At 39.4% G+C, this 288,358-nt stretch overlaps 1 protein-coding gene and 1 pseudogene across 2 annotated transcripts; one reads left to right on the top strand and one right to left on the bottom strand.

Annotated features, from left to right (window-relative positions):
• Positions 1–11,420: 11,420 nt before the first annotated feature.
• LOC136864668 (histone-lysine N-methyltransferase NSD2) lies at positions 11,421–227,687 on the bottom strand. 2 transcript variants are annotated; one of them, XM_067141966.2, is made up of 7 exons: positions 227,540–227,687; positions 180,626–181,014; positions 151,897–152,033; positions 123,773–123,876; positions 84,321–84,447; positions 32,302–32,531; positions 11,421–15,446 (listed from the first exon to the last, which is right to left on the bottom strand). In XM_067141966.2, the coding sequence occupies exons 2-7, from the start codon at positions 180,993–180,995 to the stop codon at positions 15,437–15,439; spliced, it is 978 nt and encodes a 325-aa protein (XP_066998067.1). In that variant the 5' UTR covers positions 180,996–181,014; positions 227,540–227,687; the 3' UTR covers positions 11,421–15,436. The 2 variants fall into 2 exon arrangements, with proteins under 2 accessions (XP_066998067.1, XP_066998068.1); XM_067141967.2 differs by lacking the exon at positions 32,302–32,531.
• LOC137498631 (uncharacterized) lies at positions 85,560–90,584 on the top strand (annotated as a pseudogene).
• Positions 227,688–288,358: the final 60,671 nt, after the last annotated feature.

Below are 288,358 nucleotides of genomic sequence, written 5' to 3' on the forward strand. Positions count from 1 at the left end.
CATTGTATGGAAATGAAATATGTACGATAATGAGCTCTGAAAGAGAACAGAAGCTTCTGAAATGTGTTACAGAAGAATGCTGAAGGTGAGATGCGTAGATCGAATCACAAATGAAGAGATAGTGCATTGAATTGGTAAGTGGATATCGATTTGGCGAAATTTGACCAGAAGAGACAGAATGATAGGGCACATCTAAAAACACCCAGGTCTTCTTTAGTAAGTACTTGAGGGAAATGCAAGCAGTGAAACAGCAGGAGTTGACCAAGGTACGAATATGACAAACAGATTGAAGTAGATGTAGTTACGCAGAAATGAAAAGGTTGGCACAGGATAGGGTGGCATGGAAGGCTGCATCAATCCAGTCTACGGAGTGATGACAAGCAAAAGCAACTCAAAACATTTCCAATATCCTCATACGTTTTAAAATGTTTTTAGATGTCTCCTGTTGTAAATGAATTCATGCAACCTTTTTTCCCCAAGTTCTACAAGTCTGTGTAACATGAAATTCCTTCCACATATTTTCACATTTTCCTTTAAGTGTCAGACTTTTCATGGTTTATTTTCTTGTACCCTTGAAGTAACGTACTCACACAGAAACTAGTCATATCCACTGAGATCGGGTGATCTTGTAGGCCATTCAATATCCCTTCACCTTCTTATGATGCGACTTGGGAACGTTTCTCCGAGTATAACTCTTAGAAATTCTTGCTGTGCGGGATGTTGCCTCATCGTGCTGGAATTGAACAGTCAGTTTCAATGTGTGGACTGAGGATACTCACACCGACTTTCCTGTTTTGTCTAGGAAACAAAAACACACACCTCTCACTTAACTCTTTCATGCTCAATGATCTAAAATTTATGCAACCATCAACTAACCATTTGATGCGTGGTTATCATAAAGAGTACTACCATTTCAATTCTTTGTACAGATGCAAGGTGATGGTCTATTGCTTGAATCACTGCACCATGCTTTTCGTAGGGGTTCTCCGAGCCATCAAATGGCGGCAGAAGTATCCAGTATAGTTCCAATCATTCATGATCTTTCATTCTTCGTTGTGGAGTGTTACTATTGGACTGTGCTTTGGACAATACGTGCTTTCTGACCTATTCTTCACACAGAGAGCCCTTTTTGAACAAAGTTATGGATGATTTGGGTAGGTAATAATGCATTTTTAATATCATCATGAAAATAATGTTTAGTAGTTTATGTGTATGTCATATGTATGGAAATGTGTAAGACCAAAATATATACCTCCAAGCAACTAAGGCATTACTCCTAATTTGTATACGATTTCAGATGCATCCTTTATAATTTTATAATTATCCATTATAATTGCTTCTGGATTATGCTTTGAGATTTCCAACGGAGGATAAGCTCAAGAACTTAAAAGAAACTTCTGCAACATTCGGAGGAGAAGCTATGGAAGAACGAAGCGTGCAAGGGTACGCTTTCCACCGAGAAGGAATTTCAACCCTCCCTGGGGAAAAAAGTGTACTAGTGTCAATAATGTAACAGTGCATTTTTGCAAATTGTTGATCTCGAAAAACACAAGTGCATCCACTCAGGGGTGAGACTACACAAGTGCATCCACTCAGGGGTGAGACTACACAAGTGCACAATATGTAGCAATATGTTTTCATGAAACAAATTAGGAAATAACCAATATAACATTGCTCTTCAGGACCTATTCATCTGATGAGTTAAATGAGCACTGTCCCTGCATTGCAGGAGGCCATAAGCCCTTAGGGGATTCACAAGGCTATTTATATTTTGAGATTAGGCTATTTGTGAGGGAAAAAAAAGTGCATGGCATCAACAATTCTACTGATGACCAATTTTAAACTGTATGTTACGATATTGAGGTTATGGTACAGGACACTTGTGTCTTTATATGTGGGAGAAAGAGGAATGCAAGATAGGGACACTGCAGTGATCCTGGAAGAAGATATCCTATCAGATATGTCTTCCATTGGTACGGTCGGTGATGATTGTGATGATCCAGATCACTGACATCACTAGAGCCCAGATTATATGTCATTACATATTCTGTGATGATGATGCTTGTTTAAAGGGGCCTAACATCTAGATCATCGGCCCTTAATAGTATGAAATGAAACTAAATGAAATGAAACTAAATGAAATGACAAATTAAAGGCCCCAAATCCTCCACTGACCAGAATTCAAAATGTGAGGACGAAGAATGAATGGATGGATATGAATTTAAAACGATCAGTGGAACCCGACACACAGTGCCACACATGCACAGAAGCTGGCGTAAAACAATAGTATTACTGACCAAGGGACTGCTTCTATAGCATGAAACGGAATCAATGATACTTGTAGTAGAAAGGGGGTCAAAAATCCAATTCATGGTATTTGTCATGTTGCAGTACTAATCAAAAGTAGCGTAGACTCGCAGTATTCCATACATTATTGTACTACTCACAGGTAATGAAATTCGCACTGTATTACAGACCTACGGTGTTAAAAAATAATAAAGGTGTTCATTAATCCACCTATTCAATACTTTATTTCCACTTATAGTGGTTACATAAACGTAATAACACTTATTTGGGACATGTTTCGCCCTTAAATTAGGGCATCTCCAGCCTAAAATACAATCTTCAAAAGTACACATAATATTACAATAGAAGCTAAAAGATTAGCGAATTACTAAAATTCGGTACGTATAATGTGAATATTGACACATTAATAAAAACATGTTAATGGAATACTGTCAATGATCATACTAAAAATATCTTGTCAGAGACTAAAACTTCCTCCAATAAAATTACGTAATTCTAATTAAAATCGTTCAAATAAAATTGTGGATTCATCTAATGTGATAATGCGTATATTGCCAACAAAATGAAGGCATTAACATAAGCACAAAGACGTATGTCATGTATACAACATGTTCAAGGTCGCTGTTAAAACCGTAAGTACCGGGCGAGTTGGCCGTGCGTGTAGAGGCGCGCGGTTGTGAGCTTGCATCCGGGAGATAGTAGGTTCGAATCCCACTATCGGCAGCCCTGAAGATGGTTTTCCGTGGTTTCCCATTTTCACACCAGGCAAATGCTGGGACTGTACCTTAATTAAGGCCACGGCCGCTTCCTTCCAACTCCTAGGCCTTTCCTATCCCATTGTCGCCATAAGACCTATCTGTGTCGGTGCGACGTAAAGCCCCTAGCAACAACAAAAAAAACCGTAAGCATGAAGGTATTAAAACATTCAAAGGTGGATGTACGTAAAGGCAAAACTGAAACATCAGTTGAATTATGGTAAAAGAAGTGGCCCTTTGTACAGGTAAGAAATATTGTCAGAGACCTCTGTCGAGATATGCCGGTAGATTCTGGAATAATGTTCACTGTAGGAGAGAACACTTTTTACGTTGCTTATAATAGATAAGGACTTGCGTGTTTGTTGTAAGTTGTTACTTGTTATCTACCTTTGTGTTAGTAACCGCCCTTCTGTTGGCTCTGTGTGAACTGAATCGGAGGGGAAGGAATGAGGGAGTGTGGAAGGGAGGAGAGGATGGTTGGAGTTAACTGTGTCGAGGCTGACGAAGTGGCGGGGTTATCAAATTTGCTGGAAGTAGGCCTATTATCCGTAGGTATGGGCGGAGTTTTAGAGTATGAAGAAATAAATATATTAGGTATCCTAACTTTATTTGAAATAACCGTATTTAATAATTCAGGTGTTAATTCTGTAATATGCTTTTAATGTCCGTGATGTCATTAAGATTCTGATCCTTATTATACATCTGGTCTAAATAGATATATAAACTTTCTAGTTCGCCCAACATTCCTCCTTTTTCTACTCATCACTGAGTATTTTCTATGTTTCTCCGCGTTAACATGTTCCATGAATCTTGTCATAAAGCTTCTCCCAGTCTGTCCAACACATGAAAAATTACACTGTGTACATTTAAGTCTGTATACTCCCGATCCCAAATAACGATTTTTGTCATAATGAACTTTTTTATGATTAAAGAATATGGATTGGTTAGTATTAGTAGTTCTAAAAGCTATATTAAAATTATGTTTTTTGAATACATTAGTAATCTGGTGAATAGCTGGACTGTTATAAGTGAATGTAGCATACTCAGTCTTTTTGGTTTTGTCTGGTATCAGATTCATGGATAACCTGGTCTTAATTTTATTGATCGGTCTATTAATCATTCCTATTTTGAAACCATTCAGTTTAGCAAGATTCCTAATATAATTCAACTCTGTCTTCAAATTCTTGGGGAGATAGAGGAATTCTAAGTGCTCTGTATATTAGACTGTGAACCAATCCATATTCTTTAATCATAAAAAAGTTAACTATGACAAAAATCGTTATTTGGGATCGGAGTATACAGACTTAAATTTACACAGCGTAATTTTTCATACGTTTGACAAACTGGGAGAAGCTTTGACAAGATGCACGGAACATGTTAACGTGGAAAAACAGAAAATACTTAGCGAGGAGTTTGCATATGAGGGAGACTGGTCACCGATTTGAATCCATAGAGAAAGATCTAGCGATAATTAGAAATATAGAAAAAGGAAGAATGTTGAACAAACTAGAAAGTTTATATACCTATTTAGACCAGATTAATAAGGATCAGAATCTTAATGAAATCACAGACATTAAGAGCATGTTACATGAATTAACGCCTAAATTATGAAATACGGTTAGTTCAAATAACGTTAGGATACCTAATATATTAAACTCTTCATATTCTAAAACTCCACCCATACTTACGGATAATGGGCCTACCTCCAGCAAATTTGATAACCCCACCACTTCGTCAGCCTCGACACAGTTAACTCCAACCATCCTCTCCTCCCTTCCATACTCCCCCATTTCTTCCCCTCCGAGTTCACTACCGCTTCTGCAGCACAGATACGAGACAGAGCCAACAGAAGGGCGGTTACTAACACAACGGTAGATGACAAGTAACAACTTACAGCAAACATGTAAGTCTTCATTATAAGAAACGTAAAAAGTGTTCTTTCCTTGTGTTCACCATTTTAAGACTTCCTTTCCTTCTCTTTCTGTGAACATTATTCCAGAATCTACTGGCGTCTCCCGACAAAGGTCTCCGACAATATTTCCTACCTGTGTTGTTTCAGTTTTGCCTTACGTATATCTACCTTTGAATGTTTTAATACCTTCACATTTACGACTTTAACAGTGGCCTTGAACATGTTGTATACATGACATATGTCTTTGTGCTTATTTTAATACTATTTTGTTGGCAATATATGCATTATCACATAAGATAAATCCACAAACAATTTTATTTGAACCATTTTAATTGAAATTATGTCATTTTATTGGAGGACGTTTTAGTCTCTGACAAGATAGTTTTAGTATGATCATTGACAGTGTTCCATTAACATGTTATTATTAATGTACCAATATTCACATTTTATGTACCAAATTTTAGTAATAAGCTAATCTTTTAGCTTCTAATGTAACATTATGTGTACTTTTGAAGATTATATTTTAGGCTGAAGATGCCCTAAATTAACGGCAAAACATGTCCCAAATAAGTGATGTTATGTTTGTGTAACCACTATAAGTGGAAATGAAGTATTGAATAGGTGGATTAATGAACACCTTTATTATTGTTTAACTGTAAATTCTCAATACGGACCAATAATGAGGTTGATAGGGCATACGGTGTGTCGTACATTGCGGCGCCATTTACCAGCAATGCAAGCCTACGGTGTTCATCACATAAGTGTACTAACCACACGGACTCATACTATCCCGTGGTGTTCCTCATATAGTGCTACTAATCACACGTACTGTAAAAGCCGTCGTGCACTCGTTTGCTGCTATACACAAACTTATTTGGTACCTAACATAGCGGTACTACACGCAAGTAAAAGTGATCCATGGTGTTCCCCACGTGGTGGTACTAATCAAAAGTAGTTTCATGGTTCTAATATAATCATCACTTGGTCGCTCCTTTTAGTCGCCTCTTACGACAGGCGGGGGATACCGTGGGTGTATTCTTCGTCTGTGTCCCCCACCCACAGAGGGTTGTGTGTTTGATCCGCGAGAGGTATTTTATATCCCTCGAGTCCGCCGGCAAGGACGCCCCCTATCCGCTACCTGGGACGCGCCACGTGCAAGTATCACCTCTCCCCCTGCTACGCCAGCATAGCAGGTTCGTGGTACATATTCTGTTCCCACATATGTAGCTATAAGAAAAACTAAAAAATGTCTGCGAATTACACTAAAAGGACCATTATTCCAGAAGTTAAAGTTATGTATTTTTACATATTTTGATGCATAATAAATATTTTCATGTTACATTTTTAAAATATTTTGGAAGATATAGGGCATTTGAAAGAAAACACAATTCTTTTTATTTTTCAATAATTTTACATCGATAAAATTAGACACTTTAAAATAGTTTTAAAAACCTGTACGTCTCCAACATCGAAAAATAATTTAATAATTTAAAGTGAAGTATTCTGTCAAAGAATCACATTCCTTAGCTATGTTGACTGCAAGTCTTGGGTGTCTCAATCTGTGTCTATCAATCTTCCCTTGCACAAACTTTGTCACACTGTTCTCCTCTCAGATTTAGTAACTCTTCTTTTGTGATCTCATCGCCAGTCCTCGGTTTAATGGCATGTCAAAAGCGCATTTTCTCTTTCTTTCTTCTTCAGTTATTGCATTCACTTCCATAAAAGGCCACAGTCCACACAAGTCTTCAGGAACATTTTTCTAGTAAGAATATTTGTGTTTGATGAGGTCAAATTTCTTCTCTCTTAATAAGGACCTTCCTTACTTGAGTGGTTCTACAATCAAATGTTTCTTTGCTGGGCAACTTGAAATATGCACCAGTGACTTCATATGAAGTTGAAATGTCTTTTTCTATACATAAGAACATCCTAACAGACAGAAGGCAATCGATGACTGCAGAAAATTTTGTAAACTATTTAGTTATTAACTGTGCCTCCAAATGAAATTCAGAGATTGAATAACAGCTGCATTTTTAACTTTTTTGGTTGTTTCCTTTTCTGTGTACAAGAGCACATCAAAGAAAGCCTAGATATGAAGTTACATATTTTTTATTATTAATTATTTAACTACATATTTCGATCCAATTTAGCTACATATTTCTCATTTTCATGTTACATATAATCCGGGCTCTAGTTATCACACAAATGGTAATGAACAACACTTGTCATATTAGCGAGTCAACAGATGATTCTAGTGAAGATGACCCACCACTAGTTTCCAAAACTAACTGCAGAAATAGCACTGTTGCCATATGTCCTGCTTTAGCTGATAATATTCAGAATACAGTTCGGCCTCAGAGCCATCAGTGGGAAAAAAGAGAATGTTCGCCAAGACTGGCCTGCACTAGAAGAATGGTGATACAAAAATAGTACCCCCTACTTTTTAGCAATTTTGCTGCAAATGTTTTTCCAAAACTGTACACACCTTTCATTTAAATTACACTTACTGTCTATATCATATGTGAAAATTTTGTTTGAAGTACAGAATTACAAGTGTTCCTCAAAGTAATTTTTAATTGTCAGCATCCTGGGCATGAAAGAGTTAACAGCAACAGAGAACACCAAACAATAACTTCCTCAGAACGTAGAAGTTTCTGGTGAATCTCCGTGGGATGCTGAGGTGTTCAGTAACGACTGGCCGCCAATAAAGAAAATTTCAATGAAGGATATACAGTGCATAACAGTCTTGTTTGTACACCCCACTTATAATTTGTAAGTAGTACCTAACCAATGCACAAAACTTGGATAAGTTATTGCACAAGGTGTTGAGGTGTTAGCGATCAAAAGTTTCGGTACATCATTTTAAAAGAATAGGAGTGAAATATGTTGTGTCGTGGCCTACTTGCTTGCAACAGTCTTGTTTGTACACATTCACTATCTTGTATTCGCTCGGGAACACTCCTAGTTAGATGGTGTGTACCTGTGCTGTGCTAGTTTGTATAGTTTCGCAGTTAGTGCATCAGGCCATGTGTTACATAATGGTAAAAGAACAGGTAAGTGACGAAATAAAAAATGTAATTGTATCTCTCAGATTGCAAGGGCATTCTATGCGTGAAATCGGACTCAAAGTAAATAAACCACATTCCACAATACAATGTGTTTTGAACAAATTAAGATATAGAAAAACAACAAAGAATTTGCCAAAAAAAGCAAAAAAAAAAAAAATACTGAATAGGTGAGATGAATGTTATATTGTGAAAAAAGTAAAGGAGAATCCACAATTAAGTGCGCCTTCTGCGTAATGCTGGAAGAAAGTACGAAGAAAATGTCAACTCAGACAATTCATAGGGTATTGTGGAAATATCACGGTAGACGACCACGGATAAGGCCATTTGTTACTAAGAAAAATCGACAAGCCAGAATGAAATCTTGCAGAGAGTATGAAAACAAGGATTATACGTTCTGGAACAAAGTTATTTGGTCAGGTGAGACCAAATTATATCTATATGGTTTGGTAATAATAATGATAATGTTATTCGTTTTACGTCCCATATATGGTTTGGATGGAAACAGTTATGTGTGGAGAAAAGTAAATTACAGCCAATAAACCTGCAATTACGTTACCCACCGTAAAACATGGAGGTGGATCAATTATGATTTGGGGGTGCATGTTGTCTTCTGGAGGGGGAAATACTGAAATCATCAATGGCATCATGGACATTTTAAAGAACATCAGAGTGCAGAAAAAATGGAGTTGGGGTCTCATTACATCTTTCAGCAAGACAATGAGCCCAAGCACACAGGTAATATTTGCAAGCAGTGGCTGATATAGAACATACCAATGCAACTGCAAACTCCTGCCCAACCCCCTGACTTGAACCACATAGAATATTTGTGGGTCGATCTAAAGAGAAGGGTTCATGCAAAGAAACCTCAATCACTTGAGCAGTTAAGAAGTAGGCCTATAGTCAACGAAGAATGGGATAAAACCAACCCAAAATATGTGAGAAACTGGTTCATTCCATGCAGCACAAGGTGCAAGGCATTTCTCAAGGCCAGGGGATACTCATCGGGGTATTAAATTCAAGGTAACACGTGTTTTTGAGTGAACTGTTAATTTTCTTCTGTAAGTGTACAAACAAGATTGCTGCACGATGAAACACCCTGTTTTGGTACATTGCTTGTATTTAACTGTAAGGTCACAGATCTCTGTTTTTATTATTTACATTGTTTATTAGCGTATCTATAATGATATGGGCAATAAAATACAACACAATAATTGTTTACAAAAGTTTAACCATTACTTCGTTGCAATGAGTTGCTGTACAAACAAGACTGTTATGCACTGTAGGGCTATATATTTTATTGATGAAACTGATAACTACTGCTCCATTAGACTGGCTGTGGTAGAGAAATACAATTAAATGAACAAATTGCAAAAATAGATACAGTGCACTCTGCCAGCATACAATGTATGTAAACTGTTTACTTAGATATGTACAGTAAAAGAATTGCCTTGTTCTGGAAGTCTACTTCTCGCCTACCAGATGTTCAAAATAGGGTCACATGTTTTGGCATGATACAACTCTCAAGAGACTTCAAATCTTCATCTGTAGGTTGACTTCTCAATTTGGATTTGTTCAATTTCAAGGAGAGAAAATCTATTCACAAATACATGTGTTATCAAACATTGAACAGTGGTGGAACACTGCCTGCCGCAGCTTTGTTTTTCTAGCAGTGAACGTACAATCTCTAAAGGTGGAATAGAAGAACACACAGTGGATTTTATTCAATTATGAGAGAAGAGATATTCTAATGTAGATTACACAGCAGAAGCTCGATTAACCAACTATCAGATTATCCAATGTTTCCTTCTTTTCAATAATCAATAATTGCAGCTAAAATTCGATATGCCTGCTAGAATAGAATAAACCATTTCATCTCTTACAAAAATAAGATATAAAGCGTCCAAGAAAGGACCCTGTGCGAAGTTAATTACCATTTGTACTAGCCTTTTTGAATTGGTGAGAACCTTGTAGACAGCTGTTGAGACTAGCCTACCGAACATCATCGATCATGCACATAAAGTTGTATAAAAGTCAATCAAAAGTTTGAGTCTCATCAACTATAGTCAGTTTAGCTTCAGTTCTCTCCCGAGTATAAATGTTTTCTATGGCTATGTCTTAAAAACAAGTTCATAAGGAAGAACAATGAATGTTGGACATTTAAACAAAAGTTAAGATAACTGAAAGATTTGGTGAACTAGTAGTTGAAGACAGCGACAACAGTAGCCAGGAAAGAGAGACTACCTTGATTCCATATTCCTCTACAAACTGCACTTTAAATTAACAGAAACCCTCTTATAGTTCATGGAGCAACGAGCAACGTAATTATCTTATTCTCTATATTACTTCAATCCGGAGAATTGGAAGAGACTTCAAAAAAAACTGCTGGTTGTACATTTTTTCAAGAACATAAAAATATGGTAAGAACAAGTCGAATGAATTATCCGTTGTTTCCCATTACCTGTTCCTCTCCTCCTTTCATTACAACAGATAATCTAGGTTCTGCTGTACTTGTTTCCTGCAACCTATTAAGCAACAACTTAACGAATTAGGGCCAACTTAATAGAAACTCCATATTTTGCCGCAGGGCATGATATTACGAGATGTGGGTTTCAAAAGAAGTCTACAACACATCTTTCGACATAATATGTCGTATTTACTTGATTGAAGAAAGCTTGCCTCACTGTATGGGAAAAAATTCAAATATTTACGTAACACGTGAAAGCATTGCGTGATCAGACATTTATCATGTAAAGACATGCCTGTTTACTGATCGACATGAGCTTCTGACTGATGCACATATTCAGGGAAAATTGAAAGCTGATTTTCTTTCCAATGGTTTTCGTATTACAGAGGGCATTTCTGGAAAGTTTGCAAACAATAGCCTCACAGCAGCTTAGAATACTGCAATTGAGATAAATCTTGAAACCTGTAAAATACTAAGCCAGAAGAACAAATTCATTGGTTTTGAAATAAGTCTCCACAACGAACGTCTGATGTACTTCGGCCCTGTTAGCTATTATCGCAGAAATGCTTTAGAGCCTGGCAACATGCATTTAAGTTCTATGGTCTTACCACTATGGGTCTTCTCATGGCTATGTTACAAAATCGTCACATATTTTAACTGGACCCTGTGCTTAGAACTATCTATGACAGTACAACTTACAATACAATCGAGTGGTTGTTTTCAGTCAGTGTGTATACAGAAAACTGTTAATGACTTTACTTACCCCATGTAGTTAGCATCACAATAGTTTAGTTATAGTCTGGCAACAAAACATACCTCACTGTTACTATTGTCATAATTGCAGTGTTGCCACAAATGTATCAAAAGGAAAGTTTTTAAAAAACAAGGTTACTTTTTCTTTCACACAATTAAACAGATTTTACAATTTTTTCTCTCTTTATATATTTCCATAAAATCTCAAAAACATCATACAAAATTGCACTTCCATATGCAAAAATGTTCTTCAGGTACAAGTTGTAAATCATATCAGTCACATATCTAAAACAAATGCCACTTGAAAAAATGCACATTTAGAACAGATATATGGAACTACAGTGAGATCAAAATTCAGTAATAACTACAAAGATAACTGATAGTATTGTCCCATTCCTCCTCCTTGGCCAGAAATAATCAGCAACTTTCCTCACCTCAAATTCTCTTGAATGTTAATTGAGCAATATGTTCAGGATACTTTGACCAGTCATTTCTTTAAAAAATTACTATCCATTCATTCATAAGATATTAATGTGCAGAATGGATTTCTAGTAAGAAAATATTTCTATTAACATGTTTCCATAAACATGTTTCATCATAACTTACACACCTAAAGAGGATATTTATGGTCCAGAAGTTCAAGACCTATATTTCGCACCCTCCTAGGCCTTTGTAGCGTAACTGGAGATGATTTGCCACTTCACAACGGCTCAACTTCTATCAAAACATCAGTCATCTGACTTACATGAAAATGCATATCCAGAATTATATTATAGTTCAGCAAAATATTCAAAATTTCTATAGAGTTAACTGATAAATTAATTAGACTTAGTTCAATTGGTCATCTCCAATGAATCCCCAGGAAAATTATCCAGAAGGTGCTGAGTGTGTGTTTAAATAGTTCTTTAATATGCTGACAAAACAAGTACACAGGCTAATCTCTCATTTAAATGACAACCAAATTTCCCACAACATTTAGTAAAAGAGCCAAGTGCATAACCCTCTGGACTACACAGCTGGCCTAAATTTAATGAGTATTCCACTTCAACTAGGTATGGTATGTATCCCTTTTTATGATAGCTGTAAATGGAATTAGTAGTTAAAGAGAATAAAATTTAATTGTATTATAAAGTATTCACCTCAACAAAAATTAAATTAAAAAATATCACAGGCAATTCCTTAAGAAAGATTTTTGAGGCTATGAAATGGTCACTCGGTTGGGTGGAATGTTAACATCAGCCACAGAATCATTAATACCCACTGCAGAGGCAAAGAAAAGAGAAAATCTCTCCCTATAAATAATTTAAATAAACATTTTTTTTTAAACAAAATGCTTCAAATTATCACTCATGTGAAAGGAAGAGTGGGAAAACATGAGTCAAGATTTCATTCTCTGTTGAAATACAATTTTATAAATTACAACTTAGGGAAAAATTTTCCGAATGTCACCAGATATATTAAATATGATTTGTTAAAAAGCTGATTTTTCTCAAAACAATTCACCGTAAAAGAAAACCGAATTTGTCATGAACTTCTGAACCCAAATCATTTTGTACACACACAGAATGATCAAAGAATAGATCCTACTATCCCTGTATTGTTATATGGCTCCCTATTATGATTCAGGAATCCCACTGTTCTCTAAGACATCACCATTTCTCATTTGAGTGTCAATATATCTACCATTATAATTGATGGTTTTAGGTCTAGAAGAACAAAGTTCAGGTAGAGAAAAATTCTTAGAAGATGCAGATGAAGGAATATGACTAAATATCTAAAGGATGGAAATAACAAATACTGTATAATGCTTGAAGCTTTAAAATGTATAATACCGGGTCAAAATATTTCAGGACGGATACAAATAAGTATAGTACACAGTTTGGAGAATAGAGGATCAACTTTGAAGTTAACACATTAATGACGGGCTACGTTAATTAACGTATCGTATTGGTGCGCGGGCGACCGGCTGTGTAAATTAACGTTTTCTCACATTGCTTCATTCTTGAGTGATTTTATCCTCTCCGCCATTTATTAATCGAAATATTTTGTGTTGTTTACAAACAAAAGTTTTTGTTGATCGGAATTTAGATAGATATATTCTTTCCTTGGCAATACTTTCGGCACAGGAAGTGCGGTTTTATGACACTCAGTACCGCGAGACCGAGTGTATTGTCAGGTGTTAGCATGGCGCGCCGTAGCAAAGACAGCTTGAACGATGATGAAATTTTGGAGAATTGCATGCTGATAGTTTATCTGATGTCCCTAGAGATTGCAAAAGTGTAAGTATTAGTGATTGTGAAGATGTGTGCCGGTCAACATCAAAATATACGTGCGGAACTGAAAGTGCGTCATTCAGTTCAGACGGGTCTGTTGACGGCGACAATAATACGAGTGAAGTTGCCAGGACAGCGAGGTTGATGGAGGGACAAATGAGGATGGAAACAGAGTCCTAGAACCATTTACAGGTCATTTTGACATCATTTAAAAGTTACACATGTTTATGTTTCATCCTACTTCTCATGCTAGGTGTGCTTCTGTTGCCGGTCCACAGGAAAGAATGGAGCAGCGCGCGCCCGGACAACAATGTGTTAACAGGCAGTTGCATCATTAACTTCTAGAAATTGACAGCCACAAAGGCAGACTGGAGGGAATAAACATGAATTCTTAATGAGTACTAAAAGTAACCCATCAGCAAATTATGATTTCAATTTGTGACTTCAAAATCTCCATTTTGAAAGAATACAATTGCATTGTATATCTTAATTTCACAAAATGAATGTGAGAAATGCATTGGCAAAATGTATTGGTTTCCCATCGTCCACCGCCTGATTCACCCTACAACCTTCATTTTTCTATGGGAGTTTTTTCTCTATATTTTAAATCTTTAAGGGCTAGACCTCATTGTTCAAAATGAACACGTTTTGCAATCACACTGCATGGGGTAAGTTTAATTGAAATTTTGGATTCTAGTTTAGGAACCAAATAAACTGGTCTGGTTTAGGGAGGTTTTTTTAAATTTCAAAATATCCAAAATAGCCTTCGCGTATAAAAATCAAACAAACCACATGACCATAAATTATTTCTGACTGTCAATTCATAATGGGATCAATTTAATCAGTTACCAATACTACAACTACATCAGTAAGAGGAAGATATTCTTCAGAACAGCCATAACTGTCTGAGAATATTTAACAAAATTAAATACACTTAAAAATAATTTCAAACAGAATCTAAGAATTACATAAGAAAACTTAAACACAACTTTCCATACATTAACGTCAATACAAATACAAATCTGGAAAAATTATTTCACTTTTTATGTAGAATCATAATCACTGTAATGAAATGAAGAAATAAACCATGGTGAATCCAAAAGGCTTGGTTAATACTTTAAAAACTTGTGCTTCTAAGAAAAAAAAGCAAGGGTTCAAAAAAGTTTCCAGGATGGCTTTAGCTAATAATGGAACTATTCATTTTTTCCAGATATTTTCCTCAGCATTCTCTATAAAACATTCACCTCATTATTTCAGCTAATTAATTAGAGATAGCTGTCAAAGAATGATTATTAGCTGAGTTCTGGGCCAAGGTCAAAATACTGACTAAAGATACCTCAAATGAGTTTTGTATGGAAGAAAAGAAACCAGTCTTTTTATTTCCACTGTTGCAGACCAGCCTGGAAACTTGTGTATCTTGATGAGAAAACTAATGGTAATATTAATAGTAATAAAAACTATTCTTAAAAATTATTTCAAAAGACAGAAAAGATAATACAACTACAAACTAAACATATCAAATTAAAACAAATGTTAACCTTAAAAGCTATGCTTTTACAGCAGAACTTACATAAAACACTTAATTTAAGCCATCTTCAATAGTCAGTATCAGCATACTTAAAATAATTTTAATGACAATACAGTCACATGAATTCTTATAAACAGCAAATAGTATATCACTTCCCTTTGGAAATAAGGTAGGTCATATATTTATATAAACTACTGACTGCCTTTAAAAAATCTATTTTTGGCTTTATTCTTATATATATATAAATATATATATAAGTAAATGATAGAAGTGTTTAATTCTAACATATTTGGCGATCAATCTTCACATCATTTAGATCTCTTCATACATCAATGCATGCGCCTTGCCCCTTGCCACTTTTTGTAACTCCATCTCATACTTACTCAAACCTGAAAGAAAAATACTTAACTAAGAAGGCATGAACAACAAGCATTAAATAGAAATTCAAAATAAATATTTCAGGTCACATAAATATCATCGCCACAAACATTGTGGTGGCTGTTTTAAGGGGAAGTACAATTTGGCAACCATCCTCTCTGAACAAAATAAATGTAAATAAAAATAAAATACAAACAGAGTGATGAATTTGAAAAATGAAGGGAAGAAAATACAGAAAGAGAACTTCCTTCCTATTACACATTACAACATACACCACCTGCTTCTCTGACATATAACATCTCTAATCTTGTAAGATGTTATTTTAACACAAGTCTGAATATATTTTAAGTATTCAATCTGTAAGTACACTTTTAATACCTTAACTTTTTAAATTTTTGCCAATAAAGATAGTTATGATTTCAATTTTAACAATAATTGAGCTTTAAGCTGCTGATGTTCTCTACAAAGAACAATACCTGTACTTATACAAGACAAACATTGTAAACTCTTATTGTATAGGCGCGACTTTTCTGCAATTCAACAAGCCCATCATGTTTTGCAATCACTAAAATACAATTCCACATTTTATTTCAATTATAACAGTTCCCAATCTCAAGTTGACTAACTCAAAAAAATAAGCACAGAAATGTACCAGAAGGAATCTTTACCAATGCAAAGACTAACAAAACACTGTCCAACACAAAATTTGGATAAATAATGTTACTGGCTTTACGTCCCAGTAACTACTTTTACAGTTTTCAGAGACTCACCGGTGCCAGAATTTTGTCCCACAGGAGTTCCTTTGTGTGTCGGTAAATTATTGACATGAGCGTGATGTATCTGAGCCCCTTCAAATACCACCGGACTGAGCCAGGATCGAACCTGCCATGTCGGGGTCAGAAGGTCAGCGTCTCAACCACCTAAGCCACTTGCCCCGACATCTTATTTTAAGGAATATCACACAAAACATATTAACCATAAACTTTGGAAGAATTTCTGATTTTGCACTTTTTCTATCTACAATTAACTTAGGTCATTCAAACAAATGTAACGTACAGTACTATGTGCTTGTACAGTAATTTACAATGGGGTCTATTACGCGAGAAAAAACTCGCACTGTAGGGTATGTCAGTGCTTCAAAAACCTGACACTCCACTTAAAAGCTTTCCATTCTGTCAAGCACAGTAGTTCAAATTATATTACACCATAGCATACCTATTAAAGAAAAACCACACACACTATTTAAACAAAGGACATCCTCACATTCTATTCAATGACTTTAAATCATGCAGATATATGCAGAATATTGTTTATGTTGCATAAACTAGTCAATGTGATGAACTGATGATATTATTAACACATATGAACAATGAATGTATTAGCCCTCTGTCACTTTAATAAATTATGGAAATTCTTTGTACTTATCTTTGCTACTGTCGTCTGTCACCTTCAGCAATTGTGTTTGGACTGACCTTGCTTCTTTCTTTCTGGTTTTGGTCTTTGTAGCTAAGGAGGGAGGTGAGGAGAAATTCTGTAGGCAATAACTCTGTCTCATGCAGAGGGACAGGGAAGTAGGTAGGGTAATGGGAATGTGTGCACATTGGTTCTGTACGATGGAGAGGGGAGGGGGTTGCTGCTTCATCTTAAAATTTATTTTTGTGTATAAGAGAGTAAATAAGTTAATGATTTGGATGAAATAAAAGTAACAAACTAAAAAGTACATTGGGAAAAATTGTTACTGATGGATAACAACTTGCTGAAACATCTCGACTGGTGAAGACTAACTACAGAGAAGAATATCCTACCCCCTATTCTGGACATTTAAGTCAGAGCAGCCTCTTTTTGGATTCACCGAGTGCTAATGCAAATGTGTAAAATTAAGTTCTGAAACTTTGTTCCGTGTATAGGTGAGGGAATGTGGGGAGGGGTTACGTGAATGCTGTGGGCATGAACTCTGTTCATTTGAAATGTGAGTGGAAGTGTTGCTTCTTCATCTTATAATGTATTTTCGTGAATTAGGGAGTAAACGTATGTTAATTATTTTAAAGAAATGAAGTATGGAATGGAATTAAATGCAACCTGTAAGACCTTATATTTAGTGATTAATAACCTAATAAAACATGTTTCGATTGGCAAAGATGCTGCGTACATTCAGAGAATTTACCACAGGTATATCCTAGCCCACATTCCAGTCATTTAAGCCAGAGTAGCTTCCTGTGGGATTCAGTAAGTGCTAAAGAAAAACATGCAGTGAGAAAATTCATTAATTTAGTAGGGCAAAAAGAGAAGAATTTTTAATGTATGTTCACTGAGGTTGGTTAGATTTTTTTTTTTTAATTTTGAATAGTGGTGGTGTTTTTATGTCCCACTGACTACTTTTGACGGTTTTCGGAGATGCTGAGGTGCCTGAATTTTGTCCCGCAGGAGTCCTTTTACGTTATGTTAGCCGATTTCCAGTGAGATAATCTGAACTTCCACCCCCATCCTCTTCACCTCCATCTTCGTCAATGTCATAACTAACAGGGGGAGGAGCAACAAATATGTCAACGGCATATAATGATCGGATTTATTCACGATTACTTTCCTCCAATTCTTCAAGAATTCTGAGGATCTCTTCAGCATTTAGAATTCTAGAAAGTAAAATAATGAATGATTTGTTAAATATTATAATATTTTAATCATTTGTAACTCTACTTGAGAAATGTCAGCAGGTAAAAGTAGGGTAAACTTGATAACACATTTGCCCATTGTTGCAAAAAGGCAACAGGCAAATACACTAATCAGCCAGTATGACCATCTACCTACTATCGATATAAACCCGTCCAGGTGATAGCAGCATCACCTGACAAGGAATGACTGCTCGTCAGACACATGCACGATGCATGTAGTATCAGTGAGCATGCTGTCTGTGTGTAGAATGTAGTAACTCAACCATATGTGATAAGGAAAGATGGAAAGATTACTCTGATGAACTCTGAATGACTCAGGAAATTAAAAGGAGTAAGAACATAGTAAGTGAAGAAAAACTAGGAAGGATTTACACAAGAGTTGGAAGAGGATGTATATAATGGTAAAAGGATGTTATATTTCAAATATTGTATATTTGTGCTATTTTGTTTCCGTCTAGGCTCTCTTTTGTTTGTTTTTTCTTTTGCGCTTTCATTATGTTTTTTAGCATTTTTTCAACTCATATTATGTAAATTATTCCAACCCCCCTAATTTTTTCACTGAAGATGGCTCAAACGAGCCGAAACATGTCTGAACTTGTTTACTCCGTCTAATGACGGAATATATGATGTATTGAATAGGAGGATACTTTCATTTTTCGCCATTGTAAAGCATAGTCCAGGTCATCGACAGCCGTTCAAAACATAAAAAACAACAAAAACAATGCATATGAAAAAGAATAAGTGAACTCTGGATCGGTATAAGATGAAATATAAATTGATGATGGGGGTAGAAATTGTGAGTCACTTAAAATAAAACAGTACGTAATATTATGAATGGTAGTACGGCACACGCAATGATAAGTAAAGTCTCTCAATGTTTAAGAATAGTGGAGAACTGTCAAATGGGTCAGTTTTTACACTCTGTCAGGAACAAAGTCACAACACTATTGAACAACATATGAAGATCCATAAATATTTTGAAGTCGCAGACGAATATATTTATAGAAGCAAACTGCCAGCTCCCGGTGATCAGCGCTGCACATCCAAGGTCATGCGCTGTGGTCTCGAACGCCAAAGTAGAATGGAGAATATCCTGAAGATCCAGTATTTGCCTCGGTTGCGGGAAGTTAAGTACGTATATATAGAAATATACAACGCAATTCAGTATGATTGAATGAGTAATTGTGCTCCTGCTGAGTTCTTGGAAAACAGCTGACTTGAAAAAACGTACTTAACTTCCCGCAACCGAGGCAAATACTGGATCTTCAGGATATTCTCCATTCTACTTTGGCGTTCGAGACCACAGCGCATGACCTTGGATGTGCAGCGCTGATCACCGGGAGCTGGCAGTTTGCTTCTATAAATATATTCGTCTGCGACTTCAAAATATTTATGGATCTTCATATGTTGTTCAATAGTGTTGTGACTTTGTACCTGACAGAGTGTAAAAACTGACCCATTTGACCGTTCTCCACTATTCTTAAACATTGAGAGACTTTACTTATCATTGCGTGTGCCGTACTACTATTCATAATATTACGTACTGTTTTATTTTAAGTGACTCACAATTTCTACCCCCATCATTAATTTATATTTCATCTTATACCGATCCAGAGTTCACTTATTCTTTTTCATATGCATTGTTTTTCTTGTTTTTTATGTTTTGAACGGCTGACGATGACCTGGACTAGGGTCGAAACCGGTCCCATTTCTAATCACTATTAAATACGAATGTAATCACTACATTTCTTTCTCTTATGTATTGAATAGGTTGAACCTCTTTTTCAATTATTTAATTTTTAACGTTAATACTTTCAATACGGAACAATGAAATTTTTATCTTTAAAGGCTCCATGTAACGCAGCAACATCGCGCAGCTCGCCTTCTGTTTGCCCGTACCCACATCAAATGGCAACTTCATAATCTATTAGTTTCATGTCCGTATTGATATTTGATATTCACAAATATAAGGATAAGAAGCTTCCACCTAATCAATTCTTTATTTTGTCTTATTTTGTACAGGACCGGTTTTGACCTCTTCAGCTGGTCATATATTCTAACTAGCAGTTACCCGCAGCTTAGCTCGCGTAGATTTCATAAAATGAAAGTAATCTTTCCTTGATACTCTACGAAGACATTACCTGAAAATCCCTAAAGTATAAACATTCACTGACAAATTGGGTTTCATTTACCCCGGAAACTGTTTGTAAACCACATTTGTGCTGTTGCCTTTTGGGGCTAAGATGACCATGCTACACAGAACTGTACATATGAGAAACAGTCTTCTCTCAAATTGAAAAAAGAATGTTTATTTTTAAGTATATTCTAAAATATCTATTTCCACGCCGTAACACTGAGTTTTTGAGATAGGCTATAAGAAACCCCATAAAAAGAATTTAACCCCTTTATCAGTCCTTCCCATTTTCCGAAAACAAAAAATACAGGTTCCTTTACTTTTAACATATACTGTAGATATACCAGTACTCATTTTCAAAATTCCCCACGTTTTCAATTCCTTTCAACCCCTGAAGTGGATTTTCCGAAAACGAAAAGTACACGTTTCTTTATTTTTAAAGGAGATTCAAAATACAGCACCAGTTATATGTCTGTAACATCTTATGTTTTGAGATACAAGTATACTCTTAAACAGAATTCAACTCCTCCTTTACTTATTTTCACCCCTCCCGCCCCAAGTTGATTTTCCGAAAACATAAAAATACGTGTTTTTTTTTTTTTTTTTTTTTTTTTTTTTTTTTTTTTTTTTTTTAAGGAGATTCCAAATACCAAGTTCCACGCCTGTAACATCTTTATCTTTTAGCGATGTAAGTATCCTCACACAAATAATTCAATGAATATTTCAATTCTTTCCCCCCTGTAAGTGGATTTCCAGAAACAAAAGAACACGCGTTTCTTCATTTTTAAAGAAGATTCCAAATACCAATTTTCACGTCTGTAACATCTTTCTTTGAAATATGAGTATCCTCACACAAAAAAATTTAACTCCTTTTTTTCACCCCACTGCCGTTCAGTTTATTCCCCCCAAAATAAGTGTTCCTTTATTCTTAAAGGAGATTTCTAACACCAATTTTCATGTCTGTAACCATCAGTTTTTGAGATATAAGTATCCACATAAAAGAATTCAATTTTTTTCACTTCCTTTCACCATCCCTCCTTAAGTGAATTTTCTAAAAACAAAAAATGTGTATTTATAAAGGAGCTTCTAAATACCAATATCACATCTGTAACAACTTCAGTTTTCGAGATATGTGCCCTCATAAAAGGAATTCAATTCCTTTTCAACCCTTCCCCCAAGTTTATTTTCCCCCTAAAATGCGCGTTTCTGTATTTTAAAGGAGATTCCAAATACCAATGTTCACGTCTGTATCAACTTTAGTTTTCATAAGATATAAGTATCCTCATACAAATAATTCAGTAAATTTTTCAATTCTTTCACCCCCCTTAATTGGATTTTGCAAAATCAAAGGAATGTGTGTTACATTACTTTTAAAGAGGATTCCAAACACCAATTTTCATGTCTGCAACATCTATAGTTTTTGAGATATAAGTAGACTCACACAAATAATTTAACTAATTTTTCAGTATTTTCTCCCCCGCCTATGTGGATTTTCCGAAAACAAAAAAAAAAAAATATGCATTTCTTAACGAGATTCCAATCACCAAGTTTTACGTCTGTAACATCTTTAGTTTTTGATGACACCAGTATCTCAAGACAAATTCAACCCACTTTTCAGTCCTTTCTACCTGCCCCTTCCTCCCCCCTCCCCCCCAACACAAAATATGTTTCTTATTTTTGAAAGGGATTAAAAGTACCAATTTTCACTTCTGTAACATGTTACGTTTTTGAGATATATTGTAGATATGCTCATTCTAAAAATTAACCCCCTTTTTTTGTTCCCCTTAAGTGGATTTTCTGAAGAAAAAAAAAAATCTACGTCTCTTTACCTTTACAGGAGATTCCAAGTACCAGTTTTCAAGTCTGTAACATGTTAAGTGTCTGGGATATACTATACGCCTAGATATATATATTTTTTTAAATTCCACTCTGTTTGGATTTTTTCAAAAACAAAATAAAGCCACGTGTTTCCTTATTTTTATAGGAGATTCCAAATACCAAGTTTTACGTCTGTAAACTTTTAAAGTTTTGAGATACACTCATTTTTAAAATTTCTAAAAATTCACCCCATTTGTCACTCCTGTTTAACCCCCATTAATTGGATTTTCCAAAAACAAAAAAATACATGTTTCTTTATTTTTAAAGGAGATTCCAAATACCAACTTCCATGTCTGTAACTTCCTCACTTTTTGAGGTATAAGTCTCCTCATAAAAGGTATTCAATACATTTCCCGCTTTTTTACCCCCCTTAATGGGATTTTAAGAAAACAAAAAATATGTGCTTCTTTATTTTTAAGTTAGATTCCAAATACCAAATTTCATGTCTTTAAACTGTTCGGTTTTCGAGATATTGATACACTCATTTTAAAAATTCACCACCCTTTTCACCCCCTTAGCAACGGGATATCCAAAAATCCTCCCTTAGCGAGCACCTACATTGTAATATGAATGTATTCCCAAAATTTCATTCCTTAATGTCCAGTAGTTTTGGCTCAGCGATGAGTCAGTCAGTCAGTCAGTCAGTCAGTCAGTCAGTCAGTCAGGACAAGTTATTTTATATATATAGATGTTAATGCAACATCGCCCGACTCGCTGGCTGAACGGTCAGCGTACTGGCCTTCGGTTCAGAGGGTCCCGGGTTCGATTGCCGGCTGGGTCGGGGATTGTAACCTTAATTGGTTAATTCCAATGGCACGGGGGCTGGGTGTATGTTCTTCATCATCATTTCATCCTCATCATGACGCGCAGGTCGCCTACTGGTGTCAAATAAAAAGACCTGCACCTGGCGAGCCGAACCCTTCCTGGGATATCCCGGCACTTAAAGCCATACGACATTTCATTTTCAATGTAACATCTAATTAAAACATCACTAAATTCATGAAGAGTGTCATATGATATGAATAAAAGTGTTATAGTATCAATTTACAGTCTCTTCCTCATGGCTTTAAAACAATCGTCGAGTTAAATGACCTGAATTTGAGACTTAAATTCTGCTATTCTGTACATGGATAACATATGTTTGGTTAAAATACATTGTTCTTGGACTTAGAATGTTCACTGTGTACTTGCAGTCCACACCAAATCTTTGAAACTGAGTTGATAAACATTTGTGATTACACAGGTAAGTTCATATGACCTCATATGACCAACCGTATTGTCTACTATTAACATTGCTGTGAGTATAACACATTGCTGGATTCAGTAATAAAAGTTATATGATTATTGGTGTTTACACTTATGTTCAAAATATTCATCAAAGTTCATTGTCTGCATTTGTGATATAAAACTTCATAAATCTACATGTGAATAAATCTTAATCTATCAGGTACAATATTCTTCAGCTTAGAATTGTTCCATGGCATTCATGCACTCTTCATTGAAGCTTATATCTGTGCTGGAAAACATTATGTAGATACTCAGCTGAAATTATGTAAAATTATAGTGTGGATTGTTTAAACTTTCAACGTGCTTTCCTGAGTTTTGTGTTATTGATTTCCATTAAAGTATCGTAACATGTTATCTTATTCCATTTTTGTGGCACACTGTACGGCATTTAATTAGTGTGAAAGCTCCCTTTTCACAGTTATGTTGTTGGACATGTCAATTATAGCGCATCAATGCTCCGCTCTCCCATGGCATTTGCTTAGTCAGTGTACACCATACTGAAGGTCTCCAACAGTGATAAAATTCCACCCTGGAGGACTCTGTCACTTTGTTTTCGCCCCTATTTGGACATTTCCATTTGTGTTCTGAAAATGAACGCGTATCCATCGATGTTCTTTTGTATACTTGAACGGTAAAGAATAAAAGTTTAGTTGGTAATATACCTGGGTGCGAGGTAGCGTTTTGTGGAGCATGGCATAAGTTCAAAATGAAATTAAATGGCGTATGGCTTTTAATGCCAGGAGTGTCCGAGGACATGTTCGGCTCGCCAGGTGCAGGTCTTTCCATATGACGCTGGTAGGTGACCTGCGCCTCATGATGAGGATAAATATTGATGAAGACGGCATACACCCAACCCCCGTGCCAGTGAAATTAACGAATGACTTAAAATTCCTAACCCTGCCCGGAATCGAACCCGGGACCCCTGTGACCAAAGGCCAGCACGCTAACGATTTAGCCATGGAGCCGGACATAGTTCAAAAACATGTTCCCTTAATTTTTTTTTGAACTGTGTATTTTCAAGGCTGTTGAATGTGGGCCTGTGTCCCATCGACAATCATTAGTCTTACATAGAAAGATAGGAAATTGGACTGAAACGCACGCTACAATAAACACAGACAGGTCTGATTGGGAAGGAGCAACAAAAAGAAAAATTGGGCAGACTTGAAAACATGCAGGGACAATCTCCACATCTGCATAAACTGCTGGCTTCACATAGACGAATTAAAGACAGAATTAAGAAATTGTGCTGAAAATGAATCTATCTTTTAATTGATAAAAAACTTTCAGACATTCTTGCCTTTCCTTTTCCCAGTGTATTTCCAGAAAATACACCGGCCAGGTGAACCTGCTATGGCAATACAGCAGACCATACAGCCAGAGACTCAAGAGTGTTGAGCGGAGGAAAATAATCTTAAAACTCTAAAAGGGCTAACAGATTTTGGCGGAGGAACCCTCTCCAGAGGATGATGGTACCGCAGGGGAGGAAGTGAATACGAAACTCATCAAGTAGAGTCTGTACCCCAGGTTAATGGTGGCTACAAGAGCACTGTTCTCCATGCAAGGGTATGCAGTCATAAACCTTTGCTCCAGAATCAATAACAGACATGGTCGAAGGCTGGAAGTGGTTCAGGATGATAATGATTTCCAGAAGTAAAATATCTGTGTTAAAATCTTATTCTTTGTGGTCTTAAGGACGTCAATAACATCCATTACCATAACTTTACTGGAAATATAACCTTCAATTATATACTGTTATGCTTTTCAGCAAAGAGTAATATTTTCAAATTCTTAATAGGGTTTTAGAAGTACATAGAGTACCTTCCCCGTGAACCGTGGGACTCTGCCACGGTGGGCAGGCTTGCGCGTCCCAATGAAGCAGATAGCCGAGCCACAGGTGTAACCTATCAGTTGGGTATTTGTCAGGAGACCAGTACAACAAATGCTTCATCAAAAGAGGGGTAGCAGACTTTCAGAAGTTGCATGGGCTGCAGTCTGGATGATTGACCAATATGGCCTTGAAATAATATTTAACATGGTTGAGCTGTGTTGATACAGCTACACAACTGAAGGCAACAGGAAACTACAACCGTAACTTCTGAGAATACGCAGCTCTCTCTATACGACTGAATGATATACTGATGATGCCTCCCTCAGAGGAAAAATATTCCCAGAAATAAAATAGTCCCCATTCAGATCTCTGGGTGAAGACTACAGAAAAGTATGTTAGCAGGAAGAACAGGATTTTTGGTCAGGTGGCTAAAGAATTGTCAACATAAAATCATACATACATTACATACATTATCATTATAGACAGTTATGCCTTTCAGCGTTCAGTCTGCAAGCCTCTGAGAATTTACTAAACGTCGCCACAATCCTCGATTTGCAACTAGTGTTGTGGCCTCATTTAGTTCTATACTTCTTACCTTTAAATCGTTAGAAACTGAGTCTAACCATCGTCATCTTGGTCTTCCTCTACTTCTCTTACCCTCCATAACAGAGTCCATTATTCTCCTAGGTAACCTATCCTCCTCCATTCGCCTCACATGACCCCACCACCAAAGCCGGTTTATGCGTACAGCTTCATCCATCGAGTTCATTCCTAAATTAGCCTTTATCTCCTCATTACGAGTACCCTCCTGCCATTGTTCCCACATGTTTGTACCAGCAATCATTCTTGCTACTTTCATGTCTGTTACTTCTAACTTATGAATAAGATATCCTGAGTCCACCCAGCTTTCGCTCCCGTAAAGCAAAGTTGGTCTGAAAACAGACCGATGTAAAGATAGTTTTGTCTGGGAGCTGACTTCCTTCTTACAGAATAATGCTAATCGCAACTGCGAGCTCACTGCATTAGCTTTACTACACCTTGATTCAATCTCACTTACTATATTACCATCCTGGGAGAACACACAACCTAAATACTTGAAATTATCGACCTGTTCTAGCTTTGTATCACCAATCTGACATTCAATTCTGTTGAATTTCTTACCTACTGACATCAATTTAGTCTTCGAGAGGCTAATTTTCATACCATACTCATTACACCTATTTTCAAGTTCAAAGATATTAGACTGCAGGCTTTCGGCACAGTCTGCCATTAAGACCAAGTCGTCAGCATAGGCCAAACTGCTTACTACATTTCCACCTAAGTGAACACCTCCCTGCCATTTTATACCCTTCAGCAGATGATCCATGTAAACTACGAACAGCAAAGGTGAAAGATTACAGCCTTGTCTAACCCCTGTCAGTACCCTGAACCAGGAACTCATTCTACCATCAATTCTCACTGAAGCCCAATTGTCAACACAAATGCCTTTGATTGATTTTAATAATCTACCTTTAATTCCATAGTCCCCCAATATAGTGAACATCTTTTCCCTCGGTACCCTGTCGTATGCTTTCTCTAGATCTACGAAACAAACACAGCTGCGTATTCCTCTCGTAGCATTTTTCAATTACCTGCCGCATACTGAAAATCTGATTCTGACAGCCTCTCTGTGGTCTGAAACCACACTGGTTTTCATCCAACTTTCTCTCAACGATTGATCGCACCCTCCCTTCCAAGATGCCAGTGAATACTTTGCCTGGTATAGTAATCAATGAGATACCTTGATAATTGTTGCAATCCTTCCTGTTCCCTTGCTTATAGATAGGTGCAATTACTGCTTTTGTCCAATCTGAAGGTACCTTACCAACACTCCATGCTAATTTTACTACTCTATGAAGCCATTTCATCCCTGCCTTCCCACTACACTTCACCATTTCAGGTCTAATTTCATCTATTCCTGCTGCCTTATGACAATGGAGTTTTCTTACCATTCTTTCCACTTCCTCAAACATAATTTCACAAACATCATTTTCCTCCTCCCCATGAACTTGGCTGTTTGCAACACCACCAGGAAGATTTCCTTTTACATTGAGAAGATGTTCAAAATATTCCCTCCACCTCTCCAGTGATTCCCTCGGATCTATTAAGAGTTCACCTGAATTACTCAAAGCACTGTTCATTTCCTTTTTCCCTCCCTTCCTAAGATTCTTTATTACTGTCCAGAAAGGTTTCCCTGCTGCTTGACCTAGCCTTTCCAGGTTATTACCAAAATCTTCCCATGACTTCTTTTTGGATTCAACAATTATTTGTTTCGCTCTGTTTCTTTCATCTACGTACCAATCCCTGTCTGCCTTGGCCCTTGTTTGGAGCCATTTCTGATAAGCCTTCTTTTTACGTTTACAGGATGCTCTCACTTCATCATTCCACCAAGATGTTCGCCTTTCCCTATCTTTACACACAGTTGTTCCTAGGCATTCCCTTGCTGTTTCTATTACAGCATCCCTGTATGCCACCCATTCACTTTCTATATCTTGAACCTGCTTACTGTCTACTGTTCGAAACTTCTCACTAATCATATCCATGTACTTCTGTCTAATTTCCTCGTCCTGGAGATTTTCTACCCTTATTCGTTTGGAGACAGATTTCACTTTCTCTACCCTAGGCCTAGAGATACTTAGTTCACTACAGATCAGATAGTGGTCTGTATTATCGAAAAATCCACGAAAAACTCTTACATTCCTAACAGATTTCCTGAATTCAAAGTCTGTTAAGATATAGTCTATTATGGATCTGGTACCCCTAGCCTCCCATGTGTAGCGGTGAATAGCCTTATGCTTGAAGAATGTATTCGTAACAGCTAAACCCATACTAGCACAGAAGTCCAGCAAACGCTTCCCATTCCCATTAGCTTCCATATCTTCCCCACATTTACCAATCACCCTTTCGTATCCTTCAGTTCTATTCCCAACTCTCGCATTGAAATCGCCCATTAGCACTATTCTATCCTTGCTGTTGACCCTGACCACGATGTCACTCAATGCTTCATAAAACTTGTCAACTTCATCCTCATCTGCACCCTCACATGGTGAATACACGGACACAATTCTTGTCCTAATTCCTCCCACTGACAAATCTACCCACATCATTCGCTCATTTACGTGCCTAACAGAAAATACGTTGCGTGCAATGGTATTCCTGATAAGGAGCCCTACCCCAGACTCTGCCCTTCCCTTTCTAACACCCGTCAAGTACACTTTATAATCTCCTATCTCTTCCTCATTATCTCCCCTTACCCGAATATCACTTACTCCTAGCACATCCAGATGCATCCTCTTTGCTGACTCAGCCAGTTCTACCTTCTTTCTTCCATAAGCCACATTAATATTGATAGCTCCCATCGAATTCCATTTCGCTCGCCAAGTTGTTTCCGAGGAGTCCCTCGCCTGTCAAATGGGAGTGGGACTCCATTACTCCCATAGGTCCGAGGTTTGCTTAAAGTGTTCTGAGCTCGGTAAATTCATGAAGCAGGATGCTGCCTTACTTGCACATAGTCCAAGTGAGGATCTCTCCTGTAACGGGTTATGGACCACCGGTGAATTGTATAGTCCTAGCCGCCTGAGCACAAGGAGGGCCACGACTCAGAATATGTCCGAGATGCCCACTCTCATTCCATAACAACTGGTATCCCGACTCTCAGGAGCACTTACTAGGCCACTCAGCCGTTGCCCATGGTTCACGAACTAGGACGTGACTACAGTAACCCACAAACATGAACCATAAAAAACATGGTAAATGCAGGAATTGGTAATGATCAGCATAGTGAACAAATTATTGTTAAATTATGCAAGAAATATCAACATTTAGTGTGCCATACTGGTTTTCAGAACTACATATTTGCTTTAAATGTAATTTCCATTAAATGAATTTTAAATGTTTAAATTAAATGGTTAATTTAATTTTAACCATGAATGTTTTCAGATATAAAGTGCCATTCATTCAAAGGGACATTCCTTTTATGTAAGAGAAATTTTCACTGACAATGGGTATAAATTGAGAGAATACTTAATATTTTTCTAGAGAATTACAAATTGGACAAAAACTGGGTAGCACTCTTGGCTAGTACCTAACAAGTATGCGGAGCACTGAGAAGATAAAGACTTTGGTGGTAAACCACCATGGATAAACTTGAGGCATTTCGTAGTCATGTCCGAATGCATCCTTCCCAAATGCCACCCACTCCGATCAGGGGCCTCTGTAGCTGAACCAAGTAGCCAAGGCAATACCTACCTGGCCGTAGCAGGTATTACCGGGGGCCTAATGCTGGACGATGCCTTATGCAGGCTGACTGAGGCAATGAGCAGGGGGACTCCCTTCCTCAAATCATCCGTAATAGCATGTACCCCGTAACGTATACATAGTGTAAGTATAGACTTTTCTTAAAAAAGGTAATAAATGGACAATAATATGCTCTCCTAGCATTCAACTGCACGGAGACCCTGTGCTGTTAGGCAGATATTACTGCTGAGAGCATGTCACTCCCACCCGATGGGCTGATGATTCTGTTAAGGCTTTTGACTGTAGTCTCACACGTAAGACACTCCTCCCCAAGCAGCACGCACATGAAATTTATTTTAGGTCTACAACCAACCCTCAATACCAAAAAAAGAAAAGAAAAGAAAGGGGGGGGGGGGGGGGGCGGCCACACACATCGATAGCCACATCACCCAGCTTTTAGTCGCCTCCTACGATAGGCAAGGATTACCTGTGAAGTATGCAGACTCATCCACAGCGGTACAATTCATGGTCCCATAACTATAATCTATATCTGCGCCTAAGACGCTACTTTTAGTCGCCTCTTACGACAGGCAGGGAATTTTTTTTTTTTGCTAGTTGCTTTACGTCGCATCGACACAGATAGGTCTTATGGCGACGATGGGGCAGGAAGGGGCTAGGAGTGGGAAGGAAGCGGCCGTGGCCTTAATTAAGGTACAGCCCCAGCATTTGCCTGGTGTGAAAATGGGAAACCACGGAAAACCATTTTCAGGGCTGCCGACAGTGGGATTCGAACCTACTATCTCCCGAATACTGAATACTGGCCGCACTTAAGCGACTGCAGCTATCGAGCTCGGTGACAGGCAGGGAATACCGTGGATGCATTCTCGGTCTGCATCCCAACCCACAAGGGGTTTCCAGACCTTTCATTGACAAACTTGCACCCTCTGCTGTGAAGAGAGCCAAGTTTTAAAAACACTGTACGAGGAGGTAAACATGAAAGAAATGTGAACATGGGAATCTGCCAAATGAACAAATCATTAGATGCAGTCTGAGAAAAAAGGAAAGTAGGTTTGAGGATTAGGCAGCTGAAGTTTACACAAGGTACCATCCCAGCATTTGTCCAAAATTACAAGAAAACCATTTGAAATTGTCATACTGAGGTGCTGAAGTCAGACTTTAATTAATAGGAAGCTATTATAAAGACCTCACCCCATTTAAGCAAACACACCGTTGTACAAACAATACCTCAGAATATCATTGTAGCACAAGAAGTATTATAAAAACTTTCCATTAGATAGGCGTACGAAAATAGCAATAACATCCATCACCAAAAGAAGAAAGGAGAGGGGCTTTAAAAAAATAATTCTTAGAGAAGTGTTACAACCAGAACAAGGAGCAGGAATCCATTTCAAAGCTACTCAAAACAGCAGTAAACACCAATCACAAGAAAATTTAGAATTGCTATAGGCTAAGTTGTTCTGCTATTCCTCCTTAAAAAAGGCAGGATTATTTACCAGAGAAATATTCACACGGTTTGTTGTAAGGTCTGAAAAATTCACCTAAGACTGACGAGCAGTTGTTGCAGAATACTGTGAACTGTTCAAAGCATTTCTCTGTATTACAGATGGTCTTCTTTCAAGGCTTATTCAATTGTTTGTTTTTATTTAGTGCTGTTTTATCAATACATAACTTTGAGCAACTGCAGTTTTTAGACAATTGCTGCTACAAATGATTCGAGGTCATCTCATTTCCCATGCGGGTCTTGCAACGTACATGCTTATCTATTAATTTTATGAATAATCTGTGAGCAACCCTTTCATTCAAGGAAGCAAAATAGGTATGTCACAAACTCAATCACAATACATGTCCTATTCTCCTAAGCCTTCAAGACTACAGGTATGAACAATCGTTTCGGATAACTCAGGGCTTTTTGAACTGACAACAGCTGATAGATTGGTTCTGAAATAATAAGCTCTCTTGGTTCAAAGTCACTATAGTGATATCACTTTCATAGACCTCAAGCTTACCCGATTTGCAACCACAGACATCTGTAGCTGCAGTCGCTTAAGTGCAGCCAGTATCCTGTATTCAGGAGATAGTGGTTTTAAACCCCACTGTCGGCAGCCCTGAAGATGGTTTTGTGTGGTTTCCCATTTCAACACCTTTATTAAGGCCACGGCCGCTTCCTTCTCACTCCTAGCTCTTTCCTATCCCATCGTCGCCACAAGACTTATCTGCGTCAGTGCGACGTAAAACAACTTTTTAAAAAAAATAGATTTGCAACTAATATAAACAAATGTTCTTCAGCATCTCTTTGAATCTTTCCTTTGCTTAAAAGATACTCGTCATTCGTTTCAGGGACTTGGTGCTCACTCACTACATACACGAAGGACATTCTCTTTATATGATGAACAAACATTCAATTATAGTTAAGTTGCAGTATGCACAAAAGAGTAAACAGTGAGAAACACTGAGCATAACACAGCTACTGGGTGAGCAGAACATGCAATGGACTAATTCTGAAGAGTAGCAACTTAAGATCACTTTAAATCTTGGCAACCTCCACGGTGATATTCCTCCATCCTTGATAAATATGCAGCAGAATCAAACAAAAGTTCGCTCAGGATTACTTCATATATGTGAGTTGGACAAGTGTTACAACTTAATGTATGTTCTGGCACATGCAAGTACAGAGCATCTCTCCTCCTTCCTTTCTTTATTTTTTTATTTTTTAACTGAACCTAAAAGCAAATTCTTGTCATACATATTTGATACTGCAACATGCAACAAGTTACCTTGCTCTATCCTCTGGAGCAAGTACCCGCCATTTTTCATTTACGATGTCATCAATGCCTTTCTTATCTAGATCAGGATTTTCTCCAAGAACTTTATAAAAGTTTTCTTTCAGGAATCTTTGGAATCCATCGCTGTACTGAAATACATTTGCATTGTTATTGTTTGATACGGATGGTGCCTCCCTGCTTTTGCTGGTCTGGGGCTCCTCCTCATTGGTCTCCAGCTTGCTCTACAAGAGAGGATAAAAAAATTACAGAATACTGTGTACTACAGAGTAGAAAAATTAACAGATGTCACATTCTATATTTATTTTCTGAAGTAATACATGGATTGAAAATATCAATCCAATTAAACAGGGTTCATAATGGGCACACCATGAACCCTAACATACTTCAGAGAAATTCTTATCACTGGCAAAGCAGAAGGGGGAGGGAGGGATGCACTAGCCCAAGCTTTTGATGGTTACTACTACTACTACTATTACTACTACTACTACTCCTCCTCCTCCTCAGGGAACTCTTACATGTGATTGGTTGCTTACTGCTCGAGTTAGAATGACAGTATATGATGGGCATAAGTGCAAATTTAAAATAAAGAAAATTTAGGATATGGTATGCCTACTTTCTGAAGTGAATGCCCATACATTATTAATTCACAGTGTGGCAGTAAATGTATTACGAATGCACTCATATTCAGATACCACCATATCTCTCGAAGACAGAATCCTTCAGAAGAGGTGGGATCTCAATGAGAAAATATGGCAAACAGCCTATTCTCTATAACTCAATCACCAAGCCTAAAAACTTTGGAATATATTCCTGCTCAGAAGGTACACGAAATATACCAACAGCTTTGTTGCTATTAAAATTAAACTTAGAAATACAGTACTTATGTTTGTATTTCTGGTAAAACCCTCTATTCCTTAGGAAAACTAATTGAGAGCATACAAGCAAAAGGAAGAGAAAGTGAGGCAGCAATAATTCTTTGAGGGACTCATTTACCTTTCCCTGGAGGTTCAGTTTGGTTCCCAAAATAGCTCGGAAGCAAGTGCTTCCAAGCACATTGGCTATGGCTGCCGTTTTACAAAATATTATCCTAGGTACTCAGCATTAAAACCAATCTTTCAAAAGATTACAGCACATACAACAGTAAGCTCCAAGAACGCAGCACGGGGCTTTAGTTGCCAATTGAAAAACTGATTCAGTGAGAACATCATGTGCAAAGGTTTGGCTACATCACCTCTTTGCAAACCAACTTCTCCACAAAACATGTTTGCGAATGGTATAGCAGATTCTGTTACGAAAATCAGTTTCTCAGAAGCTTGTAGTAGCAGATACATAGAATCGTGTCTTCCTGAATCAGTAATACAATAAACCATGTCATATAAAGTTAATGAGCATGTTTGCTATTGTTTGCAGATCAATGTTTGTTCTTTCCTGAAATTCCTACATGAAAAATTATTTTAGGACATTTTTTTCTTTTTTTTCCATGGTTTTTTCAAATTCCCTGTTCTTCTGAATGCAAAGACAGGTTCAGGTTCCCACCTATTCATAAGATCTGCTGGTAGACAATGAAAGTGGAATAAGGGAAGGAATCTATACAGTATCACCTATTGGAAAACTATACTAACATAACTACTCATATATAATGAAGATCTTCCTTACAAGAGATGAATTGCTCCAAAAGACATGTACAAATTATATTGCTCTCTTCTTACCAAATTCTCTACATCTGATTCACTGAAAGGTTTGACTTTCTAATTATGTTCAACTGAAGCAGAAGTTATTTTAACAGCTAAAATACACAAATTATTATATCAAAAGGGCAGATCATGCTTTCCTGGAATAAAATTCTGTGCATCCTAGGGGTGTAAGTGCTGAGCAGAAATTAAAAAAATATTTTGCAAAAGGATGGAAAAGAAATATCTTGCTATAGAATGTACTATATTTTACTGCATACTCGTTGGATGAAGGTGATCAATAAATAAAAGCTTGCTGTGGAACCACTAGCCAAAAGAAATCGAAGCAAACCAAACATCTTAAAGACAAAAAATATCCAGTAGGACAAATGCAATCTCCAAAGCCTCAAACAATCTGAATACTCAACTATGCATTCAGCTGTGATAGTATCTGAGCTATGTGAATAGTGGTTAAGCAGGAAAAAAGATTTTACACTTTGCAATAAAATATATCGTGCACACAGAAGGTAAAATGCAACACCCAAAAAGATATTGGAAACACAGGCACTTTCAGACACACAGAAACAAATATTATAGGAATGGGTGGGAAACAAACGCTTCAACCATAACACTTCCTTTCCCAGCCCCCACCGTTCTTTAATCCATGTCATAAATGTATCAGATTCAGAAACACCCATATACCCCAACGTTCCAAAGAACCACTACATAATTTCTGCAAACTAGCTGAACTTGCCAATCTTAACCAATTACTACTTCATATAAAAATAAATTGAAAGATTACCAACTCAATATTTCAGAAGCACATCAGAAAGTCTCTGGGTGATCAAGAGTTCATGAAATAAACAGAGGCAAGGACATCAAATCTATTCTTCACCTGAATGTGTGTTGAATGCAGCTTACATCTTCTGTTTTAGCCTGATAATTAAAAAAAAAAAGGAAGATTTCATTTAATTTATGGCTTCATTGTCTGGGGCAAACTATGAAGAAAGCGCAACAGAACTTGACATTCAACAGTTTTGGAATGAAACTGGACTAATAATAAAGTTTGCTTTCATCACTGATATTCATAATAGTCGGGGACACTACACCACAGTGACTGCTAATGGTCAGGGACAAAATTGTCACGGAGACAAAGGTAAAATATGGGCACAGGGAGCTAAAGATAATCTGTCTGCAGATGATGGTGTAAGAGGAAATACAGGGGCAATTCAATATCTAGAGTGAGATTGAAAATGATGGAATGAAAATCAGCATGGAAAAGAGTAAGGCAATGGTGTTGACTAGAGGGGAAAGGGAAGGGAATTATAAAAATAAAACCTTGAAATTGTGGAGAGCTTCCAGAAGTTGGGGAAGCATACTGATGCACAATGCAGGACAGGACATGGAAATCAGTAAACTGATTCAACAGGGAGATGCATTTACCAAGTGTGAGAAAGTCAGTGTGGAGGAAGGAAGTACCAATGAAGTGTAGAGGTTATGTATAAGATGTACTACTGCCCAATACAGACGTAGTGGAAACCTAGACACAAACAAAAAGACGGAGAAATAAAATCAAGGCCAATGAAATGAAATTTTTAAGAAATATGATAGCAGAGACAAGAAAGGACAAAGTAAGAAATGAGACAACAGGAAGGAAAAGAAAGTGGAAAGTTTTCAATTTTTCTTTGCTAGTGGTTTAATGTTGCACTTACACATGAACGTGGGGTTTTTTTTATTTATTTTTTTTATTATTATTATGGGAAAGAGCTAGGAAAAAGAAGGTAGCGGCTGTGGCCTTAATTAATGTACAGCCCCAGAATTTGCCTGGTGTACAAATGAGAAAACCATGGAAAACTTCCTTCAGGGCTGAGAATGGTAGGTGGCAAATCCACCATCTCCCGAATGCAAGCTCACACCTATACGACCCTAACCGCACGATGAACACCCTCAGTTTAATGACAAAATAGAGGGGGATAAACTTAATGGTTTGGACAAGTTAAGAGGATGGAAGAGGGAAGGATGCCAAAGCGGATGATGGAGACCTAGACTAAGGCGACTGAAAACGATCGAGAATAGTACAATCAGAAGAAATCAGGATAGGAACACAGTTAAGGAGGAGCAATGGTGGTTGGACAGGGGAAGATGGAATGGTGCCATAAAGATTCCAATCTGGCAGGAGCTGGACAAGGGAAATGAACATTTTTTTAAATGTACATTTCTGGAGATAAAGCAGCATTCATCAAGACAATTTAAGGGGCTCCAGTATGGTGGAAAATGATGAAATTTATCATTTTCAGTTTTTTTTGTTGATTATTAATCTTTCCAATGTCCTCTTTAATTTGGCATATAATGCACACATTTTTGTAACATAGAAATGCTTTAAATAAATTATTAAAGAGAAAGCGGTGTGGACATGGCAGGTCTTCACAATGTTGCTTCAACTGATTCTGCACCAAACCACAGACTCTGTCCCAAAGGAACTGATACATTGTGTAACAACAACAAACCACAAGCAGCAGGTCAGACATTTGTACACAAGGATGGTTTGCCATATGCGGTTATAGAGTAACTTAAGCCTATTTTAAGGGACCTATCTGATGTAGTTACTGAAAAAGTGTTTACATGGCCATACCCAAAATCAGAGTGAGTACATCAACAGTATTACTTCGTCAAGAATTCCAAAAACTGTTTTTTTGTGTCAATTAATGCTCTTCATTTTGGTGTTTACGATGTTGTAATGACTTAACAATGGCAATTTGTCAAGATGTGAGGCATTGAAGAAACTTAGTACTAGCATTGGGTATCATTTACATACGAGCCATGTACGTGCTTAAAGAAAGGGTTAGGGTTTCAGAGGAAGCACTGAGGGAAGTGGAAAGTAAGGCAAGAGAAAAGAGAAGAAAACTAACAAGGCTGGAAGAAACCTATCAGGACGATCCAGATGACTCAAGTTATGGTTCTGGAATGCACTGAAACTTTTGACAGCAGTTTCCCGTAAGTTTACATTTGAGAGATTTAGTGTACCTTTTCTCGGACACTACCAGCATGAACTTCCTGAAACTTTTACAGTCTTGCAAGTATGTTTCTGTATTTTAACACAGGGATATTGTATTATATCTGAATGTGTGAATTCCTCCCCTGCGAACCAATGTGACCTTGCCACGGTGGGGAGGTTTGCGCGTCCCAATGGAGCAGATAGCCGAGCCACAGGTGCAACCACATTGGATGGGCATCCATTGAGAGACCAGACTAACGAATGGTTCATCGAAAGGGGAGTAGCAGCCTTTCAGAAGTTGCAGGGGCGGCAGTCTAGATGATTGACTGATATGGCCTTGTAATAATATTCAACATGGCTTAACTGTGTTGATACTGCTACACAGCTGAAAGCAATAGGAAACTACAGCCGTAACGAACTGCCGAGGAAATTCAGCTCTCTCTGTATCAATGAAGTACTGATGATGGCTTCCTCCCGGGTAAGATGGATACTGACATTCTGCGAGTCGGAGCGTGGAATGTTAGAAGTTTGAAACGTTGTGGTAGGTTAGAGAATCTGAAAAGGGAGATGGATAGTCTACAGTTAGATGTAGTTGGCATAAGTGAAGTACGTTGGCAGGAAGAACAGGATTTTTGGTCAGGCAACTACAGAATTATCAACACAAAATCAAAACAGGGGAAATGCAGGAGTTCGTTCAATAATGAATAAGAAAATAGGGCAGCGGGTAAGCTACTATGACCAGCATAGTGAAAGAATTTTTATTATCAAGATCGCACCAACACAGATAGGTCTTGGCGACGATGGGACAGGAAAGGGCTAGGAGTGGGAAGGAAGCGGCCGTGGCTTTAATTAAGGTACAGCCCCAGCACTTGCCTGGTGTGAAAATGGGAAACCACGCCACATAACTATTTTCTGCCTTTCAATAAGAAGTGGTTGACTACACAACATAAACTTGAAATTTGAAGTTTTTTTAAGTCTATGATGCAATGCATGCGAAAACAAAGGTAAGGTTTCAGCAATCTTCACAGACATCTTGTCTATTGTTGGTATTTCACTTCTAAAGAAAAATTTGTCAACTTTTTGCTGAATTGCGTCCTTAGTGAAAATAATCTTACTTGCCCACTAATTTTGTTTTATTCCAATTTTTTTCCCTGGTGAAACTACTGTTCGTACAGTTTTAAGTTCCTTTCATACACAATAAATACTAGTTTTAAAAATGCCAGTAGTAGCGGCTACTAACCTAGACACATTTTCGAGAGTACTACCACGATTTGCATCACTAAACTTCTTAAAAACATTTGAGAACACGCTGTTTTTCTCCACTTCTCAATGCTTTTTCCTTCTTATGCTTAACGTGAGAAGGACTGGGGCTCACCCATCTTCACTCCACAGGGAACTTTAACAAAGGTTATGTAAATATAAATCAAACAGTTAACTAAATTCTAAACACCAAGACAAAGACTGACTACCAACTTAATGATATATTACTAAATATTAGCACAAAAGAAACGCTCATTAATATTACGCAAAGTCACTCGCGTGCCGATAACACCCAGAACACAGCCATAAACAGAAAGCACATGGGTTGTATGTTAGCTAAATGAGCCGCCACAGAATACCGATCTCGACAGACTACATTATCCTACAAAGTCATCAAAAAGCGACAGTACTCCAAGGACAGAACAGCCTCCACCACAACGCCATCACAGTTAGTAGTTACTCCACTTCTCATCAGGCGTCACACAGAAATGGCTGATGCACAGCAACCACCACAACAGCCACCGCAGCAACAGCAACCAGAGCAACCTCAGCAACCGCAACAGCCACCTCAGCCACCAGCACCACAAACACTGGAGCAACTTTCCGCCATAGTCAACCAACTGGCAGTGAATATGAATATGCTGACCCAGCATTTTTTAGCAGGACGGGAATCCGACGATGGCGGAGGGACGTCGGAAGCTGGCGATCTCAATTTTCGCAGCCTACGTCCCCACAACTACTTGCCAGGAAGCTGGCGGGTCAACGGAGAGTCCCGTAGGCGAAGTTGTTTGTATATGTAGTTTCATGTTTCTTTTTCTCATTGCCTTTGTTTTATGGGTATTGTTTATGTATAACCTTTGTCGCCAGTCTATTGTATAATATATTAATAAATAGCGACAGTGGGACCACCCTTCAGGGGTCTCACGGCTCTATAGCCTCTTGCCCCAGCGCGGCTGTGCCAGTGCTATCTCCTCCTTACACGCGCCAAGCCAAGCGGCTGTAAAAGGCGAGGGGGAGATGGCTCTGGAGCAGTCGCAAGCTGGGACAGGAGGCAGAGCCAACTAACTGTTCCGGTGTTGACACATCAGCCCCCTCAAAAGGTACTTTAACGCACAAATATCTATTATAAATTGAAACTAAACAGCTTTTCAAAAGTGAAAAGTGAAGATAAACGGATTTAGATGACGTAACTTCTCTGCAGAAATAACATTACTTAACACATGTAAAGTACTTTTAAAGCCTTACCAAACAACAGTACCATTGCATTTACCACCTGTTTTTCTTGTTTTTACATTAGCTCCAAGGTTATTTGAGATAGGGTACATGTGGCAGTAATGTGTGTATGTGTGTATATTTCCGTGGACTGAGGATTGCCGTGAATCAGCGAGGGAAGCCGCTATCGTGAGTGTGAGGGTAAATGGACCTGCGTTAATTATTTGCTGTTGTATCGTCCTGCTGTTGAATACTGTTGAGCTGTTGCTGTTCGGTTGTTCACTGCATGCGACTCTGAATTACTGGACTACCTTTGAAGTCGAGCCAATGAATAGTTGTGTGTCGAGTGGCCCGTAGCCCTGTGTTCAGATCCAGCGGTCTACACACAGCTGCTGTATGAGGTGACTGGACTTGAAGTGAAAGTAAGGATTAACCATCCCAGATATAGCAACGGGCCAGAGCGCCTGCTGTGCCATAAGGAAGACACTTGTAAATAGTCATTAGTAAGTATGGCCTATTCATATCTGAATAGACTTACGTGTGCGTGCATTTACTGGGTCATCCTGAAATAAATTAGGTAATTAAAAAAAAGTTTTATTTGTAACAATATTTATTCTAACTCTCAGATCATTTACATCTTTCAGGCATTCGTCTGTGTTGAAACTCATCTGTTTGAATAAGTTGGGCCGTATTGACACACCATCAAAAGAAAGGAAAGTATCCAGCTCATTTTCCAATAACATCTATCACCCAAGTCAGGAAATTATTTTGTCAACAGCATGTTGACCACATCATAGTAACTGTATTTCTCAGCATCTCAACTTTGAGATTTTCACTTTCATTTGAAGGATTTGATCAAGCTAAGGCCTAGGTTCTCTAACAAGTTAATATCCCCTTCACATTCAACGAAGCACAACATTTTCAAACAGGACATTCTCTTCATCAAGAGGCACTTTTCTGAAAGATTTCCTAAGATGTGTAGTTGTTTTAATGTGTTTTATTTGTCAGTTGATAATGGCTTGGAAAGAGTTGAAACATGTACTGTCCAACTGTAACTCATCACAATTAAAAGAAGTATTTGTTAAGTTGACCTTAAATTAACTTATCACAATGAGATCTATAACGATTAAGAACAAAATGCACACGCACACACTTGGGAACAGCTGAAATATGACTGGCATCAGAGATGTGTACGAGGTCAGCTAGCAGGAATGCACACAAACAAAATAAAGGCTGCGGTCAGGGATCAAAACATGTAATCGCATTACGGGGTAAAGCATATCTGATTACTCTGCATTATCGCTTCTTTCCAGCTTCATGTTTGTAGCAAACTGTTTTGCAACTTGCGGTGCTAACTTTGTTTCAGTATTTGTTTCAGATTCAAATTGTTCATCTTTGCTTGTTTTATTCAATTACTGTATTCAACTATATCATAAATAGGACTTGGATGTTGACGAAAAGTTATATTTTTAGTCTCTATTTTCTTGCCTGATTGGATTTTGGTGCAAATCAGGTGATTATAGTCACAATTAACTGATTTTTATTTGTCATATAAATGCATATCTTGGGTATTTTTTCGAAAGGTCATCATCTGAGATACTTTCGTAGAAATGTCATATTTCGGTGGTTTGACGACAGCTGTAGCTGTGCAAAATCATCCTCAACTTTCTGAATGCGAACTAGTGTTCACAAAACTGCTTCTCGGCATCACATCTGCAGTTAATACAAGTGGAATACCATTTGTACAGAATGAAGGTCATAGACACCACTGCACCTTTTACCCCACCCACTGTAATCGGCACGACATAAATAATCCTGAAAAACCCATCCCAGCAGTGAGCTAATTACTTCTGACAATTGCTCACTTGTCTTTGTTCAGATATTAGAACCACAACCTCCTTTCACTCACACAAGCATCAGTTTGTAGTGAATCATATCCCAGCACACATTCCAATATGCCTAAGGTGAAGTCTTCTTTGCACGTTGTGTGAAGTGAGTCATGGCTGAAAAATGTTATGTGCAACAACATTGTAACATGGCTAAACACAGCAACAATGTCCAACGACAACACATCGGCAAGAAGAGGCAGCAACTGATATTTGATAAGTCTGTTACATCTCCAGCGATGGACAGATATTTGGATGTTTCAAAGGAAATTTGTAAGATGATGGTATCTGCAAAGATTCCTCTAAACAAGGTGAACAATCCCTATTTCAAGGATTTCCTGGAGAAATAAATAAAGAAATCTGTTCATGCAGAATCAACACTGCAAAAATATTTATCACGTTGCTATGAAGATACTCTAAATCGAATGAGACAGTGTAGCAGACAGTAAGATTTGGGTTACTCTCCTTTGACAGTACCGGACATTCCTTCCCAGCCACAATCCCTTTCAAGGCCTCACTCACCCCTCCACTCTCCACAAACAGAACACGAACTTGTGACAACTGTCCACTGACCCCTCCTGGAATTACCACCCTTCCTTCTCTCACAACTAGAGACCTGCTCCTAGCTAAAGTTTCCTTTTTTCCCTAAAGGTCTCCATATAGCTCATCTAAATTTACATTCATTGTCTGCCCATTTCCACGAACTTACATCTCGGACGTATTCAGCTCATGACCTAATATACATATCCTACTCCTTAAAGACCCAATAGACAAAACCAAGGACTATTACATTCAGAGATCTCTCTAAAATTGACTACAGTATGTTCACTGAAGACGCACTAGATGTTCCATGGCACCATATACTGACTGCTGACGACAATGACATTAAAGTAAACGTATTTAACAAATATCTGACAGCGCTCTATGATCGACACGCCCCGCCGAAAAGAGTAGGTGTAACACGAGCCCCAGCACCGTGGCTAAACTTAGAGCTAAAGGAGTTATTGCCAAGACGAGATGCCGCACACAGAAAGTTGAAGCAACAACCGACACAGGACAATTTTGACGCATTTAAACGGCTACGAAATAAAACATCGCAGGCAGTACGAAACGCTAGAATTAGATACGCACATACCCCGCTAAAACAAAATACAACACCTGCTATGGCTTGGAAAGAACTAAGACACATGGGAATAGGTAACAAAGAGACGATCATCTTACTGACATATCCCCGGACTCCCTCAATACATCTTTTACCACTCCTGGACATACCACTGACAGAGAAATCAAACATAGAACATTATACAGCAATTACAACTCCCCTGCACCTGACAGAGAAAAAACTCTACTTTATACATCCGACACCCTCGCAAGTTAAACAAGCCATATTTAGAATAAACTCGAAGTCCAAAGGGATACACAACATAGAAACAGAACTTATTAAGACAATAATTGACATAATTTTACCTAATATAACTCACATCTTTAACCATTCACTAATGACTGGCACGTATCCCTCCTTGTGGAAATCTGCCGTTGTCGTCCCGCTCGCTAAAGAATCACCGCCTGAAGACGTAACCGACTACAGACCTGTAAGCATATTATCAGTCCTTTCAAAAGCCCTAGAATTCATTGTACAACAATAAGTCTCCAACTACTTACAAATACACGATACTCTTGACGAACACCAGTCTGGTTTTCGACGTAACCACAGCAATAGTACTGCACTACTTAAGGTTACAGACAACATTCGCAATGCGATGGACAAAAGACAAGTTACCATCCTAGCTCTTCTTGACTTCTCTAAAGCTTCTGACTCAGTTGACATACACATACTACTTTCCAAACTATTTGAACTGCAGTTCGACAAACAGTCTTCAGTGGATGAATTCATACCTCCACGCTCGTCTGCAGTGTGTAAGAAATAACAATAATAAATGTACCGGGCGATACACCTCCATGCCGCTAGTTCAAATATTGCGCCAATTGAAACTCCTCTACAGGAGAAAGCCTGAACTTTAAAAAACTGTATTAACTCAACAGTTTCTCCGAAGATGGCTCTGTGTGAATTTTGATATGTGTTTTGGTTTGTCATTGATCAAGAAGTGTGGACGTTCTCTACCAGGTATGTCTACAAACAAACTATGATGCAAAGGAATGAACCTTCTTGAAGAAATTTTGTATTCAAAAGTTGTCTTTACTAAATTTTGTTCTTTTATTTTTGGGTTAGCAATATTAATCCTTACTTCCGCCAGGTTTGAACTTAGCCAATCCCGAATTTCTTTAATTAATTCTCAGCCAATCATGGATGTCTTCATCGATATGGATATGTAGCTCTAAGCTATCCAATAAAGTTAAGAGGGCGGGTCTTAATTACCTCTGAAAGGTCTTGAATTTTCCACGAGGGTATAAAAACTGCTGATTTTCTTGTCTCCGGGCCACTCGCATAACATCTTACTCAGTGTGTGAACATGTAGCAGGGGGCGGGAAGCGCCTCGTTCTTCAGACACCAGTTCTTCAACAAGGTAATGGCCTTTTAACATCTTTATTTCTTGCTAGCTCAGCAGGCTAACTCTTGGGGAGGGTTTGAAACCTTTAATATGTAACCCATCTCTTTAAAATGTAAATTCTGTTTCAGTCTATGTAAAAAAAACTACAAATCTCTTTTACTGTAAAGCGGGGATAGAGAGTACTTTACCCTCTCGAGCTCCCCTTCATTTTGAAATTGAGGTGACTAAGTTTTCATAACCGTTTCTTCACTTCCTTAATGTATTAAAGTCTTCTCATACGAGTCACCTCCCTAGCTTGGGATTAGCCCCTGTGTATCGGCCTAGAGCCACTTAGGGTTTAAAATGTAGATTTAGGAGTGCAAATTCACGTCTCCATCCTTTTGTTTTCGGCCGTTTATATTAACCTAGTTTTTGCACAATAAGGCCCAGTAGGTTGGGTACATGATACCCCTGTTTCTTTGTAAGTGTGCCTTGAGGGCAGTTAGTGTAAAGTCCGTTTATGGCCTCTTAAATAGGCTTGAAAAACTGAGAGCGGGTCAGCTCTTTCTGGTGTGTGAAAGGTGCCTCTGGGAGGCTTGAGGTTAAAAGTTGGAAGCAAGTGCTCCATGCAATTAGGGGTTTTCTGCCCTTTGATAATTTGTGGTTGTGAGCTGAGAGCTCAGAAATGATACTTGGGGCTCGAAGCCCAAATCTTGTAACAAACTGTAATTTGTAATTTCTCAATTTGTTGATCTGCTACTTGGTACCTGTTATACTCTTGTTATTTGTTGATTTTTAAAAGAAAATATAACCTTTGTTAAAGTTTTAAATTCACTTTAATTTTGTAGATGAGACCTATTCCAGCCTGCACCTTCTTTCACCTCCGCCTACCACAGATATCTCCGTAACAAATACTCATCCTGGTGATCCGTAGAGAGTGGTGTTCCACAGGGGTCTGTCCTAGGACCACTTCTGTTTTCTGTCTATATCAAAGATATTACGTCTTCGGTAAACAGCTGCAGACACCACATGTACGCTGACGATATACAATTATACTTGCACCATGAACCGGAAAGACTAACCGCTGAAATTAGAAATTTCAATAGAGACTTACAAGAAATCTGTAACTGGACTGACATGCATGGACTTAGATTAAATAATGTAAAATCTCAAGCTATAATAATCTCACATCCTCGGCTTTGTTCAAACACCATAAGCAACTTCACTTTACCAAAACTCAACCTACAAAATTCACCCATTGATTTCAGTGAATCTGTCAAGATTTCAGCGTTATGATAGATGAACATCTGTCTTGGAAGCAGCAGGTTACCAGCATCTCAAGGAAAGTATGTGCAACACTTAACTCACTTAGGAGATTCCGCAACATATTTCCTTAAGTATTAAAAGAACGCCTCGTTTGCACTCTGGTATTACCTCATTTAGACTGTGACGCCATGTACAATGACCTGACTGCTACACTTAACGAACGCGCACAAAACGTCTGTGTTCACTATATATGTGACCTACGTTACTTTGACCATGTTACACCTGCCTATGATGAACTCTGTTGGCTAAAACTCAAAACAGCACGGTAATCTTCATGCTTTATGCCTTCTTCATCCAATAGTCTCCTCATGTTCACCTCCCTAATTGTACAATCAATTTCACCACCTCTCATCCAATCAGTTTTGAAACACGGTCAAAATCTGATACACTCTTATCTATTCTACCTCACTGCACTACATGATACACAAACTCATTTGTTATTTCTTCGGCACAACAATGGAAAACACTACCCGTCTCCGTCAGAGGAGCCTCACTGGCTAGTTTTAGGCAACTTTGTCACTGCTACCTACTAAATAATGTTATGGAAGTAAGTATAGATTTAGCCTTCCTTAACTACAGACTTTACATAATCCCACTGTTATTACCAAGGTTAATAGAAATTAGCTAATCATGTCATAACTGTGTAAATAATCATCACCATCATCATCATCATCATCATCATCATCATTCTCTTATTTTTCCAATTTTTTTAAAACCATATATTGTATTGTTTAGTAGTTGCAAGATGTTTCAATTGTAAGTGTATTTATTTCAATTTTCCATATGTAGATACTGTATTTTCTGGTTAGATGGAAGAGTGGGCCTAATGGCCTTAATCTTGCCAGACAAAATAAATCCATCATATTGTATTGTATCTACTGATGAGGCAACCGACACTGCAGCCAGATATATAGAGAATGTAATTATTGGAACCTTCCGTTCTGATCGCCCTGGGGATATTTTTCTACTAACCTCAGAAGTTTTAGGCCCAGTCTATTCAATCTCAGTTACAAGAACACTAACATGCTGTTTGTTAACATTCACTAGCGTTAAAAATTTAGCAGCATGTTAAGATTCTTGAAATCATCCAAACATTTCCTGGGAACTGTTAGCTAACATGGTGTTAACTCTCACAAGAGTCATGATTAGCGAGATTCTAGAAGGCAGTGGCAGAAGCATACCGTTTGAGAGTGCGCTTTGATGTGCTTTTGTATGAATACAGCTATAAACCAAGGCGCGTTCTTATTCAACAGAGTAGGAACCTAACCACAATGTGCCAACCTGAAGAGAAGCATATCAAGAGAGGTATAAGGAATACCAATGGAGATACTTCATGCAGTCGAGCAACAAGCTGCCCTACGATTTCAAACTGTGCTGGACACAGATAAACAGAATTTCGAACACACTTTATAGTGTAATGGGTGCCATGTCCACAATAACCAGGGATATGATATGAAATGGCAACTCATTAACCCCGGAGTGGTCGTGCAGCATCTGAGACACACCGCACAAGTTAATATCCGGAAATTCTATCTACCTTACAAGTATAAAAAATCATCAGCACACCAGTGTTAATCTAACTAGTTTGGTGGCGAGTCATTGCTACACAAGTGTAAATGACGTCTCGTAGACGCCACGCAAACTTCACCAATACAATGAAAGTTCTTGCTTTGAAGCATTATCTTCAATATTATTATAGCAATTATTCTTCAGAATGACTCAACATCGCATTGTTCCTTTCTGAAAATGATTAGAAATGAGATGAGATATGAGGCATACTGAAAGACAAGGGTGAAACCGCCAGTAGTTGATAACTTTTTTGTAATTGCATCTTCAGGTAGCTGATATCCCTCATAACACTAGCCTGACCAAGAGTAATGTGCTCACCCTTACTACATTGAAAATACCCATTGTTTCGAAGGCTACAGACAATGAATTTATTAACTTAACCACTGTAGTTTAATTTGTTTTGGTCCGTACTGATTTCAATCTATTCACTCATGAAAATCACTGTTTAGCACACGTGCTATCTGGGGACGTGCATTATCTTGTTGGAACACTGTAAAGAGTGCTGTGCCATAAGGGGTACAACGTGCGGACGTAGAATGTCTGACGTGTCTCTGTGCCATGAAAGTCTGACAAAGCACAATTAGAGGTGACCTGAATGTATCTCTTATGGCTCCCCACACCATGATACCAGGGATTACGCTTACGTATCTTCCCACATTATGGGCAGGATCTGCCCTCGACGCAACCAAACCTGTATACGATGGCCACTGGAGGCAGGGCACCACTCCAAACGCAGCTGTTGGAGTTCTGGTGCCAATGGCAACCAACCCATGGGGCGGTAGGACCCCAATCCAGCAGATGCGAGTCGGTGAGACACTGCGGGAACTCGCAGGACATTGTAAGAGTATCCAGTACATGTTCACGGATGGCGGGTGCCAAAGTTATGGGATACCGCAATGATTGGCGCACCATACGACGGTCCTCTCTCAGGGTGTTATTTCTTGGTCGACCCGAACCTGCACTACGTGATTGGGTGCCCTCATGTACTCAATGGGTGATATGAATAAAAATGAGATGTAACTCGGAGACAAGTCTCAAAGGAGGATTGAGACGGAAGTCAAATGCCGAGACAGAACTCGTCACGTATATGAATAAAGTTTGTTTCTCGCTAACGAGACTTGTCTCCTTCCGCTTGAGATGTGTCTCACACACTGGCTGTGGTATCTGTCAGCTGACAAATGAATTAACAATTGGAGAGCTACAAAGAGTGGTTTTGTTGGAACAGATGAAAGTGTTAGATTTACAAGCGAAAATGAAAAGCAGCAGTGTGTTCTCGGAGAAAAAAAAAAACAGAAGAACTCATTTCAGTGCAAAAACAGATTTTGCAACTGCAAATGGAAAATCTCTTACATGAAAGGGAGAACATAGCAGAACAAACAAGTACAACCGAAATGGAACACCCACCGATATTTTTTTATTTACAATAGTTCTTGACAGCCTTTCCTTCTTCTTCAGTTGTGTTTCACTTGGGAGCCTGTTCTGCGAACTATACCTTTCATATTAATCAATATTCAATAATCACTACAGTAATTGTTTCAATTCTTTCTAGGCTTACATAAACGTATTGACTCGTACACTTGGTATACTTGTACTCCAGCTTGGGAACGACTGATTTAAGGTTTCTTTTCTTGTATAAGTTTCCTTCAAGATATTGTGTAAGAAGTTGCATTGTATTTATCATCACATTTAGGATCCACATTCAAATGCATAATTTTCTGCTGTCATTGAAAGTCACTCAAACACTTTTTAAACACGCTTCGTACTTCATTCTTCACGAATATGAAGAGTTTATTGATCATACCTATGTATAGCTAGGGGTGTTTTTGCATATAAACTACTTTTCCTACAATTTGTTTTATGTCGCACCGACACAGATAGGTCTTGTGGCGACGATGGGATAGGTTTAGGAGTGGGATGGAAGCGACCGTGGCCTTGATTAAGGTACAGTCCCAGCATTTGCCTGATGTGAAAATGGGAAACCACGGAAAACGATATTCAGGGTTGCAGACAGTGGGGCTTGTACCCACTACCTCCCGGATGTAAGCTCACAGCCGCGCGCCCCTAACCGCACGGCCAACTCGCCCGGTATATAATATACAACCAATACCTATATACTGTCGCATAAACTGTCTAAATTTCAAACTTTCAAAATATAGAAATACAAAATGTTATCCATATTCATAAACGAATATAACTAAAGGGAGTTGTTTGATTTGGACTGGACAAATTGCAATTAAACTTAGTAACATGATGAGCTAAGACAGTTCTACCGTGAAATAATATTTACATACCGGTATTTATCGACAGTAAATTTTTGCTCCAGTTTTAAATGGAACGTGGTGTGTAGATGGCAGCGATTTCAATGAAACATGGTAGGATGATCAATTACGACATCAGAACATCGCTGCATGATTGACGTTATATACATGTGACAGTGTGACAAAATGAAAGACTCAACAAGAATCCGAAAGTTTAAGGTTATTTATAGCATGCAAGTTTATATACAAATGACGAGGATTACACATTACATATTTTAGCTTCAATTGTAAACGACAAAGAAGTATTAAAAGCCTCATATTTTGAAATATTTATATACTGTGCATGTTAGTAAAATGGGTTTGACGAGCAAGACATTCTGTTCATGTTGTCAAAATCTACTTTTCACTCTAAAGCGCACTGTTTAATGTAATTTTAAAATAGAACTATCAGTGCATTTCTACAGTGCATACGCGAGGTCAATACAGTTGCAAACCACCCAGCTGTTCTTTAGCGATTAATCATAACAATGTCGTTGATTTTATGACAAAGTGAATATCAGCAATAAATTTAAGACAGGTGGATTGACAATTCATCGAAGTTTCATCGAAATCTGTCTGATCCAAACCAAATGCTTCCCTTGTAGTATGCGGCGCAGGTGAGATTTTTATGCGATGGTTGAGAAAGAGCAGCACTCAGAGGCAGCGAATCATTGGCCGAATGTCATTATGTGAATCTGTTAAATGTTGTGAAACGAGTTACAGCCTATTTTTCTCAAGGGCACGAGCCGCCATTTGAAACTTTTAAATAAACTTAGAAACAGTGCAATCGAAAAAGGCATGGGCAGGAATTTTATGGCACTTAAAGTAAACATAAATGGGATAGCTTACACCAGGACCAAAGATACTCGCACATTCGTTCAGTACCATTTGGCCAACATGTGATGTATGTATGTTCAGTCCGTCAGCGATTCCGCTGGTGGGATCCTCAACAGCTCTGCCATCAGCTGTCATAGATGGCCTAGGCATCACTGAAGAGGCGTACTAGGGAAATGAGGAGTGAGGTAGTTTCCCGTTGCTTTCCCTCACCGAGCCAGAGTTGCCATTACATATCAGTCTGCCAAGCCCACTAAAAGCATACACCAACCGACCCTATGAGCAACATTTTCACACCATTCATAGCAGGGACTGGCTGCATAAGGATTGGCATTACTAGCATCGCTCATACCTCAGTCACTTTCAGAATGTCAAAGCCAAGGATAAGACAGAGACAGATCAATGAAAGTAACAAAATTGCTCTAGCCTATACTAGAAGACATAGTGCACTGTAAACACTAGGTCCTGCCAGCAAGGGCACCAACATGTGATAGAGAGCGATAATTTTCAGACTTGAAAAATATATCCTTCCAGATATCATAAAGCGAATAATAATAATAATAATAATAATAATAATAATAATAATAATAATAATAATAATAACAATTTCGTGTGGCTATTTCTAGCCTGGTACAGCCCTTGTAAACCAGACTCTCCGACAAGGATGGGTGTCATCTGCCTTGTTATTGTAGTGGAGGATAGTGTTGCGTGCGAGTTGCAGGAATGTTGAGGATTTAAGGTTAAAATCTCTGACCCGACTGCGAATCGAACCCGGGGGCCCCCTGAACCGAAGAGTACTACGCTGACCATTCAATTAAGGAGCAGGACAAAGTGAATAATGAAAGCCTTGAATAGTTGTAAGTCATTCCTTAAACATAGCTATGTTTTGTTTTGTTTCGGCCTTTTCCGTGATTGTAAATTAATTTCATTTATAAAATGTTAATCGTATTTTGTGAAAAAATGTCAATGTACAGAAAAAAATCACAAATGTGGAATAGATTAAGAATAATTAAATTAATTTAATAATTACTAAGAAAATTTTCAGAATTGTATGTTGCACAGTTTTGCATATTTCTGGTTTGATTTTGAACCTTTTTAGATTTTTAGACTTTATGATGCGTGTAAATCCTATCGCTAATGGCTATCATCGTCATCTTTATCATTATTGTTATATGAATGTCTCGTGTATTGGCTCCAGAAAATGTTGTGCTAACCATTCCACATTTTCTGTCAGGAAACGGTAGAGATCTTTATAATCATGTTCAAGAGAATCTCTTCGTGTTTTATACATTTTTCTTCTCCGTTGTAAAACCATCATAAACTCCGCCATCACGTTTTCAGCCTGATTCTATCGCCTTGAGTCACCTTCTGGGCAGTCTCAAGAAATTCTGAGATCAGTCTCCATTCAGAGAGACTAAGCTCCAGTTTATTCATATACATTTGGAGATGTGTCTCCGAGAGAATCCGCTAACGAGCTGTGTCTCAAGGAGCAAAGGTCACTGCTGAAACATCGCTTTTATATTCATATACATTTGAGACATGTCTTACCATTTATGAGACAAGAGATACATCTGCGGTTTATTCATATCACCCATTGAGTCCAACATCAGGCCACTGATGTCTCAATGGCTCACATTCTTGATAATTGCACAATAAGACCAACCAGCCTCATGCAGTCCCACAATGCGGCCTCTGTCATATGTTGTCAATTGGTGGATAGGCTACCAAACACCTCTGCAAGGCATCGCGGGTGCTTCGTACTACACGTAGTCCTCACTGCACATCTTGCTTAACTATAACTCACAGCAGTTGACTGGTAACACCAGGACAGTGCCATCACGAATGCACTCTGGCCTTCTACTCATTACAGATCCTTGTAAATATGATCATTTACTCACACATCAATGGAATGCATGTATACCAAAATAGGATAATATTGTTGTTGCTATTTTGCTTCACGTCACACCGACACAGATAGATCTTAAGGCGACAAAGGGCAATATTAGACAACCCCAGGGTGCTTAACCTTTTTTTTTTTTTGTCAGGTGTATAATATTGCAAATAACAATGGATACTCGAAGCAGTATGTCAACAGAATAAAGAATAAAACAGTAAATGAACCGAAAACTAGTTTAATTAAGGAAAGAGAAAACAAAAAGTATTGTGGTGCCCACATTTAATAACGGGCATTCGTTTGGATTAGCAAAGATTAAAAAGAAAAACAAGCGACAGAAATTGCATACAATATATATTTAAAAATCTATTCAATTCATATAGAATTAAGAGAGTTAATAGATATCAGAGATCGGGAATATATGGCTTGACATGTCAAGAGTGCAGGAGACAGTACACTGCACAGTGGGAAGGGCTTGGAGATACAATATAAGAAAATGTAAATGCCATAGGGCATAGTACGTTTATGCAATGGGAGAATACATGCAAGAGTACAACCGTCATTTACAAATATGGAGAGGGTTCAGAAAGGTAAACTAATGGATATTATAGGAAAAAAAATTTATTTATTCAGCACAGAAGGAAGACAACAAATTAAATTTACAAGAGGTTTCGAACGATGAGAACCTAGTATTCCAATTAACAAGAAAATACATAACGAGGAAAAGAAAATACAAAATTTAATATAGTCCATAACGTCCACGAGCCAGTCTCACACCCCCTTCCCCAGTTAGTTTCCCCTCCCACTCAAATCAACAACCAGTAGCGCTCAAGTTCCCCTCTACCCGCCCTCCTTTCCCTTGCCCGCCGTTAGAAGGAAGCAAGTTCGTATGAGTTTTTAATTGTGAGGCAAGTTAACGGGAGTCGACAAGCAGAAGTACGGATTTCATATGTAGCAATAGAGCCATATAGCGAGTCTGACAGTAAATATATTAAGTCTTCTTTCCTTAATACCGCAGAATGGGTTGATTAGGTTATAGTTTTGTTTATGTCTTTCCAGTTTAGGTGACAAATATAGGTAATCAGGTTCCCACAGGTAAATAGAGTGAGAGGATATGGGTTCTGGTCTCAATGGACTAATAACAGGTGTTCAACTGGCTTTCATGTTCCCCAATGATAAAATAGAACTCAAGGTCCACTTTATTTACTTAACAGTGCAGTGAAAACCTACCATACTTATAAGAGATTGTTAGAGGACAGGTGGTCTTAGACGGAAGAAGCTGCAACATTCACATGAGGACGCGAACTTTGAGTTGGAAGATTTTAGCAGTTGTTAAGCAAAAGTGACCTTATATGCTTGAGTTAGTAGATAAGGCTGGTAATTTAATAGGATTTTATGTAAAAGATTGTAGTTTAGAGTTCACCGATTGACACACACATTTTAATTTGGAGGCGTTATTTTAAATGTATCAACACGTTATAAAAGGACGTGTCAACAGAGAGATTGGTGATTAATATAATGTAATAGGTAGGTCCAAGAAATATTTGCTGGTTTATGAACCACTGAGGAGGAGAATGTAAAATGTTCTCGAAACATGTACGGTGTGTAATGTTGAAATAAATAATTGAGAAATACAGACAGGGCTGATTTGCAGTATAACAGTGATTTTCATTAGTGAATAGGCTAGAGATTCTGCATAGAATGTGGGATTCATAATGCTCATATTGGTCTGCAAGAGAAGGGCAAGCGAGTCACTGTATCCTCACCAAACTTAACAGTTCACACACCCAGCCTGGTAACAAACCAAACATACATGTATAACCATAATGAGATGTTATGTACATAATTTATAGAGGTAGGGCTAGGATTCTGATGATTTTGCATTATTTTTTTTGTAAGACTGACACGTTGCTGAAATATATATGTTTCATATTAGAATGAGTTCAATGAAGTTGTTAGGGCATTTTGGGGGGAAATTTTAGGTCAATTTGGTCATTTTTCTACTATTTTCAAGAAAGGATAATTTTTTATGTACAGCTATTATAATTCTGTATTTTGAATATTTTGTTTGATTTCATACAAGCATAACATATATTTTCCAGGAAACGGATACCCTCTTCCCCTATTCCTGAAAGTATGCATATAATAGACTCGCCAGTACAAGGAAGTACATTTGCCTCTCGCGTAGGTAGAAGGCTGCAGCTAGCAATGAGTCAATGAATTTGTGGTATTTCCTTGAGGCAGAAGTATGTTCTATTAGTTGTGATATGCCAAAAGTGCAGCAAAGTGTGTCTGTTAAACTAAAACAGTTTGTTTTGCAATATGGAGAAAGGGTCTTCACCACTGTAGGGACAATACTTTTCTGCAAACTTTGTGATATGAGAGTGGCCGCTGTAAAAAGGTTTACGTTGGAACAACCTGTATCGCGTGAGAAACACAAATGTGGTCTGCAATGACTTCAGGATGAAGGAACATTACTACAACATAAGGTTCTTGGAGAATTCCATTCATCCTTTTCACCATTATTTGAAGAACTGTGTAGAGTGTTCCTTTGTGCCGATATCCCATTAAGTTAAACCACCCTAAGCTGAACTATTTCTTAGAGAACCACACGGACAAATCCATACCAGATTCTTCTATGTTAAGGAAAATGTATGTTCGATGATGCTATGAAACAACTTTGGAAGAAATCAGGAAAAGAGTTGGAAATTTAAAAAATATGGGTCTCGATGGCCGAGACGACAGACTTGGCAGGACGATATGTAGGTAATGTGGTGGTAGGAACACTGAACGAGGATGTTCCTAGGGAACACTTTCTACTCGATTGTAAGCATTTACATAAAGTGAACTACTCAACTATCAGCAAAGTTCTTGATAAATCATTGACATTGTTGTGGCCTGATGGCATTCGGCATGACAATGTGTAGCTTTTAGTGACAGATGCAGCCCCCTACATGGTCAAGGCTGCTAATTCGCTTCGTGCTCTCTACTCTAAAATGGTGCATTTAACTTGTTTGGCCCAAGCATTGCACTGAATCACAGAGGAGGTTCGCTGTCATTTTCCAGAAGTTGACCAATTGACAGGATGTGTTGCTTTACGTCGCACCGACACAGATAGGTCTTATGGCGACGATGGGACAGGAAGGGGCTAGGAGTGGGAAGGAAGCGGCCGTGGCCTTAATTAAGATACAGCCCCAACACTTGCCTCGTGTGAAAATGGGAAACCACGGAAAACCATCTTCAGGGCTACCGACAGTGGGGTTCGAACCTACTATCTACCGAATACTGGATACTGGCCGCACTTAAGCTTGGTCCAGACATTTCACTTCCGCCTTCTCCCGTTTTGACAAGACTGGGAACCTGGACTGAAGCCTGCACATACAGTATTATAGCGAGAACTTACAAGTGGTGAAACAAATCATGGATTCATTCGACAGCACTGGAGCTGCATCAATCAAAGCAGCACAAAAAATTATGGCAGATAGTGAAAATGCAGGGAAACTTTCTTACATAAAAGCAAATTTTGGATTTCTTCCTAATACCATAACTGCTCTGGAAAAGTTGTTAGTGCTACTAGTGCAGCAGTTACAACTTGTGCTTAGAGAGGTGAATGATTCTGATCGCGCGTGTGGCAAAGTGGGACAAGCTGTGTCTGAGAAGATGAAGGTTTTGGAGAAAAATAAAATTTTGTCAGGTAAAACATTTTCTCCTTGTGATGTTGATGACAGTGAATTAAATTCAAGTGACATTGTTCCCTTTAAGTATGCTCCTGTTGTGTCGCAGGTAGAAAAGAGCTTTTCTATGTATAAAGCTTTGATGGTTGATAACAGACAATCCTTTTCATTTGAAAATCTACACCATGTATTCGTTGTCCATTGCAACTCACACATTTTGTTATGAACAATTAAGACTTTTATGAACACGTAGGTGTTATTTTCAAAATTCATAACTCAGAAATGTATTTCAAAATATCTGTTTTGTCAATATTAATAGCTTGAATTCATTTTGTTACAACACAAGAATAAAATAATACAGAAATCTAGAAAATCATAGGTTTTTTTAAAATTTTTGGTCATTTTCTGATAATTTTTAGGTCATAAATGCATTTTTGGCAGTTTTTTAGGTCATCATAATCCCAGCCCTAATCATGAGTAACAGTGAAAATGACAATAAGCCTGGCATACCTGGTTATTTTCCATCAATCAATTCATACTGTGCCAATATTTGCTCTGATGTATGGTACTGAAATGACCACCCTAATGATCGCTTAATAATGTTATCTATGACCAATAATTAAATAAATGTGTCCATATCTTAGTTTACAAAGTATGATTATTTTAACCCAATGGACTCATTAAAATACCCCTGCATGGCACACTGACTCAGATTTAAATCCCAGCGGAGAAGCTGTTTGTGCAGCACGAAAACTATATTGTTAAAAGAAAACTATACATGATATTAACCTGAAATTTTGTAATGAAATGAAATATGGCTTTTAGTGCCGGGAGTGTCCGAGGAAAGGTTCGGCTTGACAGGTGCAGGCATTTTGATTCAATGCCCGTAGGCGACCTGGGCGTCGTGATGAGGATGAAATGATGAAGAAACCACATACACCCAGCTCCCGTGCCAGCGAAATTAATCAATGATGGTTAAAATTCCTGACCCTGCCGGGAATCGAACCCGGAACCCCTGTGACCAAAGGCCAGCACGCCAACCATTTAGCCATGGAGTCGGACAGTTATTTAGGAAAAGTTTAGGTAAACTCTGCTCTGTCAACTCTACCCTTACCCTGCCGGGAATCGAACCCGGAACCCCTGTGACCAAAGGCCAGCACGCCAACCATTTAGCCATGGAGTCGGACAGTTATTTAGGAAAAGTCTAGGTAAACTCTGCTCTGTCAACTCTACCCTTACCCTGCCGGGAATCGAACCCGGAACCCCTGTGACCAAAGGCCAGCACGCCAACCATTTAGCCATGGAGTCGGACAGTTATTTAGGAAAAGTCTAGGTAAACTCTGCTCTGTCAACTCTACCCTTGGGTGGGAAACTTTAAGTAAGAGAAGGGAGAAAACTAGACTTACAGGATTATATAGAGCCTATACAAGAGAAGAAGCATGGGGAGATATCCGCGAGAGGCTTCAGTTGGAAAATAATTATATCGGCAGGACAGACCACAAATATAAAATTAGAAGGAATTTTAGCAGAAGTGATTGGGGTAAATTTTCATACATTGGGAAGGGTGTGAACGAGTGGAACAGTTTCCCAGGGGTAGTGTTTGATCCTTTTCCAAAATCTGTACAGATATTCAAGAAGAGAATAAACAGCAACAGAGAAAATAAATGAAGTGTTAGAGGGCATTCGACCAGTGCAGGTTATTGTAAATAGAAAGAATGTGTGTGAATAAATTAATTCCATCCCCTGGTCTAAGGAGTTTGGACAGCCAAAGTAGGGGACTGTCTGTAGGGGTGAAGTACAGTCTGGACTTAGAGGGCCCTGGGACCGCTACGGTAGCAGTGAAGGCCCTTCAGGAACTCTGAAAAGTGGTGGCAAAAGGGGCTCTGGTTAAGACGCAGCAGGTCGTTATGCTACTTAGCTTGCAGAATGGGTAAAAAAAAATTCAATGTACAGTTTAATCTTATACCAGTTGTATAGTATAATTTGAAGTAATTCCACATACTGTATATCAGTTGACTGTATTTGTAAGTAGTACAGGAGATATTATAAGTAGAATTTTGTAAACAATATAAATTTATTAAGGATGAGCTGCGTGTTTAATAGAAAAAATTGTTAGCGTAAATTGTATAATATTGTATTATAGGAAAATTTTCTTCTCTTGTTAATTTAATATTTAGTGCTTGACAATAATGTATTTTAGTGTACCATTTGCCACCGAGGTAGACACCTCATTTGCAAATAAAGAGATTTTGATTTGATTTTTGTTTGTGGTCAAGATACAACAGTATCCAACAATGTGTATATAAACGTTATGTACCTATCAGATATGTTTGTTTACTTATTTGCCAACGGGTGCCGCATTTGGTGCACCAGTGTTGTTCCCTGTAGTGATGTGATATCTGCAGCGAACGGCAAGCATTGCTACGATACATAACATGTGGTTCCTGCATGTCAGTTCCTTCGTGGCAGTTGAAGTGTGCACATCGCTAGTATGGCTCCACGAGGAGATATCCATAGAAAAACGTGCTGCAATTGTAGCACTTAGCCAAGCAGGTTTATCTATTCGCCAAATTGCAAAACAGTGTAGTGTGTCTATAGGGGGAGTGCAATATACCCTTCACCGCCAGAAGACAACAAATAGCAATAAGGACATACCACGACTAGGACAACCTCGTAAAACAACGAAGTGATGATAAATATATCAGAATTACCAATAAGAGAATTGATTCAAAACAGGCCCCAAATTCGTGCAGAATTGGTACAAATTAATACGACAACAATATTTGTTGCAACAGTAAAAAGGAGACTGATTGAAGGAGGCTTGAAAGGATGTGTCAAAGCAAGAAAACCCCTTCTAAGGTCCATAAATAAACAGAAGAGACTTGAATGAGCTAGAAAACATAGCAACTGGACATTGGAAGAGTGGACGAAGGTGTTATTCACCAATGAATCGAAGTTCAAGATTTTTGGAACCAGGAGAATATTTGTTCGCCGATTTGTAAGGGAAAGGGTAGCCAAGCAGTATGGTCTACCTACAGTTAAAAACACGGTGGAGGTTCTATTATGGTTTGGGGATGTTGTGCCGGAGATCGAGTTGGCGACATTGTGAAAATAGAAGGATGCGTGGATCAGAAGCAGTACCACCGCATACTTCAGTATCATGCAATACCAATGCAATGCAATGCAATACTTAATAGGGAAAGGGTTTACCTTACAACAGGATAATGACCCAAAACATTGGTTGGCATACTAAACAAACTACACTACAAAAGTATTGAAAGAGATGGTATGGCCGTTCCAAAGCCCCGATTGTAATCCTATTGAAATGGTCTGGGATGAAGTGGAGAGATTTATCAGGGAAGTTAATATATCCAGTTAGGAACATCTCCGGAATGATGTTAAGGATGTGTGGAATCATATAAATTCACGATACCTACAAAAACTGATTGACTGTATGCCTCGAAGTTAATATAATTATCTTTTGTGAGAAATAACATTTGATTTGTGTTGTAAATCTGAAATACCAGGGTGTACTGAAATTAATGAATGGGTGTACATACTGACTGGAAGCATGTAAGTATATTTCATGCTTGTTCTCTACATTTATCACATCAGGATTTACCTACACAGCTGTAAATGAGATAAGAGACAGCATTGTTTAGGTTATGTATGCTATCGCCCGGATAGTGCCAAAAGTTCCATGACGGAAAGAATAAAAATAAGAGGAAAGTTTGCTGCATTTATGGATATCTACAGGTGTGGCAGTAATGCGTTTTATTATCATAATGTTTAATTACGTATGCTCGTCGCCCATTTTTTAAATGCATACCCTGGTACATTTTGTTTGGAGTCTCCAAAAATCTTTGATAGTAAGTGGGGACATCAAGTTTTAAAACTACTTCTCTCCCAAAAAAACCCCATACTGGCCAGAGTTACTAGATTTTAAACGATCACTTTGTTAATGATCTCACCTGCCTATATTAATAGGCCTAGCATCAATCGTGAATATTTGTTTACTAAAGTAAACTTGTTTGCTCATCCCAAGATGGTGCAGCTCATTTTTAGACAGGCCCCCAGTGGAAAGGAGTTGCCGGTACCATTTTTACCGCAAATCAACCTTCCCGACATTCATAAATCTGTGGCAATACGGTACCAGGAATCTAATTCAGGCTCCCGAGAAATGCAGCTAATTGCGCTAACCATTACGCTGGCGGACAATCTTAGCTACAAAACACAGACAATTATACAGGACTGATGGGTGCTTGCAATCCGCAGGTCGGATATGAAAATATTCTCCTATTTGTGCAAAGTCATCAGAGCTGCAGTAGGCCTATGCCATGGAAGCGGACATTTCTTAACTACGAAACACACATGTACTGCATGACTGACGCATTTTCATTGCATGGGTTATACGGACAAAACTGCTCACAAATTTGTGTTTTGTCATCAGAGCTGCACAAGGCTAGTACCCACTTCGAAGTGGAATAGTTGTTCTCTGATGAATTACGTTGCGGGTTCTTGTATGAGATTGTTATTTTCATTTTCTTCGTCTCGAAAAACCAAGGGGGGTCTAATACGCGAGGGGGTCTACGACAAAATTGAGTTTCTAAATGGCGTGAAGCTAATTTTCTCAGAAATGTTCAAACCAAGAGACAAAATATCATTGTGCATTCACCTGGTGTGAGGTGCTGTAAAGCATGATAAAACTCCTAAGGAATACTGGGAACTATTCTTTGAAGACATAATGCAGGGTAAACACAGCCAGTTCCTGCACCCCACATTCCCTCAGTCGTGTTTGCCCTGTTATAGTGTGCGGAGTGTAGCCTCGTGGTGAATGTGACAACATAACGGCACGCCGCCACCATTTGGACCCCATTTTGCAAGGTAGAATACTCTGCCACCTGGAAACAGGCCAGACACAGACCGAAGTTCCTGTATCCTTGAATGTGCCACAAAGTGTCATTTCCAGGCTATGCAGACGATTTCGATACACAGGCTAGTACCAGGTTGAGCAAGGGTAACCACCCCACAGCAGGACCGATATCTGGCCTTAACCGCCCGACGAAATTCGAGTGCACCTGCAAGACAACTGTCAGAGGAGCTTGCAGCTGTCTCGGGGTTTGCCGTTTCCCGGCAAATTGTGTACCAGAGGTTCAGAACAGGACGGCTGTTTGCCCAACGTCCAGCGGTGTGTGTCCCGCTCACTCCAGCACAGAGACGGGCCCCGTTTACTGTGGAGCCGTCAACATCGAAACTGAACCATGAATGGAGGCATGTGCTCTACATAGATGAAATCCACTTCAGTTTGCAGAACGATTCCAGTCGCACATTAATCTGGAGAGAACCGGGTAGCCGATACAACCATAGGAACATCGTGGAACAGGACCAGTATGGTGGTGGTAGCGTCATGGTGTGGAGCGGCATTGCCCTTTCCGAGGAATGGGATCGACTGCCACAAGACCTCTTGGATCATCTGATACGAGAGCATGCCACATCGCTGCGAAGCATGTGCGGCCGTTAGGTGTAACCATACACCCAATTAACAGCATATTTTGTTGTGGAAGACACTGCCAAGTTTTGTTAGTTGTCAAAGGTGTACCTTAGCTATCAGAACCTTTCTGAATCTAATTTTTTGGACAAGTTGTGCGACTATCTGGCGTTATGGCCTCATTTAGTGATTATGCTTATCTTTTGGACACTAGTGTACATGAGTAGAACTAAGAACAGGGATATAATTGACTGTGCGGTAAAATTATTTTGACAATATTTGAACAATAAGTTGAACTAATAGAATTATTATTACCTCCGTCCTTAGCCTTCAAGGATTACAAAGCCTGCTCACTCGCAGTGCTCTCTTCAGAAACAGTGTCCTCCTGGCAGTGCGAGCCTTGACCGCTGCAGCGCTAGTATACCACCTCGCATCAGCACTCTCTAGCATTGCTAACGGGAGTTAAAACCAACACAAATTTACCTCTACACTATACTTCCTGTATATTATATATGTTACTGAGCAGAATGAAGTAGAAAATAATAAATGTTCACCTTTTACCCCTAGGAGTTCAATTCAGCTGTGGATTTTCATTTCAGATAACACGCATAACTGTCGAAATTTATGTCTAGCATTTAAAAGGATATAAGGTCTGCACTAGATATTTTACTACCGCACCGTAGATTTTCAGTGAAGAGGAACGACTTTAACCATTTTCCTTGATATTTTCTTCTCAAGAAGTATTCTCGGCGATACTCATCTGTCATGCCATTAGCGTTGTTAGTGACAGAGGGGCGCAGACACTTTTGCAGTATTATTCTGCTTAGTTCCTCAGGATGATCACTTTTCCCCACACTGTAGATTTTTAGCAACATGTGGCAACAGTATTTCGGTTAATGTGTGTGCTATTTTTGGACTGCCCAGCATTACCGACATCATTTCGTCCGTTACTTGCCCCAGTTTCATCAGCAGTGAAACAAAACTTGGCTTTGGATACATGAGACCACCTCTGTCTTTGATTTTTATTAATGACGTTAGTGGAGATGGATGGACTCTGGATACTACTAACTTTATCAACACACTCTTGACATGACATGTGGTCTTCGACAACTCTTACCAAATACCCTCCAATATATGCCATTGCAGCACTGGACATAGAAACGCATGGTGCTCCTTCGGCTTCCTTTTCAATGCTTTCCAGTTGTTTTGAAAATTTCTTGCTAACTCAAGATTCGTTGCTGCCGGTTCATCCGCGCGTGCAATTTGTTCGCTAACTAACGGTTGCAAAAATTTGAAAAGATGCATTTTATTTATTTTGTTCCGAAAAATAAGAAGAAAACCATTTAGAAGCTTATATGAGACAACTTATTCCTTTTCTGGTTATTTTTCACAAAAAACTGAAAGGTAAAAAGGGACTACTTATTATGTCACTTTACGTTCCACAACTATTCCTGTCTTCCTCCTGCATAGACGAGCACATTAACTTACACTCCGTGATAAGAATGGGCAGCTGCAATCTTCGAATATTCCAAGGTTCAAATAACAATTTCGACACTGGCAATTCTCAATGTGAGTTTCATGTAGTGTATACCACGGAAATAATGAAAGTATGAGAGAGCCTTCACGTCCTGGGGTACCTACTCCAATATTTGTGCCAGATACGATGTCCATGACACCCAAGGAGTCTGGCATTGTTTATACCTTCCCAAATAATATGCTAATGTTGAGGGATCATGTAACTACTACATATTTTCATTCCTCCCTTGAAGGGGGGAAGCGGGCATCCTAGACGGTGAAACCATCTCTCGGGCCAGGAGATTTATATTGAAGATATGGTAGTATTGTCATTAGAACAGGAGTAATAATAATAAGTAACCTAATTTTTGCCGTCGCATGGTCTGCGTATTTGCTGTACCATACCTTGTCTGCTTATTGCTTTAATTCATTATTCCCTAGTTGGCTCTTGGCAAGGGAATTCATGGAAACTAGTTTCAGGAACTTTATTTCTAGAGCCTTGTTTACAAAACGGTATGCAACAGTAATATTATTGGCCTATTTTAAGAATATAACGTCACCAGTAAGAGTACAACTTGTAGAAATACCGCCAACCGAGGTTTTCATGTGAGGTTGAATTGCAGTGCCTCTAGTGGCAAATATAGCATCCACAGGGCGGACAGCTATGAGTGGCTATTGGGCAGGCCTTGTATTCCTTGTAGGCTAAGCTTCGTTGCCAAAAGGCAAAGAAGGGAGGCGGGTAATGGCATAAGCATCATTATAATGAGCAGTGATACAGGAGTTAATTCAGTCACACTATCAACAAGCTGTATGGATAAGATTTAAAATACCCTGTATTAATATAGATTCAAGGACTTTGAATCAAATTGGGACGGTTAGTGCGCTGTGACGCAGACAAATGGAACAGGTATTAAGTGTGTGTATCTGTGCCATAGATACTGAAGATTTCCAGTGCCTAGGACTATGGAGTTTTGCAGTAGCATTCGCAGCCAGCAGATGGAATCCACAGCTATCAACATGGACATGAGCTTCAACACTAAGACAAAGGCATTATGGAAAAACGATAAGGCTGAGTGATACCATTCTATTAAACATGATGTGAAGTGTACAGGAAATTCACTTTAAAATGCTGCAGCTAGTAATTGATATGGATTCTTAGTTTGTTAAATTGCAAATGTGCAAAGGCATGTCACAGAGTTTATTTTAATAACAAGTCTGGGTGACTTAATTTGTAGATATGGGAAGATTTGTTAGTGGGAACGTTTTCCTTTTTCATTTTATTTGAGGAATACTGCTAGTATCCAATTGAGGTTACTTTTCTGTGTAGTTTATTTGGATATAATGGTACTTTGGACCAGTTTTGTAAGAGGGCTGGTACTCAACCGGCTGAGCTATCATACATGCCAAGTAATTTTGTTGGTGTTGTTGTTGTTGTTGTTGTTGTTGTAGTGAGCCACCCAGAGAGCCGAACCTGTGACCTCCAATGAAATATGTAGCTAGGTCCCATTTTTTCTTTTAAACTGTGAATGACTATAATGTGCGTTTTTGATAATAGTAGGATCCTAATTACACTTGAGGTATGTGGAGTTACAATTTTATTATGCTTGTTTGTAATGTGAATTTCTATCGTCCCGAAGCAAGTGTAAATTAAGGAATTAGTGACCGTGTAAGCCACGTAGGCCCATCAGGTAGAGGTTAAGCCCTTTTTAAATAATAATAATAATAATAATAATAATAATAATAATAATAATAATAATAATAATAATAATAATAATATAATCCAGGGATTTGTTATATAGAGTTCTGCGTTTGGTGGGTTACTACCAGTCCAGCTGTGTGAAAGGTTGTGTGGAAAAAAAACAACAAAAAAAAAGGGAGGAATAATCTACTGAAGAATGTATCAGGCAACGATGCTAGAATGTAATTGAAATCAGGACTCACGGTGCAAATTTTGGAAGTCAGATTGTGGTTGTACATATTGTCCCCTTCAAAAGTGGAAATAATTTATTAAGGGAGAATGATTTATTTCATCAGTGAGTTGAAACATTATTTCGATCGCCAGGAGGGTGAGATTTTACACTCCCGTGCTAGCGTGAACAAGCCGCCTGCGAACCGGTTTTCCCAACCTACCAAGAGAACGAGGAAGCAGGGTGAAATTCCTGTTAGGTGTCCTTCAGACACATTTGTGTGTGTGCCACGTGATCGGGCGGGCAGCGTGATTATAATCGATCAATAATTGCAAGGTCGTGTGACGTGAAAGTAGGGCAGCCAATAAAAATGACAACCTTCACAGGAATGCAACAGATCCACCAATCAGATATAATCAAGAGGCACACCTCCGTCTTAAGACAGTGAATTTATGGTAATTCCAAAGGAAATTTTATAGAGGGCTTTTACTTCTAAACACTTGATTTGAGCGTTACTCTGAATGCAGCTACGGTCGAGACTGGACGTCGTTTGCTTTACTGGGAGACTTTGCATTAGAGAAGGCACTGAGGACTGAATAAACTGCAATTCAGGCATTTGAAAAACTTCTCTACGATTTATTTATGACTGTCATAAGATAAGTGTCCATCTCCAAATTATTAAACATCGCGTGTGTATCCTGGACTATTGCTAAGACTTTTATTAGTTTCAGCTTTTCTACGAGAACTCAGAAGAAGGAAGGTCGTTGGTTCGAGCTCGCTTCAAGATGGCTATCCCTTTCCGAGATGAATCCTACTGTTTCCTGTGCACCTTCATCTCCTCCATGAGTCACTAATTATGTAAGGCGTCGGACATGGGCAAGACTTTGTTCGATGGAAGGTGATGTAACCACGTACTAGGTCATCAGCCAGAATCCAGTTAACACCAGCCACATGAGTATTCTTTAAGAATTCATCTTTCTATCTTTCTGTAAAATGTCTGTAAAACGTAGCCTTACCTTATTCATTTAGATTTTCTATTAGTTTAGCAGTAGTTTGACTTTTCATTCTTCTTTCCTCGGTGGGAGGTAGTTTGTGCTCTGGAATGAATGTGTATTCGGTTCTATTAGTTAGAGGTAAGAGTGAATGTCATCGAGAGAGACCTCAACTGTCCTAAAAATTTAAGACGGCAGGAGAAATAAAAGTAAATGACCTCCGCGTTAATCTTGAATGATTTTGAAATAGTTTGAAAATTAATTGAGACAGATTAGGACAGTGTTCTAGTGTTTTTCTAAGTGTCAAATTTCATTCTACGATTATACGACATTTCTGTGGACTTTAGTTCGTTTGGAGTCATCTGAATAATTTCGTACGATAGCTTTGCAAGTGTGATTAGGCACGGTCAATAAATATAATAATGAGTAAAAATAATTAAACCTAATTACGGGCTAAAATTTGAATAAGGTCATGGGTTTAATGTTGGTTTGTTCTTGGAAAGAATTATCGTGTGCTCACTTTATGTAAAGTAGGCCTGGAACATGGCATCCTCCGGACGGAGTAATGATGAATTATACGTATATTTTACTGTGCTATTAATTTGATTATGACTTGAAGATGGACATTATATTTTGTGTGATAATTTATGCATCCATTAGAGTCACTTTCGGAAGAAATGTGTCACTGGACATGATTTCTTCGAGCTTGAGTGCTGATTAATCGAGAGCCACGATATAGTAGGAGAATAAGAATAAATGCCTCAACTCATGTACCGTAAGCGCGTATTCTAATATTTTGACCTGTGCTGTACGTATTTTACTTGCTTATTTTGAATGATTTCTGTTTAAAGGATTCCCTTGAACATCGTTGCATAATTAATTTCTGCATAAAAGTGATAACCTCAACTCTATCACGTCCTAGATCGATACCTGGAATATACATGATATTGTCATCTAGAGAATGATTTCCCTAATTTGGAATAAATCCAAAATTTAATAATAATGGTTTAGTGTTCGTGTAAATAATATTGTAATATTGTCGTGTACCTATGCGTGAATGTGTGATGTGTGATTTGATTATATTCTGTGTTTTGTGAATTTTCTTGAATGGTTTTATGATGATGCTCTCCACTGTGCGCGTCAAATTTTGACCGATTTACGTTATTTTCGCGTGTCCGTGATTTGATGAATTATGAATCTTGAGAAGATTTTATTATAATTTAAGGTAGATTAGGATCTAATTCACTAAAATAAATTGAATAAGAGAAGGCAACGTCCGTGGATTGATGTCACGAGGCTGAATTTTTAGTTATTGTACAGTCACTTATTGCATAACGAGTAACATTTAGGTTGATATGAGATCAAATAAGAATTAATTATGAGAAGTTCAGTCACTTAATAATTATAAAAATGAATTGACTGATGAAGGGAAAGTCTAAGGAAGACTTATTAACCACAATTTCTTGAATTAAACATTTTTCAATAATTTTAATAAGGGAAAGAAAATGATCATTTTCTTGTAGAATTAAGTGAGATCCAGAAGGAATATTTTAATTTAAGTAATTTAATTATCATTATTGGAGAGAGTGATACCAGATAGTATTTTGATTTTCAATTCAGTTTATAGTAAATTAATGATCCCTATTATTATTATTATTATTATTATTATTATTATTATTATTATTATTATTATTACAGACAAGAACATTCGTTGAGCTTTAATTTGATCAAGATTCCTTATAGACAATAGCACGAGAGGAGATTTTCAAGAATTAGTCCCAGATTTTGTAATTTTAATTGTTTATTGGAAGAGTGATAGTTTTTAATAAATGTATAAACCTATTTTTGCTTCTTTTCATTTGTCGCTAGTCCTTCATCTATTCCTGCCTTTAAAATTTTCTGCACAGCCGATAAGCGAATGGTCTACCTCTGAGACTCTCGCTCACCGGCGAGCTGAGCCCGGCATGATGGGGGCAATATGCGAACGCTTACTGAATTGAGAAATAAGAAATGAATCACCTTGCTGTGTTATTATGTGAAGAGAAATTATGGTTGAAAGTGATAATTAAAGGGACGAAATTAGTCTTCCCTTGACAGCGTAAAGTTATATGTCCCCTTTGCATCCGGCCGAGTAGGAGAGTGAAGGAAAGCTCGTTTCTAAGGGTGTGCTGTTTGTAATTTGTGTGTGTGTGTGTGTGTGTGTGTGTGTGACCCAAGACCATGAAATCGTGGTCCGAGTGTGACATATAGAAGGTGCCCGTTACTACTGCTCCAGTGTGGAATGCAAATGATTTATTTCCCCAGCCGACTCAAATAAGTGACAAGTCAATAACCCCATTCCTTTTTCTTAATTATTTTCATGCATCTACAAATTATTAGTAGGGATTCCAAAACCTCTGTGAAAGTCGAAGATCCTGGGTTCGGCTCTGGGTGTGCAACTGACAGACCCCCAAATGTTGGGACTGGTTGTAAGCGTTCATCTGTGCTGTGCATATAATTTTCTTGATGTCTTGAGTGTTTGTGTGTTTAGTGTATTCGGATGTCATTCAGAGTCGACACTGGTTTCATGTAAGCCACTTAGGCCCATCAGGTAGAAGTTAGGCCCATTTTTTAAAATTAGCAATAATAATGTACATGGTGGGGTTCGACTTGGACCCACGGCATCCGAAGTGTGTGTTTGTTTACGATATATTACTTAAGGTTATTCTAGTGGGAAATTTATTAATGGTACATAGGTGTCACTCAGATTTATTTATATTTGGGCATCATGGTTTTGTTTTCCCAGTAAAACTGGGAGTTGCTTCAGTAATTAATATTCAATATTCTGTACACGCAAAGTCATGAAAGATTCTTCTTGAATGGTTATACTCAGTCTTATTCCAAAAGCTTGAACAATGCTCAACGTATCCAAAGTTTCATTTTTGTGAAATTCGATTATTTATTCGCCATGTATGTGTGTCACTTTCCATCATGATCATGGGCCTAATAAACCCCTTTTATTTACAAATTTTAAATGTTCTCATTTGTTTTTAGTTAGATGACACCGATGTTGTTCTACTCTTTAACCCGCTAACTTATATGCACATTTATTTATTAGGCTCAACAGACTTAAAACCCAGTTTACTACCATGTAGATATATCACCGGAGATCCATATGGGTAGGGGGCAGATGCAGTACAGTCCTTAGTTCCTTAACTGAATGGTCAGCATTTGGGCCTTTGATTCAGAGTGCCCCAGGTATGAATCCCAGCCAGGGTGAGGATTTTAATTGTGTCTGATTAATTCGTCTGACACGAGGACTGGGTTTTTGTGTTTGTCCCAACACACTTTTCACATTCACACAACCAATCACCACAGAAACATGTAATAGTGAAAAGTAACCCCACACAAGGTTGGCATAGGAAGGACACCTGGCAGTAAAATAGGGCCAAATAGGCATGGGTGATACAGCTTGCACCTATGGTCCCACCTAGATGGGGAATGACAACAAAAAGAGGAAGAAAAAGAATGAAGATGTATGTAAAGAAAAACCATTCTAAGCTCACTTCCAACTTATGTTCTGCAATAAAGGAATGCAAGAAGAGTACAGAATTGTAATACAAACTGTTTCAGAATGAAAGACCTACTACCCAGCATTTGCTTCTGAAAGCTCACCAGGGACATGCAACACCGTTCGCGACAAGCACATTAATGAGCCATTAGGGGATAAAATTTTGATATTTCAGTGTCTATCAAGACCATTACCAGTTTGAACACATAAGGGAAGTAAATAGTTCTGATAGGTCTAGTCGTTATGTTTACATGATAAAGAAGTGGCTCTTCTGATTGACCGCTTGTTGTGTCGTCCAGACAAGCACTGACCTGAGCAGTATGCTGTTTCATTACGTAGTCCAGCTCCATGGCTAAACGGTTAGCATACTGGCCTTTGGTCACAGGGTTCCTGGATTCGATTCCCAGTAGGGTCGGGAATCTTAACCATCAATGGTTAATTTCTCTGGCATGGGGGCTGGGTGTATGTGTTGTCTTCGATCATTTCATCCTCATCACCACATGCAGGTTGCCTACGGGTGTCAAATAGAAAGACCTTCACCTGGCAAACTGAACAGTCCACGGACACTCCAGGCAATAAAAGCCATATGCCATCAACACGTAGTGGGGGCATAGATCAACCTTTAGTCGGGCTGCAGTGGTAACACCTGTTGTATGGTGAGGAAGTTAAAATGGGTAGAAAACAAACCCTGTATACCAGTGCTTTGAATATCGGTGAACATTAAATACATTCAGATACATAATAAACAACTTTGCATCTTGTGAAGGTTTGTACAATACTGATGATACTAGAATTCCTGCATATCGCAGGCTTACAGTACTATGCTTTGGGTGAATCTATCTTCTATCGTATTATGGATTTATTTCTAGGCCAATCATGGGAGGAATCTGGAGGTACATTTGAGCAACATGCACACAGGTGAGTTCACAACTCCATGCAAGCAAGCGTAATGGCCAAGTGCCTCAGTTTTCATTTACTTTCAAGCACCTTCACAAAGTCAGAATGGCACAGCTGAATGTCACGAGCATGGCAATGCAATGATAACCGGAAAACGCTTATTGTGGATTAGTCCTGATTAACAAGATATTGTAATATATCACTGCACTAATTGAACTATGAGGAGAAAGAATGCATACCTGCCAACTATCCAAATGACCTATCAGTAAAATTCGTGCACGTCAAAATATGGGGGAACCCAATGCTCCAAAATGCAGTAAAACATGATAAAATTCCTGTATATTCTTAAATTCAAGTAATTACGAGTTCAACAAAATTAATACGAAGGTAATCCCAATAATAAGATCTATTTTTTTTTTTTATGAATACATACACTAACTGAGCAAATGTCATGGGATTGCGGAGCACTGATGCGCAGGTGTGTTATCTGCGCACCACACGCCCCCTGTGCCAGCGGCAGTTGTATAGGAGACCTTGTGAGCAGTGGCTGTGTAAGTGACAAGTGTAACATGGAACGTCGTCGTGAGCTGACACCGTTCGAACGGGGTATGGTGGTCGGTGCCCGACAGATGGGAAGTGGGATTTCGGAAGTGGTGCAGGAATTCGGCTTCACACGATCAGGATGGAAAATTCTAAATTCCCGTAGAGGGAATTGGATATTTTTCACCAATAGAGCATGTCAAAAACATATCAGATGTAAGGCTTTTCAGGCATTTGCTCTATTAACCAGCGTTTCGTCTTAGGTCTGACACTAGACTCGTCAGAGTGGGATGTGTCAGACCCTACCCACTGACGCTGGGCGTATGCAGGTGAGCTTATCAGAAGCCTTATATGAGGCACAGTCTGATAACTGCATACGGGAGATATACCTCCACAATGGAATTGTTTTTGGCATGCTCTATTGGTGAAAAATATCTAATTCCCTCTACGGGAATTTAGAATTTTCCATTCGGAATTGCTAGGCGGGCAATAATTCCATTGTGGAGATATATCTCCCGTATGCAGTTATCAGACTGTGCCTCATATAAGGCTTCTGATAAGCTCACCTGCATACGCCCTGCGTCAGTGGGTAGGGTCTGACACATCCCACTCCGACGAGTCTAGTGTCAGACCTAAGACGAAGCGCTGGTTAATAGAACAAATGCCTGAAAAGCCTTACATCTGATATGTTTTTTTCACTCGATCAACCGTGTCCAGGGTGTATCGTGAATGGTTGAATGCGGGTGTCACCGTCCAGAACAGATGAACGACCGGCCGTCCAGCCAACCTCGATGACCATGACCGGCGATATCCGAGACAGATTGTCGATAGTGAGACGGGAAACCATGTGACAAATCATGGCTCAATTCAACGCAGGCCGTGCTAGGTGCATCTCCCAGTGGACAATCCATAGGAACATGGATTCTATGGAGTATGGGAGCTGGCGCCGCACGCGGGTGCCACTGTTAACCCAACGTCATCGGGCACGACGACGCGCATTCGTCGCCAGTCACCAAGGATGGACACTGAAACAATGGTGTAACGTGATATGGTCGGACGAATCACAATTTCAACTGCACCATGCCATTGGCGCAGACCACACGAAGCGATGGATCCCGCCTAACTCGAAGGCGTGGTCCAGGGCGCTGGTGTGTCTGTTATAGTCTGGGGTGCATTTTCCTGGTATGGAATGGGCCCCCTAATTGTTCTGGAAGAGACTTTGAATGGTACACGGTACGTTGAGCTGCTCTCCACCCATTTTTGGCCTTCCAGCGCCCAGGCGGTTCTGCAGTGTTTCAAGATGATAACGCGCCGCCACATCGCTACCACATCGCCCGGGAATGGTTCCAGGAACATGCAGCGGAGGTCCAACAACTGCCATGGCCACCCAGGCACCCCGATATGAACCCTATCAAGCATATCTGGGATGTCCTGGAACGCAGGCTCTGTGCCATGGATTCTACACTCAGTAACAGACCAGCATTGGCAGCCGCTCTGCAAATGATTTGGTGTTAGCTGCGTCCAGAGGACTACCACGGCGTCTCACTGCAGTTCGCAGGGCCAGAGGAGGCCCCACACGCTATTAGGTGACTATCCCAAGACATTTGCTAAGTCAGTGTAGACCTGTTTATTTCTATAATGGTTTACATCATTTTACAGCTTGAACATTTAGCTATTTTTCTACATAATCACCATTTCGGTTGATGCATTTTTGTAGAAGGTGTGACAGTTTTTGTATACCCATGTCATACCAGCTTGCCACCATGCGGTTCAGAAAGTTGTGAACCTCATCTTTCACCTCGTCGTCGGTGCTGAATCTCTTTCCAGCCAAATGTTCTTTCAACTTTGGAAACGAGTGATAGTCACTGGGCGCCAGTCGAGACTATAGGGTGGGTGGGTGATAATGTTCCACTGAAACTGTTGCAAGAGAGCAACGGTTTCCAGGCGAGCGTTTTCAACATTCCTCTTCTCCGGTTTTGAATTGCCCGTCGTGTGTTTTTTGAGGGTCTCACAGTACCTGTCAGCGTTAATTGTGATCCCAGCAGGCATGAAGTCGACCAACAATAACCCTTTTCAATCTCAAAACACAGTTTTCATTACTTTACCACCAGCAGACTGTGTTAGCTTGAATTTCTGCGGTTTTGGCGAAGAGACGCGACTGTTGCTTGGTTTCAGGTGTAATGTGGAATGGCCAGGTTTCGTCACCCATGACAATCGAGTCAAAAAGTTGTCCTGTTTGGCTGCAAAACGTTGAAGAAATGTATACCAAAATATATAAAAGATTGGAACCTTCCACCTATTCAATACTTTTATTATTATAAGGTCTCTAAAACATTTCTATATCACAGTAATGGTTACGACCTTTTACTTCACCTGCTTGAAGAACCTGGTAGTAATAACAATGTACAATTCTAAAACATAATTCAATAAAATAATATTTTTTAGTGTTAAAATGTGCTGCATGGTGTTGTTCTCCTAGTCTAAAATGTTCAATAGCATACTTGTGACACATTCGAAAACATCTTGAACTGTGTTGATAAAACATTATTTCCATTAATTGCTCATGGTAAGTTCTAAGGTGCATTGGCGAGTTATAGTTGTGAAGAATAATCTAGTATGTTTACCAATATATTGAGACTCTGTTCTTGATGAGTGCACATGCTCATTTACTTCGTCCATTATTGTGCAATTAACCTACTTAATTTATACTAAAACATCATAATGTTCAGTTATAATTTGCTACAGTTTACAGTGTCGGCATCTTAGGAGATTTGGTTAAGTATGAAGAGGAGAATTCGCCCTTACCTAATCTACTATTGATACCGACACTCTAAAATATAGTAACTTATAACTCAACATTATGCAGTTTCAGTATAAATTAAGTAGGGGACAAAGTAAATGAGCGTGCACTCATCACGAACAGTGTCTCAGTATACTGGTGAACATACTTGATTATCCTTCACAACTGTAACTCACCTATACACCTTAGAACTTACCATGAGCAAATGGAAATAATGTTTTAACACAGTTCGAGATGTTTTTAAGTGCATCACAAGAATGCTATTGAACATTTTAGACTATGAGAACACCACCGTGAAGCATATTTTAACACTATAAAATAATATTTTATTGAATTATGTGTCATTCATGATTAGATTAAGTAGTGTTTTAGAATTGTACATTGTTATTACTACCAGGTTCTTCAAGCAGCTGAAGATGACCTGTGTAAAAGGTCAAAACCAGTACTATGATAGTGTGATATAGGAATGTTTTAGACACCTTACAATAATAAAAGTATTGATTAGGTGGAAGGTTCCCATCTTTATATTTGTGTATACTAGAATCATCAATACAGACAACGAAGCTAATAGACTATAATAGTTGAAAAATGTGCGGGAAGAATCAACTCGTTGCTGCCTGTTGTCTTCAGTCAGCATGCGTGCCACCCATCATGTCCACATCGTCCGGTATGTCAATTTTTCTGTTAAAATTCGGTGAGCAGCGCCTCGGGAAACCCCAGGAACCAAAGTGCAAAAATCATCCACGGTGATCCGCCAATCTTCATGCACGATATGCTCAACCTTCATGACTGTCTCAACAAGGGATGGCGGTCTCACGCTCCTTTGTTCGTCACGAATTTCAGTCTGACCGGCTGCACAGACATACTTCCTGAATAATGAGAAAAACAGATTTGTCTTCATCTTGTATTGGCTTAACCAAGTTTGAGGTCTGAATGCCAACAACCAATTCTCCATCATCCATGTGATTCCAGACTTATCAGGACAAACTTTGTCGAGATCTTCAATAGATCCCCGGTACATGGATATGTGAGGAAGCACTCCAAAGGACTGTATTGATCTTATCAAATGATGGGAGTCACAGGAAAAAAGTAGAAAATTAACTGTTTAGATCAAGGAAAGAAACAGCTCAACTTCACAAGATGTAGCAAGATCCACGTTTCTGAGAACAGGCAAGTCACATATGGAAGAACAAGCCCTTCTTCAAGCAGATGAGGAGGATAAATCACAAACTCATTTGTTTGCACACCTGCCAACTTTCCAAATGACCTATCAGTAAAATACATGTACATCAAAATACAGGGCGACCCAATGCACCAAAATGCAGTGCAATACAACAAAATTCATTTATTTTCTTCACTTCACGAGTTCAACAGCATTAATACAAAACACTACATGCAACCAATGACATTGTAACGAACAAAGTACTTCTCCTCAGTTAAAGTAACACAAATATCTTTAAAATACATCAATGAAATCTACTTACACAATGTAATTTCTTTATGCACATAACCAATTAAAAGTCTGAAGTAGAAAGTATGTTGCTGCGCATAATTATATGCACCAAATTATTTACATTATTTACACCATCAGACGCACATCTTCACTCTGAATTAACTCATTGTGGACCGTGGACAGCGTAAGATGTTTAAGCTTGCTCCTACGCTGTGGGCCGTGGATGGCGTAAGCCGTTTTAATGTTCCACGCGAAGCAATGCTATTTATATTCGTCATCTGTGCATTCTTACACTTTAGTCAGCGTTACTGGTTGTAACAGGAAGTTGGTTGATCTTGTTGAGATAACCCCGCGTTGAGTGGGCTCATGTTTATCTCAGCAGTTTTAGCTGGAAAATCCCAGCACTTCCTCGTGCGTCAAGTCGGTACTTGAGATTCCAATGCAGTGCTTGCCGTTCTTACCGAGTGTAGTATAATCTATATATATAAAATAAGAGTTTTGTCTGTACATTGCTCAGAATTTGAAAAGAATGGTATTTCTGTATCGGTCATGTCTACAGTAACAAGAAAATGCATTTTTTTACTTTTCCGTAATTTCTGTCTGCCTGTAGCCTATGTATGTACATGCATCACGAGAAAACAGCTGAAGATAATTTAATGAAAATTGGAATTTAAAGTAAAGTGATGAACCACTACAATCTAGGCTATAAATTATTTTATTCACGTTGAGTGAAATGGTAGTTTAGGGGAAGGCCTGAAATGTAATTCTCAAATAAGTTATTTGTGTTATTAGTGGTCGTATCGATAAATACTACATAACTAACATAACTTTAGTTATGTCGTAAGTTAGTAGTAGTTATGTAAGAAGTTATTAATTTTCCGATCACTTATGTCTTATACATTGTTACCGTACCGCATATAATCAGAGATATTCATGAATTTGTTACTAAGTCCATATCAGCGCCGAGTCACGAGAAAATGGGTAAACAGAATTGAGTGAAAATCGGTATGTAAAGTCTGAGAATAAGGAACTACAGTCTACGATATAAATAATTTTGTAAGGCACCCTAATATCACAGAGTCGAAAGAAAACTTAATGTGAAGGCCTGCAATATAGAAAGCTCAAACTTTATCAACAATAACATTACATAGACCATTGTTTGTTGTGATGTGCTTTTTGTCTTCTGTTTCATCTCATCCCTGATAGATAGGATTACTGCAGTGTACCGAGGTTTTTTTAATTTGCTTGACGTCGCACCGACACAGGTAGGTCGTATGGCGACGATGGGACAGGAAAGGTTCAGGAAGTTGGAGGAAGCGGCCTTGGCTTTAAGGTACAGCCTGGTGTGACTGGTGTGAAAATGGGAAACCACGGAATACCATCTTCAGGGCTGCCGGCAGTGGGGTTCGAATCCACTATCTCCCGGATGCAAGCTCAGAGCGGCGCGCCCCTAACCACACGGGCAACTCACCTGGTCGTACCGACTGTAACAGCCAGCCTGTATATTGGCGAGAAGTAGCTGGGGAGTAAGATAACTTTCTTCTTTAGCATGCCATTCCTCTGGTTCATACATTTTCTGATATATCTGGTATGTAACACACTGGTTCATCATAGTATTCGAGCTATTCAATCCCTACTCTGAGGCACTGATTGGAATTAGTAGTGTGCATATTTAACGGAATAATGACAGAGCAGTGTTCGCGGCAGTCTGCGACCTGGTTATTCCAGCTCTGGAACTTTGGACTCTTAGATCTGCACCGTAGTACTGTTCGATGAAAGTGTGCGGTTTTTCATTTGATCGAGTATTTTATATGATAACATTGCTTTCAATCGCTACATTCCTACTGACGTTTTTGTAATGACCTATGTTGAATTCAGTTAGGAAAACCACCAAGTCAGTCTTTCTGAGAATCCCGTAGTGAAGCACATGTATATCAGCTAGTGGCTTATAAAACAATGTTTCTTAAGGAAGAAGGACTGTTAGATATTGTTCACAATGATGATTCTGGTGATGAACTTATTCCTGAAATAGACTCAGATAGTGAAAGTGAGAGTGACGAAGAAGTTCCGATTCCCGAATGCAATAGGCCTAGAGATGAAAGTGAAGTGCCTGATACATATCGTAGTTATTGTCGACCTGTTCCACCATTTACAGGGAATTCAGGGCTAAACGTTCAAATAGAAAATGAGCAGGATATTATGAGTTACGTGAGTATTTTCATGAATGACGAATTTTATCAGCATGTGTGAGCAGACGAATCTATACGCGAGTCAAGTGATAAGTGCGGTGCCCCGGCCTTTCACAAAGAATTCGATTATGCAATCCAGGAAACCGACTGATGTATCCGAGTTGAAAAAGTTTTTAGGGTTGATGTTCATCACAGGTATAGTCCAAAAGCCTGATATAAAAATGTACTGGACCGAAGACCCTGTTTTTCAGACTCCGATATTTTCTAAAACAATGACCCAAACACGCTTCCTTCATATTTTTTCATTTCTTCACTTGAGTGACAGTAACCATTATTACCTGTAACTAATCTCATGATTAGACCCGTATTGAAATTTGCTAATAATAATTTAATGTTATTTGCTTTACGTCCCACTAACTACTCTTTTACGGTTTTCGGAGGTGCCGGAATTTAGTCCCGCAGGAGTTCTTTTACGTGCCAGTAAATCTGCCGACACGAGGCTGACGTGGTATTTGAAGGTGCTCAAATACCACCGGACTGAGCCAGGATCGAACCTGCCAAGTTGGGGTCAGAAGGCCAGCGCCTTAACCATCTGAGCCACTCAGCCCGGCTTGAAATTTGCTATAAATGCTTACAACATAGTGATTATTTTATTCCACCTATTCAATACAAATTGGTTTTGTGTTGCTAGATCATAATACTATTACCCTGCAACTAACAAAAGAACCTGCGCAAAGCCCACTTCTCCGGGCATTCTCTCCGAGTGGATGTCTGACATCATAGGGAGTAGTGGAGGGGGTCACATGCTGCCTGGCCACCGTACTGTACACACTGAAGCGCGGTTACACAAGAGTTTCGCTGTCACTTCTGTATCCGTTTTAGCGCTCTTGTTGTTTAGTCAGTTTTATTCGCATTTCTTTCTTTAGTTGTATTAATTACAGTCCTATAATTCCTTCGCGTGTAGCATGTACTGTATTGGTAAATGTTTTTATGTACCGGTATACAGTGTTGAACAGTGTTACCTAGCGACCTTCAAGGGTCATTACTCATTACGGAGCACATTAACTAGGTGAATAAACTAAATTCTTGACTGTGTAAAAAACAGAATTAGAAGTATTGGCAGTTGCGCAACTGGTATGCCAACATACACACACATCTAAAGCCGCTCAGCAGCGAAATAATTGACGGCAGCCCAGTCTTTCAGCTATTTAGTGTTGTGTACCAAGTTATTCTAGTGAGAGCGTCATTTAAATGTACAGTAGTTATGGCTGCTACTTCAAAGTCTGGTAGCAAATCTGGACAGCCTGTAAGGGGACAAGCCAGAGAAATAGCATATAACGTAGCTGCTCACTTACGAGAACAGAAAACAGTTCATACAATGAATTATAATGTAGTGGCTTCACCAAGTGAAGCAACAGGGGTTTCAAAGTCACTGGTGAAACGTATTTTAGCGGAAGGGAAGACGTCTATGGCCAAGGGTCGTTTGCATTTTTCTACATCTGATGGCAAGAAAACAGTGCACAAGAAAAGGATCGAAACAGACATCACAAAAGATGTGAGGCCACGGTATGCACTAGCCAGCGTATTGGTAGGTGTGCTAGGTACCAACTGATGAGCCCACCCTAGCACACGAGGGCGAAACGCTGGCAACCAAGAATGAGTTGGCTGGAAAATTTATAATGTCCAATAACAGACCATTTATATTGGTATTATAAATTTACTCATTCGGGACAAACATTTTAGATTCCGTATGGGAATCAACATCTATATCATGATTTATCGGATAGCGATAGGGAATTTAGTTCAGAGAATAGCGACGAAATTATACCGGACACGTCCGCGGAATCACCGCAGCTAAAAAAGAGACGTTTAATTGTGTCTAACATGACTAAAGCTACTCTGAATACGGTGGCAGATGAAACTAGTGATAACGAATATGATGATGATGATGTGTCTAGAGAAGATTTTGTGGAAATTTGTCCCAATGAACCCGACAACATTCCTCAACCTCCTGTCTCCTTCAAGGAAATTCTTAGACCTAAACATGCCCTACCGTCTGATTCTCCGCCCATATCATACTTCAATTTACTTTTCGCTTACTCTCTGCTAAACCTTATAGTCACCTTATAGTCCTCTATCATTCCCTAAATGCCGGTCTCCGCGGGCCAAGTGCAGCGTGCCTGCCTCTCACCCGGAGGTCATGGGTTCGATTCCCGCCCAGGTCAAGAATTTTCGCCTGGTCCTGCGGGTTGGTTCGAGGTTCACTCAATCTAGGTGACCCTAAGTGATTGCAACTGAGGAGATATCTGGGGGTGAGAGGGCAACCCCGGTCTGAAAAACCAAGAATAATTACTGAGAGGATCCGTCTCACTGACCATGATTCACCTCGTAAACTGCAGGTACCGAACTGAGCAGCGGTCGCTTAGTAGGTCAAAGCAAATTACGGCTTTAGTGCCATATATTTCTTAATTTCGTAAATTCTGTTGTATTGTAAAATTATTTTTCTACTATATACTACAACTGAAAACGAGAAACTATTTTTTCTGAAAACAAGAAACTATAATAACTACTATTTTTTACTTATTTAATAATTCAGAATTATTTTAATACTGTGTTCCCCATGCGTAGAAAATTTGTTGTCAGTATTTGCCAAACATCGATACATACACACGAATTTTATCGGTGAGTAAAATTGTCTTGTTTTACTAATGAGATATGTTTGAATTTTTATTTTTTAAGTTTTTATTTTTCTCGTTCATATTAGTTATTCTATAGAATTGTATTTAGAAATACATTATACATAATTACGTATATTCTTTTGTATCGTAAATTATTTTTTCAAAGTAGATACTGAGAGAGAAAGTGTGAAAATAATTTTCTGTTCCTAAAAATAAACGTTATCGACAACTATAAATCAACAATAAAACGTCTTTGACTCTTTATATCTCTCCAAACCAGTTTCTTATCTTACGTAGTCGATATGTAGAAAATTTCATACCGGTATTTGCTATATACCGGTAGATATACGCGAATTTTAAAATACATGTATTTCCACTGAAAACGGCCTGGCATTTTACAGTAGTAGAGTGGAGGCGGAGCTCTGGCCTCTTCCAGTTGATGGGAAACTGGCCGACCAGATCGGCTCTTGGCTCCAAGAGGGTTAAGACCTGTCATATTTGGATTGTTTTTACAAATTTCTTGCTTGAGTATAAATTCATGTTTAGTAATAATATGTAAAAAACATACGAATTATGTACACATTAAAAATATGACAATATGAATTACAATGTTGAATTGAAGTAACCCTTAATTCTAAAATACATTGACGTCCAAAACATGGCAAGTACAAGACAATTATGTAGGCTGAAGATGCTTGTAAATAAAGCGAAACATGTCCCTGTAAATTCGTGTTGTAGTATTATGAACTAGCAACACAAAACCAATTTGTATTGAATAGGTGGATTAAAATAATAACTATATTGTAAGCATTTATTTTTAGTAACCATTATGCCGGTAGTACAGATAGGTTGTATAAAATTAGACCTATTTTGAAAATATTGAGCAATAAATTTTCAACCGCATACACTCCAGGCAAAAAGATTGCATTGGATGAGGGGATGCTAGCTTGGCGGGGGCGTTTGAAATTTCGAGTCTACAATCCTGGAAAACTTACTAAGTACAGCATTTTTGTCAGGATGGTGTGCGAGTCTAGTTCAGGATATATTTGCACTCTCAAAATTTATGATGGAAGTGGAATTTCACTCAGACACACAGTGTTGGAATTACTGAATCCCTACCTTGACCAGGGGTACGCGGTATATATGGATAACTTTTATAACAGTGTAGGTTTGGCTAAGGAGTTGCGTGAGCAACACTACTGTTTGTGGAACAATACAGCAAAACAGGGGGTCCCTAAAGAAGTCAGGGAACGACAGAAAAGTCTGAAGAGGGGAGAAATGACTTTTATTAGAGATGGCGAGGTTCTTCTTCTTTCATGATGGACAAGAGGGTCATAACAATGATCTCAACAATGCATTCAGCAGAAATGACGGAAGTACCAAAAGGTAGATTTGGAAAAATCTCCAATGAAGCCGGAATGTACTGTTGATTATAAACCATACATGCATGGAGTGGATATTACTGATCAGTACCTTGCAATGTATCCATTCATGAGGAAAACAGTGAAGTGGCCCAAAAAGGTTTTCTTTCTTATTTTACAATGTGCCCTCTTCAATGCATTTAGGCTTCATCAAAAGAACACTAGAAACAAATCCCTCTCATTTCTCTTGTTCATGCAAACAGTCTGTAGATATTTGATACAAGATACGCAAATAATTCAGTCAGTATCTCCAGTTCCTTCTGAAGCATCTTCATCAAATATGAACACCTCTAAATCCCCACCCCCACGACGTGCAACAACAAAGGACCCAGTTTTCCGGCTTGATGGAAAAAGGGCGCAGCATGTTCTTGTTAAATTTCCTCCTATAAAAAGTAAGAGCACCCCCTCAAGAAAGTGTACGGTGTGCAGTAATATGGTACTGCAATAAGTGTAGTGTTCCTCTCCATCCTGGAACCTGTGATACCATATATCACACTCTCAGTATCTACTAGAGGTAAGCACAAAGTACAGTAGAACCTCGATAATTCGCAATCGGTTAATTCAAAATCTCGCCTAATTCGAAGCAGCTCTCATTCCCGGAAACATGAGATACAGTTTGCATGTTATTTAAATTGTTAATTCGAAATACAGATAATTCGTAATTCGAAGTACAATGTCGGCCCCATTACCGAAATTCAGACTTTTAATTCAAAACTGCTTTTACATTTTAAAACAATAGTATGTTACAGAGTAATTTCAATTCGAAATTTATCTGCTCCGCGTCATAATAGAACGCGCGTTCCGGAACGTGGAAGGGTAGCTTTCCGCACTTACACTAACTTCGGTCGGTCTACAGTGCGCTTCGTGATTGCTAAGTTCAATGAAATCGGAATTCAACCTTTTAAGGAACGCCATAATATCACGCAACAGGCAGTGTGAGGAAAAACAGAACCCGCGAACACTGGCGATGCCGACAGTTGACAAGAAAACGTAGCTCATATAATAAATTCGTAGGCACCGAACAATATTGTCATTGCAGGTGAAACTGCATTGCAGTATTTTAATGCAAGCCCAACCGGTCTTATGGTTTTAAATGGGTCATAGTAGTGCGTTGCAATGCAAATGGGATGGAAGCGAGAAACTTTATCCCCTCGTCATAGGAGAGTTCGATAAACCACAACGTTTTAAGGGCGTCGGGCAATTTCCATGCCCGTACAAAGCATCTAAAAATGCAAACAGTACAGAAATCCAAAAAATAATGCATTTACACAGGGGGACCGGCATAATTTATCCTCGTCTTTGAATTGTGTGATTTTTTTCTTTTGTTGCGTGAGGTTATGTTTGTCAGTGATTTATCCAAGTGCATTATTTGAACATTGTAAATGCACCATGTTGAATACATTTCAGAAATAAATATTTTCCATGGCATTTAAAAGGTTTTAACTGTGAATCGAGGTGATTGCATGTATTAATGATTCTTAGGATACTTTGTGCCGCGGCAAGTGTTTACATTTCTGAAGTACGAGAGACGTGCCATGGCGGGAAATCGTACAAGGATAGAGTCTTAGGAAAGATCGATTTTAAGGGCATCGGGTACTTTGTGTAAAAACAAGGCATCTAAAATGCATACAGTATAGTAATGCAATGAATAAAGCACTTGCACATGGTAGCCAGCATAAATTTCTCCTCGTCTTTGAATCATGCTTCTTTCTTTCTTTCTTTCTTTCTTTCTTTCTTTCATTCATTGTGTGAGGTTATGTTTGCCAATGATATATCCAAGAGCATTATTTGAATACTCTAAATGCACCTTATTGGATACATTTTGGAAATGGTTTTTTTTTCATGGCATTTGAAAGGTATAAACTGTGAATCAAGGTTAACTGCATGCAGTAACGGGCCTTAGAATATTCTGTAACGCGGCAAGTGTTGGTACTTCTGAATTGCGAATTAGCAGTTAATTCGAAATCACGTAATTCGAAGTCTGATTTTTGAGTCCCAACGACTTTGAATTAACAAGGATTTACTGTATACCCTCTGCACCAATGTTTTACAAAATAAAATATCAATCTCTCGACAGAAGGTGCAACTGAGCTGTAGAATTCACTGGAAGCAATTTGTATATTGTACTGAGACTGCAATGAAAATATATACTTTAATTATTATGCAATATTTAATGTTCATGTGATATCTTAAACACAATTGTAAAATCGACGTGATAGATAATTTAACTATATTTATAGATTTACTGGCAACATATGTACACTAAACTTGGACATTTTATTGACTATTTCAAACCAACTGGTCAGTACCATGACATTTAATCTCACATAACATTTCACGCATTTAAGCATATTTTACAATGAATATTATTGTATTTAACATATAGTTCCCATTATTAATTTTATTGTTTCACAAGAAGATATTGTTCCAGGACATTCAAAATATAAGTGTACGTTATTTAGGCTGATGACGACCCAAATAGGGTCGAAACTAGTCCCTAGCAACGCATTATAATGTACGCATAGGCATTGCAATTAATGTATAGTAATGAATAGGTGGAATAAAACATTCTGCTTAACTAAATTATATGTAAATATTTCTTTACAATTATGTTTACCCACAGTCATTACCATTAATGTATTGGACGTATTTTACCTGTAATAATAGCGGTTTCCACAATTACGGTTTATATGGGTACAGGTAAAAAAAATACCAGTGTTCTATCCAAACCTAAATTATTCCGGTACTCAGTATCTGAAATAAATTCCAGGCAGTTTGAACGAAAACAGTTTTACACCAGAAGCCAACAGAAAAAATAAGATAATTTAAAATTTTCAATTTTTAAAACATCAGTGCGATACAATACTTCATTTCGAAAAATCCCATTACTTCTCAGCTATGGATCATACATTTCTGAAATAAAATTTTTTTATAAGGTGTTCATTCCCAGATTTTCTGGATTGCTGGTAGCAAATTCCAATCAACACTGTCCTGTTCTCAATTTTTCATACAAATGTGTGGACAGTAATCCGAATGTTTTAAATAACTAACAACTATCTAATAATGGATCATTGAGGGATATAATGAAAGAGAATTTCAAGTAATCATTTCTATCCCAGAACCCACCAACTTAGAATGTCTTTCAATGAACCATTTTGGCATGAGTCAAAGTATTAGAAAAAATTCCAATAAGGACAACTGCCAGTGGTTACCCAAACTTAAAGCACTACTGTTGTGAAAATATCCAATCTACCATACATTCTTTCCACTGAGTTAAAATAACCAAGTAACAAGAGCATACCACTATTCTATAATATGTAAGCACAGCACACAAAGGAAAAATGTACTAAATACTCAAATGAAAGATGATAAAATTCAAATCTTTATAAAATTATCAACAATAAGATGCATGCATTCTTTTAAATTCTCTTTTAAGAAATGGTGTTATAAAACAGAAAATAGACAATACAACACCTTTGAATTCTCCGGTTCACACACATCAGTTTCTGGAAGAGCCACGTCCGACTTGCGTTTTCCACTACTGACTCGCATTTGCCTCCAACTGTCCACGGCATCTTCCAAGAAATCCAAGCGGTTAACTCTAAAAGTAAACAATTTATTTTTGGCATAAAAAAGAGTAGAAAAACTTTGAATTAAAAATATAAAAGAGTAAAGTCAGAGACTTGAGCTCCAATCATCAAACCTTAACCTTTCATATTGAATTTGCAGAAACTTTTTAGAGATCACTATCCGGCACAGCCTTCATCAAAAAAAACGTATTTGTTGTTAATTGTTTTTAACAATATTCATTACTTCAAACAATATCTGAACACATTATAGCAACATACATTCTAATATTTTTCTTTGGACTTTAAACAATATTGGAAACAATCTCGTGCACGTTGTGCATGATATTGGCCAGAAGAGCGAGGATGTAAAGTGTGCTTTGTATATGGAGAACACTATTCTGTGGCTGGTCCTCCCCTGCGAACCATGTGACCTTGCCGCGGTAGGGAGGCTTGCATGTCCCAATGAAGCAGATAGCCGAGCCGCAGGTGCAACCATATCGGATGGGTATCTGTTGAGAGACCAGACTAAGGAATGGTTCATCGAAAGGGGGGTAGCAGCCTTTCGGTAGTTGCAAGGGCGGCAGTCTAGATGATTGATACAGCCTTGTACTCAACATGGCTTAGCTGTGTTGATACTGCTACACGGCTGAAAGCAACGGGAAACTACAGCCGTAACTACCTCCCGAGGACCTGCAGCTCTCTCTGTATGAATGATGTACTGATGATGGCTTCCTCCCGGGTAAAATATTCCGGAGGTAAACTAGTCCCCCATTTGGATCTCCGGGTGGGGACTACACGAGAGGGGGCGATCATCAGGAAGATGGATACTGACATTCTGCGAGTCGGAGCGTGGAATGTTAGAAGTTTGAATCGTTGTGGTAGGTTAGAGAATCTGAAAAGGGAGATGGATAGACTAAAGTTAGATGTAGTTGGTATAAGTGAAGTACGTTGGCAGGAAGAAAAGGATTTTTGGTCAGGCGACTACCGAATTATCAACACAAAATTTAAAAAAAGAAGGGCAGAAGTTGGTTTAATAATAAATAAGAAAATAGGGCAGCAGGTAAGCTACTACGACCAGCATAGTGAAAGAATTGTCATCAAGATAGACACTAAACCAATGCCCACCACAATAGTGCAGGTCTATATGCCTACTAGTTCAGTAGATGAGGAAATCAAAAGAATATATGAAGAGATAGAAGATTTAATACAATATGTAAAAGGTGACGAGAACCTAATTGTGATGGGAGACTGGAATGCTGTGGTAGGCCAAGGAAGAGAAGGTAATACAGTAGGAGAATTTGGACTGGGACAAAGGAATGAAAGAGGAAGTCAGCTGGTTGAATTTTGCACTGATCATAATTTATTCCTTGCCAATACTTGGTTCAAACACCATAAACGACGGCTGTATACGTGGACGAAACCTGGAGACACTGGAAGGTATCAAATTGACTTCATTATGATTAGGCAGAGATTCAGAACCCAGGTGTTGGATTGCAAAACTTTCCCAGGAGCAGACGTGGACTCTGACCACAACTTGTTGGTCATGAAATGCCATCTGAAGTTGAAGAAATTGAAGAAAGGAAAGTATGCAAAAAGATGGGATCTAGACAAGTTGAAAGAAAAGAGTGTGAGGGATTGTTTCCAGGAACATGTTGCAAAAGGGCTAAATGAAAACGCAGAAAGAAACATAATAGGGGAAGAGTGGGTAGTCATGAAAAACTAAATCAGTAGGGCTGCTGAAGAAATGTTAGGAAGGAAGAAAAGATCAACTAAGAACAAGTGGATAACTCAGGAGATACTATGCCCGATTGATGAACGACAAAAATACAAGAATGCTAGAAATAAAGAGGGCAGAAAAGAATACAGGCGATTAAAGAATCAAGTGGATAGAAAGTGCAAGGTAGCTAAGAAAGAATGGCTGAAGGAGAAGTGCAAGGATGTCGAAGGTTGAATGGTCCTGGGAAAGGTAGATGCTGCATACAGGAAAATCAAGGAAACCTTTGGAGAAAGGAAATCTAGGTGTATGAATATTAAGAGCTCAGATGGAAAGCCACTTCTAGGGAAAGAAGACAAAGCAGAAAGATGGCAGGAGCATATCCAACAGTTGTATCAAGGTAAAGATGTAGATAATTTGGTTCTGGAACATGAAGATGCTGTTGATGCTGATGAAATGGGAGACCCAATTTTGAGGTCAACAGAGCTGTGAGTGACCTAAATAGAAACAAGGCACCTGGAATTGATGACATTCCCTCTGAATTACGACTGCCTTAGGAGAAACCATCATGGCAAGGTTATTCCATTTAGTGTGTAAGATGTATGAGACAGAAGTCCCCCATCCAATTTTCGGCAGAATGTTGTTATACCTATTCCCAAGAAAGCCGGTGTGCTGACAGGTGTGAAAACTACCGCACCATTAGTTTAGTACCTCATGCCTGCATAATTTTAACACTTATTATTTACAGAAGAATGGAAAAACAAGCCGAAGCTGAGTTGGGAGAAGATCAATTTGGCTTCAGAAGAAATGTAGGAACACGTGAAGCAATACTGACTTTGTCTGATCTTAGAGGATCGAATCAAGAAGGACAAGCCCAAGTACATGGCATTCGTAGATCTAGAAAAGGCATTTGATATTGTTGATTGGACCAAGCTATTTAAGATTCTAAAGATGATTGGGATCAGATACCGAGAACAAAGAATTATCTACAATCTATATAAAAATCAGTCTGCAGTGATAAGAATTGAGGGCTTTGAAAAAGAAGCAGCAATCCAGAAAGAAGTGAGGCAAGGCTGCAGGTTGTCCCCCCCCCCCCGCCCCTTTTCAATGTTTACATAGAACAGACTATAAAGGAAATCGAAGAAGAATTTGGAAAGGGAATCACAGTCCAAGGAGAGGAAATCAAAACCTTGAGATTTGCTGATGATATTGTAATTTTATCTGAGACTGCAGAAGATCTCGAGAAGTTGCTGAATGGTATGAATGAAGTCTTGGGTAAGGAGTACAAGATGAAAAATAAATAATTCCCAAACAAAAGTAATGGAGTGCAGTCAAACGAAGGCAGATGATGCAGGAAATATTAGATTAGGAAATTAAGTAGATGAATATTGTTACTTGGGTAGTAAAATAACTAACGATGGCAGAAGTAAGGAGGACATAAAATGCAGACTAGCACAAGCAAGGAAGAGCTTTCTTAAGAAAAGAAGTTTGCTCACTTCAATTAGAAAGATGTTTTTGAAGACTTTCGTGTGGAGCGTGGCATTGTATGGAAGTGAAACATGGGCGATTACTAGCTCAGAAAGAAAGAGAATAGAAGCTTTTGAAATTTAGTGTTACAGAAGAATGCTGAAGGCGAGATGGATAGATCAAATCACGAATGAAAGGATACTGAATCGAATTGGTGAGAGGAGATTGATTTGGCTAAATTTTGACGAGAAGAAGAGATAGAATTATAGGACACATCTTAAGACATCCAGGACTTGTTCAGTTGGTTTTTGAAGGAAGTGTAGGTGGTAAGAACGGTAGGGGTAGGCCAAGGTTTGAATATGACAAGCAGATTAGAGCAGATGTAGAATGCAGTAGTTACGTAGAAATGAAAAGGTTAGCACAAGATAGGGTGGCATGGAAGGCTGCATCAAACCAGTCTATGGAATGATGACTCAAACAACAACACAACAGTATGTGTTAGGTCTGATTCTAATTATATCTTTCAAGGAATTTCGGTGTTTGAATCAATTGGTGGCATATGCAGTATTGTACCAGTAAAAGAGCCCGACTTTAAGATTTTAATTTTAACGTAAGCATGAAATAGTTCTCAGGGCGAAACTGGATAGACACTAGCTAGGGCTTGGTACAGGAGGCAGGGTCCTATCTACAAGAAAAATTTTAATCAGATTGAATAAGAGTTTATTCATGAAATGCATATCAAATTGCACATCACCTCATTGTAGATAGGGGTTGTCTTCAACATCGTCCTTTTAATGGTCTGGGTCTCCAGCTCACCGGGCCGAACAGGCTGGAACACGTTCCGGAAAATGCCAAATACTCCGTTAGGATGAGGCCGGAACACCCAGGTTGGTCGTGTGAGTAAGTCTCGAACTTCCGATGTTCTGAATGATCCCCGATGGTCTCTGACAATGTTGCAGGTAACCATTCATCACCTAAGTCCAATGTGGGTGATGGACTCAATGTCCACAAAGACATCGAAAATGTGTTCTTCGACACTCGCAGAATTTACAAGTCAAAGTTCATAAAGACTTTGAATAAATGGTCTCTCACCACTGGCGAAATTACAAGTCACTGTCCATAAAGACTTAAAAGAATTAGTTCCTTAACACTCGCGAAAATGACAAGTCCATGTTCATAAAGACTTTTAAAAATTTCAGAGTTCATCACTGGTGAAAATTACAAGTCAATGTCCGTAAAGACTTTGAAGAATTGGGAACATGCATCATTTTCAAAAATATTTTTTTTGAAAAGTACACCAATGAAATAGTATGTAAACGTATTACATTGTGGTATGTTGCCTTGTTTTCTACCATTAAAAAATATTTAATAGTGCCTTTCCGCAAGGCGAGTGAAACGGCCTCTGACGTAAGCGGCGCGCTGTGACGTCACGATCCAGTACCACATGGAGCTCTACCAGCCGTTGTGCATCAGCCGTTGCTAAAAGCCGATTGTTTATTATTCATGATCGCGAATAACTTCAAAATGACAGAAGGAAGGTTCAAAACAGCACAATCAGACAATCTAACATGTGTAGATGTCATCATTCTTGAAAAATAGTGACTTTTGTGGCCGCAGAATTTTGCGGATAAAAAACAAGTTTGTAAGTGGCATCTTTTATATACGTGCAATGTACTGTAACCCATAGTATTAGGATAACAACTGAACCTGGATAGATATCACATCACTTTCAACATTTCCTTCTAGACTGATTCCCCTATTAAAGAATAACATTACATTTTCGGGCTTTCAGCATTAGTAAAGTAAGAAATCGGATTTCAGCACTAACATAAACATATAGGTAGCATTATAGTACTAGTCCGCTTCTGTGGTGTAGTGATTAATGTGTGCCATTCCCGGAGGCCCGGTTTCAATTCCCGGCTCTGCCATGAAAGTTGAAAACAAAACAGCTTCCATAGTTTCAATAACTGTGTGTTTTGAGTGAAAATATTGTCACGTTGACTGTTTACCTGTATGCAATTAGATGTATAGTCTATTCGTTATGAGATAATGTCTAGAAACTGTATTGGATGTAAGAAGCATTCAGATGATAAGCATTCTCCATCCTATTTAGGTTGAAAGTCTGATCATGCTGCAGCCTGTGCCAAAAATTACAGTGGGTCTTTGTATAATAAGGAACAGTAAAAATATTTTCTCACTCAAGTGAGAGTAGAGGTCTGGAGTATGTTTCTATGGGGATGGGGATTCCAAAAGTTACAAGGCAGTGTGTGATTCCAATCCATGCAATGGTAAAGAAGTCAATAAACTGGAATGTGTGAGCCACTACCAAAAGCGTTCAGGAACAGCTCTTAGAAAAATTGTACAACATAATAAAAAGATGGGTGGTAGAGGCAAATTAACTGGAGCACAGATAGACAAGTGTCAGAATTATTTTGGAATTGCTTTGCGTTCCAACTACAGTTTCATAAAATATATGGCAAATGCTATATGGGCAACATGTATCATTTGACTGCCCATAAAGACAGGTCTTCCCATCACAGGTGCCCTATAGGAATAGACAGTTTGTGTTCATACCAACAAGCCAAAGCTGGCAACCTACTTGACAATTATGAGCATAAAGAAGGAATACCACTAGAAGTCCTACATGCAATGAAGCCTATGTATGAAAGGCTCTGTGATCCAAAAATGTTATCAAAGTGTCTTCATGGTTTTACTCAAAATACCAATGAGTCATTCAACGGTACGGTATGGAAGAGGTGTAGAAAAGATACATATGAGGTGCTGTCCACTCTCAAAATGGGTGTCATGGATGCAGTTTTACACTTTAATTGTGGAAGCAAGGTTGAAATAGAGGTTTTAAGAAGAATGAAGATTGTGCCTCGTATGCACTCAGCATCAGGAGTGTCACAAGCTGATGAGGCACGTGTACGCAAAAGTCAGCTTCAGAGCACTGCTGAACAAAGACAGCGAAGGAGGTACCTCAGGTGAAGAAGAAAGCTGCAGGAGGACAAGAAACTTCAAGAGGAAGGTCCCACCTATACAGCGGGAGAATTCTAATGCTTTCAGATAAAAAGACAGAGGTCTAATCATAATACAAAACATTAAACTTAATTTACTCAAAACTAAAAATTATGTTACCGAGCTCGATAGCTGCAGTCGCTTAAGTGCGGCCAGTATCCAGTATTCGGGAGACAGTAGGTTCGAACCCCACTGTCGGCAATCCTGAAGATGGTTTTCCGTGGTTTCCCATTTTCACACCAGGCAAATGCTGGGGCTGTACCTTAAATAAGGCCACAGCTGCTTCCTTCCCATTCCTAAGCCTTTCCTGTCCCATGGTCGCCATAAGACCTATCTGTGTCGGCGTGACGTAAAGCAACTAGCAAAAAAAAATTTATGTTTTCTCAGGTTCGAACAATAAGAAGTCAAGTTCAAATTCAGATATCTACCTCAAAAAGGTCTCAAATTGAAGATAGTTAATTTAGGAATGCCCTGTACTAGAACTGAGTGAAAATATATCCCCGTTCAAAAACTGAGTACGAAGAAATTAAAAATTATTTTTGAAATTATGTATTTTTGAAAGAATGTGTTATAATTCTTCGTGTAATAGTGATAAACTAACATTTAGTAGGGGACATCAAGAACACTAATGATAATAGTTTGGCGAAAGAAATATTAAAATAAATGCATTTTTGTACTTGCAAGGTAGTTTCAAAAAAGTGCTGTTTTTGTTAACAAAAAAATTCTTGGACAGCCCTTAAATTGTAAATTGGGCAATCTTATAAGATAACAGTCTTCATTTACCTTCCTGTTAACTACTAACAAGTGTTAAAAAGTTTTGGTGTAAAATTATGGATTGTTTAATGAAACTTATATGAATACCTTAACAGAAATCTGAGATGGTAAGGATCGTAACTGTGATCATTTAACACGGAATGGCTGCACGATTCCCTTAGATTTTTAGTTTATAATCATTCTAGTCTTTAAGCAAGGTCAGATCGGCGGGAGCTGTTTCCATCTGTCTTGGGTCCAGCTGTGGGGTTACCTTCGCACAAGAACTAACTTCTTCTGCTGGAACACTATTTTCGTTTTTGAATTTGCTATTACTGCCATCTGTAACTGCAGGATAGGTGGCAATAATTTTGTCACCCAACATCAAGCTATTTTGCAAACAGGTACATACGTTACTATCGTCTACAGGGTGAAACCTGCAAGGATTGTTATGCTTCGTGCATGTCGCATGTCAGTAAATGAGAGCATGGTCACCATCAGACCATTCCCATACACCCTTAATATACCGTATCAACTTTAATGAATGAATAACAAACCAGAATAACAGTAAAACTTACTCCCTGTATAGCTGGTGTTGAAAATGCTCTTCCTGATCCTGTAAACAACCAATGTAGCATGTAATAACATTCTGGTTCACTCTCTGGAATTCAGCCATCTTTAAAATTTTGGTATGAATTTCATTTTAAAATCTACAGCACACGAAAGTATTCTGTTCAACACTAAATACAGAAGCCATGAAAAGCAATAAACTGATCAATTAATGCTGTATAAGAAACAATCACCCTCAACGGCTTATTGTAGTCTAGCCAAGAACCATGACAGTGGGTCATGCGGAAACTGCCATCATCCACTCGCCCAGACATGGCACTATGAATCAACTAACCTTTCAACGTAACTGTAGCTTGACGCACATGTGAGAATTTCTCAATATAACAGTGCAACATTTCACATGCATTACTGGAAGGAAGCTCATTTCTCGCATTATTAAAAAAAAAAAAATCAGTCCAGATAAACCAGAAATCTGGTTTAATGAAAGATAAACAAGATTCTTGTATACATCCCCAAATTACCTAATTTTCAAGGCACCAAAATGTTTCTAGTGAACCCATAACATGAAGACTTCATGAGAAGTTCAAATGGGAAGCGACCCCATATGAAATCATATTCATCAAACCTGACCTTTTTAATGCATCATTACACTGACAACTCTTTCAAACCTATTACAGCCATTGTAATTTCTGAATAAAACGTAACAAAAATTCATGACATTTCATCTATACGAAAAGAAAGGAAAAAGAATAGTAAACTTATAAGCGAGCATCAACAGAGTAGAACATAGTTTTAAGTAAAACATCGTTCCTGGAACTGTCGTTTTCCCATATCCATCGTTCAAATTATTCGGTCCCAAAAATGTTGGATATAAACCAGTGTTAAATTTCCCCGCATCTATCACTCCTCGAACTATCGTTTTATTGCATCGATCGTTAAGAAAATATTTGTCCTCTACCACAATTTTCCCGCATGGATCAATCGAACATAAGAAAAATATACGCAAAAGTTTTTTGAATTTAAAGAGACAGCTGAATACTCTAGCATATAACAGCGACAACCTGCTAAGCGAAAATGTACGAGCGATTGCGAGTTGCTAGTCTTGAGCAAAGATCCATAGGCTGGAGTGATGTGCGCAGGTTATTCACGAGCAACCTCACGAGCCTCCTGGAGCCAACGCTTCTCCTCGGCCCACTGACTGGTCCCTAGAAGTAATCTTATTTACAAGAATTAAAACAGAGACTCTGTGTTGCTATTGGCTGGCTAGGGCTTCCAACTTCGTTGAAAATGAGAAAATCGCGCAGTTTAAAACAGTCAGGGCATGCACCAGGTACGTTTTAATTACATTAAGGAGTGAGGGTAATTGTTTCTACTTATTCAATACTACAACAGTGTGACGTTATTAATACATCACATATTTATTAGATTTCAACACATTATTATTATTATTATTATTATTATTATTATAATCATCATTATTACATTTACATGAGGAAAAATACAGTACCCATATTTTATTATTTTGCTTCCCCCCCTATTTTATGTCAACATAGATTGAAATCTAATAAACGTGTGATGTATTAATGACGTCACACTGTTGTAGTACTGAATAGGTGGAAAAACAATTACCCTCACACCTTCATGTAAATCTGGATTCAAGACAGACTAAAAATGAAGTTTTTGACATTAAATACGTTTCAGTTAGTCACAGCGTTATTAATCGAGTCATACTTTGTGATGTGTTTGGGATGCTAGAGGCCTGTTGACCACTTTGATGCCCCCCTGCCCAGTTGTCTTGTTACACGCCGGACCTAACCAAACCAGACCAATAATCTTTTCGCTAGCCTGGTCTTGAAACCAATTCCAAAGTTGGCAGCATCGCTTAACCCACTGTGACACTGTCCGAGACGCACCACGTTGAATTTCTAACCTCTGCGACATCGTCCGAGCCTGCCATGTGGGATCTCTAACCTATCGTTCGTGAAGGGTCTACAGAATCTTTTAATAAAATACAGATTATTGCCGTAATAGCCACATATATCATTAATTTGCAATAAGAGAACTGACCTTGAAGATTTTCCAATTACTACAAGATGTAAGGAAAAGTGAAACGAAACGACGTAAAAGTTGCGCTTTTTCTTTTCATCGTGCATATCATGATTGCAATGATTTGATACAGTTATGTATAGCATGAGCATGTCCGCCTTCAAGGCTAAATGGTTAGCACGTTTTGGTATTCAGTTTAAGAGGTCACGACCGGGTCGGTGATTAAATTTCGTTTGTTAATTCAGACAGTTCGGGGACTGTGTGTGTGCGCCGACTTACGCATTAGGATTCATCTAACGTAGAGCTGCACTTTCGAACGCGCGTAAATTGCCTATCACGCGACAACTCGAAAGATCTGAACCCGGCTTCGGACGCCAGACGCAATCATTTTTTTTCTGATTCGTTGTGCCCAACTGTGGAGAGTGTTTGAACTTATTTTGCACATTGTTTCTTCTTTTCTTCCCAATATCTCTTCATTTTTTCGCTGTGTTCCTTTCTGCGTGTTTCTGTCCAGCCTGTATTTTTTCTTGTTGGTCTCTATGCAAATTTATGTTTGTTTACTAAGCTTCCAAATGTCATTCTATCTTGAATGGTTTTGTCCTCAATACCCATTTCTTGTAGATCTTCATGAATTTCTGCTAACCAATTGTTGCAGATTTTCAGGGTTAGAGCTAGATTTAGAATTTTCTCCGTCAGCCTGTTGTTATCCATTCTGTGTAGGTGTCCGTAGAATTTGGGTCGTCTCTTCCTGATGGTATCTGATTTTTTCTGTTAATTGAAAAATTTCGTGTGGTTTCTTTTTCATCCAAATTCCATTTTCGAACTTTGGTCCTAGGATTTTTCTGAGAATTTTCCTCTCTTGTTTCTCAATGCTTTTCATTTGTGACCTGCCGCCAATGATCAGTCTTTCAGATGCATGAAGTGCCTCTGGTTTGACGACTGTATTGTAGTGTCGTAATTTTGCATTTTTTGATATACATCTTTTGTTGTATCTGTTCAATGTGATTTTGTAAGCCCTTTGCAGTTAAGCAGTTCTTTCTTTGTTAGCTTCCTGATTTAACCCTGCTGGCTGAATAATTTCACCTAGATACTTGAATTTGTCTACTTGGGAAATTATTCCACATTTGGTGATTAATGGTTGATTGTCGAATCTCGATTTAGTTCCTTCCATACACTGTCTTTTCAAATGAAATTTGAAGTCCGCTTTTTGCGTCTATGTCATGCAATTTTTCTATTGAGTGGATTGCTTCTTGTATGTTGTTCGAATGGATCGCAAGGTCATCTGCGAAAACTAAGCAATCAAGGTGATTTCTTTCTTTAAGAAGTCTGGCAATGTTTATACCTTTAGTTTCTTTTCTCCATTCACGAATCACTTTTTCCAAAGCTAAATTGAATAGTAGTGGGGATAGTCCATCTCCCTGTCAGACAACAGTTCTGATTCAAAGTATAGATAAGAAATGTGTTTTTCCACCATTCAATATGTACCGGGCGGTACACCTCCACACCGCTAATTTAAAATGTGCGCCTGTTGAAACTCCTCTGCTGGAGGAAGTCTGAACTTTATGGACAGTATTAATTTTCAAGTTTCTCAGAAGATGTCTCTACCTGGAAATTTTGGAGTTTTTGAACTGTGTCATTTTCGACGTATTTTTGTTTTGCTTGTAGTAACTTTCTCTTCTAGAGGACACTACTGAAGATCAACAATAGTGCACCCTAGTGCGGAGTGAAAGAACTATTTTTTTTGGAGAAGTTCTTATTTCAAAAGTTTGTTTCTTGTTAAATTTCTTTCTGTTATTGTTTAAGTTGGCTGTATACCCCTCTTTTTCCCCTTGTTTTAGATTTATCCAATCCCGAATTTCTTTTAGTAATTTCCGACCAATCCGATGTATCTTCCCCAACTTGGATATGTTTCTGTACCCTAGCCAATAAAGTGATTGTGGGCGGGTGTTCTCTTCCCTAAAACGCCTAGAACCTTCCGCGAGAGTATTTAAACTGCTGATTTTTGGGTCTCCGGGCCACTTCTGTTCCATCTTTCAGTGTGTAAAGTACATAGCAGGGGGCGGGAAGCGCCTCTTTCTTCTCCAGTTGTTCAACACCAGGTAATGGCCTCTTAATAACTTCTTTTCTTGCTAGGTTGGCAGTTTAACTCTCGGAGCGGGTTCGAAGCGTTTCCACCATGTAACCTTTTCCTAAAATGTAACCAATCTTTTCATCTATTCTCTTTTAAAGCTGCATATTGGGATAGAGAGTGCTAACCCTCTCGAGCTCCCACTCACATTGTTTTGAGGTGAACTTATTTTCTCAACCTATTCTTCGTTAATGTAAAACAAATTGCTCTTTTCTAAAGTCACCTCTGTAGTATGGGATTAGCCCTTGCATTAGTGGCCTAGAGCCAGATTAGGTTTTAAAAACAAGTGTATTAGGAGTGCAGATCGCCTCCTCTCAAATTGTTATTTTAGAGGTCATGTAATTGCCCCTTTTCATTTAATAGACCTCAGTAGGTTGGGTATTTTACCCCTGTGTCTATGTCCAGTGAGGACAACTCGAAGGTGGAGTTTGGTGTGGCCTTTGAGAGGCTTAGAGTTGAGAGCGAGTGGCTCTCTTTCTTTTGAAAATTGAGTGTTGTATGCCTCGTGGAGGCTTTTCAGTGTAATTTGGAGCAAGGACTCCTAGGCATGAATGGGGTTTTCTGCCCCTCTGTTGAAACTTGTGTTTGGGGTAAAACTGAGCTGATTGCCCAAGCATTGTGAAGTCAGGGCGCGAAGCCCAAATCCTGTAAATATTGTAACTACCCTTTGGAATTGCTACTTTGTACCTGCCATGCTTGTTATTTCTTTGTTTTTGAAAAGAAAATATAACCTTGTTAAATTTTACATTAACTCTGATTCCGTAGTTTGAGACCGACCCGTTCACGCCCACACCTTCTTTCACCTCTACCTACCACTAAAACACGGTAACACAATACACAATTTATTTTAATAGATTAAGCTAGTACCGGTTTCGGCTCTTTAACGGCCACCATCAGCTAGTACATGTTTTGTTTTAGCCATTAGACAATTCACAAGTTGTTATTGTATTAGGCATCCGGATGTCTAATGGGGGATGGAAATGTATACAATAGCATATAATTAAAATATCAGTAGTCAGGGTAAAAAGTTACAAATAGAACATGAGTATGTAAAACATATTAAAAACACACAGGCCACAATATATAACATTTAAAAAGTTTCAACACATTAAAATGGTACGTATAGGTAGACACTTGTTAAAATTTTTCCATTCATGCTATATAGATTCCATTCTTCTGTCCTCTGTGCAGTTCCTTTGCTTCTAAGTTATGTTGATTTTAGTGGCGTAAGGTAATCTTCGAGAACATTTTGAAACTGGTGTACGTCTCATTGATATGGGCCTTTGTCATGAAGAAATTTTGTTATGTTATATATCCCAACTTGTGATATACTATGGCAAGTTTCAATATAGCAAACAGCAGGTCTCGAGCTTGTATTTAGAGTTAGTCGGTGGCAACACCTCTCTCGTCTATGTTTGTTCTTGTAGTCTGTAAAGATAAGGTGATATAAGTATGCCGGTAGTGTGTGTATGAAGGAATGCCTAGTGTGTGTATGGAAAGAGTACTTACTACAGTTGTTGTGGAAGTCTTGTGCCGATGTGTTTGAAGGCTTGTTGTGTTCTACTGCGAGTGCGTCTGGGGCTCATATTAGCTGTGGAGGGGAATGTAGGTGGGGGGAAGAAGGAGTGGCCGTTGGAGAAGTAGGGGCGGGGTCAGGCTTGCGATTCGTTGGTTTGTTAGAGCGTGTGTTTACTTTTTGAGGTAATCATTCTTTAATGTCGGAATGGCTTTGTCAAAAATGATGCTGGTTTTTTCATTAACATCATTAATGTTATGATTGGGGTTGGCGTATTGGTCTAAAGAAATGTAGAAATCTTCGGTTATGTTGAGCAGGGGGCCCTTGGAATTTATATTTAGTATCGTCATGTCGTTATTGATGTTTGTGAAACTATGCTTGGATTCTTCTACATGTTGGCCTATTGATGAGAAATGGTTATGTTTTACTGCATTTATATGTTCATTGTAGCGGATGGGGAAGTTTCTGCCTGTACGTCCTATGTAACTTATGTCACAGTTGTTACATTTGATACAGTAGACACCTGATTGGTTGTATTTATTGTTATTATTGACTGTTTTAGTGTTATGTATAATGTTGGTACTATTGTGTGTGGTTTTGAATACTGTTTTTATGTTGTGCTTCTTGAAAATATTATAGTATATATGTGGGTGTTGTTAAAGGTAAATAGGGCATAGTCTTTTTTAGGTTTGGCTGTTTTTGCTAATCTAGTTTTAGGTTGTGATTTTATTTTGTGAATGATTTTGTTGACCATTTCTTTGCTGTATCCGTTGTGTTTAGCTATGTCGTGGATTAACTTCAATTCATTGTTTTGGTCTTCTGTTGTCATTGGGATGTTAAAGGCTCTATAAATCATACTATAATAGGCTGCTCTTTTTTGTGTATTGGGATGAATGGAATCATTTTTTATGGTATTTGAGGTGTGTGTGGGTTTCCTGTAGATCTTGTAAGATAAGTGGTTGTCGTGTCTGGTTATTGTTAAGTCTAGGTAATTTAGTGTACGGTTATTTTCGGTTTCTTTGGTGAATTTAATTTGGGGATCTAGAGTGTTAAGCTTGTCTAGTATAGTTTGTGCGTCAGTGGATCTATTATCTAAAACTACGAAGACATCGTCAACAAATCTGCACCAAAAATGTATATTATCTATTTCTTTGATTGACGTTTGTTCTAAGTTATCTATATATATTTCTGCTAATATTCCGGAGGCAGGAGACCCCATAGGTAGGCCTTGTTGCTGATAGATGGTATCGTGAAATCTGAAATAGTTATTGTTTATGGCGAATTCAAGTAAGTTTATGAATTTGTTTATTTCTAAGGTGCTCAAGTTGCTATTGTTTTTTAGGTTAGATTCTATTATTTTGATTGTTTGTTTAACAGGAATGTTAGGGTACATATTTATTATGTCAAATGAAGCAAGGGTATGGTGTTGTTCGATCTTTAGCTCTTTGGTTCTGTTGCAGAAATCTATTGAGTTTAGTATTGTTTTGTTTGCTAAAAATGTATAGTGCTTTTTTAAGAATTTTTGGATGAATTGAGATAAGTTGTAGGTTGGACTGGCTCTATAGTTTATAATTGGTCTCATAGGTACGTCTTCTTTATGTATTTTTGGGTAGGCTTTCGCAGTCGGTAATTGGGGGTTCATTGTTATGAGTTTAGCAGATTCAGTTTCGGTGAGAAGAAAGTGTGTGTTTTTAAGTAAAATTTTTAAATTCCTTTGTTTGTTGTTGGTTGGATCTCGGTGTTTAATAGAAAAAGTATTGTCTTGGAAACATTTTTTAGTCTTTGTTATGTATTCATTTTTATCCATAATGACCGTAGTGTTGCCTTTGTCGACCTTCGTTACTAGTAGATTGTTCCGTTTTATTTTATTTTTAAGTTTGTTTAAGTTCGATCTATTGGTGGTATTCATGTTTGGGTTATTATTGTGGATGCTATTGATGTATTGCGGGATCTTTCTACTGATTTCGTGTCTTACTTCGTCTCGTATGTCATATGGGATCTTTTGTAAAGCAAGTTCTGTTTCGGTAATGGTAGTTATAATATTCTGGTAGGATGATGCATTACCCCAGGCCCATATCAATAAGACGTACACCAGCTTCAAAATGTTCTTGAAGATTACCTTTACAATGGCGAAAAATGAAAGTATCCTCCTATTCAATACATCATATATTCCGTCATTAGACGGAGTAAACAAGTTCAGACATGTTTCGGCTCGTTTGAGCCATCTTCAGTGAAAAAAATTAGGGGGGTTGGAATAATTTACATAATATGAGTTGAAAAAATGCTAAAAAACATAATGAAAGCGCAAATGAAAAAACAAACAAAAGAGAGCCTAGACGGAAACAAAATAGCATAAATATACAATATTTACATCAATATGCAGAGCAAAAAACAACTTATTGCGACAAAATTCAGTGAAACAGGTGTTAATTTGAAATAATAATTGATACTAAAAACTGTGTTAACCTAAGAAACAAGGGAATGAGAAAACAAATGATGCAGATGGAAATGAATAATAGTAGCACATGGTGAGGTTGTGGACCTCATAGTTTACAAATTATTAGTTTATAAAAACGGCAAAACAATTTGAAATCGTTGTCAAAATCCTAGTGGAAACCCATCACATAAAATTGGTCAGGAGGAGAGCGGGAGCAAACATTTTGAGAGAAACCAAGCCTGAATTAACCTGCAGGTGAAAAGCCTGTGATAGGAGAAAAAACACCTTAAATTTAAGGCTTCAGAAATAGCAGCATTCTTAATATCTTCTCAATCTAGCGGTCCCTTTCTTCATTATTGTTTCATAATGTTGGCTGGTGTTTTGCCTTATTATAGAGGGGTCGGAAGGGCCGCATATAAAAATATGAGAAGCTGTGTTAGGTAGAAGACAGATGCATAGTAAATTGTAGTAATCTAGTGGAAACCGTCAATGAAAGGAGAAAAATTCCTCTGTAGTTATTAATATCTGATTTGTCTCCTTTCTTGTAAAGTAGGTGAATCAATGTACATTTCCAATCCTCCGGAATTTCTTCAGAAAACCAGATGTCCTGCAAGATATTTTGAATACGCTGGGCCAGTTTGTCACCACCAATTTTCAACATTTCAGCGATTATTCCATCTTCTCCTGGTGCTTTGTTGTTTTTTAAACTCTGATTATTTGTTTGACTTCTCGTAATGTGGGGGGTTCTGAATCTGGATTAGGTGTTGGTTTTTCATAGGTGAATTGTTTTTTCGGATATTCACAGTTTAAAAGGTCCATGAAATGGTTTGCTAGTTCACAATTTCCCTTATTACTTGTTTCCAAAGTCCCATCTGTACGTTTGAAACAGAGACTAGGTGCCTGGTAATTGGATAATTCATCTCTGAATGTTCTGTAGAAGTTACGTGTATTGTTTTTCTTGAAATCTTTGATTTCTGCCAGTCTGTTTTGTTCATAGCAATCATCATTATTATTATTATTATTATTATTATTATTATTATTATTATTATTACATTTACATGAGGAAAAATGCCCAAATACAGTACCCATATTTTATTATTTTGCTTCCCCCCCTATTTTATGTCACCCGCATTTATCGTTTTCCCGCATCCATCATCATTTTCCACCTCCCCCATGAAAAACAATGCATCGAGTTGTTACTGTACAATCTAAGAAGCATTGGGAAGTTTGTCTACTGGTTTCCAATTTGTTTGTTTACTTGGGAGAATATATTAACATTCATGAATGAGGCCAGTATGAAAGGATAATATAAGATGTTGTATATCAATGGTATTCAAATTCTTTGGTTGGTGCATCCCCAAAATCTAACTGTTTTACCTTCGAACCCCCGAAGTACGAGTATATTGTGATTATACCAGAAATAACAAATTATTGTCGCTGGATGCCAAATAATATTAAGTACCGTATAATCATCTTCCGCAGCTCATCCCACTTGCTCAGTCACTGCACGCACAGAAACACGAAAGAGTTGTGATGGGGAATTCAAGGTCACATGCTCTTGCAGTCACCGCAGGATTTTCAACCGAAAATCCCACCTCAGCAAAACTGGGAATTAAACCACGGTCGCCGGGATGAAGGTAAGTGCTTATGTCACTACACCACTCTGTTCCCCAATAACAACAATAATGTATTGTCTACACATCGCCGTTTGGCACAGGAAACCGTGTAACTCCATTGGAGTGAAGTTAATACAAGTCCGAAACCGAGTGGTCAGCAATGGCCAGAGAATTCCTGGCACTTTTTAATGCTTAACAACAATAGCCCAATTACTCGACCACTGGAGTCTTCTATTCCCTTCTCAGGCAACGCAGCAAACCTTCACAAGACAGATGGAGAAACAGTTTTCTAATGAGTGGAAATATGAGGTTTTCGCTGCCTAGGAATGATATACGGTGGAACCTCGATTCTCCGTTTTTGGAGGGACCACGAAAATAAAACTTATAACATGGGAAAACGGAAAATACGGGAGTGAATGAAAACCCTCTACAATTTGGCAAAACATCACAAAAATGAAATATGTATAATTACAATCTTACAAACACTCCCAAACCAAACTACAACCCCAATGGGCCTTTGCCTGCCAAATGACCGCTGCTCAGTCCGAAGGACTGCAGATTACGAGGTGACGCACGGTCAGTGTGACGAATCCTCTCGGCCGTTACTCCTGGCTCTCTAGACCGGGGTCGCCATCTCACCATTAGATAGCCCCTCAATTAAAGGTAATCACGTACGCGGGGTGGACCTGGAACCAGCCTTTATATCTAGGTAAAAATGGCTGACCTGGCTGATTATCGAACCCGGGCCTTATTATTAGACCGCGAAACCGGCATCAAACTATTACCAGTACGTGATTTTGAAATCTCTGTACTTTAATTTCAGTTTGACAGGAGAAACTTAGTCATTTTCCCGTGAAAACTTATTTCAGTTCAGCAAATTTGATTAGCCATACTTTTCAAAAATATAATAACGCCAAACCAAACTACAATCGACCTCAAGTAGTTTTTAATTCTCTTATCTAATAAAATAAAGCACTTTAGGTATAAAACAGTACAACAATATGGCGATATCCTTTTTTTTCTTAATCTTCCATTGTAATTTAATCTACGGTATATTGTTCGTAGTCAGATTCTAGAAATCTTATACCACGTAAATTAGGCCTACATCGACACATAAAGGTTATGTTGAACTTGAGAACATGGTTTCGAAGTATCGATTCTCGAAAGTTCTCGAATGAATTCTATTCAATTCTGCCCGTCGCTAATCAAATCAAATTGGAAAGAGAAAAAAAAAAAATCATAAAAACTTCAGAAATTATGGTTATTCGTGACCTTGAGCTCAGCTGGAAAGCGCGCTCGCTGCACATGTCAGTACGGGTTGGAAATGATACTACAAACTACAAACCATGTAACATGTGCAAATAAAACGACTGTAGTTTTTGACATTTTAACATGAAAACGTAAAATTCCAAATCTTACATTAGGACCGAAACAGTAACAGGCAATCCCAAGACCTTCCATAGCTTTTTGTATGTAAGGTGCAACATCCGTCCTGGTCTCGATAACATAATCGTATACGATAATAATAAAATACTAGATTTGTGTTAAGAAGGAACAATTTCGATTCCTGTCTGAAAGCACAGCGACGATAGAGTGACCTGTGGAAAGTACCGAAAACCTGTTCAGCAATACGGTACAATTGAAAAAAAAGTAAAAATGTAAACATCTAACCCTGGACATAATGTGGACGCTTTATAAGTGCAAATATTTGACGAAACTCGTTCCATCTTCAAGTACAGCTGTCGAAATGCGCTGTGTCTACAATTGTGGCCATTCTCAGCTTTATGATTTCCGAGATTCTCTAAACATTACCACACGACTGCGATGTTAAGATGGTTACATATGCAAGTTCACTTTTCGCTTTTCCAGTGCAGTACTTGCTCTAATTATTGGAACGACGTGGCTTTAACGCCAAGATCCATAAGCAAGCATTAGTCGTCCTTTCGTGAGATAAAGTTTATTGAAAAACGCTTGATCGAGGATTTAGAGTTGATGGGACTGTGAAATTTCTGGGCGGTTGATCCGGGAAATCATATTTTCGAGGAACAGATAATGCGGGATTTTTACAACATGATTTGATTACAATGCTTGCGGGACCAAGTAATTTGAATGCATAATCCGGGAAAACGTAGTTTCAGGGAACGGATAATAGAGGTTCCACTGTATATACAGTATTATAAACGCAACAATTACTGTTGTACTATATCCAATGCTACTGAAAAGAAACTTAAGTCATTAAGTGGATTTCAAAACAAAAATTTTTAAAAAGTGCTATATTATTAAGTGACAATGGCAATTATAAGAAATTACTATCTCCACTATAAACTGTGTATTCTAAATTATGAGTCTGAATGGCACACCTAACCTTAAATCCAGAAATGGAAGGAACATTATGTCTACATTTTCTTCAGCTCATTTTACAAAACGAGTCTTTACATGCGTTTGGTGTGAAAGATTCTGCCGTCGCGGCCGTATCTGCAGTGTGTGGCTGTTGTGGACTCTGATGTTATCTGACAGTGAATAAACTTTCTAGTCTTTGTACGGACTCTCTAGCCAGAGCGCACGTAAATCACCCGATACTAACGCCGATACGGTCACGTTCTGAATGAAGCAGTCTGCCATTAGACTGAGCTGAGCGCGGACATATCTAGCGATGTCTCTGCTCCAATCTACTAAGATGAAGCCCAAACCGACAGGGATCGGATAAAAACTAGTTTATAATAATGTTTAGGAATTCGTTTTTATAATTTCTTAATTTTCATTGTGCAAAATTATATTTATATTGTTTATTTTGTCGGTGATTACCAGCGCATGGGTCAGCGCAGGTAAGATATTATCGCATTCTTCAATACTCTTCTATTTTCATTTAATATATTTTGTTTGCTCACGTAATTGTTTTACTCTGGGAATCATGGTGAGAGTTTTGGTTTCGTATTCTCTTTCTATTTTGCCATTTGAGTGCCATTTTGGTGATATTTTAAATTACTCGTACATTGCTTGATCGTTACTTGGAAATTCATTTCTTATCCAAATTTTATTTTCCCTCTCTTATTATCCTATTGGTTTGTTTATTGTGATTTCTTGTATTATTTCGTTAGGTGTGTGTGTGTTATTTCTATTAATTTCCTTGCATTTTGTGGATATTGTTTCCCTTGCCCTCATTCATGCGGGTTTTAATTTTGTCCTGTTATGGTTTATTAATTTATTGGGTTAGTTTTGATTCTGTAATTGCCTCATATTGACTTCATGCGCTGAGCAAATCACAATTTTTGTTTTCTTAGGTTTAAAATTTATTATTAATTTTGTTTCATAAATGTCATTTCCTCATGAATATTTTTATCTCTCCAAGTTATTTAAAATTCGTTTAATTATTGTTTCATCTAATATACAAGATTAGGAAATAAACATACAATCATTAATCTCTGGGACGTCCTAAATATTTTAATCTTTTATTATTTCAAGCATATATTTTAACCGTAATATTAAAAAAGGCGATATTTTACATAAAATTTTGTGGGAGATTTTTGTGTTCTAGTGGTGTGTTTAAAGCGTTTAAATTATTTTGCTTAACTTTGTATTATTGCACTGTCTTCCCTCCACTTTGTCCAATGACGTAATTATTTCATTTTTGCCTAACTTTGATCATCTTTCTTTTGTTCTCACGTGAGGATGCAGATTTGCTTTTGTTTGGATTTTGGCACCGTGTCGTCGTTGATACTCAGTATGTATGGACGCATGGATTACCGAGTCTGGCATTATTGTTTGTTCTTGTCCCCCATGTGATTTGACTTGCCATATAATCCCAAATACCACCCGCCAACGAATAAGACCCGCACCCCAAATTTGAGACGGCAAAATACGGGGAAAAAATGAAAAATCAAATAACTTGCATACCTATTTAATTTTCTTTAAATATACCACAAATACAATTAATAAAATCATCACAAAAATCGTAAATAAAATTGGTCCAATACTCAGGTCATTCACAATTCACTGTAGTCATCTGAAGTTTCACCACAGGAACTTTCGTCGCTAGCATCTTTCCACGAATAGTCGTCCTCACTACCATCCACTGAATTTGAAATTCCACATTTCTTAACGCTTTTGGACACTACATCGTTGGAAATGCGCGCCCAAGAGGTCTTGATCCAGCTGCATGTTTGTCCCACTTCAGGCCTCTTCACTCGTCCAGTTGGTGTTAACGCACGATCACCATCATACATCCATTCGGTGCACAACCGTTTCATTGCAGTTCTGAAAGGCTGGTTCACGCACACATCCAACGACTTCAGAATAGAAGCAAGTCGTCCAGGAATTATCACATGATCGGTTTTTCCTTCCTCTTCATATCTTTTACGGCGCCAGCTGTATGTCCTCGGTAACTGTCCAACACAAGCATGTTTCATTTTTGTAACACAGCTCCCGGGTGACGTTGCCAAACGCACTTCACCCAGTCCTCAACTAACACACTGTCCATTCAGCCGGACTCTTTTTTAAAACTGGATGGCAACTTAGGGGTATGATTCACTCCTTGATCACGTTGGGATCAAACCAGTGTCCATACGATCTGATGGTCCACAAGGACAAGCATTCTTTACATTGACAGCCCGAGAATAAATCAAATTTATCGTCATTTTACCGATTAAAATTAGATTGAGTACCTCTGACAATATCTACATTTCCCGATGTCGGCAATCGGGTTGAGTAATGCTAAGATGATTAAGGAAGGTGTATTTTATAGACAGCCCTATAATCGAACCAGCTGTTGACATGCCAGTTAAACTTGCCATTATGAATATTTGACTCGTGATCTAATTATCGCCAGGCTCAACCGCCTGATCTAAGTAAGTCGATGACACCCTGACATAACACGGTGTGCAACAGGAATACCAGGCGATAACCTCCTCTCATCCCTCAAGCAAAATAAACAAACAAACCGGGCCGCAAGGCAATTTGTCTTGGTTACGAGTCAACATAAGATTATTATCTCCGTTCAGAGTCTTACACTGAGGGATATCGTCTTCAATAATTTAATTTATTATTATTATTATTAGAATTATCATTCATGCACGAAATTATCATTTGCGTCTATTTAGCGTAATCATACGAATGACGTCCGTGTAACCTTAACTCGTTCCGGTCAGACATTATTGCATCTATTATTATTATTATTATTATTATTATTATTATTATTATTATTATTACTGGAGGCGAAATACAAATGTTATTACTATGATCATTCTATTATTATTATTATTATAGCATTTTACTATTATTATTATTATTATTATTATTATTATTATTATGGGTTATGAGGTTGGTCACGTCCGCAGATGTCTCAATATGCCGGTCGTGTTTACTAATATTCCATGATCAAAAAAAAAAATTCCTTATTATTCTTATTATTATGATAATTATCCTGGGTTACTACGATTTATCACCACCCTGACATTATTATTATTATTATTATTATTATTATTATTATTATTATTATTACTATTATTATTATTATAATTGGTTTCACATCATCAGTTATAGTCCTCTTTAACACATTTATCATCGTCCCTTCATTTTACACAGTCCAACTTTAGGTCTGCAACAATTATTATTATTATTATTATTATTATTATTATTATTATTATTATTATTATTATTGTCATTCTTAACCATCACACCATATGATCATTTATGTGGAATCTGAACCTCTTAATCTTTGGGTCCGTAGTCTTTCCATTTATTTCGTACGTACTGTTACGGGTTTGAATCCTGCCCTACGTAATTCAATTTTACTCTGTTACATTGCCCGTATTTGTACACTCATTTCTCTGTGTTTATCATTAATTTCATACATTTCTTCGTATCACATTATCTTTCAACACAGCTTCATTATCCGGTAAGTGTTCCATACGGAATTCATCTCTCTTCATATCTCAACATCATTTTATTCAATTATTAATCACAGAGTTTTCAACCGACTTATTTCTCATCGACGACATTGTACGACATATTTATATTCTGACTGCATGATTTTTACAGCATCTCTCTTCTCCTCTGATTTACTTCTGAGGTCATTCTCCACAAATAATCGCAACAGTCTGAAATTATATTCGCCTAAATTCGACAATCATGATCCCATAATTATTAGTCCTACGTGGTCGGGCTAATACTTGCAAATTAAATATCCGACATTTCTTTATAAAATATTGGACCGTAATTTAAACAACATGTTTATTAGCATTTGAGGTTTATTAGCACTGGTATTATTACTGATAATTATTAATTCACAAATTTTAATTATCACATATTTTTAAATTCCGAATTAGAAAAATTGTTCTGTCATCAACAATTCCCGATTATCTTAACATGTTATCCAATCAAAATTTAATGTTACTCACTGTTCACATTGAAAGACGATATTTCATGAATTATTATTATCATTATTAGTTTCTGACATTCCCTACTAATTTTGTCAACGTTAATAAAAAAAATATATTAACACAACGGAAAACGCTGGCATCGCACAGGCTGGATTTTCCATAACATTATCACACAAATTGTCGTCAATTGACTGACATAAAGAGCAAACTATGGGTCAGTTTGAACATTAAACACAAAATCAAATGTCGAGGAAAACTCGACTAGATTAATATTATAATCCACGCATGACTTAAATCATTACCCTACACCTACGGAAATATATGTTCAACAAAATAAATACATTATTTGACCCGACATTTACAATACTGCAATTTAATTCCATCCGTTTATACTAAATTTAGAATGGACTCTGAAGCAATCCATTTTGTTACATGAAGTAACCAAGTCAAAAATAAAACTGTTTCCCTTCCCAGTCATAGTAACATCCCCCAAATAAATTTACATAGCGGTAATCATCTGTAGTTGAAATCCTTGGCAGGCATTGCGAACGAGAGGCCCATTTCGCCCTTCTCCGGCTTACACTTCCATAACGGCTGGTTTCTTTTCACCTTCACATTTTATTACACGGGATCCCGCCATTATAACACTGATTTAATATTTTAATATTTTAACACTGACACACAAATTTAATTTTACCATTTACCAGAGACCCAATTTTATTTATGTACACTAATTTATCTTCGTCCTTTTCACGCACAAAGGACTGGACACAAAACGACAGAGTGTCGACTAAATCGCCCGGCACACTTCACGATCTCCGACGTGGCATGACCAAATTAATATCAAGTTGCACTCTTGATGTGTTTATTATGACGGCGACTTTATTTCAGCTACCTACAGTACAGGCTCAATTATTCACTAATATTTCCATTTACTGTCCGTCACACAGTTTAGTACACCTGCTTTCACTGTTACTCGACCCGCGGGTGACTGGAACACAATGACCTGATTCAGAGTAACAAGTCACTTTGCCCGAGCACCGGATACAATTTAGCGCTACATAAGCAAATTAGTACAGTACGTAAGTGCGGTTGTAAGTACATGCGGTTGTCCGTAAAAATGAGTTAGAGTGTGTTCTTTCCACTCGTATTTATTGATGGAGGGCTTTACTGATGGATTACCTGATGTCATGCCTTGGAGAGCGGGGGGGGGATTTCTCAAATCGGCAAGGGAGTCCGAACTGGAAGTTATAAGAGACATCAGATTAATCCCCTCATCTAGAATATACGCCTGGTTTAATATGATCTAACGATCGCAGATTTCGGAGATATTTACCGATATCGTTCCATAATATTTTGCGGGTTTCGTAGCGTCTCTCACGGCAGGGTCATCTTTCGGCCAATAACATTCGAGACGCCTTGTTTCCAGGAAATTCAGTCTTCGATTTATTTAATTTGAAGCTTATTATCTATTATTCCTCTACGCATGACATCTAAAAAGTTCCTTGATTTGATTCATATAATTGAATTAATTAATGATTACTTTCGAAAATAAATTGACACTTCATTTCATATCTTTCAAAATGGTATTCCCAGCTGGCCAACTGAATTTTGTGATTGGACTAGAGCAAGCAGTTGATTTGAATCTTCCTCCATAACAACATGACAAGCACATGCCCTGAGGCTCTGCTCTTTTCCATTCTCCAATTTCGAGAATACGTAACATCACGGAAATTTTCTGCCTGACACAAATACATCTTCGCAGCGCTAATGTTGCAACCCTCCCATTGTTTCTGGCTCGCCTTTCTCTTATTGTACGAAACATTTGTGTACATCCGTATTTTCAGGTTGGTAAATTAATAGGCCCCCTACCGAGAGGCAGCACTCTAGCCATTGTGACAGGCTAATCCTCACGGCTCCAGATGGTGGCGCAGCCAGCCCGTGTTTCCACATTACTTAGGTCTGAATATTGTCAACCAATTTTCTTCATTTCAATACGCATAACATATTCTCCTTTGGATATCAAATCATGATTAAATTACAATCCCTATCACTCGGGCGCAATATGCAGGGAGTTTGGTTCCATCCGCTAATACACACAATAATACCGTGCATCGTTGCTTTTCGTTACCACCTGTTCTGATGGTTACACTTTTAGAACCCTTTTAGAACTGTATTTTCCAACGACATTTCAAAATAGGCAGGTGTCTGGTCAGCAATCCCAATCCTCAAATGAAGGTGACGCTGAAAAGCCGTTAATTTTTCTTCATACGTCCCATGGAGACATTGTGAAATAGCCGTACGTCCCCGAATGCACAATCCCTTTCTCCAATAACTGTTTCGGAACTGTGTTCTGAGATCTCTAGTGCTTTCAATTGACACATTTCACTAGAAACACCATATCCTAACTCACGTTTCTCTATCACAAATTTGTGGAGTTGTTCGTAAATTGCCGGAAACACTGCACTCCGCCCGCGGAACGCTCTGTGATTGCCGTTACATTTTAGAAGGTTTTCCTTCTTCCGCCAACCGCGAATACACGATTCATCAATATCGTACTAAGTTTCTCACACAATGTAAATGACCGAAGACGCCGTTTTGAATCCATCGCTTACTATTAAGACAGCAACTTCACGGGACAGATACAGAACTCGAACGTGAGCGAGGTAGACTTTCGTAACTAACAGTCTCGACTCTCGCAAAGTACGATATCCCGTGAGATCAGCTATTCCCGCACCCAGGATGTCAGCAACACTTGTGAAACAAATGATGATCGAGCATCTGCAACAACGGCTTTCATATTTACCGCATATTTACCCATATTCATTGATTTACCGGATTTCATTACCTTACATTTCACGTTTACATGCCACTGTAAGTGTACTGAAAAAAATCAATCTTGTTTTCTAGAACACAACTAAACACAGTAAGACCTGAATGCCGTTTACATGTGGTATATTGAGTACAGTAACCATATTCAAATCTATCTCAATACTCCATGTAAACAGCTTGAATACGACCTGCACCCAAGATTTAAAAGCAATAGTTTGGGGGCAAAACTGCAGGTGGTATTCGGGATTATACGGTAGTTTGTTTACTAATCCATTTGATTTTATTTCGAATTTCGGTTTGCTTGATCTGCTATTGATATATTTTTTAAATTTTGGGGCTTGTGTGTTTAAATATTTTTCTTCTGGATTGTCCATACGTTTTTGTTTCATGCGACTTAATGGATCTATGCCTCAGGGCATATTTTGGGTGGGTGCTTCCTCCACTAGAAATTGTCAGACTCTTCACGCTTATTCACCCTAGCCGTTACTCCCACATTTAAATTTATTAAATTTGAGAATGTTAAAATAATGTTAAAAATAGATGAAATTTAATGGTGCACCATTTCTAATATTTGTAAATTGAGAAAATTTGTTGGGCGTAACATCATTCCTGTTCTACCCGGGGTTACGATGCAAAAGCAAGGTAACATAAGTAACCATTTTTATATACCTAGTCAATGGGAGGCATCCTACAAACCAACATGTATTCTGTAATGAATAGTTCAGAAAGGGGACTATGTGCAGTGGTGGACAAAAGCACTGAATATTTTGTTGAAAATGAGCAGGCTCAACTAATTTCTGAACTTCTCGCTGAAAACAGAAGCTACGATAAATTTGCGTACTTCTTGAAAAGACTCCGGGTACCCCCTAGTGGTACGTGTACCACACTTTGAATACCACTGCTGTATATGATTTCACGAGGAAATGACTCAAAAACAGTCTGCATGTGTCGAAGGAGTTCCACATTTACTAACATTTGCTTCTCTTGCCACAACAATTGCCATCGTGAGAATTTGGCTTCCACATCAGACGTATTATATTTTCTTGCCTAATAACACCCACTCTTAATTTTCAACTATTACAGGGAAAAATCTATTTTTTTAAAAAAAAGAAGGAATTGGAAAAAAATTGGAAAAATTCTATCCAGTGACCAGGAAACAAGAACATTTCAGTTAAGAGTAAAAGCCACGCTTCTGCACCGCCTGTGATGGCCTTAGCCACTCCTTCCCACTACCCTACATTTCTCAATTGCCTTTCCAGCTTCCGAACTCTGCATTCCTCATGGGAGTATGCAGTGCGTAATTACAAAAGAGTCTAGTACACAAGCAGGAGTGAAAATGTGCAAGAGAATAAGTTTTATGGCATCCTTCAAGTTAAAGGTATTAGAATATGCTACAGAAAGTGGAGTGTGGAGTCATAAATACAAAGAGCAGCTGTGCACGATTCATTACTGGCGTAATCAGAGAGGGATATCATTGGAAGGGGGAAAAAAAAAGGCAACTAATTCCTTCCGTGGTGTGAAGAAAGGAAAATATGAAACGTTGATACAAAGTTCGGGAGTGAGTTACGGAAGCATGAGACAATGGCAATGCTGTAACTCATGAAATGATGTGAAATTGCACGGTCCTGCTAATGCGGAATTTTTTAAAGGGAAGTATAGGTTGGTCAGAATATTTTACATGTTAGAATGGACTAAATTTGCAGGAAAGGATATCACTGTGCCACGGCTTGCATCAGATTATACCGAACGAGTGATCGAATTTCAGAGCTCTGTTGCAAGATCTTCAACATTGTAACGCTGCACAGCCTTGAATTCCGCACAAAGCTATATGGCTGTGGTGCAGGCGCCGTGTTTAGTCATGTCACCAGTCATCTGTGGTAACTGAGCAGGGCTGATACTATAACCTTCCAATGACTGTTGGATTAGAGTTAAAGGAAGCATTGGAACTTCAGAGTAATGTAAAGTTAACGAAATCATACGTCCATGTACGTCAGTAATTCAAATAACTCGCTTAACTGAACAATTAAACAACGGATTGAAGGTACCGGTAAAATAATAAGCTCAGAAACTCATGGTATCCTATTAAATTATGGGCGGTAACGGAATGTCATAGTACGAAAATACGGTATTGAATAAACATTGCAGTTTCTTCAGGCAGATGAATAAATGTAAACAAATGGTGAGAAACATCAACGACAGGAATGTGTAGCGGAGGCCATGGAAAAAGTTGGATCAAACGGGCCAAGTTCAATCTACATACGGTGGCCATACCTTATCAGAGATGCCAACTTTCAAGAAAGGCAATTCGTACTGTAGCCGTTCGGGCACGGGGGGGGGGGTTGACGGGCGTGGCGGCCGTAGAATTTTCTTTTTTCGAGATCTTACTAACGTACATATCATTGAAAAATTAATGAACAACATACAATTCAACCAGATATTCAAAGACTGGCATATAAAGAGTGTATGATTCTTACCCGCTAAAGTAACAGGTGATCTGCAGTAAATATCTGAGGAAGGTTGAAGGATCATTTCTTTTGTTGAGTACTGTAGTTGCTGTTTGGTAAACGTACACTGGTGACATGCTATTCCGTTTGATATCGTGTGCTTCCTCTGCACTAACAGAGCATTTAACAGTTCGGTGTTCAGGTTATGTAGCGCATACCTATGTACGAAATGCCACTGTAATATTTGTCCCAAATGGAACATAATCATTCCTTTTACACAAATGGAGTGAAAAATCTGCAGTAAATTACGCAATACCATCGTTACTAGAGAAATATGTATACGTTCTTACAGGCTTTAGTAGGACTCACTTGTGTTGTGTTCCGCTTCCCGTGCCGTCTTTTGTTTCTTTCTTGAGGTCCAGGGCTAGCACTGACGAATGGGAGTGCTATGTCTGTGAATTCTCATTATCTTTGTCCATGTGACTAGCGCGGGCAGTTCAAACAGCAAAATAAATATATAACTTTTTTGTTGAAAGGAAAATAGCATGATCCCATGACCAATAAATACTGTATATCATTTATGAATGAGTTAGGGCAAATCGAATGGGCAACATGAAGAAAACGACACCTAATTAATGTAAACAACTTCAGTGAGCAAAGACATCACACACGAAAGTGTTAGACAAAACAAAACACATACGGAAGCGCTGCGACGTAGCAGAAAAAAATAGTTGTAAGGTTGTAAAGTATGTATCCATATCATTCTCTTCAAGTAAAACATTTCGTACTATTTCTTAATTTACCACATATTTTCGAGTGTATTTGTGTAAAAGCAATTATTATGTTCCATTTGGGACAAATATTACAGTGACATTTCGTAGATAGGTATGCGCTACGTAACCCGGTGTTCATATTAGCACAGAACTCAGTCTTGTTCTTCGTCACCATACGCAACTGAAAATTCGCGGCTACACACACTACAAAAACACGCGTGAATGAGATTTTGAGGAACGCAATAAACAGGGCCATTCTTTCAAGTATTGCTCCCTAAATTTTTTAACTACTTTTGGTTTATTACTAGAGTCATTAATCACTGTAACTTCCTGCACAATAAGTTGCTTCATTATTTCAAACCTTTTGCATTTTGTAACACATGATTAGCATATATCCTACAAGAGCAATATATGTAAATTTGGCAACTAAAATCGCAATAAATACTTCAGTCACGCACACAGTATCCACAATGAAACGGAGTTTCTCACCACTTCGCCGCCAAAACAAAGGCAAAACAACTTGCATATTTGAATGGAAGTCTGGTCATGTGACGAAGACAACAGCTCTGCAAAATATACCACTTCACAGGTGCCGATTTCTCCGGCAATGGAAGCACACACCGAGTTTGGCGCGAGAAAAATCTAAATATTCTCAAATGACGGACAGGTAAGGGGTATAAATAATTACTGAGAAATCCGAAAATAATATTCAGAGAATTAAAGCTGTAATGGCATTCCTTGTCTATACTTTTGAACATTTCATACACTTAGATTTGAAAATCAACAAATATCGTAATTTGAGGTATGTGATTCGTAAAGGCGTAATTGTGATGGGTAATTCGTAATTATTACGATTGAATCGTAATAGTTGGCATCTCTGCCTTATCTATCTACTTCAAAACAATTTGAGAATCGAGATTCATTATGAAATAGTCGGACTGGCATGTCAAACTATAAGGTGACTGTTAAATGAATTCCATTGCCGATGTCAATGATTTTAGGAGCACTCTGTATCAAAGAGGTTACGTACTTAACGTCAAAAACATACGGGAGGCTAAGGAACTAGGAAGAGTCTTCAAATGCAAACCGACTTATTATTACAGTCTAGCATTGGATTTTGTTTCAGAAAAGAACAATACAGTTAGTTGAAAAAGGATTCTGTACGCTTTAGAAGTGTCGCACACGATTAGGAAAGAATCACATAAAAAGCTGACTTGGATTGCGAGATTATTACAAGTAATACGAATAACTTATTTTAAAGAGAAAAGATGTATTTGATTCTCTCCCAAAATACTGAGGCGAGTGTTAACTAATAACATTGTGAATGGTATTCATGTGTGTAGCATTACACTAATATTATATTACATGTTTCAGGTACCACAGTGTCGAGTAACACGAAAGAAATTTATAAGATGTTTGTAAATCCCAGCACGAGCTAATTCAAGATGTGGTCCTGACGGAATGGAAGTGTATTGAGATGGATACCAATGGATAAAATTAAGACCGAGAAATGAGAGGTGTCTTCTTCCTGAAGTCAACGGCCCAGTAAGTACTCAAAAGTCTTATATCTATCCTGCAATGTAGTTGCTTAAGGTAGAGTAGTATACTGTAATTCCGTGGTGTCAAAAATGTGACCTGCCTAGACATAGAACTCGAATGCTACTGTATAGTCATCAATCATTACTTCAAATGAGTACAAATGTTGTGATTTTACTGTGAAAAATACTGGAAATTATGATCTAACGCACGCTACGTTATGGAAATCTAAATGGCCAATACTAGATATCATACAGGTGAAATTTAGGCATGGTCGATGCATGTGTTAAGATAATGTCATTGTAAGTAAGATTCAGTTTGATTTATTGTTCAGATATATGTTATTTGAAAGGAATCTTGAAGTGATTATATATATGTGCGTGAATTAGAGTCATCTCCTGGGGTAGAAAGAAGTAGAAATAATTCAGTAGCCAGCCCCTTTTTATCAGGAGCCAGCATATTTCTTGCAAATAAACATTATAAAAACCACAGGTTAGACTAGGATTAAACTATGTATTGTTTTTGAAATGTGTCCCAAAGTAGTCTAGTCTATCAATTCATATAGGAATGGAATAGAAACAATTTATATTTTAAGAAATACTAAACCAAATAGTCACCAGTCGCCTTCAAGGTCAGCGTCTTTTGAAATTATACTACATATGCCTGTTTGATTTCCCACCAAAATACCAACGATCAATAGATTTTCTTGCATCAATGTCTTTTATAGATGGTCCATTCAAAGATATCATGAGATCACTTAAGTTCTTCAGAGCAAGCTTGGTTCGCAGTTTGTGTTTAGTTATATTCAATGTACTGAACACTCGCTCACATGATGAGGTCGATATAGGAATTGTTGCCACTATACTGAGGAGCTTTCCAAAAATAGGAAATCGTCCTTTCATAGTCAGCGATTTTTCAAGTAGATCACTCAGTGGAAGATCTTTCCCGACTATTTTGAACTCGTACCACTCGCTCAGTAGATCTTCTACGTTGTTCTCAATTTGAAGGTGTTTTGAAAAATGAGAAGCAAGAAGCTGTATTTCACTGTTGCCATAATTTTCCAATTGTTTTCCTGAAGGCCAGGAATATGTGTCATAAACACCAGTGCCACTTTGAATATCTTCATTTTACCGGGCGAGTTGGCCGTGCGGCTGTGAGCTTGCATCCGGGAGATAGTAGGTTCGAATCCCACTATCGGCAGCCCTGAAGATGGTTTTCTGTGGTTTCCCATTTTCACACCAGGCAAATACTGGGGCTGTACCTTAATTAAGGCCATGGCTGCTTCCTTCCAACTCCTAGGCCTTTCCTATCCGATGGTCGCCATAAGACCTATCTGTGTCGGTGTGACGTAAAGCCCCTAGCAAAAAAAAAATATATATCTTCATTTTGAAGAAATGTGTCCGGCAGAAAGTTAATCCCACTTGCCAAAATATGCTCCTTGTCGGTCGTGAAATTCTTATCCGACACACCTGATAACTGTATTCCACTGAAAACTCCTGAAAGTGTTTTAGCAGAAACAATTTTTTCTTCCATTGGGCCCTTTGTGTTCTGAAGTTGCTGCAATGAATTAATTGCAATATTTACATGCACTCTTATCTGACTTAAAATCACATCATGCCTCTGAAGTACAAGTGAAAGTCTTTTGAATATACTCAGATGATCATACAAGAAGTGAATTGTGATGACAAATTTGAAGTCCTTGACCTTCTTTAGAAGACCTTTACCCGCGATTCCTTCTTCGCCTTTCCTTTCAGAAATACTCTCTAAATGCACCACTAGGCATTCCCAGTCTTTGACAACTGCATGCAAAGCATTTAATTTGCTTGCTACCCATCTAACTTGATATTTAGATATTTCACATTCCAGTAACTCCGAAATTTTCTTCAGTTTGCGAAGTCGTTTCGGCAAATGTCGATAAAACTTGTATAGTTTCCCGAGTGTAGAATCAATTTCATCAATGATTTTAAGATTCACATTTTTCAGTGAGTGAAGAACGGTGAGTTGGAGTTGATGTGCAACACAATGAACGTTTACCAAGTTCTCAAGTTCTTCAGATTTTTTTTTTACCAAACCATTACGAACACCAATCATACATGGTGTTCCATCAGTTCCTATACTGATTAGTTTTGTACCTGTGAAGAGTTCTCCAAGCCCTAACTGAAGCAATTCTGTTTCCAGAGCTTCCATATAGCCATCACTTGTTGCATCCTCCAATGTCACAACAGAAAGAAATGTCTCCTTCACCTTATTTTCTTTTAAAAAACGAACGTAAAGTACAAGCTCCTCATCATCAGATTTATCTGTTGATCCATCCAGTAAGATACTGACATATGAACTTTCCTTAATTTCACATACCAAATCTTCACGAAGATCTGAGGCAATGTATAAAATAAATTCTCTACATTGTATCACTCAAATCAGTGTAGGGTCTGTTATTTTTTGCAATATGATAAGATGCCATGAACAATGCGTTCATATGCTGTAACATATTAGCATCCATTTTCTTTACGCACTCAGCTAAAGGTCCACATTCGGGATTTTTCTTGAAACTCTCAGCGTCCTGACACTTCAAGTGAGGATAGGATTTTTCGCGTTTTTAAAAGTTTCCAGTTTAAACCGTCCTGAAAATCCGGATACAACTTTAGAATTTTGGTCGGCAATACTAGGAAATTTACTGCACAATTCACTCTTCGCAATTCCTTCTTCATAGTGCAGCCACGGCAGTAATTTACACCACGATTTCTGAAATTTCCGTTTGCCTGACTGATATTTCGACGTATTTTCAATGTTTGACTTATCATTGTTTTGAACACCATAAATTTCACTCTGGTCATTGTCGTCCTGAACACTATAATTGGCACTTCCATCAAGTGTTTTCTCACATTCACTCGCTTCTGTACCACATTGTGTAACATTTACGGGCCTACTTACGAAGAAATCTGAAAGAGTACACTGTTTTTTACTCCCATCAGTCAATTTGTGCGGCTTTGTTCGTTTCATCTTGCCAATTTTCTGAAGTATAACACAGAAACGTAAAGCACGTAGCAGACTACAATAAATCACCAGAGTTAAACGGTTTACGAGTTCGCGGGCTTCGATGTCTGATGCAACGCTGCCAATTTTCCACCACCGCACAGGAATGAAAACAACCGTATTATTTTCTAAAGTGCAAACCGTTCAATACAAAAATGCTTTAATTAAATTAAAAGTGAGAATAATGTTCAGCAAAAATACAAGAATTGATAAACCGTCATTTCGCATGTCTTAAATGCAAAGGATGAATTCCACGGGAATTTATCAGCACTGCTTTGGCGGTAATAGTTTAGGAACGGCTAGATTGGCTATTCTAGTCACTTTTGTTCTAGCGCCTGACATTCAGGAGCCGTCATCAGCTAAAATCGCGCATAATCGTCGTCGCAAGATATTCACACACCCTCCATTTGCTTGACCTTTTTGAAACTAAGGTTTTTTACTCTCCTCGAGCTCAGAGTATTAAGGAATATTGTGAACATAATTATAGGCTCACGCTCACAATGCTACTGCGTGCCCAGTTTATTATCAGTTCTAATGCTACTTCGTATACATGCATCATTTCTAACATCCTAAACAGAAAATAAGTGGCTAATATTATTAGAAAAGGCATACATCTACTCACAAATATTCACATTATCATATCTTTATGGTGGAAGCCCACATAATATTGTAGATGCAGAAGTTACATGTAAATATCACTGCTTCACTTGAATGTTTCATCTTAAAATGGCGATTCAATTTTCTATAATTAAAGCATGTACAACACATGTTGAGCACACCAAGTTAATACACAAGCTTCATGAATAACTTCACTCAAGAATTCTCAAAAATGAAATAAAGTCCTCGTTTTAACAAACTTCATCTGACTACCGCAAGCTACAGATTGAGAAAAAGCATATTTTTGCGCGGGATCTTCGGGAAAGCATACCCTACAAGAAAGGAAAGAAAGTCTAGTCTGTCTACAATTAAAGGATGTACCGGTAGAACATACTGGGCACACAAAGTTATTCATGACTCTTTTATAATTCAATAATACAGATTCTCAAATAATCAAAAGTGAGCAGAACTAGTGACGACACGATGCGCTTGGCTCTATGAGCCGAGTAACAACGAATATAGCTGAGACGGCTCCTGAGTGTCAGTCGCTATACGGAAGTCGGCTAGTCTCGGGAACGAAGGCGGTAATGTGATGTTCGTGGAATAATTTAACGCAGTAGTTTTCTGCATTTCTCCATACGTCCACATGAAAGGCTACTTGTATGACGGGTTACAGCGATGTCTCTCACGATCGCGGGGTAGCTCTCGTGCAGAACTGAAACGCCAAGTTCCAAAGTACGAAGCGCCAATTACAGAATTTCAAGACTGCCAAAAGCAGTGAAAATGTTTATTGCAGATATTAGAATATATAAGCTACAGTAAACACGAGAAACACCATAAGTTACGACTTGGTACTTTACAACGTACATGTAAGGGAACTCCTGATCTCTGAAAATAAATTTTCAAAACCGAATTTCAAAATTCAGGCGCCAGACAAAAAATTTCGTGCGCCATGGCGACTGGGCGCCCGGTATTTTTCGACCCCCGGTCATCTCCGATTGTATTTTCATATTAGGCGTAGTCTTCACGAGTATGATGGCAATAGTATTGCGTTGATATTGAGTTGGTGGTACCAGGATGAATAGTCTTCGTAAAAAAATGTGCCAGGGTATGTTTAAAAATTAAACGAGAATTCGCTGAGCATGACGTGTATAAGATAGAGGTTTTGTAATAGGATCATCGAATAATATGAATGATTAATGTTGTGTGGTTTGATGAGAAATAATTCATTGGGGTTACGCATTTAATGGAATAATGCAATTTCAGAAGTCCCGGTGGTGTTTTGTTTGAAGTAGAGATTGGTTTCATCATGCATGTTAATTTAATGGTAATAATGAGTAACGAGAGCCTCCGTGGCTCAGGCGGCAGCCTCTCACCGCTGGATACCGTGGTTCAAATCCCGGTCACTCCATGCGAGACTGGTGCTGGACAAAGCGCAGGCGGGACAGGTTTTTCTCCGGGTACTCCGGTTTTCCCTGTCAGCAACACTCTCCATTCTCATTTCATAGCATCTATCAGTCATTAATAAATCACTCTGGGAGTGGCGACCCCATCGTACTAATAGCCTATACCTACTTCATTCATTCCATCCCTGACCCGGTCAATGACTGGAAAACAGGTTGTAAGTTTTCAATGAGTAACGACTACTTAGGCATGAGTACGATGTTGGTGATAAAGTTTTCGAGGTGTATTGAAGATGCTTGTATGATGATGATCGTCAATGATACCTTAATTTGAGATACAATATAGGTAATTGCACACAAATATCAAAGGATGACTTAAGATCTTCCCTATTTAATAACACCATGCAGATGTGAGCCATGTCACAGAAGAAATGTGTAAACGTTATTTGTGAGTAGTGTGTAGATTGATCTTCCTGCTAGCTAATATTCATCTGATAGATTATAAAGTTGGTGCTTAGAGTCGAAAGTAGATTTTTCAGGTGTCTTTTACACAGGATACCAGAGGCTGCATAGTCATCGAAGATCTTGAATCATTATTGTTGGTAATGATTGTATTTTCAGGGATTTGTTATTTAGGTGCAGCTGCTGGCAGAGTTCAGAGGAGGTTGATTTCATTTTTATTGCGCAACCTTGGATCATAACGTTGTCCTATATTTCCTTGATCACTTATGGACACGAGTGATAGCGGTACGAACAGGTTATTGGTGCGTTCAAATTGCTTAGCTAGAATTTTGATGAATTAAATGATGATTTTAAGATAACAGCATACTGAGACACACATTTTGGGGCCAGAGAATATGAGTGACAAGAGAACAAGATTTCGTTAATTTTATTTATTAACCAGAAGACAGATTAAGTGAATGATGGACTTACATTTTGAATTAAGCCTTCAGCAATGTGAATGTTAGTTTTCCTTTTTTGATTTGTTGGATTTTGAAGATTGTTATTGCGGCCAACATGCATGATTGTGATAAGAATTTGATGATGTAAAAAGCATAACTAACAAAAGTCAGGGATTAGGATTGTTTTTTATTAATCTGACTTCCAATTACTACTAACATCCATTTGTGTTGCTTCTCTAATTAATATTGTAGTTGATATTCCAAATATGATAGTTTTTAAACAGAACATCTTTCCATGAAACAAATTATTCTCGAATTTCTCATCGATAGTATAAGTTAATATCATAGTGGTTTAGGTTAATTAATTAGTACATAAGCATCTGCATACGTCAGTCAGATCTTAAGGAAATAAACGGTACGACATTGTGACCATGCTAGACGAACATTCATGTCTCTTGGGTGGAATCTTTTGCATCTCCGCGTGACACCAGCCAGGGCAAAACATTTTCAACTAGAACTCAGAAGTTAGAGATGCGTGAAAGGTCAAAATACAAAACTGTTTATAGTTCAGTTATGAGTTTCGACTTGACATTTGAGCGCTGCCTTTTGGCGGAGGGTAAGTGAATCAATCAACAGCCAATCATAGCCAGCCAATCGCTCCGATAGAGCGCGTTAAATTCCAGTTCCGGTTAGCAGTGGTGTCAATCTGTTGTTTACTGTAACCACGTGCTATCAGCTGTGTGTTGTATTGTGCTCAGTTCTTTTGGCGGTCTTTGTGCTAGGTTGTTCTTCATTTATATTTCGTAGTGTAGAGTTTATAAATGTATTGTTCAGTATTTTTTAATAGTATAGCCCATTATATTGTAGTGAATAGTGTGTAACAATGTACAACAGTGACCTAGTTTATATAGTAGCTTAGTTTAATATTTCGTTCGGTAGTTATATAATAGGTTAATTTTAGGCCCGTATGTGAATTTCATATTCTGTCACGTCGACGCCTACGTCTAAGGATGAAGCTCCCAAGAGAAGAAAGCCTTTCAGGCGCGGTACTGCACTAAGGAGCCAGGTCCGGGAAATTGTTTGCAATTGCCATTTTAACGTCACAGAACTGATTTGGGCACAAGTGAAGGATTATGTAGCTGAGAATAACCAACCCTTCACAGTTTCGGAAGTTGAAAGACATTTTCGAAGCCGTAGGCCGCATTAGTGCGGAGGACTGGAGCAACGTTGTGAGGCACATGAAATCTGAGATGATTAAAGCTTGGGAGAAAGAAAGTTGAAGATTTTATAATCTCTTTAGGGTCAGGTGAGAGTGAAACCTCTACAGGCGATGACAATGCCGATAGCAACTCAGAAATGAGTAGTGTATTCCCTTTGTAGGATTATTTCCTTCCTTACGGGAAATTGAATCTAACAGCAACGTGAGCTCTTCTACATGGTGAGTAGAAATGTAATTTAATTTTCTCACGTTTTATCTTTTCGAACACTGATATATGTTTATATTGTAGTCTTATCCTAAATGTGTTTTGTATTGTTGTTCATCTTACATGAATTATGTATGTTGTTACAAAGAATAATTGATTATGGACATATTCCAATATATACATTTCCGTTCGTGTTGTGTATCATAAATCAGCTGTTTGTATCCGTAGCACTTTGGCATCATATTCTGACTTCCGGTTAACTGTCAAGTCAAAACTCAAAAACGAAACTATAAATGTGCTAATATCACTTTTTGCATAAAGTATACATTGGAACAACTATTGAGCATGCTGATTTAAAGATGCTGGAGGTTCCTTTTTCTATTTTTAAAACCATGCCAACCTAACCATTAAGTAAAATTTTGACCTATTTTTGAAGTTTAAAAGTAAGGATAAAGGGCGTGTTATAGGCAAGTACAGTAATAGCATATAGCATCAAGTGGTCTTGCTATGTCTGTTCTCAACTCATCCAAGAAAGCCAAGGCTGTGTCAGTGTAAACTCTCTTGTATGATTCATTATTTATCCTGTCCCTACACAGCTAATATACAGCAAATCCTCTTTGTAAGATCATTACCAAACACAATGCTTTCCTCAATATTGGTAATACCGTACATCTGAGCAGCTAGTGAAGCAAACAGTCTGTATTCCTACAGCTCAAGTTCTCTGCAAGGATACTACATGCAACAACTTTTTATAGCATTAAGTTAGCAACTCACACTTCTTTCTTCATACAATCCTCTGCTTCCATTGCAGCTCGTTCCCAAGTAGCCTTCATGCTTCGTTTTGGAGAAAAATAGTTCTCCTGCTCCCTCTTGTTGATCTGAAACCAAATAAGTGTTAATGCATCATAACGAAGTAAATCACAAAGAAACACACACACTGTCTAGGGTTGGGCACTATGTCAAAGTTTCGGCACACTGTGCCGGTGCATAGTTATGCTCCGCTGTTCCGGAACAAGGAGCGTCAGTTGTTCCGAAACATTTTCAAGCGAGACTAACACAGTGATTCGCTGTCCCGTGAGAAGGGCCACTAAGCACTGCCTTTCACCTACTAGCCGACTGTCGATACCGGCAGTGTGCCGCCATGTGCTGGAGTGTTCAATATTCCATCGTATCCTCTTTGTTCTGTGAATTTTCATTGAAGGCTGGTAATATGTACCATACGAAAGACTGTAAGCTTTATATAATATTGCACCGGAGTCCTGTTTACGACTTTTTACTAGAATAAAACCGGATAAAGTGACATGCAATTTATATTAAATTATGTCCGCAGTGATCTTCAACCGGCACAATGATGAGACACTTGAAAACTTAAACTTCCTACAAATTTTTTTTTTTCCCCCCCGTGTTCTGCGTGTACAGGCCTGGTTTTATTTTTATCTCCCATTCCGCTTGTATATAGTGTTTAATTTTTATCTTCGTGTTTTGCTTGTATGGGTTATTTTTTTCTGTTCATGTACCGCTTGTACATTGTGTACGTAAATAGAGTACTGACGAAGGTTTCTTCAACTGTGCGAGTATATTTTTAATTGGTGAAAATAACATTGCGACTTTTGTAAACACATCTACTACCGGTGTAATTGTGACAGGTGTATTTCAGAATGAAAACATTCTTATCACAAGAACATCATTTAGACATGATTTTTTGGGAGCCAATTTCAGAGTTCCGACTGCTTTCTCACGTGCTGTGAAGTTTTATCCTGGCCCTAATTACGCACAATAAAGGCTGATGCATTCATTTGGTGAAAATATCCTTGGATTAGTTACTTTTAAACACCTGTACTGCCACTGTAACCGTGTTATGTGCATTTCATATTGACCGAAAAAATCTTCGCCTAATAACAGCCTTTAAATGATGATATTGGGCACGAATTTCAGTGTTCCGACTGTTCCTGCACATCACAAGTAACAACTCTCATTGTTCCGTATTGAACATGACGCTAGGCATAGAATCTCAATGATAATATAATAAAAACACCTATTCAATACTTTCCACTTTTAATGTGGTTTGAATCTACGTGAAGTGATCATTTCTTAAGACTAACATGACAGGAATAAAAATATGATCAAAACTAAAATGGATCTTTTTCCTCTAACATCTGAGAAAAGGGGATTTTGATACCAGGGCTTATTTGACTCACATATTGCATTTTCAGTTCTTGACATAACTAATGTTGAAATGTGTTGTCAAACACTAGTGGAGATTTAAAACGGATTGTTATATACAGACTGGTCAAGAACGTTGTTCTGAATGAAACTGTAAGAGTCTTGACTTTGGGTCTTATGTAACGACAAGGAATTGTAAAGAATGCAATATTAGGCTGTTTCTTAGTTTTAGGCTGCTGCTTGATTGAGAAGGAGCATCCTAGATACTTTGTACAGTCTTGTATGAATATCATTCCCATTGATGTGTTGCTTGATCTTTGGGAGGGATCTTAAAATTATCTGTAATAAAGAAAAAAAAGTAATTTTAATTAACAATTTAAAGCATGTGTTGTGACAAAATGTAATTAACACCTAACTGTAAAATGACTTACTTGTTCAATTCATACTAGGTGGACCTGTCTGTTCCGGCAGCGCCTATCTTATTAACATTTCCACTCCTGGTGTTGTATTGGTGTGATAATGGAGGGGCGGGGCATGGAGGGAGAGTGGGGGTAGACTTGTCTATGAGCTTATGTGCTATTGCTGGAGGGGAGTTTCTAGAAGCGATATGGGCGGGCTTAATATTTGGCATGGTGGACGAAGCACTTGAGTGTGGAGACTTAAATAATTGAGGGATTTTGTTTTGATTTCAATTCACGATATTAATTCATTTGTACAAAGGATTTTTAATTTCATTGACATTGTTAAGATTTTGATTTTTATCATAGGTCTGGCCCAAAAAGATTTGTAGATTTTCCAGTTCGTTCATTAATTTCCCTTTACCTATGCTTTTGATGATGGTAAGATCTTTCTCTATGGATGTAGTAAAGTTATGGCCCATTTCTTTCATATGTTGGCCCATCGCTGAGTACTCTGTGTGTTTTTGAGCAAATATCTTGTGTGAAAGCTCCGTCCAGTTTGACCGATATAAGAAAAATCACATTGTGTACATGTTAGTGTTTATATACGGCAGACCTTGAATAATGGTTGCCATTGTAATTGACCTTGTTGTGGTTAAAAAATGTGTTCTAATTGGTGTTGACTGTCCTGAAGGCTATATTAATATTGTGCTTCTTCGAAGTATTCGCAATCTGATGGACGGATGGGTTATTATATGTAAATGTGGCGAAACTAGTATTTTTTTAGGTTTGTCCGGGACGAGATTAGTGGACAATTAAATTTTGATTTTATTAATTAAACGGTTTACCATAACAATTTTAAACCCGGTGCGTTGAGCCAGATTCCTTATGTATTTAAGGTCAATTTTTAAACTATTGGGAGAAGTAGGAATTTTAAAGGCTCTATAAATTAAATTATAGAAAGAGGGTTGTTTTTGGGACTTGGGGTGTAGGGATGAATTCATAATAGTTAAGGGAGAGTTTTACCACATTTACATATAATAACCCAGCCGTCCATCAGATTTCAAATAGGCTACTTTGAAGAAACACAATATTAATATAGCCAGGTCAGTTACAATAGCAACCATTATTCAAGGTCTGGCGTATATAAGCTAACATGTACACAATGTGATTTTTCTTATATCGGTCAAACTGGACAGAGCTTTCACATAAGATATTTGGAACATTAAAACACTCAAAACCACAACAAGTACTCAGCGATGAGCCAACATATGAAAGAAACGGCCATAACTTTACTACATCCATAGAGAAAGATCTTTACCATCATCAAAAGCATAGGTAAAGGGAAATTAATGAACGAAATGGAAAATCTACAAATCTTTTTGGGCCAGACCTATGATAAAAATCAAAATCTTAACAATGTCAATGAAATTAAAAATCCTTTGTACAAATTAATTAATATCGTGAATTGAAATCATAACAAAATCCCTCAATTATTTAAGTCTCCACACTCAAACGCTTTGTCCACCATGCCAAATGTTAAGCCCCCCCATATCGCTTCTAGAAACTCCCCTCCAGCAATAGCACATATGCCCGTAGACCAGTCTACCCCCACTCTCCCTCCATGCCCCACCCCTCAATTACCACACCAATACAACACCAGGAGTAGAAATGTTAATAAGATAGGCGCTGCCGGAACAGACAGGTGCACCTGGTATGATTTTAACAAGTAAGTCATTTTACAGTTAGGTGGTGTTAGTTTATTACATTTTGTCATAACACGTGCTCTAAATAGTTAAATAAAATTACTTTTTTACTTCATTACAGATAATCTTAAGGTCCCTCCCAACACATCAACGGGAATGATATTCATACAAGACTGTATCAAGTATCTAGGATGCTCCTTATCAATCAAGCAGCAGCCTAAAACCAAGAAACAGCCTAATACAGTAGAACCTCGATTATACGTTCCCGGAAACTATGTTTTCCCGTATTATTCGTTCAAATTACGTGGTCCGCAAGGATCCGAATTAAATCACGTTGTAAAAATCCCCTATTATCCATTCCTCGAAGAAACGATTTCCTGGATCAACTGTCCAGAAATTTCAGTCCTATTAACGCTAAATCCTCGATCACGCGTGTTCCAAGAAACTGTATCTCACGAGAGGACAGCTAAGGCATACTTGCGGATCTTGGTGTTAACGCCTCGTCATTGGAGTACTGGTAATTTGAGGAAGTACTGTACTGGAAAAGCAATCGCGGCGAACTTGCATAAGGGACCATCTTAACATTGCATTCCGGGTGTTGTTTAGAGAATCCGTGGAAATCATAAAGCAGAGAATGTCCACAACAAGTGGAAGGAAACAGCGTGCATTTCTTCGACAGCTCTACTTGAATTACAAGTAACTCTTCTCATTTTGGTTCCGTATTGAATTTGACTTATATCTCAAATATTATCATAATATTTATAGGTCCACCTGCTCAATACAATACATGTATTGTCCACCTGTTTAATACAATACATGGTTTTCGGCATTCCCCTCGGGGCACTGTATAGTCACTGGGCTTTCAGGCAGGAATCAAAACTGCTCCTTCTTAGGTAACACAAATTTACAGTAGTATTCTGATATTATCGTACACGATTATGTTATCGAGACCAGAACAGATGTTGCACCTTACATACATAAAGTCATGGGAGGTTTTGAGATTGCCTATTACTGTTTTCGTCCTAATATTAGAGTGGGAATTTCATGTTTTTGTGTTAAAATGTTGTGAAAACCGGAGGCGTTTTATTTGCGCACATTAGATTTAAAGCTTTGTATCATTTCGCACTCGTAACGTACAGCGAGCGCGCTTTCCAGATGAGCTTAAGGTCGCGAATAATCTTAATTTCGGAGGTGTTAATTATATTTCTTCTCTTTCCAATTTGATTATGAGTAGGGGCGGGAAGAATTGATTTAATGCATCTGGAAACTTGAAGGTCGATACTTACATTCGAAACCATATTCTCAAGTTCAACATAACCTTGAAAAGCTGATTTAGGCCCAATTTACGTGGTACAAGATTTCCATAAACTGACTACGAACAGTATACCGGTGACCAACTTACAATGAAAGATAAGAAAAGAGGATTTCTCCATCATGTTGGGCACGTTTGTATCTAATGTGCTTTATTTTATAAATCAGAGTTGGAGAATTAAAAACTACTTGAGGTTGATTGTTGTTTGGTTTGCTGTTACGGGTACCGTATTAGATTTTTCGAAGAGTTTGATCTGGCTGATCAAAGTTGCTGAACCGAAAGAAGTTTTCAGAAGAAACTGACAAAATTTCCCTGGTAAAACAGAATGTAAAGTTTCGAGATATTTAACTCGCGTACCGGTAATTAATGTTTGAAGCCGGCCTCGCGGTCAAAATTGCCTGCCTCTCACCCGGAGGACCTGGGTTCGATTATCGGGTAGGTCAGGCATTTTTTCCTCAATATGAGGGCTGGTTCCAGGTGTACCCATTCTACGATTACTTTTAACTGAGGAGCTACTGAATGGTGACCCCAGCCTAGAGAGCCAGGAATAACGGCTGAAAGGATTTGTCACACTGACCATGCGTCACCTCGCAATCTGCAGGCCTTCAGACCGAGGGTGGTCGCTTGGTAGGCGGAAGACCCCTTGGGGCCCTAGTTTGGTTTGGTTTAGGGGTGTTTGTAAGATTATAAGTATACATATTTCATTTATGTGATGTTTAGCCAAATTGTTGATAGTTCATTCATTCCCGGATTTTCCGTTTTCCCTTGTTGTATGGTTTCTTTCTGTGGTCACTCCAAAAACGAGAATCGAAGTTACACTGTACACATATTTCACTTTTGTGATGTTTAGCCAAATTGTTGATGGTTCATTCACTCCCGGATTTCCCATTTTCTTGTGTTGTACGTTTTATTTTTTTCAGTGGTCCCTCCAAAAATGGAGAATCGAGGTTCAACTGTATTGCACTCTTTACAATTCCTTGTCATTACGTAAGACCCGAAGTCAAGACTCTTACAGTTTCATTAAAAACAACGTTCTTGACCAGTCTACATATAACAATCAGTTTTAAATTTCGAGTGTTTGACAACATATCAACATTAGTTACGTCAAGAACTGAAAATGAAATATGTAGGTCAAATAAGCCCCAGTATCAAAATCCTCTTTTCTCAAGACTTATGTTAGAGGAAAAAGATCCATCTTAGTTTTGATCATATATTTATTCCTGGCAGGTTAGTCTTCTTAAGAAATTTATAATTCATGAAGATTCAAACCACATTAAAAGTGGAAAGTATTGAATAGGTGGTTTTACTATATTATCCTTGAGATTCTATGTTCCTTCACGTTCTGTGCAGCTTTACGCTGGCCGTAACTACACACGGCACATTCCTGCTGAAGCGGAGCATGTCATGTTGCCTCACGAAGTTCTCTCTACTACGCAGTTACAATCCTGTGTCCCGTGTGCCAGCACACTGTACCAAAACACTCCACCTCAAGCTCCTACTGTTCCGGAACAACTGACTGTTCCGGTCTGCCTAAAAAAACAAAAAAAACACACATGACTTAAAAATGGAAGTGACAGATAAGGATAAAAAATTTAGTATCTGCCAAGCTGCAGTAGTATAACCAATATGGCACAACAGCCCCAAAGGGCCACGTCCTACCTAGCGACTGCTACTCAGCCTGGAGGCCTGCAGATTATGAAATTGTGTGAATTGTTTGTGGTCAGCATGACGACTCCTCTTGGCCATTATTCTTGGCTTTCTAGACCAGAGCCGCCACCTCACATTCAGATAGCTCCTCACTTCCATTCAGATCCAGGCCAGGATTCGAACCCGGGCTCTCTGGATAGGAGGCAGTCACATACCCCTACCCCACAGTGCTGGCCTTGTTGTAGTACAGCTACTATACCAGATCAAGGACGGAGAACGCAGGCGCAGACACACACCCAAGACAGCGAGAAGTAAAGACGGAAATCTATCGTCATTTTCCAATTATATAAAGTTATAAGTTTCTCATCAGAAGAGATCAAGGCTGTTATGAGAACCATATATTGTGTATACTTTCATCAATTGGATGGTTATGCATCACTTGACCAAGTGCCAAAAGCAGATTTTGAGATACTGGCACAAACGCAAAATCCTTTGTATTAATTCATATTTCCTGTTAAATGTGAGGTATTATACACCAAAATGAATATAAAAACATAAATGTTGTTAATGTATTCAATTTGGGGATATTTGAAGTATATCATCGTAATCTGAGATAGTGTTGCTTGGTCACTCGATGCTTTATTGCGGTTACATTCGTTTTTGTTTTGCATCACTTCACCAACAAATAAAATTATCATGTAGTGATCAATTTGACTTTTAAAAATTCAGTGCAGCATAAAATGTGGTACTTGTTAACTAATTTTATTGCTTATTTAAGTATAGGCAGACATGCCAACTTTCAAAAGTGAAAAATCGGAGAAATTTTGCAGCGAATTGCTACATATTACGACATCACTGATGGCAGAACATGTACAAATTCATTATAATTCAATACATTAATAATTCTATTCGCCCATATATATTTTTTTCATCATTTACATGTGAATACTAAATACTGGACATACCTGAACTGTAGAAACATGTGAATTCTCATCCCTCAACATGGTGATCACATTACGACTAACTGATGTTCAACACACCAGTAGCTGACTTAGCCCTCTTCAGAAACTCTGAACTAAATTTTTGCTCAAAGCACTTTCCTTGCTGAACTGATTTCAAGGTTAAAAGTTTCTCCAAAGTTTGTTCAGACAGCAAGGATCTGAACTGTGTTTTTGTCTTTGTAACTCTGCTAAAAATCCTTTCACATTCTGCATTGCTATATGGAATTGATAAAATAGCAAGCATCACCTTAGAGAGTGTATCATATTTAAGTACTCCATCAGCTGATTTCATCTGACCTATCAATGCCCACTGAGCATCAATTCTTCCTTTTGCCAGGTCTGTTTCGAGCTGAAAGTTACAGAACTGGGAGTGCAGAATATCGGTTTCTTTATCCAAAGGTTCTGTTTCACTAGTCAAAATGTTCGAACACTTGTTAATGAAAAATCTAAGGCTAGAAAATGATGCCTTACTTAACAAATATTAAGGCACAATACAAGCACTTCTACAGGTAAAACAACTATGGTATGCTACTTCTGACGTTAGGTTACTCCAAAGAGAATGTTACTCGCTTGACTCGCAAAGAGAATGACTGTATTATAGACCAAAGAGCAGCACATGACAGGCCACCGTGCCCCGTACTGCCATCTGGTATCATTAGTACTACTATCGACCAGCCAAACTCAGCCATATATCGACAGAACGAGGAAATCCACGGGAGTTTAAAATTATACGAAAATTACGGATATTGCTCTGAAAATCGGGAGATCGGACCCGGCGATCGGGAGGTCGGGAGGAACAGTGAAAAATCGGGAGTCTCCCACTCAAATCAGGAGACTTGGCACGTCTGTACAGGATTAAATTATATGTAACAGCATACAACATGACACAGAAAAAACATGCATTTTAGAATATACAGTAGTATAGATATTACACTGCTAGATCATAGTATTAAGGCATCATAAACACACAGTTTCTCCAAGTGTAATATAATGCAGGATATTAAGAATTTTCGAGTTCAAAATCTACATATCCACATTAAAACCCGTCTATATCATCGTCTATTCCATGATCACTAAACAAGCGCTTATAGAAAGGCTTAACATCATTGGGAATTAGCTCCATGAGAGAGCGCAGGTCATTAAGTTTCACTTCTGAGACTGGTTTTCCGTTGGGCCATAACAGTGAGCAGGCCAAGTAGAGCTGATCCATTTTCATTCTGAAGCCGCGACCAAGTGTAGATTACTTAATGTTCACTTGAACGGTGCGTTCTGCATCAACGTGCATTTTTAAGAAAATGCTAAAAAGTTTATCTTCCTTCAGGTCTATTTCTCTTGCATGCAACCAGTTTACCTTCTCACCGTTTGTGCCTACTTCCTGTTTACAATGTGCTTCTCCAGATGAACTGTACTATGTAAATCCGGTCCGGTCATTCTGTCCACAACAAGCAGGTTCTTCTTTCGGCACATCTTCATTACATTTGTGTAGTCTTCGGTGGTATAGAGGCGCTGCTGCAATTTGGAAGCACGTTCTACATCTCCAAAGTCGCTGTTGTTAGGTAGGAAGCTATGGCCTGGAAATAAAAATATTTGTGTAATCTTTTCAATGGTAGGGTGTTGTTCCAAAACTGTTTTCAGAAGTAGAACAATCTTTATATTATGATTCTGGGCTCCGCAAGAATCTGACCACAATAGGACTTCTTTGGCATTGTGCATGTTTTCCACGAGATGCTTGTACAAGCAGGATCCACCCTCCTGTGCCCCTCGTCCTGCTTTTCCTTCCAACCAGACATAACAGTGACGTTTATTATCTTTCCCAATATGAATCCCTAAGTTATATAACCACAACTGGTGCTTGTAAAAAAATGACATTTGTGGGAATAGAGGACAATGGCAGTGTTTTTTTCAAGGTCGAAATGAAAAGTTTCCAGTTTTTCATCCAACTTCGATTTTTCCATATCGGAGGATTTTTGGTTCTGGGTATATGCCGCAGGGAAGAAAACTTGTGCAGGGATCTTCTACGCGGGAAGCTGCATTTAGCATCACACGACCAAGAGACTGCACGCTTGTCGTGTGGTCATTTGATGCGTAATTCAGACTCAGAAATGGCGGTTGGTCACTTGATGCAAAACTTCCAATTTAATGATTGAGAGGTTGGCGTTTGATCAAAATTCATTTTCCGCGACATCATACTGAGAATAAAAGTCCAAACAATAACCTGTGTAAAGTTTACACCTTTAGCTGGCAGATGGTGCAATAATATAAAAAAAAGTCCATTTTGGCGCTTGGTCAATTGATGCATAACACCATCCAATTTGTACCTAAGTATAAATTAATGCAACTGATTATGTCTGCAAATCAAACAAAACATGAACCACGAATGATTTTATAAAATTGCCAAAGGCAAATAAAGAGATCGATTAGATGGTTAAATAATTATATGATTCTTAGACAAACTGAAGGTCGCTGAATTTGGGAGCATCTTCCAGGATGAAGCAATCATTTACTGGTACCTACTAATCTAAAACACTCTTTCACCACCATCTCCTGGGAATCATAGAAGAATATCAAACTGAGAGTCCAGGATATCTCAGGAATCAAATACTTCAAAGCTCATTTAAAATTTCTGTACCCTTAGCTGTTTTACTTTGCTTTGTAAAACAAATCAAAATTAGCAGCTGCTAAACTTATGTACACATTCATTATCCTCATTCAGCAAACGATAGTTTGGCAGTTTTCGACCGACTGATGAAAACACAGGAAATTCTGAGCATTACAGGAAAATTTAAAAAAACCTTTCATCTATACATAAATTAATAGTCAAACACTGTAAAGTTACTAATGCTATTTCCTTTACGTCCCACTAACTACTTTTACTGTTTTCGGAGACGCCGAGGTGCCGGAATTTAGTCCCGCAGGAGTTCTTTTACGTGCCAGTAAATATACCGACACGAGGCTGACTTATTTGAGCACCTTCAAATACCACCGGACTGAGCCAGGATCGAACCTGCCAAGTTGGAGTCAGAAGGCCGGCGCCTTAACCGTCTGAGCCACTCAGCCCGGCGTGCTTCTTCAATGATCCATACTGGAAACAAATGAACATCTCAACATTTTCCAATAAACATCACTTTGTTTACACTAGTTTCAGCTGAGCTGAGTTCTAGAAGATTAATCTATTGCTGATATTTTAGTGTTTCACCTGGTCTTCTGTGAGGTGCAGTTTTTGAATTGGAGGAAAGCCGAGAGCTTGCACAGTACATGCAATTGTGATAAGTGTATTTAAAATCTTTACTTCTCTTGAATTTCATGCTTGCTTCATATATATTGTACGAGGAGCCATTAATGGCCTGAAACATTATTTTAAAATGTCAATTAGCTGCAACGACACAGCCTAGAATGCAAGGGACTGCAACGGCATGGCTCAGGCAGCCAAAAAGCGAACTGTCTACGTCAGAACTTCCACGTTGGAGGTTGACGTAATGAGCATGTGAACAATGCATGATAGCTCTAGAACATACGAGAAGTATTCCTACCAACTTTTTATCCTGTGGAGACATCAAATAATGACCTAAACCATCTTGTAGCTCGTGATTTAAACGTCAACATGTGTGAATTTCACTAAAATCGGCCCATGGAGTTAAAGGTTATTCCATAGTAAAAAAATGCAATTTTATAAGAAGGGGAGGAAAGCTCATAGAGCTACCCAGTATAAAAGAGCAGCCATTCGCCCAGGTAAGACAGTTCTCAACTCACAGCAGTCGCGTAAGCATGCTGCAGAAGGCGGATATACACGCCGAGAATTGAACTTGGTTATTGTGTGGCGGAACTATGATTCCAATAAACAGTCTCAGGCTTAGATAATTTTCAAGACTTGGTAAATCCCACCATTCTTTAAAGTATTTAACAGTGATGTGAAAATAATTTACTTTACATCTTTGACTTTTAAACTCTAGTGAACCTGACTGTTTGAAACTTGTAATATTCTTCGAGGCAGAATAACTTATTTTCTTCGAGACAGACTAACTTAAAACATTCACAGCTGATGAATGTGTGCTAGTTAATGACATTATTCTCGCGAGTATTTAGTTTACGGAAACAAAAAACCTCATAATAGTCCTTTAAAATACACGTCTAATGACAATTTTGAACTATCAGCATATTTGATCTTTCGTCGCGAGTGCGTGAAGTTGTACTTCATTCTACTCTACCACAATCAATATTTGTAAACTTTCATGAGATTTAACATTTCGTCATTTTGAATAGACTGATCTCCGTGGAACATTACTTGTAAATATTCACGAGATATAACATTTCGTCATTCAGAATGAGCCCTCTCTTACACTTAACCACATTATGAGGCTTGATAACGAATACAAACTTAATATTCAAACTCAACACACTGTATATAATATAGTAATATTAATATAGACTAAAACTATGAGTGTTTTTCAGACTCTTTTTAAAATTCCACAAAACTAACTTTTCATTGGTGGAATATTATAATCAGTGACTCCTGATAGCAGTTCAACAAACAATTTACTAACTCTTACCCGTATTCTAACAGTATTATCACAATGTTCAAACTTCATTCCGTAAAGAAATAAGACTGAACTTGGTACAAAATGAATTATTTTGAGATATTTTGTGAAGTATCAAGTGTTAAACATTTAAAGAAACTCTAGAAGACACTAACAATTTCAAGAGTTAGATTATTAGAAAGACTTTAGGAAAAATTTAAATATTCCGAGCGAAAGAAATTTGATTTGAATTAAATAATTTTCATTAGTTTTAACAACAAGTTCAAGAAAGAACTTTTAAGAACTTTTGAAGGAAAAATTATACTTTGAAAGAAACTTTATTTTGGAATGACAAACATTCGTTATAATTGATTTGATAGTAACTTCAAGACTAAATTGAATCCGTTTATTAAAAACAAAATTCTCTCTGATCAAGTAAATAATAGGGAAAAGTCAAGTTACAATCAAGGAAATGAATTAATTTTATCTTAAAAAATCAACTATTATTTTGATCGTGTATACCTCTCTCAGTACCTGCTTCATAAGCACCCTTCACCCCTTTGTTGACTGTCATGCCCTTATTCTCCGTCTTTTCCTGGTACAGAGAGGGTATTCTCCTTGGGTAGTTTTAATAAGGCCTATTTCGTTATTGATTTTACTAATATCATACTTGAAAGATTCACTAAGTTTTTCCTGAATTTGGGCCATTTTAATCTGAGCATGTGATATGTGCCTGTGTGATTACTGGAATTCCGATCCGAGTTCCTTCAATTCCGAAGCGAACAATTGAACTGAAAGATGAACTGTTCTAATGTCTCAATCTACAGACTATTACCTGGGACCTTGATTGGAGCCACGAAAAGTAAGAGTATAGTTGGCGTCGAACGTTTAAGGGTCTCGATTGGAACCATGCCAAGTAAATGTATAGTTGGCACACGAACGTGATTAGGCCTCGATTTTGAGCAACAAGTAAAGTGTGAACGTGTTTAGGTAGTAAGTGGAATAACATTATTAACTATGAACACAAAATAACTTCAACTTAGAAAGATGTTGTTCCAAAACTAAAGCACAAAACATACATTTTAGTACCTCATATTATTATAGCTTCCTAGAACTTTAAAACACACTTCCTTATGAACATGGATAACTTAATCACTGCCATTGAATATTAATCACCACAATTCCCAAGACAGATAGGGTGAACACTCAGATGACTAAACCCATCGCACATATAAATACCATAACCGATCAATCCAATGCTAAGCTGGAAGGATTAAATACCAAAATGGATCAATCTAGTGCATCCACCAATGCTAAGATGAAAGAATTAAATAACACCAGTGCTAAAGCAGACAAATTAAATATCCAAGTCTGTAATACCTATGAGTTTAGGTTTGCCAAAGCCCAATCCGCGTTAGAGAGGAAGTTTGCTGAAGCATACAGAACCATTAAAATTAGGCTCAATGAATCAAGTGCCAATTTAGAGCAAAGATTAAAGGAAGCAGGTGCACGAATAGAGAAGATTTTTTCTGACTCCAGTGCTAAAGTAGAAGCCAAACTCAAATGAAAACTCAATTTGTCGAATATTGTCAAATTCTCAAGGAAGAAATTAAGGCACAGGTAATAGAGTCTGTAGATCGAGACATAAGAACAGTTCTTCCATCAGTTCAATCGTTCGCTTCCGAATTAAAGGAACTCTGATCAGAATTCCAAGAATCACACAGGCACATATCGCAAGCTCAGATTAAAATGGTCCAAATTCAGAAAAAATTTAGTGAATCTTTTAAGTATGATATTAGTAAAATCAATAAAGAAATAGGCCTTATTAAAACTACTAAAGGATAATTTTTGATAAGCATTTCACCGGACATTTGGAGAACATACCTGTACAAATCGCAGCCTTTTGCAAAGACATTATAGATCTCAAAACGGATTTACAAGCTGAAATCAAAACCTTCAACACTATTTCAGTCTAAAGAAGAAAGTCTATCTGAAGAGGTGACGCACATTAAGAAAAGCGATATCACCTTCATCAAGCCCTATTACTTCAAGGGACTTCTCAAATACAACTACTCTTATTAAGATTCAAGACGACAAATCAACTAAATTCTCCAGATGAGATGAATATGCAGCCCGGGAATTTTTACATAATGTTGAAGACTATTTTCAGAACAAAATAGGTCAAGATAGACAACTCTGCACAATCTGCAAGTTACTGGAAGGTAGAGCTCTCTTGTGGTTCATCGCATTTAACTCATTGCGGACCGTGGACGGCGTAAGACGTTCAAGCTTGCTCCTATGCTGCGGGCCGTGGACGGCGTAAGACGTTTAATATTCCGCGCGAAGCAATGCTGTTTACATTCGTCATCTGTGCATTCTTACACCTTAGTCAGCGTTACTGGTTGTAGCAGGAAGTTGGTTGACCTTGTTGAGATAACCCTCGCGTTGAGTGGGCTCATGTTTATCTCAGCAGTTTTAGCTGAAAAATCTCATAACTTCCTCGCGCGTCAAGTCGGTACTTGTGATTCCAATGCAGTGCGTGTCGTCCTTACCGAGTGTAGTATAATGGCTTATAATACAAAGTTTCTTATGGAAGATTAAATAGATATTGTTCACAATGATTATTCTGGTGATGAACTTATTCCTGAAATAGACTCAGATAGTGAAAGTGAGAGTGACGAGGAAATTGCGATTCCCGAATCCGGTAGGCCTATAGAGAAAAGTGAAGTGCCTGATACATATCATCCTAGTTATTGTCCACCCGTTCCACCATTTACAGAGAATTCAGGTATAAACATTCAAATAGAAAATAAGCAGGATATTTTGAGTTACGTGAGTATTTTCATGAATGACGAATTTTATCGGTATGTGTGTGAGCAGACCAATCTGTACGCGAGTCAAGTGAGAAGTGCGGCGCCCCGGCCTCTCACAAAGAATTCGATCATGCAATCGTGGAAACCGATTAGTCCAAAATCCTGATATAAAAATGTACTGGACCGAAGACCCTGTTATTCATACTACGATATTTTCTAAAACAATGTTCCGAATACGCTTCCTTCATATTCTTTCATTTCTTCACTTCGATGACAGTAATCATTATGCCGAAAATACGGATAGGCCGTATAACTTTAGACGTATTTTGAAACCTGTCACACCAGATATCACGCCTTAAATATTTACTACAGGTAAGCACAAAGTATCATTTTTCTAACATTTATAGTTTAGGAGCAATTGTAAATTGTATTAAGTGATGCACGTCAAGAGGGCCGGGCATGAAAATGGCCGGTCCAGGCATTCAAGTGTCCCGCTCAGAAGCAGGTACTGAACGTGTTAAGATTAGTTTTAATACATATAAGATTTTAAGAAAGTTCTTCTAAAGAGTTTTGGGGATACGGAAACCCAACATCTTGTAAAAATGCAATTATACTCTAGAAAGTCTACTTCACTCAATACATCCCAATATTCTCATTATATTCTCTTGCAACTTAAATTGCAATTTCTGGATCCTCCACTGCCGGATAAAGAACCTATCCAGATCATGACTTTGCAATTCCTGTCTCATGTACAAGAGATACTTGTAGCTGCTAACATACAGACTTCAGAACACTCAGATGCCACGTTAAGACGACTTGATACTGCTAACACTCAATTAACTCCTAAAGGTGGCAGGATTAAAGGTGCTTCTACCAACTCTGTTGAAATTAAGACGACGGATAAAGAGAACGTAAAACCGAGAGAAGAGAGGCGGAATAACACAACCACTTCCACTAGGTATTGTGGATTTCCAAGACGCCAGAATCGTGCTGAAGCTCCCTATAGAAACAGACCTCCCTGTAGAAAACAGGAGGAAACTTCCGAAGAAAAAAGGGACTCTAGAAGAAAGGACTTAGAACGCAGGTGGAAAAGAACAAGAGAATACGTCAGAGAAAAAAGCAGACCTAATGAGGACAGTGGGGCAACTTCGTTAGCAGTATATCAGAGCACAAGAAAAGTTTAGTCATGATACCAACATGACTGGTGCAAAAAAAAAAACTAATTCAACAATAAGGAGATTGCCTGAATCTCAAGAAGAGGACAACCATAACATGGTTTGTACTACCAATGACAATTATTGCCATATAGAAGACTGAAATTTTATATGAGGACACGCAGCAGACTAGACCTAAAATCCTATGATCATTGCCAGTTATTACAGTCCGTGTTGGGAATTTAAAAGTAATCACATTAATTGACTCTGGAGTGCAAGCCTCACTTATATATGGTAAGCTGATAGAACCTCTGAAGAATAACACAAGCCTGCAAAAAAAAAAAAAACTTTTTTGTGCAATAAAAAGGAAAACAGGTGGGTTTTATGAATTTCGTAGCGCAGAATTCGAGAAGAAAATTAGTTTTGGCGTATCACGTCTGGTTTAGTGGCAGTTCTACAAAATGTTATTTTGTTCTTACGTAAAATTGTTTATACTTAGTATTGATTAAATTTGATGTATTAATGTAAATTTCAGCTTGCAAAACGTAATCATATTTTGCATGCATTAAACACACATAAATGCTGCTTTGTAAGCAAATAGATCATTTGTATTATATTTTTAATATATATTGAAATTCGTTAAACTGAAGCATATAGCGCCTATTTATTTTTGGCTGTACAGTTGCTTTTAAATTAATATAACCATACCTTGAATAAAAATTACATGGTTAAAAATACATAGTTTTGTTTCTTACATTATGTGCAGGTTAGATTCACACTTCCGTCATTTTCCGTTGAATTTCCGGGTTTTTGAAGATCTTGACCTGTAGAAGGGTCGTCTCATGCAATCGACCAACAGTAATCTGCCATCATATTCACATCCCAACGTCCCTGGTAGCGTCGTTCTGCATCTTTGAAATCCTGGTGAAACCTTTCACCTTGTTCTTCGACTGATCCTAAATTTGGAGGGAAATAATCCAGATGTGAAGCTAAGAAATCAAGTTTAAGGCTCATATTACAACCGAGTTCCTGAAACTATATGAACATTTTCCTTAGAACATCTTTGTATTGAGGTCCTTAATGTTGCCAAGGAATTTAGTCACTACATCTTTGAATGCGTTCTCTTTCTTAATTTTGGTCATCGTTTCTGTGAAATTATTATCCTTCGCCCGTTTACGAATCTGTGGTCCATCAATTACACCTTCTTTGATTTTAGCATCTGACAATGAGGGAAATTTAGTGGATAAATATTGGAAGCATAGGCTACTTTTATCTAATGCCTTGACATACCGTTTCATCAATCCTAATTTGATGTGCAAGGGTGAAAGTAGAATTTTTTCACGGTCAATAAGACTTACATTCAAGACATTTTTGGATCCTGGTTGTAGTTGTTTCCTTTCTGGCCAATTCACTGTATCCCAATGTTTATCCCGTGCCCTGCTATGCCATTCGCATAGGAAACAGGGAAACTTTTTATACCTTTTTGTTGTCCCAACAATCCAATGATCTTCAACTTAACGCAAATTTGCCACCCATGCTCGGGATATTTAATTTTTTCAAGCATCAACTTTATGGTCTCGTATGTTTCAGACATTTTTGTGGAGTGTGCAAGTGGTACGGATGCCATAACGTTTGTATTATAAAGCAAAACAGCCTTTAAACTTCTTTTGGAAGAGTCAATAAAAACAAGACACTAAGATCATACTCTCTCTCTGTCCCAATTGACATAGAAGATTTGAAACATCCGTACAAAATACAAGTTCATCTTCTTGAGTATAATACTTCTGGAATTCTCTGTCTCAATTTCGGTACCAGGAAAATGTAACACCATGTGCCAACATATTCTTTTCATGCAATCTTGAACCAAGTAATGCACTTTTTTCTTTGGTTAGTTCAAAGTCCCTTATCAGATCATTTCGGATTGCGTGAATTTGTCTGAAGGTGTCACATTGATGTGGCTCGAAATACATTTTCTCATCATCAGATTGCAATGAACTGCTACATTCCTCAGTCAAGTGAGTAGGTGGAGTAGGTACAGGTAAGTCATGTCCATGAGAAACTGGTCGAAAAGCTGACTTGAGATTCGGATATTTAAATTTGTTTTTACTTTTCTTATTGTAACCGACAACATGGGTCATACAAAAAATAGCAGTCGTCATGATGGTTCTTTTGCTCTCGCCATTGCATGGAAATAGCAAACGGCATTGAGTTTAGTTTGCCCTCATACCAGTAACATAGTTCCTCGACACAGGTACTGCATGCAATATGAGGTGCAAAAGATTTGTCTTGATCCCCAAGTTTCAATTTGAAGTAAGAAAAATAAACTTCCTTTACAAACAAGTCTATGACGCACCTTGGAATCGAAAACAAATTCCACAAATGTAACAAAACTTGTGAGGACTTTGTTTACACAGTCTTCTGTACATCCCTGAAACACTAGCCATGATTGTGTTAAAACACTAACTTCACTTATTAGTAACCAAATTGAAATTATATTACATTAAATCTTGCGCACATGATAGGCCTACAATTAAATGAATGTGAACTTTAAAAGATGCACTAAACACATATCAGTACTTCTTGGAGCCTGTCTCAAGCAACACTGGGGCATTTAACACGTCTGTTTATTCCAGTGGTCTAAGATGAAAGAAAAAACGCTCAACTGTCTTATCTTCAATCCTACATACGTCGCGGTCTATTGCATATCTGGGGGAGTTTGTTTTGAATTTACCAGGAAACCCCCAACTACAAAATTAACATTTAGACAGCAATTAACCTATAATAAAATGCAAGCAATAACAAATCAAATCACATAACTGTATTCTAAAAAAAGTTGTGCGAGAACGTCTCTCAACATAACATCTTACGAATTCATGCAAATATTAAAACATCAAATTGCGTCAAAACTAGATGTGATAGGAAAAAAATAGCATCATTTCCGGAGTCAGGGTAGAGAGTTCCATAAGAATTACATATTTTCCATTTTACCCCAAAACCATTGTTGGCTAGTGTAATGACATTTTGCTAATGCCAGTTGCACAACTCGAGGTCCGAGGAATAATTCCAGATAAAAATGTCAAAAGTAGGATGTAAGGTTTCGTGGAATTTCACATCAATGGAAAGTCATTTGAGCATTGTTTTTCTAGTAATAGCACGTCTCAACTTTAATATTATTTTAGGGTCAGACTTTATGATCAAGTATAGAGGAACGATAAATTACAATGCCACCCTCGTAAGTCTGAGCAATACAGATACTGTAAAGCTACAGCTGGTGGATTATGGGGACATGGAGATTCAAGAGGTTGGAACCCCTGACGAAGACCTTGGTAGTGACTATATATTGCCCGCCGAATGTGAGGAGGCACTAGCCGAAACAATGGTTGTCAAGAAGGGTGAACCAGAAGTGGACGAGGAAGAGTCCGTACTTGAAGAAAACTCCGTAATCTGTCCCAAGTATTTTATATCCTTAACCAGTGTGGCTGTAGACCAGGGCCATCCAAACAGCGCTCCCAGAGCGCTAGCGCTCTGGCCGCGCTCCAAGCCAGTGCTCCGAGCGCTTTGGGGTAGGTAGTGGTGGGAGAAGCTCGGCTGGCTGAGCGAGCGGTCTGCCCGCCGCGCCGAAGAGAGCAGTCGATCTATCAGTCGTAGTCTAGTCTACAATGACTCTATACATATAGTGTAGTGTCACTGTAGTCTAGTCCAATGCGCTTTGTTAACAGCGTGTAACTAATTAACTAAATCAGTTTCGCAGTTGTGATGGCTGAACATCATACAAAAAAAAAAAAAAAAAAAAAAAAGAGTGGTGAAGCAGCAGCCTTCAAAGCAGAATGGGAAATTTCATTTTTCTGTACAGCTTATAAAGGGCATGCCAAATTTTTAGTGTGCCACCGAGATTTAATGTGTTTTTTAAAAGCACAATTTGGAACGGCACTCCAGTGCCAACCACAGGCATGATTACGGTGATTTGACAGACGCCAGTCGCCAATCGAAGTTGGAAGAATTGAAAGAAAATTTCAAGCAGCACTGTTCTGTAAATATTATTTTAATTTTGAAATGCTTGTTTACAAATGGGAATGAAGAAATGATTGAATTATCTGAAAAATACTAAAATTGTGACTTGCCGTATTTTTGTCTGACAGATGATTGAGGAGAGCGAGGTTGGTGGACCCATTTTACGAACAAGCTACAAATGTTCGCCGCGAATTGCCAAAGCTGGGAAACCCTTCACGGAAGGGAATGTAATCAAGGAGTGCCTAATAGATGCGGCGGCATGTATTTGTCCTATGGAGCTAGTTGAGAAATTTGATAAAATCTCTCTTTCTCCACAAACTGTGGCTCGCAGAATAGACGACATGTCCGTTGATATGAAACGGCAATTAATGGAGAAGGCAGCAAATTTTGTTTCCTTTTCCATCGCCCTCGACGAATCAGCCGACATTGCGGACAAAGCTCAGCTCGTTATTTTCATTTGAGGGGTGGATGACGATCTTGGGGTTACCGAGGATTTCGTAGACTTGGTGGCTCTCAAAGACACCACTATCGGTTTCGATATTTTCCAAGCAGTGGAGGGTGTTTTTGAGTCAATGGGATTACAATGGGAGCGGTTGACGAGTGTAACGACGGATGGAGCTCCTGCTTTACGTGGTCTACGCACGGGGTTCCTCGGCTATGTAAAATTAAACATGGCTGAGAGCGGTAGTACCCTAATGGCGGCGATCCAGTGCTTTATACACCAGGAAGCAATCTGTGCAAAAGTCGCCAAGCTTAAAGACATAATGGGAACAGTTGTGCGAATGGTAAATTTTATTCGCTCCCATGAACTCACGCACCGTCAATTCAAAGAGTACTGGGCGAGTTGGCCGTGCGGTTAGGGACGCGCAGCTGTGAGCTCGCAATCGCGAGACAATGGGTTCGAACCCCACTGTCAGCAGCCCTGAAGATGGTTTTTTGTGGTTTCCCCTTTTCACACCAGGCAAATGCTGGGTTGTACCTTAATTATACCTTAATTAAGGCCACGGCCGCTTCCATCCCATTCCTGGGCCTTTCTTGTCCCATCGTCACCATAAGACCTATCTCTGTCGGTGCGACGTAAAGCAAGTAACAAAAGAAAAAAATCAGAGTTCTTGGACGACATCGAAGCGGAGTATCCGGATATCCCGTACCATGCAGTAGTAAGATGTCTGAGCCACGCGAAGTGCTTTATCGAGCTTTTTGCTTGCGGAATGCAATATATACCTTTTATGACATGAAAGGGTGGCCCGAAGTTCTTTTGCGTGATCCTAAGTGGGTGGCGGACTTGGCCTCTTTAAGTGACTTTACTGCCCATCTGAATACTTTGAACACTTCGCTTCAGAGCGACAAGAACATTATGTCCGATTTGGTGGAAAAAATTAAGCGTTCGAAAGAAAATTGATTTTGTGGGAAAACCAGTTGCGTGCAAGGAACACAGGACATTTTCCATTGCTTGAAACAGTGAAATACGGTGTCGACTTTGATGAGTATTTGCAGGTAATTCGCCAATTACAAAAAGAGTTTGAAAAGAGATTTTCAGAATACAGAACTCTAAGCGGTGTTAGATGTATTTGTTCGACCATTTCTCTTAGTGCAGACAGTGCTCCACAGCTATTTTAATTAGAGTTGCTTAAACTGCAGTGCAATGGTCGTATTAAAGACCGCTTTGTAATGTCACGAAGTTTAGAAGAATTTTGCAGCGGCTTTCCGCAAGAAGAATACCCCCTTTTGTATAAACATGCATGTAAAGTTCTGTCAATGTTCGGCTCAACGTGCATTTTTGAGTGTTCCTTTCGGTTCTTAAGTTTACCAAAAGTAAACATCGTGCAACAATAAGCGATAGAAACTTGCGCAATTGTTTAAGAATAGCTGTGTCCAGAAATATCGTAGGCCTACTCAATTTGGAGATGATTATTTGCTCCAAAAGTAAAAGCTTGTGAAAACGACTGACCAAAAGTCACTCAATGTCTGTACTAACTGTTCATATCGGTAAAACGTTGTTGAATTTTCCTCTCAAATATGTTCAAATTTCAGTTTTGAATAAATCACATTGCTGTATTCTTTACTTAGCACTTGATTTCGTTTCCTGCATATTCCTTGCATCGGAGTACCTTTCGATTTGTAGATGCGGTATATTTTTACGGCAAAATAGCCCTATCAATATGATGTCAACAAACCCACAAAAGCCGTCAGACGCACGACTGCACGTACGTATCTGGTCAGCGCGGTCCGAACATCGTCTGTCTCGGGTCTCCTCGCTGCCACTCTGTAGTGGTGGTAGGGGAAGGAGCGCTAGTCTAACTGCCCAGTGCTCCCCAAGCGCGGGCGCGCTCTCGGAGCGCAATGGCTGGATGGCCCTGCTGTAGACCCATAACTTGTAGCCAGATTCAAAAAAGCAAGACAAGAGGTATTCATTATTTATCCCAGTGTATTTGATCACAAACCCGGTGAAATTAAGGGATTCGAATATAACCTAAATGTAACTGATTTTTCCCCTAATAAGAGAAAGCCATATTCGATTTCAGAAAAGTTTAGAGATGAAGCTAGAGTCCTTATCCAGCAAATGAAGGAAGATGGCATCACTTCACCTCGCGTTATGCCGTATATTACCACACTGGCAATTGTTTGCAAGCCTAATGGTAGTATTAGATCGTTTCGAAGCTCGTGCTTTTAACGAGAGATTGGTTCTTGTATACGATCGTCGTCCTCTATTGAAAGACATCATCAGACAACAGCAAGGATGGATGGTACCCTAGAGGATATATACGTCTCTAACCTCAAGAAATATGTCCAGAAAGAAGAATGAGCAAAAGAAAATCCTTGAAATTTTCTTTGGCCAAAGAGGGAGGAACATGTATCAGGAACCATTAATGGCCTGAAACATTATTTTGTAATGTCAATTAGCTGCAACGACAAAGCCTAGCATGCGAGGGACTGCAACGCCACAGCTCATGCAGCCAAACAGCGAGCTATAAAGGTCAGAACTTCAACGTTGGAGGTTGACGTAATGAGCACGTGAACAAGAAACACTGGCTCTAGAACATACGAGAACTATTTCTACTAACTTTTTATCCTGTGGAGACATCAATGGGGTACAATTACTATTATTATTATTATTATTATAATTATTATTATTAACTACGCAAGTTTCGTACTATAATATAATAAGCATGTACAGTACTGCACAAGTACCTATTTTTGATGGATTTCATTTTTAATTTATTTGTTTTGTGTTGTGTACTTACAGTGAATGAAATTTCCATGTCAATAGAAATCATTTGGTAAAAGACTAGGCAAACAACTGATAGGGAATCTCCCACCTGGGCAACAGCTCTAAATGCAGATCATTGATGATTGTGTGTAGAGATGTTTTTTCGTCTAATTCTATATACTCATTTAACGAGTTGCCACAGTGGGCGAAAGGGTTTGCAACATCAAAACTTGACGTGAAGAGGAGGCTGCAAGAGAAACGTGAATCTGAAAGCTAGTGTCGTGTCCTCCCAGGGACTTGAACCCAGGACTGCTATTCCCTCCGAGGATCGAACCCAGGGAACGTAGGAGGAATAGCTGTACCTGACGTATTGGGATCAGCCTGTAATAGAGGCTAGGAGTCAGGTATAGGCATACCTAATAGGCGTACCTGATAATTAAAAGATGTAAAATAATTATATTTATGGAATTGAATAGTTAAGAGTGGAAATCATATTTCTTGCATGTTAGGAAATCTTGAGTAACAGAGAAGTTTGTCATACAGGACGTGAGTCATGTTGACCAGGGATGGTTCAACCGCATAGACGCAGTAAGAAAGCACTAGAAGGGTCTCTTGGATACAGGCCTCTGATTGGCCAGAATTACGGAAAGTTAGACAGTCACGTACGCCGGTTACCACAAGCTTCGAGAACATGGGGTGTGGCCCCGGAGGCTATATAAGGGCAAGGAAGTCATTATTCAGGGCTTCTATCATTCATTTCGCGGACCAGTTGCCAGTAGAATCCCTTCCGGTCGGTAGGACGATTACGCAATCAGTAATAATAATAATAATAATAATAATAATAATAATAATAAGTACTATATTCTTCAATGGACGGCTAGTAGACAGACTTCTCGCTCAAGACTTGCCAATATTAAGTCTTTATTTTAATTGTACATAGTGTACATATTGTAGTCAACTCTCAGTATCAGAATATATTAACTTCGTGGGATTCCACTTTGTCGACTTCCTCCTGATCTGCACCTTAGTTGAAACTTCCCAACCTATACGTTCCAACCGCTCGGGAACAATCCAACCAACCTTCCAATCAATCTGGCATTTCCTACGAGCTCACCCATAAGCTCAAATCCTGTCATGACACTAGATGACACATAGGACAGCAGTTCATACAAAGAAGACCAGATGGCAGCAGCAAGCCTTGTATGTTGCTGCAGCTGTCTGAGCTGTACACACCACACAGATGCTGGTGACTAATGTGCCACGAATCGGATCAATGTATCCTGTAATCCTACACCGGAGCTGCTTCGGATTTCTGTCCTAAGGATATCACCTACTGTCGTTTCACACACTGGGAGATCATTTATCATGTCCAATAACGGACGATTTATATTTACTCATTCGGGACATATACTTCAGGTTCCCTATATCGTCATCAGGAATGTTTATGTATGTTTCAAAAGAGACGTCTCCTGCTATTTGGAATTATTATTCACTCTCAGAAACTATTCTAGTGTGACATCACCAAGAATACGACAAAAGCCAGCTGCATTGAAGCTCCTCCACAGAATCTCAGGCAGCATTGATGAAATGCACGGCATTTAAGACTGACTCTTTTCGTCATCGATTCCTGCGCAGCGCCACACTGAACAATGAAGAGTGCAATATTCCTGTTTCTTTTGCAAAGCCTTGCATGCGATGCATGGAAGAAATGTTCAAATATTGCACAAGTTATCTACACTTTCATGTTGGAACAGTGTTTGCATTTTTAAAAAGATTGCACATGCTTGAAGCATCACAGATTGCTTGCTATTTCCAATAACCAGTGGTACCTATCTCATTTCTGCTTTCATTACAGCACAAGGAATCTGTAAGCATTATCTTGTTAAGTTTGAACGTGACTCTTCACATTCTTATAACCCAAGGTTTTATCCGGTAGAAAATGAAACAAATAGCCCCGTTTCATCTGTATTGAAAATATTGTCAGGGCTATAGTCTTTCCGAGTTGATAGAGGCTTTGATGTCTTAGAATTGATTATTTTAATCACGATGGTTCAATCTTGTCAGTATCAACTTTATATTCAATTTCTATGAAACAATTTTCCGCCTTGTCAATACTTCACATTTACTAAATATCATAGTAAGAGTAAGTGAACAGTTTGGACACAAGAGATATTTTAACTATATCAAGATTTACATATAATTTGCTTTGTTGATGACTGTATTGTACAAATGTGTCAAGTCGAAGGATTTTGTATGAGTTTTTGCACCGCTGAGGAAGAGAGCAGTTGAACTCTCAAAACATGTACGGAAGATAATTATAATAAAATATAAAGTACTGACATGGTGGAAAAGTGTTTCATAGAAATTGTGTAGTGTCTTCCATTGCAGCAGCTTTGACTAGCACACATCTATGAATCTAAGTCGTGTTGATTCTTGAATCTTTCAGTCCAGCCATTGGATCTGTTTAAATAATGGTGCTGCCTGAGCTCAAACCTGTTAAGTTAGTCACACTATATACTAAAATTTAAAATTCTGCCTGCTCTGTTCTTTCCTTGAATCCTTATTTACACTGCTGTAGTTCTCAGAACTTCCATATACCTCAGAATTTCCCCTCTTAATCTTGTCTGACCATGCGAGCCATTGTTAACAGTCAAGTTTTTCAGTTTCAGCTGGTCCCAGGTTTTATTCATTTTGTGATTTGAAAATTTTTCTACTTATAAAGTTTTAAAGTTTTTACTAAATGACAATGGTATGTTTGAAGCTTGCACTTCAACAAATCACTTTAGAACTACTTCTAATTCTGGACACTGACCCTGGCGATTAATTTTTTTAGCTAAAGCTTTCGATTATTCTTGGCTGAAGTGATACAACCTGAACCAGCGGTGCTCGGCCGTCGTTTGGAAATCAGTTGTTGAAAAGCTTTTGCGCTGGTTTTCAGCTATGGGAAAACTCATAGTGAGTGGACTAGAAATAGTTTTAAAACTGATTTATGAGCAATACAAATGCCAGTGTGACATTAGAAGTGAAGTCTTCCACAAAAAATTTACCAACACTTGTCAGCATTTGTCAGGGCTCGAATACCACACAATACGCAACGATGTGAGCGGCCATTACGTGGACCCAAGTTTCCGAATGCTAGCAGAGAAAACCGAATGTGTTAAGACCTGAAAGAGGAGTCTTATCATTGCTCCACATCCTGTTTCAATGTCTACGCAATTAAATACAGGAAATCTGCCACCTTTAGGGGTAATTAAGCATTCTCCATCTCACACACATTGTATCACTAAGTTACGTGTGTCATTGGTTGCAGGTCCAACTGCAGATATACCAATCTTCAAAGGTGGTATCAGTAGTGTGAATCAAAGAGAGATGGTGGGGGACAAGACATCTCAGGCAAATTCAGACAATATCAACATTTCTTCAATTTCTACATGTTAAAAAACAAAAGAATTACACACACAAACGAAGTTACTTTTCTTCCAGAATCTTCACATTTGATGCTTTTGCTCCACACAGACTCTTCTCAGAAAACTTTTGTTTTTCTGCCAGGAGAGCACTGCGAGTCCTTGTACACGTATTTGATTGAAAGTCAGTGCTCTTCTTGCAAACAATACTGAATATTTGCTCAAATGAGACATTACTGTGTAGTAACACTAAGATGACACGCATCCCTTCACAAAGAACTGCCCATTTAAAAAATCCTCAACTGATAGAAAAAGGCGTATCTTCAAAAATGACCGAGCGAGTTGGCAATGCGGTTGGGGTCATGTAGCTATGAGCTTGCATTCAGGGGATGGTGGGTTCGAATCCTAGGGGAGGCAGCCATTAAGATGGACAGAACAATTTTAAAATTACAACCAACAATCTACCATGCATGTGTATTTCAAACCGGTGCAAATATTCATCTTCTTCAACTGTGAGGCCAGATGCAATATTAGATTCAAAAGTTCATATATTTATGTTTTGATGATGATTATTATGCTTGTTGTTTAAAGGAGCCTAACATCAAGGTCATTGGTCCCTACTTTATGTTTCCGTAATCACTTTCTCCTGTCCGATGTCCAAATCCTTGGGTCCCTTCACAAAATGAGCTAACAAGATTTCACTGTATACACATATGTAACTGTAAACAATTCACTGTAAGTAGTGTATTGACCTGGTTATATATAGGAGGTAGCCACGTGGCCTTAATTTTGCCAGAATTCATAAATCATCTAGATGCGTGCTGGCGTTTGGTCCAAGGGGTAACGGGTTCGATTCCAGTTCGGAAGGGGATTTTAACCTACATTGGTTAATTCTGATGGTTCGGGGGCTGGGTGTTTATGCCGTCTTCAAGGATCCCTACTGCACCAAGGCTCTCCAGAGGCCAGTTGCCATTATCGTCAAGACTGAAAATTCAAATCTTTAAATATTAAAGAAATTAAGTCAGTATGTTGGCTGCTGATTTACTACCATTTCAAAGCACAAGGTTGTTATACAATAGCAACAAGGATGCACCAGTACCAATAGCACACTCCATATATGTAAATAAAACCATTGTTCATGTAAATATGCTTCCCATGGTACGTAGGTAATATGGGGAAACTATAAAAATAACAAGAGTGTATTCTCGGACCAAAGTGAGACTATATAATACACAAGCGCCTGGATGAATGAGGTAAATAACACTGCACAGTCAGCCTGCTTATTTTCCATTCCAAAATTCACAATCTTGCATGAAACTACAGAAATCAATTATGAACCAATCTACAATAAATGCAACTTACAAGCCTCTTAATTACAATTTAATAACTATCTGATAAGATAGAACCAATTCACAATTACACAACTTACAAACACCCGTAACAACAATTTAGTAACTATTTGATGAAGTAAATTAAAACTGCAAAATTCTTGAAATAACTTTTGAGACAAAGGTGGCAATTAGAAATTCAAAACCACAGCAATAATACAAAAATTATAACTTACCCCAAGATCAGAGATCAACTTTTGAAAAGCTGTTAAGCCCTCAAATTTGGTGGTGCTCTCAAAGGGCACCCAAGAATGTTTGGCATTGTTAGCAAAAAAGGTCACGTGAACCTGTTTCTTGCTTCCAACGGGCAATCCTGTGGGCAGAAAGCCATTTTTTACTTTTTTAAACACAGAAACCAACAAACTCACTGGCACACAAAAGAATAGAGATGAGGTTCAAGTTAAGAATTTGTATGGGACCCAAGGAAAGTCTAACTGGAGACTAGTATTAAGTGCTACGTAAGGGGGCACATGAAAACATCAAAATTCAATGAACTTAATTACAGTACTTCCAAATGAAAAAGACTCCTTATGGCACGTACACTAAGATCATCTTTATTACTATTTTCACCAAATCTTTGTATACATTGTCTAGGTAATGCACTCCTTGCTCTCTCACCACCAATTTATAAGTTTGAAATGGAAGATCACTGTGAATCCAGAGTAACAATAGGTTCTGTGTATGGACAACTCTACGTGTTCAAATTTAGAGGAAATCACTGCAGCAACAATTGACATAAATAATATAATCCATTCACCACCAAAGTAGAGTAGTTTATAATGAAATGCTGAAACAAATAATGGTAGGTATTCTCACTATTATGGTTATCAGTCCACGGAATGGTTTGATACAGATCCTGTCATTCAATCCTGTGTTAACCTTACACTTTTTCTTTTTTTTTAGAAATGCATTTATTTCTGCTTCCTCCATTCGGAGGCTGCCAAAAAGACAAAGCTTACATAAAAATGTTGATTAGTAATTGCAAGGGCCGTTTAAAATGTGTCTATAAATAGGTATACTACAGTAAAGCCTAAATAATAAAAATTGTATCAGTCAATAGTTATGAAATCAATGATAAATTCCTCATAGGACAAAGATATAGCTAGGAGTATAAATTATTTTTTACTATTGCTAACGATCCTTTCAGGGCTGCTAACCCAATGTCCTTAATGAATTGGTTATGCAAATTAAATTTCTTGCAAAAGTTGTGAAATGTGTGAGTAATGGTGCCTCTTGCTCCTATCCTAATGAATGGACTACTTCACCAGCTGATAAAATGACATGGGTGCAAGACATCAAATTTTTTTTAAAATTTATCTGCATCCAATACATACAGCAGAAAGTCTACGCATCGTTCCCGGAACTGTCGTATTCCTGTATTCATCCCCCACTTGTGTGCTTCTACAATTCTAGGGGCTAACCCTGGTTACCCTCTTCAATTGAAGATCCTCTGCGTGGTGAGGGGGACTTGTAGCTCCTTTCTTGAGATGGCGAATGGAGCCCTGTTGGGTAAACATTCGGTATACAATGAGGAGGAAGCTAAAGCACCACCCAACCCTAAGGTGTAATGCGACCCGTGCTGATGGGGTGCATAGCACATGGGATGTGCGTCTCGAACGGAGCCTTTGAGATACCTGGCGCCCTCTCTAAGAAAGCAGCCTTACCCGGGTATGCGGGGCTCTGCCTGGGCGGACATCATATTTCCCTAGCTACTCGTGGGACCTACACGAGTACTGTAGCAACCCTAAAGCCGGAGAGCTCCTCTGGGGCCTCTGAGAGAAACACCAGCACGATAAAAACCGATGGGGACTCTTCGGAGGTACCCTCGGAAAGCGCAACGACGACTGTAAAAGAGCTCACTCTAGAGGGGGGCAATCTTCTACTTCAGAGGAAGAAGAAGAAACAGCGCTCCGACACTGGGAAGAGAAGGTACAAGAAGGCTTTAAAGGCCCGGGAGCAGGGCAAAGAGGGCCTAACTCCTGGAGCTGAGAGCCCTTCTACCCCCACGGCAACGTCTCCAGGGGGGAATCCAATGGGCACAAGAGGCGGCACCCTAAAGCAGGTTCTGCTTCCAGGGTACAGAGGACTCCTCCCACCAAGACGGCAGCGGGAAAATGGCTCCTGTCGGGGGCAACCCCAGAAGAAGATCAGCAAGTCCATAAAAGACCTAAGGTGGAGTATGCCAGAATAGCTAAAACTGGGATCAGGAGGGCCATAATGCCTGAAGGATATCCTGACCAGATCTCCTCTTATAGAAATCCTAGACGAACAGATTGGGTGTCTTTTCCGGAGGATGTGAGGAGGGGACTGGAAGGAGGACCCTCAAATATAATTGAGGTAGTGAGGGAGAAAGTGGGCTATGCCAGAGTTGGATATAACTGAGATATTTAGAGTTTTGTGTTTGCTCTAATAACGAGAAAAACATTCCTATTAACATATAATTTATCGTTTACCATTTCAAAGCATACATTTCAAACTCTAAAGGAAAATTATTTACATGGTGTAATTCCAAGATTTAACTAGATCCTTATGCCCTTTCCACCTGCAAACAACCAAACAAAATAACCTTGCATTACTACCTATAGGTTCGCTAACAGTACCTACCAAAGAATTGCCTTAATTACCCGATTACTATAAAAGTTTTAGTCCTTTATAACAAATATGTGGAATTTCAGTTACTTAAAAAATTGAACCAATTCCAGAGTAAACAAAATATTTCAGTACCTTCAGATACCCAGGTCTACCTCAACATCCTCTGCTGTGCTCGAGTCATACGGCTGGAGGGCATAGTATATAGTATGGTGATTCTGCGGTATGTACGGCAGAAGAGACATCAAGTCCTTGCATTTAGCATTATTAATTACTCTTCCTACAGGATATAGACTTTCCAGTTCTGAAGGAATTAATATTCTGTTCAGTGCTTCTGGTGGTACTTGTCTTCTCCCTGCGAGGCCTCCCAGGTATTGTATAATAAAGTGCTTGTACTTCCTCCCATGGACAAAGTTCAGAATAGCAGCTTTTGTGCTGTAATATACCGGGTTTATTACAGTCTATGCTGAGAATGGCAATCTTCCGGAGTGGCATTTTAACACTTGACCTACTTTTCTTGCTTCTAACGAAGTAAGATGTGGCACTGTGGAATTTTCTGAAGTCTTCACTTTTCATTTCTATCACATGAAAAGGATTCTTCACTCTTGAACATTTCACGAGACGAAACCAATCTTCTGGTGCGAAAACACAGCCTATTTTCCTGATCATCTTTCCGATGACACCGAAATCACGGTCTGAAGGCAAAAAGATGTGTCCAGGAACAGGATAGTAATGTTCTATGCAGTCAAACTTGACTGTCATCACAAGAGCATAATAAATCATGTATACAATGTTATTTTTATTCTGTGCAGAACAGGAGTCAAAAAAGAATCTTAACTTCCGCTTTTCCAAAGTATTTTCAGGTATACATAACACTTTCAATAGACACGATGCAATCTCTGAAGCACCTCGTGAAGCAATGTTTTCAGCCCACATACACATGAAGGCAATTTCCTGGTTGCATATATGAATACCTAAACTGTACACCCAAAGTTGCCTAAGACAAGGCTCTCCCTTCCCATGGATAAATATACTACTGTTTTGCAGGCCGAAGTATATGCAATAATGGCCTGCACTGTACATGTATGGAACATGCCTCGGTGGAGAAGATGCATCACCATTTGCAGCATTAAAAGCACCATGTGCAGTTAGAACATCCAAAATGGTATGGGAGTGTCAAAGGGTGTTAGATAAGCTGTGTGAACTTAGCTCTTAGCTCAGTTACCCTGTTATGGGTTCCTGGGCACACAGGAATTAGTGGAAATGAAGAAGCTGACAAACTAGCAAAACAAAACTCAAAAGGTCCTTTCATAGGACCAGAACCCTTCCTGGGAATATCATTCCAAAGTGTGAAACTGATAATATCCCAGTGGACAAACCAGTCTCACTTAGACATTTCAAAGAGATTAACCATGGCAAGGCAGGCACATGAACTTATCGAAGGGCCCAACCAAAGATTAAAAAAAACGGTCCTAATAAATTTCAATAGCACCAGAATACAAATGGTAGTTTGACTGTTGACAGGCCACAGTACCTTACACAGACACCTACACATCACGACAGTCAAGATCCGATGTCTAGAAGATGAAGTAGGGAGGAAGAGACTGTGCATGTGTTGTGTCAGTGCGCGGCTCTTGCAAGCACTAGTCATCGATATCTTGGCTCACACTTTGTGAACATGGAAGACATCAGAAATACCAACATCCGGACACCGGTATCCTTTATACGAGCACTAGGGCTGGACTAGGCAAACCCATTCAAGGGACACAAAGGGTCTTCATAGACCTACGTGTTGAGCCATCCATCCATCCAACCTGTATTCATCGTTCAATTTATTCGGTGCCAAAAATGTTAAACCAACGTTAACCCGGCATTACTCGCTAGGTCTTTACGTGCGTCGTTACTCGCTGGTGAGCGCAGCGCTCACCTTTATCTTTGAAGGCTATAATATGTCCATATAAAGATAGAGATATTTTTAATATGTCAATTTGAGATTTGAGTTATTTAGGAACACGGCCGAGGGGAGTGGCTATGGAGGCAAGCTCTACATTCGGGAGATGCGTGAGTTCGATCCCCACCTTTAGCTGTCCTGAGAATGGTTTTCTGTTTAGGCTTCCAGGCAAAGACCGGCGCAGTTTCTATTCATAGTCTACAGCCGATTCCTTCCACCTATTTAGCCAAATTCATTCACCATCATTTATTTCATATTTATTAGCTCTTAAATGAGGTTGGCGTCAGGAAGGGCATCCGGCCGTAAAACAAGCTATATACATTGATATCACAGATTGCTATAAACGAAAGTTCCTCTCCTTCCTCAGAACTTGCAGACACTCTGAAGCAGAGTTATGATCACTTCCGTAAACCTCATCTGTTTCATTACCATCAGCCTCTATGTTCAAGACCCTTCCTCCTACGTTTCACACAACCACGAAACTAACTTGTAAATATTGTCTAACAACAGCCACAGTATAAACATTTCACATTAAACACAAGCATAAAACAAACCCTGACTTATTACAATGAGCGAAATGTAAGTAGCACAGTTCCTCGCTACTGAGCGTATTGCTCACCAAACATACACTGCCGTGCCTAATAATGAATTGGGGGTGTTTATTTTCAAACATAATGAAAATGATTGACACATCCCCTTCATAACAATCTGTTACAAAGGTACTGCGACTTTCAAAGGTGGAGGTCTTGTAACATTCCAACAAGAAGTAATATACTACGTAGGTGAGCCCCGCGCTCACCATGCGAGTAACCGCGGGTTAAATTTCCCAGCATCTATCGTTTTTTTACATCAATCATCAAAAAGATTATTTGTCCTATGCCAAATTTTCCCGCATTATTGTTCGTTTGTAACAAAAATCGCTAGTTTGTTTTAACTTAACGAGACAGCTCAATATTCTAGCACAGAATAACAGCAACCTGTTACACGAGAACGTATGAGCGATTCAGCATTGCTAGTCTTGAGCAAGGATCTTGTAGGCTGGAGTGCAGTGCGCAGGTTATTCACGTTCAAACTGCACCTATGGGCCTCCTAGCACCAACTTTTCTCCTTGACCCACCAACCAGCCCCTGGAAGTATTCTTACTTACTCAGACAAATTAAAACGGAGGCACTATGAAACTAAGATCTGACATCATTTTCTGTGTTGGTATTGGACAGCTAGGGCTGCCACCTTCGTTGAAAATAAGAAAATAGTGCAGTCTAAAATAGTCACGGCCTGCGCCAGGTACTGCTTTTTAATTAATCACTGGGGGATTAAGCATGTCGTACCTTGTGGAGTGTGTGGGATGCAAAGGCTGGTTGATTGCTTTGTCGCCCCCTGCATAATCGTCTTGTTACAAGCCGGACCTAACCAATACAGGCCAATGGTCTTTTCACTAGGCTGGTCTTGTAACTAATGCCACATCCTCTAGTAGTCCACTGTGACACTGTCCGAAACGCACAGTGTTGAAAATTCTAACCTCTGTGACGTCGCTCAAGCCACACCATATTGTATCTCTAACCTACCTTCCGCAAAGGGTCTGTGAAATCTATACCAAAATGAAAGCTATTGCCATAATATCCACATACTTCATTAATTTACAATAAGAGAACGGACTTTAAAGGTGAAGAGATGAAAAGTGAAAAGGAACGTCGTAAAAGTAAGTCACTTTTTATGTTCATTGCGTATATCATGATTGCAATGCTGTTATGTATAGTGTGAGCATGTCCAGCTTCAAGGACGAATGGTTAGCGTGCTGTCCTCAGGGCCAAGGGGCCCCGATCGCTTCGGGGATTTTAAGCTTCCTTCGTTAATTCCGAGGGTTCGGGGACCGGTTCTGTGTGCCATCATCAGCATCAGAATTCATCATAGGTAGGGCCACATTTTCCGTGCAGGTCATCTATCAGGAGTCAAATGGAAATAGCTGCACCAGGCCTCTCCAGACGCCACACGCCATCATCATTATTATTATTATTATTGTTATTATTTGTACATAAAGGAAGATGTCCAAATACAGCATCTATATTTTATTATTTTGCTTTACCCCTGATTCTTAGAAGTTACCCGCATTTATTATTTTCCCATATCCTTAGTAATTTTTCCCCCCCTCTTCCTTGAAAAACGACGCATCGAGGTTTTACTCTATACCCGATTCAAGCTGCTTCTGACACCCTACATAAATCAGACAGGTATAGAAATTAGTCCATTTCAAGAAAATACACCCAATATAATGAATTGCACAGGGGGCATCCAAGAACAGAGGTATTACTGCACAAGCACTTGTAACAGGTGAAAGAGCGAAATCAATGTTACAGTCCTGAAACAATTTTTGTCAGTGCAATTCTTTCGAAGAATGCATCAATAAGGAATACAGAGCAAAATTTAAAATTTTACTTCAACAGTCAAATAGTCGGAGCCAAATCATGTGGCATAAATAAATCCAGTGGGTCATGTATATTTCCCCAGGCCGAAAAGTCAAACCTCCCAGGTGCTCTTACCTTCTATCACATCTTAGATCATGACCATAGGACTGTATAAATTTAGTCATGGAGAATTTTCAACTGCTTATAAACCTATAGCTCGGAAGGAAGAAGTAGCTTACAAAGCTTACAAATTATCTATGTCAACACTCCAAGTCCAAATTTTATATTTGTCCCCCCAAAATACAAGCCATCTTAGTGATATTCTAAAAATTCCTGCTTTTTATCTACTGAATGGATGTTAACTTATGATACACCATCTGAAAAGTGCAGTCTTCTACATTTACATCCCACTTAAATCGTTTAAATATTCCTTTTTTTTTTTTTTTTTTTTTTGCTAGTTGATTTACGTCGCACCGACACAGATAGGTCTTATGGCGACGATGGGACAGGGAAGGGCTAGGAGTGGGAAGGAAGCGGCCGTGGCCTTAAGGTACAGCCCTAGCATTTGCCTGGTGTAAAATGGGAAACCACGGAAAACCATCTTCAGTGCTGCCGGCAGTGGGGTTCGAACCTATCTCCCGAATACTAGATACAGGCCGCACTTAAGCGACTGCAGCTATCGAGCTTGGTCAAATATTCTTAATAGTGCAAAAGTATTACTATGTTCCTCATCACTAGTCCCCGGAAGTTCATGCCCTAAATTTCCAAGAAATATGCATGCACATATGCTCTTAGAAACCAGAAAAAAAGTCCATAAACTTGCACCATTAAAATGAAAGAATTAATGTCCCTCAGCAGTAGAAAATACGAGTTAGTGTTAAATTAATACACTTACATTATTCCCTTGAGGTTGAAGCAGAAATGGTCCTGTTGCCAGTGTTGACTGATGAACTGAAGTTCTCAATCATCACTTTCCACAAATTTTCAATTGAAAAACTTTTGTCTGTTGCCTCACAAATCAGTTTTGTAATGGGGAAAAACTTCTTTCCACGTCAGAAGAGGTTATTGGGCCATATTTAAACTATGTTAACTGCTCTACTAAGAGGCAAGCGAATATCCTCGCGTGACAGTTTCCCTTTGCGAATGTCAGATATCACAGATCTGTTTACAACCAGAATTTTTTGAAATTATACTATTCACTTTCTCTGTCACTTATTGTCCTATACTACTAGGAACAGAACTACAGACAGCTAATTTTTCCATGCCTCACAGAATATTTTGAACTGTTTCTATTGATGCAGCATCATTCGAGTGCAGTGAATTAACAATCACTTTGACTAACGTATTTACTCATGTATTAGACTTTTTTTCTTCCACTTTTACAGCGAAAAAATTAAGGGCGGTTTGTCCCATATGTGATAACCTCAAATTTTGTGCGATGAACACATGGCTCCTAGAATATAAGGAGCTATAAATTATACATGTAAACATTCTACACGATTCTTTCACAAATGTGTGAATGTGTTTGAGATATACTGGCTATTATCATTGGAAGGGAGTATTTCTAAATGTAAAAAGACAAATTGTGCACACTGCTTTCAGGCCTACATATAAAGTAAATACTGTCTGTTAGGCCTACTCATATTACATCATTCATTTCATCTCATTAACTGCTTTGATTAGGTTGACGTCACGAATGGCATATGATCGTAAAAGCTCTCTACAAAAATTCATCTTGCTTCATACTCTAACCATATTATGCCATTACCATATTATGCAATACTGATAGAAAAACACTTAATGGCCAGTCATTTCTCTCTGGCAGTAGGACTACCGCACAGTAAACCTTAATAAATCTAACCACTGCTTTCATTTGAATTATCCTCTAGTGTCACCAACTTCCCTGCTATCAGTGTGTCGTCATTCCAAATGCCATCTTCACTGCCATCTCGTCAGCCAGGCATCAAGAGCATTTGAGGTCCCGTCTTTTTGAAACTTTTAAACATAGTTTTGTTCCAGGCTATACAGTCCAAACAGTGAGAATCTATTCCCAAATGGTTTCTGGAGAGTTTGTGCATGTGTAGCAGAAGCCACTCCTTCCAAATAAAGACATGCTGCACAAAGTGTGCAAACCACCAGCTGATAACTAGTGTATGTTATGACTTGTACTTCCGAATGTAATACATAGCGACTGGAAGCATTCCTTGCATAACTGCAGCAACTGAAAGACAAACCCTTAATTTTAATTATATTTCATGTTTGTTCTCCACATTTATCACATTAGGATTTACCTGAACAGCTGTAAATGAGATAAGAGAAATCACACTTTTTAGGTTAGGTATGCTATCAAGTGCCAGCATTGTGCCAGAAGTTCCACGACGGGAAGATTAAAAATAAATAACAAGAAAGTTTAACGCATTTATGGATATCTACAGATGTGGCAGTAATGCATTTTATTATCATAATGTTTTATTTCGTACAATCATTGTCTCCATTTTTTCACAAACGCATAGTACGTTTAGTTTGGCGTCTCCGAAAATAGTTAAGTGGGGACGTAAAATTAGTATTACTATTATTATTATTATTATTATTATTTGTGAGGTACGTTGGCGAGTAAAACAATAGTTATGACTTGATTGTTTTCATCAAGTATTAAACCTACTTCTCAACAACAACAACAACAAAAACCGCTATATTGGCCCAGTTAAGAGATATTAAATGATCAGTATATTAGTGATCTCGCCTGCTATATTAATAGCAACAACCGTGAATATTTCTTAAATAAAGTAAACTCATTTCCTCATCCCAAGATGGTGCAGCTCTTTATAGACATGCCCCCTGTGGAAGGGTGTTGCATGTACCATTTTTACCGCATACCAATCTTCCTTAAAGTAAATACAAAATTTTAATATTCCACCTACTCAATACTAAAAATCATGTGATCTTTTTACAAAAACATTACAATGACATTAAAAGGTACTAGTTTCGGTCCACTGTGGACCATCATCAGCCTAGCCAAATTACAACAGTAAAAGACATAGTGATAAAAATAGTATGGAGAAATGAGAGGATCTAAAAGGATGGGATGGTGGTGGAATGACAGATAAAAGTGAAAAAACCGTATTTGCGAATAATGATAAAAGTAACAGAAGTGTTCACAATGACAAGTAAAATCTTGTGAAGTCAACAGTAAAAACTCTTGATGAGATAGTCAGGTTGGCAGTTGCTCCTCTGTTGCACGATTGACATATATAACTACGTATATGCTTCTAGAAAGTTGTAGATTAAGTTCCACTTTTGCGTAGAGGGAAGAATTGTCCAATGAGACTAGCACCAGATTAAAATTGACAAAGTTGAACCTGTTCTATGGTGGAATTAAAGGCTTTCTGTGTTGAACAGAAGTCTCAGATCAATCGGGACCCCAATGAACCTGGGGAAAGAAAATAGTATTAACGCGGGTAATCGAATGGAGAACAAGCGAGGCACCGACGCAAGGTGAGTCATCGTTTATATTTTATATGACTATCTCATCAAGAGTTTTTACTGTTGACTTCACAAGATTTTACTTGTCATTGTGAACACTTCTGTTACTTTTATCATTATTCGCAAATACGGTTTTTTCACTTTTATCTGTCATTCCACCACCATCCCATCCTTTTAGATCCTCTCATTTCTCCATACTATTTTTATCACTATGTCTTTTACTGTTGTGTCCGACCCGCGCATTGCAAGCACACATCATTCACGTATATGCGTCGTGTGTTTTTTAGTTAAGAATGGTTAGCACAACTAGCTGCCGTTCTCGAGAGCCTGTGTTTGATTTCCGGTACCGCATTGTCTGAGATTTACGAATGGCAGGAAGATTGGTATTAAAAGTAATAAACTTCATTGTTAGGTTCCGTATTGAGTTGAGACTATGCTTAAAGTAAATACAAAATTTTAATATTCCACCTACTCAATACTAAAAATCATGTGATGTTTTTACAAAAACATTACAATGACATTAAAAGGTACTAGTTTCGGTCCACTGTGGACCATCATCAGCCTAGCCAAATTACAACAGTAACAGTAGGCCCATGCTACAGAGGCGGACAATTCTTGAATATGAAACACAGATGTACAGATGAGCGTCTTCATTGTGTGGGTCATATGGATGAAACTATTCACGAATTTTTGCAATGTCATCAGAGCTGCTTGTGTTGGACAGTTACCGAGGACATAAAACTGGCGCCGTAAACGATATGAGGAGGAAAGAAAAAAACGATCTTGCAATAATTCCATGAGGACTCACTTCTATTCTACAGCCGTTGGATGTGTGCGTGAACCGGCCATTCAAAACTGCAATGAAACAGTTGTACACCGAATGGATATCCGATGGTGATCACGCATTAACACCAACCGGACGAGTGAAGAGGCCTGAAGTAGCAATAATATGCAAATGAATCAAGACCGCATGGGCGCGCATTCCAACGATCTAGTGTCCAAAGGCTTTACGAAATGTGGAATTTCAAATTCAGTGGACAGTAGTGAGGACGACTATTTGTCGAAAGATGCCAGCAACAAAATTTCGTATGGTGAAACTTCAGTTGACCACAGTGAATTGTGAATGATCCGAGTACTGGAACAATTTTATTTACAATTTTTGTGATGAATTTATTAATTGTAAGCTGTCTGAATTTATATTTCTGACATATTTAAAGAAAATTAAATAGGTATGCAAGTTTTTTTGATTTTTTTACCTTTTTCCGCATTTTGCCGCCTCACATTTAGGGTGCGGGTCTTATTAGGTGGTGGATGGTATTCAGGATTATACGGTAAGTCTTAATTTTCTTTTAGTTTATCTTTCCGACTATTAGCCCAAGCTTGTCACATTCATATCTTCCATTACAGATTTGGATTTGATTGACATTTTTCACTCCGAGTCACCTGCAACACTTGGCAACTGCTTCCTCGAAAATATGTTTGTGTACTTCCCTTGGCCTCTAGACTTTTCGAGTATGTGACGATTGAAGACGGACCATTCCTCAAGTTTTATTTTGTGATTTTCGTCCTTGTTTTTAGTGCGACAACTGTGCTTTCCGACTCAGAGGTCCTCAGCCCTGTTGCACATATTTTTATATTTCTGTTTTTATTGTGTTTTTGGTAACATTCTTTTAATTATGTAGCTTTATAATTCCATCTAAGATGGATATACATTGTACTGAACAGGATGGCGTACTAAATCTTTTTTCTTTTCTTTGTAAAGTGAAATAGTGATGAGTGGCTTCTGTAGAGCACAGGATTTTTTTTTCTATAGCGTCTTACTAAATGGAATGAGTTGGCCAAGTCAGCTACTTCCAAGGCAGTCCATTATGAAGGTATATCAATTCTAGAGGAATTTATTTCTGGCCAGAGAACTGGTCCAATCTCGACATCAGTAGCCTCTTCTCTTCCCAGTATATTAGTATGTAAGTTAAAACATACCGCTGACATGGATGTTCAATGTACTCCTGCCATCTTTCTGCCTTGTCTTCTTTTCACAGAAGTGTTTTTCTATCGGAGTTAATATTCACGCACCTACCACCTACTTACCAATTCTCCAAATGTGTCTGGGATTTTTTTTTTTTACGTAACATGCACCAATCACCAAACTATCTTAAACGTCTTTACAGTTCTTTCTAGATCTAGCAACAAAATCTCATAGCACTGAACAGAAGAGGCAAGTGGAAAACCTGAACAATGAGGAGAATGTGCAACAAGCCAATAACACAGCTTATCTACATCCCCGGAGGAATACAACACCAAAATAACCCTTTCTTCAATTACTGTGCCTACCATGGTATACCACAAAAGCCTATATCTGGAATTTTACAATCTAAACTATGATCTATGTTGTTATAGATAAAGAACAAATCCTAGTTTATACGGGATTGATCAAAGTTGCACAATCAATACCATGCCGAACTCTTTCACTGAAGTCCTCATACAACATTTTAGCAGCTGATATACACAGGAGTGGTGTAGATGTAACTTATCTACCTCGCATACGGACACCCCACTTTTAATTCCGGACCATTCGACTGAAGGCTGAAACGGGTTTCACTTGGCCACATGAGAGCAAATAAAGAGCTGCATGACGAGAACAGAAGACTTTTTTTTAGGCCACGTGTACAATTCATCACAATTCTTAATGAAAGTCAAATTTCACGTTGAGTCCATATTGACTTACAAACTAATTACATTCTTAGTCCTTTATTGCAGGATCAATCATCATTTACCCTTTTCCAGCTGACACCAGGTGGGAGCAAATATGGTTCCTCTCCACTTCGTCTCTCTCCATCATTCCTCATCCAACACTGTGTTTCAGTCCACGTTCTGCTATCCTAGGCTTTACTTCAGAGTCTATCAATTGTAATCTCCCTCATCCTCCCATCCCTGCCATCTTTCTGGCTTTCCAGTATTTCTCTTGGCAGTCCTCCTCCTTTCACCTGCTTCACAAGTCCAAACTACCTCAATCCATTCTGATCCAGTTTGTCATTTACTTTTGCATATTTAGTTCTTTCCGTACGTCTTCAATTCCTCAACATCCCCACCTTGTCTTCCGCACCTAACTCCTCAAGAATTCAATTTCAGCTGCACGTATTCAACTCTCATCTCTGAGTCACAGTCAAGATCTACGCTACTGCTTATGTCGTTAGAGGTAAGTAATATCCCTTGTTACATCACTTCTTTAGCCTTCATTGGTATATCTTTATTCCATATTAATCCCTGACCTGGTGGTAAAATGCCTTCTCCAGTTGTACCTTACTAATTTCCATATCCAGTCCCATTTTTGTCAGTTCAATTCGGACGCATTTGAAGAGTTCCGCTATTTCCAGTTGTCTCTAATTTTGATAGATCATTTACCCCTCTTATTTCCTCTACTTATCACCACTATCTTGCTCTTGTCTACTTGGATCCAGAATCCCCATTGTTAAATCCGTCTGTTCAGTAAGCCGGGCCGAGTGGCTCAAGATGGTTGAGGCGCTGGCCTTCTGAACCCTACTTGGCAGGTTCGATCCTGGCTCAGTCCGGTGGCATTTAAAGGTGCTCACAAATATGCCAGCCTCGTGTCGGCAGATTTCCTGGCATGTAAAACAAAAACAAAAATTCCGGCATCTTGGCGTCTCAAAAACCGTAAAAGTACTCAGTGGGACATAGAGCCAATAACATTATTATTATTATTATTATTGGCATTCTGTTCAGTATAATCTGCTGTTGTAACTCATTTTCTCCCAAGATCACATCATCCAAGAACATTTGCAATTTGCTGTACATTGCAACGACACAGATAGGCCTTATGGCGACGATGTGATCGGCAAGATAAAAGAATGGGAAAGAAGTGGCTGTGTTCTTGTTTCAGGTACATCCCCAGGAAAACCATCTTCAAGGCTGCCGACAGTGGGGTCCGAACCCACTACCTCCCAGATGCAAGCTCACAGCAGCACGCCCCTAACCGCACGGCCAACTTGCCCGGTCCCACCTGAACAGTTAGGGATGGGTTCAATCAGTTCATTTGTATGAAATGTGTTCAGTTTGTTTGTGTGAACTAGTTAATTCGATAATGTTCATAATTTTGTGTTGTACTAATGAATGAGGTAGTTCATGAACTGATGTCATGGAAACAGCTCTTGCTTCACTTCATTCAAATGAACACCACCTCACCTCATTCAACTAAACGAGGTAGTTTATCAGCTATGATGGCAGCACCTAGGTCAAGCAGTGGTAGTTTTCCCTGCCACTCGCGATCTAATATGTACATTCAACAATAGATGGTGCTTACCTAATTCTTTGCCCCACTTTAATATGAATGACAGATCACCCTCTTAGGATATTTAAAGCTCTGGGATACAAAGAACCTATGAATAGGATATTTACCAGATTTTTGCAGAGGAAATCATTGCTCTAAGATGATAATTGTCCTTTTTAAAACAGATGTTCCTGAATACATAACTAATGTTATTGTGTATTTAGGCGAAACCTGACAAATGACTTAGTAAACCATCACTGGCAAATATTAATCACTAATATGTAGTCTCGTAAGAAACCAGAACTATTTCAGTCAGTTGATCTTTAAAACTTTGCTGCATTTTACCATTAAATGCTCCTTGCGACTTTTTCTTGCCTTCATTTTTGAAGTTGAAATGTGAACTGCTGGTCCTTATCTTTTGTTGCCAGGCAAGAAATATAGGAAGTATGCATTTTCAATGTTGTCCCCATCACAAAGTTTTAAAAAAAGTAGTTCTTTATTATTTTAAGAGGCTAAACAGAGTATTAACATTCATTTGATGAGAAAAATGCATTACGATTTTAGATTTTCAGACCATTCAAGATTTTATGCGATTGAAGTATGTTGTATATGACAAAGTGATGAAAACATTTACGCGAGAAAATGTTATTTGAACTATTAGTAGTATCGACCTTCAAATCCCAAGATTGCAGGTTCAAACCCGCAGAGGTAGTCAGATTTTTTTAGGGCGGAAAAGGTCAATTCAACACTATGACGAATGACATTGGCGGGTTAAAGATCTCCGGTGAAACATTTGGTATTTAACTGAAAAAACTCCACCATAGACAGCCCAAGAGATATCTGGCGCAGGCAGCCTAAATCGCATCACTTCAAAATGCTTGCATACGGTAGCACGTGGGACACGTAGCATGTACTTCAGTTGTTTTTATTTAGCACTTGGCCACCAGGGGGCAGGAAGAAGAGTTCAACGCAGTTCATTGGCAAGGTGGCGTTAAGCAGGAAAGCCTAAAGTAAATATTTATTTATTACATTCATATTAATCTAGAAGCTTCACTGAATATCAGAACGTAATCTATGAATTGTGTAAATTGTTTAGCAAATGTAAAATTGTGAACTTACAACATCGTACATAGTATCATGAGGTTTTGAATGTTGATATGCACAATTGTGCGGGCTAGATTTTCCTACAGGCAATGCCTGCAGGAGTGCTGGGTGCTGCTACAAAAAGCACTTTGAAAGAATTCGTATTCGTGAGAAATGTAATGTATAAGATTTTAATTGTTTTAAATCGTTCCACACTGTAAAATAGAACATCTGATCATGTACATGTGTATATTCACATGTGCTGAGCAGAAATTTTTTCATTTTTTCTTTTTTGTAAGTAGTGAATTAAGTCCTAAAACGCACAATTGTGTGGGAGCTGTTTTTCAGATGATAGTTCTTATTTTGTAAAATAAACTGTAAACACATGTACATGAGAGCATTTTAGTAAATTTTTTATGTACAAACATAAAATCACACATCCAGTTTTCTTGCAGGTGTGACGAAAAGATGCTGCCGCCAAAAGAGCTGTAAAAGCAAAACTTGTCCTCAGTGTAGAAAATATAATGTATACTTGTGTCTGAACAAAGATTTTCATTGTTCCACACTGTAAAATAGAACATCTGATCATGTACATATGTATATTGACATGCGAGATAATTTTTCTTTTTTGTAAGTAGTGAAGTAAGACCTGACACGCACAACTGTGTGGGTACTTTTTCTCAGATGTTAATTTTCATTTTGTAGAATAAACTACAAATATGTAATCAAGAGCATTTTAGTCAGTTTTTAATGTATAAACAAAAAATTCACACCGCCAGTTATCTTTCAGGTCTGAAAGGGATATGACAAATCGTCGCTGTGACGTAAATCAAACTATATTTATTATATTTATATTACACAGACACTCATAATACAACCTGTGCTTATAGGATATAATACTGCAGTTTTGTGCCTTTTACAGTGTAATCACAGTATAGTTTTGCCTTTGCTACTCCCCTCCAAGTGCATGAGAAATTGTACCTATACTGCTAACACTGTTTCGTGTGTATGACATTTTTATTGCTAGTTGCTTTACTTCACACCGACACAAACAGGTCTTATGGCGACAATGGTATAGGAAAGGCCTAGGAGTTGGAAGGAAGCGGCCGTGGCCTTAAGCTGCAGCCCCACCATTTGCCTGGTGTGAAAATGGGAAACCACGGAAAACCATCTTCAGGGCTGCCGACAGTGAGATTCGAATCTACTATCTCCCAGATGCAAACTCACAGCCGTGTGCCCCTGACCACATGGCCAACTCGCTAGGTGTGTATAGTATTTAACGGTGCGACTGTATTCCCACAACTGTCATCCCAACGTATACGATGGAATGCATACAGAGGTGCCGGACTGCGAAAGAATTCTTCGTAATGGATCCCGAGTAATGGCTACTTACAGTGAGCACAGTATTGTTTGTTCACGATATGTGGTTATCATTCTAAGAGGTAAACCAGCAAGATTACCACCCCGCTGTGGTATCGTGGATAACATCTTGCACAGCACCAAACTCAAAAAATAAAACATGCGTTCATTTACAAGGCTAGCCAGCCAGTAGGACATTCTGTGAACTTATCCCTTTGGGGGGTGCCTAACATAAGCAGAAAACAGCTGTCCAAGCGCACTGCAGCCGCCAGCCCACCACAGTGGCCAAATGGTATGTACCTACGCTACGAGAGACCTGCAAGCTTTCAAACATCCGACAACTCCTCCTCCTCCTACTCCAACTGAGAACTGTGATAGGAAATAGGCTATAATGTGGTCACTATAAAGCACAGCATTGGCCAATTCTGTACGAACTACATTCGCCGTTCATTTGTGCTGTTTTCATATTTCACTTGTGAGTAGTTACTGTGCTGTGTGCTCGCATGAACGACCTGCTGAACGAAATTGTACCAGCTGAAATAAAGGAGCCGTTCAAATGAACTTACCTGTTCATGAATGTCTCAACTCCAATTACATTATTTCCCCTCTATAACACTCCCTTAATGCCTTTACGATGTCATCCATCACAATTATGAACAGTGAAGGTGACAACACTCTTAGCCCACTGTACATTGGAAACAATTCTGTTCTTCCCACTGCTTTTTACACACAGCTGAAACAATGTGACATATTGCTTTTATCATTGTTATTAGTTCCTTGCCAATGCTCCCACGTGTCAGGCTTTCCCAAACTTTTCATCTGGGAATGCTGTAGTGTGCCTTTCCTAAGTCTATAAATGTAAATACTATGTCTGTCTGTTAGGACATCAGCCCAGAGGCTGGTTGGATCCTCAAATAGCACCACCAAAAGTTATGTGGTTATAAGGAAACCGCAAAAACCAATGGCAGCACCAAAATGAGGCGTACTAGGCAAGACGAGGAGTGAGGTAGTTTGCCATTGCTTTCCTCACTGGGTCAGAAAGTGCTATTGCAGCACGACTGACCCTATGAGCAACACCTTTCATAACACTCAGATGCACTAGACGTGCTCTGAATGTCATTACTCAGCACCACCCATACCCCAGCAGCTTCCATATTGTCACAGCCATGGATGAGACTGGGACTTCGGTGGAAGCTACACTTTACTCTGGCCTGTGCTAAGAGATGGATACAAAAGTACTGTATCCATCAAGAAATGGCAGCAGGCAAATACTATATCCTTCCCATATTCCCAGCTCTTTTCCATATTTCAGAATGAAAATAGGTTCTATTGTTGACCCACTTCTGAATCCAAACTGTTCCTCTTCTGAAGTTTACTCTAATTCTTTCCAATATTGTTTTCTTGTTACTCCTATTCCTGCACCCTGGATACATTCTCCACACATCTGAATTCTCACGTTTAGCAGTTCACTGAAATATGCATTCCATATGTTCATTATCTCCTCTGGTTTTGTCAGTATTACTCCTTTATTCTTCACTAATCTTCTGTTCACCATTTCATTCCTACAGTTCCTTATAATTCCAAATAATAATTTATTTCCCACATTTCAAATCTGGGTGCACTTTCTAGGTGAACTTTACCCAACATTCCTTCAGCAAATACTTGTTTGCAAACTCTCTTCAGTCTTTTCCATTCCTTCCTAGTTTTCTTGCTGTCCTTTATTATTCGCTCCACCATTCCACCATACAGTCTCTCTCTCTCTCTCTCATTTCATGATGTTCTGTCACGTGTTTCCCCTGCACAACCTACAAATTCACACTTTAATTTATTAAATTCCTGTTCAACATGACTTATCTCTCCTTGGTAACAGTCTTTGCAATACATTCTCGAACTCTCACTGAGGCTCCTTTTCCTTCACTCTCCAAGCTCTAATCTTTCTCTTCCTTCTTGCAGCTTTGCGACCTTGCCTATATTGAACTTTGCCATCACTGTTCTACATTCACACCCAAAGTCTTCCGCACGCATATCTGAAGCATCCGTAATATCTTTCAGACGTCCTTCTTCCATGAATATGTATTCAAAGTTTTCATTCTTCTGTCTCCCCACCTATACTTGGTAATCTTCTGGTTATTTTTATTCCGGAACCATATGTTATCTATTATTTGTTGGTTCCTCTGGCAGAAGTCCGTTAATATCCCCTTCTTGTCATATCAAAATAGCCCCAGAATCTCCTCTTGCTATTTATGCATTCAGATCTATTTTAAAAACTTCCTTGTCTTCTATATATTTCTCCACTTCATACAAATGTTCTAAATTTCTTCCTTATTTCCAGATTGCGCAGCATATATTTTTTTTGTAGTGGCTTTACGTCGTACCAACACAGATAGGTCTTATGACGACGATGGGATAAGAAAGAACTACGAGGTGGAAGGAAGCGGCCGAAGTCTTAATTAAGGTAAAGCCCCAGCACTTGCCTGGTGTGAAAATAGGAAACCACGGAAAACCATCTTCAGGGCTGCCAACAGTGGGATTCGAACCCACTATCTCCTGGATGCAAGCTCACAGGCGCGCGTCCGTAACCACTTGGCCAACTCGCCCGGTCAGCATATACTTGGAACTTATCTCATGTTCTTGTCTCGAACTGTATCCCTGCTATGATCATTTTACCTTCACGTCCTCCACATATTCCAAGACATCATGTCTAATGGTAATTTCTAGACCTTTTACAGCATCCCGTCTACTGTAAAACAGCCTGTTCCCTTCGTTCAGTTTTCTTTTACTTCTTCCTCTCCCTTTTGTTTCACCTAGACTCAGCTCTTCGGCCTTGTCTGTCCACCAACTGCACCAAATCTGATATATTTTGAAACAGGTAACCCACTTCACGTAACTCCCCCCAATACTTGAAGAAATGTATGTCGCCTACAGGGCAATTTTCGAGGACATACCATATTTGCACTCATTTCTTATGCATTTTAGAGCTGCAGGCAGCAGGTGACAACGCCGCTCCTAACGTGTTCCTCAGCCACACCCAACCGGGGAACAGACGCTGCTTGATGGGTTCAAGTGCCAAAACCTTTGCTTCAGATGTATTCCTTGTGATTGCTTATAATCAATTGTGCTTTGTTGTACTAGTTTTAATATAAAGACAGAACAGTCGTATATAACACTTTTTACAATTCAAAAGAAAAAGTGGAAAATAATACCAGCAACATAATTTCATTTCACTTCCGAGTTTCTATTGGCTAAATCATCAAACTGACCGCTTCACTATGGCCAGACTCTATGGAGACATGTCGGAAAGGCTAGAAGAATACATTCAAGAGGAAAATGCTGTGAATTCCGATCACAGTTCCATAGACTGATCTCATTGGCATTCTTCCCGAAGACTACTTAATACATACCTTCGATGTCCTGGAATAAACCTACCTGAAGAGCTGTGAACTGCCTCTGAAGCTCATTCACCACCTCATCAGTTGTTTCATTCTCTTCCTTGTGTAACACGATAGGAAACTTTTCCAAGAAAATAAAAAAAACGAACGGAATAAACTGTGCATCTTCAACTTTGCCTAACCTAGCAACTTGAGCATGCTTTAACACAACATCCTTGAGTGGAAACTTGTTCATGAGGTAGTCCCAGGCAGTACAAAAGTAGTTTCTCACTGATGAAAAGAAAAGGGATTTATCTGTAACCTGGAGATTATTCACTACGTTTAAGTCTGAATAATAATAACTAACTCATAATTTTTTTGATTTTGAATCAAGTAGTGTTTCTTGTTGGATTTATTCATGATACCATAGGAATATAGCGTACGAAAATGTCCGAGAACAAATGTCTTGATATCTACTCAAACATCGGAAGGAACCTGGATAGCTGAACATCACGTAAACACTCAAGGCAGTCAAACACTTCATTATAATATGTCAATGCACACAAAAGTCTTAAACCATTAAATGAACACTATGCTAAACTCGTGAACAAAGAACATTCACATGATAAGGAAACATTCACACACACATGGAACGAATGAAATTCTTACTTGCAATCTTCTTTATAATTTAATGGGCTTCGCTAAAGGCGGTATACCGAGTCACTGGAATGAATGTAATTAGCCATACGAATACAGGAAACTGCGAAGCACGAAGTTATAACACAAAAACTCGAACACTTCATTGAAATATGTTAACCTAAAAAGGCTAGTCAAAGAATATACGTTAAATCACTAGCGAACAAAGCAGAACAAAGAATTTGTGGTGCAGAGCCTGTCGATACCTAAGATTCATAATATGGCTCGTCCGTTAGTGGACATTATAAATTTTCCAGCTAACCCATTCCTGGTTGCCAGCATTTGCCCCAGTGTGCCAAGATGGGCTCATTAAGAACAAATATTTCAAGTTTCTCTATGGTAATCAACATCTTTAACACCTAAGATTCACACAGAAGAACTGTTATCCTGGCATTAAATTCAATTCCAATAAAAACACAAACATAACACGGTTAAAAATACCATTCACATCAAAGAATGATTTATCGACTATCGTGGACTTGCCTTCGACCCACGCAAACAATCAATTGTACGGAAGTGAAGTGTTATCGAATGTCAACGTTACAAATTTTTGTCAGCAAAGTCGTAAAAATGACACCAATCGTAAAACCATAAAATGCTACAAATCATCGCCCACATAGCGGTACTAATCACAGGCAACGCCACACAATGGTATAAATCCTTTTTGCTAGTTGCTTTACATCGCACCGACACAAATAGGTTTTATGGCAACGAGGGGACAGGAAAGGCCTAGGAATCGGAGGGAAGCGGCTGTGGCCTTAATTAAGGAGCAGCCCCAGCATTTGGCTGGTGGGAAAATGGGAAAACACTGAAAACCATCCTCACGGCTGCCGACAGTGGGGTTTGAACACACCATCTCCCGGATGCAAGCTCACAGCTGCGCACTACGAACCGCACATCCAACTTGCCCGGTTGTTACAAACCACAGGCAAAGTAAGTCCGTGATATTCTGAACATAGTGCTACTAATCACAGGTACTGGAAAACCACAGTGAACCACCCTCTGCTCTCACAAACCTATTCTGTACCTAACATACTGGTACTACTCGCAAGCAAATTGTTTCATGGTTCTAAGTCAATCATCCCTTGCTCGCCCCTTTTAGTCGCCTCTTACGACAGGCAGGGGATACCGTGGGTGTATTCCTCGTCTGCGTCCCCCACCAGAGAGGGTGAGAAATTAGCACCGAAAGGCCAACAATGTAGCCTTGCCACATACCTGCAACAGTGGCATAATACGGTTGTATGGGGCATGTCTCTAAATCACTCTGACCCTACAAAATGAAAACAATTGACATCAGCTGCTCCCAAAGGCGGCACATGTGCTCAAGTTTGCGTACTGTATTAACTGGGTCAACCCTCGGTATGTGGCACATTTATCAAGATTACAGTAACAGTGTGACTACTGCCTAAACCCTCATGCAGCATAAAACATGAGTTTGTTAAAATATTAGAATCATGGCTTGTCATGTGAACAGACAGAATTCTAGGAATCTACAAAAGGGGCAGATGGCTTACGCGCAAATGTAAAGTTTTACTTGTAGTTTGGAAGGTTAAGAAAGTTGTCAGAATGGTAACTACCATTCTTGACGCTTGTACAGTCAACATGCAATCTAGATAGGAAAACAGGAACAATCATAATAAAAGCCCATCTGTATACTTTTTATAACAGATTTATGGAGTTGATCAGGCAAATCAATAACTAGCATATTTAACTCTTCTTCGCAAGACAGTAAAGTGGAATTGACTGTAGCATTCTATTTAGTGAACTGCATTTAGGCTGTTCCGTTTCTTAAATCCCACCAAAAACTGAGGTATAAGCAGCTTTTTATGGCAGTTGCTAAGGAATGGTTGACAAAGTGCAACTCCCATGGATCCCCGAACTTCCTCTCCTTCTGGCTCAAAGATACCCATAACCAAGGCAAGACTCCTCGATGACGACTTTATGAACAAAGCCTCATTTCCTGGAGAAAATCAAAGCAACAAGGGCAAGATGAACACAACTAGATTGTGCGGAGTGTATTCGAGCAAGGTACGTGCAGCGAAATAAGATATATAAGATATAGAACTTGAAAGGGCAGTGAAAGCAATGACCAAAGGTAAAGCAAGTGGAAAAGACGAATTCAATGCTGATATGATTAAGGCAGCAGGAAGCATTGGACTAGTGTGGCTATACACAGCCCTCAATGCCATTTGGAACAATGAAAGGATACCTGAAGACTGGCAACAAGGAAACATTGTACCACTGTTTAAAAAAGAATATAGGAAATAATGTGAAAATTATAGAGGTATTACCCTATTATCACATGGGCTAAAAGTACTGCAATGGAGAAAGTCATAGACAAAAGACTGAGGGATATATTAGAAACACAGTTGGAGGAAGAACAATATGACTTTAGACCGAATAGATCAACAATAGACTTGATATTTACAGTGTGAAAATGGAAAAACATCTGGAAATGAACAAGGAAACCATATTCGTATTTTTGGGTTTGGAAAAGGCTTACAATACAGTTAAGAGAAAACATGTATTGAAAAGGAATATACCAAAATCACTAAAACAAGATAAAAATGTTGTATCATGAGAGTAAAAGCAGTGTACAAGTGGGGAATGGTGACAAACATTTTTTACAAAAAAGGTCTCAAGCAAGGAAGTGCACTGTCGCCATTATCGCTTATTATATTGATGGATGAAATCATAAAACGTGTAAAACAGAGTACCAGTAGTGAAGAAGTGAATGCTCTGGTATTTTCAAATGATGTGGTGATCTGGGGAAAGGGAGAAAAGGAAATACAAAGGAGACTAGACATTTGGAATGAAAATCTGAAGGAATTTGGAATGGTAATTAATAAAAAGAAAAGTATAGTCATGCACCTTGGAAAAGAGAAAAAGAGAAGGGAAGTGAACACAGATGGAGAACAGATAGGGAATGTAGAACAGTTTACATATCTTGGTAGCATTATTAATGAAAGTAATGAAATCAACACTAAAATCAATAAGAGACTAAGATAAGGTACAACATTTTATCATGAAGTCAGAGAGCTTTTATGGGATGACGAAGTAACCAAGAGAACAAAATTCACATTATATAAAAAGTATTTCGTACCAATTGAAACATACGGACTAGAAACACTGGTAACAAGCAAGAGACAAGATAGTAAGATCGAAGAAGTAGAAATTAAATTTTTAAGAAAATCTGTTAAAAAGACAAGAAAAGATAGATTTCAAAATACTAAAATCAGAGAAGAGCTAAACATAGAACCATCAGTACAGAAGATACAGAAAGCAAGACTGAGATGGTTCGGGAAAGGAACGGATAGCAAGAAGGGAACTGGAAAGAGTGGTAAAGGGAAAGAGACCAGTTGGAAGACCGAGAAGAAGGTGGATGGATCAGATCTGGAAGGACATTAGAGAAGATGAACTGGATGTGGTGGAAGTAATGGAGCAGGAAAAGTGGAGGAGGCTTGAAAACCACACCCGGGCGACCGGAGTGGGACATTGATGATGATGATGTGAACAATGTTGTGTGGAACTCCATAAAAGTTCCTGCTATTCACATACCTGCGAACATTCAAAAAGAGAAATCCAGAAGATACAGCGGAAAAATTTTAACAACATGCGCATGCGTCGCAACGTCTTGAGACGTGGTGAAAAAGGACGGCACAGGGGGAGATTACAAACAATACGAATACAAGTCAAATACATGTTATGATCACCCCTGAAATTAAATACTTGCACAGAGTTGCATCTTTATGAGTGCTCATCTATTTTCGCTTAACACTGGGAATAGTTCACGCAGTACACAGTGTTTTTCTGCTCTTTAAACTTGCGGGTCACAATATGAATGTCACTGTCAGAATTAAACTAAACATATACACTCATTTACAAAATTCTGTCGAGTTCACAGTATGCACGCTATTATCCATCACAAGTTGGGGATGAGTTGCTTTCTTTGCTTCCTTCAGAAATTCTGGAGGAAAACTAGTAACATGAACCATTATTTCTGGTTCTCAAAACTGAAATAGAATCCAGAATTTCACTTGATATTGAGGACCTAAACTGACTTTGGTACTTTTTCCACCAAGCTGAACACACGTTCACACTCAGCATTGCAGTATGGTAGAGTCAGAACAGAAATCATTAACTGGGATATTCTATCACACTTAGGAACACCATCAGCTCCATGAATGTTAATCAAACAAGTCCATTTGGTGTCACCTGTCAGATTCTCACTCTCAACAGTAGCAGTCAACAATCTGAAGAGCTCCAAATTGCTTCTGAGGCATGTTCATTGCATCCTCAACGGACAAACTGTCTTTCCTCAGCAGCAATGATGAAAACAAAGAACTGTAGAGAAGAAAACTGGACACCTTCAGGTTTTTGAAACATTTGCAAACTTTGCATGTTTCAGTACATCACTGAGAGGGAACTTCTTAATATAATCACATGCTGTGCAGAAGTAACGCCTGAGAGATGAAAAGAAGGTTAATTTATCTCTAACATTAAGTTTCTTCACCAAGTTCATTGTCTCAATGCCAATCACTAGCCTCATCATTGTCTCTGATTGTGAAGAGAATGGTACAGACCTTTAATAAAAGGGAACATTTGATCACTTTTGGTTTAACAAATCTGGAAAGCAGCTGCTTTAACAGGTTCGTCGTTACTTCTAGTAGTTTATGGATGTGAGGGGAAGCACTCGATGTAGAGCTGAGATTCTCAAATAAAGGAACGACAGCACACAGGAAAGCGCAATATGCCTTATTTAAGCCTGATGATAGAACCAGAAAAACAATTTCTTCACGATTTAGAATAATGTCCTTATTCTTCAGCACAGGAGTGTCAGATTTTGAGACACATGCTAATACTTATCGGAGCAAAAAATCCTGACGACTCAGTAGCTTTCCTCTTTTCATGGTCTTTGTAACTACCAGGCTCGGCTTTGGGGATCGTAAATGATGTTAAGCTAGTAGTTTATACACACTGACCATTAACAAGCACGTCATCTTTAACCCAATCACATTTGACGACCCTAGCTTGTCATAGTTATTCGTGGCATATGAATCAAATGACGAGCTCTCGTCGCGGCGATGCACAGCTGTACATCTATCCATGTAGTCTAATCACTACCCCGCAGATGCCACTTGTATGCATTCTGAGCTGAAGTTTACACATGTGCCTTCGGTTTTTTCCAGGTTCTCACACACTTCCAGAACAAGAGATAAGAGAATCTCTTTTCATATTATTTCGCTCTTGTCAGTTGCCATCATGGCATCAAGCAAATGAGCTGGTGTTGATGAAGAAGGAATATGGAAGCTAATAGATAGTGTTTTAGAGTGATAACGACGGTGTGCCGAGTCTTTCGGAATGAGCTCGTACCTCGGCACAGACTAACTTGACTGACTTTTGAAAAAAAAAAAAAAAAAAAAAAGGGGGGGGGGAGTTAGGTCCTGTCGTAAGAATTAACGTGCCTTTCTTATCACTCCTCTTTTTCTTCATCTGCTTCAGGTCCCATTTTGAACCGAGAACATCGTTTACTACCCTCGAAACATGGCGTCTGCGTTATTTTCATGTAAAATAAAAATATTGTTATTTAATACTCGGCAGACCGAATCCAGACACATTCTTTAAGTTAGAGAAGATATGTATCTTATTATGCAAAAAGTGTTTGAAGTTCCTTCAAGTTCTTTTTAGTTCTGGAAGCTTTTAAGTCTTATGACTGGTTATGTCATTTTAATGACTGACTTTTATATCCAATAGTAAAATGTTTACTTATCAATTGCACCTGTTACTTCAAGACTCAGTGGATGTTTGGCAAGAATATCTTTTATACAAATAATCTTATGAAATAAGGAAATATGTTCTCGGACTTTTAAAATAGTTATATATTAGCTTTTGTCCTCGGCTCAATTTAATCTGCTCACAAATTACTCAATGCTTTTAGTTTCAGAGAACTCTTGTCAAGAGAACGTATATACAAAGTTTTAAGAGAATTGGTGCTATATTTTTAGGCTTAGGTTATAAGTTAATATTTATGGATCATGTTTTTAATTAAGTTATGCCTAATTTTGTAAAATTTGTGTACACTTTATGCATTGTTTTTGTAACTTTGTCATTGTATGTTTTTCTTATTTTATGCCTGATGATGATGCACAGCAGCATCGAAACCGGCCCCAAGAATAATAAAATGTTATAAATTATTTTATAACATTGTATGGTATTGAATAGGTGGACCTTTCTTGTTCCTATAAGTAGCAGTTGAAGTCGAACAGGTGACAAAAGCACAGTCATAAACAATTATGTGATTATAGATACATTTACCGGCCAAATTCCAAAGACTGCATGTCATATTACAAGCTAATATCGAAAGTCAAATCCGATTTGACAGCGGAAAGCAAAAACAAGCGCGGATACTCAAAATCCATACAGTAACGTCGTTTACCTGTTGAACCTCAAAACACACTCAAAATCCGTACATTTTAGGGAAAACCAGAATACTAGGCAGATATGTATTCGGTTTACCACACCAGATAAAAGTACTGGGACTATTCAAAAAGGTCTCCAGGAGAAACAAAGGTTAGTGAAGTTCCAAAAGTGTATTTGTATGCATGCGCTCCATTTTGGAGAAAGGAAGTAGCCTGGAACAAGGCTTGTGCATGGTATGAAGGGCACCTGGTCTGAAATGTGTTAAGCAATAAGGTATATACGTTCCACTATACCAAATAAATTAGTCTTTCTATGCAGTAAATATCAAAATAGGTAGGTATGAAGCAACAACAATGCATAAATTAAATATGGGAATTATAGGCACGAATAGGTCAGAATGCAAACTTAATTTGAACAAGGCGGAAGTGTACTCTAGCCGCTCTATATTTATGCCAGTGACATACATAAAGTTTAGGGGATCTCATGGTTGAGAGCGCTAATATCTATGCAAACCTCACAGCAGAACCGCTGTGCTTGTATAAGACACCTGCGCCTTGGTTAAATATGTATGAATTTTAAATTATCCGTACCTATAATTTCTATCTCTAGTAATAGGAAAAACTTTTTAATGTAAGACAGCAACCTCGCTACCCTCCTAACAATATTCGTATGAACACTGAATGAGATGTGAGAAAGGAATTCATAATGTGCATACATCAAAGATATGTGGATTGACCACAACTACACAGGTATGATGACTGGAAAGTTATATCTTGCTGATTCTGCAGAGTGTGACTGGATTTGAATCCAAGAGTAAATTAGTGTTCTGAGCGAAACTGAAAATTTTTAATGAATTTTTTTATTTATGTTAATGTATGACCGATAGGAGCAGAGAGCCATAATTACAAGTTCACAACTATTTCACAACCAGACTTCATATGGATTTGGGGGGTTAAGAGGGAATAAAATACAATATCACGTGTTATTCCTTCTGAGTGTTGCATTGTTTAAGAGACCATGATAGGCCGCCATGATTGTTACGGTATCATTCAAGTCTATTAAGCTCTAACACTGAGGTACACTGCTTCAACACATGTTGGTGGGGAAAAAAAAAAAAAAAAAACACCCTTAGAATATGCATGTCAAATGCCTGGATTCAATTCCAAATCTCTCCACAGTGCTCATATAGAGTGAGGGCATGTGATGCTGGATCAAAAACTGATGAAACAACTAATACACCCCAATAAATAACAATTCTCAGCACAATACCTGTATTGTAATGTTCTCCTGAAGATGGATCCTTGGTTACCAAGGAAGGCCAATACGGAGATCCTCTCATCCGAGCCCAAACGATCTCGCCTACAGACCACTCATGATCAGGCAAAAGCTTAGCAGCCCAATCAGATTCCAACTTCTTATTCACAACTGGTTTAGCCTTACGGCTAGGAATGACCTTCACTCCAGAGGCTTTACTCGCTTCCTTCTCGTTCTGGGTAACCTTAGTTGGAGATTTAGCTTTTCCGGCTATATCAGGTGTTGGGGGAGGCGATTTATTCGAATCATCTTTTTGAACATTTTTAGCTCCAAGCTCCTTCTTCAATTCTTGTCGCATACTTCTGCGTGTCACTTTGTCACTCATTGTGGATCAGCTAGCAACTCTGTAATTAAAATAGAAGAAAATACATTTAACTGGTCACATAAGAAAGATCTCTGACAGCAATTAAGCAACCTTCGGAAATTATAATTCCCATATGCACATAGAAATAAAGTTAATATTTCATTTAATGTATTACCATATTTACTCTCAACATTTCCTGCTTTTTAAAACTCAAAATATGGGGGGAGGGGGTGAATTATGCAAATTTCAGTTTTGAATGAAAAATACTGATGAAATTCAACCACTTATTCAGGATTGTTTTTCAGCAATCATTGTCACAGAGATGCCCTCTTTCAAAGATTTCAAAGAGAAGTGTTGCTCTTAGTTGGCGACCGGACTCTTACAATATGTACATGCACTGTGTAACCATCCCATTCGCAATGGCCAAGTAAATAAATGAGCAGATAGCTAAAAAGTTTTAACAAGGTCCTTAATTAATCAGCAGTAATTTTTAGATTCAGAAGGCTTTCAGGAATGATACAATGTGATCCTCAAATGTGTAATACAATCACTTCAAAGATGAGGAGTCAATCTAAATCTACCAAGATCCTGAAATGCCTTCAACAAGGAGAACAAATGAGAACATATGAACAAGAAAATGGTTGTTTGAAGGAGCCTAAGTTAAGTCATCAGACCCTAATGGCACGAGGTACAATGGAACAAAAAGATAATTAAAACTTTAAAATGTCTCCAACTGACTAAAAAATAAAACTATTAAGATGAAAAAATGAGAATGAACCCAAAACAATTAGTGGATCCAATTCACAACGCCTCATTCTGAGATGATTCTTCTCGTCCAAAGCAGTCCAAAATCCAGGTCACCGAGCCCTCAGAATGGTACTAATCACTGATCCAACAGATTGAAACTCGTCACGTCTCCAATGCAGCAGATGATTATAGTTATTACAAGGAGAGGCCAGACCCTCCGTAAAACCAAATTCAATGAGCATAAATGTACCTCTTCGCAGCACTCAACAGTAAATCATGTATTGTTTTGAAAATAACTGAGGACAAATATCATGAAACAGGATCCCCTTCTGACCAATTGGAGGTGATCGAACACTAAAAAAATGGCATATACATTTTACTTAAACATATCAGGTCTGCAACCTAATCATTTCCGAAAAATCGATGAATGCCCCGATTCCAACAGAACACATATATACCTGGAGAGTTACAACACAATCAACCGTGGCAGTGGGCGAGTGGTGACCGTACTTGTCTACGAATCTTGACGCGAGTTTGAGGCACGTCGTAGCAATTTTTTTGAACAAAATAAATAATTACTTGAGAGAACGTGACGATAAAAATGTGAATAAAAGTATTAGGCAAACTGCAGTGAACTTTATTTCGGACCTTAAATACAGGTGTTTCATTACTCGTAATTTATTTCAGGATGTAATAATAAATGTACACACACATAATTAAACATGAGCAATTCTAACCAGTTATGAAAGCCACACTACTAATTACTAGTCTATTTACAATCTCCCTATTGTACACATGGTAGCAGGTCTAGCCCGCCCGTCTACCTACGGACGCTTAAGCCTCACTTTCACTTCCCCAAGATCAGTCAATCAACTAATATAGCTGCTGTGCGTAGATAGCTGGATGTGAACAGTGTCAATGACTACACAACACACGACGACTGTTCGTTGGTTCGAACACCAATGATAGTCCGGTACTTCACACAATCACATGAAGTGAATGACAATCAGCAACAGCTCAACGGTATCCAACAGTAGGACGATACTCACGACAGCAAATGTTAACCCACGTCCAATTATGCTCACATTCATGATAACTGGTTTAATCGCTGATTCACGACGGTCCTCAATCCACAGAAGTACACACACAATACTTGACGGCAGTACAGCCTTCTCTCCCATGCAGCTACTCACTGGACACTCCGACACCACAACAAGCAACTCCTGGTTCAGACCTCGGTGGGACACTAGGGACAGCCAACACCTCTGTAGCGCTCAGCCCAGCCACCGAACCCCATCCCCCGAGTGTCACACTGGCTCCGCCTTGGAGCCCAACAGTCGCTCACTCGAACGACTCCCACATGGAGCCCAACTCAGACTTTCCAGGGCTCTGCCTCCCTTTTTATAGCTTTTGTAATTTCATCCAGAAATTTCACGATGTCAGTGAAGGCAGAACACTCCCGTTGAATCTCAAAGAAACTCACAGGTAAGCCAGCCGATAAGAACAATACACGGGAAGGCCGTAGTGATGGGACATTCGATTAATTTTACTGAATCGATACAGTGATTCGATTCACGGATCATTGGTCACCGCTCCTACTGCATCTGTGTAGTATGTGCTGGTAAGGCAGCAGCAACAGCATTCAGTGCTTGCAGCTGCCATCTGGTCTGCATACTATGAACTCCTTTCTTAGAAAAAATGCTAGTTACTCTAATACATAGGTTTCCGGCGACGCAGGGTGGGAAAGGTTAGGATTAGTAAGGTAGCAGCCATGGCCTGAATTAAGGTACAGTCCCAGCATTTCCTGGTGTGAAAATGGGGAAACTACAGAAAACCATCTTAACGGCTGCCAACGGTGGGATTCGAACCCACCATCCCCCGAATGCAAGCGCATAGCCACGCGATATTAACCGCACGACAACTCGCTCAGTCATTTTTGAAAATATGTATTTTTCTATCAGCTGAGGATTTTTTTAAATCGTCATATCTTGTATAGGCTACCCGAGATGTACAGTAGCCCGCTGGTTTTCTGATTCAACATGCTGTTATTGCGTCTGTCCACATATGATTGAAGTCTTGTGCAACGATGTGACATATGAACTGAGAAAATACTGAGCCGTTCTTCCCAATATAAAACGGGTACTTTTGAGTGGTCATGGGCATGACTCATTATCATAGGACAGGCTAGAGTCGAGTTTAATTGTCAAATGTCAACTAAGTTATAATACTAAGATTCATTAAACTAATAAATAGTATAACCTAATAGCCTACCTACTTACTAGCTACCGACTACCTTTTTAACACTGCAAATAAATCCATCTATTATTTAAACCTCCCTCTAAGAAGAGGACAGTGAATGCAAATGGGTATTATTTTCAAATGAGCTGAACTCGAGAGTCCATTATAGCAGACGATTCTTTCAGTGTAGCATGGCTCACTGTATGTCTCGCTGCAGTGAGCCGATAAGGAGCCGTGCGTATCTTGTGTCTCACTGAGCCGGCTCGTTCACGATTCTTTCCGTGTGCCATGTATGTCTCACTGCAGCGGGAGCTCGGCTCTCCGCGTGTCCAGTGAGCCGATAAGGAGCCGTGTGTATCACGTGCCTCAATGAGCCGCTCGTTCACAATTCTTTCGATGTGCCATGACTCACTGTCTCGCTGCAGCGGAAGCTCTGCTCCCCGTCAACGTCCAGTGAGTGCGCCACTCAGCACTGTCCGCTTGGAGTAATCTGAATCGTGTGCCGTGAGCTCGCCGTTCCTGTGAATCGATTCACTCTGACACTTGAATGAATCGACACACTGCTTCGAATCATGCATTCAGTAGCCAACACTAGAAGGTCGGCCCCAACTCACAGGACAGCGGGGAGATTCCAGGTCGTCTAAGTCACCAGCCCCTTCCTGGAAATACCTAAAGGAGCTACCACAGGGCTGACACGTAACACTGTCCCCCTTAGAGAGCTGATCGTCCCAATCAGTAACCTTCTCGGGTGTTCTTTGGTATGGCACCCGTTGGTATTTATGTAGCACCTTCATCTTGCACCTTGGCTTCCGTCGTACTTCATAGCTGACGTCATTTATTCCACTCTGAATGTGGCAAGGGCGTTTCCATGTCCTCTGGAGCTAGAAAGACAAGCCTTTCTTCCTATTGAGCTTATGCAGCCAACCTAGGACGTCCTCATATTTTCCGATGGTGTACGCTCGTCGGTCGTACCACGCCTTCACTCGGTCGCTCTCTGTACACGTACTCCAACGGACAGTGGTGCGTGCATCAAATCGTCTACTTGTCAGAAGCAGGCAGTACTTATCGGTCAGAGCAGGATGGTTCTCAGATAAGCCGGACCCCAAATCCACTGGAAGTCGCAGCTCTGTCAGACAGCGACCTCACTGAAGAAAATCCTGTGGCCTTGTGCACTGCGGACTGGTAAGCCAGGGGGACCAGGGAAAGGTGATGATCCCCGTCCCTCAGCATTTCTATCCGGACATCACGGCTGCACACTCATCCCTTCTGGATAATGGACACCCCCTTTGCCCTCCCCGACAACAATCTTTTCGAAAATATATCCATATACACATATATTACACAATAAATTTGCACATTACCAGTTGGTGCTGTCATAAAATATTCTCTGTGGCTTGCTTCCCATGCAGCAGCTGCTTTTGTGTGGAATTTCTCTCGTAGCATCCTTCCCCCTGTGAGGACATGTCCACCTTATAAACAATAACACACTCCAGTGTAGATGTGATAATTGTAGGCCTGAAGTCCTTCAGTTTTATTTTTTACTTTTAACACTGAAAACTCTTTCTGTGGGAGAGTTACTGTCAGGTACACTTAATACTGCAATAATACAAGATTACATTTTATATTGAAGAATAGCAGAGTAGAATTCGTTCATTGATAATAAATTTCACGATGCTCACGGGTAGCAAACGGAAGTGACAATCTAAAAGTATCGTTGCCAAATCACAAGCATTTAAACAAAAACATACAAGTACTAATGCTCGAAAAGATTCATTTTTCCTCTTTCCTTATTTTTTCCGTAGAAATGCTTTTATTATAATGTTGCTTTTCCATAATAATTCACCCTTTAACCGTAATAGCGTAAATATGAATGGAAATTCGTAATAATTACAGATAATCTGCAACAGTTGGCACATCTGCATCCCCAATCTCCGCCTGGTCATCATCCATCTTATTCTGGCCATCTTCCGACTTTTCCTCACCACCCTCTATCTTATCCTGGCCGTCATCAGTCTTCTTTCGACCGTCTTCTAGCATCTTATGGCACACTTCCTTTATTTTTGGTCGTTCATCTTCTCCTGACCATCCCCCGTCTTCTGGCCGCCTTCCGTTTTCTTCTGGCCGTCATTCATCTCCTTTATCCACCTCTCCCGGCTGTCTACTATCTTCTTCTGGCTTTCATCCATCCCTCTATAGCCTACATACAACTTCTCCGTCATTTCCTGATTTTCTTCCATCTTCTTCATCATATCGAAGAGTGCATTTAACTGGGCCTCCATTTTTGTGTGGCCTCTGGTCTCAAATGGCATGCAGTAATTAACAAAAGATGACGAAAAGATTTATATGAGTGTGCATTCAATATACACTGACTTTTTGGAATGTTCCCGGTGGTCGTCGAAACCTGCAGTATCTGGTCCGCTGATTCATGCTGATTATAACGATGTATCACACATGGGGTCTATTCTAACTTCTGACGCATTTGTTATGAACATAAAACTCCATCTGTTTCATTATTCTAATTCATTACAGGATGGCCTAATAAACTTACACACACATAATTAAACACAAGCACTTCTAACCAGTTATGAATGGCCACTCTACTAATTACCAGTCTATTTACAAATCTCCCTACTGTACACATGGTAGGAGGTCTAGCCCGCCCTTCTACCTGCGGACGCTTAAGCCTCACTTTCACTTCCCCAAGTCCAGTCAATCAATTCATACAGCAGCTGTGCATAGATAGCAGGATTTGAACAGTGTCACTGGCTATACAACACACGGCGACTGTTCATTGGTTCGAACTCCAATGATAGTCCAGTACTTCACACAATCAACAACAGCTCAACAGTATTGAACAGCAGGACGATACGACAACGAATATTAACCCGCGCCCAATTATCCTCACACTCACGATAAAACCGCTTATTCACGACGGTCCTCAATCCACAGAAGTACACATACACAGTACTCTAAGGCAGTACAGTCTTCTGTCCGACACGCCGTCTCCCACACAGCTACTCACTGGACCCTGCGACACAACAACAACAGCTCCTGGTTCAGACTTGGTGGGACACTAGCGATAGCCAACACCTCTGTTGCCCGCAGCCCAGCCACTGACATGGACTGGGACTTTGGAATAATGGTGTATTAACCAAGAAAACGTGCTAGAGGGGAATGACCTAACCAGTTTCGACTATTTGAAATGGCTAAGGCCAACAAATGGATGTTTAATTATAAATCTGAAGAGACTTTTCAAATCGACACTCAGAGCACTTATGATTATGACATTCTTCCCTCTCCTGGACCATCTTCAGAACCCATACCTGTTTTCCCTCTTTAGCTGGGACAAGTGACACGCCCATCTCCGAGACTTTCCGAGCTCAAGAAACTACGGAGGTACAAGATAAAGATGAGGAAAGAAAAAAGTATCTGGCCAGGATAAAAATGATGAAAACTGCTCTTAAGTCTCTGCTCCCGAAAGAACAACAGTGCAGAAAGAACAATATACTCGACAATAATCCGGTATCATTCTAGGATACATCAGAAAGTAATATATCTTACAAACACTTAACCACTAATACAATGAAGACTATAACTGGCTCTAACTCCATGGTCTGAGGTTAGTGTCCCTACCTCTCACCCAGAGATTCCTAGTCAAGTCAGGACTTTTTACCTCGATCTTAGGACTAGTTCAAAGTGCACTCAGCTTATGTGATTACAACTGAGGAGCGTTCTGACAGACTGAAACCATGAAATTAATCTCATAATTAACACTCGCAATCCGCAGGCATCACGAGACACTATTTATTCATCAAAGAATTTGTATTTCTTATATGGTATGATTGAGAACAATTGCTGGGAGCACAAGATGAAGATTTTTGTCACCGACAGATTTCATCTGTGGCAAACTACTTTACGTAAACTATATATAACCATAATTTTCTTAGGGCCATCACCAACCTTTCTTCACTGACTGACTGCTTATGTATATAAGTGTACACCCTTTTGGATTCTAGGGCCTACTGAAAAAAAATGGTGTATAGCGTTTGGTGCAGGGACTTTCCAAGCACATGTTCGGCTCACCAGGTGCAGGTCTATTGATTTGATGCCTGAAGGCATCCAGCGCATCGTGATGAGGATGAAATTATGATGAATAAGACATATACACCCAGCCCCCGTGCCAGCAGAATTAACCAATGATGGTTAAAATTCCTGACCCTGTCAGGAATCGAACCTGAGATCCCTGTGACCAAAGGCCAGCAAGCTAAACATTTAGCTAGGGAGCCAGAGTAGGTTTTACTAGCTTTGCAACATATAATTAAACGTCAACTGAGAAATCCTTAAATATTCAGAAACTTTATCCAGTAATTTTAAGCTGCTGATATAATTTATAGAATTCTCCCTGTTCAGTTCATTCCTCACTGGCTACATTTCCTTCTCATACGGGAAATTCACCAGCACTATACTGCACTACTTGTAGGTTAATCACCACCACTGTCAGAGTCTGAAAGCATCTCAATATTACAGAACAGTCCCCTTTAGTGTTCTCTGATAGCTACTTGATAATGACAGTATTACCCTGTGTATTAAATGGCAGGGAGGAGAAAGGCTTCAGCACCAAGTGCTGAGGCGAAGCGTATGGTGAGCTGCACAGCAAAATGAATGTGTTTTTGGCCTTAGATTGTAATAATAATGGGGGTGACACACAGGCAAACAAGATCCTTAAAGATGGAGCCCTAGGACTATGCACCAGAAACCATTGGAACAAGAGGAATGTAGGAAGACCACACAACAGATTGACTGATGTAAAGACAGTAACAGGAACACTGTGGTACCAGACAACACAAGACTGAAGAGACCAAAAAATAATGAAAGAGGCCAACATTCAGCAGTGGATAGATACAAACTTTAGAACAAGATGCAATTAAAGGTCAGAAGACTGTTTACAGTAATTCCAGTAGGAGATATCGCAGACTGCTTTGAAAAGTAGATACGGTGCAGGGATAAGGGAATAAGGCGAGAGAGGTAGTGTTCTCTACATGCTCAAGATTGTCCAAACGGTCATAAACATTTCTTAAGTATTAAACAGTTTTACACTTTCCAGGCAGACCTCAGATTTGTGAGAGTAAAATGTAAGTAAACAATAATACTGTCACTCTAGCTCGGCATGTTCCCAACAGCTATAGGACCACACGAAGAACTAGAAGGCACTATTTAAGAACTGAAGAAATTACTCATGCCTGTTCCGTGAGTGACCAAGCAATAACAGTAAAAGGGGTTCTAAAATACTAATTACTACCTCAGGGTCTATTCACCGCTAAATGTACAGCAAATACGAAGGTAATCCCAAAAATAAGGTCTCCAATTTTTTATAAATACATAGACCTGTTTATTGCTACAATGGTTTACACCATTTTACAGCATGAACATTTAGCTATTTTTCTACATAATCTCCATTTCAGTCGACGCAATTTTGTAGACGCTGTGGCAGTTTTTGTATGCCCAAGTCATACCAGCTTGGTGCCAGGCTGTTCAGGAAGGTGTGAATCTCATCTTTCACCTCGTCATCGGTGTTTAATCGCTTTCCAGCCAAATGTTCCTTCAACTTAGTGAACAAGCGATAGTCACTGAGCACCAAATCAGGGCTATAGGGTGGATGGCCGATGACGTCCCACTGGAACTGTTGAAGGAGAGCAACTGTTTGCCGGGCTACGTGCGGGCGAGCGTTGTCATGGAGAAGGTCTACGCCCTTGCTCAACATTTTTCTTCTCCAGTTCTGTATTGTCCATCTGAGATTTTTCAGGGTCTCGCAGTACCTGCCAGCGTTAATTACGGTTCCAGCGGGTATAAAGTCGACTAACAATACCCCTTTTCGATCCCAAAACACAGTTGTTACGACTTTACTGGGAGACAGCGTTTGCTTGAATTCCCGCGGCTTTGGCGAAGAGGGATGCCACAACTGGCGTGATTGTCGCTTGGTCTCAGGTGCAAAGTGGAACGCCCAGGTTTTGTCACCAATGACAATTCAAGTCCAAAACGTTGTCCTGTTCAGCTGCAAAGCATTGAAGAAATGCGCTGGAAGAGTCAACTCGCCGCATGTGGTCTTCAGTCAGCATGTGTGGCACCCATCTTGCGCACACCTTCGGGTATTTCAACTTTACCGCTAAAATTCTGTGAGTGGTGCTTCGGGAAACCTCAGGAACTAAAGTGCAGAGATCATCCAGGGTGATCCGCCCATCTTCAAGCACGATTTGCTCAACCTTCACGACTGTCTCGACAGAAATTGGCGGTCTCCCGCTCCTCTCTTCATCGTGAATTTCAGTCTGACGGGCCGCAAACTCTCTACACCACTTACGAACATTTCTGACATCCTTGCACGACTCACCATACACTTCCATCAATTGGCAAAGGATTTCAATCGGGTCAGCACCTTTTACCTTCGAAAACCAAATTAACTGCACGCACTTCGCCCTTACAACGGGAACTCCATTCTTAACGGCTGCCAAGCCAAGACTGAGTGCCTCAGCGCAGCGTGCACATGTTTATATTGTGACCAACAACCACACAGAGTTCTGTATTTATAAAAAAATAGACATAATTTTAGGGATTACCCTCACAATATACATTTGAAGACACGCGAACCTCTAGTCTTCCATAAAATACATCTTGATATTATGTAACATACATGGTGGAAGTAGGAAAAAGTTCACATAAAGGTTCCAGTTTGAAAAAAATAGATTGCAACATACGTTGACACTATGTTGGTCTGATTTACAATAAAACTGATTTCTCTATAGTGTTGGCTAGGAATCCCTCAAAGAAACCAGAGCCATACAGCAGTATTTAACACTGTTAATGGTTTTTTAGGTGGTAGGTGATCTGCTGCAAAGATTCTTTTCGGCAAAACTACACTTTACCCCTTGACACCTGGACAAATAAGCAAACATCGCTGCCCTATAATGGCTGATCACTGCTGCCATCTAGACTAGTTACATATAGAAATCATGAGACAGAACCTTCAACAAACTAGCCTCAATGTAAGTATCAATAATGGAGGTTCACTTACCCAAGTAAATGATCAATCTAAAAATATTCATGATTAAGTCTGCATTCAAGATCAATGAGGAATTAAGGAAAAACACTCTCACCCTCAAATTAGTGTTATATATTTCTGCATTTATTTTGATATACGCATTACTACAGATGTATTCTTCAGTATCTGCATGGTGTAAATAATTCTCCTCCATTAATGAACTTTGCTATTACTTGCCGGACTGAAGCAAAACCACACTGTAATAATACACACAAGGAAATATATCCCATGTACTTATGTCGTAAGTCAATAAGAATACACAAAGGCTAAGTCTGCAAACTGTACCAAAGTCGTGACAAGATAGGGTCGAGTTAGGTGTGGTTGATAACGAAATTTCCTCCCATTTCAACTGAACTGAGCTTTATAGAAATGTTTCTTTACTTTTCGGAGGACTTCTTGCAGATTTCTCTTACTTCTTATACATTCTAATTGAATTCCATACATACGAATTGGGCAAAATAAGACTGTATTAATATACTGCTGTGTTAGTCATTTAACACCACCAACGTTATTAAATGCATTATTTGAACATGACAATTCTACTTACCTGGTATTCCACAAACAGATCTACAATCCTAGAGAAAAATAAAATATGCTTTATTTATACCCACAAAATAACAATGTTTTTCACAATCTCGACAAATGTGTTTTTTTCACAATATGGGAGTGGTAATACGTACAATCTCGCACGCCACGAAGGAATACTGACTACATAGTCCCAATATGCTAGATTAAGTGTACCTGTAAGACATATTGCCAGATAGAGTCCCTGAACTGTCTGGTTACAGACACTGAATCGAACCCAACAATTAGAAAATAACTATAAATCACTACCTTCAGTAACAACAAGGGAGAACAAGTAAGGTTGTACCCTTAGTATATGCACTTGCATGGCAGGGACAATAGTCTCCTACAGGGATTGATGAGGAGAGAGCCTGAGTCTGACAGTTACAATCAGTCCAATCTAAAGAGATTTCTGATCAATTTGAGAATTCATGAAACACAGCTCAACATGAATTACAAGGGTTGAACTAACAGCATTAGAATTTCAGGAAATAAAATCCCCAACCATTCAGTTTACAGCGATGCAGTAAATTAAAAAAATTTCCAATTAAATGACCTTTAATATCCCAAAATCCTGCATAAATTAACTGAAGTCATGGACCTAAAAACTCTCATGATATTTGATGGGAAGAGACAAGAATTAACATGTATTGAAACACTAATATAGGCTATATTATTCAAAGAAGAGAACTACTTTTCTCAACATATACAGTGAGCATGGAATAAACTCAGAAATTCCAAAAATTGTAGAGAAAGGAATTTTACACTCATGTTCGCGAAAAACAGAATACCTTGAAAGACTAGAAATAGGAAGTTCATATTCACAGGATATGTTCATTAGTATGTTCTGCAGAAACAGCATTTCAATCATCTAAGTTCAGCATGTGTCCTGTTGCCTAGTAAGCACTGGGTCCTCCATGGGCACTCATAACTTGTTTCAGGCGTGAAGGCACCGACGCACATAAGGTGCGAATGGCGCCCTGGGGTATAGCCAACCATGCTGCATTCACCTGGTTCCACTGTTCATATTTGGTCGTTGTCATTGGGTCACAGCGCCGCATCCATCGTTTCACCATATCCCACACATTTTCTATTGGTGACAACTCCGGTGATCGGGCGGACCACGGCAAACAGTCTGACATCCTGTAACAACAGGAAGGCACGCTTTTTGCGCAGCAACAAGTGGTCGCACATTGTCCTGCTGAAATATGGAGTCTGGGGTGTCTTGCAGAAAGGGTATGGCTACGGGTCGCAGTATGTTATTAATGTAGGTCAAACTGGTCACAGTACCCCAGACACGCACCACCTGTGATTTGTAGTTGTACCCAATAGCACCCCACATCATAAGGCCTGGAGTTTTGGCGCTGTATGTCTTGTGCGAAAGCAGTCAATGCGATGCCTCTCTGCCCTGTCTGCGACAAACAAAAATGCGGCCATCATTTTCAAACAGACCATGGATTCATCTGAGAGCACTATCTGCTGCCATTCCCATCCACAGTGACGTTGATCCCTATACCATTGCAGTCTAACATATTTATGCATGTTAGTCAAATGTAGACGGAGAAGTGAACGACTCGCCAGTAACCCAGACCATAAGAAACGCGACTGACCACCACTCCTGACAGTGTACAATGTGTTACACTGTTGTGCCAGAGCCAAGGAGGATGCAGATCTCTCCTGAAATGCCATTCGGATGAGGTGTCGATCTTCTCGGAGGGGTCCTGGGTGGTGCGACGAAACCCATCTCGTCGTGTTATACGGACTTCTGTAAACCATTCCATACACACCCATTACACTGCCGACACATTTCGTCCCACACGAGCAACAATTTCCCGGATGGGTACATCACGTTCTATAATGCAAATAACGCGCCCTCTTTCAAAAAAACTCATTTGATGGTACAGTTCTAACACACATATGCGAGGCTTACTGCATGTCTGCTCAAGTCACACTGAACCATTTCCTTTGGTTTATAGCAACAATAGCCACAGGCAAATTTTACGAGTCGGTGGTGGTGCGCAGAGATATCGATGTGGACCTTAAACTTTAGGACCGACATGGTTCAAATGCTAATCTTATCTTAAGAGCATACTAATACACATGTATTGAAAATACGAACTTCCTATCTCTCATCTTTCAAGGTGTTCTGGTTTTTATGAACATGAGTGTACAATAATGTTATTGGTTTTATGTTCCACTAACTACTTTTACAGTTTTTGGAGATGCTAAAGTGCCAGAATTTTGTCCCAGGTTCTTTTACATGCAAGTAAACCCACTAACACAAAGCTAACATATCCGAGCCCCTTCAAATGCCAATGGTCAGAGCCAACTTCAAATCCACCAAAAAGGGCTCAAAAAGAAGGCAGCATTATACCTGTGAGCCACTCAGTCCAACTAGAATGGAATTTAAGCAATCGGATTAAAGTGCGTGTCCACAATTAATAGTAAACCCCAAAAATGTACTAAGTGGCGCTGTAATTACTTGCAATGGAGAAAATGTTTATAATTTATACTGTACAATCATTGTATCTGTTTTGGTTCATTTACCAGCGGGAACACTATATTAAAGGAAACTTCTGTTCAATTAAATTATTTCAGCAAGGTTTTAAAATGCATAGTTCTTTTTTTTATAATATAGCCTATGCTTGAATTACATCTCTGAATGTATGCTTTGTTCTTGAAGGAATGTTACCTGAATTGTGGTATGTTTACATAAAAACAGGTATAAGACATCTTACTCAGACTATCTGATTCGATTGCAGAGCTTCCCTTTATTTACTACTATCTATAATGTACTACCTAATCAGTTACAATGAAAAGGCCACAGAATGAATTTATTAATACTGGCCTTGGGATTTGATAAATTACCCATAACACAATACATACAGTTGTCACATTTCTGTCATGTTAAGAACTGGGAACATCATGAGTAACAGGCCTGTATATTTACCATGCCAGAGTATTCTATAGTACTTTGGAATCTATTCAAAAATGTAATTTTAACCCCGACAGTAACACCATACGTTTTTCTGACGTGTTGTGCGAATGAATGCCATCTATTCCTCTTAAGGAGGGGAGAGTTATCCCCTCCACCACCTCTATTCCTTGTTCATTCCATCTGGTAACTTTAATGTACAACAGGTTTTGAGTGACACGTCTTCGAAACGTGTGGTGTAACTAAAGCGATATGTATAGACGTGTTACTGTCAGGGTTAAGTAATTTGACCTACAATAGTAAGGAGGATAGAAGGAAATACCACCATAGCGTGGAAATTTAAAAAAATTAACAATGTCAAGATATTGTCAACAGAGAAACTAATATATGTAATCTCCGGGCCTTCACACCTAGTACAACATGCTAAGCTAAAAATCAGATATCGTATCAAGACAATATGAAATACTATACGATTTTCCTTATAATCATTCACATATTAACATACATTACTCTGTCAGCTTCATTTTTTTAAATGAGTACATATTTATGCCAAATCTGCCCAAAAGTGATTAAATCATTTTGGCATAAACCACAAAAAAAAAGAAAAACTGACTATGAAAAAGTCTTGATGGTGCTCAAAGTACCTATCCAGTGTCATAAGCCCATTAATTCTGTCTTGGCCACTGGAAGGAAGGACACAACTCAGATTACTTATTTTGTATCCAGCCAAAAGATGTCAAAAAATTAAGCATATAATAATAGTAGCTGATAATTCCCCTGTGAAAAAGTAATCATTCATATGACTGATGAATCAAGACCAACTACAATATCTCAGACCTTAAGCGACCTATCGAAACGGTCCATAATGGCGGCAGCTTGAGTGCTATCATGCATTTGTTTTGATTTGAGTAAGTCGTGTTATTCCCAAATATTTATGGAAATTTGAATATTATTAATCGTACATTATATTTATTTATAGTCTTAAGACTTTCAGTGCCATAAGAAGTTGTTCGTTCTAAAAGAGCTAATTTATTCCAACAATATTGGTGGTGATTTAATGTTGATTCTCGTGTTCTTCTCTGAAAGTATTTTCTTCATTTTTAGTTACCAATGCAATATGTTTATAGTTTAATGTGCTGTGTGCCTGGATGTAAGTAAGGGCTTCAGTGTTCCCGTTTCCAAAAGACCTAGCATTAAGGCAAAACTGGGTTAAGAGCATTTGTAAGGAAAACTTCGAACCGAATCACAGGCCTAACAAAGCTGTGAGCATTAATCATTTTTGAAATCAAATGTATTGTTAGGGAAGACATTATATACCCATAGAAGTTGGTGATCTAATTCAAGTGCCACGCAAACTTCCAAAGTTAAAACTAATGATGCCTATCCTAGCATTTGCCCTATCAGCCAACGTACCTTACCACAAAAAAAATTAAATCAGTCTCAGAAAGATCTGGAAAATCATGACCAAGATTTATGATTAAGAGACTAAATCTTACGAGGTGGTGCAAGAATGATGTAATTAAATTTCAATGTTTTACAATGAAATTGCATAAATTAAACCTCGTCAGTGAACATGAGGATTATGTTTTTTATATAAAATACAACTATGCCATCAATATTATTCTGGTGAGTTTTAAGGTGACTAGTGCTTTAGATGATCAAGTGTATCATAGAAATATCACTTGTACCTACTCAACAATACAGGTGGATTTTGGAGGGTTGAAATTTTGTTGGAGAAATTTGTTTGCGTTTTACATAATGGGCGGTGGTTAATGGTGGCGATACATAGTATTTCATGTAAGGTTAATAATGTTCTTTGTTGACATCGAATTTGCTGACCGGAGATTCATATGTGAAATACTTTTATACTCAGTGTCTATTTCAACCTGACATTGACACAATAATTCTTCCTTTGTTATTTTCCCCTCTGAAATTACATTTAGACTTACAATACGCGATAACGCTACTTTTGGTGTTTAATTATTCATATTTTGAAATAGTGAGTTGCATTTCATGACGTTCGACTAGGTGATCCTTTCTTAAGGTGACTGGGAATAAACATGCAGAACCTTCTCCTCAACCTCTCATATCACCACCGATGTCTGCCATGTTTTTTCTGAATTACGATCTGATGTAATTGTAGTTGGTCTTGGATGAATGTTTTTTAAACATAAGTTTAAAATGTACACTTCTATCCTTATCCTGAGGTGGTGCAGCTCTTCTTAGTCGCACACACAATGAAAGCAGGCTGCATGTACCTTTCAAACTTAAATCAGGCCTCCGAGGACAGCAGCTAATAGCGATAACCGCTATTCTACGGAGGTCGACTACACAAAAGTAGAGACATTTTAAGCAACAACACAGAAAGCTAAATGAAACATTTTGCCATATACAATCCCACAACTTTCACTTGAAAATAACTCATTTTCACCTTCGCATCCCTCATCTCCATGTAACTTACAGCTTCCATCTATTCTCAATTAAACTTATCTGTTATATTCATGTCACGGACCTTCCCGAAGTTCAAACCCTAAACACATCCCTGAAAAACAAAGTAAATTGAAGATGAATTAAGTGACAACTAATATGCTGTGAATAAAGAACAGAACGGATATGCCAGCTGAGGAAGATGAACACACCTAAACTTTACTACCAATAGTTACCTCTTCATTGCTGAAGTACAATGGGAATCTGTAATAGCATTTCACTTGAATATGTTTTACGGTAAATCGTACAAACAGATACTTTGATATAGAGCAGTCCACAGAAGATAAGAAAAATTGTACATTTCATTAAAATTCCCTGAATTTTCACATTACCATTTTGATTTTCTCACTTAACCCAGTTTTCCAAGATGGTAACAACCCTGCAGAGCAGGTTATTCATAGCAGTAAGCTGTGATCTATTACTAATAAAAGTATGAATGTCACGACACGACAGACCTGTCATTTTTTCTTCTAGTAGGCGTATGTGTTGCATTTCATGTCTATATCTTGCTGTACATGACAATTTTTCACTAGTTGGTTCCTTTCCATTATTCATCGCAAGTGTTGAGAATCATATGCAATAAAAATCTCACGATAAAATGCACTTAAAAAATTTTAGTTTGCAAGTTTCCTGTCATACAGGACACGCGAACAAAAAAAAAAAAAAAAAATCACATGCAGTATTCAAATGTTTAATTGTAAACATTATTATTTACAAACACATTTCTACACTTTCTTACCATTCAACCTAAGGTAACTTTGGAAAACTGAGACACTAATTTACTCCATACAGTAAAACATCAATAAGATGTTTAAAAGGTCCAAACATGTAGGTCATCAAACCGAATGGTAGAAGATGAGCTGAAATGTAATAATTAAAATTTACCTGCTGACTAGAATTTATATGAAGAAAATGATCATGAATTTAAAATATTTAGTTTTAACTCTCAATGCCTTATTTTCTTATAAAAATGATCTAAAAGTAGATTACAATGGAATAACACAGTGTGTTTGAAATGAAGTCATAAAATTCAAGTTGAAAAATACATTAAAATACAGAGACAGACTAAAACAGAATTAATAGAATAAACAACCAGTCAATGAGGTAAAAATTAAAACAAAAAATTTACGTTAACATGGTAAAAGAAGTCTCATTGCCTCATAAAACAGAACACAAGGTCTGCCGACCACGCGTTAACTGGAAGAATGAGGGAGATGGTACTCGGAAGTTATAGACTGCAGTGCAGAACGGCCAGGTATGTGCGCTTTGTAAGGTTGTCTACTACAACGATAAGATGACCGCTACAGGTACACACCGGGTGGGGCTTCTCCATTCACAAATGGGAGTGCACTGCAACACCATATGGTATTTGAAGGCATAATAGCTCTTCTCTACGAGATGCCTAACAGAAAGTCTTCCATACCTTCGTAGTAATTTTAATCATTCACAGCTTATTTGAAAGCAGGATGGCCTGACACTCCCTCTCCCAACGGGACATTAAAGAATGTCTCAGCCGAGAATGAATAACACTGGCTGAAAACTTGTAAAGCAACGGGGGCAATGCAAGCGCCTCCTTAACAACCCTATCAGCTAACTTGTTTCCTGCTATACCCACGCGGCTTAGGAGCCACAAAAACATGATTCTGGTGTTAGCATTCGAACACTCAACCAGCAGCTCCTGGATCCGGAGAATGCCATGGAAAACATGAATCGCAGATTGTACAGAGCTCGCATAGAGCAGGAAGTGTCGACTTCCATTGCACAGCACATACTGCAGAGCTTAAAGGATAGCATGTGTACACATTACAGATTTCCGGTAGAGGGAAAAGAAACCTCTTAACAACGAACGCACAGCCTACTTTCACTTCTACACTTGAACCATTAATGTAAATAACTACTGAACCTGGATAATGGCTAACAAAAGACAGGATGAGTCCCTGACAAATGGAGGGGGCCATGTTCACTTGTGGCCCGGCATGCAGATCCAGGATGATTTCAGGCTGTATTAACCACAGAGGAGCCCTACTTGGTTGCTTAACAATACAAGCAACTGAAGGTACATTAAACAATCTGCAACTGCTATACAAGCGTATAGACAGGGAATCAATAGACAAAAACTAAGTCCGAATTTTTGCTACTGCGCATGCGTGGTGAATTTATTTAACCTTTCACTGTCGACAAGGAAAATGATCATGAGATCATAATTATGACATCACGCTACTCCTTTTCTTTCTATAGACAGCACATGAAATGGACCTGCAAGAATGTAACTTGCGCTGTCCTGATGACCTTGGGTTCACCTAAATATGCACATATCCACAGCACATAATGGATTATTTAAAATGGATACCATGGTGTATAAAGACAATCAAGTATTTAACTTAAAATATTCGGAAAAATATAATTATATAATCTATTTTCTAAGCAACTGAACTGGTAGTTACGGGGATTTCTGAGCAGTACCCTCAATAAGGTGAGTAAGCTGCTCATTAAATTGATTTTTTTGTATACTATTTCCATGCTACTGAAACAGGCTGCCATTCCACAATTTGTGACTTAACGTCCTTTAACCCCAAGTGGTAATCACATTTAAGGTTGGTACTGCTGAAGAAAGTCTCGAGCGCATGTGTAGGTCGAAGGAGGAGGGATGGTTCCCTATTACCACATGCTCGTGATCACAATACCACGATCAGACACCCAAGTGGTATCGAAACGATCTCTCTTGTTTTGTTGCTTTATCGTTGATTTCCAGTATTTAAGACCCTTTTTTGACACGGTATAATTCGCCCTTTAGGTTGAAAAAATTCTGAGACCCAAACTGGTGATGGTCAGCTAGTGTACCGGACCCACGTTCTTACTCTACCAAATAAGAACCGACATCCTAGTGAGGAATTTCGCAAATGTCACCAAGTTTGAAACCATACGCTGCGCAGAATAGACCTTACGAGCATTACGACGTTCGTTTACCGCTGCTGCAATTTCTTCGTGGAACGAGTTTATGCAGAGTCTCCCAGAAAAAGATGGAATGGACCCTCAGCAGCCGCAGAATAACTTGCATGAAATATCATCATATATACTCCAGCTATTTGAGTCATTAAAAACAGTTAATGATGTGAACTTCGGAAAAGCAGCACGCTTAAGAATCCATCGGGGAGGAGCCTCGTAGGATTTCTGTCTCAACAAAGAAAGAATAATGAGGAAATGATCATTGTCGCAGAGATCTTGTACATCGCAGCGAAGCAAGGGAACAAGTGCACGGATGCACAGACTGACGCCAATGTGTGAAAATGTATCGTGCGCTACCATGAAAAGTGTTGGTTCCCCTGTGTTCAAAATGAATAAATAAAGCTCTCTTATTAATTCTTACAACACCCTTCTTTTAGGGCATGGCATTTCAGAGCTTCCTAATGGGTATTAAAATCACCCAATTAGAGGAAAGGAGGTGGGAACTGACCACTATCTATGGTCAAAATATTAGTGACAAAAGTACCGGGGACAAATAAGATTTTGAGATTAGTATTAAAGACGTTAGTGTTAAGGAGAGCATTATATGGGGCAGAATTGTGGGAACGCGATAGGAAAAAAGATGCATTAAACCAAATTATTTATAAATTTAGTAAGGGACTGCCTCAGTGAACTGCATCAAGTTCACCAAAGGACAATTTAATTGTCTAGGCAAGTTAACGACTTTTCAACCGCATTATTCCAAGCCATTATTTAAAGTTTTTCAACATGGTTCATTTTGAATCTAATATCAACTGTTGTTTACATGCACTAGGCACTCAGTCTTCGTAGAGAATGTCCAACAGAGGTGACTAGCCCATGGATACATCAATGAACTATTTTGTTTGTCTAAAATATAATTAGTCGACATAGACATCCAAGTTGAATTACGACGTAATGCAACATTTTTACATGAGCTGGTCATAAATCACATACAAAATTTCATATCTTGAAGCCATTTCGGATTAGACTGCACTAGATCCGTAATATTGAGGTCCAAAAAATTTTTTATTGTTTTTAAAAAATGGAAATTAACACACATTTGGAATTCTTTTCCATATTATTTTTACAATGTAAAATATGCATACAGTAAATTGTAATTATATGTATTCTGCATTCATACTCAATTTTTGTATATAAATTTTAAACTGTCTTCAAACTTAGCATCAAATAAGACTAACTACCATTATTGTCAATACTGTACATATGACGGCCTTATTTTGAGTGAAAATTCACCAACATGTTCACTAGTGTAACATTTTTTAATCAATTTGATTTATTGATAAGATCTTGTAAATGTTTTTTAATGTATTCACTCATGCAACATATTTTTATAATTTCCAACCAAACGTCTGGTAGAATTTTGAGGTATTTGATATGACAGAAGGGGAGAAACATGTCTCAACTATTTTTAACGATGTTTAACTAATATGTTAATATCTTGCACTGTATTAAATAGGTTGAGTTAAAATTAATTTCTTATATTATTATAGCATTCGAGGTCCCGTCTTTTTGAACCTTTTAAAAATCATTTTGTTCCAGACTAGAGAGTCTAATCAGTGTGAATTTATTCCCAAATGGTTTTTGGAGATGGTCTCTTGTATTCGAAGTTGGTGTATATGTAGCAGAAGCTACTCCTTCCGAATAAAGCCGTCTGTAGAAGGCATGCCAAACCGGTGTTCTGTGTGCCAAACCATCAGCTGATAACTAGTGTATGTTAAAGAGTTGTACTTCTGAATGTAATACATAGTAACTGGAAACATTCTTTGGATAACTGCAGCTGCTGAAACACAGACTCCTATTTTTAAGAACATTTCATGCTTGTTCTCTACATTTATCATATCAGGATTTTATAAACAGCTGTCCATGAGATAAGACAGACCACATTGCTTAGGTATATTATCACCCGCCTCCCACATGGCCAACCCCTCGTCCACGTCATGGGAGGTGGGCAACGGCATGAAGTATGGGACTGCCTGTAGGGGTGATGTACAGTGGGGACTGTGTGCCCCATGACCGCTACGACAGCTGTAAAGGCCCTACAGGAACCCTGAAAAGTGACGGCTAACGGGGCTCTGGTGAAGACCTCAATGGCAGCAACGGCGGAGAAGGAGTCCTTTGGTACGGCGAAGCTGGCGGATGAGGCAACCCTTCTTCTTGGGGATAAATAAAGAAGAAACCACAGCCTTGGGGTAAAGAGGGATCTTTAAAGGCTAAGGGAGAAAATGATCAGCATTCAAGTGGAGTGGGTGTCTTACTCACAAAGAATGCAAAAAACAGCATAATGGAATAGACCCCTGTATCACACAGGATAATTACTGTACGAATAAGAACCAAAGTTAGACCTGTGACCATAGTACAATGTAATGCGCCAACAGAGGTAGCAGAAGAGGAAGAGAAGGAGTTTTATGATAGGCTGACAACACTGGCAGGGATAAAGGAGGACATTGTGGTATTGATGGGAGATCTAAATGCAAAAATTGGTAATGAAAATGAAGGAAGAGAAATCATCATGGGTAGACACGGAATAGAAGAAAAAAATAATGGCCAGAGATTCATAGACATATTCAGTAATTTTGGATTGGTTATAGCTGGATCATTGTTTCCACATAAGAACTGCCACAAGATCTCATGGGTGTCACCTGATCTCTGGACAGAAAACCAAACTGATCACTTGGCAATAAGTAAAAGACGGGAGACATTCACTCTTGGATGTGAGGAATAAATGTGGAGCACCTTATGATTGCTGATATTAGATTGTAGGTGACAGCACCAGTATAATAGGCAGCAGTAAGAATGAAACGTTTCAACTCTGGGATATATGGGAAACTTGAAGTGCAAAATGAATTTAAGATACATTTGAAGAACAGGTTCGAAGCCCTCGCCAAACAACCAGATGAAGATGTAAATACCAAATGGAACACAGTCAAGGAACTCTTTCATGACATGTGAAGAGATAGTGGACTACAGAGAGCCAGGGAGGAAAGAATGGATATCGGATGACACTTGGGAATCAATCCAAAAGCGAAGAGAGAGTAAGGCACTTGTCAATTCCAGTAGAACAAGAAACCAGAAAGCAGTAGCAATGGAAAAATACCGGGAGGCCAACAAGGAGGTTAAGAAGAAAGTGAGGAGAGATAAACAAGTGTTTACAGACCAACTGGTAACACACCATACGCCGTTCGAATGGTGTTAGCTCACTACGACATTCCATGTTACACCTGTCACATGCACAGCCATTGCTCACAACGTCTCCTATACAACTGCCGCTGGGATAGGGGGCGTGTGGTGCGCAGACAACACACCTGCGCATCAGTGCTCCACTATCCCATGACATTTGCTCAGTCAGTGTACATGCCATTACGAGAAAGCTTTCCAGGAGGAACTTTTCAGGGCAGAAACCAGTCAGAGATGCAAACGGAGTAGCCTTGACATCTGAGACAACAATTGGAAAGATGGAGACATCACTTCATGGAAGTACTCAATAATCTTGGTGAGGAATCGAGAACTGAACAAGTTGAAACCATTTTGGAGAATACAGACATCTCGGTAGAACCACCAACACGGCAAGAGATTGCACAAGCAGTGAAATAAATGAAGAGTAGCAAAGCACCAGGTGTAGATAACATTATCCCAGAAGCCCCAAAGGTAGATCCAGATTTAACAGCGGAAATCATGGAGCCACTTCTAACACTAACATGGAATGAAGAACACCTTCCTGAGGAGTGGAAGAAGGGTGTCCTCGTCAATATACCGAAGAAGGGTGACTTATTATTTATAAATTTCGTTTTCCGTATTGACAGATTCAAAGTATAGATAAGAAATGTGTTTTTCCACCATTCAATACACAATTTATTTTATTTTAATAGATTAAACTAGTACCGGTTTCGGCTCTTTAACGGCCATCATCAGCTACTACATGATTTGTTTTAGCCATTAGACAATTCACAAGTTGTTATTGTATTAGGCATCCGGATGTCTAATGGGGGATGGAAATGTATACAATAGCATATAATAAAATATCAGTAGTCAGGGTAAAAAGTTACAAATTAGAACATGAGTATGTAAAACATATTAAAACACACAGGCCACAATATATAACATTTAAAAAGTTTCAACACACTAAAATGGTACGTATAGGTAGACACTTGTTAAAATTTTCAATTCATGCTACATAGATTCCATTCTTCTGTCCTCTGTGCAGTTCCTTTGCTTCTAAGTTATGTTGATTTTAGCTACGCAAGGTAATCTTCGAGAACATTCTGAAACTGGTGTACGTCTTATTGATATGGGCCTTTGTCATGAAGAAATTTTGTTGTGTTATATATCCCAACTTGTGATATACTATGGCAAGTTTCAATATAGCAAACAGCAGGTCTCGAGCTTGTATTTAGAAGTAGTTGGTGGCAACACCCCTCTCGTCTACGTTTGTTGTTGTAGTCTGTAAAGATAAGGTGATATAAGTATGCCGGTAGTGTGTGTATGAAGGAATGCCTAGTGTGTGTATGGAAAGAGTACTTACTATAGTTGTTGTGGAAGTCTTGTGCCGATGTGTTTGAAGGCTTGTTGTGTTCTACTGCGAGTGCGTCTGGGGCTCATATTAGCTGTGGAGGGGAATGTAGGTGGAGGGGAAGGAGTGGCCGTTGGAGAAGTAGGGGCGGGGTCAGGCTTGTGATTCGTTGGTTTGTTAGAGCGTGTGTTTACTATTTTGAGGTAATCATTCTTTAATGTCGGAATGGCTTTGTCAAAAATGATGCTGGTTTCTTCAGTAATATCATTAATGTTATGATTGGGGTTGGCGTATTGGTCTAAAGAAATGTAGAAATCTTCGGTTATGTTGAGCAGGGGGCCCCTGGAGTTTATATTTAGTATCGTCATGTCGTCATTGATGTTTGTGAAACTATGCTTGGATTTTTCTACATGTTGGCCTATTGATGAGAAATGGTTATGTTTTACTGCATTTATATGTTCATTGTAGCGGATGGTGAAGTTTCTGCCTTAGGCCCCATGTAACTTATGTCACAGTTGTTGCATTTGATACGGTAGACACCTGATTGGTTGTATTTATTGTTATTATTGACTGTTTTAGTGTTATGTATAATGTTGGTACTATTGTGTGTGGTTTTGAATGCTGTTTTTATGTTGTGCTTCTTGAAAATATTAGTTATAGTATATATGTGGGTGTTGTTAAAGGTAAATAGGGCATAGTCTTTTTTGGGTTTGGCTGTTTTTGCTAATTTAGTTTTAGGTTGTGATTTTATTTTGTGAATGATTTTGTTGACCATTTCTTTGCTGTATCCGTTATGTTTAGCTATGTCGTGGATTAACTTCAATTCATTGTTTTGGTCTTCTGTTGTCATTGGGATGTTAAAGGCTCGAAAAATCATACTATAATAGGCTGCTCTTTTTTGTGTATTGGGATGAATGGAGTCATTTTTTATGGTATTTGAGGTGTGTGTGGGTTTCCTGTAGATCTTGTAAGATTCTTGCAGAATGTTTTCGGGACATGGAAATCAAACTGAATGACTTAAAAATAGATGCTAAAGAAGTTGGCTTAAAGATTAATAACAAAAGAACTAAAGAAATGCGCATAAACCACCGTAACAATTGTAGCTTGACTGTAGACGGAATGGATATAGAAAGGGTAGAGGAATTTTGCTACTTAGGAAGCATGGTAAGCCAGGATGGAGGTGCTTCTAGAGATGTGGTGAGTCGTATAAAGCCGAAGGAGCTTTTGCACAGCTACGACCAATATGGAGATCCCCACACATTCGTATAAAAACGAAGCTAAGGATATTCAACTCAAATGTTAAATCCGTGTTACTGTATGGAAGCGAGACCTGGAAAGTGACCAAAGACATTACCACAAGGTTACAGACTTTTATAAATCGGTGTTTGAGGTACATTATGAGAATATGGTGGCCAAAAACCATCTCAAACAAAGATCTTTGGGAGGCCACAAGTCAAAGTCCCATACAGGAACAGATAAGAAGAAAATAGAGATGGATAGGGCACACCCTGAGAAGACCACAAGAAAATATCACAAGGCAGGCATTGAGTTGGAATCCACAAGGCAGTCGCACACAAGGTAGACCGAGGATTACCTGGAATAGAACGATAGACAAGGAGATTACTGGAGTTAACAGGACATGGAGGGAGGTGAAAGCATTGGCAGCAGATAGAACAGGCTGGAGAAATTTCGTCGAGGCCCATGTTCCACCTGGAATTAAAGGGAAATATTATCGCCCTGATGGTGCCGAAAGTTCCTTGACGGAAAGAATAAAAATAAATAACAGGAAAATAGACTGCATTAATGAATATCTACACGTGTGGCAGTAATGCGTTTTATTTTCCTAATGTTTAATTTTGTATGTTCGTTGTCCCTTCGTTTATTAACGCATACCCTAGTATGTTTTCTTTGGAGTCTCCGAAAACCCTTAAAAGTACGTGGGGACAAAATTATTATTATTATTAGTTAGGTACGTTGGCAAGTAAAACAATCGTTTTAATTGGATAGCTTTTATCATGTTTTAAACTTACTTCTCTCCAGATATAGGTATACCTATATTGGCCCGAGTTACGAGATATTAAATAACCACTTTGTTAATGAACTTGCCTGCTGTATAAATAGCAATAACCGCAAAAGCTAAACTTGTAAACTCGTTTGCTCATCCCGAGGTGGTACAGCTCTTTTTAGACACCCCCAATGGAGGGGATTTACATGTACCGCTTTTTCCGCATATCAACCTTCCTGCCATTCGTAAATCTCTGGCAGTGCGGTACCAGGAATCGAAGTCAGACTCCCGAGAACAGCAACTAACTGTGCTAACCGTTATGCTGGCGGACATTATTAACTAAAAAACACAGACATATAACATGACTGATGCATGCTTGCAATGCGCGGGTCGGACACGAAGCTAGGGCTATTCACCTATTCGTGCAAAGTCATCAGAGATGCAGTAGACTTACACAACGGAGGCGGACATTTCTCAACTATGAAACACAGATGTACCGCATGGATTCAACGAGTTTTCATTGCGTAGGTCGAACGGATGAAACTATTCACAATTTTGTTCGATGTCATCAGAGCTGCAATAAGACTTGTACCCGCTTCGAAGCGGAATAGTTCCTTGACTAATTACGTTGGGGGGTTCTTATATGCGAGATTTATTTTTTTCATTTTCTTTGTCTCGAAAAGCCAGAGCGGGTCTAATACGTGAGGGGGTCTAATACACGAGTAAATACGGTATATGTCTGCGTTTTGTAGTTAAGAATGTCCACCAGCGTAATTGTTAGCACAATTAGCTGCCATCTCGGGAGCCCGAGTTAGATTCCTCGCACCGTATCGCCAGAGATTTACGAATGGCAGGAAGGTTGATTGCAGTAAAAATGGTATAGGCAATTCCCTGACACTGGGGGCCTGTCTAAAAGACTTGCACCACCTCCAGATGAGGAAACTAGTTTACTTTAGTTAAGAAATATTCACGGTTGCTGCTAGGCCTATTAATACAGGCAGGAGGGATCATTAACAAAGAGATCGTTTAATATCTCGTAACTCGGGCCAAGATGGGGTTTTTTGGGAGAGAAGTAGGTTTAAAACTTTATAAAAACAATCCAATCACAATTGTTTCGCTCGCCAACAATTTTCGTAGACACCAAACAAAACATACTAGGATATGCATTGATAAAGGATATAACGAATGTACAAAATGACACATTATAACAAAAAACACATTACCGCCACACCTGTAGATAACCATAAATGCGGCAAACTTTCTTGTTATTTATTTTTATTCTTTCCGTCGTGGAACTTTTTGCACTATCCGGGCAATGCCATACCTAACCTAAACAATGCGGTCTCTTATCTCATTTACAGCTGTTTTCGTAAATCCTGATGTGATGAATGTAGAGAACAAGCATGACATATACTTTAAAATAAAGGTCTGACTTTCAACAGTGCAGTTATCAAAAGAATGCTTCCAATTACTATGTATTAGATTCAGAAATACAACAACATACTTAGTTATCAGCTGGTGGTTTGGCACGCTTTCAACAACGCGACTTTATTCAGAAGGAGTAGCTTTTGCTACACGTACACCTGGGAATCTCACAGACCATCTCCAGAAACCATTTGGGAATAGCTTCACAGTGTTTGGACTCTATAGTCAGGAATGAAACTATTTTTAAAAGGTTCAAAAAGATGGGACCTCGAATGCTCTGCCTCGATTGAAGAGTATGGCTGACGAGATGGCAGTGAAGATGGCATCACTTGGAATGACGACACTGGTAGCAGGGAAGTTAGCGGCGCAAGACAAACAGAAAGCATTGATCAGGTTTACTGTGTGCTAGGCCTACTGCTCAACTGACAGACAAATGACTGGCCATCGAGTTATTTTGTATCAATATTGCATAATATAATAAGACGACACCCTTAGGCCTATCCCTTTTCATTATGGAGTCGAGCATGATGAGAGACGAATTTTTGTAGCAAACTTTTTACGACCGTATGCCCTTCCTAACGTGTTCTCATCAGATGAATCAGTGAGATGAAACGAACGACGTGATATGAGTAATTAAAATGGATTATATGTACTTTATATGTAGGTTTAAAAGTCGTGTTCACCATTTATTGACTTTTTACATTTAGAAATACTGCCTTCCAACAAAAATAGCCAGTATAACTCAAATACACTCATAAGTTTGTTAAAGAACAGTGCAGAATGTACAATTTATAGCCGTTTACAGCCTAGGAGTCATGTATTCACTGCACAAAATTCGAGGTTATCGCATATTGGACCCCCCTTTACTTTTTTTGGCTGTAAAAGTGGGGAAAAAAGGGGTATAATGCGCAAGTAAATAGGGTATACTATTTCCAATAAAATAATGCAAACAAAAATAAGAACGTCCACAAAAATGCAAAAATTGATACCGTAAAAATTAATAAAAATTGCAACACAGATTCATTAAAGACACTAGTATGCAACATTGAAGGATTGAAAAAAGCCCTGGATTTCATACCAGAAAACTTATTCCAACCATATGATGCAGTAATCTTAACTGAAACATTCCTCACCGTAGAATGGAACACCAAAAACTTTTACTCCATACATTCTCACGCAACACAAGGTCTACGTGGCAGACCTAAAGGCGGTATCACCTTGCTGTTAAAAGCCAGACTGTCACCATTTAGTGTTATGATGGAAACCGATACCATTCTAATCGTAAAAACAAAGCTATGTATAATAATCGCTGTCTACTTTCAGCCTGAATATAAAGAAGAAGATATCATCGAAGAGCTGGCCACAGCAACAAATATGATACATCAGAACGAAAGAACCATATTAATGGGAGATTTAAACTGCAGAGTCGACATTAGTCAAAAGAAATCGGAAAACGTAGTCGAATATTTAGAAAGTGAAGGCTTGATAATGGTAAATAAAAGAGACTCTAAAACATGTATGTGGGTAAATGGTTGCAGCGCAATTGATCTAGTCTTCAGCAATGTAAGGTCAACGCAACAGAAGGTACTATCAAATAAAGTTGCAAGGAAGTGGACACTATCATAAAACTGGAATAGTTGCAAAAGACCAAGAATGAAAAAGAAAAACCCAAGAGGGGGAGAAGAGTTGACCTAATTAGATTTAGCTGAAATGGATACAGATGCAATAACTGAAAACATTTGTGAAGGCAATATAGATAATGCCATTGCCAATTTAGAAATATGTATCAAATATACTGTCGTATATAATAATAAACAAAATCGAAGAGCGAAACCCTGGTTTAATCACAACTGCTATAAAGCAAGGAAAGACACGCTGAAGGCACTGAGATGCGCGAGAATAACGCCAACAGAAACATCGCTACGAAAATATAACGATGCAAGAAAGAAGTATAAAACAATAATCAGAAGAGCAAAAGAAATGTTTCAAGACAAAAAAGAGCAAAAACAAATAGAAGAGGCAGAACAACAATGGTACAAAGCAGTACTGCCCAAACAACCACATTTTCCAAGCAACATCCCAATTAAAATATGGAAAGAACATTTCAGCAAAGTCTTGCAAGCAAAAGAAACTCAACCAGGAGAGCTAAATGAAGACGAGTATCCAGAGAGTAATTTCACTCCCTTTACGGTAGAGGAAGTAGAACATGTAATAAACATAACGAGACAAAAAAGCTTGTGGTCCAGACGGAATTCACTACGAAAATCTTAAAAGTACAGCAACCCATCAAGAAAATATGGACAGACCTACACAATAAATGCATAAAGCAAGGAAAATTACCTCATAACTGGAGACTTTCTACTCTTAAAATTTTATACAAAGGGAAAGGAAATATTAGGGATCCAAACGCATATCGTGGAATAGCTCACGAATGTACTGCCCTAAAAATACTGACAAGCCACATAACAAAACGTCTATACAGCTTGGTTGAAGGATCAATACCGGAAGAGCAATTTGGATTCATGAAGGGAAAATCAACACTCCAAGCTGTAAAATGTTTACAAGGGGATATAGAAGATGCATTAAGATTCCACAGAGGTAAACTACACGCTGTCTTTACAGAACAAACTTCAATTAAATGAAAATAAAACTGTGTCAATGACTTTCAGGAAAGAAGGCAAACCGGCAGCTAGCAATGTTATAATTCATAAGAGAGACGCACTATCGATCGTAACACATTACAAATATTTGGGAATCACATTACAGACTCATGGAAATGTATACAATATCCACGTTCGGGAGAAAGTTATCGCCGCTTTATCAACTATGAACAGTATACCGAATTTACGGGGAAGTTATCATTAAATACCGCGTTAAAAATTATCAAGTTAAAAATCACTCCAATAGTGACATATGGTTTGACTTTAATTTGGGACCAATTAAGAAAGAAGAATCTGAAGGAAATCGAAAAATTAAAAGCAAGATTCCTGAAGAAGGCCTTGTGGATTTTTAAAGTATACACTCTCACGTCTGGCATATGTTCTCGCCAGAGAATCCTTCTACATTGAGGATTTAAGATACGAACTATGCCTGCCATCAACAGAAGCATACCAGAGTCTACTCCGTGAACTGCAAGGAAAAAGAGAAGAAATATTTCCTGAATTTTATGCTACAGGTGCTATGGTCAACAGAGAATGGATAAAAGCCAATTGCCCATTGAGACACTTCATGACGCGTTTTGCTGTTCATGGTTTTCACCACAGTATCTGCACGAGAGACATCTACCACCAACTGGATAAACTATGCGTGTGCAAACTTTGTGATAACCCATGTGACAGATATCACGTAATGACATGTAAGCGCAGAGAAATATCTCTGACAAAATTCTGTGAAAATGCTTATGAGTATGTCCTCTAATTACGCACATTGTGCGAAATTAAATTAAATTAATAAAATAATAAAGTAGATATAAACAAACATTTTGTATCACTCCGGGAGTTTCACATGGCCCACTGCCTGCTCTTTACGTCAATATGAACATAAATTAAAATTGACGGATGTAAACATATGAACATTTTTGAGATGTGGTAAAAAAAACACATCAGTGCTATAATATATATTTGCCATGAAAATGAATAAGTATGTTTACTTACGTGACATTTCATTATTTCATTAATCCGAACTTGCAAGAGGCGCGATTACCTGTAGATCGGACGATTCGCTGTCACTTGCATCACTAGAATCCTCTCCTAAATAGGTAACCATTTTTCCAACTACTGTATCTATGGAACTTTCAAGGTCGCACATGGCTCTTTGCACACCACATGCTGGATATAGGAACTCCATTGATCACCTGTCACCTAACAAATTTCTGTGTCAAGATGTTTATGCAAGTCACAAAGTTTGAAAGTGGCTTCATACCATCTCTATTGTGTTAAATTCATAGTGAAACAGGGGCAGTCTGAGTACAGTATGGCCGGCTTGTTCGGCTAAGCCATCTATTACATATTTCTCAAACGGAGGCCTGCGAGTCTTCAATTCCACAGATTCGGTTTTAACAAGTCCTTCATCGCATGTTATGTTTTACTCCTCAGCCATGAAATTACTTCAGTTTTCTTCAAGGATTTGTTTGGGATACATTCTAACTTCACATTGTGATAATGAGCATTGTCTAACAAGATGAAACTACCAGGCATCAGCTTTGGTAAAATTCTTTCAAACCGCGATTTTTAAAATCACCAGCCATTTCATTGTGTTAGTCTCCGGGTTTTTTTAGCCTCAAACAAAAGATCACCACCCTCCACAAAATCACCATCACTTCCAATGTGTAACACATTCAGTCGCTTAGTCCTCCCTCTAGGATTGTTTAGCCCTGTGCTTAGACCCAAAAGAAATGCCCGTTTCTTCGACTTCACGGTAATGTTTTGCCAAGCCTTTGATGTGTTCCCTTCGTTAATTCACATCTCGTCCAAATAGTATCATTTCTGCTCCTGGTGTCTAAATCCTCTTATCTTGTGAAGATAACACCCACACCACAATATATCATCATCATCATCTCCGTCCACTACGGCACTTCTTTGATTTCTGCTGATGAACACAAAACCTATTTCATTCAGTAGCGTGTGAAGGGAGGATTTTTTTAAATCTGGGAGTTCAGAATCAGAATTTACAGCCGATAACACTTTGTTAATCATAAGGGGTTCATTGTCTTGAAAAAATATGTACACTTTCCTCCAGACAGCAGAACGAACAAATTCATCGCACTCCACATCCAAAACATTCTAAAATGTGGCCTATTTTTACACATTGTGGTAACATGGCCGGTAGTAGAGGATTCTTTCCGTGCACTGTGCACACTTGAAACAGACACACCGGTGAATTCCGTTGTTAATTTCACTATATCGTCAATTGAAATGTCGGGGTGTGCTTCCTTAAACTTATTAAATACCGTTAAGTCTTCTCTCCACTTTTCAGAGGTTTCCCTCACTTATGCTTTACAACACCAGCCACTGACGAGCGACTGAAATGAACTGACTCAAGATCGAGCAATCGCGCGGCTTTCCACACACTTGACAGCTACCAGAACGAGATAAATAGGAATATCCACAAACAAATATCGGGTACCTAAGTATTGACCAGATGCTTAGAACAATAAAATAATTTTACAGTCGATAAAATGCCTTCGCATTCAATACTTCATACTTTAAATTTCAAACTTTCAGAAACAACTCTTATTTATAAATTTAGACATGGACTATTTTCTGAGCAGGTGGAGAAGGAAAGAATTGTGAAGCAGTCAAAACCACGTGGTTTTGTTTACGATTACTTTATTCTCCAATTGAAAAGAGTGTATGTATGTATGTATGTACGTATGTATGTATGTACGTATGTATGTATGGTGTTGGTTCACCAGTTCCTGGTGCAATCACCAGACAACCTTCATAGACCAGTAATTTTTTTTCTCTTTCAACAAGTTCCTTTACGACGCACCGTCACACATAGATCTTACAGCGACGATGGGACACGAAGGGGCTAGGAGTGGGAAGGAAACTGTCATGGCCTTAATTAAGGTACTGCCCCAGCATTTGCTTGGTATAAAAATGGGAAACCATTGAAAATCATATTCAGGGCCGCTGACAGTGGAGTTTGAACCAACCATCCCCCAGACTAGTAATTGATTCAATATTTATAGGCATTCATTCAGTGGTTTCAATGACAGTAGGTCAATTAGAAACTTCGGGTTCCCTATGGGAATCTATGTCTATGGCCCAGTTTCTTCAACGAATGTTAAGTGTTAACTCAGCTGTTAAGGAGACTTAACACGTAATTTAACAAAATAATAGTCTCATTAAGAATTGTTAACTCTAACAAATGTTAATACTTGTGTTAAATTAACCTAGCAGGAGCCCTGTGTTAAATCTCTTAACTGCTAAAATTTCAAAATGAAGGCATGTAGAAGACGTACGTTTGAAGCTTTACTGCTGTATGAAGACTATTTATAAGCTGAAGAAGGCAAGGGACGACCCATACTAAAAAATAACTACTTTCTAGAGTTGTCACAAGATATATTTCTAATTACCAAAGCCATAATGAAAAAGATACTAGACAATATTGAATATACGTTAAGAGTTTCCAACAGTGAGGACAAATATCATGGGACAGGATCCGCTTCGAACCACATGGAGGTGATAGAACACTAAAATGCGAACATATTTTACTCAAACTTGTCAGGTCTGCAACCTAGTAATTTCCGAAAAATGTATGAATCCCCCGATTCTAATACATCGATATACTTGAGTTGCAACCCCGACAAGTGGAGCAGTGGACGAGTGGTCATGGTACTTGTCTCCTAACCGCGACGACATGAGTTCGAGTCCAGTCATAGACATACATTTTTAATACAAATTAAATCATTGTTTCAGGGAATGTGAAGGTAAAATGTGAACAAAATGAATAATCAAATTGCAGTGGAACATTATATTCTACCTAAAATTAATAGAAAGAGATCCAGACAGATATATAAAGAGATCCAGCAGTAACCGTGAGAACGTTTAGGTCTATATTAATTTCAGGTAGAAAATAAACTGTACTGATATTTCTGTAATATTTTTGTTCCAATTTTTTTTCTTAACATTCCCTCAAATATTAATTTAATTGTCTTCTTATTCTTCTTATATATCTGTTTACTCTCCAGTCTCCTGGAGCTTCAGACTCTCTGTCGGGGATACAACTGGGGAGGATGACCAGTACCTCGCCCAGGCAGCCTCACCTGCTATGCTGAACTGGGCCGCTGCTGGGGGATGGGAAGATTGGAAGGGAGAGGGAAGGAAGCGGCCGTGGCCTTATGTTAGGGAAACCACGGAAAACTACTTCCGGGATGGCTGAGGTGGGAAACGAACCCACCTCTAATCAGTTGACTTCCGGAGGCTGAGTGGACCCCGTTCCAGCCCTCATACCTCTCTTCAAATTTCGTGACAGAGCCGGGAATCCACACCGAATCGACAGAACTTCTTGACGAAGACGTCGGCCACTGTCGATGCCTCTTGGTTCGGGATGGCGTACACCTCCAACCACTTTGTGAAGTAGTCCATAGCTAGGAGTAGGTAACGGTTCCCGGCATCAGATTCGGGGAATGGTCCAGCAACATCAATGGCGATCCTCTCGAATGGTGCTCCAACGTTGTATTGCATCATTTAGCCCCTACTCCTGGTACGTGGACCCCGGCTCGCCGTGCAGGTGTCACACAGCTGGCACATCCTCTCAACATCGTTCCTCAAGTGCACCCAGTAGTAACGCTGTCGGACACGATCTAGTGTCTTATTCACTCCCAAGTGGCCGGCAGTAGCGCACGCATGCAACTCGGTCAGCACCTCTTTTCTCGTGCTCCTGGGGATTATCAGCTGTGCAATGTGCTTCTTTCCGTCGGTTGATTCCCACGTGCGGGTAAGTACCCTTTCACTAACCATGAGAGACGACCACTGGGCCCAGTACATCTTATAGGTTGGAATGCGTTCGGCAATGTCTTTCCATTCCGGCCTCTGCCCCGACTCTACTTCTCGTAAGATCAGCCCGATGTCGTCGTCTTTCAGCCGCTCCCTCCTGAGGGCGTCTCGATCCCATCCTTCAGCGGCGGTGGCCCTCACGGCCCGGACGCCCACGATGCCAGCCTGTCTCTCCACTTTCTGGCAGTGTGTACAGTTCGCAGGGCACAGTCTTCTTGATAGAGCGTCGGCGTAGCAGTGCTTCTTTCCTTATTGGTGTTCGGTGGTGAAGTCGTACTCCTGAAGGCGTTGCACCCAGCAAGCTGTCTGAAATTCCAAAGTTTCTGAAGCTTAGGAGCCAGGTCAATGCGCAGGCGGAAAGGCTGCACATACAGATACCTGTGAATGTGCTCCAAGGTCTTCACGACGGCCAGCAATTCCCGACGCATCACGCAGGAATTTCTCTCAGCTTTTGACAATGTCTTGCTGAAATAGGCGATCACCTTCTCCTGGCCGTCTTGCGCTCGTGACAGTACCCCACCAATTCCCACGTCGGTATCGACTATGAACTTCTCCCCAGGCTTGGGATATCCGAGGATGGGTGCAGTACACAGCGACTCCTTTAGCTTCCGGAACGCAGCCTCCGCCTCGCTTGATCATTGGAAAGACCTCCTCTCCTCGGTGAGCCGTGTAAGAGGCTTTGGGATATCTGCGTAGCCAGCTATAAATCTGCAGTAATACGTGCAAAGGCCGAGAAAACTCCTTAGTTCTCGCTTGTCCTTCGGCACCGGCCAGTCCCTGACAGCTTCTAACTTCTCCGGATCCGTGGCTACTCCCTCCGATGACACGATGTGGCCCAAGTAGCGGACCTCCTTCTGGAACAGCTGGCATTTTCCGGGATTTAACTTTAGGCGAGCCCCACGTAGCCTCCCGAACACTTTCCGCAGGTTCTCAACGTGCTCTTTGAACGTGTGTCCCACAATAATTATGTCGTCCAGGTACACGAGGCAAGCGACGTTAGTTGGCCCTCTCAGCACGGCCTCCATCAGTCGCACGAAAGTTGCCGGCGCGTTGCAGAGGCCGAAGGGCATCACGGTGAACTGGTAGAGCCATTGGCCGGTTGAGAACGCCGTCTTCTCCTTGTCTTCTCGACGGAGCGCTACTTGCCAGTATCCAGACTTCAGGTCCAAAGTCGAAAACCACTGGGCTCCAGATAATGTGTCAAGGGTGTCATCTATCCACGGTAAAGGGAAACAGTCCTCCTTCGGACGTCGTTCAACTTCCGGTAATCGACGCAGATCTTGATTTATCAGTTTCATTTACCGTTATCGTAAGTTATAGACGAGAAAGTTTCCACCTTATCAATACAAATAGAATCGTCCGGATGCTGGATGGATACAGGAACATCGCGAGATGGAACACTCCAGACTAATCGTGGAGTCATTTCCATACTCCTCTGCTACAGGCCCGCGCAGATGAAGCATAAGGGGTGGGTCTATACGGTGCCGGGACGGGCCCACTGCCAGTTGACATGGTGGACGCTATGACCATTACAATATATATATATATATATATATATATATATATCTGGATCTCTCTCTATTAATTTTAGGTAGAAAATAAAGTTCCACTGCAATTTGATTATTCATTTTATTCACATTTTACCTTTGCATTCCCTGAAACAATGATTTAATTTGTATTAAAAATGTATGTCTATGGCTGGACTCAAACTCACGTCATCGCGATTAGGAGACAAGTACCATGACCACTCGTCAACTGCTCCACTTGTTGGGGTTACAACTCTTCAAGTATATAGATGTTATATTAGTATCGGGGGATTCATACATTTTTCGGGAATTATTAGGTTGCAGACCTGACAAGCTTGAGTAAAATATGTTCGCATTTTAGTGTTCTATCACCTCCATGTGGTCCGAAGGGGATTCTGCATCATGACATTTGTCCTCACTGTTGGAAACTAACGTATTTTCAATATTATCTAGTATCTTTTTCATTATGGCTTTGGTAATTAGAAATATATCTTCTGACAACTCTAGAAAGTACTTATTTTTTAGTATGGGTCGTCCTTTGCCTTCTTCAGCTTATAAATAGTCTTCATACAGCAGTAAAGCTTCAAACTTACATCATCTACATGCCTCCCTTTTGAAATTTTAGCAGTTGTTAAGAGGTTTAATACTGGGCTGCTGCCAGGTTAATTTAACACAAGCATTAACATTTGTTACAGTTAACAATTCTTGATGAGACGACCATTTTGTTAAATTATGTGTTAAGTCTCCTTAACAGCTGAGTTAACACTTAACATTCGTTGAAGAAACTGGGCCAAAGTGTTAAATTAATAACAATTCTTAGTTAACATTTTTTAAGTAAAATTTAACATACAGTTGGAGAAACCGGGCCTATATCAATTAGAAATTCAGTCGCACCTAACCTACCCGTGACTGATTTTCAGTAGATCACAACCTAACCTATCACTATAAGTGGTTTTCAGTGAATCACAGCCTAACTTACTATTTTCAGTGGTTTTCGATGGATAATAATGTTTTTTATTTACATTTTGCTTTACGTCGCACCAACACAGTTACTTATGGCAACAATGGGATAGGAAAAGGTCAGGAGAGAGAAGGAAGCAGCCTTGGCCGTAATGTACAGCCCAAGGATTTGCCTGGTGTGAAAATAGGAAACCATGGAAAACCATCCTAAGGGCTACAGACACTGGGGTTCGAACCGGTAGAACTGCACTGGGTGTTCCGTAAGGATTATTACATAAAATGTTACTTTAAATACTGCTATTCTCGCCTAAACATGACTGGAAGAGATGTGTTAAATACGTTCGCCAGGGACCAACCCGCCCGCCCCTAGAAGTACAGTTACTTTTATAACCAAAAATATACAGAGTCCATTGCTTATGCAGTACTACAACGGTGATTGGTTGACGCATGGAAGATGTCATTGACACCTAGGATGACGCCGAGATTTTGTTACCAACTTTTGCAGAAGAAAAAAAATATTAAGTGGCCAGCGAATTTTACAAGTGTCATGGCGTCGGACGTTAACCTTACACTTCCTCAATTCCTCCTTTAATCTCTAGGCTTACAGCAAGAAATAAAGGTCATTTATTAGCTTTAACGTATTTTTAACATCCAGGCCAATCTGTCATGTGGAACAGTGGCCACTTTGGGGCCACACTCCCTTGAACAGGCATTTTTCTATCGCCACGGCGCATACTGTCCGCACGGCAAGAAAAAAAGTATAGTAATTGCCACGTAAGGAAATACCCCAGAAAGTAAATATCGCCGCCCGATGCTCTTCTTTTCTCTTTTTTGTAATGGCTGATCACTGCTGCCAACCTGCCTGGTTACATATTAAAATCATCAGACATAACCATAACAAACTAACCTCAATGTAAACACCGATAATGAATGTTTCCCTACCCTAGTAAATGATAAAAGATAAGATGAAATAAATCAAGATAATTATGAATATCTCCTCAATGAGGAATTAAGGAAATAAACACACTTTCTCACTTAAATTATCTGTCTTTATTTTGATATACAGTAGGCGTACTATAACCATATTCTTGAAAAGAGGGGCGTGTTAAACGATGCAATTTATTTAATAAGTCTTTGCAGTGTGATTTTCGAAAGTTCCAGACATCCAATGACTTCCCTTTCTTTTGCGCGAATATTTCCTTCTCTCTTCAATACCGGTAACCAGTAAGGAGAGAGATTATTGGGCATATTTTCAGCCTGCAGGCTGGTTATATCTTCAAGCTTATCAGGAAATATATAGGAATACTAATGTGCCAAGCTCTGTGAACGGAATTTAGGTCAGCTTTCAAGTTCACTGCGGATTTGAAAATAATAATGTTATAAGTTCTACTGCCAAAATTTCGTCCCGCAAGAGTTATTTCATGTACCGGTAGATCTAGACATGAGACTGACGTATTTGAGCACTTTCATCATTTCACACAAACTATGTTATTAAATGCATTATCCGAACATGCCACAATCCTACTTACCTGGTATTAGCCAAATAGATTTACAATCCCACAGAAAAAGAAAATATGCTTTAAATATTCTCGCAAATGTATCACTAGTGACTTTAACGGCGATGCGGTGGCAACACGCACTTCACGCTAGAGCAGTGATTGAACGTTGCCAACGTGCCGGATTAACGGTAAATGTAAGACGTCGTATCGGCAAGTAGGGTCCCTAAACTGTATGGTTACCGACACTGAAAAAGACCCAACAGCAAGAAAAGTAACCATAAATCAATATCTTAATATTGCAGGGGAGAAAGGGTAAGGTTGCACCCTTAGGGTACGTCCTTACACGGAGAGGACTATATAGCCATATCAAACCAACAACCAACATTTGGCAGCATTGTTGTTTCTCTCAGCACTCCCCCTCAGCGCTACTAGTCGATAAACTAAGTATTACATGTTCATAGCAATGTCCAGGAACCCACCTTCCCACCCCAAGAACTACATTTACTTTTATAACCTAATGAAGAGTATGACACGCCATTTTCATTGCTGAAGCAACTACTTGCATTCCAATTGGCCAACGTTAAGTGGCACGTGATCTTATTCCCATCAATTATGATAATCATAATCCGTTACCAACAATAGCACAATAAATGCGCACCTTTGCTTGTCCCTACATCGCAGGTCTTGTCCAGATGCTACCCTAACCGTCCACACGGCAAGAACCAGTCCAGACCAATGGTCTTGTCCAGGTCCTATCCTAACAGTCCGACGGCATGAATCAGTCCAGACAAATCGTGTTTCCACACTCAACTAGAACCGTAAGGCCGCTTCGCGGCTACTTAAGCCCCCGGACCCCCTTTGCTTGTCCCTATATCACTGGTCGTGCCCAGGTCTTATCCTAACCGTCCACACGGCAAGAACCAGTCAGGAACAATGGTGTAACAATCATCACCACCTATTTAAGCACCACTCACTCATTAGTTCCTATGTAGAATAGTTGGCAGCATTCAACACCACTTGACAACCACCTTCCCGAGAAGGCCACGAGCGTGTAAACGATAGTCATTCCGCGAGTGTGAAAGTCGCGTCTCCAGAGCTGAAGTAGTGATCAACGGTCTTCAAGACCTAACCAATGCCGTCCCATGGTCTTGTCACTATCTGGACCTAACCAACCCAGACGAATGGTTTGGTCACTGGCCAGACGTACGTCATCTGTGGCTTGGTTCTAAAAGGGCCAATGTCAAAAAACCTGTTTTTGAGCTATGAGCATTTGAAGTTTTGCTTATAGTTTTCCAATTTTTTTCAACAATTAACTTTAAATAACTTTATACTTTCTTTGTTGAAGTCACCTTGTTAAACGCTAATTTTTTCTATCGTATTCTTTAAAAATTGCCAGGTCTCTAATCTTTATTGGTATTCTAACATTACTGGCAAGGGCTCATTTAATTAAACGTTAACGTTTCGTTGAGCACTTAACAGAGACATTGGCTCTTTTAATATGTTGCGAGCCAGGATAAAACGCGTTTGTATCAGTTAATATCACAATTTCTATAAAAAATGACATTGGCCCTTTTAGAACCAAGCCACAGATATGTCATGTTCTTGTCACCAGCCATGGTCATGTTCTTGTCAAGTCACGATAGCCGCGCTGTAAACCTCCCTTTTACGAACTCGTTATTGAAGTTATACCTAATCTAAGAGCCCCTTGATTTGTTACTCTCGATATATTATATTTGTACATTGTGTCCAACAGCAAAAAGATACCAGATTGTCAATTTCCTTTCAAATTACCCGGCATTAGCATAAATCTCAACCTCCCAACGCCGTCACCCATGACATCACACAGATGCATGGCCCATGCCGGCAGATACTGGTCTTATACCGGCCGGCCAATAGCAACACAGAACAAGGTCGCCTTTCACTGATTTACAGTGTTCGTTTCCATTCTCCTCTAGTGTTTATAGCAAGGTAGCGCCCCCTAATTGCTCTTCTGTTGTCGCTGTGGATGTTTATGCGAGTGCGCGGTGTTTTCAACCGTGGGCGACTACTGCCGTTTGTTGAATTTGCTTCTAACCCTGGACACGCAACTATTCGTATACATGAATTGTTTGACTGTTTACTTGTGTTCTGAGTGAAAATGGATTCCGAATAAGTTGATAGGATAAACAAATTGATTGATGGTGTGGAAAAGGAAACAGAAAGACAAAGGGACTTCGTGTGCTACCTGCTCTCTGTGCATATGCCAGGAGCACACTGTCTTCACCTGTCAAGCATACAGTATGGGGACAGAAGGTGAAGATGACCGTTTTATTATCTAAGGACACAGTCAGCTCACGAATATAGTGAAGAATGACAAATAAATTGTCTTTAGTGAACAGTAAATCTCTAACTGCTGTTACCCCTCTATCTGTTGTAGCCTTGTTCTTACCATAGGACTGTATACCTTATTTATATTGCTGTAACTTTGTTTTGTACATATTTTTACTGATAGTTGTAAATTACTTGTACATTCCACTATACTTCTTTTACCAGTTTACTTCTGTGAATTCTGTAAATTTATGTTCTTCCCTTTGCACTGTTTTTTGATGTGTGTCAAGTAGAACGTAACGTTAGTTATTGTATTATTTTGAAGCACTATTTAAATGTAAATAAATAATATTTGTATTTTTAATGATGAAAACAGAGTAAACAAAAAATATAGCAACATAACAAAAATAAATAGCAAATTGAAATACAAAAACGATATGGAATTCTTGCACGGTCTTTTCCACTGCACACGACGACGACTGACGTTACACTGCCTCACGCGACGTCCCGAGGGTTAAGATACCACTAACCATAATTGTTCTACACTTTTTCTTTCCAAAATACGTACACTGCGTACGGAAGAGGAATGAAGGATTTTTGTTGTTCGATAAGCCTGGTTGCTAATGAAATCTCTCTTGAACTCTAGGTGTGATGTTATATTTAATACATTGCAGCTAACAGCAGTAGCACTTCACTTCAGGATGTATGGAAAATTATTTTGCTACAGAAGTAAATATCTGGGACATTAGTGGGTCCCTAGCATTGACAACGAATACATCTCTAACTGTGCATTACTCGCGCAACTTTTCGTGATACGTTACGGGGGGGTGAGGAGTAAGGAGGGAGCTTTCCTGGTTAGAGTAATACTGCCAACTGAACGGAAATGAAATCTGAATTGTATCGATAATATGATCGATCGACAAGAATTTTCTAAACCTTTATTATCTCAAGCCAACGACTGTGTCACACACAAATTATAAAACATTATATAATATTTCTCGAACAGCCTCTGTGGCTCAGACGGCTGCGCGTCGGCTTCTCACCACTGGATACCGTCGTTCAAATCCCGGTCACTCCATGCGATATTTGCGCTGGACAAAGCGGAGGTGGGACAGGTTTTTCTCCCGGTACTCCGGTTTTCCCAGTCATCTTTTATTCCAGCAACACTCTCCATTATCATTTCATAGCATATATCATTCATTAATAATCACTTTGGGAGTGGCGACCCCATCGTACTACTAGCCTACATCTGCTTCATTCATTACATCCCTGACCTGGTCATGACTGGAAAACAGGTTGTAGGTTTTTTTCAATATTTCTCGATGTGAATCTTGTTCCTAGCATGACTTCTATAGTTTGGCTTCACTGCGTAAACAATAACAGTACAAGTAAGTGTACGCCAGATGTCTCACAGCAATGCATAAGCGATTCATAGTTTGTGTTTCAAAGGTTGCCAATACAAATCTCGAACATAACCGCGGTCTGCGGATTCGACACTAGGGAGCCCATGTATCACTAAAAGTTGTGCGAGTAATACTTCATGCTGAGGGAGAATTCTATAACTCTACCAAAACACGTGTTTAACACTTGTGGACATCAAAGGTCTGCAAAACAAGTCGGAAATGATATTCACAGAGGCTCGTTCCAGCCATCATAAACTCAATGCAGCTTTCCAATACTATAACCACTTTACTTTAACATTTGAGAGCCATCACTCCAATTTTGCTTAAAAAAAATATATATCAAAAAGGAGGCCGAGTTAACAGCACTCCCTTTAAATATAAAATGCCATGACATGTAGAACATTCTAAGGCAAATATAGAGATGCAACATGAAAAGCAAACAAAAGTTACGATTCAGATAAATTTCGTTAACCTCATTCACATCAGAACTCTTATAGAATTTTCAGAGTAAATTCTCAAAACTTCTTGGTTACAGCACATAACTGGTAAAAGTTACACGGACTGCGCTAATAATAACATATCGTATTGTTAGGTACACCCACCCATCATTAGTGTACCCCGTGGGCCAAGACTTCTGTACTCAAGAACTATGCTTCGATACCTGGTGATGGCGATTACTGTTACGAGCGGCCGTAGGCCTCTAGTATCGTGAGCAAACGCGATTGGTCTGGACGGTTAGGATAGGATCTGGACAAGATTCTTGCCGTGCGGACGGTTAGGATAGGATCTGGACAAGACCGTTGGTCTGTACGGTTAGAAGCCGCGAAGCAGCCCCAGGCCTCTACTTACATGAGGAAACACGATTGGTCTGGAGGGTTAGGATAGGATCTGGACAAGATTCTTGCCGTGCAGACGGTTAGGATAGGATCTGGACAAAACCACTGGTCTGGACGGTTAGAAGTCACAAAGCGGCTCTAGGCCTCTAGTTTCGTGAGAAAACTAGATTGGTCTGGACTGGGACGACAGCAGCGCATGTTTTCTTAACATGTTACATTTACATGCACTCTTATTGTGCTGCGGTTGGTAACGGATTATGATTAACTTTTTTCACAGGATGGACATCAAGTTCCACTTTACATTGGTCAATAGAAATACAAGTAGCCACTCCAAGCTAGGTCGAAAATTGATTGATACAAAAATGAAAATGGCGTGAAATAATCTTGATTAGGTTATAAAAGTAAATTTACTTCCAGGGTCGGGATGGTGGGTTACTGGACATCGCAATGAACACATCTCTCCTCCGAGACGCTCTCGAAGTAAAACTGCATTAATTTCCTCTTATTTATAACTTTAGAAATATGTTGGCCCACAGGGTAAATTAATCCCCGTCCACTCAACCAGCAACCCCGTCCTGGACGTCACTCGATCATGACATTTGCAACATGAGCTGCAGGTAATGAGACCCGGCGCCCAGAAATAAGTTAACCCTTTACAGCATACTGTTGCCATCAGGCAACATATAACGTCATTACTCTACTTCTCGCAACAAAGTACTCACTACATTCAGCTGCGCGCGGAACGACTGTCCTCTGTTTACATGATCGCGGAGTTCTCGGGAAGGATGTTGTGTCAAGCAGTGCTCAGTGCTGCCAACCTCTGTACTTAGAAACTAATGAATGAGTGATGCTTCGGGGACGTTAGGATAGGATCTGGACTGGTTCTTGCCGTGGACGGTTAGGATAGGATCTGAAATGGTTCCTACAGTGCGGAGGGTTAGGATGGGATCTGGACAAGACCATTGGTCTGGACAGTTAGAAGCCGTCAAGCGGCCCTAGGCCTCTAGTTTCATGTGAAAACATGATTGGTATGGACTGGTTCTTGCCGTGCGAACGGTTAGGATAGGATCTGGACAAGACCATTGGTCTGGCAAGCAAGGGGGTCTGTGCTTTTATTCAGCCGGGTATGGTAACGGAGTGTATTTATCAGCATTGATGGCAATGACGTCACACCTCTACTTTAGCCATGGACTATAATGGGCGCTGCTCTTCATTAGGTTATAAAAGTAAATGTACTTCTAGGGGCAGGATGGTGGGTTCCTGGACATCGCAATGAACACACCACTCCTCCGAGACGCTCCCCAAGTAAGATTACATTAATTTCTATACTTGGCCAGTATGCAGTAATGTTCGGTGGTATAACTATACATCCCATAGCCCGTTTGTAACATTATAAGGAAGTGAAAATAATGCAAATCTTACTTGGAATTCCTTTTAAAGGAGAGATGTGTTCATTGAGATGTCTAGGAACCCACCAACCTGCCCCCAGAAGTACATTTACTTTTATAACCTAATAAAAAGCAGCAGCTGCCATTATCCATGGCTAAAGCAGCTTCTTGCATTCTCATTGGTCAACGTGTACGGAATGTAACGTCATTGCCATCAATGCTGATAAATACATTGCGTTACCAACCCCGGCTGAATAAAAGCACAAACAAAAAACACCATGTAAGATAACAATGCGGCTTGTAACCGTCCAGACCAATGGTCTTGTCCTGATTCTATCCTAACCGTCGGCACAGTAAGAACCTGTCCAGACCAATCGTGCTTCCACACGAAACTAGGGGCCTAGGGCTGCTTTGCAGCTTCTAACAGTGATCCAATGGTCTTGTTAACGACAAGAATCCTCACCGTCCAGACAAATCGTCTTGTCCACGGCAAGAATCCTAACCGTCCAGACCTATCGTCTTCAATCCAGACCAATCGCGTTTCCTCACGAAACTAGGGGCCTAGGGCCGCTTTGCGGCTTCTAACCGTCCAGACCAATGGTCTTGTCCACGGCAAGAATCCTAACCATCCAGACCAATCGTCTTGTCTACGGCAAGAATCCTACCAATCGTCTTGTCCACGGCAAGAATCCTAACCGCCCAGACCAATCGTCTTCCGTCCAGACCAATCGTGTTTCCTCACGAAACTAGGGGCCTAGGGCCGCTTCACGGCTTCTAACCGCCCAGACCAACGGTCTTATCCAGACCCTATTCTAACCGTCCACATGGCAAGAACCAGTCCAGACTAATCGTGTAAAAATAATCACCACCACCAGCTATCGAAGCACCTCACTCATTAGTTCCTTAGTACAGAGGTTGGCAGCTCTGAGCACCGTTTCACAACATTCTTCCCAAGAAGGCCGCAACCATGTGAACAAACGGCAGTCGTTCCGCATGCAGCTGAATGTAGCGAGTACTGGGCTGCGAGAAGTAAAGGAATGATATGTTTGGTTTTTGAATGTTAAAAGCCTAAAGTAATATCATGAAAAATTGTATATGGGCCTATACCCCATCATGGCAATCCACATCACTTAACGAGTGTTAAGCTATTAGCCCCAGTTAAGAATTGCCGGTAGATCTAAAACACTGAACGTAAGTTGAACATTAAAGCTTCAAATTTTCTTCACCAAACTAAAACTAATTCATGCAGTAAAGGGTTAAATCGGAAGTCAATTTCCCCTCCAATTCGAAGACCTACTTTCCACAGGTTCACTTACTGTGACAACACCTACAAAATCCCTACAATGCAGGTACCGGTTTAACAATCGCAAATCATTCATACTGTACATAATAACGAAATTTGGCTATAAAATATCAAAATGAACGAATTGGAATGGCTACCAATAACAAGACACCAGTATTTGTTAGGAATCAATTAAATATATTACTTAAAAAGTCGAAAGTAATTTTCCCTCCAATTCGAAGACCTACCATCTACAGATTCACTTGACAATGCCTACAAAATCCCTACAATACAGGTACCAGTATTAACAATCGCAAATCATTCATACTGTATGTAATAGCGAAATTTGGCTATAAAATATCAAAATGAACGAATTGGAATGGCTACCAATATCAGGACACCAGTATTTCTTAGGAATCAATTAAATATATTACTTAAGAGTCGGAAGTGAATTTTCCCTCCAATTCGAAGACCTACTTTCTACAGGTTCACTTAATGTGACAATGCCTAAAAAATCCCTACAACGCAGGTATTAACAATCGCAAATCATTCGTACTGTATATAATTGCGAAATTTGGCTATAAAACATCAAAATGAACAAATGGAATGGCTACCAATATCAAGACACCGGTATTTCTTAGAAATCAATTATACATATTACTTAAAAGAAAAGAAGGCTTTTGCAAGAGCTTACACGGGACTAATCTGCACCATTCCACATCACCACCACAAAACAAAAAGCTTCCTAAAGAGAACAGGACAGACTGAAAGAATTCAAACAACCAAGACCTACAAATATTATCATCTCAACTTATCGTTTAACATTAATAACGAGTATGTAAAAAGAATCATTACCTGATTTCCTTTAAGCAGGTATAATCCTTCAACAAATATCAAAATGTCTTCCAAAGCCTTTTTAATCCGCCTTTTCCATTCGACAATGCCAAACAGGGACGCCAAGCGCGCGCACACACACTATTCCACGACCGCTCGGCACGGCAACTATCCGCCAAATGAATGCCACACCAAAGAACGCCAATATATGTTCTGTTCGTGAAGTTGATTTGGGCTCGTTATTTCACCCAGACACAATACTGTATCATATTTGTACTAGTTCTACACACGCACACAATTTCAATAAAGTAGTACTCAAATGCAGGTGACAATGTTTTCTGAGTACGAAGTACTTGAAGATTGAGGGAAGTAGACCATGCAGCAGACTCACAAAATGGGTTCAAAGCACTTAAAGTAGTTCAGGAAAAGACGTATCACCTAGACAATTGAGAGTGAGGAAATACGTATACAAGACTAGGAGATATAGGAAAAGCAGAGGGACACAAGGTATACTAGAGTGGCCGTCTCAGCGACTTCCACAAAACATACACACCGGGCCAACATATAAGGGGCAAGCAGGAGAGGGCAGGGGAACGAACGAGGGGTGGATATATGTGAGAGTGTAGGACTTTGGACAGATGGAAAGAAATATCTGAGCAACGTATATGGGGGATGTAGAGAGCGCAAAGTGTCAGTGAAATCGTAAACAAAAGATGAAGAGGGGGGACAGTGTGTTGATATGAACATCGATGAAAATGTACACGCGATCGGTGGAGGGGGAGATGAGAATAAACGGTAGCTATGTGTCTTGGTTGAAGAGGAGGCGTTAGGGAGGGCGGGAGGCAAATGAGAATATGATGAAATATATAAGTAGTGTCAATGTATTGTGGGAAAGTGGGGTTAGAGTTGTAAATTAGAGTGATCTAAGAACTGATTTAAGATACGTATGATTGTGGGAGAGGGCTTGTATACGAGACATGCAATTGACGAGGGAAGTGGATAATTGTATTGTATTGTATTAAGTTGGAGTACAGGCATGGGCGAGGAGAGTTGTACAATGGGCATTGAAAAAAGAGATGATTGATATCAGCATCTACAGATCCACAATGGCATAGGGGATGCGGTTGTAATCGAAATTTATAGAGAGGTGTAAGGGAATGATTAAACCGAAGACGTATGATATTGATGATATGACGACGAGTGTAGGTGGCGTGTTGATACCAGAAAGTAGTAGGTAGTATGGGTTGGAGACTATGATAGAATTTGCCTTTCTGACATGCAGATGTTGTCCATGTGTTTTGCCATATTTGTCGTTGTTGTGATTTGAGGAGAGATATGAAATCTGTGGCTGGAACAGAAAATGTAGCTGGGGTTGTAGATAAGAGGGAAGCCTCTTTCGCTAAGCGATCGGCTCGTTCATTGCCTGGTATGTTCTAATGTGCAGGTATCCAAATGAGGTTTATTTGGACACCTGATTGGTGTAAATTGAAGAGGATGTGTTTGACATTATAAACATACCAGTTCAGCGTAAACTTGTTAGATTTTAGTGTTTGGAGCACGGAGAGAGAGTCAGTGAATATATTAGCAGATTGTATGGATGAATGTTTGATGTACAGTAATGTTTGTCGTATGGCAAGGAGTAACGCCAATATATAACGGTGCCACACAGTAGCGTATACGAGTCCAACACCCGGCCGGCTGGATTCCTCGCTGTACAACCAGTAAGCAAAGAGAGCGCTAGTTAAAGCCCCATTCGCAATGCAAACGTAACGTAACGTAAACTTAAAATTAACGTTAATTTAGAAGTTAGCGGCCATCTTATCTAATGGATCCATTCACAATGCGCCGACGTAAACTTAACTGCGAGTCCGTAAAATTAAGGGATTGCAAACTCCAAGCTCTTGCGGTTAATTTTACGTTAACTTTAAGAACCAGCCAATCAGAGCAGAGGTAAACATTGTGTGTTGTGCACGATATAATGACTTCTTTCGACGAAACACTTGCAATTCTCTTTCAAAATAATCTTTGTGTATAGGCTATGTATGATAGAAGGAAAAAAATTACAAATACGCTGTACCGAAAAATAATAGGTGGAAATTAATATCCTGTAGAAATGAAATCTGACAATAAATGGCGGGAGACAAGCTCGCAGCGCTGGCAAACGGACGAGAGACAATCCCTGTCATAAATAAAACAGTGTCCTGTATATTTCTTAACATTATGACGGACTACTAGTTTACGAAAACGATATCATCCAAACAAATAGATCCAAATATCTCATCGAGGTGTGATAGATAGGGTCATAGATGTCGGCAAAGGAGACCTTTTACATTTCTTTTTATTACAAAAGGGGAAGCAAATCGTAAGAAAGGCAAACAGTACAGGTTTCATCCGCATGTCCAAAACGAACTGATGAGGGTCATTTCTTACAGTAGATTACCGAAATCGCCCTGAGATAACCTTCTTTGATTCAAGGGATGAACCCATTTTCTGCACCGTTGTTTAGATCGCCTTTTCAGGTACCGTAGGCCTATACAGCTCCCAGGAACAAAGCAATAGATGTTTGAAGTAATATGGATTCCGCTACCACGTTGTTTGATTCCATCGAGGTATTGAAATATAAAATTGCGAGATAGCCCAAAACCTGACTTCCGTACTAAATTACATGGCAGTGTTTTGATTGGCTGCTGTGTACTCTTTACGTTAGTGTTACGTTCCTCCACTGTGAATACCACAAATTTTACGTTAATTTTACGGTTACGTTACGTCGTTAAGTTTACGTTTGCATTGTGAATGGGGCCTAAGGATTCTCGATTTCAGAATTAGCCGTGTGAGCACTAAAGGTGAGTAGCGTCATCGCCCTCTACTATATCTTGTCTTGTCTTGCGGATATTTATTTGGGACTCAATATATTCTTTCCCAGTCACAAGTCCAATGAAATATTTCACTTATATCACAACAGCACACGTTTACATCATTAATGACCGGTTTTAGCACGATTACACTTAGATAGATGAACTGAAAGAAGCACTATTATATCGTGTATATGTAGGTTCATGAAAGTATTAAACTATCTGCACTGGTCGAATACACAGATAACCTATTAATCTTGGGCAATAGAAACGTGTTGCACTGTACAAGAATGGAGAGTAATAAAACTCTTGGTGCGAGATCCACTCACCCGGAACATATAGAAATGCCACTTCACAAACATGTCGGAAAAAAAAACTGAAAATCTAGATCGTAATTACAATTTGATGTGAGTGTTATCAAGGTATTCGTTTAAGATAGCAATGATCATAGGCGAAGGTTGATACAACAAAGCTGAAAGTCGTGTAGGGAAAGGTACGTGGACGTTAATTGATTTCTGCATTAAAATGGCCTGTTGGCGTGAATATTGGGGGCAATGAAAAAATAAATGGTCACTATCGCCCTGAGGTTCTCCACAGGAACAAGTTGGGTCGTTCGTAATATGAAATCGAGATAAATATACCGGGGTTAAGGCATAATTAAAACGTAGTCTGATGATGTTAGTAATGTGACGTCGTGTATACGTACCATTTGCAAACCACGGAAGTGTGGGAATACTCGGCTGAATTTGATAGTAATAGTGGCCTTTCGTACTAGCTGATAAACGCCATTTTGTGCACCATGTGTGTTTAGCTTCATTTTTGATATATGGAAAAAAGTCAGAAAACGGGATTTTGATTTGTAATAAGTTCGCAGTATCTGCACTGGCTTCTTTTGCTGCTATATCGGCCATATCGTTGCCTACGTGCCGGTTATGCCCTTTAATCCATATTAACGTTATAACAAAACCGGATGTTTCGAGTTGAAAAATAAGGTGTTTAACTTCGTAGATACCGGGCGAGTTGGCCGTGCGCGTAGAGGCGCGCGGCTGTGAGCTTGCATCCGGGAGATAGTAGGTTCGAATCCCACTATCGGCAGCCCTGAAAATGGTTTTCCGTGGTTTCCCATTTTCACACCAGGCAAATGCTGGGGCTGTACCTTAATTAAGGCCACGGCCGCTTCCTTCCAACTCCTAGGCCTTTCCCATTCCATCGTCGCCATAAGACCTATCTGTGTCGGTGCGACGTAAAGCCCCTAGCAAAAAAACTTCGTAGACATATGTATTTTGACTATGGGCGAAGGATTGGAGAGCTTGTAATACACTTTGAGAATCGCTGAATATATTTATTTTTTGGTTTGCAACTGTTGGACATATAATAGAGCTTGATATATGGCATATAATTCTGCTGTAAAGATAGTTAAATTATTAGGCAACGGATATTTAAAGCTAGTTTGTGTTTGTGGATCATAAAATGCTGCTCCGACTCCAGTAGTCGATTTTGACCCATCGGTAAAAAGGTGATAATCTGGTGAGGTTATTGAACTTTTAAATTTCTTAAGAGCGTATAATTTGGGATGAGGTGAATACATTGATTGTTTTAATGAATCAGAAGGGGTAATAATAATAGAAGGACGGAATGTTTGAATATTATAGTCACATGAATACAAATTTACGCGTGGTGTGCGAAGTATAGTTTCAGTAAGATGATGGAGTTCAGCATACGCCATATATATGGCGGGGTACTGATGATGAGGTGGAGGACGCTGTTGATAATATTCATATAATAATTTTAATTTAGGGACGATAAGGGAGTTCGATCTGCTAATATGTTTAAGTAGGAATTTTTTTGAAATTTTTATCCTGCGAATATACAGTGGTTCCTCTGTAGTTTCTACAAGTAAAGCGTTAGTTGGTGTTGTTCGGAGGGCACCCACACTGATACGTAGTGCTGAAAATTGTAGACGATCCAAAGCTAGTAAACTGTGTTTAGCGGTTAAATCAATAATATGGGCGTATAATCACGTATGGACCGAATGGTTGCACGATATAGTTGTAATGCTGACAAGGGGTCAGCACCCCATGCACGCTTCGTTACCGTTCGTAAGATAGTAATATAACGATCAGATTTCCGAATTAAATACTGTATTTGAGGTTGCCATGTAAGCCTTTGGTCGATATATGTGCCTAAATATAAGTGTTGTGGGACAAAGGGGATGCTATAGGTATCAAAGTTAATAGGGCTTTTATCAAAGGTTCGTTTATTTGTAAAGATCATCGCTGCACATTTAGCGATTGAAAGTGAAAGTCCATGGGTTGTTAGCCACCGAAGGACTAAACTTAAAACGCGAGATATTGTATCGCCCTCTACTATGACTGCGCTAATACGCCTTCGCAATACAGCAATATGAGCGATATGGGCCTAGTTCCCATTTCTACCACCGAGCTCTGCTTCGCTGGCATTGAAACACGATTGTTCATTACAACACACGTTAAGTGTTTAGTATATTTCTGTTCAAATATATAGCCAATCGCTCAAAAAACATATTTGAATCACACCTTACACCTTAATAAAGAAATTCAGTGAAGAACATAACCCTCCGCAGCGTAAAAGCTGTACAAAATAATGTTAACGGTAGGTAGTAAATACGATAGAAAATTATATTCACACACTTTTCTGTGTAAGTTTTTCGCGTTCTCGCGTTTAAATCTTTCAAATATCTCTGTTATTTATGTGGCTATGTTATTTAAGAATACAGGAATAGCACACACTCAAATAACTTCACTCAATAACTATGAATGTCCGATTTCAGGACAACTGAAGTAAGGAAAATCACGCAGCACAGGCACTAAACAGTCACTCATGGATGCAAGAGGATTGTTATGCACAAATGGTTGAGCTTTCAATACAAAATTATGAATAACTTTCAAAATCCACAGTCGCATATCAGATGGGTACTGCAGCCTGCTGTTTTAATCTCTTTTATAAATCAGGTCCATTAGCACTGTTGAACACCTTGGTCTTGTCAAAAGAATCAAGCAACTTGTCCGGCTGCAATGTTGCTACATTTGTGCTACTGACACGCATGTCGAATCAATTTTTCATCGATAAATTGCATTTGACAGTGATACCTGCATTAAAAATCGTGCATATCTGTATACGAATGGTTTTTAAATATTATAGGGCTGTTATTACTTCAGTTGCGAAAATATCTTTCGGGCGCAGCACATTCATTTTCTTAGACGGCTCGATGTTTTTGCATGCAAGAAAAATGAACCTGTTTCACAGTTTAATTTCATTGCATCTGATATAGTTTCTTGATAAAATCACCTTTTATACCCTGGGAAACATCAAACATAGATTTTTTTAGTAAGGAATTTCTTACTTTTCAGAATGTGCCATTTGTCGAAAGCAAGAAGAGGCATTTCACTATCAACAGGATAACAGATTTTCGGTTTAAAATATTTTGAAGAAGACATTCATCTCGTCCTGCTAACATTAGTCTTATGATTGTCACTCACAATGCGCAACACGAAAAAACCGCAAGTTTCGAATTCCTTTATTGTTTTGAGTGTTAAAGTATGTAGCTCTGTATCTAAAAGCATCTTAAACAAGAAAAATGTTGCTGTAACATTTATTTTGTAGTCACAGCATAAATTAAAAACCAGAAAATGTTATTGACAAGAGTAATTCGATTTCTACTTTCATTTGCATGACAGTCATCTTGAGTAGTTTTTATTCGCTCAATATGGAATGAAGTGCCTTACTGTTGAAAGAAGGTGTCGAGTTTCTTGTCATATAGTCTAACATCTGCTGTTCGATGGACTACCAACAAACACAATCTCTCTTCTTCACTTAGGTACTGCCTTTCTGTTAAGAGGCGCTCCTTTACTAAGATTGTTATTCCAGTCTCGCAGTTTATATCTCCTACGTAGCGTGAAAGTGTGGATTTATTCGGTGTGGCAAACATATCGTTTCGATGATCTTGAATTGAAATTCGGCGAGAAATTCCGTTTTGAAGTAACATTTAGCCATTTATGACGTTGTTACTCATTGAAAGTAAATTCATGAAACGGAATCCCACTTGCCGATCTGCTTTTCATCTTACATTAAGGCACACAGTAGTAAACAATATTATGTATAAAAACATTAAAACGGTTTACGACCAAAGAAACAAGCCAAATAAGGTAAATACTGGCTCAAATTACACCAGCACTATTAGCAATGATCAATGAGCGTGTCTCGTCAAGCAGACTAATGCCAGTTTCTCAGTGCTCCAAGCGCCTGAACTTGTAACTACGCCGTGTTCGCTCGTTTACATGTGTGACTGGGCGAATGAGAAGGCATATTAGCGCAGTCATAGTAGAGGGCGATGGTAGCGTATACGAGTCCAATACTCGGCCGGCTGGATTCCTCGCTGCACAACACACCAGCAAAGAGATTGCTTGTAAGGTGTCTCAATTTCAGAAATAGCCCTCTCAGCGCTAAATGTATGGTTTATATTTGCCATCTGTTGGCATTCAACTAAACTATTGGAATGGGTGCCATAGCCGGCGATTTGAGTATTTTCTTCAATATTTGTACATACGAAAATGAAGCACGAAAAAGTAATATACTATGAGGGAAAGATATAGCTACAAATAAAACACATGGACAGCAATCTTCATTTTCACTTTAAAAATACCGTAGGCGTACATAGTGATATAAATTTAGAATGATTCTGTACATTGTAAAAAGCGGTTGTGATATTATTCCATACAAATAAATAAGCTCTTGACATAAAATTTCCCTCATGTAGATTATACAAAAAATACCATATATGTACTATGTTATCCAGTCCAACTGTAAGAATACGACCGGGCGAGTTGGCCGTGCGCGTAGAGGCGCGCGGCTGTGAGCTTGCATCCGGGAGATAGCAGGTTCGAATCCCACTATCGGCAGCCCTGAAGATGGTTTTCCGTTGTTTCCCATTTTCACACCAGGCAAATGCTGGGGCTGTACCTTAATTAAGGCCACGGCCGCTTCCTTCCAACTCCTAGGCCTTTCCTATCCATCGTCGCCATAAGACCTATCTGTGTCGGCGCGACGTAAAGCCCCTAGCAAAAAAAAATGTAAGAATACGATACATATAATGACCCTATTTATAACTAACAGTGACATTGCAGGTAGATTAAGCTTTCCGTGTTATTTTCTCCTCTGCCTTATTATCACCAGCTGTGAGCTTGCATCCGGGAGATAATGGATTCGAACCCCACTGTCGGCAGCCCTGAAAATGGTTTTCCGTGGTTTCCTATTTTCACACCAGGCAAATGTACCTTAATTAAGGCCACGACCGCCTCCTTCCCACTTCTAGACCTTTCTTATCCCATCGTCGCCATTAGACTTATCTGTGTCGGTGCGATGTAAAGCAAAAAAGAAATGATTACCGTACCATACATTTTAACGAACTCGTACGTTCATGTTAATCGATAGTACTGAATATATAGGCTACATGCTGAAGGTGTATATAATATCATGAAAGGTGTTGTCAAAAAATGACATTATATATATACATAATTCCTAATGATGTTGACATGGAGAAAATATCCATGTAAAATCCATCTGCGGTGTTAAAAACGTATAGAATCTGTTGAAGTAAAGAAAAACTTTAGTATATGCTCCATATACCATACTTGAATAATATTTTTTTATATTGATTTAAATGTGGCGTTCGCGCCATGTTTGATCTCAACCCAAGTTTCGCCGACTGGGTACCGAAAGTTTTAGGTTTGTTCGTGCAGTAAATCTGCGATAGTTTGTGTTTTGTACGAGAGCGCATGCGCGGATTAGGAACAGTTGGAAACAATTTCTGATTCTTTCCTGCGCGAACGGTCACATAGTACTAAATACACTGACTGACAGAGCAAATGCAACACCAAGAAGGAGTGGTTCGAAAGGGATGAAAGTTGGGGAAAAAACAGAGACTGCACGGACGAATAATTGATGTTTATTTCAAACCGATATGCAGGTTACACAATGCGCACGGCATCGACTCAGTAGGATGTAGGACCACCGCGAGCGGCGATGCACGCAGAAACACGTCGAGGTACAGAGTCAATAAGAGTGCGGATGGTGTCCTGAGGGATGGTTCTCCATTCTCTGTCAACCATTTTCCACAGTTAGTCGTCCGTACGAGGCTGGGGCAGATTTTGCAAACGGCGTCCAATGAGATCCCACACGTGTTCGATTGGTGAGAGATCCGGAGAGTACGCTGGCCACGGAAGCATCTGTACACCTCGTAGAGCCTATTGGGAGATGCGAGCAGTGTGTGGGCGGGCATTATCCTGCTGAAACAGAGCATTGGGCAGCCCCTGAAGGTACGGGAGTGCCACCGGCCGCAGCACATGCTGCACGTAGCGGTGGGCATTTAACGTGCCTTGAATACGCACTAGAGGCGACGTGGAATCATACGCAATAGCGCCCCAAACCATGATGCCGCGTTGTCTAGCGGTAGGGCGCTCCACAGTTACTGCCGGATTTGACCTTTCTCCACGCCGACGCCACACTCGTCTGCGGTTACTATCACTGACAGAACAGAAGCGTGACTCATCGGAGAACACGACGTTCCGCCATTCCCTCATCCAAGTCGCTCTAGCCCGGCACCATGCCAGGCGTGCACGTCTATGCTGTGGAGTCAATGGTAGTCTTCTGAGCGGACGCCGGGAGTGCAGGCCTCCTTCAACCAATCGACGGGAAATTGTTCTGGTCGATATTGGAACAGCCAGGGTGTCTTGCACATGCTGAAGAATGGCGGTTGACGTGGCGTGCGGGGCTGCCACCGCTTGGCGGCGGATGCGCCGATCCTCGCGTGCTGACGTCACTTGGGCTGCGCCTGGACCCCTCGCACGTGCCACATGTCCCTGCGCCAACCATCTTCGCCACAGGCGCTGCACCGTGGACACATCCCTATGGGTATCGGCTGCGATTTGACGAAGGGACCAACCTGCCCTTCTCAGCCCGATCACCATACCCCTCGTAAAGTCGTCTGTCTGCTGGAAATGCCTCCGTTGACGGCGGCCTGGTATTCTTAGCTATACACGTGTGCTGTGGCACACGACAACACGTTCTACAATGACTGTCGGCTGAGAAATCACGGTACGAAGTGGGCCATTCGCCAACGCCGTGTCCCATTTATCGTTCGCTACGTGCGCAGCACAGCGGCGCATTTCACATCATGAGCATACCTCAGTGACGTCAGTCTACCCTGCAATTGGCATAAAGTTCTGACCACTCCTTCTTGGTGTTGCATTTGCTCTGTCAGTCAGTGTATTACCACTAGATGTCAGCATATTTCTCTATTAATTTATATTCCATTTGATTGATTGATTCATTGATTGTGTTTTACTGCGAGTCGTTTTGTCGTAAATACATTACTCATTTGGAATAAGAGGAAGAAAATTGAACGCAACATGCAAGGTACGAATAAAACAACTTATTATTAAAGTCTATATTATGTAAATTCTAAGAATTTTTGCAGAACAGTATTATTGTGTCCATTAATAATACAATGGGAATAAAGAACGTATGTTAGATTGTAATACAATACAGTACAGTTATTTTTCTTTTACAGAAGAACTTCAAGAATGTTTGATTCTTGAAGGCACATCAGCATCGAATAGTGATGTTGAGTATAGGTCATGGTCACATGATAATACGACACTTTTAATAGACCAGTTCAAGAAATACAGGAACAAAGTAGGGTCGATGGAAATTAGGAATATGAAGAGATTGTGGGAGTTAATTGCAATGAAACTGAATGAAGAGTTTAGTGTGAAAGTTTCCCCAACCAACTGTGAAAATAGATGGCGTGTAATAGAGAGAAATTATAAGAAATACATAGACAATATGAACAAAACAGGGAGGGGTCGGAAGACCTTTGAGAATGCCAACGAGATGGATGAGAATTTTCAGAAGAAACGAAATATTTACCCTGAACTTCTCTTATCCACCACGACAACTGCCCATCTCCCGGTAACCACACAGTGTGAAACAGCCGAAGGAAGTCTTGCTTCTTGCAGTGAAGCAGCCTCCGTAGCAGTTGATGATCCCAACCCGACTGTAGGGAATCAAACTCCTAATAAATTATCGCCCGAAAACAGGAGCTCATTAAAGAAAATTAGAAAGAAATATAGAGTTGATGTGCTAGGGAATTTTAGGCAGGAGTGTTTAAAGTATCAGAAGGATAGGTTAGATTTTGAAAAAGTAAAATACGAAAGAAAAACGGAATTGGACGAAAAAAATGGCAAGAAAAGAAAAGAAGGAATGATCTAATTGAACAGAGGAATAACTTTATGATACAGTTGATAGAGAAGAATATAATGTAGCTTCTACAAGTGATATGTAATGTATGTATGTACAATTTAAGATTTATTTTTCTGTTGCCGTACCCATTAAATGTAACATCTATTGTGAAAACTGTTCAAAGTATGTTAAACGCAACATGATTTCTCCTGGCTATCCCATCTCTGTCATCTCTATCCTCTACTCCCACGACCTCTATCTCCTCTTGAACAATCGGCACCTCATAACCTGCTTCTTCATTTGCATGATATTCAAAGTTGTCGTCAAGAGCAAGGTTATGTAAAACACAACAAGCACGAATGAAGTGCACAATATCGGAGATCTTCTTCAATTTTATGTGATATAATTGACGAAACTTTTGTTTTAATTAGCCGAAACAATGTTCTATCACATATCGGTTTCTGGCTAGTTTCACGTTGTACTCTTTCTCTCTGCACGCCTCAGTTGACCACTGTCCCTAAAAGTGTCAACAAGTTGCGCAGACAAGGGTAGCCGCTATCACCCAGGATATAACATTCACCGCATTTCTCTGGCAAGCTCTGCTGTAATGGTGATCTGTGAAATACCCTGCTGTCGTGGACTGATCCAGGGAATCCAAGAAACACGTCCCTTATTCTCCTTGTGTTATCGCACACAACCTGTAACTGAGACAAAATTTTGGCTTCGTGATTAGGGTTATCGTATTCCTTTAATAAAGTGAAACCATTTTACCGATTTATAAAGCATAAAATGAACGGTAGAGTAAACTTTGTATCTTACCTGGATGGAATAAAAAGATTTCCTGTTAAGGTAGGAATCAGGATCATTTTTTGGCTTATCAATGCGAATATGTGTACCATCTATCACTCCTATTACGGTATTCCAGGGAAATTATTATACCTAAAGTGTCTTTCAATAGTAGTGATTTCATCTCCTGTAGGCCACTTTATTATTTGATCAGATAAATTACTTATGAAATACACCATACGTTGTATGACTTTGTGCAGTGTACTTAAGGTGATATTGAATCTATCACTTACATCACGATATGAAGCTGTCTGATGACCAGCAAACCACAAAAATATGAGCGTCCATCGAAAGCTACTTAATTTCCCATTTCCCCCTGCTTGATAATTAAAATATTGGCTGTTGGAAAAACGTTCAGCCAGACTTTCTGCCACGTGTCGACTGACTCTAAAAAGTTCCATGAATTCTTGATCATTATATCTTGGCACAATAACCTCAAAATAATTTTCATTCTTCGGCCGTGCTCTATTCAGATTACCGGCAATATCATCAAATAAATCTAGATTGTCATCATCAGTTGAAGATTCACTGGAGTCACTCGTAAAACTAATGTCTGACATCTGAAAATATACAAGATTTTATGTCGTCAACAGTCTGTGATATTCGCGATTAGTGACTACCAACAAGTAAGAATAGTCTAACAGATTATTAAAATGCACTCGTTTATCCACAGTACCTGGACTTACTTACATTGAGAGTTCACATGTATTTTATCGTGATATTGGTTTTAATTAACGATATCTACTGGATGAAAAGTAACCGCTCATGTACAGCCATTAAACGGAATGTGCAACTGCTACATTTAATTAAGAATTTATTTCAAAATACCGCCGTCAAGGAATGTTATTTTCAAGAAATACACGGAAAAAAATATATTTATAAAGATATGTGCTTTGTGAACCATGTGTTACAAGGGCTAATGCCCATGCCTCATTTAGAAATCCGAAAACAATCCACAAATTCTGCTGACTGTTCTCAGACTGTACGAAACTGGAATTCACGACTGCACGAACAGCAGACTAGCAGGGTTGCGTTCACAAAATACTACTCTCCAACTCCGAATAAACTCGGAGTTAACTCTATCCGTTCATAAAAGTAAAGAGTCAACTCTACAAGGCGTTCAGAAAATGCTTTCGAGTTAACTTAGAGTATACTCTTTTTACTCTGCGTAAATAGGTGGGTAGATTTAACTCGACATGCGCAGTAATGCATTCATTGGTGGCGGTGAGAAATATTAACTGCAGCTATATTGACATGGCAATGAATTCAAATTATTTTCAGTTGTTGACAAAGAAGGGCGTTATGTATTGAATAAAGAAGGGGATATTTTCGTTTAAAACAGGAAAAATAGGTACCGTGCCAATTTTAATAATCGGCGGAAATAACATGATTGAATTTTTATAAGAAAACCCATGTTATGAATGAGCAGCTGATTTATTAACCTCAACATTATGAGATTTCCTTGGGAAAATGCAACGTAACATTTTAATATTTTAGATGACCTTCTGAATGAGACCATTTAATTATACGATCAGAAATACCACACAGTGCATTTATAATTCTCACGAAACCGATATGTACGAATCAGGTGCTAAGAGCCAAATTACAACCAGAAGTTTTTTTTCGTGGGTCTTGCAATGGTCTTCCTCGTTCCCCGATTTTGGATTTAAAAAGTTTAAGGCCAATGACTCTGAGTACACGTTCGAATGCTGATCCGGCAATCGGAAATGTTGTTTAAATTCAGTTTCGTCGTAGTTGTTAACAACATAATCTTTACAGTTAGTTGTCCTAAATGGCCTATCGTGCATCAGTACGGAGCCGATGTATTGGTATTTATCATCAATGTAATCAGATTGTTCCTACGAGGTAAAGAATAACGGATACTGTTTTAAGGCACAACTTGGTGAGGAAAGTAGTAATAACTCATATAGCACGCTGCTATGAAGAAACTCGCCTAGAAATTAGACATTAAATTCCTCGCAAATGAGGTTATGGTAAAACAAATAACCTTCCTTAATTGATTGGCCATATTCTGTTACTCTGTACTCACTCGAAGCGTTCACGAAATACCGTTACTCAGAGTTAACTTTACCAGTTACTCCGCGATACTCTACTCTACTCCAACTCTACTCGGAGTCGTATTTTGTGACCGCAACCCAGTCATAATACCAAATTCTCGCTGCACGAACGCTCCAAATAAAGCGAAGTGCATGTGCGCATGCGCCTGACAGTTTTGGATAGTTTCGTATTGCTGCACGAACGAAGCTATTATAATAATAATAATAATAATAATAATGCTATTTGTTTTACGTCCCACTAACTACTTTTTCGGTTTTCGGAGACGCCGAGGTTCCGGAATTTAGTCCCGCAGGAGTTCTTTTACGTGCCAGTAAATCTACCGACGCGAGGCTGACGTATTTGAGCACCCTCAAATACCACTGGACTGAGCCAGGATCGAACCTGCCAAGTTGGGGCCAGAAGGCCAGCGTCTTAACCGTCTGAGCCACTCAGCCCGGCACCGAAAGTTTTACCGATTTATATACATGCATACACTTTGGAAGCTCTTAATCGTCACTAATTTTTAATTCCTCTAATCGCTGTTATAATTATTTCTACTACATAAGGTTCATGCAAATGTTCCACGGACGAACTTTGCAACTTTTCCCTTTGCACTTTGCACTTTTCAGTTCAGATTTTGTTCCACCATCACTTTTCAGATTTAGCTTGCAAAGTGAAAAGTGAGGAATCTTTTCACTTTTCAAGCCTGGTATGTTCCTCCATTGGTACAGAAATGCAAAGTAAAAAGAAATTAAGTGAAAAGTTTTCATAAATCTCACAAAGAGATGATTACCTTTTCATATGTTAATTAACAAGTATGTGCACTAGTTTCTCGGCGTAGAATTTGGTTTAGTGATATAAACACGTTACGACGTGAGCTTTTGTTAGCATCAAGTGAGGACAGTGAGGAAGAATCCAATAAGAGAACGAACGTACAAAGACAAGATTAATTTTCATAACCTCACTGCGACGTAATTTCGCGAGTCATTTCGTATTAGCCTAACACAGGCTGACTATATTCTTGAAATGATCGGTCATTTATTGAAACATGCAACAAAAAGAAGTCAATTCCTTTCCGAAAAAAAACAAATTCTTATATGCTTATATACATTAGTTGGTAAATGGTGCCCAGCTGCACGGTGTAGCAGCAATGCATGGGACATCAAAATCAATTATTTGCAGAACTGTTATCAAAGTCGTAGATGATATAGTAAATGTAATATTTCCTAACAGTACGTTGGCCTGATAATCTACTTAATATAGCGACGGGATTTCTAATGAAGGGTGAATTTCCTTCTGTGTGTGGATGTCAACGAGCTAGAATAACATAGAGAGGCGGAAGCGCTGCCTGGGTGAACCTAATAGAACAAACGTCCGCCATGTTTCCTGTTGTCACACAAGCAAGGGGGCATGGCTTTTAAATGACGAAAAGTGTAGAAAATGCGCATTTTAGAATCGCTGGGGGAGAATTAAAGTCCGTTGCCGAAAGCTTGAAGCATGAAAGCTAATACCGCCACTTCATCATATTGCGGCACGAGGCTAACATCACGATCAGTTGATTGTAGGGTAGTTGGAAATCATCGCACAGTGACATACGAATAGGCCTCGAAATCGGAACAAGAGCGTTACCCTGCTTGGCTGTTGTGGTTAAGCGTAAATTAGAATAAAAAGGATGGGCATAAATATTTATGACAGGAAACCTTAAAATCAAAGGGACCTATAATAGGTTACAACCTCATTCTGTTAATATTTTTAAAATTATTGCATCCTCATGAGTACTGTGTTCCTTTCTTAATCTGTTTACCCTCCCCGGTTGGTTTTTCCCACGGACTCAGCGACGGATCCCACCTCTATCACCTCAAGGACAGTGTTCTGGAGCGTGAGACATTGGGTCGGGGGATACAACTGTGAGGGAGGGCTGCATCTGCTATGCTGAACAGGGGCCTTGTGGGGTGGGAGAAGGAAGCGGCCGTGGCCTTAAGTTATGTACCATCCCGGCATTTGCCTGGAGGAGAAGTGGGAAACCACGGAAAATCACTTCGAGGATGGCTGAGGTGGGAGTCGAACCCATTTCTACTCAGTTGACCTCCCCAGGCTGATAGAATCCCGTTACAACCCTCGTACCCCTTTTCAAATTTCGTGTCGGAGCTGGGAATCGAACCCGGGCTTCCAGGGGTGGCAGCTGCTCACGCTAACCAGTGCACCACAGAGGCGGCCCATGAATACTTTACCACAATAATCGTTTAGTGTAATTATTTATTATAATATAGAGGGGATATCATGTTTCCCCCATTGCCATATCATACTGGGATTACTAGCTTGAAAGTTGTCCATTATGAAGTGTGGCATAGTTTTAAAAACCAAGGCAACAGACATCTACAATAAAGGCTGTATACATTTCAAAAATAGCAGTAAAATGCTGTATTTATCATACTTGGTGTACGTTTGAACGAAATAAGTGATTTTTTTGTGGTTACGTTTTCTTGGTGGTGGGCGTTCCATTTCCTTTATTTGTAAATGTGAATGAAATTAAATAGGGCTGGAAATGTACAGAGCATAAGCAACTGAATTGAGTGGGATACCATTTATCTCTTTTCGCCCTCACAACGCATTGTTCAGTTAATTCCTTGTTCTTTAAACGAAATCTGAAACAAAATTCGACAAATAATTACCGTGGCTATCCGTACTTTCGCTAAGTAAACAATAAAATGGATTTAATTACAAACAGAAATTACAAAAAGGAATCTCGGCTATAATTCAGTAATACGTACTTAAAGTACGATATATCCTTGGTTTTATTACTCCGATTAGTACAACCATACGCTGAGCTTACGGCTGGCATTCTTGAAAGCGAGAATCTATCTTTTCACTTCTTAAAACTTAGGGAATTAAATTGGCATGCACGATCTCCCTGTCACCTCAACATATGCTCTCGCGCCAATTCGCTTTGTTTTGACAACCGTTAACATGGCTGCCCCTTATCAACTTGCTTCAAGCAGGGAGCGCTGATGTCAGGTATACAGCCCCTCTATGTTATTCTAGCTCGTTGGTGGATGTGTTGACGGTAACCTACTCTCGTTAAAATTTTAGTGTATCATCATTTGAGAGGTTATCTTTAAAGTTGTCTAAAAATGATGTCGCATTTCTCCTTGACAAATTCCAGCACAGCCAGCTTCTTGCAATAACCTTTCTTTCCCATGGGAAAAACTTTAACGGTACGACAATTATACCGCCAAGTTCGCCGCGAAAAAACAAAGCATTAAAATCATAGAGTATTAGGCCTATACAGGTTGCTTATGGAATAAACTCGATGGTATCACTCATTCGCAAAGACTTTTCACTTTGCGAAGAAATTGAAAAGTACAACCTAGTTCATGGTGGAACAGAAAGACCTTGTTTGCACTTTGCAAGAATTGAAAAGTGCAAAGTTGAAAAGTTCGTTCGTGGAACAGGCCCAGTAAGGTATATTGTAGGCCTACTTGAACTTTTAAACGTCGCTTGGCTAACAAAAGGATCCCTGTGGAATGCTCCTACAAAAATATAATTTAGCAAGGTTAGATAGATACAGTATAACTTTGTTTTACGACATCTGTTTCAGAGACCCCTTGTAGTTCTAATTTCCCTATCGTTACCTGATGTGTTTATTTAATTTCTTCCATAATACTTTCTGCTGTAGCTTCTGCAGGTTTATGCAATTGTTTCATGTGACATTGCAGTTCTAAGCAACCATCATTTCCCAGGGAAGAGGGAAGTGCTTGTTGAGAGGTACCAACAAGGTTTTGTGTTAAATGCACACTACAATAGTGGACATGTTTTCATATCATGCTTCTGATAAGATAATCCAGGCAACTGCAGGAGAATGCATGCACGCAGATTTTGCACTTACCACAGAGCAACCGACAACAGTTCTCCAGCAATTTTCTCTCAGTATGGTACATGCCCACTTTCCATTCATATTCATTTTCATTGCATTGCCAAAGCAGTTTCATGCCTCTTTTCAAACTCTTTAAAATATTTATGGTGCTTGCCTTTTATTAATTTCTGTATTCTGTCAAATTCCTTATCTCGCACTAACTGTAAGAGAACATGGATACTCTTATTCAAGTCTTTTAACATGCACACCTCCCAAATATTTATACGTTATGGTTCTGTGAACTCTTTCTAAATGCATACTTGTGTTATCACAACCTATTCTGAATCATTTTGCCCACATCTGTGGAATACTTCTGTAATAACTTCCAAAACACAAACCAGAGTTTTGTGTCTCTGGATCTTGTGCACATTCTTCACAAAAATCTTCAAGTGTCCGTGAAAAATACTTTTGATGAGGAAGAGACTGAAGAATCTTCAAGGAAGTCATGACCTTTTGACATTTATGTGCATTTTTAATTTTGGAGGAATTCTCAGTCCATGCTTTAAACACATGCCATAGACATAGCAATCTCTGACCTGCCTCTCCCATGATACTCTTCCATGGCATGTAATAAGTTTCAGTGATATCACTCATAATTTGGTACCATATATAAAGAACCAGTTCTTTCCTTAATTTTCATGAAGAGTAATTAGTAAATATAACAGTCTCTTCGATTAGAAAACATGACAAATACAGGGAAATCTTTGTTGTAGTCATCTAATACTAATACAGTTGTTAGTTCAAAGTCATAACAATTTAGGCCATGCGTTCCATCTATACAGATGGCATTCCTTGAAAATTTTCTTAGCATATGCTTCTGTGCTTCATGCATAAGCACAATGCAAAAGTCATTTCTTGACAGCTCATGTGATTCATCCCCCTGTTTTTTGTACAAAATCACAGGATTTTGTTCCCCAAGCTTCAGTGATTCCTGCACAAAAATGTCAACACTACAGGATCGTTTACACAATGCTGCCCTGAAAGAATATTTAAATTGAACTCTTTTTCTTATATTGTGCAGGTTGATTCTTGTTACAAGGTCAGATCTCTTCACTTCAGAGCCAACATTTTCCCAAACTGAATTTAGCACTGTTTTGGCAGGCAGACCTAAACTCATCTGACCTGCTAAACACTCTCTCTCTGCCTTTGTAAGTTGGAGATGTTTTATTTCCTGCCCATGAACATAATGAGTAGCCCAAAACACTACATTTGTTTTTTCCCCACCGAGCTCGATAGCTGCAGTCGCTTAAGTGCGGCCAGTATCCAGTATTCGGGAGATAGTAAGTTCGAACCCCACTGTCAGCAGCCCTGAAAATGGTTTTCCGTGGTTTCTCATTTTCACACCAGGCAAATGCTGGGGCTGTACCTTAATTAAGGCCACGGCTGCTTCCTTCCCACTCCTGGCCCTTTCCTGTCCCATCGTCGCCGTATGACCTATCTGTGTCTGTGCGACGTAAAGCAGCTAGCATGTTTTTTCCCCACTGTCACTTTGCAATGGCTGGTGCAACCTGCATTGATCTTTGGAGGTCCCTGTGCTTTAGAAGCTCTCTGCCTTGGTGCTCTACATTCACAAGATTTTCCTGAGTGTTTGCAGTCATAGTAAATAATTTCGGAACCATCAGTTCTCCTTTTTCTTGTCCTGCAATAGTACTGTGAGTTGTTTTCTCGTTGCTTCTGTCTCAGCCACTCTTCAAAGTCTGAAAAAGAAATAACTATCACATATCTCCAAGCACATTAATTTTGCATTATAAAATCATCTGGAATGGTTCGTGGTGTGGGTTACAGTAGTCACGTCCTAGTTCTTGAATTATGGCCAGTGGCTGAGTGGCCTAGTAAGTGGTTCTGAGAGTCAGGATACTAGTTGCTATAGAATAGGAGTGGACATCTCAGACATATTTTGAGTCATGGACCCCCGTATGCTTAAGTGGCTAGTGTTGGCTACTGAATGCATGATTCAAAGCAGTGTATCGATTCATTCAAGTGTCCGAGTGAATCGATTCACAGGAACGGCAAGCTCACAGCACACGATTCAGCTTACTCCCAGCGGACAGTGCTGAGTGGCGCACTCACTGGACGTTCATGGGGAGCCGAGCTTCCGATACAGCGAGACAGTGAATCATGGCACATCGAAAAAATCTTGAACGAGCACGGCTAAGTAAGACACAAGATACACACGGCTCCTTATCGGCACACTGGACACTGGCGGAGAGCCGAGCTTCCGCTGCAGCGAGACATACAGTGAGCCATGGCACACCGAAAGAATTGTGAACGAACACGGCTCAGTGAGACACAAGATACACATGGCTCCTTATCGGAACACTGGACACTGGCAGAGAGCCAACCTTTCGCTGCAGCGAGACATACAGTGAGCCAAGGTACACTGAAAGAATCGTATGCTATAATGGACTCTCAAGCTCAGCTCATTTGAAAATAATACCCACTTGCATTCACTGTTCTCTTCTTACAGGGAGGTTTAAATAATAGATGGTTTTATTTGCAGTGTTAAAAAGGTAGTCGAAACATAATTCTGAAGTAGCTAGTAAGTAGGTAGGCTATTAGGTTATACTATTTATTAGTTTAAAGAATCTTAATATTATAACTTAGTTGACATTTGACAATTAAACTCGACTCTAGCCTGCCCTATGACTATGGCTCATGCTCGTGACCACTCAAAAGTACCTGTTTTATATTGGGAAGAATGGCTAAGTATTCTCTCACTTCATATGTCACATCGTTGCACAAGACAGTATGTTGAATCAGAAAACCAGCGGGCTACTGTACATCTCGGGTAGCCTATACAAAATATGATGATTTTAAAAAATCCTCACCTGATAGAAAAATACATATTTTTAAAAATGACTGAGCGAATTGGACGTGTGGTTAGTATCGCACAGCTATGCGCTTGCATTAGAAGGATGATGGGTTCGAATCCCACCGTCGGCAGCCGTTAAGATGGTTTTCTGTAGTTTCCCCATTTTCACACCAGGAAATGCTGGGTCTGTACCTCAATTAAGTCCACAGCTGCTACCTTCCTAATCCTAGACCTTTCCCATCCTGCGTTGCTGAAACCTTCGATGTATGAGACTGACTAGCATTGTTTTCTAAGAAAGGAGTTCATAGTATGAAGACCAGATGGCAGCTGCTAGCACTGAATGCTGTTGCTGCTGTCTTACCAGTACATACTGCACAGATGCAGTAAGAGTGGTGACTAATGTGCCGTGAATCGGATCGCTGTATCGATTCAGTAAGGTGAACGGAATCAAATGAATCGAATGTCCCATCACTACAAGTGGCTGGGACTATCCAATCCACTGGTGGTCTCTAGCTGGACTGCAATCCACCGGTTGTCCCTAATCTGTTAGAGAAGAAATTCTCAATGGGAATATGTGTAAGTAGGCTGCATCCTGCTTCACAGAATATTTACCTAGAGCGCTCAGAACATTTTAAACAAGCATCAGACCTATGAGAGTAACAGAGTCCCACTTCCATTTGACAGGTGAAGGACTCCTTGGAAACAATTTTGCGTAAGAAATGGAATTCGATGGGGAGCTATTAATTTCAATAGGGCTTATGGAAGAAAGAAAGTAGAACTGGCTGATTCAGCAAAGAGGATGTATCTGGATGGGTTATGAGTTAATGATATTAGGGTAACGGTAGATAATGACAAAGAGTTAGTAAATTATAAATTGTTCTTAATAGGTGTTAAAAAGGGAACGGCAGAGTGTGGGGTTAAGACTTTTCCTCAGGAATATTATTGCGTGCAACATAGTTTCTGTTAGGCATCTAAATGAGCAAATGATGTGGGTAGATTTAGCAGTTGGAGGAATTAGTATGAGAACTATCTCAGTATATTTACCATGTGAGGATACAGATGAGGATGAAGTTGACAAGTTTCATGAATTGGCGAGTGACATCATAGTCCAGATCAACTACAAGGATAAGATAGTGCTAATGGGCGATTTCATTGCGAGAGGTGGAAATAAAACTGAAGGATATGACAAGGTGATAGGTGAATGTTAGGAAGATGTGTAACAGGAAGCTAAAATCAATGGGAAATATTTACTGGACTTCAGTGCTAATATTCAAGCATAAGGCTATTCACTGCTACACATGGGAGGATAGGAGCACCAGATCCATAATAGACTATCATAGCCATCCTTCTATTCAGGAAATCTGTTAGGATGTACAGGTATTCCAGGGATTTTTGATTATACAGACCATTATCTGATCCGTAGCGAACTAAATATCTCTAGTACTAGGATAGAGAAAGTGAAATATGTCTTTAGACGAATAAGGGTAGAAAATCTCCAGGTTTAGGCAATTAGGCAGAAGTCCATGGATATGATTAGTAAGAAGTTCAAAACAAAAGACAGTAAGTAAGTTCAGGATATAGAAAGAAAATGGGTGCCACACAGGGATGCTGTAGTAGAAACAGCAAGGGAATATCTGGGAACAACTGTGTGTAAAGATGGGAAAAAGAGAACATCTTGGTGTAATGACAAAGTGAGAGCAGCTTGTAAATGTAAAAAGAAGGTGTATCAGAAATGGACGTTAGGATGTCATGCCACAGTGCTTCATGTCTTCCATCAACTCATTGTCAGTGTTCAAGATAAGATGACAGTGATAGATAACTCTACAAACCAAGTTCTAGGTTTTGTGCTCTTTCACTTTGATGGGGATTTTGCCAAAGTGGTCGCACTTGAGCAACTGATCAGCATGAAGTGGAGTGTGAGTCTTGAGTAGCAAACTACCATTCTGCATTTTCTTTAAGTCTTCCAGTTCACCATAGACACCTTCAGTGTATCTACGGAACAAAACAGTCTTCACCACCTTGAAATCTTGCCCATCAGTTCTGGTTGCACGCAGGAACCTAAGGAAGCTGGATTCCATGCTTTCATGCTGCGCCTGTTCCCAAGGGGTTGACCTCCTGAGGGAATCAAAAGTTAAAGACTTGGGTGATGGACGAACCTGGGCAGACCTGAGATTTTTTGATGTCATGCCGAGAAACATCCTCCCCGAATGCCACCCACTCCGATCAGGGGCCTCTGTAGCCGTACCAAGCTGCCAAGGCAATACCCATCTGGTCGTAGCAGATATTGCCCGGGGTCCAATGTTAAAGAGTGCAAGTCCTTCTGGCATTAGGCTGTGCAGGGACCTGCATTGTAAGGTGGATACTACTGCTGAGTAGTAAGACCCAACTGGATCTTGGGATACCATCTGGGCTTTTGAACATAATCACACACGTAAGAGGCCCTTCCCCAAGCAGCACACGCATCAAGGTTTTGATTTAGTCTACAACTAAACCTGGAGAAAAAATAAAAAGATAAAGAGGGGACCAATAACCACATGACATTTTTAGTTGCCTTCTACGACAGGCAGGGATTACCTGTGGATGTATTCAGCCCCTCCCACCCACAAGGGTACAACATATAGTGCTAAAGCCACAATCCATTTCTGCAACACGGTTGCCCTTTAAGTCGCCTCTTATGGCAAGCAGGGAATACCATGGGTGTATTCTTCATCTTGTATTCTTCATCTGCGTCCCCCACCCACAAAGGGTTACACAAGTCTGTTTTCAGTCCAGCTCTGCTTTATGGAAGTGAAAGCTGGGAGGACTCAGAATGTCTTATTCATACGTTAGAAGTAACAAACATTAATGTAGCGTGAATGATTGCTGAAACAAACAGGTGGGAACAATGGCAACAGGGCAATCGGAATGAGAAGATAAAGGCAAAGTTAGGAATGAACTCTATTAATGAAGCTGTATACGTAAACTGGTTTTGGTGGTGGGACCATGTGAGGCAAATGGGGAGAATATGTTACCTAGGAGAATAATGGATGGGTCCGGTAAAGAAGCTGACCATCGCTAATTTGGGTTTCAGAAATTTTTTAACCTAAGGGCGAATCCTACCATGTCCTAAGAAGGTTCTTAGGTGTAAAATTAATGATTTTTCACAATTTGTAAGTGGTTATTAAATGAAAATATTTGCCAATCTCTTAGACGATTTAGTCACGGTAGCCATGTTTATGATGTCATAGTTCAAAGTCAACTTGTTGAATGTCGCCACAATTAAGCTGTGACCTCACAAGCCAACATCTGACATTTGAATTTGCATAAAAACACAAACAAAGCACACCATGGATTACAGCAGGAAATTATCCCTTCACATCACACACTACTAAGTTTACTTCAGAAATCACAATGTTCCTTTTAAAGGACTTGGTCATGGAGGATAAGAGAAGAACAGGGAGACCAAGACAATGATGGTTAGACTTAGTTTCAAATGACTGAAAGATAACATGTACGGTATGGAACTAAACGTGGTCACAGATCTAGTTAGAAATAGATTGTTGAGGTGTATAGTAAGTTCATAAAGGTTTGCAGACTGAACACTGAACAGTCAATAATGAAGATGTATGTAAATAAACTAGTGCATTGCACCATTGTGTACGTTTAAATTGCCAATGAATATAATTATTTTAAACCATAAATTAAAAACGGAATCTGAGAGAGTAAAAAATGTAATAATCCGCGGGTGTCGGCATCCGTCGTCACTTCAACGCTGGATCCAAGCTTGGTGCCGTGCCTTGGCCTCCCACGGATCTTCCTTGCTGCAAAGCCGCGGTCTGCCTGGTGACGTCGCAGTCTCCTCACGGAGGCTTCAGCCACGGGCGCACGGATTCTCTTCGGCCGGAAGTGACCTAGGGTATGTAGGGAAAGAAATATCTTACTTTGGAAGGAATCAAACATCGACTCTTGCATAGAGCTATGAATTTGATGTTGTTCCTCAAGATGTGTTATTAAATCTATTTTGAAGTGGTTCCAAACAGCGATTCATCCTTCTCTCCATGGACTAATTGCATATGTCTCCCAATATTTTTAGAATTAATACTCGTATTACACTGACAGCAAAAGATCTGATAAGTCGACGAATTCCATACAGAATCCAAGAGAGTGTACCGAAAATCAAGCAATGTTAAGCATAATAATGGATCAAATGGAACATACCGAGCAAATTGATTAATTATTATTATTAATTAAAAGACCAGAGAACAGCAAACTTCATCCCGAATCCAAGGCAATGTACCAAAAACCAAGCAGAGTTAAACGTGATAATAGAAAAGCCCAGAATAATGACTGTAAATCGAGAATTTCATCCAGAATCCAAGACAATTTTTAATGTAATAATAATAATAATAATAGTCTGCTCCGTGGTGTAATGGTTAGCATGATTTGCTGCCAACCCCTGAGGCCCGGGTTTGATTCCCGACTCTGACAGGAAATTTGAAAAAGTGGTACAGGGGCTGGAATGGGGTGCACTCAGCCTCGGGAGGTTGAATGGTAAAGGTGGGTTAGATTCCCTCAGCCATCCTCGAAGTGGTTTTCCATGGTATCCCACATCTCCTCCAGGCATATGCTGGGATGGCACCTAACTTAAAGCCACGGCCACTTCCTTTCCTCTTCCTTGCCTATCCTTTCCAATCTTCCATCCCCCCACAAGGCCCCTGTTCAGTATAGCAGGTTAGGCCGCCTGGGCGAGGTACTGGTCCTTCTCCCCAGTTGTATCCCAGGCCTAAAGTATCACGCCCCAGGACACTGCCCCTGAGGCGGTAGAGGTGGGATCCCTCGCTGAGTGTGAGGGTAAAACCAACCCTGGAGGGTAAACAGATTAAGGAAGATAGCAAGAATAATAGTAACGTAACAATAGATCAAGTGAAACATATCGGACGCACAGAAAGCTAAACAAAGTGGCAGGTTAGCGCGCAATGCTATGAAGTACGTTGCTCTAAAAAATTCAAATCATTGACCCTTGCCGTCAAACGCTAGGAAGTAGAAGGCGGTAAAAATCCAAATTCACTAGGAAGTACTACGCGACAGAAATTCAAATCGCTGGCTATTACTGCCATTCCAATAGTTTGGTTGAATGCTGACAGATGGCACATACAAACTACACCTTTAGCGCTCACACAGCTATTTCTGAAATCGGGACTCCTTACTAGCATTCTCTTTGCTTACAAGGTGTACAGCAAGGAATCCAGCCAGCTGAGTGTTAGACTCGTATACGCTACTCTAAACATGTGGTCTGTCCCTGTAATAATTAAGAGGGGGTTCCTCAAGGTAGTATTATTGGACCTTTGTTCTCTTATATATACACTGTGTGATCAAAAGTATCTGGACACCCCCAAAAACATACGTTTTTCATCTTAGGTGCATTGTGCTGCCACCTACACCATAGCAGCGACCTCAGTAGTCATTCAACACCGTGAGAGAGCAGAATGGGGCACTCACGGACTCATGGACTTTGAACGTGGTCAGGTGATTAGGTGTCACTTGTGTCAGAAATCTGCACGCGAGATTTCCACACTCCTAAACATCCCTAGGTCCACTGCTTCTGATGTGACAGTGAAGTGGAAACTTGAAGGGACACGTACTGCACGAAAACGTGCAGGCCGACCTCATCTGTTGACCACCGACAGTTGAAGAGCTTCGTCAAGTGTAATAGGCAGGCATCTATCCAGACCATCACAAAGGAATTCCAAACTGCATCAGGATCCACTCCAAGTACTATGACAGGTCAGCTGGAAGTGAGAAAACTTGGTGGCTGCCCATAAGCCACACATCACGCAGGTCAATGCCAAACGACGCCTCGCTTGGTGTAAGGTGCGTAAACATTGGACGAATGAACAGTGGAAAAACGTTGTGTGGAGTGACGAATCACGGTGCACAATGTGGCAATCCGATGGAAGGGTGTGGTTATGGCGAATGCCCGGTGAACGTCATCTGCCAGCGTGTGTAGTGCCAGCAGTAAAATTTGGAGGCGGTGGCTTTTCATGGAGGGGGCTTGCACCCCTTGTTGTTTTGCGTGGCACTATCAAAGCACAGGCCTACATTGATGTTTTAAGCACCTTTTTGCTTCCCACAGTTGAAGAGCACTTCTGGGATGGCGATTGCATGTTTCAACACGATCGAGCACCTGTTCATAATGCACAGCCTATGGCAGAGTGGTTACATGACAATAAAATCCCTGTAATGGACTGGCCTGCACAGAGTCCTGACCTGAATCCTATAGAACACCTTTGGGATGTTTTGGAATACCGATTTCGTGCCAGGCCTCACTGACCGACATCGCTACCTCTCCTCAGTGCAGCGCTCTGTGAAGAATGGGCTGCCATTCTCCAAGCAACCTTCCAGCACCTGATTGAATGTATGCCTGAGAGTGGAAGCTGTTATCAAGGCTAAGGGTGGGCCAACACCATATTGAATTCCAGTATTACCGATGGAAGGCGCCACGTCATGTTAGGCCAGGTGTCCGGATACTTTTGATCACATAGCGTATCAGTGATATGTGTAAAGAAGTGGAATCAGAGATAAGGCATTTTTTCAGATTATGTTATTCTGTACAGAGTAATAAATAAGTTACAAAATTGTGAGCAACTGCAAAATGACCTCGATAATGTTGTGAGATGGACAGTAGGCAATGGTATGATTATAAATGGGGTTAAAAGTCAGGTTGTGAGTTTCACAATTAGGAAAAGTCCTCTCAGTTTTAATTACTGCATTGATGGGGTGAAAGTTCCTTTTGGGATAATTGTAAGTACCTAGGTGTTATCACATAAATGTGATTGTAAGTAAAGAGTACAGATCTCTGCACATGGTTATGAGGATATTTAGGCGTTGTAGTAAGGATGTAAAGGATAGGGCATATAAGTCTCTGGTATGAGCCCAACTAGAATATGGTTCCAGTGTATGGGACCCTCAGCAGGATTACTTGATTCAAGAATTCAAAAAAATCCGAAGAAAAGCAGTTCCATTGTTCTGGGCGATTTCCGACAAAAGAGTAGCGTTAAAAATGCGTTGCAAAGTTTGGGCTGGGAAGACTTGGGAGAAAGGAGACAAGCTGCTCGACTAAGTGGTATGTAATACCAATGTAGTTGATCCGTTATTGGGCAAAACGCTGGCAACCAGGAACGAGTTAGCTGGAAAATTTATACTGTCCAATAACAGACCAACTATATTGGTATTATAAATTTACTCATTTGGGACAAATATTTCAGGTTCCCTATGGGAATCAACATCTATATCATAAGTGTTATATTCCAAGCTGTCAGTGGAGAGATGGTGTGGAATGACATCAGCAGACGAATAAGTTTGAGTGGTGTCTTTAAAAGTAGGAAAGATCACAATATGAAGATAAAGTTTGAATTCAAGAGGACAAATTGGGGCAAATATTCGTTTATAGGAAGGAGAGTTAGGGATTGGAATAAATAACCACGGGAGATGTTCAATAAACTTCCAATTTCTTTGAAATCATTTAAGAAAAGACTGGGAAAACAACAGATAGGGAATCTGCCACCTGGCCGGCTGTCCCAAATGCAGATCAGTAGTGACTGATTGAAAAAAAACCTTTAGGGGAGCCTCCGTGGCTCGGGGATAGTGTGCCGGCCTCTTCTGTTACCACCTCTTGATTAGCCATTATGTATGACATAGACGAGAATAAAGTTGGGTTGTGGGGTGGTGGTTTTTTTTTTTTTTTTTTTTTTTTTTTTTTTTTTTTTTTTTTTTTTTTTGCTAGTGGCTTTAAGACTCTATGGTTATAAACTTAGGATAAAAGTCACCAGTGGCGGTGGGCTCTCAGGAGCACAGGAGCACGTGATCACCCAGTTTTATTACATATTTACGCATTCATTCTTTTCTTTCGACCTGATTTCGACAATCGATCGAAAGCATTCGACAGTCGACTTATATCGAAGCTCCGTTACACCGACAGTTGTTCGTTTTGACTGACAGAGCAGCGAGCACACTGGATAATGCGCTATTGTGCTGAAGACTATACGCATGCGAAAAGCAGATGACGTCATGGTTTTCTGCATTGATATTCCCATTAGCGAGGAGCACGGTAAGGTACGTGCCTTGTCGTCTAGAGCCACCCTCAACCCAGTGGCAGTATTACAGTTGACCACAAGGGTCCGCCACCTCCCCTATTATGGTTAGCCACAGCCTCCCAGGAGCTACTATTGCATTACATTACCGGCAGATTTCCCTAGTACCCTAATTCTGAATAGGCATTTTGGTGTCTGTTCAGACTCTTTTCCAGAAAGAGAACTGAATACAATGGCGCATATGTATCCCTGCCTAAATAAGACACAGCTGAAGACTGAACTAGAAGTACTGTATATGAGAAATGGCTTTCAGAAAGATGATGGGGCCATTTCCATGTTGCAGTTTCTGCTTGACAATGAACTAGATAGGGACACATTTCCACAAGTATGCGAATTATTCCGAATTGTTTGTCACAACCCCAATTACGACAGCGGAGCCTAAGAGGTGTTTTTCTACTTTGAATACGAATTAAAACGTTTCTGAGGAACACCATGACTGGAGAACGACTGTCAGCGCTGGCTATGCTTGCTATTGAGAAGAGATTTGTCAACAACATCAGTGACTTCAATCGTAAAGTGATTGAGAAATTTGCGCGATTGAAAGACAGAAGGATTGCTTTCCTGTACAAATAATCAGCATTTACGTGAGTTGCTAATCTAAATCCTATCATTTAAATAAGCATGATCTAGTATTGTTGGTTGTACTGCATGCTAAATTGTTTAGAGTAGTGGCTACAATTTGCAAAATGAGAATAATTACCATGTGATACAGTAGAACCCTAACTAACCGAGATAATGTGGAGACTATTGGGGTCAATTCGGAAATAATTATTTTAAAAAATTACCGGTAAATGCGGTACACATTCCTTCTATGCTTCTCGTCATACCCAAGTGAACTTCGTGCTGTTTAAAAACCAGGAATAGTGCTCGCATCCTTCAGTGTTCGCAGTGCAGTAAAGCTATTATGAATTTTACTATTGTTCTACACTAAGACAGCCAGCCCGGGTTCGATTCCCGGCCAGGTCAGGGATTTTAACCTGGATCTGAGGGCTGGTTCGAGGTCCACTCAGTCTACGTGATTGCAATTGAGGAGCTATCTGACGGTGAGATGGCGGTCAAAAAAGCCAAGAATAACGGCCGAGAGTATTCGTCGTGCTAACCACACGACACCTCGTAATCTGCAGACCACCGGGCTGAGCAGCAGTTGCTTGGTAGGCCATGAGGTTTGGTTTGGTTCTACACTAACACCCAGGTGAAATTCGTGCTGTTTAAAAACCAAGAATAGTGCTCGCATCCTTCAATAATCTCAGTGTAGTAAAGTTATTGTGAATTTTACTTTTGTTCTACACTAACAAATTAGTCTCGTATAAAATTTATCCTCGCTTACAGGGTTTCTACCAAAGTATTTGTGAAGAAGGAACCGTACAAGGAACTGTTAATGAAATGATTTATGTACCTATGTTACTCTTTTGCTGATTTGAGACATGAACAGAAATGTTGTGAACCTCCTAAAAATTTTGTCACGAGCCGCCACTGAAAGTCACTCTTCACTACATTTGCGTATTTTGTAGAACACTGGAATTATTTTGAAAGTTATGCAACAACAAGAATTTCTTCAACTGGCTAGTTTGGCTGGAATAACATTGTCACCAAAGATTTTGAGGATAGTTTTGGAACTGTTGGAGCTCTTCTTCTTCCTTCTTGATATTTGGTTGGGCTCTGTATTTGTTCTATTCGTGAAGTTGATTTGGGCTCGTTATTTCACCCAGGCACAATACTGTATTATATTTGTACTAGTTCTACACGCGCACACAATTTCAATAAAGTAGTACACCAATGCAGTTTACAATGTTTTCTGAGTACGAAGTACTTGAAGATTGAGGAAAGTAGACCATGCAGCGGACTCACAAAATGGGTTCAAAGCACTTGAAGTAGTTCAGGAAAAGACGTATCACCTAGACAACTGAGAGTGAGGAAATACGTATACAAGACCAGGAGATATAGGAAAAGCACAGGGACACAAGGTATACTAATCTTCACGCTAGAGTGGCCGTCTCAGCGACTTCTACAAAACATACACACCGGGGGGGGAAAAAAAAAAGGGATAAGCAGGAGAAGGCAGTGGAACGACGGAGGGGTGGATATATGTGAGAGTGTAGGACTTTCGACAGATGGAAATAAATATCTGAGCAACGTATATGGGGGATGTAGAGAGCGCAAAGTGTCAGTGAAATCGTAAACAAAGGATGAAGAGGGGCGACAGTGTGTTGATATGAACATCAATGAAAATGTACACGCGATCGGTGGAGGGGGAGATGTGAATAAACGGTAGCTATGTGTCTTGGTTGAAGAGGAGGCGTTAGGGAGGGCGGGAGGCAAATGAGAATATGATGAAATATGTAAGTAGTGTCAATGTATTGTGGGAAAGTGGGGTTAGAGTTGTAAATTAGAGTGATCTAAGAACTAATTTAAGATACGTATGATTGTGGGACAGGGCTTGTATACGAGACATGCTATTGACGAGGGGAGTGGATAATTGTATTGTATTAAGCTGGAGTACAGGCATCGGCGAGGAGAGTTGTACAATGGGCATTGAAAAAAGAGATGATTGATATCAGCATCTGCAGATCCACAATGACATAGGGGATGTAGTTGTAAGCGAAATCGAAATTTATATAGAGGTGAGTAGTATAATACAGGGATTCTGCCGCCTCCTCCTCCTCCCGCGGGAAATTTGAATTCTGGCCGAAAATTTGAATCTTGGCGGGAAATTTGAATTTTGGCGCGAGATTTGAATTTGTACACAAAGCCAAGTGCTTTTTGACAGCTGTCATCGACAACAACGCATCGCTAACCTCACTGCTGCCATCTTGACGGGCCTAAACCTCAGTAGTGCCAACTTAACCTAACTAGCGCGAGGTAAACAAAGCCACGTGCTTTTTGACAGCCACGTGCTTTTTGACAGACAACAACGCATTGCTAACCTCAGTACTGCCATCTTGACGGGCCTAAACCTCAGTAGTGCCAACTTAACCTAACTAGCGCGAGCTAACCAAAGCCACGTGTTTTTTGACAGACAACAACGCATCGCTAACCTCAGTGCTGCCATCTTGACGGAACTAAACTTTGGTGGTACCAACTTAACCTCACTAGCGCGAGACAAACAAATCCACGTGCTTTTTTGACAGCTGTCATCCGCCATCTTTAAACTACACAGCACCGTGCTGCCCTCTTTACCGCAGTAGCTGCAAATTCGTCACCTGTTATCGGCAGTGCTGCTATCTTGGCAGGCCTAAACCTCAGTGCTACCAACTTAACCTCACTAGCGTGAGATAAACAAATCCACGTGCTTTTTTGACAGCTGTCATCCGCCATCTTTAATCCAGAGAGCACCGTGCTGCCCTCTTTAGCTACATACCTTTGAAATGTAGTACATCACAGCTGTCATCCGCCATCTTGCATCGCAAACCTCAGTGCTGCACTTTTAGCTAGATACCTCTGAAATGTAGTGGCGGCAATTTGAGAAATTCTTTATGCTCTTGTTTGGAAACAAAGCCACGAGCTTTTTTGACAGCTGTCATCCGCCCACTTTAATCCAGAGAGCACCGTGCTGGCCTCTTTAGCTACTTACCTTTGAAATGTAGTACGTCATAGCTGTCATCCGCCGTCTTGCATCGCAAACCTCAGTGGTGCACTCTTTAGCTAGATACCTTTGAAATGTAGTGGCGGCAAATTCCACGTGCTCTTGTTTGGAAACAAACCTATGCGCTTTTTTGTCAGCTATCATCCGCCATCTTTAATCCAGAGAGCACCGTGCTGCCCTCTATGTGGTGGTAGTAAATTCTACACGCTCTTGTTTGGAAACAAACCTATGTGCTTTTCTGACAGCTGTCAACTGCCATCTTTAATCCAGAGAGCACCGTGCTGCCCTCTTTGTGCCGGTGGCAAATTCCACGTGCTTTACAAACTCACGTGCTTTTTGACAGCTGTCATCCGCCATCTTGCATCACAAACCTCAGTGCTATACTCTTTAGCTAGATACCTTTGAAATGTGGTGGCGGCAAATTCCACGTGCTCTTGTTTGGAAACAAAGCCACGTGCTTTTTTGACAGCTATCATCCGCCATCTTTAATCAATAGAGCACTGTGCTGCTATCATGCGGGTAATTTCGTCAGCTGTCATCTGCCATCTTTAATCTACAGAGCGCCGTGCTGCTCTCTGTAGTAGCGAGCAATTTGAAAAGTTCTGTTAGCTGTCATCCGCCATCTTTAATCAAGAGAGAACCGTGCTGCCATCTTTAGCTAGATACCTTTGAAATGTGGTGGCGGCAAATTGAAAAATTCCACGTGCTCTTGTTTAGTAAACAAAGCCACGTGCTTTTTTGACAGCTATCATCCGCCATCTTTCATCAATAGAGCACTGTGCTGCTATCATGCGGGTAATTTCGTCAGCTGTCATCCGCCATCTTTAATCTACAGAGCGCCGTGCTGCTCTCTGTAGTAGCGGGCAATTTGAAAAGTTCTGTTACTTGTCATCCGTCATCTTTAATCAACAAAGCATCGTACTGCTATTTTTAGCTACATACATTTAACGTGTGGTGGCGGATAATTTGAAAATAACTTCCGTTAGCTATCATCCACCATCTTTATTCAACAGAGCATCGTGCTGCTATCTCTAGCTACATACATTTAACATGTGGTGGCGGCAATTTGAAATTCTATCTAGATCCCATCTTTAATGAACAGAGCACCGTGCTGCTACCCCTTAGAATTGTGGTGACGGATAATTTGAAATTCCGTTAGCTATCATCATTAAACATTAGTGCATTCGCTAACCTAACCTCTCATCTACTATCTTGAAGGAGACTATACGACACCTCCTCTCACAACATTCTTATCCGTGTGTGTGTGTGTGTGTGTTCCGAGAGAAAAAAAGAGTAACGTGTATCAGTGTTCTAGTCGTGTTGCAATTACTAAGCGAGTGACCGAGCGAGTTGGCTACGCAGTGTGCTTTCTTGATTTTTCGCATGACATATATCAGTGTATTTGCAATTACTAAGCGTCTTAGCAGTGCGGTGAACGAGTTAGCTACGCGGTATAGATTTTTTATTTTCGCACTAAGCAAATCATTTGAAGTGTTGCCGAGTTAGCTATGCGATATGTACACAGTAATTTTTTGATTTTCGTACTAGACAAGTGAGAGGCGAGATAGCTATGCGATATGTGCACAGTGTGTGTTTATGATTTTTACACTAGGTAAATCATTGAAGTTGTACTTTTGCTCTGAACACATCAAACAATGTTCTAATCACATGCTGTATCGAGTACAGTGTTCGATTCTAGTCTTGCTATGTTTCAATCTAATGTTCTCAGAACAAAGGTATCCCCTAACATGTTGTATCGGATCACATGTTAAGGTTAACGACATCGAGTGTAGTGTTCGATTCTAGTCTTGTTATGTTTCAATCTAATTTTCTTAGAACAAAGGTATCCCCTGACATGTTGTACAGTGTTCGGTTCTACTTGTTTAGTGATCTGAACACATCAATCAATGTTCTGATCACATGTTAAGGTTAACGACATCGAGTGCAGTGTTCGATTCTAGTCTTGTTATGTTTCAATCTAATTTTCTTAGAACAAAGGTATCCCCTAACATGTTGTATCGAGTACAGTGTTCGGTTCTAGTCTTGTTATGTTTCAATCTAATTTTCTTAGAACAAAGGTATCCCCTGACATGTTGTACAGTGTTCGGTTCTACTTGTTTAGTGATCTGAACACATCAATCAATGTTCTGATCACATGTTAAGGTTAACGACAACGAGTGCATGTTCGATTCTAGTCTTGTTATGTTTCAATCTAATTTTCTTAGAACAAAGGTATCCTTTAACATGTTGTATCGAGTACAGTGTTCGATTCTAGTCTTGTTATGTTTCAATCTAATTTTCTTAGAACAAAGGTATCCCCTGACATGTTGTACAGTGTTCGGTTCTACTTGTTTAGTGATCTGAACACATCAATCAATGTTCTGATCACATGTTAAGGTTAACGACATCGAGTGCAGTGTTCGATTCTAGTCTTGTTATGTTTCAATCTAATTTTCTTAGAACAAAGGTATCCCCTAACATGTTGTATCGAGTACAGTGTTCGGTTCTAGTCTTGTTATGATTCAATCTAATTTTCTTAGAACAAAGGTATCCCCTGACATGTTGTACAGTGTTCGGTTCTACTTGTTTAGTGATCTGAACACATCAATCAATGTTCTGATCACATGTTAAGGTTAACGACATCGAGTGCAGTGTTCGATTCTAGGCTTGTTATGTTTCAATCTAATTTTCATAGAACAAAGGTATACCCTAACATGTTGTATCGAGTACAGTGTTCGGTTCTACTCGTTTAGTGATCTGAACACGTCAATCAATGTTCTGATCATATGTTAAGGTTAACGACATCGAGTGCAGTGTTCAATTCTAGTCTTGTTATGTTTCAATCTGATCTTCTTAGAACAAAGGTATCCCCTAACATGTTGTATTAAGTACAGCGTTCGATTCTAGTCTTGATCACTTATGTAGTGGTCTGAACATACCAGACAATGTTTTAATCACATGTTGAAGTTAACGACATCGAGTGCAGTGTTCGATTCAAGTCTTGTTATGTTTCTTTCGTAATCCGCAAGTCTAAACATGCATATCGCTGCACACTCTTGCCTTCGCAATGCGTGCTCGATAAAGCTATGCCTTGACAGAGGAGGAGGAGGAGGAGGCGGAGGTGGTAGGGGAGGAGGGGGTGGAGGAAAAGCAGGAGGTAGAGGAGGTGTCGTATAGTCTCCTTCAAGATAGTAGATGAGAGAGGTTAGGTTAGCGAATGCACTAATGTTTAATGATGATAGCTAACGGAATTTCAAATTACCCGTCACCACAATTCTAAGGGGTAACAGCACGGTGCTCTGTTGATTAAAGATGGGATCTAGATAGAATTTCAAATTGCCGCCACCACATGTTAAATGTATGTAGCTAGTGATAGCAGCACGATGCTCTGTTGAATAAAGATGGTGGATGATAGCTAACGGAAGTTTTTTTCGAATTATCCGCCACCATATGATAAATGTATGTAGCTAAAGATAGCAGTACGATGCTTTGTTGATTAAAGATGACGGATGACAAGTAACAGAACTTTTCAAATTGCCCGCTACTACAGAGAGCAGCACGGCGCTCTGTAGATTAAAGATGGCAGATGACAGCTGACGAAATTACCCGCATGATAGCAGGACAGTGCTCTATTGATGAAAGATGGCGGATGATAGCTGTCAAAAAAGCACGTGGCTTTGTTTACTAAACAAGAGCACGTGGAATTTTTCAATTTGCCGCCACCACATTGCAAAGGTATCTAGCTAAAGATGGCAGCACTGAGGTTTGTGATGCAAGATGGCGGATGACAGCTGTCAAAAAGCACGTGAGTTTGTAAAGCGCGTGGAATTTGCCACCGGCACAAACACACCATCCCTGTTCTATTATTCAAGTACATAATCATCAATTACTACAAGTGATAACATACTGGCACTATGGACATCACAGAAGAATTGCAGCTCGAGGCGCTGGCACATCCACCCTTCCCCACTAAACTCAGTTGGGCACATTGGACTGTGGCTCTACCTGTTGAGCTTCCTACCAAATAAAATAATGACCTCAGGCACATGCACAAGTTACCACCATGTCTAATACATCCCCTTAATACCAAAAAACAAAAACAAAAAAACCATGTTCTATATTTCGGCACTTTCACACTTTCACATCTTTGGTCCTCAATTCATCTATTGAGCATACTGAATGAAGACAAGCTGGCCACAGTCATTTCTGGACGGAGATTACAGTGTTTCCAGGTACGGTACAGAGAACTCATTATTAATCTTTTCCCTGGATTTTCCCAATTACCGTTGGTTTTACCTGTGGATTAAGTCCAGCTTTTATAGCCAACCCTCTTCACAGGAATGTATTTATTATCTGGGTTTCTCTAGTCATTATTAGTCTAGCGCATCGCAGAAATGATCATGTTGGATGTACGATCTTGAAACTATGACATAAAAACTTCACGTAACGCGCAGAGTACCTGTCTGTATTTTGCTGTGCGTCCCAAATATCAACAATACACTCTGTCTCAGTTTCTGGACGTACTAGTCAACTTGCAGATATATGACAATGTCAAGCTCTGGCACTGCATCTTCGTAAGAAGACGTGAAAAGGATCCGGGCGATATTTAACGATGCTCGCGTTGATGGACTGGGTAATAAAGTATAACATCTTGAATATCTCCATTTATACGCTCGCAAGGAAAATGTTTCACATGTAAAAAAATGGATACCAGATTTTCTATAATACATGTTATTTTCACATTTTAGATAGAACTATGATATTTCTGGCTAAATTCGGAAATTCATGCATTTGAATGTGATGGTGTACTGTTTCGGACTCAGATATCGTACAACTTCGATACCAATTTAAGGGATGTTAACTGCACAGCGGTATACAGATGGAATTTTTCGACCTTTCGTACAACCCTTCCGGGATGACTATGGTGCTGAATTCATTTTCGTCGACGACAATGTTCGCCCTCATCGTGGTGCATTAGTGAGTAACTTCATGAAGGAGGCAGGTATCAAACATACGAATTGCCCAGCTAATTCACCGGACATGAACGGCTTTGAGCATGCACGTCACAGGTTGAAAACTGCTGTTACTGGTAGTCCATCACCTCCACAGACACTCGCAGACCTCATAACAGTTGACCAAATGAAATAGGACCTTTTTTTTCAAGCATGCCACATTGTATCAGAGAGCTGAACAATGCCTGAGGAGGCCACACACTGTACTAATATAGAGTGAAGAAGGGACAACCTTCACTTAAAAGGACACACATTGTAACCTTTTCATAATGTATATATTTAAAACACTAGGTTGATTTTTGTTACATCGATTTTGAGAGGTCGGCTGAAGCGATTGACTTCGTAAAGCATTCTAACGAAATGTCTTGGCCTGTGCAGTAGATTTGCAGAGTGTCTTTAAAAGCATAAGAATGTTTTGCCGTATATTTTTAAATTATTAAATAAAAATATAGCATTCTAATTGGTCAATGCGCCCGCCAGTACTTCTAGGCCACCTGAAGCAAAAGAGCGCTGAGCAGGTGGCACGATAATGGAGATGGAAGAAGCTAGGCGCAGCTGGTCAGCTGTACTTTATGGACAGGAATAGTAGCTGTTCTGCTCACCATCAGTTGAAAAGTGAACGTTTTTTTTTTGCTATTTACTTTACATCGCACCGACACAGATAGATCTTACGGCGACGATGGGATAAGAAATTGCTAGGAATGGGAAGGAAGCAGCCGTGGCCTTAATTAAGGTATTGCATCAGCCTCAGCCTTGTGTGTACATGGGAAACCACCGAAAACTACCTTCAGAGCTACCGACAGTGAGGTTCATACCCACTATCTCCCAATTGCAAGCTGAATGTTACGTGACTCAAACCACGCAGACACTTTCTCGCGTCATTCCTTCTACAGTTAACTTTTGGCACTATTGAAGCTTTAAAATGTCGCTCTCTTGACTTGCTATGGCTGAAAACTGGATGAGGTAAATAGACCTACATGATCCTTGAGGTTTATTGATCGTCACCTGTCATCGGCAGTGCTGCTATCTTGGCAGGCCTAAACCTCAGTGCTACCAACTTAACCTCATTAATGTGAGATAAACAAATCCACGTGCTTTTTTGACAGCTGTCATCCGCCATCTTTAATCCAGAGAGCACCGTGCTGCCCTCTTTAGCTACTTACCTTTGAAATGTAGTACGTCACAGCTGTCATCCGCCATCTTGCATCGCAAACCTCAGTGCTGCACTCTTTAGATAGATACCTTTGAAATGTAGTGGCGGCAATTTGAGAAATTCTTTATGCTCTTGTTTGGAAACAAAGCCACGTGCTTTTTTGACAGCTGTCATCCGCCCACTTTAATCCAGAGAGCACCGTGCTGCCCTCTTTTAGCTACTTACCTTTGAAATGTAGTACGTCACAGCTGTCATCCGCCATCTTGCATCGCAAACCTCAGTGGCGCACTCTTTAGCTAGATACCTTTGAAATGTAGTGGCGGCAATTTGAAAAATTCTTTATGCTCTTGTTTGGAAACAAACCTATGCGCTTTTTTGTCAGCTATCGTACGCCATCTTTAATCCAGAGAGCACCGTGCTGCCCTCTATGTGGTGGTAGTAAATTCTACACGCTCTTGTTTGGAAACAAACCTATGTGCTTTTCTGACAGCTGTCAACCGCTTTCTTTAATCCAGAGAGCACCGTGCTGCCCTCTTTGTGCCGGTGGCAAATTCCACGTGCTTTACAAACTCACGTGCTTTTTGACAGCTGTCATCCGCCATCTTGCATCACAAACCTCAGTGCTGTACTCTTTAGCTAGATACCTTTGAAATGTGGTGGCGGCAAATTCCACGTGCTCTTGTTTGGAAACAAAGCCACGTGCTTTTTTGACAGCTATCATCCGCCATCTTTAATCAATAGAGCACTGTGCTGCTATCATGCGGGTAATTTCGTCAGCTGTCATCTGCCATCTTTAATCTACAGAGCGCCGTGCTGCTCTCTGTAGTAGCGAGCAATTTGAAAAGTTCTGTTAGCTGTCATCCGCCATCTTTAATCAAGAGAGCACCGTGCTGCCATCTTTAGCTAGATACCTTTGAAATGTGGTGGCGGCAAATTGAAAAATTCCACGTGCTCTTGTTTAGTAAACAAAGCCACGTGCTTTTTTGACAGCTATCATCCGCCATCTTTAATCAATAGAGCACTGTGCTGATATCATGCGGGTAATTTCGTCAGCTGTCATCCGCCATCTTTAATCTACAGAGCGCCGTGCTGCTCTCTGTAGTAGCGGGCAATTTGAAAAGTTCTGTTACTTGTCATCCGTCATCTTTAATCAACAAAGCATCGTACTGCTATTTTTAGCTACATACATTTAACATGTGGTGGCGGATAATTTGAAAAAACTTCCGTTAGCTATCATCCACCATCTTTATTCAACAGAGCATCGTCCTGCTATCTCTAGCTACATACATTTAACATGTGGTGGCGGCAATTTGAAATTCTATCTAGATCCCATCTTTAATCAACAGAGCACCGTGCTGCTACCCCTTTGAATTGTGGTGACGGATAATTTGAAATTCCGTTAGCTATCATCATTAAACATTAGTGCATTCGCTAACCTAACCTCTCATCTACTACCTTGAAGGAGACTATACGACACCTCCTCTACCTCCTGCTCTTCCTCCACCTCCTCTCACAACATTCTTATCCGTGTGTGTGTGTGTTTCGAGAAAAAAAGTGTAACAGTATCAGTGTTCTAGTCGTGTTGCAATTACCAAGCGAGTGACCGAGCGAGTTGGCTACGCAGTGTGCTTTCTTGATTTTTCGCATGACATATATCAGTGTATTTGCAATTACTAAGCGTCTTAGCAGTGCGGTGAACGATTTAGCTACGCGGTATAGATTTTTTTATTTTCGCACTAAGCAAATCGTTTGAAGTGTTGCCGAGTTAGCTATGCGATATGTGCACAGTGTGTTTTTGATTTTCGTACTAGGCAACTGATAGGCGAGATAGCTATGCGATATGTGCACAGTGTGTGTTTTTGATTTTTACACTAGGTAAATCATTGAAGTTGTACTTTTGCTCTGAACACATCAAACAATGTTCTAATCACATGCTGTATCGAGTACAGTGTTCGATTCTAGTCTTGCTATGTTTCAATCTAATGTTCTCAGAACAAAGGTATCCCCTAACATGTTGTATCGGATCACATGTTAAGGTTAACGACATCGAGTGTAGTGTTCGATTCTAGTCTTGTTATGTTTCAATCTAATTTTCTTAGAACAAAGGTATCCCCTGACATGTTGTACAGTGTTCGGTTCTACTTGTTTAGTGATCTGAACACATCAATCAATGTTCTGATCACATGTTAAGGTTAACGACAACGAGTGCAATGTTCGATTCTAGTCTTGTTATGTTTCAATCTAATTTTCTTAGAACAAAGGTATCCCCTAACATGTTGTATCGAGTACAGTGTTCGGTTCTAGTCTTGTTATGATTCAATCTAATTTTCTTAGAACAAAGGTATCCCCTGACATGTTGTACAGTGTTCGGTTCTACTTGTTTAGTGATCTGAACACATCAATCAATGTTCTGATCACATGTTAAGGTTAACGACATCGAGTGCAGTGTTCGATTCTAGGCTTGTTATGTTTCAATCTAATTTTCATAGAACAAAGGTATACCCTAACATGTTGTATCGAGTACAGTGTTCGGTTCTACTCGTTTAGTGATCTGAACACGTCAATCAATGTTCTGATCATATGTTAAGGTTAACGACATCGAGTGCAGTGTTCAATTCTAGTCTTGTTATGTTTCAATCTGATCTTCTTAGAACAAAGGTATCCCCTAACATGTTGTATTAAGTACAGCGTTCGATTCTAGTCTTGATCACTTATGTAGTGGTCTGAACATACCAGACAATGTTTTAATCACATGTTGAAGTTAACGACATCGAGTGCAGTGTTCGATTCAAGTCTTGTTATGTTTCTTTCGTAATCCGCAAGTCTAAACATGCATATCGCTGCACACTCTTGCCTTCGCAATGCGTGCTCGATAAAGCTATGCCTTGACAGAGGAGGAGGAGGAGGAGGCGGAGGTGGTAGGGGAGGAGGGGGTGGAGGAAAAGCAGGAGGTAGAGGAGGTGTCGTATAGTCTCCTTCAAGATAGTAGATGAGAGAGGTTAGGTTAGCGAATGCACTAATGTTTAATGATGATAGCTAACGGAATTTCAAATTACCCGTCACCACAATTCTAAGGGGTAACAGCACGGTGCTCTGTTGATTAAAGATGGGATCTAGATAGAATTTCAAATTGCCGCCACCACATGTTAAATGTATGTAGCTAGTGATAGCAGCACGATGCTCTGTTGAATAAAGATGGTGGATGATAGCTAACGGAAGTTTTTTTCGAATTATCCGCCACCATATGATAAATGTATGTAGCTAAAGATAGCAGTACGATGCTTTGTTGATTAAAGATGACGGATGACAAGTAACAGAACTTTTCAAATTGCCCGCTACTACAGAGAGCAGCACGGCGCTCTGTAGATTAAAGATGGCAGATGACAGCTGACGAAATTACCCGCATGATAGCAGGACAGTGCTCTATTGATGAAAGATGGCGGATGATAGCTGTCAAAAAAGCACGTGGCTTTGTTTACTAAACAAGAGCACGTGGAATTTTTCAATTTGCCGCCACCACATTGCAAAGGTATCTAGCTAAAGATGGCAGCACTGGGGTTTGTGATGCAAGATGGCGGATGACAGCTGTCAAAAAGCACGTGAGTTTGTAAAGCGCGTGGAATTTGCCACCGGCACAAACACACCATCCCTGTTCTATTATTCAAGTACATAATCATCAATTACTACAAGTGATAACATACTGGCACTATGGACATCACAGAAGAATTGCAGCTCGAGGCGCTGGCACATCCACCCTTCCCCACTAAACTCAGTTGGGCACATTGGACTGTGGCTCTACCTGTTGAGCTTCCTACCAAATAAAATAATGACCTCAGGCACATGCACAAGTTACCACCATGTCTAATACATCCCCTTAATACCAAAAAACAAAAACAAAAAAACCATGTTCTATATTTCGGCACTTTCACACTTTCACATCTTTGGTCCTCAATTCATCTATTGAGCATACTGAATGAAGACAAGCTGGCCACAGTCATTTCTGGACGGAGATTACAGTGTTTCCAGGTACGGTACAGAGAACTCATTATTAATCTTTTCCCTGGATTTTCCCAATTACCGTTGGTTTTACCTGTGGATTAAGTCCAGCTTTTATAGCCAACCCTCTTCACAGGAATGTATTTATTATCTGGGTTTCTCTAGTCATTATTAGTCTAGCGCATCGCAGAAATGATCATGTTGGATGTACGATCTTGAAACTATGACATAAAAACTTCACGTAACGCGCAGAGTACCTGTCTGTATTTTGCTGTGCGTCCCAAATATCAACAATACACTCTGTCTCAGTTTCTGGACGTACTAGTCAACTTGCAGATATATGACAATGTCAAGCTCTGGCACTGCATCTTCGTAAGAAGACGTGAAAAGGATCCGGGCGATATTTAACGATGCTCGCGTTGATGGACTGGGTAATAAAGTATAACATCTTGAATATCTCCATTTATACGCTCGCAAGGAAAATGTTTCACATGTAAAAAAATGGATACCAGATTTTCTATAATACATGTTATTTTCACATTTTAGATAGAACTATGATATTTCTGGCTAAATTCGGAAATTCATGCATTTGAATGTGATGGTGTACTGTTTCGGACTCAGATATCGTACAACTTCGATACCAATTTAAGGGATGTTAACTGCACAGCGGTATACAGATGGAATTTTTCGACCTTTCGTACAACCCTTCCGGGATGACTATGGTGCTGAATTCATTTTCGTCGACGACAATGTTCGCCCTCATCGTGGTGCATTAGTGAGTAACTTCATGAAGGAGGCAGGTATCAAACATACGAATTGCCCAGCTAATTCACCGGACATGAACGGCTTTGAGCATGCACGTCACAGGTTGAAAACTGCTGTTACTGGTAGTCCATCACCTCCACAGACACTCGCAGACCTCATAACAGTTGACCAAATGAAATAGGACCTTTTTTTCAAGCATGCCACATTGTATCAGAGAGCTGAACAATGCCTGAGGAGGCCACACACTGTACTAATATAGAGTGAAGAAGGGACAACCTTCACTTAAAAGGACACACATTGTAACCTTTTCATAATGTATATATTTAAAACACTAGGTTGATTTTTGTTACATCGATTTTGAGAGGTCGGCTGAAGCGATTGACTTCGTAAAGCATTCTAACGAAATGTCTTGGCCTGTGCAGTAGATTTGCAGAGTGTCTTTAAAAGCATAAGAATGTTTTGCCGTATATTTTTAAATTATTAAATAAAAATATAGCATTCTAATTGGTCAATGCGCCCGCCAGTACTTCTAGGCCACCTGAAGCAAAAGAGCGCTGAGCAGGTGGCACGATAATGGAGATGGAAGAAGCTAGGCGCAGCTGGTCAGCTGTACTTTATGGACAGGAATAGTAGCTGTTCTGCTCACCATCAGTTGAAAAGTGAACGTTTTTTTTTGCTATTTACTTTACATCGCACCGACACAGATAGATCTTACGGCGACGATGGGATAAGAAATTGCTAGGAATGGGAAGGAAGCAGCCGTGGCCTTAATTAAGGTATTGCATCAGCCTCAGCCTTGTGTGTACATGGGAAACCACCGAAAACTACCTTCAGAGCTACCGACAGTGAGGTTCATACCCACTATCTCCCAATTGCAAGCTGAATGTTACGTGACTCAAACCACGCAGACACTTTCTCGCGTCATTCCTTCTACAGTTAACTTTTGGCACTATTGAAGCTTTAAAATGTCGCTCTCTTGACTTGCTATGGCTGAAAACTGGATGAGGTAAATAGACCTACATGATCCTTGAGGTTTATTGATCGTCACCTGTCATCGGCAGTGCTGCTATCTTGGCAGGCCTAAACCTCAGTGCTACCAACTTAACCTCATTAATGTGAGATAAACAAATCCACGTGCTTTTTTGACAGCTGTCATCCGCCATCTTTAATCCAGAGAGCACCGTGCTGCCCTCTTTAGCTACTTACCTTTGAAATGTAGTACGTCACAGCTGTCATCCGCCATCTTGCATCGCAAACCTCAGTGCTGCACTCTTTAGATAGATACCTTTGAAATGTAGTGGCGGCAATTTGAGAAATTCTTTATGCTCTTGTTTGGAAACAAAGCCACGTGCTTTTTTGACAGCTGTCATCCGCCCACTTTAATCCAGAGAGCACCGTGCTGCCCTCTTTTAGCTACTTACCTTTGAAATGTAGTACGTCACAGCTGTCATCCGCCATCTTGCATCGCAAACCTCAGTGGCGCACTCTTTAGCTAGATACCTTTGAAATGTAGTGGCGGCAATTTGAAAAATTCTTTATGCTCTTGTTTGGAAACAAACCTATGCGCTTTTTTGTCAGCTATCGTACGCCATCTTTAATCCAGAGAGCACCGTGCTGCCCTCTATGTGGTGGTAGTAAATTCTACACGCTCTTGTTTGGAAACAAACCTATGTGCTTTTCTGACAGCTGTCAACCGCTTTCTTTAATCCAGAGAGCACCGTGCTGCCCTCTTTGTGCCGGTGGCAAATTCCACGTGCTTTACAAACTCACGTGCTTTTTGACAGCTGTCATCCGCCATCTTGCATCACAAACCTCAGTGCTGTACTCTTTAGCTAGATACCTTTGAAATGTGGTGGCGGCAAATTCCACGTGCTCTTGTTTGGAAACAAAGCCACGTGCTTTTTTGACAGCTATCATCCGCCATCTTTAATCAATAGAGCACTGTGCTGCTATCATGCGGGTAATTTCGTCAGCTGTCATCTGCCATCTTTAATCTACAGAGCGCCGTGCTGCTCTCTGTAGTAGCGAGCAATTTGAAAAGTTCTGTTAGCTGTCATCCGCCATCTTTAATCAAGAGAGCACCGTGCTGCCATCTTTAGCTAGATACCTTTGAAATGTGGTGGCGGCAAATTGAAAAATTCCACGTGCTCTTGTTTAGTAAACAAAGCCACGTGCTTTTTTGACAGCTATCATCCGCCATCTTTAATCAATAGAGCACTGTGCTGATATCATGCGGGTAATTTCGTCAGCTGTCATCCGCCATCTTTAATCTACAGAGCGCCGTGCTGCTCTCTGTAGTAGCGGGCAATTTGAAAAGTTCTGTTACTTGTCATCCGTCATCTTTAATCAACAAAGCATCGTACTGCTATTTTTAGCTACATACATTTAACATGTGGTGGCGGATAATTTGAAAAAACTTCCGTTAGCTATCATCCACCATCTTTATTCAACAGAGCATCGTCCTGCTATCTCTAGCTACATACATTTAACATGTGGTGGCGGCAATTTGAAATTCTATCTAGATCCCATCTTTAATCAACAGAGCACCGTGCTGCTACCCCTTTGAATTGTGGTGACGGATAATTTGAAATTCCGTTAGCTATCATCATTAAACATTAGTGCATTCGCTAACCTAACCTCTCATCTACTACCTTGAAGGAGACTATACGACACCTCCTCTACCTCCTGCTCTTCCTCCACCTCCTCTCACAACATTCTTATCCGTGTGTGTGTGTGTTTCGAGAAAAAAAGTGTAACAGTATCAGTGTTCTAGTCGTGTTGCAATTACCAAGCGAGTGACCGAGCGAGTTGGCTACGCAGTGTGCTTTCTTGATTTTTCGCATGACATATATCAGTGTATTTGCAATTACTAAGCGTCTTAGCAGTGCGGTGAACGATTTAGCTACGCGGTATAGATTTTTTTATTTTCGCACTAAGCAAATCGTTTGAAGTGTTGCCGAGTTAGCTATGCGATATGTGCACAGTGTGTTTTTGATTTTCGTACTAGGCAACTGATAGGCGAGATAGCTATGCGATATGTGCACAGTGTGTGTTTTTGATTTTTACACTAGGTAAATCATTGAAGTTGTACTTTTGCTCTGAACACATCAAACAATGTTCTAATCACATGCTGTATCGAGTACAGTGTTCGATTCTAGTCTTGCTATGTTTCAATCTAATGTTCTCAGAACAAAGGTATCCCCTAACATGTTGTATCGGATCACATGTTAAGGTTAACGACATCGAGTGTAGTGTTCGATTCTAGTCTTGTTATGTTTCAATCTAATTTTCTTAGAACAAAGGTATCCCCTGACATGTTGTACAGTGTTCGGTTCTACTTGTTTAGTGATCTGAACACATCAATCAATGTTCTGATCACATGTTAAGGTTAACGACATCGAGTGCAGTGTTCGATTCTAGTCTTGTTATGTTTCAATCTAATTTTCTTAGAACAAAGGTAACCCCGAACATGTTGTATCGAGTACAGTGTTCGGTTCTAGTCTTGTTATGTTTCAATCTAATTTTCTTAGAACAAAGGTATCCCCTGACATGTTGTACAGTGTTCGGTTCTACTTGTTTAGTGATCTGAACACATCAATCAATGTTCTGATCACATGTTAAGGTTAACGACAACGAGTGCAATGTTCGATTCTAGTCTTGTTATGTTTCAATCTAATTTTCTTAGAACAAAGGTATCCCCTAACATGTTGTATCGAGTACAGTGTTCGATTCTAGTCTTGTTATGTTTCAATCTAATTTCCTTAGAACAAAGTATCCCCTGACATGTTGTACAGTGTTCGGTTCTACTTGTTTAGTGATCTGAACACGTCAATCAATGTTTTGATCATATGTTAAGGTTAACGACATCGAGTGCAGTGTTCAATTCTAGACTTGTTATGTTTCAATCTGATCTTCTTAGAACAAAGGTATCCCCTAACATGTTGTATTAAGTACAGCGTTCGATTCTAGTCTTGATCACTTATGTAGTGGTCTGAACATACCAGACAATGTTTTAATCACATGTTGAAGTTAACGACATCGAGTGCAGTGTTCGATTCAAGTCTTGTTATGTTTCTTTCGTAATCCGCAAGTCTAAACATGCATATCGCTGCACACTCTTGCCTTCGCGATGCGTGTTCGATAAAGCTATGCCTTGACGGAGGAGGAGGAGGAGGCGGATTTGGTAGGGGAGGATGAGGTGGAGGAGGAGCGGGAGGTAGAGGAGGTGTCGTATAGTCTCCTTCAAGATAGTAGATGAGAGGTTAGGTTAGCGAATGCACTAATGTTTAATGATGATAGCTAACGGAATTTCAAATTATCCGTCACCACAATTCAAAGGGGTAGCAGCACGGTGCTCTGTTGATTAAAGGTGGTATCTAGATTGAATTTCAAATTGCCGCCACCACATGTTAAATGTACGTAGCTAGAGATAGCAGCACGATGCTCTGTTGAATAAAGATGGTGGATGATAGCTAACGGAAGTTTCTTCAAATTATCCGCCACCACATGTTAAATGTACGTAGCTAAAGATAGCAGTACGATGCTTTGTTGATTAAAGATGACGGATGACAAGTAACAGAACTTTTCAAATTGCCCGCTACTACAGAGAGCAGCACGGCGCTCTGTAGATTAAAGATGGCGGATGATAGCTGCTGATATTTCCTTGTAGTCGAACTGGATGGTGGAATTGTGGAGAATGTATTTTTTGTAAAAATTACTGAAGATTATTAAGGATTCTGCATCTAAACAATTACCGGTACCATTTATCCAATTTTTAAAACTCCCTATGGTGTATTTAATTTTTCGACAACCTTCAGCGGAATCCTTAATGGTATACTAAGACATCGGCATATTCTAGAACTCTGGCTGTTTTAATTAAGGGGATTTAAAGTCGGCTGTAAATAAAATGTACAAAACAGGAATAAGATTTTAATCTCAATGAAATCTCATGACTGTTGATCTAGTTTTTCAGTCCGGAATTACTCGCCTAAGTATCAGCCGTTGGTGTATACAGAGGTTTCCCATTACATTCAAACGATACTTTCTTATAAATTGCTTAAGTGGTATACATATATTATTATTATCAAGTGCTTCTTTAATACCTTAGAAATATTAAATACTTATTGATTTCTGAATGTCGCTAATGGTATATCGGTAAGTAATATGTTTATAGCATCCGAGGCACTACGTCCTTTGAGAAAAGCCACCTGGCATTTCTTCTCCTTTTATGCAGTTTACCCTTCAGGGTTGGCTTTTTCCTCGGACTCAGCGGGGGATCCCACCTCTAGCGCCTCAAGGCAGTGTTCTGGAGCGTGATATTTTGGGTCGGGGTATACAACTGGGGAGGAGGAGCAGTACCTCCCCCAGGCGGCCTAACCGGCTACGCTGAACAGGCGCCTTGTGGATGATGGGAAGATTGAAAAGGATAGACAATGAGGAGGGAAGAAAGCGGCCGTGCCTGAAGTTAGGTACCATCCCGGCATTTGCCTGGAAGAGAAGTGGCAAACCACTGAAAACCACTTCTAGGATGGCTGAGGAGGGAATCGAACCCCCCTATACTCAATTGACCTCCCAAGGCTGAGTGGACCCCGTTGGAACCCTCTTACCACTTTTCAAATTTCGTGGCGGAGCCGGGTATCAATACCGGGCCTCTGGGGTTGGCAGCTAATCACACTACCCACTACAGCACAGAGGCAGACTACCTGACATTTACGGAGTAATTAATAATTTTTCTATTTACTGTACGTCGTACCGATACATGTAAGCTTTATGGCGACGATAGGACAGGAAAGGCCTAGGAATGGGAAGGAAGCGCCCTTAATTTAGGTACAGCCCCAGCATTTGCCTGGAATGAAAATGGGAAACCATGGAAAATCATCTTAAGGGCTACCGACAGTGGGATTCTCTATTTATTTATTTTATTCTAACTCCAGATCTACATTATATGTATATGATCCATTAATGGAGATAAAAAATAACACGTCTGACATAAACCAGCTCACAAATAGAAAAGGAAAAGAACGCCACCAGATAGGCAGCCATATGAACAAAACCAGAAATAATAATAATAATAATAATAATAATAATAATAATAATAATAATGCGACAAAATAAACACTGTTGTATGACCCAAGATCAACCCTTATTGGTGGCATATTTGCCATGGCAGAAGGCAGTATGGCAGTATCATAATAAGAAACTATAATAATAACATATAATACTGTGTAGAGTACAGTAGTGTCGGCAGACGGCATCTGTGTTTTAAACAAACTGTATATCACTTCCGGCTGGGTCCGCAAATCAGCACAATCCATCCTGTACACTCACATCTCTGTTGCTCTACTTAAGTTGCGAACCCAGCTTTCGCGTTACATCCACTGTCGTGCCGGTGTGCAATTATTCTTCTTACGTTTCATTACTAGTGTCTACTGTCAAACCCCATTATCTAGCTACAGCACCAAGTATTTTGATTTACCAACCGAACATAATCACGATACCTCGCTATTATTTAGAGCTCACCAAACCTACCATTGTGTCGCTGATTCACAATCATCCTCCACCTCATATTATACCACCTAGTCTTATTCTTCCACCACATATCAATTACGTTCTCAATTTCAACCAAACTTTGTTTCATTCAAAATTTCAGGTCCATCTCCTCATAAGATTAAACCATCACACTTACCATTCCATACACCAGTGGCGGTGGGCTCTCAGGAGCACAGGAGCACGTGAACACCCAGTTTTAATACATATTTACGCATTCATGGATAATTTAAAACTTTCCTTTCTTTCGACCTGATTTCGACAATCGATTGTAAGCATTCGACTTACATCGAACCTCCGTTACACCAAGACCGACTACAATAATATCAGACCTTAATGTTACTATCGATTAGGAGGAAAATGGCGACTTCGTGGGCGAGCGTTTGAGACATGTGGTTGGTTCATAGCTGTGTTTACATTCTGTTAAAGAGTGTTATTTTGATCGAGTTATTGAAGTATAAAGTATATGTTTGGTAAAATAGTAATCTATAACGGTTTATCAGTATGGTGTTTTGTTAGAAATTCATATGACGGAATTTTTTATGCATAATAGTGTTTATATTGTCGTGCTGTAACATAGCACAAAATGGGTCGTTCCTGCTGCGTTCGTGGTTGTAGATCTAACTATACCGTTGCTGAAGCTTTTAAATTCACTGAAGATAGATCTCTACAGGAGAAATGGATAAGGAATATTCACCGGGAAAATTTGGAAGTCAAAGACCAAACTATCGTACTAGGCTATGTGTGTAACCAAAATTTGTGGTTAGGGAAGATCTCTTTCCAACCGATAACAGTGAGCCTATTCGTTTTAGTTTTCTCATTCAGTCGGAGTAACTTCATGTAAGTTGACGATAAGTATTAGTTTCTATGTAGAATATGTGTGTGAGTGTATTTATATGGGTCACTGGTCACTACGATCTGGAATTATACGCAGTCATGTGAGAATATATTCGTTTTGATCGTGTTGTGAACCGGATTTAAATCGAACTATGGCAATGCCTCTCATAGATCTATTCTTAAGTTACCTAAGGAATAAAACATTAAGAGAGTAGTGGATTAGGAACATACATCGTGAATATTTCTACAAAACAGTAGTATGCATATGTCATCTGAGAGTAAGTCTGAGATTAGGGAAGACTATCTTTTCTAATTCTAAATGGATGACCTATTCGTATTCCTCGAAAAAAAATTCATTTAGATATTGATAATTGATATGGTTATGTTCCTTCAGTGTCTATGTGCTTCAAAATGTCGTGTGATTTAAATGCAATTGTATTTTGAAAGAATCCGTGCTTGCCTGCGGGAACATTTGGCTAGATCTTGGTGTATGACAAAACTTATAGTGTGATAGATGAAGCAATCTGAACACTGTTACACAGAAGAAATAGTGACTTGCGGGGATGGTGGTGGTGGTGATTATTGTTTTAAGAGGAAATACAACTAGGCAACCATCCTCTATATAGCATTAGTCATAGAGAAAGAATGGAAGGGGTCCGACAGTTCGAAAAATGAAGGTATCGGCCGAAGGAAGACAAGGGCCATGAAGGGCATGAAAATGAAAGATTCCCTAGGCATCCATACGTAATACCATCGAGGTCAGAAAAGAACAAGTGTTGACCAAGGAAGGCCGGATATGTTAGATGAAAGTGAGGAGCCTGGCACAAGTAAGTGGAAGCAATGCCAGGACTCAGCTGAGGGCCCCGTGGTCGCTCCAGTGTTTAGAGCCCCTGGGGACCCTTTTAGTCGCCTCTTACGACAGGCTGGGGATACCGTGGGTGTTATTCTATCGCCCCCACCCACAGGGGGTATTTGCAGGGATTAGCTTTGTTTGTAACTTAGGGGTTTTATTGTACCAATACCTTTCGATTCATGCTGTGGATATCTGTTATCAAGCAGTCTACACCAATTTGTAGCTCGTCCATGTAGGTTAGACATCATTGTTTAGAGTCAATAGAGTTGTTTTACTCATGTTCTTCAATGGGGAAAATCCTATTATATATTTCGTGTCTGAACGCTTCATTGCTAAGTTTACCACCATGGTTGGAAGTGCGACTATATCATATGTCAACATATGATATAAGAGTTTCCAGAAAGGAATATTTAACATCACCGGGGCTGTTCATTGGGCTGGCATAATCATTTCGGGTGTATTTCATTTTCATCATTTTCATTTTCTTCATTTTCATCGAGTGCTGAACATTAGAAATTGTCCACCACTGCGAAACTAAGACAACACGTTATGTTTCATAGTTCTTATGACAGTGAATAAATCGAGGAATTTCGCACATTAAATTATTTTTAAACATTCAAAATGATGTTATAAATATCATTTTAATAGTTTTATAATGTATTTCCATCTATCCAGCGAAGTGTAATCTAAGAGAAAACGTTATTTTACTAAGTGACATTTCGAAATAATCAGCTTGTTGTTCTCTTTTGCTGTGGGGCTGTCCATCTATTCTAGCAGAATATGCGTGATTCTAATTGATCATATGTGATGAGTACTTGTTGGGGAAGCGTTTTCATAGATGCAACAGTGATTTTTCTTTATGATGTTACATTTATCATGTTAAAGTACCTACCACCGTTTGCAAAATATGTACGTGATCTTTTCGTAATTTCTGGCGGATTGAACAAGATATTGTGTAGCTCTTTCAGTGGTATCAGCACAAGTAATTTAATGTGACGCCGGGCTGAGTGGCTCAGGCGGTTGAAGCTCTGGCCTTCTGACCCCAACTTGGCGGGTTTGATCCCGGCTCAGTCCGGTAGTATTTGAAGGTGCTCAAATACGTCAGCCTCGTGTCGGTGAATTTACTGGCAGGTAAAAGAACTCCTTTGGGACGAAATTCCGACATCTCCGAAAATCGTGAGTTGGTTTATCGTCGAAATGAAGTTATTGCGTGCTACCCTAACCTTCATCAGTCGGCAGCTACTGTGCCCACGACGTCCACCATCTTGGTTTTGATATTACGGTCTGATATATTGTAGTCGGTCTTGGTTACACCGACAGTTGTTCGTTTTGACTGACAGTGCAGCGAGCACACTGGGTAATGCGCTGTTGTGCTGAAGACTATACGCATGCGCAAAGCAGATGACGTCATGGTTTTCTGCACTGATATTCCCATTAGCAAAGAACACGCTAAGGTACGTGCCTTGTCGTCTATAACACCCTCAATCCAATGACAGTTGACCACAAGGGTCCGCCACCTCCCCTATTACGGTTAGCCACAGCCTCCCAGGAACTACTATTGCATTACATTACCGGCAGATTTCGCTAGTACCCTAATTCTGAATAGGCATTTTCTAGCTCGTTGTGAACAGGTGTTTGTAATCGCGGGAAGAAGTTTGCTTTACCTTGTGACCGGAAAATATTTTCAAGTGAAATTAATTTCAGTGTTCTGTTCTGCTTCTGTGTTTGTATGGTTTGTGACCATGGTATTCTTTGTGAAAGAGGAAATGAATTCGGTTCAGGTAATTTTAACCAGTGAAATATTAACCTATCAGGATAGGTTAGAATTTAAAAGGCTTGGACCGAACAGACCAAATTTGATTATCGAAAAATTTACAAAAACTGACAAACGCGAGTATAGGCGTAAGTTTAACAGAGAAGTGTACAAAACACGCAAGTGGCTCTGTGGGTGTAGATCTAGGAACGCGCTTTTTTGTTTGCCCTGTTTATTATTCAAGAAAGAAAGAAAGAAGTGAATGGAATTCAGCTGGGTGGACAGACCTTGCTCATTTGAGTGAAAAAATAAATAAACATGAAAATTCTCATGCACACAAAAACGCGAGTATTGAATTGTCTATAATTTCCAAGACGAGAATAATTAAGATATGACACAGTAGAACTCTGCCGGCCCCGTGCTGTAGGGGTAGCGTGCCTGCCTCTTACCCGGAGGCCCGGGTTCGATTCCCGACCAGATCAGGGATTTTAACCTGGATCTGAGGGCTGGTTCGAGGTCCACTACAATTGAGGAGCTATCTGACGGTGAGATGGCGGTCAAAAAAGCCAAGAATAACAGCCGAGAGGATTCGTCGTGCTAACCGCACGACACCTCGTAACCTGCAGACCACCGGGCTGAGCAGCACTCGCTTGGTAGGCCGTGGGGTTTTGTTTGGTTCTACACTAACAGCCAGGTGAATTTCGTGCTATTTAAAAACCAAGAATAGTGCTCGCATCCTTCAATATTCGCAGTGTAATAAAGTTATTGTGCATTTTACTTTAGTTCTACACTAAGAAATTAGTCTCGTATAAAATTTATCCACGGTTACAGGGGTTCTACCAAATTATTTGGGAAGAAGGAACCATACAAGGAACTGTTAGTGAAATGATTCTTGTACCTATGTCACTTTTTTGCTGATTTGAGACATGAACAAAAATGTTGTTGTGAACACCCTGAAAATTTTCTCACGAGCCGCCACTGCCATACACATAATCACTCTTGGAGGCTTTCGCACAATACTATCATCTTCACCCAATTAACTTCCTTCCTCCAATGCCATTATACCCATCAAACACTTCTCGTAATTTACATACCATATAATAATCACAATCATATGCTCATGATACCTCACTGTTATTTACAGACTTGCCCAACATACCATAATATCACTGAGTCACAGTCAACCTCCATTTCAGCTTATACCACCTGGTCATATTCTTTCACCACATATTCATTTCGTCCTCATTATCAACCATACTTATTCTCTTTTTAAAATCCCAATCCACTCTCCGCACTAAATTAAACCATCTCACTTGCCATTCTATACATTACCAACCATACATTACTATCTCCCTTTTCATCCGCCAGCTTTAACTCAACGCAATTTTTACAGCCACCCTACTACCTCATTCACTAACAATTGAATTAGTCCATAAGATCATGTACCAGCTATCTCCACACACTGACTTAATCACGAAACCTCGTGATTATTTACAAACTCACCAAACATTCCAACGTATCATTGGATCACAATCATCCTGAAACCATTTGTATTCACCAACCAAAATATCTCAACTATAGTCACATAAGCCTCTCACCATATTAAATTATGCCACAACATGTTACCATCTCACTATATTAAATTATGCCATCACATTTTACCATTAACTTTTACCCTTATCACCTAATAATTTTTACAATCACTCTCTTCCCTACTTACTAGCGAAATACCCACCTCGTCTTAATTACAGCCTTCCAATACCATCTAAATTCACTACTTCTCCTCTCATTCCAACATAGAACTCTGATCACTCTATTGCATTTTCGATAAATTTGACACAAATAAAGCTCACTATACATTTCATATACAATGACAGCAATTAATATACACACTTCACCACCTACCAATTTAACTACTTAATCACTCTAATCTCAGCTACAAATAACACACACACACTCCACTATTCTCATGTGCTTACACAATTTACTTACTACTGCTGCTTGTTTTTTTTACATCTTGTCACTACGCCTTCGTCCAATTTACTCTTCTTACCCCATATCTCCTTGAGTCTCAAGCTCCTCCCTTTAGCCAAGGCTCCTCTTGCTTCTGCTTCATCACTCAAAGCAGTATTTTCACTTCGTTTATGGGCACTTGCCACATCTTGTGCTTCCACCCCCACTTTCACTTCCTCTAACTTCCTTTCAACACTCACCCTGTCCTCCGTCCTCAGCTTCTTAACTATTGCCCTGGTCTCCCTCCTCATCTCATTTGCTACTTCTCTGGCTCCTTCTACGATCGCTTCGAAGATAATATGTGCATCCTCCTCTGCCCTTCTAATTTCTTCTTGCTGCAAGCTCTGTTCCAATGCCTTCAGATTCGTCAGTGTCCAAGTTTGGGACCAATTTCCGTGGCTCACTACCAGTGCCTGGCCCCTAATATACGCTCTCAACACCTGCAGTTTTGCATTCACTAAATACTTCTTCAAAATTGTGAAATTCATAATCTCCTCTCTTCCCAAATCCCTCTTAATCCCAATTTTCTCACTCCATAGATTACCAGCGCTCCTTATCACTATATCTGCCATCAATGAAGATAGCAGGGAAACTTTTATGGGTCTGCGCCCTCTCACCTTACCTATGTCTATGTCGACCTCACTGAAGTTGATTTTCATTTTCTGTTGAATGGCATCCATCACCTTTTAGATAATGTCTAATTTCGTTTCCGCCTTGTCTTTTTCCACCCCGTAAATAAATATGGATTTCTTCTTGCGGTCCTGGTTGCAGACTGATATTTCTTTCTTCAAATTTACCACCTGCTCTTCCATATTTTTTATTCTTTCCTTTAGTGACACCAGCTCTCTCTCTCCCGCTGTCCATCTTTGCCTTAGTACCTCTCGTGTATTCCTGGATCCACTGTCTCGTCTTTTCGTGCTCCTGGACATGCTACTGTATCAAATTCTTTATCTGTTCAAACGGGCATAACTACTCTACTACCTTCTTTACCACCTTCCTTATATCAATGTCTTCCCAGCTCATGTTGATACTACTCTGTGGCCCCGGATTTACATCCACTCCTCCATTGACCAGCAGCACAGTAACCACCATTGCCGCAAGAACCACCTTCTCCTTCATTGCCATCTCTACTTTACATTCTTTTTATTATTCTTCCTCTTTCTCATTCTTCCCTGCAATCTCCCGATAGTGACCCTGTACTGTTCAATGCAGATCATCTTCCGAGCTTCCTCCTCACACTCCACTTGACCCGACCGCTCCCCCACTCGTTCACCACTCCACACAGCCGACACACACCGCACGACATGTCTGACCACCTTGCTGATTGAAAATAGACTGACAGTGGGATTCGAACCCGCTATATCCCGGATGCGAGCTCACAGCTGTGCGCCCCTAACCGCACGGCAAACTTGCCCGGTAGTAATTAATAAAATTCAAGAACCAACATTCATCTCTTTCATACGTATATGCCGAATGGTTCACCAGCCAGTTATTTTTTTACGGTGGTAGGTAACCCAATTAACGCGTATATCATAGTAATCCGAAAACGCTAGTACCTGCTTCTTTACGGCCTTAGTACAACTATACCATTTGTAAAATGCTCGCGAATTTGGTAAAACTCATCAGCGGCAGTGCTATTCCTATTACTTAAATAATAATGAATGTGTAAAACGACCACAGCTGCGAAAAACACGATCTTACGTTTGGACAGGAGGTGTCTATTAGGATTGCAACGTTCTAGATATTCACCAAGGTTCGTGGCATCTAAGGTAGGTAAATCACGCGTAACTGCTATTCCATTAGACACGCTGTCTAGTAGTAGGTTCGATTCACAGGCTGGCATGGGCGCCTATATGACAGTTTGTATGGGGGCGGGCTAGACCTGGGTTTTGTAGTATTTTTAATATTTTGGAAAATGAATGGCGACTTGTATACCGCGTAGAATAACTCCACGTTATACCCTGCTTGTTACTGGAGGACGGTACTAAAACATTCACGTAATACCGACTTTAATTTATTTTCTTGAAAGAAAGACACCTGACTTCATTAGATTTTAGCCTTCCCCTGAGAGGTAGGGGAGTGCCGCTGCCCCAACTTGCCCCCGGGCATGGGCGCCCATGTAGGCTGGAACAACTTTTCCGATTAACGCTGTTTTCAGAGACTGCAATATGGCAGCATATCATCCTGTTCAAAAGAGTACATTTTGATTTAGTCCATAAAGGTGCCGTTTTTATCCGATGTTACGTATGACATGATAATCCGTAGGCAGGAACTAGGTTACGCTGCATACTCAGTGTAACAAATGTTGGAAATTTTGACAACCTTGGTTTGTGCAGATTTCAACATGGTGTCAGATGTATCAGCTTGGCATGAATCAGTCATCAGTTACGGAAGGTGACCAGGACCTTCAGTCTCCTGAGCACACACCACGTAAGTGACCCTACAGAAAGAAGCCAAGTGGCGTTACATCGGATGATCTGGAGGGCCAGTGAATGGGTCCTCCAATCCCTATCCATCCGTGAGGTATCGCCATGTCCTGTTGAGGCGAAGTTCGTAATCGCTCGCGCAGTGTCACGTTCCCCAGCAACTGGGGGAGTTCATTTTGAAGAAAATGAAGGTAGTGTGCTCATGTTAGATGTCCGTGGAAGAAATATGGTCCGATGTGATAGTCACCCAGAATCCCACACCGGACACTTACACCCCTCTGCTCTTAAAATTGGCCCTGTCTTACCCAGTTGGGATTCTCGGCGCTCCAATACTGCATATTGTGCCGATTCACGACGCTACTGTTGTTAAATCATGCTTCGTCTGAAAAAAGGACTCTTGAAAAAAGGCTGCATTATTGAAACACTGCGTAATGCCCATTGGAAAAATGTTACTCTAGAATGGAAATCACGTCCGTGGAGCTCTTGGTGTAACTCCAGATGGTGTGACTGAATTTTTTAAATGTAATTACGCATGGCTGACGACCGGCTGATGTTTGTCTGTTGTGCAAGTGTCCGTGTACTAATACAAGAGAGTAGTAGGGCAAAGAGAGTTCAACAGCCCTCCAATCAGAGGCCGTGCAGCAGGTCACGTGACTGCGCGCGCGCGCGCGCGCGCGAAATATGAATTCCACGTGTTTTGTTTGTAAACAAAGCCTTATGCATTCTTGACAGCTGCCATCTTTAAGCAAGAGAGCATCGCTAACCTCAGTACTGCCATCTTTACGGCGCTAAACCTGATGGCTGTCACCTTACGCAAGTGGGCACGCGAAATTTGAATTCCACGTGCTTTTTGATATCTGTCAAGTTGACAGATGCCATCTTTATACAAGAGAGCATTGCTAACATGAGTGCTGGCACCTTGACGGGGCTACAACCTCATGGCTGCCACCTTATGCACATGGTGGCGGACAATTTGAAATTCCACGTGGTTTTTTGACACCTGTCATGTTTTGTACGATAGCCGATGTTTATGCATATTGAGAAAGGATTCATGCGCACTATGGTGGAAAACGTTTAGTATGATAGTCGATGCATAATCGATTGGCGATGTGTGCACACTCGGGCGGTAGAAAAAGAAAACACTCTGTTGGAAGAAGTTTAGTACGATAGTCGATATGTATGCATATCGACAGACGATTAATGCGCTCTCTAGTGGAAAAAGGTTAGTACGATAGTCGATGCATGCATAATCGATAGACGATGTGTGCACACTCTAGCCGTAGAAAATAAAAAACTTACTGCTGCTATGCTTGCGTGAATTTTTAACATGGCTATCCTGTGTACTGCTATATGACGAGGTGTTGTGAAGCCACACGCTGTTCAGCTCAAAGGCCTGCATTGTGTTGTTAGCACGGCAAATCCTTTCTAGTCCGGGGCCATTAAATACCTCCTAGGAGGACCTTGCACTAACTCTAAGGTCTACGTAAAAATCCCTGACCTTGGGAGGAGCAGACTACAGGTCTACGTAAAAATCCCTGACTTTGCCGGGAATCCAACACGGAGCTTCTGCGAAAGAGGCTGGCATGAACAGAATTTTAATGTCGTAAACCTCGAACCGTTCTTTTGGTCTACGTAAAAATCTATAACTTGGCTGTGAATCGAACGTAGAGCTTCTGAGAAAGAGACATTAACAGAATTTTAATATTTCCCTGCACAGAGCGAGCGGCGGATAAGGAATAGTAGCTTTATCAGAAATGCTACGCCACGCTTCCTTTTGTTACACAGTGTGACCTTGTGTGCAGGCACGTAAGCAGGCAGCTCTGTCTAAACGATTGCAGCTCTTTCTCAGCAAGGTGGAACTATTTTATCGACAAAATACATTTTCAGGGATTAAGAGTAGAACTTACTTGAATAGAATAGTTCTACCACCCTTTTACCGCTAGTTTCGACGTTTTCAATCCTGCTTATTTCATGTTAGATTTGTGCTGAACAAAGCAGAGGCAAGGCTGTGCAGTAGTAGTTTATGTGAATATCCATCTTTGAATACCATTGTGAGGTTAGCACGTCGCTATCCGACAAACAAAATATCTATTATCTCTGCTGGCAACATAGGTATACAACACTAGTATTACTTCTGCGAAAAAATCTGTTACATCTTGTATATTAGATGCACATGGACAGTAAAGCGAATAGAAGGTAAAACACAAGCAACCGTGTTAACGTACACTTCCTAGCATTTGCAGAGAAAACTAATCTTTTGAACTGTTTACATTAAGTGAGGTAGCGTGCGGCACAGGAGCGACCGCGAAAAAGCACATATTGCTCTAACCGCGCTGCTAATTCGCCGCTCGTTTACAGAGGTAAAAAATCTCGGACTTAACCAGGAATTGAACTCGAAATACCTCTTTAGTAAGCTAAGTAGAATTTAGATGTATGTAAAAATATCGCTGACATTAAACCGACTGTTAGGTGTACGTAAAAATATCCCTGCCCTGGCTAGGAATCAAATTCGGAGCTTTCGGGTAAGAGACATTAACAGACGTAAAAATGATTAATCCCTGTCTTGGCTGAGAATCGAGAAGCTGGAGCTTATAGATAGTGCATTTTAGATGTTAGGCAAGGGATACTGTGTGTGTTTACTTGTTGGCCAGTAATAGTCTCGTGCGCTGTCGTCTGAGCTACAGGGAGTGTGTACCTTTAAGATAAGTGCGTCTTTTATTCTCCTCTTACATCAGGCAGAGGATACTGTAAGTGCAGCACTTATAGATTTTAGATTACCTCTTACGTCAGGCAAGGGATACCGCAAAGTCTAGTGCGTTGTCTCCTGCGTTACAAGGAGGGTGTACTTTTAATTTAAGAACGTCTTTTAGTCGCCTTTTGCAACTGGCAGAGGATACTGTAAGTGCAGAGCTGATAGATTTTAGTTGCCTGTTACGTCAGGCAAGGCATACCGTAGAGCCTAGTGCGCTGTCGTCTAGGCTCTTTTAAATAACACACTGTTGTTCTAGGAGAAGTT

This window comes from Anabrus simplex, chromosome 2 (assembly GCF_040414725.1).
Source record: "Anabrus simplex isolate iqAnaSimp1 chromosome 2, ASM4041472v1, whole genome shotgun sequence".
In the NCBI taxonomy this organism is placed as follows: domain Eukaryota; kingdom Metazoa; phylum Arthropoda; class Insecta; order Orthoptera; family Tettigoniidae; genus Anabrus; species Anabrus simplex.

Coding starts and splice junctions, on each gene's coding strand:
- LOC136864668 (XM_067141966.2), bottom strand. CDS start 180,995: ATGAGTGACAAAGTGACACGCAGAAGTATGCGACAAGAATTGAAGAAG. Junction 84,448..123,772: donor GATTGTATGAAGAAAGAAGT/GTGAGTTGCTAA, acceptor GTTTACTTTTAG/AGTTAACCGCTTGGATTTCT. Junction 32,532..84,320: donor GTGAACCGGAGAATTCAAAG/GTGTTGTATTGT, acceptor CCTCTCTTGTAG/AGCAAGCTGGAGACCAATGA.